General features: G+C 47.5%; 6 protein-coding genes and 1 long non-coding RNA gene across 14 annotated transcripts in view; 2 read left to right on the top strand and 5 right to left on the bottom strand.

The window, feature by feature from the left end:
• The first annotated feature begins 6,162 nt into the window (after positions 1 to 6,162).
• On the top strand, positions 6,163 to 23,912 carry TOMM34 (translocase of outer mitochondrial membrane 34). Its single transcript, XM_038572428.1, has 7 exons — positions 6,163 to 6,317; positions 10,877 to 10,976; positions 12,004 to 12,156; positions 15,284 to 15,453; positions 18,571 to 18,718; positions 23,231 to 23,357; positions 23,549 to 23,912. The coding sequence occupies exons 1-7, from the start codon at positions 6,191 to 6,193 to the stop codon at positions 23,651 to 23,653; spliced, it is 930 nt and encodes a 309-aa protein (XP_038428356.1). The 5' UTR covers positions 6,163 to 6,190; the 3' UTR covers positions 23,654 to 23,912.
• Positions 23,913 to 25,898: 1,986 nt separating this feature from the next.
• PABPC1L (poly(A) binding protein cytoplasmic 1 like) lies at positions 25,899 to 47,260 on the bottom strand. 2 transcript variants are annotated; one of them, XM_038572427.1, is made up of 15 exons: positions 47,031 to 47,260; positions 45,009 to 45,202; positions 43,344 to 43,459; positions 41,711 to 41,850; positions 41,421 to 41,515; positions 38,156 to 38,293; positions 37,748 to 37,843; positions 32,664 to 32,930; positions 31,292 to 31,376; positions 30,537 to 30,665; positions 29,290 to 29,393; positions 28,313 to 28,406; positions 26,956 to 27,086; positions 26,431 to 26,505; positions 25,899 to 26,034 (listed from the first exon to the last, which is right to left on the bottom strand). In XM_038572427.1, exons 1-14 carry the CDS (start codon positions 47,221 to 47,223, stop codon positions 26,437 to 26,439), a joined length of 1,851 nt encoding a protein of 616 aa, XP_038428355.1. In that variant the 5' UTR covers positions 47,224 to 47,260; the 3' UTR covers positions 25,899 to 26,034; positions 26,431 to 26,436. The 2 variants fall into 2 exon arrangements, with proteins under 2 accessions (XP_038428355.1, XP_038428354.1); XM_038572426.1 differs by lacking the exons at positions 25,899 to 26,034; positions 26,431 to 26,505; positions 26,956 to 27,086; ... (2 more) ...; positions 30,537 to 30,665; positions 31,292 to 31,376 and having other exon boundaries at positions 32,773 to 32,872.
• A 1,703-nt stretch (positions 47,261 to 48,963) lies between these two features.
• On the bottom strand, positions 48,964 to 69,957 carry YWHAB (tyrosine 3-monooxygenase/tryptophan 5-monooxygenase activation protein beta). 2 transcript variants are annotated; one of them, XM_038572424.1, is made up of 6 exons: positions 69,766 to 69,957; positions 55,994 to 56,296; positions 53,699 to 53,822; positions 52,228 to 52,391; positions 51,249 to 51,344; positions 48,964 to 50,932 (listed from the first exon to the last, which is right to left on the bottom strand). In XM_038572424.1, the coding sequence occupies exons 2-6, from the start codon at positions 56,285 to 56,287 to the stop codon at positions 50,876 to 50,878; spliced, it is 735 nt and encodes a 244-aa protein (XP_038428352.1). In that variant the 5' UTR covers positions 56,288 to 56,296; positions 69,766 to 69,957; the 3' UTR covers positions 48,964 to 50,875. The 2 variants fall into 2 exon arrangements, with proteins under 2 accessions (XP_038428352.1, XP_038428353.1); XM_038572425.1 differs by lacking the exon at positions 69,766 to 69,957 and adding an exon at positions 65,655 to 65,710.
• Positions 69,958 to 75,626: 5,669 nt separating this feature from the next.
• On the bottom strand, positions 75,627 to 118,604 carry LOC111092088. Of its 3 annotated transcripts, none has more exons than XR_005377913.1 (4): positions 118,501 to 118,604; positions 87,851 to 87,973; positions 76,283 to 76,384; positions 75,627 to 76,181 (listed from the first exon to the last, which is right to left on the bottom strand). It is a non-coding gene; the product is annotated as an uncharacterized LOC111092088 (long non-coding RNA). The 3 variants fall into 3 exon arrangements; XR_005377912.1 differs by lacking the exon at positions 118,501 to 118,604 and adding an exon at positions 92,082 to 92,468 and having other exon boundaries at positions 87,807 to 87,973; XR_005377911.1 differs by lacking the exon at positions 118,501 to 118,604 and adding an exon at positions 92,082 to 92,462.
• RIMS4 (regulating synaptic membrane exocytosis 4) lies at positions 92,348 to 180,668 on the top strand. Of its 3 annotated transcripts, XM_038572423.1 has the most exons (7): positions 92,348 to 92,525; positions 93,833 to 93,899; positions 157,678 to 157,816; positions 172,257 to 172,369; positions 172,658 to 172,759; positions 173,362 to 173,501; positions 176,109 to 180,668. In XM_038572423.1, exons 3-7 carry the CDS (start codon positions 157,740 to 157,742, stop codon positions 176,325 to 176,327), a joined length of 651 nt encoding a protein of 216 aa, XP_038428351.1. In that variant the 5' UTR covers positions 92,348 to 92,525; positions 93,833 to 93,899; positions 157,678 to 157,739; the 3' UTR covers positions 176,328 to 180,668. The 3 variants fall into 3 exon arrangements, with proteins under 3 accessions (XP_038428351.1, XP_038428350.1, XP_038428349.1); XM_038572422.1 differs by lacking the exons at positions 92,348 to 92,525; positions 93,833 to 93,899 and adding an exon at positions 118,094 to 118,232; XM_038572421.1 differs by lacking the exons at positions 92,348 to 92,525; positions 93,833 to 93,899 and adding an exon at positions 118,094 to 118,232 and having other exon boundaries at positions 157,675 to 157,816.
• Positions 180,669 to 181,460: 792 nt separating this feature from the next.
• Positions 181,461 to 186,384, bottom strand: KCNK15 (potassium two pore domain channel subfamily K member 15). The gene is made up of 2 exons (XM_038571376.1): positions 186,096 to 186,384; positions 181,461 to 182,173 (listed from the first exon to the last, which is right to left on the bottom strand). Exons 1-2 carry the CDS (start codon positions 186,376 to 186,378, stop codon positions 181,461 to 181,463), a joined length of 996 nt encoding a protein of 331 aa, XP_038427304.1. The 5' UTR covers positions 186,379 to 186,384.
• Positions 186,385 to 205,107: 18,723 nt separating this feature from the next.
• Positions 205,108 to 212,270, bottom strand: part of CCN5 (cellular communication network factor 5) — a 12,859-nt gene continuing 5,696 nt past the window's right edge. For both annotated transcript variants that reach the window (XM_038572419.1, XM_038572420.1), the window contains exons 4-5: positions 207,899 to 208,153; positions 205,108 to 206,137 (exon numbers count right to left, since the gene is read on the bottom strand). In XM_038572419.1, the coding sequence (XP_038428347.1) occupies positions 205,917 to 206,137; positions 207,899 to 208,153 (476 nt within the window). In that variant the 3' untranslated portion in view covers positions 205,108 to 205,916. The remainder of the gene's footprint in view (positions 206,138 to 207,898; positions 208,154 to 212,270) is intronic.

The raw sequence follows: 212,270 nt of genomic DNA, 5'->3' as shown, positions 1-212,270 counted from the left end.
GACCCAGTGCAAAGCAAAGCCTGCACTGAGTCTGACCAAACTGGACAACCATTGATGTGTACCCTCTGTTGGGGCGTGAGGGTCAGGGTCTCCTCTCCGCTCAAGAGCTCTAGTTCCAGCTATGGCAATCTGTAAACCCTCAGTTGCCAAAAGCATATTCCACCCAATTACCCATGGGGTAAGTTACATGAGAAAACATCACTGTTTTTAGTTGTCCTGCTTTTCCCAAAGGTATGTCATCCATGAAATTAACGCCTGAGCATCCACTTTTCAGGGCCACCCATGTATGGCATCCCATATGCTAAAATAGGGGTAATGGATCCATTCCCCTTAAGCTGGAGGAAAACATTTATAGCGAATCTGCTATGTGCCAGACACAATCCTCAAAACAACCCAATGAAGTAGAAGTTATTATTCCCATTTTACGGATAAGGAGAACTCTTTAACTGGCTAGACTCCACAGAATCCATGTTTTACTTGCACTTTGCCCTACTAGAAATCTGTGTAAATGCCAGTAAGAGCTCTGGGGTAGTAAAGATCAAAAAGTTTGCATCAAACTCAGTAAGCCGCCACAGGTCCCTGTTGCAAAAAGTCAGTCCTCTATCCTCTGAAATCCCCTGGTACTTTTCCTGTACTTCTCCTAAAGCACACTCTACTTTTGATCTTAAGTTCAGGCCCTGCTGCCCACACACGCATCCCTATAAAAGAAGGTACTCAGAAAGCATTTTTTAAAAAATAAATGTCAGCTTACCAATACATGATGTCAAACATCCCTGTCTAACCCCTTCCTGGGATTTTCCCTAAGATAGACTGACGTTAGGATTCCCCTCTTTTGGGGTGCCAGGGTGGCTCAGTCGGTTGGGTGTCTACCTTTGACTGGGGTCATGATCTCAGGGTCCTGGGATTGAGTCCAGTATCCAGCTCTCTGCTCAGCAGGTAGCCTGCTTCTCCCTCTTCCTTTGCTCACTTGTGCTCTCTCTCTCTCTCCCAATCTCTCTCAAATAAATAAAATCTTTAAAAATAAAAAAAAAAAGATTGCCTTATTTTCAGCAGAACTTCCAGCCCAGCACTGCCCCATAGAAATTTCTGGGTTTTGTTTTTTGTTTTTAAGATTTATTTGTTCATGAGAGACAGGGAGATAGAGGCAGGTTCCCTGCAGTGAGCCTGATGCCAAACTCAGTCCCAGGACTCCAGTATCACGACCTGAGTCAAAGGCAGACACTCAACCACCGAGCCACCCAGGCACCCTTAGAAATTTCTGTTTTGATAGAAATGTTCTATATATATGCTGTCCAGAACCACTGCTATAGACATGTGGCTATCGAGCACTTTAAACATGGCTAGTATGAAAAACTAAATTTTAAATCATATTTAATAATTTAAATTGCAAACCTCAATGAACTGTCATATGATATTTGCTTAAGAGAAAGAACCAATGGGGCACCTGGGTGGCTCATCAGTTGAGTGTCCAACTTGTGATTTTGGCTCAGGTCATCATTTCAAGTTAGTGAGATCCTGTGTCTGGCTCCACGCTCAGCAAGGAGTCTGCTTGAGATTCTCTTTTTTTCCCCCCACTGCATTTCTCTAACAACTAATGATGTTGAGTATCTTTTCAAGTGCTTGTCATCTGTACATTTTCTGAATTATCTGTTCAAGTCTTTGTCCTCCTTAAAATCGCATTGTTTTATTATTGAGTTCTTAGAGTTTTTTAATATTCTGGATTCTGGATGCATGTCCTTTATCAGATATGTGATTTACAAACATTATCTGGGACTTGTATTTTCATTCTCTTAATCTCAATTAAAGAACAGAAACTTTAATTTTTAAGTATAGTTTATCCATTTTTTTCTTTTATGAGTCATATTTTTGATGTCATACCTAAGAAATCTTGGGGGAGGAGACCAACTGTACAAGCTCACTTCCCAGGTTCCCATGTCAGCAGACTTCTGGATGGTTTCAGCTAGCACTAGCAGGAGGCAGAGGGCAAAACCAAGAGAGAAGCCAGTCTTTTCTTTGCTTCTGATCAAGTATCCAACAGTAACTTTGTCTTCAGCTCCTTCTAGAATGTCCTGACTTGGCTTCAGCTCCTAGCAACTACAGCTTCTGACCCTGTAAATATCACTGATGAGGGAGCAAAGGCAAACAGAGCAAAGCACATGCTAATCCTCCCCAGCTGCCCCCCCTCCATGGGATATGTGTGACATTCTTCAGGCACTTATGGCTGCCCTAGAGCAAAGGAAAGGGGGGAAAAATGATAAAGATCACAGTCACGCAAAATACAAGTTTTCTTCAGCTTTCAACTGACTTCATGATTTGTAAGAAAAAAGCAATTTTCAGAATCCCATAGACTCAATTTCCTGGAGCTCTAAACATCACCCTCCCCTCCCTAGGTCAGAAAATCTTTCATGAGTCACTCCTCACAACACCAGCGCAACTCTTTCCACCCCTGGGTCCTGTCTCGGTGCTTTAATAAAAACCCACCTTTTTCCACCAAAGATGTGTCAGGAATTCTTTCTTAGCCAAACCCCAACACTCCAAACCACATCATCACCATTTCCTTTTTTATCTTCAAGTCCTGAGCATAGTAGTCATTTCCTGCTGCTGCTGACCTTTGGGCTCCTTCACTGTTACCTGTTGGCATCTTGGCTCCTCTGTCACCTCTGAAACCAATTCCCTGAATTAAAATCTTATTTCAAATCCCTCCTATAAGCCATCTTACTCAGATTGTGATTGATACACCTGAATTGAAAAGCATCCAGAATTATAAATTGACAAATTATGATGTCGTTTATACTTCTTTCCCTAAGACTAATTGGTTCATTATTTGGAATTAGCATATAAAAGTATTGGCTGTGCCTGGCTCAGTTAAATGAAACCACCAGTTAACCCTGAAAAGAAGTGTTTAAACAACAATAAAAAATTAATGTCCAATAATAATGTCTGTGCATATTATCACACCTAGGAGACTATGGCTGTAATATCTATTCCTTCTCCATTAAAGCTGAATACATATTAAATATGGCTTTGATGAGATGGTTAATTCAGAGAGATGAAATCTTAATAAATGTCAAAAGTTACTTCCTGCCCCAAAAATAGATCTCAAAAGTGCATCAGCTGATAAATGTATAAATAAATTGGACAAAAAATAAATAATAAATAAATAAAATGGACACCCAAAAAAATGTATACAATGGAATATTATTCAGTAAAAAGGGATGAAGTTCTGATACATGCTATACCGTAGATGACCCCGGAAAACACTATGCTACATGAAAGGAGCCAACGAAGTATCATATATCATATTCCATTTACATGAAAAGTTAAAAGTAGGCAAATATATCAGAATGTAGATTAGTGGTTGCTTTGGGGTTGGGCTTGGGCTTGGGGATGGGGGAGATGGGGTAGGTGAATTGACATGATAACTAAAAGAATGTAGGGTTTCATTTTGGGGTAATGAAAATTCTAAAATAGATTGTGATGATTGTGCAACTCTATAATAAAAAAACCACTGAACTGTACTCGAAATGGGTGAATTATATGCTAATGAATTACTTCTCAATAAAGTTTCTAAAGAGTCACCTCCTGGGGCACCTGGGTAACTCAGTGGCTGAGCGTCTGCCTTTGGCTCAGGTCTGATCCCAAAGTCCTGGGATGGAGTCCCGCATCAGACTCCCTGCAGGAAATCTCCCTCTGCCTATGTCTCTATTTCTCTGTGTCTCTCATGAATAAATAAATAAAAATCTTTGAAAAAAATAAAAAGTCACCTCCTAGAAGACTTCCCCTCTGCCCCGACCCCCCAATTATCTCCCTTCCTTAAATTATTTCAGTTCTGCTTTTATCAGCCCTAATAAAAGGGAAGCCCTGATATTATGGAAAGCATTGTGGGAAGGGATTGCCATCTCTCAATTGCTGTGTAAGAAACAATTCCCAGGGGTGCCTGGGTAGTTCAGTTGGTTAAGCGTCCGACTGACTCTTGATTTTGGCTTAGGTCATGATCTCAGGGTCCTGGAATCACCCCCCCCCCTCTTTTTTGGGCTCCCAGCTCAGTGGGGAGTCTGCTTGTCCCTCTCCCTCTGCTCACTCTGTCTGTCTCAAATCTTAAACAATGAAAGAAAAGAAACCATTCCCAAAATTAGTGGCATAGAACAGTATTTTTTTCTCTCTCATAAATCTACAAAGCATAGCTTTGGAAGGTAGATAATGTCATTTCCACTGTTGAGGGGGCCTCAAAGTCCTTTGCAGTTTCAAAGACAGATGAGATAGACTCCATCTCTTTGATGGCCAAGTTCTGGAAGGGGGTAAAGGACTGGAAATTATTGTTCTGGTCATTTTTGGAAAATACCACTTGCCACCAGTGAATTTGTACCATTTATAATATGGTGGTACCATTTATAATATCTCCACCTGCAAGCAACTGAAAAAAAAAACATCTAAGTGGTGGCTAAGGCACTGTGGCATTTGCTGTTTATCAGTAAGTAGTCCAGAAGTCAGACGTTCCAGGGTTGACTCAGCAGATCAACAATGTCAATTTCATCTTTCAGCTCCCGCCCTACTCAGCATATTGATTTTTCATACCTGTGCTTTTTGCCTCATAATTGCAAAATGACTGTCACGTGTCCAGGTGTATATCCTTAACTACCCAAAGCATAAAGAAAGAAAAAAAAAAGTTTTGCAGTCCTGTACCTCTTATCTGGGAAGAAAAACTTTCCCATAAGCACCCGGGAGACATCCCCATAATCTCGACAGGTATACCAGGGTCACATCCACCCCTGGCCAATCACTGGCAAAAGGAAGTGAGATTGTGATTGGTTTAAAGAAACCCTGATATTCCCTGGACCAGGAGAATTCAGACTTCTAGAAGCAAAGATGGAAGCTGTTGAGTAGATAACCAACAGTTTGTGTGCCTCCTAGGGTTTCCCTACCACACTAAGTGTTCATGCTTTCCATATGGGGGACCTGCCCAGGACTGAGGGGATGCAGAGGGAACAGCCATTCAACCTCCAGAAAGTTTTAATCTGGTTGGGTGAGGTTTACAGAAATAATTATAACTAAACACCTCAGAGACCAGCTGTTTGCCAACAAACCTTTATAACTGCATGTTTGGCGCCAGATCCTATTAGGTCTTGTGGAGACAAAAATAAAGGCCTACTCCCTGCCTTTATTTTTTTATTTTTATTTTTTTACTACCTGCCTTTAAAAAATCTTAGTGTTTGAGAAAAGCTGTAAACTGACAATCACAGAGTGATAAGTGCTAAATGAGAGATAAACCCTGGGAGCAATAGGAGCAGAGGAGGGACAAAGTGAAAAAGACCTGAGGAGTCAAGAAAGGCCTTCAGAGAGGATGGCTGAGTTGATTACAGATGGAGTCGGGATCAGGAAGAGAAGTGCTTGAAAAAAAAAAATTGCAGGGGGTGGGGCGCATAAGTAAAGGTTGGGAAGCAAGAAAAACAGCTTCATGTGCACAGGTGGCAACAAGCAATTAATCAAGTGGGACAGGACGCTGAAGCTAAGCTAAAGCTTCCCTCAGTGAAAGATCCTCATCAACCTATCAGTGCAATCATTCATTAAATCAATTATCTGTAGAGCACCAGGTACCAGTTAGTTTCCAGCCTCAGTGCCTTTGCACTTGCTATCTCTGGGCCCGCGCTCCTTTAATCTTCTCAGGCCCCTTCAGCTCAATTCCTACCCCGGAGTCCCTCGGAGCCCCTACCCCACCCCCCCACCCTCTGATCTAAAAGAGTCCCCACGTGGTCACTTTCCATTACATCCCTGTTCGGTTTTCCTTCTAGCACTAATCACAAGAGCCTATGGTGTTCGTTTGCTCAAGACTTAACAGCGCATCCGTTCCCCTTAGAGCGTAAGCTCCTTGCGAGCAGGCGCCGGGCCTCTTCCCCGGTTTCACCTACGGAGCCCCGGCAACCGCGGCGCCCAGCGCATCTCCAGGGGCCCGAGCTCGCCGGCCGGGCGGCCCCGCCCCGAGCATGCGCAGGGGGCCCCTGGCGCGCGCAGCCCCGGCCCCGCCCCGCGCGCCCCGCCCCGCCCCGCCCCTCCCCCTCCCCCTCCCCCTCCCGGGCAGGCTCCGGGCGGGCCCGCGTCCTCGGCCGCCGGTGCTCCCGCCCACGCGGTTGCGCACGCCTCGGCGCGGTAACGGACGCGCCCCCCGCCCCCGGTGCGCCGGCCCGGCCGCGGGATGGTCCCCAAGCTCGCAGACTCCGTGGAGGGGCTCCGCGCCGCCGGCAACCAGAGCTTCCGCAACGGCCAGTTCGCCGAGGCCGCGGGGCTCTACAGCCGCGCGCTGCGGGCGCTGCAGGCGCAAGGTAGGACCTGGGCCCCCGCGCCCTCCCGTCCCCCCGCCGGCCGGCTTCTCCCTCCGTGACCCCCGCCGCCGCCCACACCTCGCTCCCGCCCTGGGTCAGCCCGGGGCTTGCTTTCCCCGCGGCCAGCTGGCTCACCGGGCTCCCGGGCATCCTTCCCGCCGTTCCCCCACCCGCCCCGGCATCCTACGAGAAACTTCCTTGGCCCTTAACACTTTTTTCTTTTTTTAATTATAATACAGTTTTATTCCTGGTTCTTTTTCACTGACAAATCACAAACATAGTTCCATGGTAATGGGGGTCTTATCACATTTTTTTATTGCAGTAAAAAAAAAATAAATAATAAAAAACAATAATAAAATAAAATAAAAACAGCGTTGAATTTACCTTAACCATTTTTAAGTGGGGTCTTAAGTACATTCACATGGTCGTGCAGCAGATCGCTAGAACTTTTTCATCTGCGACGGTGGAACTCTGTACCTGCTAAACACTAATCTGTCTTCCTTACCCCCCCTCAGCCCTGGGTTTCCACTTTTCTCCTTTGCCTACCTATGATTTTGATTACCTTAGGTACTTCAAATGAGTGAGGTCATACAGTGTTTGTCTTTTGTGACTGGCTTATTTCGCTTAGCAAAACGGTCTCAAGGGCCTTGTAATCCATGTCGTAGCATGTGACATTTCTTCTTTTTTTTAAGGCTGCTTCATTTTCTGTTGTATGGATATACCACCTTTCTTTATCCAAATGTACATAAGGCCTATCTGATAAGGATTAGGGCTGCGAGGAAGATAAATATAAGGGGCACCTGGGTGGCTCAGTGGTTGAGCATCTGCCTTTGGCTCAGGTAGTGATCCTGGGATTGGGCAGGGAGCCTGCTTCTCCCTCTGCCTGTGTCTCTGCCTCACTCTGTGTCTCTCATGAATAAATAAATAAAATATTTTAAAAAGTGGAGGGGGCAGATACAGTAACGTGGTGAGAGGGGTGACTGGGGAGCTCCTTTAGAGTGGAAGGTCAGGGACAACTTGGAAGAAGTGACATTAGAAGTGATGTTGATGTCCAAATGATGAGAAGAAGCCAAGCAGGCACAGTTTTGGGTGCTGCATATTCCAGGTGGAGAGAACTGTCCTTTACAAAGGGCGCCAGGGCAGAATAAGCGTGCTGTGTTGCAGGAGCCAGAGCCTAGTGAGCCCCATAGAGAGTGGAGGAACAGTAAGTATTGAGGGCAGGTAGGCAGAGCCGTATTGCATAGGCATTTTACATGGTAAGGTGGTGGTAAGGAGTTTGGATTTTATTCCCTGATGGGAGGCTACTGGGGAGCTCTGTTTTAAATAGAGGAGCTGCGCATCCTTATCAGTTCTTCCCGGCCTCTAGCTCATGGGAAGACACTTTGGAGAAGAGGTAAGCCTCATTCTAACCAACCACAGCCCATTGCCCCCAATCTCCTCCAGAACGTCTTACCCATGAGCCCTCATTTTCTGTACTACCTGTTTCCCCTTCTCTTCTCGGCTAGCATTTGTTGAGTCCTTTACTGTGTGCTAGACACTACAGACATCATTCCTTTTTATCTTCATACAAACTTATGGATAAGACACGTCATAGATGAGGAGTCCAGAAGAGTTAACCCTGGGTTACACAATGAAGGAATCAGAGGCAGGATTTGAATATGGGTCTGTCTGATTTTTAAGTCCATGTTTTATTTAATTTTTTTTATGATTTTATTTTCATGAGAGACGCAGAGACAGAAGCAGGCTCCATGCAGGGAGCCCGATGTGGGACTCAATCCCAGGTCTCCAGGATCACGCCCTGAGCCGAAGGCAAGCGCTCAACCCCTGAGCCACCCGGGCGTCCCTAAGTCCATTTATTTATTTATTTATTTATTTATTTATTTATTTATTTATTTATTTAATTTATTTAATTTATTTATTTAATTTATTTATTTATTTATTTATTTATTTATTTATTTATTTATTTATGATAGTCACAGAGAGAGAGAGAGAGAGAGAGGCAGAGACACAGGCAGAGGGAGAAGCAGGCTCCATGCACCGGGAGCCCGATGTGGGATTCGATCCCGGGTCTCCAGGATCGCGCCCTGGGCCAAAGGCAGGCGCCAAACCGCTGCACCACCCAGGGATCCCAAGTCCATGTTTTAAATCATTGTGCTAGACTTCTCAAATCCTCTTGTTTTTCTAGGACACTCTTCTTTAGACCCACCTCCTCATCTCAGCCTCACTTGATGAAGTCACTGACAAATCTGATATACTGATAATTTCTGCCTTTTTCTTTCATCTTACCCCAGTTGACCTGGAAAAGCTTATTCCTTTGTATAGATTTATTCTGGATTCTTAGAAGGGCTGGCCTGGAGTCTGGATTTAGTAGGGGGGACCAGCATTTGATTCTGCTCTTGCTATTGATTTTTCACATGTTTTATGGGCAAATCCCTTGATTTCTCTGATCAGTTTTGCTGATCTTGAAAGGACAGCAGGGAGCAACCTAACAAAATAGACCATTCCAGCAAGTCTGTGAAGTAGAATCTTGATGTGACAGGTGAGCACATACGATCAGAGGGATTGAGTGACTCCTGTGGGCTCACCGGCAGAATCATAGGTTCCCATGCCCTTCCCATGGCACCGCTGCTGTTTCTGTGCGACCAAGCCCTAGCGACTTGAGAGGGACTGCAAGTTCTGAGTACTTGTACTTGTTCCTTAAGGGCAAGGATATATTTTACTTTTTTCTGTACTTTGCTGTCCCACTCAGGGCCTAGTAAAGTCAGGGAGAAAGTTATTATTATTATTATTTTTAAATATTTTATTTATTCATGACAGACTCAGAGAGGCAGAGACACAGGCAGAGGGAGAAGCAGGCTCCATGCAGGGAGCCCGACATGGGACTCGATCCTGGGTCTCCAGGATCACACCCTGGGCTAAAGGCGGCGCTAAACCACTGAGTCACCCAGGCTGCCCTATTTTGTTGTTTTTAATGTGTGCATTAGTTATTATATATTTTTTTAGGTTTGTTATTGTTGATATTGAACAAAAGCGATCATCCCTCTATGTGGCAACATACGTAGTGGAAAAAATTAAGTTGTGGAAGGATAGGCAGCGAGGTACCACTTAATTTCTAAAAGCTTTGAAAGCTATAAAATGGCATATTCTCTTCCCTGTGAACCATATGTAATAGAGGTAGGCAAACATACATATAAAAGAATGTTACAGGGCAGCCCAGGTGGCTCAGCGGTTTAGCGCCACCTTCAGCCCAGGGCCTGATCCTGGAGACCCAGGATCGAGTCACATGTCGGGCTCCCTGCATGGGGCCTGCTTCTCCCTCTGCCTGTGTCTCTGCCTCTCTCTGTGTGTCTCTCTCATGAATAAATAAATAAATAAAATCTTTAAAAAAAAGAAGAAGAAGAATGTTACATACCAACTTCAGGGTTACGCTGACCTCCCAGAGTCTGGGGAAGAAGCATAGGGCAAAAGATGAGGATAAGTGGGGCTTTAGCCATCTCAGAAATGAAAAAGGTTGGGAACAAATGTAATGTATGCCAAGTCCAGTGATGGACGTCAAGTATATCTTTTACTGTATTCTAGATGTTTTATAGTCTTCAGAAAAGAGTTTGTTTTTAATTCTTTGGCATATATACCCAGGAGGGGAATTACTGAGTCAGCACTTAATAGTTTTGGAGCTTTTTGTTTGTTTGTTTTCCATTATGGTCTCTGCTAGTGGGTATGAAGTGGTTGAAAAATTATTTTTATTTATTATTTTTTAAAGATTTTATTTATTTATTCATGAGAGACACAGAGAGAGAGAAAGGCAGACACAGGCAGAGGGAGAAGCAGGCTCCATGCAGGGAGCCCGACATGGGACTCGATCCTGGGTCTCTAGGATCAGGCCCTGGGCTGAAGGCGGCGCTAAACTGCTGAGCCACCTGGGCTGCCTGAAAAATTATTTTTAAAATTAAAAGTCATCGTGGCCACACAGTAAAAGACATGGGCTTCTAAGATTGCTGAGGATAAGGATTACCTTTAGAGAAGTGTCTGATAATTCTCCTCCCCAATGGGGGGTAGCTTGAATCCATCCCCTAATTAAGTTGTGCATTGTCCTGGCAAAGTCCTCTCTGATTTGACCAAGTAGGATTAGTCTCTGTCTTTTGTGTCCCCATAATACCCGTTCAGTCTATTTATCACATTCTTCTTTTTCTTTTTCAGGAACCCCTCTTACTGGGTTTACATGCTTTTTGTAACAAAATTCACACACACACCCAAACACACACACATACACACATAGTTAGAGCATGGATTTCTTTGAGCAGAAGCCAGCTGGTTCCTGTTTTGTCTTTTGCCTGGTCCTAACTTCAGTGCTGGAGTGAGTGAATGAGAAGGTACTCGGTTCCCTGTGGGTGGCAGGAAGCTTGCTGCTCTCACCCCCGTGTAAGGATGACAAAGCTGGCAGTCCATCAGACCAGCGAGCCTGGTCAGGTAGCCCAGAGAGCTCAGGAATGAAAGACACCCCAGGGTCCCACGGCATCCATTTCCCTATTAATCTCGTACTTTCCGCTTCCACCTGGCAGGTTGTTCGAACCCTGAAGAAGAAAGTATTCTCTTCTCTAACCGCGCCGCGTGCCACCTGAAGGATGGCAACTGCAGGGACTGCATCAAGGATTGCACTTCGTAAGTAGCCGGGGTGACCTCGGGGGGGGGGGTGGGGTCTCAGGAGAGGAGCCTCTTCTTTGGACCGATTCCCACAGCTAGAGCTATGCCAGATAATTAGGAAGGGTCTTTAGGTGTCACCAGGTCACTGACTGGTGCTTGTGGCCTCTGACTTGTATCTCCGGAGTCTGCCAGAAAGGGAGTAGGGCAAGGACTTAGAGGTGGGCCTCCAGGGCCCTGTGAGACTGGGGCCCTCAGGATGAGGTTGAGTTGCAGACTCGTGACTGGTTTGCCCAGGTGTTTTCTGGGGTGGATGTGCATGGGAGAGAAAGAAAGAGGGACAGAGGTTAGTGAAGCAAGGAGCAGAAGGTATCCATCGATGACCCAGATGTAAAGGACGTTCAGTTTTTCATACTTGTTCCTTCTGCAAGGCAGTCTGACACTGCCTTATTTCCTCATCACTGAAGTGGGACACATGTCTTCATGTGTTCCTAGACCCGATATCCTATGGCTTCACCGTAATTCATGCCCTGGTGCTAGATGAGAAGAGGAGAGGTGAGCGTGCTCATGGAGCCCGTGTAAGTTGCTCTGTGCCAGGTTTCCTTCTTGGAAGGCTCATGACTGCTCTGCGGAGTAAGTTTACCGTCCGGCCCAGGCTAGAATGGAGGCCGTAAAGTGATCTGCTGGGGGCCATGTGGTTGGTGGCAGAGGTGGAGTCCAGACACCATCTGACTGCAGAGCCTATTTCTCCCACCAGGTCAGACTCTGTAGAAACACTTGGAAGAATGAAAGCTACAGGCACTTGTTCTTCATGTGGGGGGATTGCAACTATGAATATTGGTGCCTGGACACACAGATTTCACAGTATTTGTGGTTTTTTGCCCATCCTCCTTTCTCTTCTTCAGTCTAAGCTGGAAAGCCCCTCTGCTAAGGTTTGGCCTTTTTAGCAGTGTCTCTGTGCCAGATGTGACCTCTTGTGTACTGGAAGCTGCCGGTGACCCTGCCTTGTGACTTAACAGCCAGATGACATTTCTGCCCCCTGCTCTAGAGCGCTGGCCCTGATTCCCTTCAGCATGAAGCCCTTGCTGCGGCGAGCATCGGCCTATGAGGCTCTGGAGAAGTACCCCCTGGCCTACGTCGACTATAAGACTGTGCTGCAGATTGATGACAAGGTGGCCTCGGCCCTAGAAGGCATCAACAGGTGAGCGTGAGTCACTTCAGGCTATCTCTCTAGAACTCCCTGTCCTCTGGGATTCACTCGGGACCACGACTTTGGTCACCTTCAGGGGGTCCCTCTGAGCAAGGCCGAGAAACTCCTAGTGAGCACGTGGGGAAGGGGTGGAAGGAGAGTCGAGTCCACTGTTGTGTTCAGTGGGGCCTTGAGAGGTCAGAGTGAGAGGATTGCTGGATTGATTACCCAGCTGCTCAGATTCATTCGCATAGTAAGAACTTACTGAGCTCTGTGTCAGGGATTGTGCCCAGTGTATAGGGAGGACTGCAATAAAAAACAGGCCCAGACCCTACCTGTTTCACAGACCTCTGTGGAGTGGGGAAAGTAAGACAGGGGCATCTGGGACCCAACACTACAGGACTGGTGTTCGCAGGGGTGGGTCAGTGTGTGGTACTGTGACCCCTGTGTGAGGCCTGGCAGGGGGCATTTCCTCCTGGCTTTTGAGTGGCAGTTTGTTCTAGCCACGGATGCCCTCATTTGTGTAACTGATTGTGTTTCCCCTCTTTGCATGGGCTGCTCGAAAGCCAGACTCTGCAGTAATAGCAAACCCTTCCCAGGACTTCGTGGCATGTGTTTGGTGTATTGCTTTTAGCATGACTTGTTTTTCTCTCTGCCTCCTTTTTAGTTTTTATTGTTCAGCAGAATCTGCCACTCAGATGTACCCGACTTTGCATTAGGGCCTGATCTGCCACTCAGATGTACCCACCTTTGCATTAGGGCCTGGGGTGATGCCTGAGACAAAGCTCTTCCTGCCCTGATGAAACCCCTGGTCTCATGGGGAACCCCAGCCAGTCACAGCCCAGTGCACCACAGTGTGGTGGGTGCTGTGGTGGCAGGCGGCCCAGGAGGCCGTGGGGGCAGAAGGGGACACCTGACCAGCCGGGGATGGGGGAGCCAGTCAAGACTTTGCAGAGGAGGTAAGCTGAGGCTGAGAAACAGACATTAGGGCAGCCCTGGTGGCTCAGCGATTTAGCGCCACCTTCAGCCCAGGGCATGATCCTGGAGACCCGGGATCGAGTCCCATGTCAGGTTCCCTGCATGGAGCCTGCTTCTCCCTCTGCTTGTGTCTCTGCCCCCTCTCTCTCTCTCTCTGTGTCTCTCATGAATGAATAAATAAATTAAAAAAAAAAATAAAAAAGAAACAGAGACATCTGGGGCCAGGGCCACAGGAAGGGCAGCTGTGCAGGGTGAGCCAGGATGATGTATTCCAGGAGTTGTGAGAAGTCCCATGTCACTTGGTGCTGCTGGTGAGCAGCTCAGCTCGGACATGTGAGGTGAGGCCAGATTACACAGGTCCTGGACCTAATCTAGGCAGGGTGAGGCATTGTGAAAGGGTCTTTCACAGGGGAGTTGCATGAGCAGATTTGGGAGAAGAGCCCCCTGGCTGCCATGTTGCCGGGTGACACGAAGAAGAACAGAACTGGAAGGGCTGGGGAGTAACTCAGAGGGTGGAGACAGTGGAAAGAGGATGCGGGGATCAGTTCTGGGGACAGTTAAGTAGCAGTCCAGGGAATTTGGCTGTTGCGGATGGTGAGAAGGGAAGAACAGGAGAATCATCCGGTGGCTGATGCGTTGAGTTGGAGGGGACCGAGAGACTTAAGGACAGTGGCTGGTGTTATGTGGGTTTTGGAGCAGAAGAGACAAATACAAGGCAGGCATGTGGATTTGAAGGTCTGTCAGCATAGAGGTGAGTTGAGGTTGTGGGAGAAAAAAAAGACCCCCCCCCCAGCAAGTGAGCAGGATGACGTTTTGAAAGTTGCAGCATTGAGGGACTTCCAGGAGAACTGCAGCTGGAGGGCAGGAGGAAACTTGGAGCATTTAGGGAAGAAGTCTTTCCAGAAGGGTGAAGACCTCATTCCCGTCAGGTGTTCTAATGACTTAAGCAGGCTTCTGCGTTTCAGAGTGAGAGCTTCTGGTGGTGGTTATGGAAGCATCCAGGAGGGTCAGAAGCCCAGGTGGCCGTGGATTTAAGAAGCCTGGCTGTGAGAAGCAGGGGAGTCCAGCTGCGGTGGCAGAGCAGGGTCTCCAGGGGGGTCTTACGAAGTGAGGAAGTAGTTAAATGCAGACAGTTGGAAGACAGTAGAGAAGATCAAGCTAGAGGAGAGCTGCTGGCCGTGGTTCCTGATGGAGGTAGGAGGAGGTGAGGCCCAGAGCTGAGGTGGAGAGACTGGCCTTATCACTTCCTCAGTGGTGACAGGAGAGAAATAGGAAGGATTCGGTGCCTGTGCAGGTGGGACCAGGAAGGGTGCCCTGAAAAAGCAGGAGGGGTTGGAGAACCAGGCTGAGGAAGGTGGAGGTTTGAAATAGCTTTGGGGGCTTAGTCAGAGACCATGAGTTTGTAGTGATAGCAGCCTGTGACGCTTTCTTTCTAGTCACATAGGAGCCCAGTCGTTGGAGCAGAAAAACCACACAATTGGCTTTACTCACTGATGGAGCACATACCTGGCACCCACCTGGCGATGTGCTAGGTGCTGGAGATCACGTAACCAAATGGATGTGGTCCCAAAGCAGCGTTTTAAGCAAGTTAGCTGGGCCCAGAAGGAGGAGATGGGGAGTGGGAAGTGAAGAGATCATTCCAGGTAGAGGGAAAAGCATGTGCAAAGGCTGGAACAAACAGATCAAGAGGGAATGTGGCACACGGTCAAAATGGAGGTGGGGAGGGGACCAGATCTCAGGCCCTGTCAACCTAGGAAAATGGGAACCAGTGGAGGATTTTAAAACTTGATAATGACCTAAGATTTGTATTTTTTAAAAGTCTGAGCAGTAATCAAATGTCAGGTGCTTACATGTCCTTGTAATAGATCCATTAAGAAAATATAAGACATACAATCCCTTCTTGGGGCGCGTGTGGTCCTTCGGGGGTAAGGTTGAAGTACCCTTAAGAAGCAGCAAGTCACCACTTTGAAGGTAACAGTGTGGCCAACTGATGGCCAGGCAGGGAGGGAGGGTCATGGTGGCAGACTTCGGTTCCGTTCCTGCTGTTTGTCAGAAGGACTATAAGGGGATGATGGCTCTTGTACACCCACTTTGGATTTATGAGAGAAGGAATATTTTGACCCAACCGCAAACCTCCCTGTAATACTGCCTGCCTTTCCAGAATGACCAGAGCTCTCGTGGACTCACTGGGGCCCCAGTGGCGCCTGAAGCTGCCCTCTATTCCCCTGGTGCCTGTTTCAGCCCAGAAGAGGTGGGATTTCTCGCCTCCGGAATACCAGAAAGAGATAGCTAAAAGCAAATTCAAAGAAACCACAACTGCAAAGACCACAGGTAAGCTGTGACATCCTACCCAGAGCATTACAATCTCCCCATAGCCACCTTCTTTAGAGTAATCCTGTAAAAATCAGTGATGCTTATGCTGAGCTATAACAATTATGTAAGAAAACAAGTCTTGTTCTCTTAGAGACTGTCCTCTCAGTTCCATCCTGAGAGCGATGAGAAAGCCCACCCACCACTTTACAGATTCAGTGATAGAGAAGGCAAGTTGAATTCTCAGCCTGACATATATAGGTATATAGCGTTAGTTTCCTTCTCTTTCCTCTGGCAGCATTGGGGATGGATGATCTAGGATGTTTTTGGTGGCAAGAACAGAAAAACTCAACGTGGTAAAAATAACAGAATGCATTGGCTTATGGAACTGAAAAGTTCCAAGTTCAGGTTCAGGCAAGGTTTGCTCTAGCAGTTCACTACATTATCAGACTCTGACTCCATTCCTCTGTAGTCTTCTCAGCTCTTTCCTCTAGTGTGTCTGCTTTGTCTTGGGACAATCTTCCCTCCCATTAGTAAAGTAGCTGTTAAATAGTTCCTGGCCTTGTGTCCCAGAGGAAGAGAAAAAGGTGGGAAAAGGTGGTTGTCTTCTGATAGCTCCCTAAGAAAGAGAGGGTTTCTTTCCTTTGAATCCCTAGGTCACATGTCTTCTCATTGTATTCTGGCCTGTTTGGTCACGGGCCATTCTCTGAACTAGTCCCTGTGACCAGGGGCTGAGATTCTGTGATGAGCTCCACCCTGAGCCATCTGCTCCCAACTTCATAGCTGGAGAGGAATGCTTCCCCAAGAACACCCACATCAGTGAGACCCTGGAGGTGGAATAAGAGGGAAGATCAAAGCCAGGTAGCCCCAAAACAGGAGATTCTCTGCCTCCACAGTGTGCAGTTGGGGATACCATCCTTCAGGCATCCGGCTCACCACGCCTCGGGGAAGTAGCTGGGCCCAGCAAGCTAGGTATGGAGGATGGGAGGTACAGAAGGTGTGAGGGCCAAAGCCTTTGGATGGGTGTTAGCAGACAGCAGGTTTGCTCCCCTCCCCAGGAGGGAACGTGTGTGGCCATGGGTAGCACTCAGGGGAACCTGATATGTGTCCCCCCACTCTTCTCTAGAATGGAAGTGTGGGGTGCTGGCGAACTAGACGGCTTCAGTGCACCCACCACGTGTTTCATTCTTTCATAGTCACCAAGCCATGTATTTTCCAGGCTCCATGTCAAGCAGTGTGACATAGAGAGGACAGGCAGTCTTGGCCTTCAGGAAGCTCTCGGTCTGGATAAGAGACTGAGACATAAACAGCATTTTTCAAATACAGGAGGAAGGACAAGTGCTTTAGAGCCTTTAGTATTGGGGGAGTTCAAAACAGGAACTAACGGACGTGCGCCTAGGGGGCCCGGGGAAGGCTCCTGGAGGAGATGGCATGTTGAACTAGACCTCGAAGTGGGGCATTCTTCAGGTGGGAGGGAGAAGAGGAGGGAGTCTCTGGCAGAGACGGAGAGAGCTAGAGAAGGCAGTGCGTGGTATCGCTGGTGGGAGGTGGGAGTGAGCATGACGGCAGCCTGTGGCGTGTGGCAGAGTGAGGGGCAAGCTGCAGGTGCATGTATTTTGTGGCCCCAACAGGTGACAGGTGTGTCCACGCAGAATGCTTGCGAGAGCAGCAGACAGCAAAGCTGGAAGCGAGGCGGATCTCTGAGTAGAAGGGATGAGTGAGCCGAACTGTGGCAGTGGGGATGAACCAACCCCAGGGAGATGTGTCAGTGCAGGCGACTCTGAGGAATAGTATTGAGGGGAAGAAACAGAACCAGGTTATGGAAGGATGCTTAGGATTATTTGTTTTTTTTTTGTTTTTTTTTTTTTAATTTTTATTTATTTATGATAGTCACAGAGAGAGAGAGAATAGCAGAGACACAGGCAGAGGGAGAAGCAGGCTCCACACACCGGGAGCCCGACGTGGGACTTGATCCCGGGTCTCCAGGATCGTGCCCTGGGCCAAAGGCAGGCGCCAAACCGCTGCGCCACCCAGGGATCCCTGTTTTTTTTTTTTATATGAAATTTAAAAACAGCAAGTGGTATATGTGTGTGTATATATTTACATATATATAGTATGTATATAATATACATTATATACAATATAAATATATATATGCACATACATATACATATAAATATACACATATACATATATATAGCTAAGCTACCAAGAAAAAGGGGGGAAGGACACACAGAATTAGGGACCATGGTTTCCTCCAGGGGTGGGTTGCCTGGGGGAGGGGGCCCCTCCAGGGCTCCAAAGGCCATGATAAGTGTCTCTCTCTCAAGGTGAGGGATGAAATCAAGGGTGTTAGCTTTGTTCCTAAAGCCTTGCTTACCCTTGCCATAAATACTCAGGATTTTAAAGATAGTTTTTAAAAAAGAAACCCAGTGATCTGGGAGGCGGGCCGGGAGCAGGAGTCCCGGCTGTGCAGCAAAGGGCCTAAGGGCCTAGCAAGAGCATCCCAGAGCTCACCTGCTGTCTCTGTCCGGGAAGGAAGGCAGGGGCAGAGCTGCGTGGGGTGAGGGGAGGAGCAGAGACGAGGGGCAAGGGGGTTCTTCTGCCCTGTTCTGAAAGCCTAGGAGCTACACTCTTTCTTTCTCAGATGCTGACTTGCTTAAATCCTTGCTTATTCTCCTGCTGTAAGTTTATAGGGTGCTCTGCACTTTGTGAGGTACTCTCAGGGTTTGTCCTGACACTAGCCAGTGTGGGGAAGGTGGTGCCCCCCACCTCCACCCCGTGGTGCTGCATTGTACAGAGAGACCCAGGTCCCAGAGGCTTAGGTAGGTCACACCGAGTCCCCAGCTCCGGAGCGGCAGCGCTGGGGCTCGAACCCGGCCTGCTTTGCACCACGTATCTGTTCTTATGTGCACATCTGTGTGTGTTTACATCAAGAGTCCCCAACCTCCTCTGACTGAAAACTGGAAACTGCACGGGGGACTCGGATCCTCAGGGAGGCTGCTTTAGAGCAGGATAGGGAGGCCCGGGCAGGTGCGGGGAGGGTCACAGATGCCTGGGAAGAGCCGATGCTGGCGAGGCATCGTGGATCTCGGGCACCCGCTCCATGGCTTTTTCCTCTTCTGAATTTGCATCTAGTGCCTTCTGCTGGGGATGTGGAGAGAGCCAGAGCTCTGAAGGAAGAAGGCAATGAGCTTGTAAAGAAGGGAAACCATAAGAAAGCTATTGAGAAGTACAGTGAAAGCCTCTCATTTAGTGACATGGAGTCCGCCACATACAGCAACAGGTATCTGCACGCAGCCGCTGGCCTGGGGGTTTCAGGATGGTGGCTGTTGTCTGGCTAGTCTTCTCTGGACTGGGGCGGGCTCTACCTTCCTAGGGTTCAGTCAGTACGTCATAGCTCGAAATAGGCATTCACAGGTGTTTGGTCACCGTGAGGAGGATGTGGCCAGTGGCATTTGCTCTCTTAAACGAACAGAAGCTGAATCCTGTCAGTCTGGAGACTCAGATTTTCATGAACCATCCAAGTGAGGACAAGCAGCATGCCTGTTATGTAGACACGGCCTCAACACCTACCTGTCTCATGGCCCTCCCCCTGCCCCCAGCCCCACAGCTTCCCAGGACCCTCCTGCTACAAGGATGGGCACAGTCTCAGCACAGTTTCAGAACCCAAGGTGTGGACTCTTGCCTGGCCTGGGAGTAAGAGAGAGAGGGTCCTCTAGCCTGGAGGCTGTGATCTGTGGCCCAGTGAGCACCCCGCACCATGGGCTGCTGTCCATGGCTCCCAGTTCTTTCCACCCATAGTGGGGGCACCATCCCTTTATTGGATAGGAGTCACGGCTTTGCAACATACTCAGGTGTACTGGTGGTCGGGGGTCTTCCCCTTTTAAAGTCAAGAAATCAGAGGCTCGAGCCAGAAGGGCTTTACGCCAACTCGCCTGGCCAGTAAATGGTGGAGACAGACCTGGCTCCAATGAGATCTATTAGTTTTCCTCTCAGAACCTTGAAACATTCAAACATTCAGCAAGGGACCAAATCTGATGCACATCTTTTTTTTTTAAGATTTTATTTATTCATGAGAGACACAGAGAGAGAGGCAGAAACATAGGCAGAGGAAGAAGAAGCAGGCTTCATACAAGGAACCCGATGTGGGACTCCATCCCAGGAATCTAGGATCACGCCCTGAGCCAAAGGCAGACACTCAACTGCTGAGCCACCCAGGCGTCCCATGATACATGTCTTTCTTATAAAATATTTACTATAAAATGTTATAGATTGTTCCTCCCATACTGCTAACATATACATATTACTCTTTAGTTCAAAAATCTTGGATCTACTATAGTCTTGCCATTCCCTATCCAAAATTTTTGATATAAAATGTGTTCCAGATTTGAGTAAGGTAATACGATCCATACACTGGACTACATAAGTACTCCCATAGGGTCGGGGGCGGTTGCTAAAGTTCGTTGTTAACCTTTCTGCCGTGAAACATAGGGAACTCCTGTGTTCACATGGGGCAGTGTTAAAGGGGCCTCATGCCTACGCAGGTCAGGTTTTGTTGTGAAATAAGTTAAAAGGAGAATGTTTAGTTTTAAAGCCTGGATTTTAGAATTTGGGACGTGGTTTTACTGGCTGATTGGATCACGGGTGCCTCAGTCTGCTGGCCTCACCGGAGGAAAGGCTGCTGCCCATTTGTTCTGTTTCTGCAGCAGCATTTTGACTCACTTGTCTCTGAGCCCACTGGACTCGTTCACCTCAGATTGCGAGGGACCTCTATTAGCCTATTTTCCTGGGTTTTTAACACATTCAAGACAGTGCTTTGTTTAAATATGGATTTTCATGCAAGTGTGTCTATGCTACCCCATTTTAATTATTAGTGCTATATGAACATCACTGGCTTTTTTTCCAGGTTTGTCCTTCCAGCCAAACCTTAAGATTATTATTTTTTTTAACCTTAGGATTATTTTGACAGACTTGGTGGGCATTTGGTTGTGGTTCCATATAACTTATAAATTTAATTTAGAGGCCCAATAACTTGACACAAAACTGAGTTTTCCATCCACTGTGGCTGGAGCTATACTGCATCCTGGATGCTGTTTCAGTGCTCCACCTGGTACATCTGCAGCTCTTGCACCAGGGCTTCGTCTAGGCCTTCCTTCAGTTCTCCCTGTGCAGCTGGTACTTCAGTGGGGCTGTCACTTACGTACCCGGCACCTGACTGCTTGCCCTGAAGGAACCCTTAGAAGAGTCTCATTTACTCTGGAATTATTTTATTCTGAGACAGTGGGTTCAGAAAAATGAATTAGTGTGCACACAGCTCAATAACAAATACTTGATCAAGTTGGGACTTAAGCCAGGTCTTTGTGACTCCAAAGCTTGGGTTCCTTCTCACCTATATCATCTCCCAGACTCCTTTGTAATGAACACCCTTCAACTGGATACAAAAATCATTGTTTGCCAAAAGCCAAGGTGGTTTATTTTGTAGCCCAGAGTCACACACTTTTAACATCTTAAATATAATCTTTAGAAGTATTAACGTAATACCTATCACATTTATACTCTGCAATCCCCACATCATATGTAATGCATGGTTCTTCTACTTCCCAGAAACTTAGCTAAACTTCTCTAATTTGCCAGAGCCCACTGGGAGAAAACCAGTTTCCTTAGAATTCTATGTTGAAATTTAAATCAAGGACCACTATTCTAAAACTTAGTAGCTTACGACAGCCATTTTATTTTGCTCATGATTTGTGAGCAGGAATTCAGAAAGGGCAGACCTTACTTAGGATCTCTCTTTCAGGAGCAACAAAATAGTAGGTGTGGCTGGAGTCCTCTGAAGCCTTCACTGGCATGTGTGGCCCCGGGGACGGCACCACTCGGGCCAGCTGGCACCTTTTTTCTTTCTGTCCTGGCAGCCTTTTCTCATATGCTGGCTTGAGCTTCCTCACAGCATGGTGGCTCCAGGGTAGGTGGCTTCTCAAATGGCAGCTCAAGGCTTCAAGAACCCAGGCTGTAGCCCCAAGGCCTGTGTAACCTAGCATTGGAACTTACAGCACATCCTTTCCTCTCTACTGGTTAGTCACAGAACCTGCCTAAGTTAGGACCCCTTCATTGGGAAGAGTTCCCCAGAATTTGTGCCTGCTTTTAAGTTCGTACATAGCAGTGTTGGGGGGATACTCTGGCTGACTGTGCCAGTGGAGCATACAGCTCCTGATCTCAGGGTCATGGGTTTGGGCCCCACACCTAGGTATAGAGATTACTTAGAAAAAGCTCCCCCTTGTATCAATTTTTTTAATTTATAAATTCCCCTCAATCATAATGAAACCACTAGAATTTTCTTTACGATGGTTCCAAAGTTTATTAGGAAAAAATGTGAATAGCAGCATAAGAATTCAGCATATGATAAAGTGTAGAAAAAAGAGGGATTATCCAATGAATGGTGTTCCATTGACTGGATAGGAGTTAAAAATAAACCTGAATCTCTATCTTACTCCATCTTTTAAAATAAATTCTAAGCAGATCACAGTTTCAAATGTAGAAAGTAAAACCATTAAGTTCTAGAAGAATGTGTAGGTTAATTATCTCATAGTGGGGAAACTATTAAAATTGTTGTGGGGTAGGGGATAGGGATCACAGAGGTCGTTAAAGGTAAATTTGATTTCATGAGGTTAGAAAGCCTTATGTAAAGGTACTGAGCTTTGTGCATATTGAAAGCAACTATAGTAAAACAGACCTTTTCTTCCATTATTGACTGAAGTTAAAGGTTGACACCTGGGGTTGGTACAGTTACAGGAAAATAGAAATAGTTATGGATAGAGCCTAAGAGAGCAGCTCTTTTGGAGAGCGTTTTGGCAATAACAGTCAAGGTGCATTTGTAAATCTGTTGACCCATCCATCCCTCCCAGTAGGCATCTAAGTTTTATGTACAGGGAGGCTCATAGCAGCATCTTACATTTACAAACTGGGAGGAATGAAAAATACATCCAGATAGAGAATTGGTAAAATAAGTTATGGTTCATCCAACTAAGTGAATACGGCTCCCATTGCAAATAGTGAGGTGGAACGGAGTTCCGGAAGGAGCTCCAAGACACCTGTTTTTAGTGGCCGTCTGGGGAGAACACACTGAGGAAGATGTTCATACTTTTTTCCCCATAGATGCAGAACGCTGTATGGATGGATGCATGCAACTTTTTTCCCATGATTATGAAAATGATCACAATATAAGTTTAATTGTACATTGAACACTCATACACCTAAATTCTTCGTTAATGTGGTGTTACATTTGTTCTATCACTGTGTAGCCATTGATTGGTCCATCTTGGTTTGGGCACATTCAGAGTGAGTTGCAGACATCTTTACGTCTTCCCGCTAGCATGTCCACATGTCCATCCTCAGGGTCCAGTTCTGATGTTTCAGGTAGAGGGCTTTTTAATCTATCAGGAGCAAAAGAGCACAGGATGGGAACATGGAGTAGTCTGAGTGACGGAACCAACCGGTCAGGGTGTGGAGTCCTGCAGGTTGTGCCCCCATCCAGGCTCCGCCCCACAGCAGCCCTGGTACAGGTGTTCCCCCCCCCCCCGACCCCTGACACCTCCCCACCCCACCCCCCCACCCCACCCCCGAGCCAGCCAGCACCTTCCATCTGTAGAGCAGGGCCGGCATTGCTGCAGGGGTAAGGGAGCTATAGGGGGCCCAGCACAGATCGGGTGCTCAGTGAATCCACAGTCACCCCCACCTTATGGCTGGTGGGCAGCCTCGAAGCCATGACTGAACCCTCCAAATGGTCTTCCCCCATCAGAGCACTCTGCCATCTGGTCCTGAAGCAGTATAAGGAGGCAGTGAAGGATTGCACAGAGGCCCTCAGGCTGGATGGAAAGAACGTGAAGGCGTTCTACAGACGAGCACAAGCCTACAAGGCACTGAAGGTAAACAGCCTGACTGGTACCTGTGGGGACGTCCATGTCTGAAGTGGCACGTCCAGAGCGGAGGCAGGGCAAGGTGGGGAATACCATGTTCATCTCCTGGGGAGCCCACGTTGCTCAGGGCAGGCCCACGGGTTGAGACCCTCTGCCCCCCAGTTGGGTCTCCGTCTTCACCACCCTCTCTCTCCTCTCAGGACTATAAATCCAGCTTTGAAGACATCAGCAGTCTCCTGCAACTTGAGCCCAGGAACGTCCCTGCCCAGAGGTTGCGGCAGGAAGTTAACCAGAGTTTAAACTAAAATCCCAGAAGGGCAGCAGTATACACCTGTGCCCAAGCTCTGTCCTCTGTGCCTGCTCCTGGCACCCGGCACGCCCCCGAGTGAGCTCTGAAGCAACTCCAAGCTGATGGCTTCCCAGCCCTTAAGAGGCTTTGCCTGTTCAAATTAAGCTCAGTGTAGTTTAAAAAAACAAAAAAAAAAAAAACAACAAAAAAAAACAGATGTTTTATTTTGCTGGAATGTCCCCACTAGAGCTGAAGCCCTATTCCCCACTCCCCCCCAGACTTTGCTCTGTCCCTGCCCCCAGCATGCAAGCCCCAGCATGCTGCTCCTCCTGCTCTTCTAGTTTCACCAGACCCATCTCCCTGTGCTTCATCTGAGCAAACTGAGCTCGTGGGGTGGGGGGTGGGTGGGTAAGGGAGAAACTAGAACCCAGAGCAGCCTGTCGAGCTGGTTCTCCAGGGCTACCATCCCCACCCTGTCCGTGGCAGAGTTCCTTGTGTTCTGAGCTCCAGTGCCTTTTGGCTGGGCCCTCCTTGGGTAGGGACGGAGAATCCTGACCCTTGGACGGCCTTGGCCGTGGCTCCATGCTGCTGCCTCCTGCATGGAGGTGCCTAACCGGTGTTAAGCGTCCAGAGGTGTGGCCGCTCCCGAAGGTGGGATGGAGAGAGGCCTTGAAGTCCGTGTCCTTCCAGTCTGGGCAGGGACTTATTTTGACCTCAGCAGTGGTTCCCTCCACGCTTCTTGGTTCTTTGTAACGTGAAGTTAATTTGAACAAAACTGACTTTGTTGAACTGTGTTATTTAAAGGTATTGTATTAAACATCTTTCTGGTACATAAAGGTTTGCTGTACTTAATTTAACGTTTGTTTTTTCAGCTTTGGGTTTGGAACTTAGCGGTAATAAAAAGCTGCTGCTTATTGAGCATTTATGCACTCGTTGAACAGACTTCCTGGAATGTCTGCATGGGTCAGGCTCTGTCTAGTGGGGAAATCACAGTAACCAGACACGGTCCCTGCTCTCAGAGGGCTGAGGCTCTGGTGGGCAGTGGAGAAGGTGATCGGACAGTCCCAGGAACAAGATGCAGCCTGCTTAATCATCAGAGTGCTTTCCCTGCCCCGTGTGGGGTGGGACGCTTGGAGAAGGGGTCCCTGAGGACATTGGCTTGCATGGAATTCCAGTGTGGGAGTTAGACTGGTGAAGAAGGCGGAAGGCAATCCAAGCAGCCACAACAGCGGTTTGTAAAGCTAGGAGGAGGGGGCAAGGACCTGGACCAGAAAGTGCTGCTCAAGTTCATAAGACATGGCAAGGAGGGTGGACAGCACTTTAGGATTTGACCAGAATTAAGGGCTGCCACCCTTTCCTGGGCTGTGTCCCAGTTAAACTGTTCTCCCCTTAATGGAGCAGCAAGCAATTTGAGGACTCTCCGAGCAGAGGGATTTCATTGTCCCTTTGCTCCCCATCACCTAGTACTGAGCGCCATTCAGCTGTTAGCACACTGCTTCTGACCTCGGAGGGATGCATCTCTGCACTGTGAGCAACCACCGACCTCCAAGCTAAGCAGATTTTAGGGTTCACAGGCAGACCCATGTGTATGGCCTAGGGACCAAAGTGGGGAGCTGTACCCCTTTTATCCCCCACCCTTAGACATGACTCTTACCTGATTTAAGTTCAGTGGTGACGTCCATTCACGATTGAATGACTTTTCAAGGTCTAGAAGGCAAGCATCTTGATTTACTAATGAAAACATAGAAGGTAAAATCATGACCTGGGAAGGTATCCTAAAGTTGTTCTATGTGGGTTCCTTTATAATTACATCATACAATCCCTCAATCAGCCATCCCAGAGCCTAGAAGCAGTTGCTGTTCTGACGTGTATACCTGCACCGCTGGTACTCAAGCCAGGTGTCCAGAAACCTCCATGTGCCTCAGATGTGGGCACCTATAGGCTTTAGTTCCTTCTCTGGGTGCTGGGTGATGACTGCCAGTGAGTGACACTCTGCACCACTGCTGGGTGGGTGGGGTCTGCTCCTGTGGGGCAGTTACAAGCGGCCCTACTCCCATCCTGGCCGTCCCACTCTGGTGTACACACCTTCTATAGACTTCACTCTTTGGGTTGCTCTTCCAGCCAAACCCTCCACCAAGTCAAGCCCACCCTTTGCTCTTCCCCACCTCCCTCAGACACAAGAAGGCCTCCTGGGAGACAAGACAGAGTTTGCAGCACTTTTAATGCACAAAGGAAAAGGTGATAGGCTGGCGGGGTAACCAGCCTTCCTTCCACATACAGAGCTCAAGTCCAGATAGAGCCCAATTGGAAAATAAGTTATGGTTCACAGGGACGGAGAGCCAAGCTTGGCAGGAAACGCCATTCTCTTGTCAGCCAAGGAAGGGTGGATTCCATTTTCTGGAGACGAAAGGATAGGCGTAAATGTTTCTAACATCTAGCAGATACCGGCCTTCAGCTAAGAAGGTAGAGTGGGCTAAGCCAGGCCTTCCGGCAAGGGGAGTAAAGCCAGGCAGTGCCCAGGGACCAGCCTATTCCCAGGGGGGTCAGGCAGGGCCGCCGGCAAGAGAACACCTGCGCTTGGCACGATGGTCAACATTCATTCTAATCACACAGTCTGTCCTGCCCTTGATCCTTACAGCTTCCCCCAGACTCCTTGGTGCCTCAGAGAAAGCCAGCGACACACGATTCTGTGGTTCTCAACGGGTTTCTGACTATCAGCCCCTAACTGGTTCTTTCCAGCTCCTCTTGGGCTCCACTGCTTCTGTCTCCGTCTGGCCGACCCCAGCCACCCACCTGGTTTCAGAGCACATTCACTTTCGCCAGCTCTGTGGCCTGGTGTGCCTGCAGCACTGCCAAAGCCTCCTCCACCTGTGGGATGTGAGTGTTGGAGGCGGGTTAGGGCAGCTGCCCAGCAGGGTCCCAGCAGAGCCCTAGCCTCCTGCTGCCTAACCCTGCTAGGTGCTAGAAGTCCCCTCCCTCCATAGCGTTGCTGCTTGCTAGCGCCCCTGACAGAAACCCCACGGCCACCTTCTCAAGACCGATGTATGCTGCTGGACAGCTGGGAGCATCTCAACCCGATACTCAGAACACAGCTCCTTGAACCCAACTCTCGTGGCACGGAGCTGCAGAGAGGGAATCTGGAAGGGCTGAAACAGCCAACGCCAAGGCCTTCTCCCACTCAAAGACCCAGCAAGTACTGGCCAGCATTCGCCAAAAGGTAAACGTCCAAGCCACAGTGCACTGGCTCATCTAGGAGAGGTCCTGGTGACGAGCCCTCCTGGCCTCGCAGGGCGCCCTGCCACCCAGGCCCCAGCCCACCTTGGCATTGAGGGACTCTGGGGACTCCAGCATGAGCAGAAGCTCCGAGTTGTCGATCTCTAGCAGCATGCCTGTGATCTTGCCGGCCAGCTGGGTGTGGGTGTTGTAGATCAGGGGGTACAGACGCTCACCTGTACGGAACACCTGGCCGATATCCCAGCAGCCCGGGGTGGGGGTGGGGGTTACTGTGGAAAGGAGGGCTGAGGCATCTGGGGGGTCGTCCCAGAACTGCTCCTTCTAGGCTGTGTCCCTTGGCCTCACTGAGAGCCTCTTTCTGTTAAGTACGCAGAGCAAACTCTGCTTCAGAGCTAATTTGAAGAATCAAATTTGATGTTCTACATGAAGTAACGTATACAGAGTCTGACACAAACTCGGTGTTTAAAGACAACTCTTGTTCATTTTGCAAGAAATAGTTCCACCATACACACTGAGATTCTAACCAAGACAGGCTAATGCTGAACTAGACTTTTTTGGGGCCGGAGGCAGGGGAGCCACATATGTAAGACGAATTCACCTACCCCCATCAGGCACTTCTAGTGACAGGGTCTAGCATGGGTGGTCAGCCCACTTCGGCAATGTAAGGAGGGTCTAGCCAGGCTGGGGGGCTGGGGTGGCTTGAGTGGGAGGGGTTTTCCCAAAGAAAGTGAAGGGGTTTACAGGGAACTGCTAACAGAGCCTTCTGCCTCCATTAAGCCCATGCAGAATTTCCTGGGAAGTGGCGAGACCCCAAATGAGCTGAGGAAACAGGGTGGTGGCAATGAGGGGCCTTCAGAGAGCCTTCAGAGAGGTTCTGGAAATCTTGGCGGCCACGAAGGAAGGAACCTGCCAACCAGGAGCAAACCTGTTCATTCACTGGACAGTTAGTGGCATCCTCTGGCAGGGCCTGCCATAGACACTGGGCTCGGGGTGAATGACAGGAAACTCGCAGCCCAGCGGGGAGCGTGTATTTGCCCACGGCACATTTATTTCTTGCCTTCTCCCTGCAGTGGGCGCTGGGAGGTGGACCCCATGGGGTGACAGCCTCTTCCTGTTCAGGAGGTGAGGATCTGCAACATCCAGCGGCAGAACCCAAGACCACATCCCCTTACTCCCAGCCCCAGATCTCCCCACAGCTGAGATCTCTCGAGCCTGTCAGGGGCTCTGAACAGCTCTGCTGTCCTGACCAGTGTTTTAATACAAGAGACGGAGGGAGGCCGAGAGAGCAGAGGCGACCCGAGCAAGGTCACCCACCAGGTTGGTCAGCGGCAAAGCTGGACCTTGTCCGCCGGGCTGATCTCCACCCAGACTTTTACCCACCGGGCTGGCCAACTCTCAGCACCCCACTTCTGGCTCCAAAGTAGGGGGACCAGCCACTCACCAATCATCTGCTTTTGCTCGTGCAGCGGTGCAGCAGCCAGCATGGACGCGGTCAGGGGCTCCTGTCCCAGGATGCGCACGGCAGGCTCCTGGACCTGCACATGGGGCCGGGGACACATCCCTTAGCCACCACAGACAGGCAGGGCCCCAAAACACTTACCCTGTCAGGTGAGCATAGGCCCCCCAGAAGGCTCTGGAAGAGGGGGCAGGGGGCAAAGTATGGACAATTGGGTGGGATCACATCCCTAGCAGGGGTACAGTGGGCCAGACACGCTCTAATTCAGATGCCTTCTGTGGTGCCAAGAACCTATAAAAAGGCCCCTGCCTGAACGTTGCCAAATGAAAGTCACACGTTACTCTTCACTTTGTGCCAAGTACTGCACTTTTTATCATGTAGCTTTATGGCCACATCCCCAGCATATCTCTGACCTTTCCACATTATGGTAACTTTAAAAGCATTTGGCTGCTTAAAGACTTCTCCTGTTCCTTTCTGCAAAGAAGAGTTTGAAGTATACACACTGAAATTCTAGACGGGATATAATGATGCCAAGTTTGAGACTTGGACAGGGGGAGGGGAGATAAATACATAACTTTTTAACTTAATTACAGTAGATATTTTCAATTTTATATATTAATCATATCCCTTCAATATTTAGCATATTTCTAGAATATTTTTCCATGCTGCTCACTGCTGAATACTAAAAAAAAAAAAAAAAAAAAAAAGAAAAAAAAATCCAGATTAATTTTGCTAATAACCCAGGCAGAGCAAATCAATAATTAATAAACCAAATGTGATCTTGGCCCTTAGCCTCCTTCTGTTAGTAAGGGTGATTGTTTCTTGATTGTACACGTCAGTAAGTGAAACTTCACAGATCAAGAAAAGAAAAAACAAGGTCCCAGAGAGGGCCAATGCCATAGCCACAATTCTGAGCCAAGCCCCCTGGAGCCCAGACTAGAGGGCAGTCAGGCCGGCCTTACCCCATGGTTGTGTGTCGCTGAGGGATATCTGTGTGTCAGGAGAGGCCCACCTGGTGTAGAATATCCCACCCCGCTGGCTCCTGTGGTCTGGGTACCAATGTTGGCTGTAAGAGATAAGCAGGGGAATTGGGGCCTGACAGCGATCTAAAGCCACAAAGCCTAAAGATGAGCATTCACATGGAATCCCAGCGCCAGCTGTGAGGCTGGCACACACATGTACAAACATCTGCCGAATGAAGAGGTGTGTGCCTTACGGCCCAAATCTACCACCTTGTTCACGGCTGCTACAGTGCTTGCTAAGGTTCTAAGCTGAGGCTAAGCCCCGGCATGTGCAATCTCATACACCTGCACGACAAGATGGGAGCACTCTTTGCATCCCTAAAGAAGAGGTGATCACCCTACAACCCAGCAATTGCACTGCTGGGGATTTACCCCAAAGATACAGATGCAGTGAAACGCCGGGACACCGGCACCCCGATGTTTCTAGCAGCAATGTCCACAATAGCCAAACTGTGGAAGGAGCCTCGGTGTCCATCAAAAGATGAATGGATAAAGAAGACGTGGTTTATGTATACAATGGAATATTCCTCAGCCATTAGAAACGACAAATACCCACCATTTGCTTCAACGTGGAGGCACCTGGAGGGTATTGTGCTGAGTGAAATAAGTCAATCGGAGAAGGACAAACAGTGTATGGTCTCATTCATTTGGGGAATATAAAAATTAGTGAAAGGGAATAAAGGGGAAGGAGAGAAAATGAACGAAAATATCAGAGAGGGTGACAAAACAGGAGAGACTCCTAACTCTGGGAAATGAACAAGGGGTAGTAGAAGGGGAAGTGGGGCAGGGGGTTGGGGTGACTGGGTGATGGGCACTGAGGGGGGCACTTGGCGGGATGAGCACTGAGTGTTATGCTATATGTTGGCAAATTGAACTCCAATAAATAAAAATAAAAATAAATTAAAAAAAAATTTTTTAAAAAGAAGAGATGATCAGACCCAGTAGTTAGCAAGGCCACAGAGCGAGCTGGCCACAGGAACAGGGTCGGTGGGACTCTAGGGTCCGCACACTAACTGCTATGCCATGCAGCCTCCAAAGTCAGCTCTGCTCTCCAAGAGGGCAAAGGACAAGGTCACGGTGGAGGCCAGTACTGACCCTCCCCCCGCCCCCACCTGTGCCAACCCAGCACCAAGCCCCTGCCCCACCCTCCTCACACACCCATTCCTCTTGGCCCCGCCCACACTCACCCACTCTTTGGGTGTGGGGCACCGGGGGTGGCACCTGGGTAGAGGCCTGCCTGACACTGCTGACCTGGGCCGGGGGGCGCCGCGACATGGCTGGTGGCCGGACCACTGAGGCAGCTGGAGGGTAGGTGGCTTGTGGCACAGAGAACATGGAGAGAAAGGTTGGCGGGGCAGGGGCAGGGCGATCCGAGTGGCACACTGCACCCTGAAGGTGCCAGGGGGAGACAGGGAATGGCGAGGGGGAACTCGAACGTTCTCAGCAAAAAGATGAGTGCGTTCACCTAGTCAGGCAGACCCAGACTCCAGGGAAGGGGAACGTGTGGAAATCTACAGTTACAAAGCCAACTTGTTTCCACCCAGAGCCCCAGGAGGCACAGGTGCCATGATCACCCCACTGGGCCCCCAGGACGCTTCAAGTCAGGGCAAGCTCCGCTCCTGGAGGGGGTGTCCATCAGCAAGCGGGCCACAGGGGTGCCTCCTGACGGTCACAGAGCAGACAAGCCTTGGGAGCTAACCTGGAGAACGGCGACCCGCGCAAGCCTTTTGCCAGTTTGGCACTGCTTGGTGCTTTCTATACGCCTCATTCAGAAGAGGAAACTGGAGGTGAAGTGACCCCCACCCCCGAGTTAAGACCCGAGAAGCAGCAGAGCCAGGCTCGCCCCCAAAGCCTCTGTTCGCAGCCCCAGGCTGCACACTGCCCCAGGGGCCCGCCCACCTGCCACCTGCCAGGCTGAGGATTCAGAGTGGGGGGCACTCACAGGAGGGTCTCGGAGGCGGGGCCGTCCACCTGGGGGTGGGCTGCATGGGGAGGCCGGAGGCATAGTACGCAGCCTGGGCCGGAGGCTGTGAGGGAGAAGGCCAGCTGCTGGGGTCCGCAGCAGGTGAGAAAGCCACCCCCTCCCGGACTCCCCTGCCGGAATTCCACTGCCCCCTCTAGGGACCAGTGTGAGGCCCCACGAGCTGGGATGAAGCCCCCGCTGCCCAGCTCAGGCTGTCTGTCCGTCAGCCCTGAACCCTCCAGGGTCTCAGGTTCAATCCTTGCCCCTCAGCAGAGCCGGCAGCCCGAGAGTGGCATCAAATGGGCACACGCCTGCTCGGACCTGTGCCAGCCAAAGCTCCTGCTAAAGGGAGCAGGTGCATCCATCCCAGGAGTGGCCCAGGGCCGACACCTTCCTACTTCCTCCAAGTCCTGGGAGCTCCCTTCCCAAGCTGTGCTCCTCAGAACATGACCCCCGGCAGAGAGGCTGGCGGGCAGCCCACAAGCCAGGGCCCTGCAAGCTGCGGAAATGCCACTCGCTCTCTGCTGGTTTGGGGAAGTCGTCATGCATCCCGGCATGCTAGGCCAGAACGGTGTGTGCAGGAGGTGCACGACAGCATCGAAAGCCAGGCTGGGGCAGCCCGGGGGGCTCAGCGGCTTAGCGCCGCCTTCAGCCCAGGGCCTGATCCTAGAGACCCAGGATCGAGTCCCACGTCGGGCTCCTGGCATGGAGCCTGCTTCTCCCTCTGCCTGTGTCTCTGCCTCTCTCTCTCTCTTTCTCTCTCTCTCTCTCTCTCGACTAAATAAATAAAATCGTAAAAAAAAAAAAAAAAAAAAAAAAAAGCTAGGCTCCTTTCATTTAATGCATTATTTCTTCAAATTCTTTTGACCAAAAAAAAAAAAAAAAAAAATTCTTTTGACCAGAGAGAGTTGTTTTTGTTTGTTTGTTTGTTTGTTTTTTAGCATAACACAAATACCTCCCTGGTGGGGAAGGGCTGTCTGACAGCCACACTCTTACCCCTCCTTTTACAGCTGGGGTTAAAACGGCCTGCCTGTTGGGGCACCTGGGTGGCTCAATGGTTGAGCATCTACCTTCGGCTCAGGTTGCAATCCCAGGGTCCTGGGATCAAGTCCTGCATCAGGCTCCCCATGGGGAGACTGCTTCTCCCTCTGCCTGTGTCTCTGCCTCTTTCTCTGTGTCTCTCATGAATAAGTAAAATCTTAAAAAATAAAAACAAAAAAAATTTTTAAAAGGCGGCCTGTCAAGTTTCCAGCAGAAACACGCCAAGAACCCACATCTCCCCGTGAAGCTGTCCTCCCGCTCTGCCTGGCTGTCAGGGAAGGAGTGTGGGAGGGTGCAGGCAGGTCATCACCTGGGGCACAGAGGGCAAGAAGTAGCTGGTGGGCTGGTGGAAGGAGCCCAAGAGGGGGCCGCCCAGGGCCCGCACAGTAGAGAGGCGCTGCATGTACTGGTTGGTCAAGATGGCCTTCCGCTCCTCTTTGCGCTGGGCCAGTGCCACGTACAGAGGCTTGGTGCCCAAAATGCGCCCATTCATCTCTGTCACGGCCTTTGTCGCCTCTTCTGGAGAGGAAAAACACACAAAGCCAAACCCCTTGCTGTGGCCACCCTCTGTCATCACCTAAAAGCAAGACAAGACAAGGGCTGCTGGGGGTAGGGAAGGAAGACTCCTGGGCGCTGTGCTCCCCATCTCTCCCTCCTGCCCCACTTCTGGGGGCCCAGCCTGGCACTGAGCAGGTCCAGGAGAAACCGCCCACACCCAACATTGACTGAGGCCCACTGCATGCCAGATATGCCTTCTCACTTCATAGGTACCACCATCTGAACTGGGGCAGGGGGCACACCCCATTCCCACTTCACAGGCATCAGAAGTGGGGCTCAGCCAAGAGTGACTTGGCTGAGACCAGGCTACTAGCTAAGCGGGGGCTGCTCCCTGTTCAACAAGACATTCCCCAGAGTCCGTGGGAACAGCTGCATTTCAGGATTTTTATCTGTACATTTTCTTTCTTAAATGATTTTCCTAAGCTGTGATGGAAAGCTGCTTTAAATAGAATCGGCCTTCATCACACAGGCTATGATGAAGTAAGGGGACAGTTTCAGGATGGTTAAAGATCTAAGAACAGGGCAGGGTTCTTTAGCCAGAACCATAATCTTAAACACTTCATTTGAGGTCGCTGTAATGAAAATTTGCATTTTGACTACTCTCTTTTTTAAACTACCCATACGATTCTTTGGCTCATTTGAGAATTAGAGAAAAAAAATACTCCTAAGGATTTGTTTCCTAGAGATTCCAATTAAAAGGTAGATTTGTGTGGAATATAAAAAGGATTTAAATTTATATTTTTGGTGCCTATCAATTTAGTCTATCAATTTCCTCTGTGGTAGAAATAAAAATCCTTATTACAACTAAAAAAAAAATAAAGTGACTTGTCCAGGGTCACCCAGCCTGTGGACACACATCAGCCAGGATTCAAACCCAATGTAGTGTTCTGGAAAACATCCACTGCCTCTACAAGGCACTGAGCCAAGCTCTTTAGGAGTCTGGGCAAGAGGTTCTTAGCTTTGTAATCTAAATAACCTTTTTTATTTTGGAATAACTTTATGTATAGAAAAGTTGCAAAAAATAATATGGAGTGACTGTCAGCCAGCTCATCCCAATGTGAACAAGGTGTATGTGTCAAAACTACGACGTTTCCATTGGGACAATACTATTAATTATTAGCCACAATACCATTAACTGAACTGCAGGTCTCATTCAGCTTTCACTAATTTTTCTAATATTATTTTTCTCTTCCAGGATTCAATCCACATTGCATTTATGGTTCATAATCTTTTTTGGGGTCAAGACACTGGCCTGGCTCACACATTTGGATTTGAACTGACATACTTTTTAAATCTGCTCTAGTAAGAGTTTATGTTCTGGGGCGTCTGGGTGGCTCAGTGGGTTAAGCATCTTCCTTCAGCTTAGGTCATGATCCCAGAGTCCTGGAATCAAGTCCTGCATTGGGCTCCCTGCTCAGTGGGGAGCCTGCTTCTCCTCCTTCTGCCTGCTGTTCCACCTACCCATGTTCTCTCATTCTGTCAAATAAAATCTTTAAAAAAAAAGAGCTCATGTTCTATCTACATCACTGATTTTCAAACTGCACTTTGCTACCCATTCACAAGGGGGCCTAAGAGTTCACAGATCCCCTCAAGGAGGCCAGTGGATAGAAGTCAGGGGGTCTGTGAATTCAGATGGGAAAAAACAATGGCCTCTTTGTAGTCACAATAGAAGGGACTGCTGATGTGAAAACAGACGACAAAAATAGGGGAGTCTTGCCTGTGCTTGCGATTTTGTCAGAAGAAAATATTTTCCTATCACGTTAATTACTGCTGCCCTCAAAATATCATTTATGCTAATCGCTATGTCCCTAGATCATATAGCTGGATACAACAATGAAGCACCTACTGCTGTCACCTAAGTATTTTGATAATTATGTTTCCACATAGTTGTTTTTCTGTAATCCTCTGAATTTTCTTTTATGAGTTGAAAAATATTCTCGGAAGGAATCTATAGGCTTTCATCAGCCCAATTTTCTTGGCACAAAAGTATTGTCTGAACAAGTTAATGAGAACTTCTGTTAGGTAGTAAATAATGATAAAATACATTTATGCAGCTTACTATGAATGTGATAGCATTATTAGCATTTTCTATGCCTTAACTTGCTTTCATAATCACTGTATTTTATACACAAGCAAAATCATATAAATATGTAAGCTTACATAAAATCCGCACTTTATAACCTAATTGATCAATTAACAAGACAGTAACACAACTCTGAGTGACCCAGCTTTTTACAATTCCCTTCACTCAAGGGGTCCTCAAGGAGGTTGGCGAATCTCCAGAAACCAGACACAATGTGTAAATAATAAGATCACTATTTCACAACTTATTATGAGCAGGTGCTATACATGCAGGCTCTTTGGTGCTCAGGATACCTCTACGGTAGGGAATGTTGCTCCCATTTTACAGATGGGTAAAGAGAATCCAAAAGGCAAAGTCACTTCCCTCAGATTCTATAGCAAGTTAATGTAGGACTGGGACCTAGTTCTAACTAATTTCAACATCCCAGTTTTCAACCACAATACTACATAAAATATAGATTTGCTGGGAAAGAGGGCCTACAGCTTTTTTATGATGCTTAAGCAAATTTACTGAGGTTTATTTACATGTCCTATAGCTCCATCGTAATTTTTTCAAAGGTCCTTAATTCAAAAATTGTTAGAGCCTTTTCCCTAAACACCAGGCTTCTTGAAGGACATTTAAAACTGGATTCAGGGATGCCTGGGTGGCTCAGCGGTTATGTGTCTGCCTTTAGCTCAGGGCATGATCCTGGGGTCCCGAGATTGAGTCCCACATCGGGTTCCCTGCATGGAGCCTGCTCCTCCCTCTGCCTGTGTCTCTGCCTCTCTGTATGTGCCTCTCATGAATAAATAAATCTTAAAAAAAAAAAAAGCAAAAAAAAAAAAAAACCCAAAGTGGATTCAAGGGACACCTGGGTGGCTCAGTGGTTGAGCATCTGCCCTCAGCTCAGGGTGTGATCCTAGGGTCCCAGAATCAAGTCCCACATCAGGCTCCCTGCATGGAGCCTGCTTCTCCTCCCTCTGCCTATGTCTCTGCCTCTCTCTGTGTGTCTCTTGTGAATAAATAAGTAAAAAAAAAAAAAAAACGGATTCAAGGGTACCTGGGTGGCTCAGTTGGTTAAGCGTCTGCCTTCAGCTCAGGTCATGATCCCAGAGTCCTGGGATTAAGCTCCGAGTCATTGGGCTCCCTACCCTGTGGGGAGCCTACTTCTCCCTCTGCCTGCCCTTCTCTCTGCCTGTCTCTCCCACTGCTTGTGATCTCCCTGCCAAATAAAATCTAAAAAAAATTTAAAAATAAAAAACATAAAATTGGATTAATAGGCAAAAGAACTTCTAGACCACTTCCCAAGAGCAACCATCACATCACATCACATGTGCTGGTCTCCAGCCCTACCACTCACACTGATGTCTTTGAAAACTTCCTCATTCCCATCTGCAGCTTCCTACCTGCTCACAGCTAAGCCAAATGCTTCTGCCATTGCCACTTCTTTTTTTTTTTTTAAACAGACTTTTATTTTTTTTATTTTTATTTATTTATGATAGGCACACAGTGAGAGAGAGAGAGGCAGAGACACAGGCAGAGGGAGAAGCAGGCTCCACGCACCGGGAGCCCAACGTGGGATTCGATCCCGGATCTCCAGGATCGCGCCCTGGGCCAAAGGCAGGCGCTAAACCGCTGCGCCACCCAGGGATCCCTGCCATTGCCACTTCTTTTTTTTTTTTTTTTTAATTTATTCATGATAGGCACACAGTGAGAGAGAGAGAGGCAGAGACACAGGCAGAGGGAGAAGCAGGCTCCATGCACCGGGAGCCTGATGTGGGATTCGATCCCGGATCTCCAGGATCGCGCCCTGGGCCAAAGGCAGGCGCCAAACCGCTGCGCCACCCAGGGATCCCCATTGCCACTTCTTACAGGAAGCCCTCCTTCCTGTTCTCCTGAGCTACCGCAGCTCTGCCTCCAGTACTCCCACTACACTACACAAACACCTAACAATAAACTGGAGTTGGTGATGTATCAGACTTCTCCACTTGACTATAAGCTACTCAAAGGCAAGAACCACATCTAACTGTTGTTCTATGCTTCCCAGAGGGCCTGGTAGGGCAGAAGGTACTTAAGCATGGCATGAGTGAACACAGGGTGATCTGAAAATCACCTGAGGAGCTTTTAAAATAAAATGCCCAGGCCCTACTCTGAGATTGTCATTTGATTTGTCTGACCCAGGTGCCTATCTTTAAGAGCTTCCAGGGGATTTTTTAAACATTTTATTTATTTATTAATGAGAGACACAGAGAGAGGTAGAGACATAGGCAGTTCAGAAGACACTGGTGAGAGGTCACAGAGCTACTGAGTAGAACTGCCAATCATCACATTTCAGGTCTAAGTGGGCAGGGCACATGGTACGTGCTAAGTAAAAGGGGAAGAACCCAACCCTCTCATTTTCCAAATGGGGAAACTGAGGTCCAGAAGACACCAAAAGTTAGTGGGCATTCTGAGACATGAATTTCTAGAATCTGGCATACAGTAGGCACTCAATAAATGCTTGTTGAATGAACCAAGGTTACAGTGACCCCTGATGAGTCGAGCTGTGTGGCTAGGACTGGACTTCCAGACTCTGCCCCTCCAGAGCAGACAAGGCTGCAGATGGACACCAAGCTCCAGTGAGGGTGGGGTGGGGTTAGACATAGCCTTCCAAATTCTAAAAGGAGTAGCTCAGCTCCAACTCCCTGGAAGCCACGAGGGAGAGAGGGGTGTGCAGGCAGCAGAAGGACAGGAGGTGCAGTCTCTCTAGCCCCGTAGGTGCCCTCAGCCCTTACCTTAGCACTGGTGATCACTCCGTAGGGAGAAAACTCTTTTCTCAGCTTTTCGTCATCGATGGAGTCATCCAGGTTCTTAACATACAGATTCACACCCTAGAAAGAAAGGTTATTTCTGGGTGTGTCCCCCCCTATTCCAAGCCCCAGGCTGCCTTGTGTCGGGGCCGTCGGGGGCCATCGGGGGCCATCAGGGGCCTGGAAGCCCTGGCCACCAAGCCTGCTGTTTCCAGTCTTGCATGGCACCCATGCCCCCATCACTCAGCATGCCCATCACCTGGAAGCTGCAGCCCCCCAAAACCTCTAAAGCCAAGTTCCCAGAAGTGGGATTGCTGGAGGGAGGCTTCACATCCAGTCCCCTCCCCTCCAGACACTCTCACACAGCAGCAGCTGTCACCGGGGATCTGTCACCTGGTAACGGGTCAGCCGATCCTGCTTCAGCTGCTCAAACCTGCGCTTCAGCTCACTCTGCCGTTCTACCCGCTTCTGGGCCCGGCCCACGTACAGCAGCCGCCCGCTCACCTCCTTCCCATTCATGTCCATCACAGCCTGGGCAAGGAAGGGGCCAGAGTCCTCAGTAACCACCACCCCCCGCCGCCACGTGGCCCTGGCCTCTCAGTCCTAGCGTCCAGGCCTCAAGGGGGCCAACTGCAACCTAGGCCAGTCTTGTTCGCTGAGAAGAATTAGTACCAGGATGAAGCCCACAAAATCTCAGAGTAAGCCATAGATTTAAAAAATCTGGGGGCACCTGGGTGGCTCAGTGATTGAGCAGCCACCTTTGACTCAGGTCATGATCCCGGGATCCTGGAATCGAGTCCCACATCAGGCTCCTTACAGGGAGCCTGCTTTCCCTCTGCCTGTGTCTCTCTCTGTCTCATGAATAAATAAAAATCTTAAAAAAATAAAAAATTTGATGGAAGCTCTATTTTAAAAAATTGAAATAAGCAAAGTTTCCCATATTTCACATTTAGGTTCTTAACTCCCTGATTATCTAAGCAAGCAGAATTCTTTCAAAATGGCACAAGTGCATAATTAACAGCCTTCACTTCATGTTGGATTTCACAGCAGAAAGATTCTGTTTTGCTAACTATGAGGGCTTTCATTTTTAAGAAACATGCCTTAACCCTTTTTCCTTTTTCATTTCTTCAGTTAGCTGCCCTAAGACTGCCACATTCTAAATTATCAGTGGCTGTGAATGCACAAAACCCTACATCTTCTACAAGATGTGCAACTTCTCTTAATGCACGTGAACTGAATTTAGATGGACTTACCTGAAAAAAAAAATCGGCAAACGGTAGACTTGTGTATCAGCTCAATAGTCAGGAGTAGACACTAGCATTGATGAGGAGAAATGTTTGAAAGGGGACTTTTTAAAGTAAGCTCTATGTCCAAACATGGGGCTTAAACTAAGGGGGAACTGACTTTTTATGCAGTCAACTAGTTGGTTTAAATATTTTCATATAATGGTGCTTCCCTACCTAAATATGCAAATCCATGTAAATAAACTCTCAGGCCCCAAGAACTGCTATTTCTACAACAGTCTTAAAAGATCACTGCCTGGGTTTTCTATTCTGTTCCATTGATCTATGTGTCTGTTTTTGTGCTAGTACCATACTGTTTTGATGACTACAGTTTTGATTATTCAGCCACAAAAAAGAATGAAAGCTTGCCATTTCAAGGACACGGATGGAGCTAGAAAATATAATGCTAAGCAAAATAGTTAGAGAAAGATGAAGATCACATGATTTAATTCCGTAATGTAGGTGGAGTTTAAGAAAACAAATGAGAGAAGGGGGAAAAAAGAGAGGGAGGCAAACCAAGAAACAGACATTTCATTGTAGAGAACTGATGGTTAGCAGAGGGGAGGGGGTGGGGTAGGTGAAATAGGTTAGTTAACACAGTGTAATATTAGTTTCAGGTGTACAATATAGTGATTCAACACTTCCATACAACAGCAGGTGCTCATCAAGTGCAATCCTCAATCCCCATCACCTATTTAACAAGAGTTCATTCTTTTTTGAGTAATATTCCAATGTGTATAAGTATATATACACACACACACATATGCATGCACACACACCCCACATCTTCTTTATCCATTTGTCACTTGATGGACATTTTGGGCTGATTCCACAATTTGGCTATTGTAAGTAATGTGGTTATAAACATCAAGGTGTGTTGGAATTGTTGAATGACTATATTGTACACTTGAAACTAATACAACACTGTAAAACAAATTTACACTCCAGAAAGTAAACAAGTCATTACCGAAGTAATGTAAGTAAGACCTTGGAGTCTATGGACCTCTGAAGCTTCACCCACCTACTCCAACTCATCATTTCACAGTTGAGAAAACCAAAGCCTAGCGAGAGGGTGGGATTTGTCCAATGATACATAACAGGTCATCTTTTCAAAGGGGCCATTCACTTAAGAGCAAAACTTCATAGTCAGAAAGAGCTGGTTCTATCCCAGTGTTGCCTCTTACCAGCTATAACCTTGTGACACCTGGTAATAACTGTTGAGTCCACCCTAGGGGAGCAGAGAGGAGAGTGTATGCAGCGATTAGCACAGTGCTTGGCTCGTGATAAGCGCTCTGTGAGAAGTGGCTGCTATCAAGAAGGCACTGGGTCAGATTTCTAGCCAGAATCCACAGTGAGCTGAAATCCCCCATGTCCAATGGTCTTAAGGGGGCAGCAGCTTGGGAAAGAGCTTTAGGGTGGGAAGCCAAATGGGAAAACATTACTCGAGCTCTGTCACCATGAGACCTTGTTCCATTCACTTGTTCAGCCAATAAGTATCCGGTACCTACTGGCAGGTGCAACACTAGAGACTTAGCAGTGAAACGAGATCCAGTCTCTACCCTCAGTCCTATACATGGAGATCTGTGTTACTGATGGAAAGAGGCAGAGGGGCACCTCACCAGAAGCATGAGGACTGGAGAGGCTTCTTGGAGGAGGGAAAGTATAAGCAGAAACCCACAGGGTAAGCAATAAGTAGTCTAAAGCCACACTGTCCAACATGGTGATCACTAGCCACATGTAGCTATTGAGCACTTGGAATATGGCTTGTCTGAGTTGACATGTGCTAGGAGCACCAGATTTCAAAGAATTAATACTGAAAGAGGGGAATGTAAAATATCTCAATTTTTATATTGAGTACACATTAGAGGGATTTAAGTATGTTAAGTTGAATGAAACATTATTAAAATAGGGTTTTTTTTTTACCCTTTTTAATGTGACTATGTTAAATCTCACATGTGGCTCCCATTATATTTCTATTGGGCAGTGCTAATCTAAAGAGCAAGAGAAGGGAAAGGTTTTGAGAAACAGCATCTGCAAAGACCTGAGAGCAAAGAAAAACCTAGCACTTCCCCTCCCCAGCCTCAATCCCCATCAATTCAAGAAGAGGGCAGTGGCTATCTCAGATGCCCCTCTACCTCCCATGTGTGGCAAGAATCTATGAAAAGCAGTCAGTCCTAGGGCTTGGAAGCAACCAAAGGAGGCTAAAACTTTCTGCCTTTGCCACAGGTGGGAAGGGCCCTGAATGGTGTGGGCCCAGGCTGGGGAGTGACATTCTTCTTTTCTATGGCAGCTGGAGCCCTCTGTTCCTGATCTCCTTTCTTCCTAGTGCTGGCATGGTACTCCTCCGTGAAACAGAGCCGTGGGGAGACTCCTACCTTCTGGGCTTCCTCATGCTTCTGAAAGTTGACAAAGCCGAAGCCCCGAGAGTGGCCGCTGTCATCCCTCATCACCTTCACACTCAGCATCTTTCCTGGGAAGGGCCAACCTGGCTCAAAGGGGAGTTTGGGAGGCCCCAAGATGTGCCCTTCCCTTCCCCCCCAGTGTGGCTTTAGACTCCTCAGTGCTTCCCCCAACTCCTCAGGAAGCCCAGAAAGGCCCCTCCTCCCAGCCCAACCTGGGGAGAGAAGACAAAGTGATCCCCACTTCCCTTGGGGAATACGCCCACCAAACCGGGAGAAGAGGTCCTGCAGGCCCTGCTCATCCACATCCACATGGAGGTTCTTCACATAAATGTTGGTGAATTCCATGGCCCGAGCTCCCAGCTCCGCTTCCCGCTCCCGTCGAGACTTGAAATGGCCCACGAAGCTGTGGACACAGGACGGGGTAGGCAGCTGCCAGCCATCAGCCACCCCCATCCCACCCAGCAACCTGGGTCACTTGGGTCAATTGCGGCCAGCCTCTAAGGCCCCTGTATCCCTCATCAGGAGACTGGGCAGGGCAAGACTCTTTAGATGGAACACTTCCAAGGCCAGATCACTTCCAACAGCCAGGATTCTATGTTCTGGCATAGGTTAAGAAGATTTCATTCATTCCTGTGACACATGCACAGGAACTCCTATATACAGCTGAGTGCACAGGAGAGAAGGGCAAGAGTGAACTGGACAGTCATACAGATGAGGACCTGAATTCTCACTCTGCAGTTGCCTAGCGGTGTGACCCTGGGCAAGTTACTTAACCTCTCTGAGCCTCAGTGTTCATTCCTATAAAACTGTGGATTAAGGGTGCCTGGCTGGCTCAGTCAGTGGAGCGGGTGACCCTTGGCCTCAGGGCAGTAAGTTCAAGCCCCATTTTTTTTACTTAAAAAAACAACAACAACAACAAAAAAAAAAACGGAGATGAAACTCCAATCACAGGCATTTGCTTATTCATTTAACAGGTCCTAGATGTACCAGGGAAGCAGTGGTGAGAGAATCAGACATGATCCACACCAGAGTTACTATGGGGAGAAAGCAGGGACTGAAAACTATTAAATTTTCAAAATCATAATTTCCAAGTTCATGTACACACATCTAGGAGAATATCCTAGATTAAGAAGAAAACATAAGAAAGACTCGATGGTGTCTATCACACACTTAGCGCAAACAAGTCATAGCTGGCACTAAAAATTAAAGAACACAGAACGGCAAAGATGAACCCGGCGATCCGTAGCTAACAAAGATCACATCCTTCTGAGAACAGAGGAAGGCCCGCCAAGGCTCAGCTTCGTTGATTGGAGCCTCCCCTGAGATGCTCTGGACAACGTATTCTCATTGCGTCCATCTTCCAGCTCAGAGCCTCCTTCCTTCCCTCCGTGGTGCTGAGCTTGGGGCTGGCGGTCCAGGCGCAGATTCCAAAGTCGGGGAGGAGAATGGCCAGAGCGGATTCTCTCCAGCATCTGCAGCTCGGCTGGCTCACCCGAGAAGCCAGAGGGGGTGGCGAACTCACACGTGTGAAGATAGCAGGCTACGCTCGGGCCTGATTCCCTTCCTGCCCCCAAAAACCCCATGAAAACACAAATGGTTTAAGAACAAAATTCATGGCCAAGCCAAGAAGGCTGGAAAACAGACAAAAATCACAATCCAGTGGTGACCTGGCCGTCAGCTGTTCCCACTGGAATTTCGAAATCCCCTTATAGCTCAGAGCAATCCCCTTGGGAATATCAGCAGCCCCATTCTTGCACAGGGAAAGGGAGCTCCTGAGGGCAGTCACGCGGCCAGCAGAGTTCTGGCTGCGGCTCTGTGCCTCTGTGCCCGGTGCCCGTGAGTGGTGACGGGCAGCCCTGTCCCCTGGCAGGGCGGTGCCCACGCCCCACCACTCACACTTTTCGATCATTCAGCAGCATCCCGTTCATGGTGGTGATGGCCTGCTGCGCGGCTTCGTGGGTCTCAAAGTGGACAAAGCCAAAGCCTCGGGAGCCGTGATCGTCACACACCACCTGGGTCACAGGGGAAAATGACAAGGTGGAAGGGGCGGGCACCCAACAGAGGGTTTGGGTACAAGAGAATGGCCAGGTTAAGGAATGACTATGGTCTCAGGGCTTACTCTGTGCCCCACACAGGGTCCCTCCACACTCAGCTCTAGCCCCAGGTCTTCCATCCAGATTTAATCACGGGGATCCCTGGGTGGCTCAGTGGTTTAGCACCTGCCTTTGGCCCGGGGCATGATCCTGGGATCCTGGGATCGAGTCCCACATTAGGCTCCCTGCATGGAGCCTGCTTCTCCGTCTGCCTGTATCTCTGCCTCTCTCTCTCTCATAAATTAAATATTTAAAAAAAAATCATGTTGACCAGGGCCCCACTCCAGGCCAAGCAGTGGCTAAGGGGGTCACATATTTATCTGGTCCTATTTGCTATTAGAGCCCCTCCAGGCAATTCTCAACCTCTGAGCCCCAGCTGCCTGATTGGGGTAAAATGGGAATAAATGACTCATCCAAGGTCACTAGCCATCAAAGTTTCTGATTATTCTAACTATCACTTAGATGATAAATGGAGGTGGGAGGGCAGGTGGCCTTTCAGTGTTGTGAAGATGACTAGACTTAACATACATGCACAACAAGCCTAGAAGGTAGTTCTACCACTGTCCCCTTTTAGAGGAAGCCGAGGTATGGATAGGTTACACAGCTGGCCCGAGGTCACACTGCTAGGATGTGGAAGAGGCAGGATTTGAACCCTGGATGGTCAGCAGTAAAGTCCTATATCTGACCGACTGTGTTGTGCTGACTCTTTGCTCAGCAGCTGGCTGGACTATACAGGTCTAGCACTCTTCCCATCATGCTACAGAAACCTTTTCCAGGCAGCCACATGGTATTGTTCTCTATCCTGAGCTTCTGACTACATGGCTCACTAGGCTTTCCCTCCAGAGCCCAATTTCCAGCTTTTCCCAAAAGTCTCACTGTCTCCAACCAGCAGCCTGAGAGCTCCTGAGGTAGGCCGCACACTGTGTGTGCCTTGTATCTGACCTGGGCCACAACCACAACGGGTCCTCATGAGGCCTTGGAGACTCGCCCGAGTCACATCCAGCCTTCTGTCCAATTCTCAGTGGCCCAGAGGAAGCCTCAAGGCTTGACTGCCCTAATGGCCTTAATTAGCAGCCTTCCCGTACCCATCCATGCCTTTATCCTGTCATTTCCACTGTCCTCTCTCCCTGAATCTGGTCTCACAACTTGCTTTGGCCAACAGAATGCAGCGGACACAGAACTGCGCAGCCAAACAGAGCCTGGATGCCAACTGCAGAACTAGGAGCTAAATAAAGGCTTCGTGTTGACGGCCTCTAAGTTTTGGTGTTGCTTATGCAGCAAGAGCTGACTGATACACAGGTGACTTCTGATGGATCCTTCCAGAGAACTGGAATAACTACCTGCCCCCCAACCCCCGGAGCTGCATGGATCAGACGTATGGGCTGTGAAGCGAGGCTCTGCTTGGGATCCCTCTGCCACACAAATATTTATTTGACACAGCCCCTCCCCGGCAAGAGGACACACCCACCTTGCAAGAGAGAATGTTCCCAAAGGTGGAGAAGGTGTCATACAAGGCCTTGTTGTCAATGGAGTCCTCCAGGTTCTTGATGAAGATGTTGCCAACGCCCGACTTGCGCAGTCCTGGGTCTCGCTGGGACCACATGATGCGGATGGGCTGGCCTTTGATCACTTCAAAGTTCATCGTGTCCAGTGCCCGCTCCGCTGGATGGGAAGAGGAGAGAAAGAAGCAAGTAAGGGTATTTCTTTCCCTGAGCCCTGAGATGCTTCACTGGGAGGGAAAAAAGGGGGAAAGAAAGTGTCACTGTCTGGGTCTGACTTGAGAGAAGAGCCTGAAGCCTCGGGGGCAGACACGAAGAAAGAATGAATGTGCATGGCCCTCCACCCACCTTCCCACTGGGGTCTCATGTAGCTTCTCACAACAGCCATGGGAGCATGGATTCCTATCCCCCCTTCACAAAGTAAAAACTGAGGCTCAGAAAGAGGGAAGGGTCAGTGGTGGGGCAAGGTCTTCTGCAGTTTTGAAAGCACACAGAGGAGATGAAAATGGAATGGAGGGCCCAGAAGACAAAGAATTGCACCAGTTAGGGAGGAAAAAAAAAAAAAAATCAAAGCTCAGAGGTGCCAGGAGGCAGCGTTGAGATTCAATCCCAAGTATTAGGGCTTTGGGGGAAGAACACCTCTCTGAGCTTATTTCTTCACCCGTGAAGTGGGGATGATGAGACTATACTACCCTATCTCCATGTCTTACTATCTACCTCCAGGTGCTTGGACAGGCTGAAAATTAAATATGTAAGGCGCCTTATACTTTGTGCTTGGCACACAATGGGAGTTTAGTAAATGGTAGTGTGTCTGCATACAGCAGCCTATGCCCATCCCCCTGCCACTGCAATAGCCTGTTCCCTCCCAGCTAAGAGGAAAAGTCCTTTCTCTTCCCCAGAGCTCAATTTGTCTCATCTGTGAAGTCTGGCAAAAGGTCAGAGGTGCAGGGCTTGGCAGAAGAGGTTAGAGGCAGTGGTGGGTGAAGCAAAGAAGCCTCTCTGGAATCCAGCGCAGTCACCTGCTGGGAAACAGGGAGAACCACCCCAGCAAATCCTCTTTTAGGAAACCTTCCCACCCACCCAGGAGACCCAGAGTAAGAGTGGCGTTGTTTGGATTTGGCCGGAGCAGCCCTTTTGTTTTTTTTCTGGAGTTTTACGCCTCAGTGTTATAGTTGCCATTATTTTTCTCAAGTTTGCATTTATCGAGCCCTTACGATGCACCCAAGGATACTGGAGATGCTCTAGACATAGCTCACTCCTTCCACGCTCTTGGGGAATAAGCCTTAGATAGCCCCACTGCACAGGCGGAGAGGAGGTGCGGAGTGCGAACCCTTGCCAAGCTCACACCCTGGTGGCAAAACCCGGTGCGCTCCATCTTTATCCTCTCCACCTCAAAGAAAGTGGGGCCATAACCACCCGGCAAGCTCTAGGCAATCCTGGTTTCAGGGCCTGGAGTGGAGGAGACTTTGGGTGCAAACTCAGGTCTGCAGCCGGGAAAGGTGCGAGCCCGAGGCCCAGCTCTGGCGGCTTCTCCACTCATCACCCGCATCCTCACAGGTGCGTGGACTCTCTCGTCCTCCCCAGGGCTCTGTAAGGCAGGTACCACCCCGTTTTTCAGACAGGCAGCTGGAACTCAGAATGGCTGAGTAATTGCTCAAAGCCACGCAGCTGCGGGCTTGCTAATCCCGAGGTCGGCCTGACCCCAAGGCCCTGTCTTCACTGAGCCTGAGTATTTCTCCTCTGTAAAACGCAGCACCAGAAAACACACAGTAGGCGCACACCTATTGCTCGTTCCTGTCTCAGGGGCCTCTCGGGGGCAGGGCCTGTATCTCTGGGCCTCAGTTTCCCTGGCTGCAAAATGAGAGATGCAGGAGCAGCCGGAGATGCCGGCGGGGCCCGAGCTGCTGTGGGTGGGTGGGGGCGTCGCGGCGGCGTCCGTCGGTGCGTCCGTCCGTCCGTCGTCCGTCCCCCGCCCCCGCCCCGGGGCTCACCGTCCGCCGGCTGCTGGAAGTTGATGTAGGCGTAGCCCAGCGAGCGGCGGGTGGCCACGTCGCGGCACACGCGGATGGACAGGATGGGGCCGGCAGGCGAGAACTTCTCGTACAGCATGGCCTCGGTCACGTCGGGGTGCAGGTCGCCCACGTAGAGCGAGGCGAGCGGGAAGCCCGGGCCGCTGGCGTTCATGGTGGGAACCCAGGCGCGGCGCCGGGGCCCTGCCCCCCGAGCGGCCGCCCCTCCCTTTAGCCCCCGCCCCGCGCCCACCTGGGACCCCTCAGGCGCTCCCGGAGCCCCAGGTGGGGCCGCCCGACCCCGCCCCCCGCGGGGACGCGGGTGGAGACTGCGCGAGGCTCGTTCCAAAGGCTCGTTCCAAGGCTTCGGGGCCCCTGGGCCCGCTTCCCTCCCCAACCGGTCCCCTGGGCGTGGAGGGCCCGGGTGCGTTGCGGGCGTCTCCCAGGCGAACAGTCCAGAGCCGAGCCGGACACCCAACTTCAAAGCCGGTGCAACCTGCCCGCCTCCCCCCGCCACCGCCCCCCCCCCAAGGAGTCTTTTTCTCAAGACGGCCCAAACCCAGCACACCCTCTGGAACCAGCTTTACGACTTGGGGTTGAAGGCTCCACTTGGGTCCAATTCCTCAACATAGTTCTTTTTTTTTTTTTTTTAAGATTTTTATTTATTTATTCATGAGAGAGAGAGAGAGAGAGAGAGAGAGACATAGGCAGAGATACAGGCAGAGGGAGAAGCAGGCTCCACGCAGGGAGGGAGCCTGACGTGGGACTCGATCCCAGGTCTCCAGGATCACACCCCGGGCTGCAGTCTGCACTAAACCACTGCGCCAACACTAGTTCTTGTACGGTCAAGATCCTTTCCAGGATATTCCTTTTTTTTTTTTTGAGAGCGATTGGGGCGGGGAGGGGCAGAGGAAGGAGAATCCTCCACGCTGGGTGTGGATCCCAACTAGGGGTTGGGTCCCACAACCCTGAGATCATGACCTGAGAGGAAAGGAGTCAGATGCCCAACCCACTGAGCCACCCAGGCAGCGCCCCCCCCCCTTCACCCAAGTTTCTTTTGACTAAGCTTTTCCATCTGCTTCCCATCAGGGTCACTACTGTTCTATGGAGACAGTAGGGCCCTAACAGTACAAGGCAGTGGGGGATGGCCCCAAGCTGAGCTTGCAGCCTCAAGCTACCCATGGTGTGGGGGGCATTTAAAAGAAAATGCCAGTGCACTGTGGGCCAGTAATTCTTCCCAGGACTGCCCCTTGCCTCTCACAGGGACTCTCTTGGTTCCCTACCACTGCGAAGCAGGTAGCCTCCTACTAACCTTTGCTTGGGTGTGATTTCAACAGGTTATAAACAGCTCAGAAGCTAGTCTACTTGTGCAGCATACAGGAGCAAGCAAGCAGCAGACTAACAAATCTTGGGCTGAAAAGTACCCTGATTTTTCTATCACCTTATGGGTGTGGAAGTTTTGAGCAGAGGGGGCAAATGCCATGAGGACACAGAGCTGCAGGTTCCAAGAAAGTGTTAGAACAGGACAGAATGGGAGAACCCCGAGGACGACCAAGCCTCATGCAAACATCTCTCAAAGGCTTGGTATACATTTCAGGGTTAAAAAGAGGGTGTGTGTCTTAAATGGCATGCAAACTAACTTTCCAGAGCAAATCTTAGAAATTTAGCTACAAAAGCAGTGTAACACCTAGATGGTTTTTTTTTTTTTTTTTTTTTTTGCGGAGGGTTGGGAGTGGCTGTTTATTAATGGTTATTTCTGCCCCTTTACAAACACCTTGACTTCTGGTTCAAAACAGGATGAAACAGAGATGTTCCCCACTTTGAAAAAAAAGAGTAGAGCCAAAAGGAAGTGTGGTCAGAAGAGGTAGCTGGTTCTGGCAGTGATACAGATGGCGCCATACATTAGTTCACAGGCAACTGATAAAATTTTTTATTTCACTTTGAATTTTTACACTTTTCCTGATTATTCCGTGTTAAGGTGGAAACTAGAACTGTTTAAAAGACATACACAAATCTAGTACATCAATAACTGGGGATTTTTCTTTTTTATCTTTTTTTTTTTTTTTTTTTTGCTATTCTATTTTCACAACCACAGGTGTGCTTGCTAGGCAATATAACCGTCACAGAAGCAAACGTGAGGCAGAAATACTGGTAAGGAAAAACGAAGCAAGAAAGAGCTACCAGATATACAGACAGGCTCGTTCCACATTCACTACTGCATTTTCAAGCGCCAAGTATTAACTGCACGTTTTTGTTCAGCTAGAAAGGGGAAAGGGATTTTTTTTCTTTTTTTTTTCTTTTTTTGGTTTGTCTTAAATCAGTGCATGAAGATTTCTTTTCTCATTTCAGCAGATGGACAAACAGGTGGACATTACAGCAACGTGGAATGTTCAAGGGAGAAGGGTACTGTGAGACTTGGTAGGCCTGGCTATTCTGGACTCTCCCCATTGCAGTGTTCATGCAACTTCCCTGCATTATAGGGTCTTGTTCAGACAGGTCTGTGAACTTGGCTGGAGGAGCACACTTGGGGGATGTGGTGACAGGTACTAACAAGCGTTATCAGGGCTGGCTGCAACACAGGGAGAAATCATGGGTATTGAAAAACACTTTTTGATTCAGATTCTTGGTTGGACTGAAGAGCAAACAAGAGTGCTGAGAACTGGAGGAAGTCAGAGCTATGTGCTAGAAGCTCTTCTTAACTCTCCGAAGCGAAGCCTGCTGACCAAAGTGCTCGCCGACCCTGCTCACCCCCTCCAAGCCCCCACCTGGCCCATGCCAGATTAAACAATGGAGAGAAGACAAGGACAAAATTCAAAAAGAAAAAAAACGTAAGGAAGCAGGACAGATGTTTAAAGACTGAAAAGAAAAACCAGAGTCAACAGTCAAAAAAAGGACAGGGGGAAGAATGTTTCGATTTCAAAATTTAAAAGCCCCAAGCTAGAAAGCACTCAAAGGCTGAGTACTTCTCAGGTGGAAGGCAATCTCTGCAGAACATTACTCTTAAAGGTATGACCCAGGAAACAGATATGCGGCTTTTTTCCTTTTCTTCTCTAGGTCCCAGTTACAAGGGAAACAGATTCCACTGCTAGAGCGCAAGGTGCAAATCAGTAAGATGGCTACGGGAAAGGGGTGCTAGTCACGTGTTTTAGGAGCACTGGACCTTTTTCATGGTGTCAAACCCAATTATCTGCCACAAAGAGTTCAGGCTACTTCAGGCTTCAAGTTTACTCGGAGGAAGACACTGGACATCTGCAGTCATGAACTTTTGAGTGGCAACAGCCCAAACTGGCCAAGTGTCTGTAATCCCTCCCAAACAGGCAGAATGACTGTGAGTTACTGTCACACTTGAATGTCACAGGACAGGTGTCTCACTCTGCGTCCCAGCTTCACAATATAATCTCTATAGCTTTCTGTACAACTTTACAATGGAACTGTTATTTCAGTGACTAGTTTGATATCAGATTAAACTTTCCAAAAAGTTACACATAATTCAGATCTATTTTTTTCTACCAGTAAGAGTTCTGCGAAGTTACAAAACCCCATAATCACAGTGTTCAGTTTAAAAAAAAATTCAACACACAGTAATCCTGTCAATGTTAATCAAAACCAAAACTTCAGAATGCCGTGGCATTTATGTGACCAATCTGAGTTTTAGATACAAACACCAGCTGTTTATCCCGTGGACCATTTTGCTAGGCTGAGGCTGTGAAAAATTGAAAGTCGACGTACGACTCTTTTTTTTTTTTTTTTTTTTTTTATCATCGCACAAAGGGATATATGTGGAGGGTACAGAGTGACACTGAACAGATCACGAAGTACAACAGACATTAGTTCTCTCCCTCCCCAGCATCTCCTTCATCTCCCTGGTTTTCCGACGTCCACAGCTGCAAGAGAAAAACAGAGCTATAATCAAAAATAGGGCTACTAACATTCACTCAGGGAGGTAGACCCAATCTGGGCCACCTTGTCTTGCGCTTAACTGCATTAAAATTCTTCCTGTATTACTGCAGCCAGTGAGGACTGCAAAGGGCAAAACTTTAGCAGTCATTTATAACCAATTTAACAACTTAATACTTTTAACTCTACTTACAGGGTACATATTCCCTCAAGTCTTGGGGAACAGTGAATTCTTAGATCAGTGAGTAGGTACAAGACTATATAAGCCCTCCAGAAGCAGTCGTGTAAACCAGCAGTACTTACAGTGAGATTGTCCCTAAGCAACTGCATGATCAGGGTGCTGTCTTTGTAAGACTCTTCATTCAGTGTATCCAATTCAGCAATTGCTTCATCAAAAGCCTAAAACAAAGAGCCTTTAATAGAGCTGTCACAGGTTCTCTGGAGCTAGTTTAGCCTAGTTTTTTTTCTGTTAACGAATATAATTTCTTTTCCTGTATGGGAGCTGAACTATTATGACCTTGTCTGCTGGCTGTATAAGCAAACAGGTAATGTATGTTTATAAAGCACTGACCAACACTGACACAAATTACCAGGTAAGAACTGGATTGTATGCGATGAAGACGGCAGGCATTACTGTCAACCCAGCACAAATTCACATCATTTTCTAATGGCCAAAGATACTATTGGTAATCCTTTGTTTCTTTACTAAACCTCAAAAGGTCTGGATATAAGGAATAAAGGGAGAACAGAAGTTCATACCACTAAATCTGATTCAATTAAGTGATGGACCTTAGAAAATTCATTTCATCTACTTTCTCCAAATTAAAAAAATTGTTAAATAACAGTATGCATGCTGAAAGACTAAAACCTGGTCTGACTTCTTTCATTTGCGTAGCTGAAACATCAAATCTTGCCACAAGGAATACAATACATAATGGAGGCTTACAGAGCCCAAAGTTTGACAAGAAACAATACGCTACCTTCCCCCTGAATTTTCTACAACCACCAGTAATTACACAATGAAAACAAACAAAAATCAGCAGGGTGTATTGAGAAGAAATAAAAAAGTGACAGGTCCATATTACTTTCACAAAAGATCTATTCCTATCTCCAGAACATCTTGTACCCTTTTTCTAAAAAGCTGTACCTTTTTAGATTATATTTTAAACTTACACTAAAATTTTATGAGAAGTCTAAGACAGGGAGTTGTTAAATTCAGGTAATAATAAGAAGTTACTAAAAAATGAGCAGTGTTTTACTATGACCAGAAGGTCTTTCTCACCGTTTTTGCCAGGCTGCAAGCCTTTTCAGGAGAATTTAGAATCTCATAGTAGAAGACGGAGAAATTCAGTGCCAGGCCAAGTCGAATTGGATGTGTAGGCTGCATTTCTTTCTTACTAATTTCAAATGCTTCCTGGTAAGCCTGCTGGGAGTTCGACACAGTGGCTATAAGAAAGACAAGAACATTAAAAGGGAGTTTTTACCTAGATGCATCACATGCTGGACCACAATCCAGTTATTTTACCATACCAGGCAGGAATGAGGAGTGATACTAATGAAGGATCAGTGTCTCCATCATCTGATTAATAATCATTTGTTAAATGTTTATTCTAAGCCAACTACTACATTAAATGCTTTGGGGGAAAGCAACAAGTATGACAAAGTATACTAAAGCAGTTTTTAAGAAATACAGAAATATGGGCAGCCCAGGTAGCTCAGCAGTTTAGTGCCGCCTTCAGCCCAGGGCCTGATCCTGGAGACCCGGGATCCCTGCATGGAGCCTGCTTCTCCCTCTGCCTGCGTCTCTGCCACTCTCTCTCTCTCTGTATCTCTCATTAATAAATAAACAAAATCTTATTAAAAAAAAAAAAAGAAATAAACTTTAACAAGATAGAACATGGGAAACAATATGCTCCAGTAGAAGAATCATGACTTGAGAGAGTCAACAGACCCAAACTTGAATTCCTAACTCATTCACTCAATGTGGGGCTCGGGCTTGAATAAGTAAAAACCCTGTGAGCCTTGGTTTCCTCATCAGAAAAACTGGCAGATCCTCACTGGAACTCCTAGAGTTGTGTAAGGAACAAATGAGACTCTAAAATACTTGGCACACAGTAGGCACTAAATAAAGCAGACCTATAGTTATTACCATCACAAAATGCACGTGATAAAAGAAATGCATTGCTATTTACTATGGTGGTTTTATAGTATCAGACATTTTAGTTTTATTTCTGAAAAGAGAGATACCAAATAATTCTCAAGATCTTTTTTTTTTTTTTTTAAGAAAAAGATCTCTTTATTTTTTTTAAAGAATCTTTTTTTTAAATTTATTTATGATAGTCACACAGAGAGAGAGAGAGAGGCAGAGACACAAGCAGAGGGAGAAGCAGGCTCCATTCACCGGGAGCCCGACGTGGGACTCGATCCCGGGTCTCCAGGATCGCGCCCCGGGCCAAAGGCAGGCGCCAAACCACTGCGCCACCCAGGGATCCCCGAAAAAGATCTCTTTAAATGCACTACTATACCACACTTTTAATGCCCTCTGCACTTTCCCCTTAGATACATTGTTGTCAACTCCCATGACCCTATTAATCACAGGTCAGCATAATGCTATGGTCTTTTAAATTCTCAGTACTATGATGTTCATGAGTATGCTGACCAAAGCAAAAACTGTTTAAAATGATTATGAAGGAGGACTGGCTCCACTATTGGTCAAATTTCTTAAAAAAGAAAAAAAAAAAAAAGTTACTTACTTTGTTTATTATCTCCAGATGCCACCTCCGAAAGATATCTAAAATAATCTCCTTTCATTTTCAAGTAGAACACCTTGCTTTCTGGTTGTGTAGCATTGGGAATAAGATATTTGTCCAACAGCTCCTAAAAAATGATTCACATTCTGTTAAGAATCTGGAAATATTACTTATAAGATGTTAAAACTATGTTTGAGATTCAAGACACACTACCACATCTAAATAATTTTGAAGATTTAAAAAAAAACATAATTTCCATCCAAAGCTTTTAAGTGGTTTTTCAGCCCAGGTCCTAACAACAGATGCCTGCATTCTTCTGTTAAAAATCTCTTTGACCATCCACAAGGGGTTGATTAAAGTACAGCCATACAATGGAATGCCACGTAAGGCCTTAAAAATGATGATGCAGAACTACACCGATAACATGCAAAGGTTCTCAAAAGAAGTCTGAGTGAAACAAAAAGATTATAAGTACCACATGAATCCTATTCTAATATTAAAATATGTATGTGTACACACAATAGTTAAGTGAAAACTCCTCAAGGATATTTATCAATATGTTAATAATGGTTCTCTACATGATAGGATTAGAAATGATTTTTACTTTCTTATTTATACTCTTCCACCTGGTCACCGCCCCTTTTCTTTTTTTTTTTTTTTTTTAAATAATGAACTTGTATTACTTCTGTAATTTAAAAAAGAAAAAAAAAATCTTTCCCTTTTGGGAGGAAAAGGGGATAATGGATCAAAACTGCCAAAAACCAAGTTGAAAATCAGACCTGGGTAGAAATCCCTCCTCTGCAGCTCTCTATCTGTGCCCCTGGACAAATTATTTAAGCACCCTGAGCCTCAGTTTTCCCGGCTATACGATGGGGAAGCATAATAGCCATCATCTAGGGTAGTTATGAGGATAAATGAACTACTGTACATAAAGCGCTTAACACGATGCCTGGCACGTAGTAAGCACTCAAAAAATAGCTAATACTATTATTAATAATAAATTCCTTTAAACATTTATGCTTACAACAAAAGCAGTTCTGAAGGAGTCCAAGCTTCGTATACAGAGCAATATTTTCGAAGAGTTGTTTTAGAATGTGGCATCCTGAAAAACTGGTTAAGAGGCAGTAAGTACCATGCTTTTCTTCACATTCTTTCAGATGCTCTTAAAAGCTGGTCTACATTTCAGGAATTATGGAACTTTCTCGCCCTTGGAATGCATGCCATACTTCATCTGAATACCAGATGTACCTAACATTCAGGAATTAGTGCACCATTAACAAACCCCCAAATTACCAACAGGCAACAAATTTAGCCATGACACTCTTACACCATGAGTCTAATAAGAGCAGTTCAATGCAAAAGCTTAGTTGTAAGGGGATTTAATCAATCAAAGTGAGAAGATGCAAGGGGCAGTAGTCATTTTAATACTCTGCAGACAGACAGGGTGTAACTCCTATGGGTTAGGGAGGAGTACTGCCTGATGGCTGACAAGCTTTGTACTGGTTTTCAAAAGAAAGGTGTCATGGGCAGTAATTCGGAGAGGCAGCCAGCAGGGGAGGAGGTAGATCCACAAGTGTGAATTCCTTTTCCCTTCAAAGCAGCCCTCACCGTTCATTTTTACCTGATTTCACCTGGAAGAAAAAGAAAGTTCCCAGTGGGCTCAGGATGTGAGGGAAAAACAATATGATCATGATTTGCTCTAGGATCCGCACCCCTCCCACCCAACCCGACTGTGGCCAGAACGAAATAGTTACGGATCAATCATTGGACTAAGGCTTATATAAAACCCAGGAGAGGACAATCCCCAAACCACTTATGATTTGGCTTTGGAACGCTGACTAAACTGACAGATGTGGCTAACTTTCAGGACTTTACATTGTGCAGACATGACTGGGAGAGGATGAACGGTAGCTCGGCTTCTTGCTCTTACCTCCCCAGCTGGAGGTGACATCACCACTCAGACAGAGTAGTCTATCTGTGACTGCACCTACCTGAGATCCTGCCTACGTGGACTCAATTTCTAAAGAAAAGATGGAAGGGACGTGGATTCAGTGCTCCTGTGTGTCACAGGTCTTTTTGAAGGGAGAGGAAAATACCCCACTCATGAGGAGCAACTGCTGTTCAAATAAGAGGCGACAAAAATCACATCATATGCGTAAAAATCAGTTCCGACTGGTTGGCAGCTTTCCAGCATATTCAGACACCTTCCTCTCATGAGCTGTTTGAGAGTCTGCATTTGGACGTTACATGAATACCATCTAGAAATCACCATTTAAAACCGAAACCCTGGCCTCTTACCAGAACATCATTGCAGATGTCCTGCAGCTCGGCCTCGATCTTCTCCCGGTACTCTTTGCCCATCTGCTGCTTCTTCTCGTTCCGCTCTGTCTTCTGCTCAATGCTGGAGATGACGCGCCAGGAAGAGCGGCGGGCGCCCACCACGTTCTTGTAGGCAACGGAGAGCAGATTCCTCTCCTCGTTGGAGAGTTCATGCCCCTGCTCCGTGACGGCCTTCATGGCCGCAGCCATGTCATCATAGCGCTCGGCCTGCTCGGCAAGTTTGGCTTTCTGCACCAGCTCACTTTTATCCATGGTTGTTCCCTGGAATGGGAGCGAGAGAGAAAAAAAGAGAGAAAGCCAGCGTCAGGCTTCAGGGCCCCGGAAATGCACATGTGACCCTTCTTCCAACCCACAGGCAAGCATCAGATGTAAATATGAAATGCGTACTTGCAAGATGCCCTCGGCGACACTGAACATAAACACTTATGGGTAATAAGTACCTCGCTAAGGGTTTTTTTTGCCAATTAATTCTCCCAACAGTCCTAAAGAGTAGATATGTTCACAAAAATCCCTTCCCTGTTTTCTGAGCTGAGGAAATGGAAGTTCAGCAAAGGCAAGTGACACACCTGGTAACACTGCTCAGAGACCAAAGGCTCAAGTCTCTCTGTCCCCATGAGCCTGATCTGCCTCCTCAACACACTCAGGCTGCTGAAGAATCATTTCTTCAGAAGCTTATGCTAAATACATGTCCTTAACTTCTTTCAAAAACTGTCTGGTTTTGACCAAATCTGGTTTTTCCCCACAGTATTGGGAAAAACACCTTAAGTGTGAGGATTGCTTCAATTAATCTTAAAACAAAGACAGGACTTTAAATGTTACATCTGGCAGTGCCCATCAAGCAATAGGAAGCTAAAAAATAGCCATTTTTGTCATACCTTCCACTATTTGCTAACTTAACTTGCAGGACACAATATAGACAAGAGCATAAACTATAGGCAGGCAGATATGGCTCCTTCTAGCACCAGCTCTGTTAACTTACTAGAGGAGTACAACCTTGGTCACCTCACTTAACCTCTGAGAGCTTCAATTTCTTTACTGGAAAGTAACAACGTTACCAACTCTCCTGGGGCTACTGTGAGAACAAATGACCTAATCTACATGAAGGTGCTTTGAAAGTTTCGAGGATTGTATACAAATATCAAATGCCTATACAACTATCAGGGACCAATTTTCTATATGGTGTATAGGCTGCAAGAGCTATGAGTGTATTCATGATGCATAGCAACAGAACTTCAAACCATAATTGAGTGTATTTAAAGTTTTTTCTGAAATAGACAAAAATTTTAGTGACTTCAGTTTATCAAATCCTCCATACTTACCAATCAGTAAAAACTCCTTAAATTATTCACCTCACCTTAGTCAATTCCCCACTTTAATAATCACCATTTGTAGAGAATGCAATAATTTTTGGATAATACGTAGCTAAAAAAAAATTTGTTAACCACTAAGTTTTATGCACAGTTAGCTTAAATTTCGAAATGTCCATCTGTGCTACAGTGCAAAAATACACCACTATCTTAAAGTATAATAAGGTAAATACTACTTTAAATAGTAGTAGAAATATCAGTATTTTTATAACAATTCTTACAGGGGCACCTGGCTGGGTTAGTCAGTAGCTTGATCTTGGGATGAGTTTGATGAGTTTGAGTCCCATGTGTAGAGATTACTGAAAAATAAAATCTTTAAGAAACAAAACAACCCAAACTCTTTCATTACTATATACACAATATCACAATCTAAGGCTTTGAAAACAATTAGTAATTTTAAAATAGCAAAGAAGTAGAGCCCTTCCTCACAAAATGTTTTTGCCTCAAGTCATTTTTGTATTTTCAAATGATAAATCCTATAAGATAGACCCGTCACATGTTTTAAATGGAGCACAGGGTAAGAGCCCCCCAACTGTAGACAACCAAGGAGTTATTAGTTCTCTAAGTTCAGAACTACTGTTTTTTTTCCCCATGGTTTATTATCCAAGTCATACTCGAGCTGCATCCTACATAAGGCTAATTCTAAGCTTCCGCTCAGTGAAGCAAGTCTCCCCTGATCTGCCTGACATCTTCACCCACGTCATGAGAATGAGACTGTAACACAGATAATAATCCTCACAAAACATTCCATTTGCTCTCCTACATTTCCTGGCAGCCCCAGGCACTCAGGATGGGTCACAGGGTTAGTTCTGTTACAAAACAGGAGAAATGATACCATTTCCAGGCGAAAACTGTGAAAAGCCTGTATATTATTTGCCAGACTCTCTTCTCTGACATCAGCTACCTTGAAGGCCATGTGCTGTAGACAATGTGCTAGTGCCTGTAGCCTGAGTCCCTGAGAGACTCTGTTGTACAGACTCCTACAGGCCGGTGCTGGACAGGGCAGTGTGAAGAAGCTTATTAAGTGAAGTCACTGAGATGTTGGTGCTTTTTGAGCCACAATGCACCCTAGTCTACGCTGATAAAAGTACATCAAAAGAACACTATTCTTCAGTTTCAAATTACATACTTTCTCAGTTCATGTTAACTTCCCTGACCACAAAGTCTTTCAAATGGGATAACCTCTATCAGCAAATAATCCTATTTCACTGTTCCTCAAAGTCAGAAGCAGACAGAAGTCAACCTTCAATGAACTTCAAAAATGTTCCAGTCTGCACACGAATTCAAAGTTAGCAGTCACTTAGTTGCCCACTCCAAAGTTCAAACAGCACCTGTGCAACTCTACCAGAAAAGATTCTAATTAATAAAGTATTGGCCAAAAGCCACTTCAGAGCCAAGCCAACCCATGCAGGATTGATTATAAAAAAGTAATGGAGAAATACAAAGGATCAACACTGTTAAATGTTAAAGATGCCATGAAACTCTTTAGCCTTACCAGGCCCCTCCCAAACATTAAAAGTTAAATCATACCTCTCTGAAGAATCTGGACTACTCCTTGGGAGCTCCCAAAGGTACACGCCCTATTTCTCTCAAGATCAAATGTGGCCTGTTGGGGGGTGGGGTGGGGTGGGGACAGACTGTTTTAAGCTTCTTCAGGATCACAGCAAGAGCCCTTAGATACTGAGCCATCATGATATGGTAAGACCAAATGCATGCCTTAAAAACATATATCCATCTGTTTAAAAAATGTTAATTACACACACACACACACACAACACTACAACAAACAAAATCCACAGCTAAATGTCCTGATGCCTACTGCTTACATAACTTTTGACTTATATAACACGGATTTTGAAGCAGTTAGACCAATTTCAACAGGAAATGGGTTACACAACACCCAGCAGTTTGGAGGAAGGCAAAAGACAAGGGGGATCTGGAACTGTTCCTATTTCTACATCTGCAATAAGCCTCCTATTCAGTCTCTCCCCAAACCCACTACCTGCGGTCCCCTTCATGTTTTTTATGATCAGACCAATTCTTAAAATTCTGATCAAGTCACTCACTTCCTGCTTAGAGTTCTTTAAAGTTCCTTCCTGCTGATAGTAGTCAGATTTCCTCCTGTCATTGAAGATTTTCCAACCTGTCTTCCCAGCTTTTTGCCAAAACATGCCTTCCACACAAATCCGTACTTCTGCCAAAATGGTTTTCTTACAAAACCTGCTTTTCTGTCTCCATGTCTTTGCTCACCAAGCCACTCCCTCTGCCTGCAATGTCCTTTCCCATTTACTCAGCATACAGAATTCAGAGCATGGTTCACATGCCATCTTCTCCATGAAGCCTTTCTTAAGCCGCTAAGCTGGAGATGTCTAATATGACAGCCAGCCACATGTAGCTATTGTCATACGTGGAAACTGTAATATTTTGGATGCATGGGAGTTCAATTTTTAAAAAAACGATCAAAATAAAGTTCACTTGTTTCTTTGTACTTTTTAAATGTAGAAAATTTTAAATTACTTGTGGCTCATATTCTATTTTCTATCGGATAGCACTGCTCCAAGCTGAAAATATTCTCAACAAAGGATTTCATCTATACCTTACTGTCTTAACACATTTCTTCAGTACTAACATTACTTAGATAGATCTTTAAGTCCCTCACAACACCATAAACTCTTTTAGGACGTATCTCCCACAGCACCTTGCACCTAAGCATCTGCTGAATGAACTTACAGATCCCCAAATGAAAGAATAATAAAACTACAAATTTGGCAGAGTTTTCACTCTGCTTAAATAATTCAAAGCACCTATCCTTCACAAGCACGTTAAACTCTCGTGTTTGCACCTCATTCTTTTGTACTCCTGCACCTTACTTCAAAATCAGTCAAAGGCACAGCACACAGAATAGTCAGTGGTACTGTAACGGTGTGAGCACAGCATTAACGTGTAACTTGTTGTATCATTATCTTGTATACCTGAAACTAATGTACCATTGCAATAGCAACTACACTTCAATTTAAAAAAACAACAAGAAGAAGAAGAACAGAGAGACTCTTAATCCTGTCCTCACCCTGATTTGGTGCACTTTCAATGACTCTCTTTTGGCAGCTCCATCTAAACCCTACCTGACCTTCAAAGTCCTTCTAGATTTTGGTTGCTCCATGCCTGTCAGGCTTTGTCATCGGCCACTCTCCAGAACGCATCTTTTTCTCTGGCTGGACATCCTCGAATGCTCTATAAATGTCACACTCAAACACCCCTGAAATTGTTTTTTTTTTTAGTTCCTTCATCTAGAATGCTTTCCCATTTACTTCCTATGCAAACTCTATCCATCCCCATGGCCAGAAAGCCTTCCGTGACTACCCCAGTACCCAGTGATGTACCAGCCTGTGAATCCAAATGCACTTGTAGCCTGTTGCACAGTCCAGGACCTACACCTATATGTTTTCTGGTACAGATGAGTAGTGTCCATTTACAAGCAGCTCCACGTGTGTATGTTCTCAAAGGAAAGCTTCACATTTGTTTCTCATTTAATGCCTAACACTGCCAAGCACAAAACTAATGCTCAGACAGGTATCTGTAAACAATTCCAACAAATCAGTTCTGAGAGAGCAGAAAGAACCCAGGATAGCTTTATATGGTACGGCAGAAAGGCAACAAGGCTAGGTCTAAGAGTGGGATGTGGTCCTACAAAGCCATGTGAACTTGTTCAACCTCAGCCTTCCAATCTACACCAGAGATACAGCATCTACCTCAGAAGATGTGCTGTGAAGAGATGCAGGGAATTAAAAAATCTTTTTAAAAAATACATAGTGTAAATCAAATGGAAGTATTATTATTCGTCTCACAGTACCTACACATCACTGTTTCAGGCCACAATGTGAGCTTGGATTTTTATTTATTTATTTAATGTACAACCCATGAGAAGGAAAGTAAGTCTAAATTCATCTCCTGCAGGAAGTGAATATGTACAGTGTTAACATTCCTAGGTAAGACTCCACCCTTCAATAGCCTCAAAAGGACACATGTTAACTCTAACACTTTTATCCATTAGTTCCTAATTGAATTTTCTTGAATTGAATGCTAAGAAGTGATGGGTTATAATCAGGACCTACTTTTCTTCGGAGACTTTTTTTTCTTTAGCATTTTATTTATTTATTCATGAGAGACATAGAGAGAGAAGCAGAGACATAGAGGGAGAAGGCAGCTCCCTGTGGGGAGCCCAATACAGGACGTCATCCAGAGACAGCGGGATCATGCCCTGGGCCAAAGGCAGATGCTCAACCACTGAGCCACCCAGGCGTCCCTCTTCTGAGACTTTCTGCCAATATCCTAACAAGAAAAACATCAGCAAGAGTGCCTTTATTTGCCTTCTAAAAAACCTTAAAAGACTGCAGTCTCACCATCAGGCCTGGCACTAATAACACAAAGACACCAGAGCAAACTTATTAAAGGCTGCAACAGATCAAACCCCATAGTGCACCAGGAGACTTCCTTGTGCTGGGCACAGATCAAGAAGACACAAAGATGCCTCAGAACAGTTCTCAAGCATAGCCACAGGATGATGTCAGATGTCTATCCGTACTTTTTTTTTTTTTTAAGATTTTATGTATTCATTCATGAAAGACACAGAAAGGCAGAGACACAGGCAGAGGGAGAAGCAGGCTCTCTACTGGGCAGGGAGCCCAATGCGGGACTCGATCCCAGGACCATGGGATCATGACCTGAGCCAAAGGCCGATGCTCAACCACCTAGGCATCCTGTCTATCTGTTCTAAGCCACTGGATACAGCACTTTAGAGGAATGGAAAGCATGTGCTGATTAAATCAGTGGTGCTTAGTGAAAAAATGGAAACAATCTAAATATTTAATAAAGAAGTGGTTAAGAAGAGGGATAGTTGGTACAAGACTATATGGCTGTCAAAAGAAAGGATTTAATGTCATAAATCTGTTAGATACATATCAATAGAAAAAAGGGGAAAAGATGCACAAAAGTATTTCATTTACGGGCAGCCCCGGTGGCTCGGCGGTTTAGCGCCGCCTTTAGCCCAGGGTGTGATCCTGGAGACGTGATCGAGTCCTGTGTCAGGCTCCCTGCATGGAGCCTGCTTCTCTTTTGCCTGCCTCTCTCTTTCTCTCTCTGTTTCTCATGAATAAATAAAATCTTAAAAAAAAAAGTATTTTTTTCTAAAATATCCTGAAAGAATGTTATGAAGAATAATTCTAAGGGTGCCCATGAAGTAACAGGATTTCCTTTCAATACATGAAACCTCAAATCTGACTGTAAATGCTAAAACAAAAAAAAAAAAAATGCTAAAACAAGAGTATCTATATGAGCCAACCAAGGCTCTCTATCTCAAAATTCTTGCCTAAGGGATTTCTCTTAGTCAGGTTTGGAATACTGAGAGGCCATCTCCCAGTGGCCAGAAGCAGACATCCAAGTATGAGGGAAAAAAAATAAAAATACAAGTGACTACCCATTACCAATTCATATTAAAAAAAAAAAGAAAGAAAGAAAGAAAAGCAGCCTGACAAGAAAATGACCTTCTGAAATAGTATTGAACTTTCAGCTAAGTTTTGTTTTCAAAGAAAAGAACATGCCTTTTTTTTTTTTTTTTTTTTTAAATAGGCTCCACGCCCTATGTGGGGCTTGAACTCACAACTCTGAGATCAAAAGTTGCATGCTCTACTGACTAAGCCAGCCAGGTGCCATATGCTCAATTCTGAAATACTGAGCTTTAATTGAATTCGATAATTTCCTAGAAATTTAAAATTGAGGATTCCACTATCATGTCAGAATCACTAACCCTTTATTATGAAACATAAGAGTGGAATTTGTTTCTAGGAAAGCCCTACATACTACAAATCTCGGCTTCTAAAGAGAAATTAGGCAATTCTTAGAGTAATTTCTCTGAACCTCAGTTTCCTTAAATGTTAAAAGGAGACATTAGTAGCTATCAAGGATGCACAAAAAAATTGGCTAGATGGCACTGGTTGGAGCAAAGGCTCAATAGACACATTCTTTTTGTTTTGGTTTTGTTTGGGGGGGGGGGTGACAGAGGAAGCAGGAGAGAGAATCTCAATCAGATTCCACACTCAATGTGAAGAGCCCGACTTAGGGCTTGATCTCATGAGCCTGAGATCATGATCTGAACTGAAATCAAGAATAGGACACCCAACCAAGTGAACCATCTAGGAACCCCAACACATTCTTACTCTTATGCTACTTCATAAAGATGTAGTGCCTATAATTTAATGTGTGTTGAAATCACTATGAATGAAAACATTACCAGTAGGTCCAAGAAAATTCTTTTCTTGAAATTCACAAGACATACAATTAGAATAGTGCAGATCTCACCTCTGAGAGCCTACACTCCCCCAGTAGGAACAGAAGACAGCACATACTTTAGAGTTATAAAGCTTCTCTTTGAAAAAACAACCAACTAGAATTAGAGAGAAGAGGTTTAGTTCAAAAGTGGCTGGGTCCTAACTGGTTTTCTGGGCTAGAGAGGTTCTTCCAGGAGAGACAAAGAGAACTCCAGGTAGGGACAAGAAACACCGATGTATGAATAAAGGGCACATTATGTTTTTCTAGATGAAACTAAAGAAATCAAAGGCCAAAGTAGATAAAGAGATACGTACAGTCACAAATCTGGAGAGAAAACTGACAGGAGCATCTTAAAAATCCAGACTCACAAGTTTCTATGGGGTAAGGAACTGACAGTAAATTCTGACTAGCGTTCACAGTCATACCATTCCAGACCGAGCACCCACAGCACCATAAGGCCAAAGTTACAGTTCTGGAGTCACTCCACTGAAGGAAAAACAGATGCCAAGCTACAGCAGGGGGGACTTGAGAAAGTCATGGGGCCAGGTGGTTAGGGGGTGTTACCCAGAAAAAGTTAAGTACTCCTAGCTCTTAAAGAAAATTACTGACTGAAAAACACCCACTCTTAAAAAATGTCTGTGTGCCATTCTACACACACAAATTCAGTCCTGTCAAAAACTTAACTCTGAACATTTGTAGGCTGTTAGAAAATGAAACACATCATGTCCTAAATACAAAATCATTAGTACTCATGTCCAGCAAACAGAATTGTGGAGGGAAACTTCACTTCCATTTCAAAATCTCTTCCCTCTTCCACATCGGTTGTTATGCCCAAGTAGTGAAAACTAAACTTTAAAAAATGGAAGTATTAAGTGATAATGCCCAAGGTCACACAATGTGAATCAGCAAGTAGGACAATAAATTGATCTTGTGGCATTTGATCAATCCCAAAAGACAATATGTTAATTCTCATCCATAAACACAGCTCAATTGGTCAATTTTGTGAATAGGGTTCGAAAGCTTTGAGCTCACCAACATAATGAAATGACCCAGCCCAATTTACCGGTACCACACTCCAACACCATAGGCTACCACATCTGTGAGTCTATCTTCTCATGCATAAAATAGGCAAATCTATTTAATATGGTTCTTGGAAACAGTAACTTAGTTCATGATGCAAAATACTTAAGTCTCTACACATTGTGAGCATTCAAATGGCAGCCACGAAAAAGTCTAATAGATGTGCTTAGCCAGGAAAGGGACAACTTACTACACACCTCATTTCTTTTAAAACTACATGGATTTCTTTAAAGACTTTTAAAAGAAAAGCATGTGAGCTTACCTATGCCTATTCCTAAAGTAACACTTAGCAGAACTTACTGTAAAAGTCTTTATTGACTCCCACTGGATTGAGAGCTTAAGGTAAGAACCCAAACTTGTATCTTTGGGCACCCAACGTGTGGCATAATGCGTGCCATGCTGAGTATGACTAATATGATCAACTGATGCACTTTTTAAAAGAAGTGAACAAGGCTGTTATTTCCTATGTGGACAGAGGTAAGTAGACCACATCTGACCTATAAAATACAGACTATATTTATCTCTGCCTTAGTCTACTTTAGAATAGAGCCACCCCAGCTCCAATCAGGAAACAACAGTAATGCTTTTTAACCAATGTTTTTCAGCTACCAATTTTTATATTTATAAATTTAGACTGAGTTTCAACAAGCCCTTGGAATACTTTCTCTCCATCTCCTCTTTTAAATAGTCCATACCAGCTGACTTAGTAAACATAACAAAAATACCCATCATTTATAGTTTACCCAAATATGGAAAGCACTGGGGCTTTATTATCAACTCATTTAATCCTAAGTATCCTATGAGGTAGGTGCCACCATCCCCTTTTACAGATGCAAGGAGTAACTTACCCAGGGTCACACAGGTAAAACTGGTACACACGCTCTCCTCTATGTGGCACTGTCTCCTAAAGACCAATTAGGAGTCTCAGTACTTACTTTTGGAAGAGATAGAATGAACAATTTTTCCAAAAAACCCATACAAAGTTATTACAGTGAGGTTTCAGGGATCGGCCTTAAGTTAATTTATCTAGTTTTAAAAATCAAAATAAAATTAAGTTAAAAACAGCACATGCCGAAAGCTCAACAGATGTTGAACAAACTTTAAGGTGAGGTTTGTGGGCAAATAACAATGGCCAGGCCTCATTATCTACTTCATTGTCACCCCTGTCCAGGTCAAGGCCATTCAGAAATAACTTACTGTTGGGTCTCTTAAGGAAAACAATGAAATAAAACTAACAGGAAAAAACTTACATAAGAGAGGACTGGCCAGATTATTAAAAATAATAATAATAAAAAAATTAAAAATCCTCTCTCTAACCTATAGTTCGCTGCGAATGACTTGTTCTCTTGAGGCCATCAATCAATCTCATCTCACTATAAGTACACATTAGAAACACATAACTATGCCTATATTAGAAGATCTTTTAGCCCAGAAAGCAGTAAGCTTTCTTACTTGGCTTTTAGCACACGTATCCCAAAATAGAAAGTACTTTAGTCTCTTTTCCTCCCAAAGTATTCCCCTTAGAAAAACTCCTTTAGAATCCAGCTCCAACTGTTGGTTTCTCCCTCATGACATACAGATGACTTACCAGAACCATATTCATGTAAAGACCAAGATGGTTGTAATGCTTAAAAGTTGCTTTTATACAATGTATTTTTTGCTCCCTTGCTAGTGTGAATTATCTGTCACCTCTCCCTAGAAAAATGTAGGAACCAAGGAACGCAAAGTCCCTCTAGAGCAAATCTTAGTTCAATCTGGGATATCCTTATTCCTTAAAGGAAAACTGCCCAGTTTGATGCCACTCAAAAAACAGGTACCTAATAAGACATTATAATTTACTATTTTCCTTATCTCTTCCTCCCCAACAAAATATGGGGAAAAAAAAAATCTAAGAATCTACAGAAAAAGTAGTATGGTAAACCAAAAATTAGTGATGGGGAGTCCTGATCAAATTCTGTTAGATGAAGAACCAATAATTAGATAAATCAGCATGGCACAAAGTGATGAACTTTCTCACTAATATGAGGCAAATGCTAGAAACACTGTGTTTCTCACAAGCTTGCTTCCTGACGCACACCAGCAATATCATCCCCTCATGCCAGGATGAATACAGTCCCTCCACTAAATTACATTCTATGTACCTTCAAAAATAGCTAAAATTCTTGTTCAAACACATTTAAAGAGGACACATGTAAAGAAAAATTAAGAACTAAATGATGTTCACATGAAACATGTTCCACTGCTGGTAGCCACTTATCATTAGAGCCAGATTGGCACTTACCTTGTGCTATGTGTGTGTACTTCTGAGAAAATTATTTAACTCTTGTGCCTCAGTTTCCTCATCTGTAAAATGGGGCTAACAGTACTTACCTATCATTGGTTCTTATGAAGACTTCATTAATATGCATAAAGAGCTTAGAACAAAGTGTGGCACAGAGCAGGCAATGTGGTAACTGTTATTATTATTGACTAATTGCCCTGATGCTACCTCATCAGCTGGCGAATAAATCAAATGGATGGATTCTATGTGTCTATGCTATACAGCATATAGATATATGCTATATCCAGTCTCTGTATATGTGTATTCTTGGATATGGTCAAATAACATTTACTAAACACCTACTGTATCCCAAATGCTTATTTTAATCATTGCGCTTGTCATAACAACACAACAAAGACTATTACCATTTGCATTGTACAGGCTTAGAAACCCAGAAGATGCTGTACACAAAATAAAGTTCTATAAGAACATCAATTTTTGAAAGCAAAATGTATACAAAGCAGGGATGGGTCTCATCAGAATGCAGCTGGAGGAAAAAAGAAAGCCATTAATAGTGAATTCTGATTAAAAAAAAAAAACAGCTTATACTTAACAGTTTATATTATAGTTTGTAAAAAAGCTTCAAGACAACTCTGAGACAGAGAAACTAAGAACCAGAGATTAAGTAATATGCTGAAGACCCCACAGCTAGAAAACGCTGCAGGCTAGACCTGAATCAAATTTATCTGACTCCAGGTCCAGTGCTCTGTCTCTGTATCCACAGCCAAATGGGCAAAAGGCACTTTTCGCAGTAGCTCAAATCTCTGGAGACTCTGCCACCCGGAACAAGCATCATGGGAATTTGCTCAGCCTGGTTTTATGGAGGCTGCCTCCCTGATCTATAGAGCTCCAATTCTAAAATGGCTTCAACATAACACAAGCACTGCATGATGGGAAATGTACAGAAGATTATAGGGTAGGAGCCATACTCCAGGGGCTTACAGTCCAGAAATATTTGCTCCTGATGAATGAGGATATTCAATCTAAAAATTAGGTGTGTGGTCTAGGCCAAATTACCTTATTTCTCATAAAGACTTCATCTGTAATATGGGTGAATGGTTTCTTATCTCAGTGAAAAACGAGGTTAGGAAAATCATTCAGCAGTTGCTACTGGATTACTACTCTTCCATTTGGAAGACCACACCCAAAATTCTGTAGGGTCTAATAAAAACTGACAGGTTTTACCCTCACCATCTTGCCTGCTGCTAAGGAAACAGACCCAAGAAAAATGAGGGCTCAGACAACTGAGATATTCCTGAGAAATGGGGTGTGATAAGGCAGTCGAGAAGAAAATCACTAGGAATCAAGCATTATTTATGCATATACATTTCCAAAGAGAAAATGCAAAAAGCTGAGTAGCCATGTGTCCAGTTCTATAAACTGCCTGTGTGTGTGGCTTTATATGAACAACTATGACACAGTGAGAAATGCAGACAATTTTCATATTTTTTGAAAGTGCTTCATCTTTCTGGATCCTGTGGCCGCCTGATTTTGTATGTTCGTAACATCCTCTCGCCAAATTCCATCACCCACAGAGAGTAGGTAAAATCAGAGCCTGATGCTGTCTAGTCTTACCAAAGAGAAAAGGAGTGAAGGCAAGGACAAGAGCCATGCGTTTTTATAGAAAGGTTGGCAAATTGTCTTACCAATACTGCCACCTTTGAAAACCCCATTACATGCAGTTCTCCATTTGCAATAGACAAAGATGTACTCAATCCTCTGAAGAAAAGGGGCCCAAACCAATCCTACCCCTTCCCTACCACCAGGGAGGCCACCAGGCAAATTTCAATCCTTAAAAAACAAAAACAAAAAAAAAAAAACGTGCTAACACACAGTATGGGGGAATTTGGGGTGAGGACACAAAAGACTTTGGCATTAAATGACGGTAAATACCGTGGGAAAACACTCCGATTTTCAGCTTCTGATTATTATTATTATTATTTTTCCCCCCCTGGGGATCAGACCTGACTCAGTAAGCGGTTCTAACAAATGCATTTTCTTGATGCAGACCTCAACCCTGTGTGCTTCTCAGGGGATCTCAGGTCCTGCTAGATTTCCAAACCAGCGAACGATGATGAAATGGCTTTACTGCAAAGTGGGAGGGGGGTTTTCCCTCTGCTCTCTCCCAAGGTTAAACCCCTTGCCCAGCCAGGGGGTAGTCAACAGAGGCCCTGGAGCTCGAAAACCAGCCCATATTTAGTCAATTTTCAATTTCTGGAAACCAGAAAGCAAGGAGCGGAGGTGACAGGGCTTAAAGGGTCGGCTTTCGCCGCCCAAGGAGCAGGGAGGGGTCGCGCGGGCATCGAAGGCAGGTGGGGAGAGGGAGGGCCGGGGGTCCGCGGCTCGAGGTCCCTTCCGGCCTCGCACTGAGCCGCACCCCGCCCGCAGGGCAGGGCCGCAGGCGGCGAGGGCCGCCCGGGCCTTTCCCAGAGCCAAGGGCCCGGCCCCGGAAACAGGGAGGGGCCGCGGCCAGGCCGGGCCCGCGCCGCAGGCGGCCGCGCGGGGCCGAGGAAGCGGCGCGCCGCCCCCTCCCAGGGCCCACCCGCGGGGTCGCCCGCGTCGCTGCGGCGGGCGCCGCCCCGGGGGGAGCTTCGGCTTGGGCCCCCAGGGGCCCCGGGCGGACCCCGCGCCGCACTCACCGCGGGAGGGCGGCAGGAGGCAAAGACGCTTGCGAGCGAAGCTCCGAGCGCGGGGACGGCTTCCTTCCCAAGCCCACTCCTCAGGCAGCGGCGGCGGCGGCGGCTGCACAGGCGGCGGCGGCGGCGGCGGCGGCGGCAGCAGCTACCCCGGCTCCGGAATCGGCGGCGGCGGTGGCGGCAGCTCCACTTCCGCTCCGGTCACCACTTCCGCTCCGACCCGCGCTCCGCCCCGCCCCTGCGCCGGCTCCCCATTGGACGAGCCGGGCACGGGGTTGCCCCGGCCGCCCGAGAGGGGCGCTGACGGAGGGAGGAGGAAGGGGCGCGGAGACCCGGACGCGGCGGACTGGAGCGAGGAGGGAGCGGGCGGACGGGGGCGGAAATGGAGGCGGCGGGCGGAAAGAGGCAGTGGGAGACGAGAGGGCGGAGCTGGGGTGCGGGGTGCGGGGGTGCTGGGAACCCGGCGGGGGAACCCGAGCCGACGCCGGGGTCATCGCCTCCCTCCCTCCTCCAAAAGGAATCGCCGCCGGGTCGCAGGCGGAGGTCAGTCCCCTGTGGCTGAGCGCTCCGGGAATGCGGACCTGGGGAAGGACAGAAATGGTTCAGCCTTCAACCTTCGCTTAACCGTCCCATCAGCCCTTGGAAGGCGCTCGTCGTGTTCTCCTTTTGTGGACAGGAGAGGCCGCGTGAAGCGCCAGGCATCTGCAGGCCTCGACCGGCCGAGTCTTTTGTGTTCATTGAAGCCGGTGCCCCTGATCCCTTCGTGGAGGCGCGCCCTTCCCAAGGCTCCCAGGGGAAGCTTCAGGAAAGGGAACCGGCCTCTACCGCGCGCGCACACACACCCCATTTAAACTCAGTCCTCCAGAGTGCCCCTCACCTCCTCTCCCTCCCTCTCATTCATTCTCTCAACAAGTATTTATGGAGCAGGCCTTGTGCTTAGTGCTGGAGACGCAGCGAGCACGAGACAGCCCGGCCCTGCCGTCTTGGGGGTTTACAGTCCGGTGGGAGAAAGAACAAAGTCAAACAGGCCTTTGTCATCTGCTTTGCCCCTCCTTAGCTGAATGATAGACTTCTAACTCATCACCCTAACCCTCAGCCCTGCCCCCATCCAACTGCCAAAGCATCTTGAAAGAATGCCGGTCTTATCTTCCCATCCTTTTGGTGATTACTGAGACCTGGAAGACCAGTGATAAGCTCCTGGAGTGTGACAGTCTGAGGTCCTCCAGCAGCTGCCCCTAACCTTCCACCTTTCCCTATTTTCCCTCCATCATGAAATCCTATTTCAGTTGGATGATGCCTTACCCTCCCCGATATGCCAGCTCCTATATTTCTAAACGATTTGTGTTCCTTGCCAACATTTTTACAAAAGATTTCTGTTCGCACAGAAATCTGCATCCGGGCCTTGACTGGCAAAACGGTGTCCACATTTCTGTGCGGTGACAACTGGCTGAAGCCATGGAGTGGCCGCCCACTCTAGGTCAGGCATAGACTTTTCAAAGCTCCAGGGTCCCCTCCTGACCTGAGTCTGCTTTTCTTATTTATGTTATCTGTCCTGTGCCAGTGACCCTTACGCGTTTAACTTGAGCGAAAGAGAGGGTTATGTAACGTAAACAGCATGGATTTGAAGTTAAAGATCACAGGATTTGAGCTGTGGAAGAGTTTCCCCGTGCAAAAACTTCTCCATGGAGATCCATCTTTGGAAAACCAAAAAGATCAGTAATCTAGAGATTGCTCGGCTTGGAATATGACTTAGTGGAATCTGTGCCTTCTGCCCCATCCAGAAAATGCCTTGGTGGGTCAGAGGGCTCATGATAATTATACCCAAATGATGTCGTCAACACATGGAAGGAACAGAAGTGCCCTTTGCCAACATTCCCGAGTGTACTAACTGGTTGTATGGATTACCTGCTTTCATCATCTCTGCATTCTAGGCCAGAGGACAGCAAACCACAGCTATTAATTGACAGATATAAACATATTAAAATACAACGTGGCCAATGCAGCCATAGGAATATACATGCCTAGGATATTATGGGATCCTGAGGAAAGGGCCCCAATCCGTCTTGGGAGTGCGGTAGGGAAACAGGAGACTTTCTGAAAGGGATTCCACAAAGGATTTTTTATTTTATTTTATTTTTAAAGATTTTATTTACTTATTCATGAGAGACCGAGAGAGAGAGGCAGATATAGGCAGAGGGAGAAGCAGGCTCCTCACAGGGAGCCCAATGTGAGACTCGATCCTGGACCCCAGGATCACACCCTGAGCTGTAGGCAGAAGCCCAACTGATGAGCCATCGAGGTGTCCCCAGAAAGGATTTTTTAAGATTAATAGACTATTTTTTTAGAGCAGTTTTAGATTCATAGAAAAGCTAAACAGATAGTACAGAGAGAGTTGCCATATACCGAAACTCTGCCCACCCACAGTTTCCCCTAATGTTAACAGATTAACAGAGTAGTGTGGCACAGCAGTTATAAGTGATGTACCAATATTGGTATGTTATTATTAACTCAACTCTATAGTTTACATTAGGCTCTTTTCTTTTTTAAGAGAGCCTGAGTGGAAGTGGGGGAAGGGGCAGAGAAAGAGAGAGAGCATCTTAAGCAGGCTCCACACTCAGCGTGCACCCCAACATGGGGCTCAATCTCACGACTCTGACAATCATGACCTGAGCCAAAATCAAGAGTCAGAGGCTTAACCAGTTGAGCCACCTAGGTGCCCCAAGGGCTCGTTCTTTTTGTTGTACAGTTCAATGGATTTTGACAAATGCATAATGTCAGGTATCTACCATTATAGAATAATACAGAACAGTTTCACTGTCTTAAAGCTCCCTCGTGCCTTCTGCCCAGTGGGGCAAGGAGAGAAGTTGCTGAGCAGGAGGCAGAGTTGCGCTACTTGTTTTGCTCCATCCTGTCCCGAGGGGGGCCTGTACTCTCTCTGCTCTTTTCAATAAATAACATTTAGGCTAAAAGCAATCCCACAAGAAACTACTCATTCAACCTTCACCTCTTGCCCTCACCCCAATCCTTGGCAATCACTTCTCTTTTATACTCACTTCAGTTTTGCCTTTTCCAGATGTTGTATAGTTGGAATTGTACACTAGGGAGCCTTCACCAACTGGATTCTTTCACTAATCAGTTCAAGGTTCCTCCAGGTCTTTTTATGGCTTGATAGCTCATTTCTTTTAATCACTGAGTAATATTCCCTTCTATGAATGTACCACAGCTTGTCCGTTCACCTGCTGTTATGGATTGACTCATGTCCTCCAGAAATGATGTGTTGAAGTCCTGGCCCATGGTACCTGTAAACATGGCCTTGTTTGGAAAAGCCTTTGCAGATGTAATTGAGTCAAGATGAAGTCATTAGGGTAGATTCTAACCCTTATGATTGATGTCATCATAAAAAAAGGAAAAGGCTGGGGTACCTGGTGGCTCAGTGGTTGAGCATCTGCTTTCGGCTCAGGGCATGATCACCAGGTCCTGGGAACAAGTCTTGCATCAAGTTCCCCTCAGGGAGCCTGCTTCTCTCTCTGTGTCTCTCATGAATAAATAAATAAAATCTTAAAAAAAATAAAAAGGAAAAAGGAAAAAGCCAGGTGATGACAGAGGCAGCCACAAGCCAAAGACCACCAAGGACTTATAACCACCACCTGAAACTAGAAACTAAGGAAGAGGCAGGAAAGGACTTTACCCAGAGTCTCAGAGGGAGAGACCTCTGACCCTGCTGGCCCTGCTGACACCTGGATTTCAGACTTCCAGCCTCTAGAGCTGTTAGACAATAAATTCCCGTTGTTTTGAGCCATCCAATTTGTGGTACTTTGTGACAGCAGCCTCAGCAAACAGATATGCTGCTGAAAGTCAGATATCTCAATTCTGTTTCTGACCATTATGAATAAAGCTGCCATAAACCTCCGTGTGCAGGTTTTTGTGTGGACATAAGTTTTCATCTCATTTGAGTGACTGACTACCTAGGAGCATGATCACTAAATCAATGTTAAAACTGTGTTTAGCTTTGTAAGATTTCAACTGTCTTCCAAAGTGGCTGTACCATTTTGAATTTCCACCAGCAGTGAAATCGAGTGCCGAATGCTTCATATTTATGTCAGCATTTGCTATCATCCGGTTTTTTTTTTTAATTTAAGCCATTCTTACATAGATGTGTAGAGTAAGAGCCTAGTTTGTTTCTCCAAAAGTTTATTTATTTTTGTTGCTATTACTTTGAAATTTCATGGTTAATAGCCTTTTTTTTTTAAGATTTTATTTATTCATTCATGAGAGATACAGAGAGAGAGGCAGAGACATAGGCAGAGGGAGAAGCAGGTCCTCAAGGGGAACCCGATTTGGGACTTGATCCCAGGGCCCTGGATTCACACTCTGAGCCAAAGGCAGATGCTCAACCACTGAGCCACCCAGGCGTCCCCATGGTTAGTAGTCTTGAGACATCCAGTAGTCTTCCTTCCCTCCCTCCTTCCTTCCCCTTCACTTCCCTACCCTTTTTTTTTCTTTCTTTGTTTCCTTGAGGGTGTGTTAGGCTAGGCGTGTCGGTTTTTTCGTTCGGGTCGTGATCGTTCTGTTCTGTGTTTCTGGTTCTTTCTTTTCTTTCTTCTGGTGTTCCTCAGCCTTCCTTCCTTCCTTCCTTCCTTCCTTTCCTTCCTTTCTTTCTTTCTTTCTTTCTTTCTTTCTTTCCTTTTCTTTCTTTCTTCTTTCTCTTTTTATTATGACAATTTTCAAACACAAAAGTAGAATAGTACAGTAAACTCCATGTACCCATTGCCTAGCTTTATTTTAATATTTGATCTATCCTTCATACCATTTTCTTTTTAGAGAGAAAACATGCATGCATGAGAAGGGCCAGAGGGAGAGGGAGAGAGGGAGAGAATCTAAAGCAGGCTCCATGTCCAGTGTGGGGATCCATCTCAGGAGTCTGAGATCATGACCTGAGGTGAAATCAGAGTCGAATTCTTAAGTAAGCCACCTAGGAAGAGAGAGCCTTCTCCCATTTTTACAGCAGGATTTTACACAAGATCCCAGATATTATATCATTGTATTTGTAAATACTTTAGTATGTAGCTCTAACAGATAAAAAATTTAAAAGCTAATAATGACATAATTGCAATTCTGTGATCACACTTGAGGGAGTTAACACACAGTCCATGTTTGATTTTCCCTAATTGCCTCAAAAATTGACTTTTTTTTACATTGGCCTACTTAAGTCAGGATTCAAGGTCTATTAGTTTCATTTAGCAGCTAATTCTCTTTCAATCTGTAACAATTACTCCTCCTTTTTAAAAAAAAATATGACTTGTTGAAAAAACTGGGTAAATTATCCTATAGAATTTCTCACAATCTGAATTTGGCTGATTGGACCCTTGAGGTGTTTTTAAAATGTGACATCATGCCTTGAATATCTTGTATTAGATTTCAGTTCAGTTTTTGGCAAGAATATTTTACAGGTGAGATTATGTATTTCCTATTGCATCCTATCGGAAGGCACATGATGTCTAATTTTTCTCAATGATCTCTTTCCCTCTGAAAACCCATTTCCTTCAACTTTGGGATATTTTTGTGAATTTTTCTATGAAGACATATTTCCTCTAGCTTCCTATTTTCTATGTCTTCACTTTCTAGAACTCCCAATTATTCAGATGTCTGAGCTCTTGGAGTGATTTTCTAATATTACTGTTTTTTTCTCCTTCTCTATGATTTGTGTGTGTGTGTGTGTGTGTGTGTGTGTGTATGTTTGAGTCTCCTTTCTGAAAATCATTTTCCAACCTGTATTTAGTCAGAGTTCTGTGTAGGAGACAGAAGCAGAAACCACTCTAGATATTTTTAAGCAGAAAGAACTTTAATATAGGAAATTAGGTGCTTGCATACTCATTGAGAGAGTTGGCATTGCCAACTTGGGGAGGGCAGGAAGGGGGTGGGAAGGGAAGGACAACTCTTGTTTCAAAGTCACCAGAGCTGTGATTGAGAGGTCGGGGGTTGTTATGGCTACTCCTGCAGCTGCCACCTTAGCTTCCTGATCCCATGAAGCTGGGGACTGGGTACTGGATTGGAGAGTCTGGCCATTGACATTTGGCTCAAAAGGAGAGTTCAAAGGCCAGAGAGCTGTTGTCTGGCTTGAAAAAGAAGTTGAAATCGTGGGGTAGTCTATGACATGTCAACTCAGTGAGGTCTTTAATATCCATCCAATCCTTTTTGGCTTTTTGTTTTAATGGAACAAAGGCTGAAATCCTGACTTAGAGAGATCTGTTTGTGTAATCAGAAACACAGCTCCCATGGTCCTCACTTACTTTTCCACAGAAGAATAGACTGTGTGGTAAGAGACCAGAATTCTCCAAGATTGCTGAATTGAATTTTGGTCATATAATCACCTTTGCTCTCATATAAATGAGGTCACTGGAAAGGCAGGCATCATTAACCTAAAAAAAAAAAAAAAAAGATTATGAGTCTGTATTTCAATTTCATGATAACTGAACCAGAAATAAGTTTCACAGTGTGTCTAGGTTTTGCAGATTTCTACCTGCAGAGAAAGTGGGGAGGCATCGTCATGCTCCAGTAGTTCCTCTAGCCTTGGAAAGTTCACAGAGCTATCCGCCTCCAGTCTGTTTCTTCAGGGTGCCAGCTGGGCAAAAAGAACCATTAATTTGTTGGGTGTTTGTGTGTGTGTATTTTAAGACTGATATTTTTTAGCATTTAATTTTAAGTAAGAAAACACCTGCTGTATTCATTTGAAATAATGTATTTTTATTACATGGTGATGTGTGGATATACTTTCATTGTAAGAAAACTAAAATATTAAAGATTAAAAACTAAAATCCCCTGTGATCACTGCCCCCCAGTGCTGTTTCTCCTCCCCAGAAAGTAACCAAGTGGCAATTATATAGCAGTGCACATTAGTCACAGTAGGTCAGGTCATGCTGCAATAACAAACATCCTCAAATTCTCAGTGCCTTACAACAACAGAGGTTTATTTCTTGATCCTTACATGTTTGTCATGGGTTGGCTTCAGCTATTTCCCTGGACATAGGTTGAAGAAGCAGCCAAGATGCGCTAATCTCATGGCAGAGGGGAAAGAAAGAAGGGTGGAAGCTTTAAAAGCTTCTGCTTAGAAGTATGGCATTTTCACTCACATTTCCTTGGTCAAAGCAAATCATAGGGCCAAGCCTGACTCCAGTGGGGGTGGAGATGTATAATCCTTCCATAGGGAGGGACAGTGAAAAGGTTCCCATAGTTTTCTAGAATTCATAAAATTATAGAAATACATAACATTTTAATATAATTTATTATGGGATTGAATCTTACTTTCTACATGCAAAAAAAATATCTTAGAAGTCTTTGCATGTTATACAAATAGATCTATCTCCTTTTCAAACAGCTGCATAATATGCCATAATATGGATGTACTATAGTTCATTTAGCTATTTCCCTACTTGAAGATGTTTAAATTGTTTCTAATTTTTTATTATTGCAGACAAGGGTGTAGCAAATATCCTTGCACTTCCCCCATAGGCATATGTGCAAGTGTTTCTCTAGGGTGGGTACAGAGAAGTAGAATTGCTGATGGATGTCCTGTGCCAGTTTTCTCTCTGAATCCTAATATGGCATACTCGCAGAATTCCAAAGAGAGCTTAATAAAGATTGTTTACAGAGAATAGTGCGGTGCCCCAGGGCTGGTAACAGTGGAGCTATCACCAGCCCTGGGCCAGAAGGAGCAAAGTGAGAGAACTGGGGATTAGACCTGGGAGGAGAGTCATGTGGAATGGGATGGGTGAAGCTAGCCCAATATGGCCCCACAAGGAAGAAGCTGAGAGAATAAATGCCTCAAATCACTCTTTTCCCTCTGGTCTCCTACTGGGCTGACCTGAACATGCTCGTACTTACAGATATGGTTCATTTTCACCATTCTGATGGTGCTTAATGCATGAATATATCACAACGTACTTATTTATTTCTATAACACACATTGAGATAGGTTGATTCCTCAATGCTACAATGAACATGCTAGAATGCCTCATGGACCACACTTGCAAGAATGTCTTGGGTATATATTTAAAAGTTGAGCTGCTATATCACAATATATGTACATTTTTCAGCTTTACTACAAATGGTTAATCTACATTGATTGTACCAAGTCAGAGTTCCACTAGCACTGTTTGAAAATCCCTGTTTTCTCCATACCTACATTAACATCTGGAATTATTAGGCTTTTTGATTTTGCCAATCTGATTGGTGTGAAATTGGCTCTGCTTGTCTTAATTTGCATTTCCCTTATTACTAGTGAAGGTAAGCATCCTTTCCTATGTTTATTGATGATTGCGCTTCCTCTTTCAATCTCTTTACCGTATCAATGGAAAAAATATGACAAAGATCACACAGTTCAGGGCGCCTGGATGGCTCAGTTGGTTAAGGGTCTGCCTTTGGCTCAGGTCATGATCCCAGGGTCCTGGGATCAACCCCAAATTGGGCTCCCTGCTCAGCCAGGAGTCTGCTTCTCCCTCTCCCTCTCCCTTTGTCTGGGCCCCGATACCTGTCGTGTATGCATGAACTCTCCCTCTCTCAAATAAGTAAATAAATAAAATCTAAAAAAAAAAAAAAAAAAAAAAAAGATCACAGTTAATCAGCAACAGTACTGGGTTTAAAACTTGGGTCGTCTAACTCCAGTGTAGTCTTTTTTCCAGCACATTGAACTGCTTCCAGATATAAATTTTTAGAGTGCTGTTGTTTCTACTAACAGTTATATCAAAGAAAAGATCTTTTCCTTTCTAATTAAATGTTGGGGCTATGAATTGCCGATAGTTGGATGCTGTATCAGTAAAGGTTAGGTTTGTGAATAAAAGAGATGCCAAATATTAGTGACTTTAACAAGTTAGAAATTGTTTTATTTCCCCTCTCCTGTAAAAGTTGGAGACAAGAAGTTTGGCATTGATTTGTGCTATGAAGTCTTCTGGGACTTAGGCAACTTTAATCTTGTTGCTTCATTCTACATAGCTGCTACTTCCAAGTTCATCTCATATTCCGAAATAGCTGCTCCAACTCCTGCCATTATATCTGCATCCAAGTCAGACAGAAAAGAGAAAGAGATGGGCGGAGGGGATGGTGGAGGTATTGGGTACCACACAGTTGTCTCTTAATGAAGCTTCTAGAATCTACTATGTGATTATCTGATATACATCCTATTGGGCAGAACTCAGCTACATGGCCATACTTGACTATAAGGGAATTTGGGAAGATTAGTATTCATTTGGGGGACCATGTACCTAGGCACAAGGGAGATAATTTCTAAATAATATTCAGATTCCAGGAATTGTACACTCATTTTTCTGTGGCAGGTGAGTTGGTCCTGCTTTCTAGGAGGAGTGTTCCTGTCCTCTGACCTCCATGACCTTTGGCTCTTTCTTCAGGGAAACTCTGCCTTGTCCAGAATCCTCATGGCCATATCTAATAGACACTAGTCTATCACCTTCTGGGGAACCTGCTCAGATTTTCAGAGTCCTGTTTCCCGAGGATTTGGGAACCCTGGAACTTCTCGTTGCCTTGTAGAAGAAAGAGAGACATTTATTAGGAGACATTTTGTGGTCTCTGCCACAGATCCTAAGAAAAACGTCTGGCCTGATTTTTTCCATGGTTAAGGCCATGAGTCTCCTATGTGGAGATTAAGGTCTAAAGATAGTTCTTGGAAAGATCATATAGAATTGAAATTATTCAACTCCATGTGTGTTATCCTCTATATCTCTGTGGATTTATACCAATCAGCTATTGCTGCATTGCGAGCCACCCCCAAACTCAGTGGTATAAAACAACCATCATTTATTTTCATGTATACTTCTGCAGGTTGACTGATCTAGGCTGGGCTCAGCGGGGCTTGCCTGGGCTTGGGTCCAAGCTATAGACTAGGTCAATATCTGCTCTACGTGTCTCTCATCTTTAGATTAGCAGGCTAGCCAGGCCATGTTCTCTGGGATTGCAGAGGCACAAGAGGGCAAGGTCAACCATGCAAACACATCTCAAACCTCTGCTTGTGTCAAAACAGCTAGCATCCCATTGGGAAAAGCAAGTCACATGGCCAAGCCTAGTGTCAGTGGGTGGAGAAAAAAATAGTGCACGGCTCTTCACCATGCGAAAGAAGTAGTGTAACCAAGCCCACCAGTCTCCAGCATCAAAAATTCTTTTCTTCCACAGAGGTCGCCTGCAGGAAAGATTGAAATATTTTTAAACAGTTTGACTTACCACAAAGTGGTTTTTAATTTATTTTTTAAAAGATTTTATTTATTGGGCACCTGGGTGGCTCAGTCGGTTAAGTGTCTGCCTTCAGCTCAGGTCATGATCTCAGGGTCCTGGGATTGAGCCCCGTGTCAGGTTCCCTGCTCAGTGGGGAGTCTGTTTCTCTCTTTCCTTCTGTGCTCTCTCTCTCTCAAATAAATAAAATCTTTTAAAAAATAAAGTTTTTATTTATTAGAGAGAGAGAGAGAGAGAGAGGGAGGGAGGGAGGGAGGGAGGGAGCAGGAGCAAGGGACATAGGCAGAGGGAGAGGAAGAAGCAGGCTCCCTGCAGGGAGCTGATGTGGGGCTCAATCCCAGGACCTGGGGCTCATGTCCTGAGCAGAAGGCAGATGCTTAACCAACTGAGCCACCAGACACCCCAACATGAAGTGATTTTTAAAAAATCAGTTACTGGGATCCCTGGGTGGCGCAGCGGTTTGGCACCTGCCTTTGGCCCAGGGCGCGATCCTGGAGACCCGGGATCGAATCCCACATTGGGCTCCTGGTGCATGGAGCCTGCTTCTCCCTCTGCCTATGTCTTTGCCTCTCTCTCTCTCTCTCTCTCTCTCTCTCTCTCTCTCTGTGACTATCATAAATAAATTCTAAAAAAATTTTTAAAAAGATAAAAAATCAGTTACTCTAATGCATTAGTCAATTTGTGGCCCTCAATTCTTCTGTCCTGATTTGAGGGTGTCAAGAAATCCATCACTAAACGCTTGCCTAGCAAGTCGAACATTGCATTTTACTTCTTTGTTAATGGCTTGGAACCCATAAAATAATCTATATGTTATTTCTGTATGAATTGGCCAAAATACGTCAGTTATTGCAGCTGGATGGCAGGCATGGCCTGAGCCCAGGTTCACTAAGTGGATAGTGCGCAGAACCACTGTCACGCTTTAAATCTTCCTCCCATTATGCATGACACTGACATTGTCTACTTACTAGCTGTTCCTCTTATTTGAGCAGCACTGCAGAGGAGACAGGTATCTGGCTCTGTAGTGGAAACGGTGGCATGCTGCCCAGAACCACAACTCCGGGACCAAGAAATCTATTCCCCTAGCTGCTGGGAACATTGGCTGTGGGACAGTGCTCAATTGAGTCCCTCGTGGAAACTTGCCCTTGGCTGATGAGTGCAACTTAGCCCAAGTATGGCATCCAATGACTGAACCAAGTGGAAGTCCCAAGGTCCAGCCTCCTTGCCATCCCCGCTCCATACTACTCCTCCCTTCCCTCAGGGCAGGCATCAGCTGGGGCCTCGGATGAGGCTGCGTTGCAGTTTGACTTGTCCCTTCCACCTGTGCTCCTGAGGGCGTGCTGCGGTAAGCTTTCTGCATGCACCCCTCCACGCTGGAGTCTGGTTCCTGGGGAACCTAACCTACAATAGGCTCTAACGTCACACGGAGCTGGCCGGAGTCTTATCTCAAATCCCCACTAGCTATATGGCTTCAGACATTATGAATCCACTGTAAGCCTCTGTAAGTCTCAGATTTTTAATCTCTAAAGATGCAATAATAGTAGTATCTGCCTCTTCTAGATACAGCAGGGGATGAAGAGAAATAGTGCATGTAAAGCACTTCACACGGTATCTGGGGCCTGTTAGATTTAGCTGAAATGTAATCACCCCTGTTTACTCAGCTCCTTGCCGGCATTTCCAAAAGACTGCGTCCCCACTAGAGCAGAAATAGACCCATTGTGCCACCTTGTTTCCAGCAGATGGCGACAGCGGACAAGGCTGCAGTGCTGTCCGGCTCCCTTCCAATTGCCGCTGCTCACAGGTTATGCATCCGTTTCCCATGCATTAGCTCATTTGAGTCTCCTTCATCAACCATCTCCCAAGTGCTGACCTTTCTATCATTTATTCTCTCATCCCTTCTCAACAAATGCTTACTGAGCACTTACTCCAGCCAAAGGCCAGTTTTAAATCTTTTCTAAAACATCACAGTGACTAAGAAATAACAGCAAAAGGAAATAAAATTTCAAGCCACTGCTGAAAAGTTGGATTTTGAGATGAAAAGATAAATTTTAGGCACTGGCACTGGGCTGGTGCCAACCCGTTCAGGAAGGAGGCTGCTTTAATAAAGCAGAAGCAGCATAATATGCCTGAAACAGAAGCAGGAGGCAATGGTCCCTCTGTAGGAGCAGCTGAGGTGCTTTTGGAGAACCATCCACAGGCCTTTCCAAGGGCTATTGATCTGAGGACAGAACACCTGGTCCCAGGGCTGGTTCAAAGTGCCAAGTAGGAGAGAGAAGAAAGAATCCATAAAGGAAGTGTCGGAGTGCTTGGGAGGAAGGGTTAGCTGGCCTGTATTTAGGACCTCCAGATCGCAGTCATTTTGCTGGTCTCTCAACTGTGCAGACAGGCCAGCAGGCACCCCTGGAAGCCACCAGCCCAGGGCCTGGCTGAGGTCTATTTCTGTGGTGGGGAGAGAAGCTGCCCACCTCAGCCTTCTCGAACGTGCTCCAGAACTGTATGGGAAAGCGCTTTCCTGAAGGTCACCACACAGGGTTGTCATCAAGCTCAATTGAGGAAATGTATGTAAAGTTGCTGGTTATCCGAGAAGCTCTCATTAAATGATAACTATTTATTACTGATGATAATACTACCACTACCAATCAATGGTTCTTATGGTCTTCTCTGATATAATTGCCCAGAGCAAGGTTTTATAAGAGGCATCTGGAATGGCAATCTACAGAGAGATTTGATTATTTGGGGGTTACAAGAGGATCCAGGACTCTGAAGGTAAAGAAAACACCAAGTCAGGGAAAGGAACACATAGATGAACTCAGTAAAATCTGTTGAATGGATGGCTAAGGGGGATTCTCTTCTTTTTTTTTTAATTAAAGATTTTATTTATTTATTCATGAGAGACACACAGAGAATGAGAGAGAGAGAGAGGCAGAGACACAGGCAGAGGGAGAAGCAGGCTCCATGCAGGAAGCCAGACGTGGGACTTGATCCCAGGTCTCCAGGATCAGGCCCTGGGCTGAAGGCGGCACTAAACTGCTGAGCCACCCAGGCCGCTCAGGGGAGTCCCTTCTAATAGCAAGAATCACGTTCATGATTTCAACAAGCATAAGTGGAGACCTACTCTGAGCCAGGTACTCTGCTTGTTCTTGGAGCTAAGGAGATGAATAAGCATCCTGTTTGTTTTCAAGGAGCTCCTAGTGCAAGGGAGGAAAGCCAAGGTACCTACAGGTTCTAGTCTGGTGACAGAAATGAGGAAAGTGGATAAGGTGTGAAGAAGGAGCACGGGTAAAATAAATATTTTACTTTCTTTAATATATTATTTAAAAAACAGTATTGCAAGAGTTATGACAAATGGCTCTGATATGAGGTTTTAATGCAGAGACAATAGGGCATGGTGGGGACTGTGAAGAAATAGAGAAATCATGCTCTAACCAAAGGGGACTGCTGCCACAAGAGTGGAGAACTATACCCATCTTACTGTATTTCCAATTTGTCAAGAGAAGCCAGGAATTGGAATTGTTACAGGCAATCTCTTAATTTTTAATTTGTGGCAATGAATTTAAAAAATGTAAAAACACCATGTGGGCCCACATAAAATAGGTCAAATGAAACATAATTCGGTCTTTTAATTTTAAAGATTTTATTTATTTATTCATGAGAGGCATAGAGAGACACAGGCAGAGACACAGGCAGAGGGAGAAGCAGGCTCCTCTCAGGAAGCCTGATGTGGGACTCGATCCCCCAACTCTGGGATCACGCCCCGAGCCAAAGACAGACGCTCAACTGCTGAGCCACCCAGGTGTCCCACATCTTACCATCTTGACACTTAGCAAGCTGTGTAGAAATTGCCCGTATGCCCATCTGTCTTTCCAATTGGACTGGAGATCATACACTGAACCCTCAGGCTTAGGTCTGGCATTAAGACTTAATTATGGGGATGCCTGGGTGGCTCAGCAGTTGAGCGTCTGCCTTTGGCTCAGGGCGTGATCCCGGAGTTTGGGGATCGAGTCCCACATCAGGCTCCCTGAGAGGAGCCTGCTTCTCCCTCTGCCTGTGTCACTGCCTCTCTCTATGCCTCTCATGAATAAATAAATAAAATCTTTTTTTTTTTTAAAAAAAGATGGTAAGATGTGATGTGATGGGTGCACAGAAGAAGAGCTGGTGGCAGGGGGGTGGTCTTTGAGGAGGAGAAGACACCTGATTGGAGATCTAGAAGAAGGCCCAACTGGCTAGGGAACTGGGGCCTGACAATCTAGTTAGGGGGAGTGAGACAGGGGAGTTCAGGGGCCCAGTGGACTGTCAGAGCTCAGGTGTCAGATGGGGTGGGGGACAGGGGGCATGAAGCTGGGGAGGTGGGCAGGAGCAGATGGAAGGCAGCCTTAACTGCATCATCTGTATTTAATGATTTCCTACTTTTCCCTTATTGTAATTTCTCCTGTTCTTGATAGAAAACCAGAGGTTGTGTCTGTACCCCAAAAACGGCCATTTTCTGTTATAAGTGGAAGCTCTTTCTGCTCTCAAAGTTGGCAACACCCCTCTTTCTCCTTTTCCTGCTTTGGCTCACCCTCATCTGTGCCTCACTTTGATCCCTACAGTATTAAAGAAAATAAATACTTTTGACCTTTGTCAGAACACCTTGGACTTGCCAGTACAAAAAGAAACAATTTGCACAGGAGGAAATGATTCCGTTCCTCCCAAATGAATCCTTCTCTGTGTCCTGAGCCAGATGCAGTTCTGATTCAGAGACCATAGGGGTGGCCAGCAGGACTCTGGGCTGGAAGACAGGAGTCCATTGTAGTCCTGGTTCTGTGGACTGATGCCTTGTGTGGCTGTGGATCAGAGCAGGCCACTTGTGCCCAACCTGCAAAAGCAGGTGGTTTGGATGGTCTCCCAGAACCTTTTCCATCAGGACCGAGGGCCCAAATCTCTTGTACACAGATTCAATCTGGACCTGATGTCTGTGATGTGTTGCCAATCTAACCAGTGTGTGCAAACGTCAGGCACTGTGCCAAGCTCTTGCCATACATGATTTCATATAATCCTCATAAAAGTCTTACCCCACTTTATAAAAAAGGAAGCTGAAGTCTAGGAAAGTTGCCCAACGTGATGAAGCTCGTATGTGCACCTCAAAGACTATGTTATTTGACACAAAATGTAGTTCATTGTGATGGTTAGTTCTGTGTCGACCTGGCTGGGTTAAGGAATGCCCAGAGAGCTGGTAAAATGTTATTTCTGGGTGTGTCTGTGAGGGTGTCTCTGGAAGTGATTAGCATTTGAATCAGTAGACTAAGTAAAGACACTCAACCTTGCCAATGTTGGGGGGGGGGGGGCGGGAGGAATCACTCAATCTGTTGAGGGCCTGAATAGAATAAAAAGGCAGAGAGGGAGGGTGAATTTGCTCTCTATGCTTGAGCTGGGACATCCATCTTTTCCTGCCCTTGGACACTGGCACTCCTTGTTCTCAGGTCTGTAGACTCAGACCAGGACTTATACCATTTGCTCCCTTGGTTCCCAAGCCTTTGGGCTGTTACAACGCTGGCTTTCCTGGTTCTCCAGCCTACAGACATCAGATCACATGTGTGATCTGCAATTCTTGCAATAAATCTCTCTTTTTCTCTCTTATACACACATATACACACACACATATCCATATCCACTCTCTGGACAACCCTGCTAATATGTTCATATATATGACAACATATCAAACAGCACAGGACAGTTTACCATGAAAAGTAAACTCTCATGCCCATTTCCCAACTCTCTTGGGGCAATCTCAATCATTTTGATTTTCTGGTGATTATCTCCCTAAACATGAACAACAGCTGGGTGTTGTCTTATTTGTGTATGTCTTTATTGTGTATGTCTTTATTGTCTCTAAAGTTGAATTATACTCCCTGCTTTTTTTCCTAATGTTGATACTTACATATTTACAGTTCTCATTTCTCCCCATAAATTCAATAAACATAACCTCTATTTTCTTCTTCCATCACATGGACAGTCCCTTTTGACACTGCTTCTTAAGAGGAAGGCAAGAGCAATCTTTTTTCTCTATCTTTCCTCCCTGCTTTTATTTTATTATTATTTTTTAATTTTTTAAAATTTTTATTTATTTATGATAATCACACAGAGAGAGAGAGAGAGAGAGGCAGAGACACAGGCAGAGGGAGAAGCAGGCTCCATGCACCGGGAGCCGGGCGTGGGATTCGATCCTGGGTCTCCAGGATCGTGCCCTGGGCCAAAGGCAGGCGCCAAACCGCTGGGCCACCCAGGGATCCCCCTGCTTTTATTTTTGACCTTTGGCCAGCCTGTCTGATTTCAAAAGTTCCTCACCCCATTTAGTTGTGTGCAACCAGTGTGTGACCAGTGCCAGCTGAGGGGTTGTGGGAGAGAGTGACTTTTGTTACCCTAGGCTGGAGTATTTCACACATGCTCTTCTGTCTGCTGCTACACTTGGCAACACTCCACATGGGAGAGCCTCCATTAGTCTGGGTCCCTGGGGAGCAGAGCACCCCAACTAATATACAATGTGTAGTATGAGGGAGATGTAAATCTTTGTTGTCCTAAGCCTCTGAGAGTTTGGGGGTTATTTGTTACTGTAGCATAATCAAGCATATTCTAACTGATGCAGTGAATGTTATTACTTCTGTCCTGCAAATACAACCAAGACTTTAGTGTTTTGTCCATACTTGTTTAAATAAACAAATTACAAAAAAAAAAAAAAAAAAGACAAACTTTCTCTGTCCTGGCAAGTTTTAAACTGTGTTTATCTACCCCCCTACTTGATTACATTTGGCTGGGAATAAAATTCTAGGTTAAAAATCTCAGAACTTTCAAGATACTCCATTAGGGGCATCTGGCTTTTCACTTCTGATGAGAAATCATCATCATCATCTTCTTCTTTTTCTTCTTCTCCTTCTTCTTCAGGTTTATTTATTTATTCATGAAAGACACACACACACACACACACAGAAAGAGAGAGAGAGAGAGAGAGAGAGAGAGCAGAGAAACAGGCAGAGGGAGAAGTAAGCTCCATGCAGGGAGCCTGATGTGGGACTTGATCCCGGGACCCCAGGATCACGCGCTGGGCCCAAGGCAGGCGTTAAACCACTGAGCCACCCAGGGATCCCCCCTCCCTCCCCCTTTTTTTTTGTAGACTCCATGCCCAGTGTGGAGCCCAACACAGGGCTCAAACTCATGACCCTGAGATCAAGACCTGAGCTGAGATCGAGTCAGCCACTTAACCAATTAAGCCATCCAGGTACCCCATTATGAGGGGAAATTTTTTCTTCATAGATGAATATATTTTTAATTCATGAAAAACTTTTAAACTCTTAGAATCTTTAAAATGTATTGTGTCTGACACAGTCTTTTAATTTTTTCCCTTATTTTTTGCTTTTTTTAAATTAAATTTTTTTTTTTTTCAGAGAGAGAAAGTGCACAAGCAGTGTGGGAAGGAGCAGAGGGAGAGGGAGAGAGAGAGATTCTTAATCAGGCTTATGCTTAGCATGGATCATGACATGGGGGCTTGGTATCATGACCTGAACCGGAACAAAGAGTCAGCCGCTCAACTGACAGAGCCACCCAGGTGCCCCTCTCTCTGTCTTTTCCATCTCTGTCTTTTTGTTCTATGTTAGGAAGACTTAATTCAATTTTGATTTTCAACCATCTCTCAGTTTTCATTTTAGCAATAATATTTGAGAAATTTTAATACATGTATACGTAAATATATCAAACAAAAAAAGCACGAATCACAAGTGTACAAATGGATGGATTATCACAGCCAGACAACACTACCAAGTCAAGAAATAGATTCTTACCAGCAAGTAGTCGGCTCCCTGTGCTCTTCCCAATCACTACTCACCCCTTATCCCCAGAGATGACCCGTTCTTCTAACACTGTCAATTAGTTCCTTTTGTTTTTGAAAACTTATATACACGGAGCAAGTCATTTATCCTCTTGAGGTTCCAGTGCCCTCAGCTGTAAACTGAGAATGAGAGACAACTGAAAGAATGTGCTAGATTATAGATGCCTAGTATGTGTTTGTTAAATCTGTAAGACCCGTTGTGCCCCAAGCCATTCTCACATATTTATCTTACCTCTGGTGGAATTATGGCATAAACAGGTAATATAGTCACTTAACCAGACAACTTATGGTTCTGAGATCTGATGTCAGGCAGACTGGGAGGTGGAAAGCCACTAGATAGGAAGGGGGACATTTTCTCCAGACACCGCAAGTGACAAAGAATTAGAATTCCTGTCATTCCACATCCCTGCCAACATCTGGTGTCATAGATACCCTGGAGTTTGGCCCTCCTCATGGTTGTGTGGTAGCATCTCATTTCATTTATTTTGCATTTCCCTAATGATGTAGGATGTGGAACATCTTTGCATATGTTTATTTGCCATGGATATGTCATCTATGGTGAGGTGTCTGGTAGGGTCTTTGACATATTTTTTAATCAGGTGTTTGTTTTCTTGTTCCTCAGTTTTAAGAGTTCTTTGCCTATTTTGGGTCATAGTCCCTTATCAGATGCATCCTTTGCAAGTATTTTCTCCCAACTTGTTGCTTGTCTTCTCATTCCATTCACATTATCCTTTGCTGAGCAGAAGCTTTCAATTTTAATGAAGTCCAGCTAATCAATGGTTTCTTTCATGGATCGTGGCCTTGGTGTTGTATCTAAAAATGTATCACCAGACGCAAGGTTTTCTTCTGTTATCTTCTAGGAGTTTAGGATACATATACCTTTAATCTAACCTGTGGCTGTTGCTCCATCCAATTGGTTTCCGACAATGCCCTTGGCATATTGTCCTCTTCTGATCTTGGCAATGTTAACATTATGCAACCTTCTCTCTCTTATCTTGCTTAGAAGGTAATTTCAGTCCCGCATTTAAAACCTCCCAGTACTTATGTCCGCCAGATTACTTCCCCTCTCTTTACAAGTCTTATCAAATTCAGTTGAGACTTACACTTCTGTAACCAAGATTTGTTTGATTCTACATGGGCTTAGAAGCCGATGTCTTCTCTCCGAAGTGGAATTACATTTACCAAGCTCACGGGACTGATGTGAAAAGTCAGAACGTCAATGTATTCACTGATAACGAGAAATATAATTGCCCAGCAGACTGGAATATTCTCATCAGCATGACCAGCACATTCTCTCCTAAAGACAGATCTAAGTGAAAAGCCAAATTATACAAAGAAGGTGGCTTGGTGAGCATTTGATCATTCAGCTCTATTAATGAAGAGCCCACTGCATGTTAAACATTGTGCTGGACACTAGGTGGAGAATAGTGAATAAGAGAGGTAGGGCTCTGTGCTCACAGATCCTAAGGTGCTGAGAGAAGACAGGCCCTGAATAGTAATGAGGCTTTTGGGTAAAAACGACTGTACACCTTAGCTTCTGCTTTCTCCTTGAATCTACTAAAATAACAGTACAGGGATTTTTTTTTTAAAGGCAATACACAAAGACAGAGGTCGGCAAGCTATTGCCCACAGGCCAAATCTAGCCTGCTGCCTATTTAGGTACAGTCTGTACAAAGAATAGTTTTATATTTGCAAATGGTTAGAAAAAAATCAAAACAAGAATAACATTTTGTGACACGTGAAAATGATATGAAAGTCAGATTTCAGTGTTCATAAATAAAGTTTTGTGGGAATGCAGCCATGTGTTCCAATGCATGTTCCATGTATTGTCTACGGCTGCTCCTCATGCTACAATGACATAGTTAAGTAGGTGCGAAGGAGACCATATGGCGTGCAAAGCCAAAAATATTTACTATCTGGCCCTTTTCAGAAAAAAAAAAAAAAAAAAAAAGCCAACCCTAGCTCTAGAGCAGCACTGTTCAATGGAACTTTCTGCAATGACAAGAAATGTCATACACTGTCCAATACAGTAGCTGGCCACTCACTCCATGTGAGCACTTGAAAGATGGCTAGTTCAACTAAGGACCTGAACATTTATTTTATTTATTTTAGTGAATTTAAATTTAACTAGCTGCACGTGGCAAAAGCTGCTATATTGGTCGGCATAGCGGTCGACTATAACAGGAGGGTATCTGGGTTGGGAAACACCACGTGTCGTGGAAGACAGGGCATCATTCTAAAAGCAGAGGGATTAAGTAAAAGTTCACATATGGAGGGTTGACATGCCCCACCCAATCTTCTCCTTACAGGCTTCTTTCTTGACCTAGATTCCAGAAGGCTGGCAAGGAGAATTATGCTCTCCTAAAAAGGAACTAGAAGAACTGTCTCTGGGGAATTTGACCAGCTCAGGAGGAAGAACCAAAAGATACATTGGGGGCTTTCTAATAGTCTTACCAAAGCTGGCAGTGAATAAGCCCTCCTGCCAATCCCATAGCATCCAATAAACTTTAGTCTAGGTCCCACGCATCCATATGAGCAGACAGCCAAGGACCCTCGTACATTTGAGGAAAAATGTAAATGAGAGACCAAACAAACAGATGAACAGATCTAAGGAAAGATCTATGGGAACACATATTCTATTAAGTTTGGAGGTCTATGATGCTGGAGGAGAGAAATGGTCCTTATTTTCACCAAGCTCAATTTCTTTTCTTTCTTTCTTTTTAAAGATTCTTTTTTTTTTTTTTTTAGAGAGAGAGAGAGAGAGAGAGAGAGAGAGATGGGGAATGGGAGAAGTAGGCTCCCTGCTCAGCAGGGAGCCTGATGGGGGGCTCGATCCCAAGACCCCAGGATAGTGACCCAAGCTGAAGGCAGATACTTAACCAACTGAGCCACTCACCAAGCTCAATTTCAATGCAGCATTTTCTTCACTAATGTACATAAGCAACAAACTATAATAGTACCAGCACTTCCAGTGACTTCATCACCCATAGAAACCTGATATTTTCCTATCATAATACTATCGTTGAAGTCATTTCAAAGTATCATTTATGCTCGTCACGACTTTGAATTGATGGTAGTTATTAGACACACTGCTAAATCTTCTAATATAGAAGCACATATGTTACTATATGACAGATTTGTTTTTTAAATATTTTGATAACTGCCTTTTGATATAAATGATTTCCTTTGTAATCCTATGCATGGAAGCTTATTCATTTAAAAATATTATGCTGAAAAAAGGCCCACAGCCTTCACAAGACTGCAGGGGGTCCAGGGCACAAGAGGGGTTAAGAACGCTTGTAGTAATGTTCTCTTTAGGGCCATAAATTGGGGGATAGAGACGATAATCATCGAGCACTATGTGTCAGATTTTAAACCTCATAATTCTTTTTTTAAAAAAGGATTTTATTTATTTATTTATGTATTTATGTATTTATGTATTTATGTATTTATGTATTTATTTATTCATGAGAGACACAGAGAGAGAGAGAGAGAGAGAGGCAGAGACACAGGCAGAAGGAGAAGCAGGCTCCATGCAGGGAGCCCGATGTGGGACTTGATCCCAGGACTCCAGCATCACGCCCTGGGCCAAAGGCAGGCGTTAAACCACTGAGCCACCCAAGGATTCCCATAAACCTCATAATTCTAAGAGTAATTATTATTATTATTATCTCGATATCTTTCGTTAGTACTTTAACATGCTCATTTTGTCATTCATTGGGATATTTGGAGGGAGGAGAGATGAATAGAGGGACTTAATCAGCCCTCTTGACCCAAAAGTTCAGTTTCCTTTGTAAGAATAGGTACATGCACATCATAAGCAAGTTAGAAAAGTGCAAAGAGGAGAACAAAAATCACCTCCAATCCCACTACCTACTTGATGAATGAACATTTGTTCTAGACAGAGGAGTGTGCATACACATGTAAACATACATACATACCCACACAAACACATAAAAACCAAAATATGTAGAATTAGACCTATGTAATATTTAACAAACACAGGATCAAAGTACACATTTATCATTATTTTATTTTTTTACTACACATTTGTTATCATTGTGTTTCTCCCCCTGCGTTTATCTTCTACAGCAATAACAAGAACTGAGATAGGTCATTATTTTCACCATCCACACAAGGAAACTGAGACTCAGATCATTGGAGTCTTGTCCATGGTCACACATGGTGAGAAAGGAGGAAATCTCTTGGTCATCCTAGAAAGACTTACTCTTTAAGGACCTCCTGTCTGTGAGGGGGGAGGCCCTGGAGGTGAGCTGGACTGAGAGAGCTTCATCCCCTCGGCTGCATTGACCTGAAAACTTGTGACCCGAAATCTTAGTGATTTCCGGGGGATTCTAGCTCAGGTGGAGGTGACCCATATGCCAAGTCCCAACAGAGATCTGCTGAGAAGCTTCCGTTTACTGTCACAATTGGAGGCAAGAATCTGGCACATCCTGGATTCCTTTCTTTATTTCCATTCTGATTCCTTGGGGAAGCAAACAGGGACAATTCTTCTCATTAACCCCAACTGCAACAAGTCACTACTGGATGTCTTCATGGGCATAGTGTGCTGCAATGGGCAGATGGAAGGCAATGCACACAAAGGCTAACCTCTTCATCCTGTCTGGATCCCAGGAACTGGAGGAAGATAAGAGAAAGTGGACTTCCTGAGGTTGGTCCTGGGGATATTTAATCTGCAGGATCCCAAAGCTTGGATGGGCTATACCAGAATCACCTAAAGAGCTTGTTGAAAGTAGTGATACCAGGGTTCTGATCCCAGAGTAGTGGATGTCAACCTTGGTTATGCATTAGAATCAGCAGGGAAGCCTTTAAAACACAAATTGATGGGGCACCTGGGCGGTTAAGCATCTGTCTTAGGCTCAGGTCATGATCTCAGGGTCCTGGGATGGAGCCCTGCTTTGGGCTCCCTGCTCAATGGGAAGCCTGCTTCTCCCTCTTCCTCTGCTCCTCCTCTCAGCTTGTGCACTCTCTCTCTCTCTCTCAAATAAATAAATCTTTACAAAAGAAATGGCAGAGTAGGGATGTTATGAACTGAATGTTTGTGTCTTCTCAAAACTTTATGTGTGGGAACCTTACCCATCCCCCAGCAAAGTGATGGTAGTGGGAGATAGAGCCTTTGGGAGGATTAGTAAGGTCATGAGGGTGGAGCCCTTTAATGGGGTCAGCACCCTTACGAGGGTCACCAGAGAGGTGTGCTTTCTCTCTCTGCTCTCTGCCATGTGAGGATAGGACAAAAAGCTGGCAGTCTGCGGCCTAGAAAGGGGCCCCTGCCAGAACCTGACTGTGCTGACTTAGACTTCTACCGCCCCCCCCCCCCCCCAGGACCATAAGAAACCAATTCCTGTTGTTCAGGAGCCACCCAGTTTGTGATGTTTCTGTTAGAGCCGTCCAAGCTGCTGCTAAGACAAGGCACTCTGAGCTCCTCCATGAAAACATTGGAAACACAAGCAGAAACTGTCAGAACTAACTTTGTCAGAACTCTGGAAAACCGTCAAGGTTTGGAGCAACCCATTGAATGCTGAATGAAGGAAAAAACAACTTAAAAAATGGCTCAGTTCAAGCAGGGGTACCATCTAAGGCAGAGTTGGAGGAGGAGCACCCCAGCACAGAGCCAGTTTGCAGATACCAGGCAGGGTGTGTGTGTGTGTGTGTGTGTGTGTGTGTGTGTGTGTGTGAGTGAGTACTTAAAGTATAGTTGACACATAACATTATATTAACTTCAGCTGTACAACACAGTGATTCAACCTTTGCTCATGAGTATAGCCACCATCTGTCCCCAACACAACACTATCACAACACCATAGACTATATTCTCCATGCTATGCCTTTCATCCTCGTGACTTATTCATCCCGTCACTGGAAGCCTGTGTGTTCCATTCCCCTTCACCCATTGTGCCCTCTCCCCATCCCTCTCCCCTCTGGTGACCAAGTCTGAGACGTGGTCTATTTCGTTTTTAGATCCTGGTGTTCGAGGACATCTCTGTTGAAACACAGTGGAACGGGAGCTAAAGGCTCAGAGACTTCAGTGAGTACGTGGGGGTTTGTTTTCATTTGTGACAGCAGCGATAGAAAGGTAACACAGTGTACTGGTCATTGCTAGCTCTGGCTGTTGGGGGATGGACTTCAGCCTTATGTCACACGTGGTTAGTGTGCTCAATGAACACTCATCACAATAAAAATAATGAAGACCATAATTCACCAGAAGTGGTATATAAGGATGTCCGTTCCTTTTCTGCTTAACTTATGGCATTGGAAGCATCTGAAAGCACTTTATTCGGTAAAAAAAAAAAAAAAAAAAAAAAAGGATTCTGAACCAGCTACTTTGTTCTACTACTCAGGCCTAATTCTACATTTGGTGAAAATTATAATTTTTTTAACAGGGGGAGCAGTTGTGAAATGGAACATACCCCAGGTCAGAAGTCGGAGAATTGGGCCCTGGTCTGAGCTCTGCCTCTGTCTGGCTGTGTGACTTAGGTCATCTTGCTTCCCCTATCTGGGTTTCATCTTTGCCACTTAGAAAATGAGAGTTACACCAATAGTAACTCTCATTTGTCAGATGCCCAGGATGTACAATTTATACATGAGGTCTTGTTCGAGCAGCACAAAAACTGTGCAAGGTATCTTCCCCATTTTATAGTTGAGAAAATTGAGAGGCCCAAAGAGGTTAAGTGACTTGCCCAAGGTCACAGAGTTATATCTAGCAGGACTGAGATTTAAAACCAGGACATTTTAGCTCTTTTTGATAAGCCCCTCTACCTTTTCCATGTTTCAGATGTCAACACTGTCTTTACAGAACATATTTATGCAGCGCTTGGTTTTCTCTGTATGTCATAGTGAGGATGGCTCTCTCTAGTTTTCCACTTGAAGGCTCTGGAATTGGGTCCACCTCTTGTGTTTCTGAGAACCACTGACTCAGCCTCTCAGAGACCTCCCATAGACATCCATTCCCCATTTCACCTTCTGTGAAAGACACTCCCAGTTGCTGAACCAATGTCTGGTCTTTACTTTTTACTTAGTAACAGAATCCTAACTTTGAATAAAATGTTCCCAGTCAAAAATACCTGCCCATACCCCCTTGCAGCTAAGGGTGGTCCCCTGACCCAGTTCTGACCAATGAGATGTAAGTGGACATTTGGATGGGACTTCTTAGGAATCTATGATCTTCTTCATTCTAAAGGAATGAGGGAAGTTTGTTCCTCAATCTTATTGCCTGGAATGTAGGTGAGGTTTCTGGAAGTGGAGCAGCCATCTTGTGACTATTAGGGTGAGAGCTGCCTGCTAAAGATAGCAAAGCAGGAAGGCAGAAGCTTCAGTCCTTAGTGATTTCTTTGTAATCGGTCCTCTGTACCAGTCTGGATTGCCTACCTCCAGACTTCTTGCTACGTGAGAAACAAAGCTTTATTTGGTTGGATTTCTGTTCTGTCAACTTCATGCAATCCTAACTGACAGGTTCTCCAAGAAAAGTCTCTCCCCTGCCCTGTAGTCCTGACATGTGGCCTTCCTAAGCACCTGTGGTGACTCAAAAATAGACCTGGGGAAGGAGAAATTGGCCATGGCTGTGATTCTGAACTTGCTGAGCCATCACCTGTTCAGTCCATGCTCTGAAGAAAAGTCTGTTAATTACACTCTCCTTGGCCAGCCAGAGCACAGGAGGCTGTGTCTGTGTATTCTCAGGAAGCTCAAATATAGCTCAGGCTCCTTCACTTCTTCTGCTGAGTATGCAGCATCTGCATGTCTGGCAGCCCCAGTGAAGAATGGGGAAGCTTTTCCCAGGAGGTTAGAGTCTAAAGAAGGTGCTGGAAAACAGGAATGTTAGCAAGATCTTCCCTCCTGTCTCCTATAAGGTGAGTATTATACCTCCTAGTTAGCAGACGCCAAAATTTGCTTGAGGTCCAAACAGGCTCAAAGGGTGAAGGGACCACGTGTCAGTCTGCTCATTTGGTTGCATGCAACAGAAAAGGACTCTGTTTAGCTGGAGAAAAAAAATAGTTTTGGGGAAGAATATGGGATGGCTCACAGAATTTCAGGCAGCTTGAACACAAAGGGAATGTAGTTTCAGGAGGTCTGGATAGCAGAGACCAGTACTGGAATGGCATAACTTGAGTCATGGACCCACTCCACTGTTAAGGAGGGCAGGGTGCCTTGATTGACCTCTCTAGATGGTATTGGAAAAGTGGTTTTCCTGAAACAACTTGAGAGTTCGAGTACCAGAAGAATGGCAAGAGGATGTTGGGAGGCCAAAAAAAAAAAAAAAAAAGTTCACTGCAGGTAGTATAGAATTGGTCAAGAAGGATGGATTTGGGGAGCTGGCTGACCTTAGTTTAAATCTTAGCTCTACCCTTTGGTCAAACCAATTCACCTCTTAAGCCTCCATTTCCTCATCTGTGTGTGATGAGAATGAGACATGTTTAATCTACTAGAATATAAGCTCTTGAAGGTGAGGACTTTTGTCCCCCTCCCCCTTCCAAATGCTCTGTCCCCAGTACCTAGCTGTGTGCATGGCTTGTAGCTGATGCTAAAAACGTATTTATTGAATGAGCAAATGAACTCTACATTTGTCCCAGAATACCTCCTTTGTATGGAGACACTTTGTTGAAACTATAACGTGATAGGTGCTTAGAGTAGAAAGTGAGCACCCCCTCCTGCCTCACTGCCTCCCTCCGGGGAGGGAGGAGAAGGAAGAAATGTAGGCAGACACTGAGGTAGATAAAAGGACGTCCACTCCGCAGACTCTTCCCCTGACACACTCCCCACCAGCACGCTGACCTGCTTACTACATCAGTCACTCTGCCCTCATCCTCACAAGCCAGGCTCTTTGGCAGAAAACAACAATCCCATGTCGAGTGCAGAATGGATTCATTCTAGCAATCTCCAGGACTTCCTGGTATAATGGCGTGTTAAACTCTGCTGATAGGTTTGATGGGGTAAGAAGTCTGCAGTCACCACGCCCCTACATTGTACAGTGAACCATGATATAGAGGGGCAAACAGAATAAATCACAGCCCTGGAGAACGCGTGCATTCTCCAAAAAAACAAGACAAAACAAAGCACACACACAGCAGGACATCACTGGTGAAATGAATGCATTTCAACCTTCTCAGTCATGTTTTCATTCACCAGTCTCGACAAGATGAAATTCTGAGTAGTTTTGTTCCCCAGGGCCACTGTAGAAATACAAAGCATAAGAAGAAAGAGACAAGCTTTGAAGAAATAGGGATTTTGGTATCCTTGGTCCCTCCCAATAACCAATTTGCCATATTCATTGTCGCCCTCAGGAGCTTGGCCATTCATGCCTGCAATTATCACCACTGCTGCTACTACCACCGCCATCCCCACCAAGCTACCAGTTACCATCAACACCACCATTTACCATTACTGGTGTTTTTAAAAGATTTATTTATTTGAGAGAGAGAGAAAGAGAGCAAGTGGTGGTGGTAGGGGGGAGGCAGAGAGAGAGGGAGAGAAGCAGACTCCCTGCTGAGTGCAAAGCCCGATGTAGGGCTTAATCCCATGACCCTGAGATCATCACCTGAGCCAAAGCTAAAAGTCGGACACCCGAGCGACTGAGCCCCCCAGGTGCCCTTACCATTGCTCTTATACCACCACCACCATCATTACTGCTATCGCCACCATGCCATCAACTGCCATCAATACTGCCACCACCAACCCTATCCAAGCCTAGTGTTGCCAGCAGCAGCAGCAGCAGCAGCAGCAGCAGCAGCACATCTACCACTTCTAGTATTTCCATCTCCCTCATCTTCACCATAAAAATTATCAGCAGCATGGTTATCACTACATAGTAAATGACACCGGGGCACCACCCAGATGCCCTTTACCAGGCGGGTGCACTCATCTCCCAGCTGCTGTGAGAGCTGGTTGCTCACAGATCATGGCTATTCTCTTCTGAGAATACCCCTCTGCCAGTGGAATTGCCTTGCTTAAAGGTAGCCCGTACCCGATGACTGACTAACTGAACATATAAGTCCCCTGTCTTCTTGCTGCAGGCTGGGATAACTTGATGGCAGTGTTCATGTCCTCAGGCTGTTTTTGAAATTAGACAGAGGCAAGACTTGAGCCGAACCCACATTTTTTGCCTATCTTTCTCCTTTGTCCTATTCTGCTTCCCTCAGGCCCTCAAAGGCTTCACCCAAGAGATCCCTCAATAAATCACTTGAACAAGAACTCCATTTCAGACCTTGCTTCCAGGGCACCCAGCTTAAGACACCTACCACTCCTTTAATCACTATTCTAGTAGACTTCTTTTGGAATGGTTTCCCTGCCCATATTCTCTTTTTGGAGAAATTCCACCTTGCACAGGCAGTGGTGTGCTGGACCTGGCCAGCTCTAGCTCATGAGGGTCAATTGCACACATATTCCTCAACTCTGTATTGAATGACATCACATTGATAGCTTGGAATCAGACATGGCAGGAGAATTTACACCATGGAAATTGGGGGAAAAAAGCCACATTTTTTGTTATTGTTTAATTTGGACTGCTAGTTGTGAAATATTTACTGGCAAACCACCGGACATATGTCAACCACACAATTCCAAACCTTTGTTGGAATGCCAGGTCTGAATTATTACTTAGGGGGCTGAGGTAGACTCCTCCCCCAAGGGGACTTATCCATAGGCTTCCAGGGACATATGAATAATGTGGTGAGAAAAAAATGGCTTAGGTCTGCAGGTGTCTCATGGAATTGGGAAATCAATAAGTTGTGGCCAGTTGGCAAGGAGGATTGAATAATGCTAATAATCATAGCTGCCATTTATTGAATGCTAAGTTAAATTTGTGTTGTGTTAGGCACTTTGCATTCATTATCTTGTTTAAGCCTTATAACTCCCCTTGCAGGAATACTATCACTCCATTTTATCAGATTGAACACATTCAAAGAGGTAAAGTCCTTGCTTAAGACCACATAGCTTGTTGATGCAAGAACTGGGATTTGACCCTCAGTCTTTCTGATTTTAGAGCCTGAAACAGACCTGGGGGCCCAGGTAGGCAGAAGCCACAGGCACAGTGATGTTAAGAGTGAACAGAAACTAGAATAAGGCAAATGTTCTCATTAGGATACTTTGGTTTCAAGTTGCAAAAACTAAACTTAAATAAGCTTCAATAAAAAAAAAATTCTTTGTGGCTCAAATCTATCCTTAGCAGAGACGAAATTAGGGCTGGCTTTAGGGCAGACTGGAAGAGGAGTCTGGAATCTCAAACCAAGCAATCAATTAAGTATAGGCCTCTGGCCTTATGCTTTCACACACACCATTGAGATAGCTTCTAACTTCCTTACATTAGATGCTAGTTGCATTCTCTCTCCCTCTTCCCCCTTTCTTTCCCTTTCCCCCTCTCTTCTTTGTTTCTCTTGGGTGGATGCATCCAAGGAGATCTAGATTCAAATACTAGCTTTCCCGTACCCACCCAATACATTGCCTGAGAGATATTTGATGGTTCACTGGTAGTGTGGCTTTGGGCAAGTCGCTTTATTTCTCTGAATCTGAATTTACCCATCTATGACTTGGAGGTGATCATTATGCTTAGCTAGCAGCATTGTGAAGATGAAATGAATAAAGTGAAGCACCTAGACCAGAGATGGTGTATAGTCAGTGTGAGTTCGAATATCCACTCAATTTTCCAGCAGAATCAGCTCTTCTCTTAGGTCATTTCTGACTAGGCTAGTAGGGTGGCCTCCACTCTTACCCAGGGATACAAGGGGAAGGGAAATATATCATATTAAAAATATCCAGATGAGGCCCTAATTCTCTGTTCTGCTAGCAGTTACATAAATTCCAAAGTCATCTCTATCTTTCCCTGCCACCCTGGCTAGCCTCCAGACCAATTAAACATTGATGGTGTAGCTATACTTATCTCCAATTCCCTCTTCCACCCAAGGCTTGGACATCAATTCTCTCTTTCAAATAAAAAATTTAACCCTCACATTTTTGGAGTTCTTCGGTTTATGAGCACTTCCAGATTCACTGGTTTCACATACTTATTATAGCAGGTAAGGCCATATGGAAAAGTACAAAGAAGAAAGTAAGAAAGTCAAGTGGTCAAGGTCAATATCATGAATGGTAAGTCATGTTGATATGCCCCTGCTGTGATGTGATCAGAAGACTACATCACTGCTCCCCTCCCCAATCTATAACCTCAGTCTAATCATGAGAAAACACAAGTCTAGCCAAAATTGAGGATATTCTACAAAATATCTGACCACTACTCTTTGAAAGTGTCGAGACTATGAAAGACAAGGAAAGACAGAGAAACTGTCATAGGCCGGAGGAGCCTGAGGAGACATGACATCTGAATGCAGCATGGTATCCTGATTTGGAAACTGCAACAGAAAAAGGACATCAGTGGAAAAATTGGACAATCTTAATGAAGTCTGTAGTGTAGTTAATCACATCATACATATCATCAAGTTAATTTAATTTTGATAAATGCACCAAGCTTATGTAAGGATGTTAACATTAGAACAAGTTGAGTGAAGAATAAAGGAGATGGGACTTTCTGCACTGTCTTTGCAACTCTTCTGCAAATCTATAATCATTTCAAATTTAAAAGTCTAAAAGCAAAAACAAAAAGCCTCAAATCTGCATAATTCACATGAGATACATGTCATGCCAACCATCTTTCAATGCATGTACACAGATAATCAAAAATAATTTAACCAAAACGGTTTCATATTATAACACTTTTCTTCAATTATGAAAGATATTTTAAATATCTTTCATCATTTCCATCACTTATTTGACTGAGACTTAACAGAATTTTTGTAAATGAAAAGATGAAAGAAGACTATCTGAACTTTAGATAGCTCTTTTTCTCCCAAAAGCGGTATTGGCTCATCAAAGATCCCTCCGGAAAACATCAGGAGGTTGTAGCCATCCTTGTTTTTAGCTAAATATTTCAATCTCAGGTGGCGACTACCTGCAGTGAATCATTAGCACTGTTATGCTTCCCCCCCACATCATCTCTTCTTCCCAAACTTCCCATTTTGCATTAGTTATATTATTATGTTTACACTGTTGGGTGAAGCAGTTGAAGATCACTTTTAGCCATCGATTACAGAAAACTGGACAGTAGCTTAAACAAACACGTAGTGAAGAGTTAGACAGTTGCTGCCTCTGGTTCAGGGCCTCAAGGATGTCAGTACTGGGGTGGGGTGTCTTTGCAAGTCTCCTGGGGTTTCCCTCATGATTACAAAACAGCTGCTACAGCGCCAGTCACCATGCCCTTATTCCACTAAAAGAGGAGAAAATGAGTCTATCAAGAAAGCATTCCACAAATCCCTAGTCTGTATCTCATTTGCCATTACTATATTCTATGCTGCCCCTGGCTGCAAAAGAGGCTAGGTAATGTGGAATGTTCTTATTAAAGACATTTGATGGACCTAATAAAATTGGTATCTCTTAGCAAAGAAGGAAGAGCGGCTAATTCTTAGTTATTTTTTTCTTGTTCTATATTTAAGCATATTTAATATTTACCAGTAATCGTATATACCAAAGCTTCTTTATACCTAAAGTCTTTATTTTGATCCACTTCGTTGGCAGGATTTCATTGTCAGGATGAGCTGAGGCTCAGGAAGCAGCCACTTCCTTGCAAAGTGTGCAAAAACTTGCCTTGCACACTCTCATTTCTCCACTGCCCTGGAATCAGACTCTAAATGGAAAGAGAGAGCCAAGGGGGCCCAAACCCAGCTCCCTGATCCAGGCAGAAGCTGTCCCTTTAAAAGAGAGAGGAGGCAGAGATAGCTTACTGCTGCCAGAAAAGGCTTCTGATTGACAGCCAGCATGCTCCCTGGAGGTCTGATGTCATCGCCTGTGAGCAACAAGGCATCTGACTGGCAGCAGAATGAGAAGCCCAGGAGCTGTTGCTGTGACTGGAATGGCCCTGTGAAGCACCACCCCAGCAGGCTTTTAAAGTTGCTGGAATTTATCTTAAGAGCATTGCTTTGAGTCCATCCCAGGCTCCTCAAAGCCTCTCTCTCAGCTTTACTTATCAAGCAGGGCTGGGCACTGGGCTTCTCTCCTCCTTTCTCTCTGTCCTTGGAACTGTGGGGTCCTGTCTGTAAGACCAGACTCCAATTCTGGGACTGGAGTTTCCAGAACTGCTCAGTCTATCCCCATAGTGCCAGGTGTGGATCACAACTGGCTCTCAAGTGCATTTTCTCCTCCCTTCATCCCTTCTGATGATAAACTTGACATTATTATTTTTTCTAATTATGAAGCTAATACAGATATTGTAAAAAAAAAAGAAAGGAAGGAAGGAAGGAAGGAAGGAAGGAAGGAAGGAAGGAAGGAAGGAAGGAAGGAAAGAGGGGTGCCTTGGTGGCTCATTTGGTTGGGTGTTCAACTCTTAATTTCAGTCATGTCATGAGATGGAGCCCTGCCTTGAGCTCTGTGCTCAGTGTGGAGTCTGCTTGAGATTCTTTCCCTCTCTTTCTGCCCCCTGCTCACGTGCTCTCTCTCTCTCAAAATAAATAAATAAAGTCTTAAGAAAAGGGAAGACAGTACCAGTTGACTCTTGAACATTGATAAGCCCTGAGAAGTTGAAAATCATGTATAACTTTGGACTTTGCCAAAACTTAACTACTAATAGCCTAACTGTTGACAAGAAGCCTTATTGATAACAGAAATGGTTGATCAACACATATTTTGCATGTTATATATATTATATGCTGTATTCTTACAATGAAGTGAGTCATAGAAAAGAAAGTGTTAAGAAAATCATAAAAAAGAGAAAATATGGGACGCCAGGGTGGCTCAGTGGGTTAAGCGCCTGCCTTTGGCTCAGGTCATGATTCCAGACCCACATCAGGCTCCCTGCTCCCTGCTCAGCAAGGAGCCTGCTTCTCCCTCTTCCTCTACCACTCCCCTGGATTGTGCTCTTTCACTCTCTCTGCGTCAAGAAATAAATAAAATCTTAAAAAAAATTTTTTTAAAGAGAAAATACACTCATAGTACTAGACTGTCTTTACTGAAAAAAATCTGTGTATAAGTGGACCTGTGCACTGAACAAACCTGTGTTGTTAAAGGGTCAACTGCACAGAATAGTATAAAGAATAAAATGAAAATTATATTTAGCAAAAATCACTACTAACTTTCTTCTGTTCCTTTCATACAGGACGTTTTCTATGCATTTATGTATTTTTTCCTTTTTAGCAAAACAGAACTTACATAAACTTATGTAAGGCACACAGATGTTAATTACACAATGGGATTGATTTTTATGTATGTACACACAGTATGACCCCGACCCAGACCAAGATCTAGAACATTTCCAGCACCCTAGCAGGCCTCCCAGTTGACAACCTCCTCTCCGGATCTTGATCACCACATTCTAGTCTTTTCCTACTTTTAAACTTCATAAAAGTGGCATATGTGCCTTTTAAAAGTTAAAATAGCTGTTTTACATATTTTTTCAACGAAAAAATGAATATTTCCCTATCATAATTTTTTCAAAACTTTTTTAAAATGACTGTGTATTTTATCATATGATTCTACATGATTTATTTAACTATCCTTCCATTTTTGCACAATTAAATTGATTGCTGAATTTTTGCTACTCTAAACAGTACTATGCAGTACATCATTTTATACAGGCTTTTGGGGGGTGGGATAGTGAGGTAGTTCAGAACATGGGTTTTGGAGTTAAAGAGATTGGGGATTGAGCCCCAGCCTATTACTTGGTCGACAGGCTTGAATTTGTGAAATTTACAACACCTTGTTGAGTCTCAGTTTCCCTATCAATCTCATTGGATGTTGCTGCAAGGCCTAATTGAGGTAAGCGTAAAGAGCTTAGCATATTGCGTGGCGCAGAGTGAACACCCAGTAAATGTTAAGCTGCTATTATTCATCTTTGTGTTCACTTCTAATTATTTCCTTAGGAAAAATTCCTAGAAGTAGAATTGTTGGATCAAAGAGTGCTTGTCTTTAGGGTTTTTAATACAGTCTGCCAAATTGCCCTCCAGATAAGCTGTGCCAATTCACAGAACTACCAGCTGTGTGTGAGAGCGCCCTTCCACCAATCTCTCTCAACAATGAGTATCATCCTAAAGAAGAGAGGAGGCAAGCAAGAAAGAACAAAGAGAAGGAAAAAGAGAAAAAGAAACCCTGCCAATCAGATAGGAGGGAAAAACCCCTTATTGTTGTTTTGCTTTCTAGTGAGATTGACTGTTTTCTTATATTGGCCATTTGTTTTTCTTCATTTGAAGATTTGCCTGGTAAGGTCTTTTGCTATTTTTTTTTTCTGTTGGAACATGTACTGATGTTTCCATAATTGGACTGTTACCCAGTTCAAGAAGTCCTGTTCTCCCTTGTATAGGCTGCAGTTTCTGTGATAGGGCTTTGGCTTTGGTCCTCATTCCCAAGTTCTCACCTTGGTGGTCTACCTGATTTCCTGGTTCCTCTAGGTTTGGGCTTCTGCTTCATTCTTGCTAGGATCTCTTGCTGTCTCACTGTCCCATATCTTGCCAGCCTGAGGTGCATAGTGCCCAGAGCAGCTAATATCCAGTGTCTCTTTTTCCCTTTATTTATTTTTTTTAGATTTTATTTATTCTTGAGAGACATAGAGAGAAAGAGAGAGAGAGAAAGAGAGAGAGAGAGAGGCAGAGACACAGGCAGAGGGAGAAGCAGGCTCCATGTAGGGAGCCCGATTTGGGACTTGATCCTGGGACTCCAGGATCACACCCTGGGCTGAAGGTGGCGCTATACCGCTGGGCCACCAGGGCTGCCCTCTTTTTTCCTTTAAATGCATATTTGCTCAACATATGTTTAGAAGAGAGACTGAGTGAAGCATGAGAAAAGAACTGGGAAGGAAGAATCCTTGTGGCCACAAGCAATTCAGCTCTGGCCCCAAACTTGCATAACTGCCTTAATGAGATTAGCACCCTGCAGCTCAGCAGACCCATCTTCCTCAGAAGGCAGTTTAACAGTGGAAATCATTCTTTTCCCTCCTGAGGTACCTAAGCAGTTTATTTATTTATTTTTAAAATTTATTTATTTATTTATTTATGATAGTCACACACACACACACACAGAGAGAGAGAGAGAGAGAGAGAGGCAGAGACATAGGCAGAGGGAGAAGCAGGCTCCATGCACCGGGAGCCGGATGTGGGATTCGATCCCGGGTCTCCAGGATCGCGCCCTGGCCAAAGGCAGGCACCAAACCGCTGCGCCACCCAGGGATCCCCTAAGCAGTTTAATTTTCCCCTTCAAACAAGTGTGGGGGGTATCCTCGAAAGGAATCCAGGTCAGTATAATTCTTTCCATCTCATTTCATACTTAAAGTTGTTTTAGAGCCTCTGAGATGCACAGCACCTTTGACAGATTAGAACTCTTGGCAACTGCCCACCTGATGATTGTGTTCCTGATTCTGTCTGGTCCTTGTAGGGGCCTGGGTTTCTAAGATATTTGGGGTCATTCCTTGCCAAAGAGGTGAAACAGGAGACAGGGTCATGAAGGGAAGTGCATAAAAACACTTGGCTGTCTTGGAAGATGATATCATTCCCATCTATTAAATTAGAAAATATTAAACAAGAGAAGGTGAGAAAATGAATTATCTAGAAATTAACTTAAGCCAAGCCTGTCAGAGAAAGCTCACTGAAGGAGATGTTTAATTCTTGGATAAATGGATATATGTTTGTGAAAGGCAAGGCACAGCATTGTAATGGTGTCAACTCATATAATTCTAATATTTGGGGGAGAGAAATTGGATAAAACAATTCTAAAATTTTCACGGAAGAATAAGTTTCCATGAGTGGGGAATCTCATCCTACTAGATATTAAGACATATTATAAAGTCTAGTTTTTTGAAGTGTAAGCACTACAGACCAATGGAACAGAAGAGAAGAATCCAGAAAGAGACCCATGCATGTGGATATTTGGTATGTGATAGAGAGGGCAACACAGATCAGCGGGGAAAGGATGGATTATTTTAATGGTGTTAGGAAAGTGACTCCACTGCATGGAACAATAAAATAACATCCTATCTCATACTGTGTAAAGACAAATTTCAGATGGTTTAAGAAGCTATAAAAATTGAAAGGGAAATCTTTATGATATTGAGTTAGGGAAGCATTTTTTAAATAAGATACAAAACCATAAAGGAAATAACTGATGGATTTATGTTCAATAAATGACATCACAAAGTTAATGAATGATTAAAAAGGCATTTGCAGCATATTTACAACTACAGATGATAAAAAATTAAAATCTCAATTATATAAGAAACTTAAATCAGCAAGAAAAAAAATCTGGCAATCCAAAAGGAAAATAGGTGAATTCACTTTCTGAAGATCTCAAGTAGTAAATGAACATATGAAGAGAAACAGATTATTAGAAATCAGAGGAAGCAAAATCAAAATAATAACATTCTGCTTTAGATTCATCAGACTGGAAAAAAATAAAAATAAAAATAAAATGCTGGCCAGGACATAGGGAGATGAGAACCTAATGCCCTAAATTAGTGTAGCCACTCTGGAGAGTAATTTCAAAGTATTTTGTGAAACTGAATACATTTTAATCCATTATTTTTCAAATTATGGGTAATTAACAGGTTATAAAATTAGATTGGTGAATTGTGATCAATGTTTAAAAATGGAAATTGAGTTAAATAGAATAAAACACACCAGAATGTTTTTATTATGATATGGACAAGCACTATTTCACAGAACTTTTGTTTCATTTGTGTACATGGAGGGAGGCTTACCAGATTCTGGTGTAAAAAATGTATTTCTTACAATGGGTCATAATGAAAAGAGCTGGAAAGACATTACTAACCCTGTAACCCAGCAATCCCATTTCTGCTTAGAAACTCTAGCATAGGGACGCTGGGGTGGCTCAGTGGGTAAGCCTTTGGCTCAGGTTGTGATCCCAGGATCCTGGGATTGAGTCCACATCAGGCTCCCCTCAGGAAGCCTGCTTCTCCCTCTGCCTATGTCTCTGCCTCTCTCTGTGTGTCTGTCATGAATAAATAAAATTTTAAAATCTTCAAAAAAAAATTCTAGCAGCGATAAAGAGACAGGTATGAAGATGTTCATCACAGTGTTGTTTATAACAGCAATGTGATGGCAACAAGTTCCATTAGTCTGAAGATGAATCTAAAAAATGAGGACTAAAATTAAACAGTTGTTCAATGAATTTGAATTATATAAGTTAACACAGATCTCAGTAAAAAACCAAAACAAAACACCGGTATTAATTGAACAGAAAAGAGGCAATAGAATGTAATACATAGGACAATAGCATCTACATGAGGTTTTATAAACACCCTTCCAAAGCAGTATCATATATTGTTTGGGGATATATAGATATATATGTATGTTTATATATATACATATATAAACAAAAGTTTTGATAGTGGATCATTGATGCTTATACATCTGGTAAGTAAGAGTGGGTGTCCGGTGGTGAGGGGGAGTGGGAGCTATGCAGTAATGGGACTGTGATGACAACAAAAATAGTCAAAAAGAGAAGAGCTAATTTGAGAGAATGGAGAATAATGTCATGTGCTTCTGGAGAGTGAAGAGTGGTCCAATATTGTTTGGGGAGATTTGTCAATACTTATTAAAAGCTTTGAAAACATGCATCTTTTTGACCAGTGGTTCTATGTCTAGAGAAGCCATTATGCATGTGTCCAGCAACTGAACTGCAAGAGTATTTCTTTGTATTTTAACATGAGAGCAAAAACATTAAATCATATGAAATGTTATTCAGTAATTTAAAAGAGTGACATAGGGGTATATTTATTGCTGTGGGAAAATGTTCATGATAGGAAGCTAAGTGGATAAAAACAGATCACAGGCCATGAAACTACTTACAGTATGAGACCATTAAAAAAGCACTTATATGAAACACGGTCAAGGGTGGGGAAAGGAAGAAAACATATCAGCTTTAAAAGTGGCTGTCTCTGGGCAGTGTGATGAAGATGATTTTCAATTTTGCCTTTATGCTTATTTTCTTGCCACAATTTCCTAAAATGTGCAAAATTATTTTTGTAATAAAATTCATTATTTTGATTTAAAAATTGAGCAGGTTATCCAGACAATTTGTCAAATGGAAGGAACTAGGTTGAGAAGAGAGATCAAGGCACAAAACTATCAGGATGGGAAAGTAGGAGACAGGCAAGAAGCTCAGAAGCAGGGAGGGCAAGGAGAAAGTCTAGAGAATAGAGCGTCTGGTGGTGTCTCACAGGAACTCTACAGCCTAGAGGCTTAGTCAGGAGGGAGTGGTCAAGGTACAGAATCTTGGCCCTGACCCAGCCTACTTCCTGCAGGCAGCTTGTGAGTCTTCAGATGCCTGGTGGCCTGGAATCCACCATATCCTTGCCTTGATCTGTTGTCATTGTCCTGTTTGTCAGACTGAATGAAAATCCCCCAAGTATGGAGCTCTGTTCACCAGAGGAAACCTCAAGCCATTGTCAGCCTCAGCTGGGTGCAGCCATAATGAGACAGGGAAGGGTTCCTTGAGGGTCACATGTAATAGCCTCAAGTCAAAAGGGTGCATAAATGAGCCATCCAAATGGGCAGGACCTGGAGAAGCACTGGGCCAGAAAGAATGTCTTACTATTCTTCCTGTATTGCTGAGTATTGCAATACATGTGTTGCTGAGTATCAAATTACCATATATATCAGGGCTTAAACACACACACACACACACACACACACACACACACGTATATTAGCTTACAATTTCTGTGGGTCAGGAGTCTGGGCAAAGCTCTGCTGGGTTTTCTGCTTCAGGGTCTCCCGGGACGTGCAGTCAAGGTGTTGGCTTGGGCTGTGGTCTCATCTGCAGGCTCAACAAGAGAAGAATCCGCTGCCAAGCTCACATGGTTGTTGGCAACATTTGATTTCTCTGGGCTTTTGGACTGAGCATTTTCATCCCTAGTGGGCTGTTGGCCAGAGGCGGCCCTTTGGCCTGCCTGACATGGCCCCTTACTTCATCAAGCATGCAAATGTAGAAGGGCAAGAAAGAGAGTATGTTAGCAATGTGGATGTCACCATCAAATGTGATCTAACCATGGGCATCACATCTCATCACTTTAGTCTCCTATTACAGGTTAGAAGAAAGTCACAGTTTGCACTCACACTCAAGGATATTCATGGGTACCCAGTGCATGGGCACAGATCCAGGAGGTGAGGATCATCTTAGAGTCAGCTCACGGAAAGGGCAACCTGGAGAACAAGCTGAAACCAGAGGAGACAAGACTAAGGAACAGGATGGGGTCCCTTGGGAATAGGATGTCCAGAACCATCTCAGTTATAGCCCTGAAAGAACATCCTGGGAAACCCCTCTGTCCCAGGGAAACCAGAATGGTTGGTCTTCCTACCTAGTGGGGCACAGATGATGTTAGGCAGTGTCACACTATCCAATGTAGAAAGTCTCTGTTTCATGGACAAAGTCTTCCCTTGGCACTGAGGTGTCTTATCACTTCTTTCAGACCATCAACCAGCCTTTTATTAAAGAGAACCCTGGCTTCAGACCCAAGCCTTCTGTAGGCCATAGTATCTCCCTATAACTTAAGGTTGTTTCAGTTTTGTCCTATTTACTTATTTGGTTACCTTCTATTTATGGCAAATGACGCTGGGTTCTTCATTTATAATAGTGTTATAAAATTTTCATCTCAAATAAGTGCACCTAACAAAAAAGTAAGTCAGTTTAAAGGATAGCAGGAAAATAATAATATTTGTGGCTGATGACCACAAATCCAGAAGGCCTGTACCACCTGCCACTCCTGCCCATTAGCACCAGTGTGACCACACGTTATGCCACTTTTTCCTTCATTCATTCACACTGGCCACACTAGCCTCCTTGCCTTTTCTCCAGCACAGCAGACACACTCCCCACCTTGGGGCTTTTGCACCTGCTGTTCCCTTTGCCTGGAACACTCTTTCTCTAGTTGTCTGCGCGAGTCATCCCTTCAGGCCCTTCCTCACGTGTCACCTTCTCATGATGCCTTTCCTGGCCATCTTCCATGGCATCATCAGTCCCACTCTGGACATTCCCAATTATCCTTCTCTATTTCATATACTTTTTTCAACAGCATTTATTACCATCCAAACACTATAAGCATTTTGTTGTTGTTGTCACTTATTTCTCTTCTTATTCTATGTTTCTCCCCATTAGAAGTTGTTGTCGCTTATTTCTCTTCTTTATTCTATGTTTCTCCCCATTAGAATAGCAGTTTCATGAGGACAGAATTCATTGTCTGCTTGAGTATTGTTTTCTGCACTCCCCAGGACCTAGAACAGTGCCTAGCTCAAAGGAAGTGCTCAGTAAATACTTACTCTCCAAGGGCTCTATGATGTGTGTGTGAGTCAGCCTGGCTCACAGGTACAAGGCTGGGAAGACGGCTGTCATTACATTACTCTTCTCCCACACATTTCTCCCATGGTCCAGGACCTGCGCTCGAATTCCTCCTTCCTGTCTGCCCCTTTTCTCTCCACATCAGAAACAAAGACACCTGCCACGAAAATCAACATTTAGATGTGGGTTGGAGAAGTTCTGGCTAAGTCTGGGGTTACTTGGTATCCAACAAAACATATTGAAGAGATGCAGGAGAATGTCAAAGAGTCACTGGCAGGAAACAGAGTCAGATAAGTATGTCCGTGGGATGCTTCTGGTGTCAAAAAAAAAAATTGAAATCAAAAAGCCCAAAGCAAAATGTATGAAACAATAATGAGATGTATATGCTAACAATTACACCAACCCACTAAGTAGGGCAGCTCCAAGGTTGGTTAATTCAGTGGCTCAATGACATCATTAAGGATCTGGGTTCTTTTACCTTTTCTGCCATCTACTACTTCAGCTTTGTCCTAATTTAGCTTCCCTCTTGGTTGCAGTAAGAATATGTCCAGCCATGGAAAAAGTAGTGTTTGTCTCTAGTGTCCAATTTTCAAGAGTGAGGACACATTTCCAAGTAGCTGCTTGCCCCCCAAATGTCACTCACTTCGCAATGGTCAGAACTGGGTCCTATGCATACACCAAACAAGAGGAATGTGGGGCTTGTCATGGAGGGTGAATTACCCAAATTAAAACAGAGGAAGGGGTAGGAAGGGTAGGCCACCTATCATGTAGGTTTCGAATGACCTCATGAAGGAATGAATGGAGCGGAGAACTGAAGTATCAGGCATCCGGGTCACCTGCTTCCTATTCCCATGGCTTGATTTGCTCTGTTCATTTCCAAAGACTTCTTTTTCACTCTCCTGCTTCTCTGGACAATCTGGCTCTCTTCACTCACATGGTCCACAGCCCAGACAAGTCTCCATTAGCCTCAACGTCATCTCTCCTCCCAGTTAAAATGCAAACACCCGGTAGTGAATGCGTCAGCTTGGGAAGGTGAACTGCTGTAACAAACATACTTGAAATCTCAGTGACCTCAGACAACAAATTTTATCTCTTGCTTACGTCACAGCCCAATTTGGGCCAAGGTGTAGGTGCACATGTGCATGTGTGCTCGCACAGGTGTGCTGGTCGAAGGTGACCCAAGATGAACAGCAGCATCTTGATCCCAGGGCTGCTACAGGTGAAGCCTTGCTTCAGGGCAGCCCAAACTGGATCTGCAATAGAGCCCGACTTTGCTCCCTCTGTCTTCCTGCTGCCAATGATCTCCTTCCCTTTCTCTTGCTTCTGCTTCTGCCTCTTGTTCTCATGTCTGTTACTGTGTCTCTCTCTCTCTTTTCTGGGCTTGGAGGTCCCCTTCGACCCTTTTTTTCTTCTTTTCTCTGTCTCTTGTCCAAAGTGGTGGTTTATTGGGGCAGAAACCACACCCAGTTCTCTCTCTTTTTCTAAACCATAATGCCCCTGACCAAATAGTATCTGAAGATGCTCTTCCTGAAGAAGCAAAACAGGTGTGTTCCTATCCCCTTTGCTCCCTGCCACTAGAGCACATCAGGCACTTCCCCAGAGGAAGAACAGAGACCAAAAGTCAGGAAGGAAGCAGCAGAAAGCAACAGACTGAGCCATGCAGTGGCAACCAGTCCTGGCTTTGTCCCAGCTCTGGCTAGCCCTCCAGATGACCCCGGACTGCCATCCTAAGGCTTTTGGGTGTCCCTTGGCCTGCTACCTAACGATGCAGAGCTCTTTGCAGTTTTTAAAGTACAGGTGCACTCAGAATCACCACAAGGGGGATGCTATGGCAAGGGAGCTCTGTCCATTCTACTGGCCCAAGGAGAGTATAGCCTGTATCCAAGGTCACTCAAGAAGGTGGTGGTAGAGGCACCTAATGGCTTCTGCTATAAGGAAGGCCTCACCAGCTTCTACCTCAGGGGCGGCCCTTAGTTAAAGTGCTGCTGAGAATTTGCTGAAATATACCAGTCACCACTATGATGATGATGATGATGATGATGATAGTTAATATAGTAAGCACCTACTCTGTGCTATGCAATGTGCTAAGTGTTTTATATGCAATATCTCACTTAATTCACCTCGTTTACTCCTAGTCCTTTCAGGTAGATACTTATATTATCCCCATTTCATAGGTAAGAAAACTGAGATACACAGAAATTTAGTAATTTGCCTAAGAGAGAAAACCACACAACTAGTAAATAAATGTCAGTGCTATTGAGATGAATAGGTGAGTGGTCGGATGGAGGGCTGGCTGGCTGGAAGAATAAATTAATGGTTAGGCAGTTGATTAGGGACTTGGAGTTAATAAAGGATTTTAATATCTTTGTCCCCATCAGCTCAGCCAAATATTAGCCACCTAAAGGCAGGGAGTAAGCCAAGGAAATCCAAGCGTCCTCTCTCAAGCTACCAGTCTACATGGACAAGTTCATAAACAGCTGCATCCATGCTCAGTCAAGGATAAATTCATACCAAGCAGGATGCAGAGAGGCAGATACACACGTGCACAAGAACAGTCTTACATTGATATGCAAATATAACTAACATAACCCAGTTATACACATACACCAGGACCTGCAAAGACCAGGATGCATGTTGCATTTAAAGCCAGACTGGAAAAAAAAAAGCCAGACTGGACTCACTTCCCATAGGAACACACACTTTGCAAGGACATATTTAGAGACAAGGTCATTCACAGACAAGGGCACAGATATACAGAAATGCCCATCTATTCAGAGACATGCATATATAAACATAGATGTTCTACATGTGTGCGTGTACAACACACACACACACACACACACACACACACTCATCCTGTAGGTAGAACACATCACAGACAGGATCAGTCTCTCTCGACAAAGCCTCAAATAGGGCCCTGTCACCTTTCCACAGGGCATTCCTTCTCAGCCTCCCCGCCCCTTCCCATTTTAAAAACCATCAGTGGTCTCTTGGTTCAAATTAGGACTTATGTGAAGAGAAGGAGGAAGGCAACTCTGAATTCACTCTAATCTGTTTCTTCCAGAGAAATCCCAAGGATCATTTTAACATGCAAATGTGAGGGCAGTGACTTTATTTACTCTATCTATCTATCTATCTATCTATCTATCTATCTATCTATCTATCTATCATCTATCTATCTCCATATCCCCAGGGCCAAGAACAGTGCTGGACACATATAGGGGCCATTTTCAGCTTAAATGTCACCTCCCCAGGGAAGCCTTCCTAGATTCTCTCAGCCTGGATTAGATCCTCCCTACCCTCTCATACACTGCAGGTGTAGACAAGCACATATATGCACTAAAAAGCACATAAATATATATCCTTTATGACACTCATCATACTTGTAATTAAAATTATTACAATAAAACTATCATATGATATTATAATTAAATAATTATTGGCATAATCATCTGTGTATGTTGTCAGACTGTGAACTCCATGAATTCGGGGACCATGTCTGTTTTATTCATCTCTGTGCGCTTAGGACTGAGTACAGGGACTAGACTAGATGAGCACTCCAAATTACTCAATGAATGTGTCTATTAAATACCCACTATCTGCCAGGCACTGTATTTACATCCCATCTTCACCATGCCTTGGCAAAGTGAATATGAATTATACTCATTTTTTTGTTGGGAATCCTGAGGGCACTTGCCCAAGGTCACACAGCTAAACTAAGGATAGGCACTCAAACTCAAGGCAGGCAGTTCTTCTTCGACTGTACTCTACTGAGCTGTCTGGCCCTTGGCATCCTCCATCTCCCTGGGCTCTGAAGCCCACACCTCTGAGTTTGTTCCTGACCCCCCACTGTTCCCTATTCCGGACTCATCACTTCCCCCACCCACCATCTCGAGCATCCCCCACCATCAAACCTGTTCTTAGAACATATTATTCACATGCAGGTACAAGTAGTGGACGACTCAGATTTCTCATGGGAAAATTATATAGTTACAAGGGATCAAAGATTTAAGCTTACAGGCCCAAATCCTACTAGGGGAATTTTAGGCATGAGCTAACCAAGAAAGGAGAAATCACACCAGGAGTCCACTGCCTATATTGCTGGCCAGAGGCCAAGTCTGTTTCCGTTGGCTGCCTTTCCTCCTCTACACTGCCAGCTTTGTCTGCATTCACCCCAGGGACCCCCTGCCTCTCTTGCCAGGTGAGCAGGCAACCTGGAGCACAGCAGGAAGAGTACTGGCCCAGGTCAGGAGGCTTCTGTCATGGCAACAGCTCTGCTCCAATGTGCCATGCAGCTTTAGGCAGTCCCTTGCACTTTTGGGGCCTCAGTTTCCCTCTGTCCCAGAGGAGGAGGGTGTTGGATGACCTTTCAGATTCCTCCCAGCTCTGGACGTCTGCCTCTGACAGATGGGGCTGTCCGGTTCTGAGTAGTAGGAGCTCACACTTGCAGAGCACGTACTGTGTTCGGGCACTGTTCTAAGAACTCCACATTTATAACTCACTCCATGATGACACTCACACTGGGAGGCATTGTCCCCATTTTACAACTGAAGAAACAGCCCCAGAAGAAGTTAATTTGCTTGCTCAAGGTCACTCTTCCATTGTGGCATAAAATATTATTCCCAAACTTAGTGGTATAAAACAGCCACTGTTTATTCTGTGGGCCGGAATTTGGGAAGAGCTCAACTGAGCAGTTCCTGCTTGTGTGTCTCTCATGCACCTGCCATCAGATGTCAGTTGAGGCTGCATCCAAGTTAGACACCTAAGATCACTCAGTCGCATGTCTGGTAGTTGATGCTGGCTGTTGTCTGGGGACTCTGGTAGGCCTACTGTGGCCTTTCCAGCAAGTGAGGTTCAGGGTAGTCCGGGTCCTTGTGTGGAGGCTGGCATCCCCCCGGAGTGCGTAAGCTAAGTGAACCAGGAAGAAGCCACAGGAAACTTCCTGAAGTTATGCATGTCACTTTTTCTGCATTATTTTGGTGAAAAGCCAGGCACTAAGGCTGACCCAGACTTAAGGGAAGGTAACATAGACCCTACTTTTCAATGGGAGAACAGTCAAAGAATGTACACACATGCTTTAAAACCACCATAGGAACTCAGATAATTAGTGGAAAAGCTAGAATCTGAACCTCCAAGCAGAGGTTGCATGCTTAACCGGCACATATGTCTACTTTCAACATTTAGGCCTGGTTCCTGGGAGTCTCACTGCTGGTCAATCAGACATTCCTCATGGGTCCCTGAGACTCCTTCCCCAGCTCCAGAACAGTCTTTCCTTGGCCTCCTTGGTGTCCTGTCTCTTGTTTAGACCTCTGAGTGCTGCTCTCCCTCTGGCCTGTCTTCCTTCTGCGAGGTCTTAGGAGGCCAGTAGAGCAGGGGACAGAGCACTGGAATTCCCCCTTCGCTGTGACCTTGAGTGCATCACTTTCCCTCTGAAAGCCTCCGTTCTTCATCTGTCAGTTTGGTGGGGAGGTAGTCATAAAGTTGCCACTTTACAAAGGGTGGTGAGGGAAGACTTTACCAAGAAAGTGATGTTTGAGCATGGGTCTGTGAGAGTGAGCCACACAGCTCTCTGGAAGGAAAAGTGTTTCATCCAGAGGAAAGAGCAAGCTCAGCACAGTGGGCCTGGAGCTGAGTGAGCCAGGGATGTGGTAAGAGGCAGCAGAGAGGGAGCAGGGCCAAAGGAGTTAAGACTGCATCCGACTTGGACTTTTACCTTCAAGTGAAATGAGACTATGGGGTGGTTTTTGGCAGAGGAGCAGTAGCCTCTGACTTCCGTTTTTGACATCCTGATACTGCCCTTGAAGACAGAGGAGGCTATGAACAAGAACTCGAGAGCCGTTTCTAGGAGCTAAGAGCAACTCTCCAGCTAAAGGCCAGCAAGGAAATAGGGGCCTCGTCCCACAGCCACAAGAAACCGTATACTACTAACAACCCAAATGAGCTTAGAAGCAGATTCTTTTCCAGAGGCTCCAGACAAGAGCCTCATCTGGCTGATATGCTGTGAGGCCTCAAGCGAAGAACCCTGTCAAAGCTGCTTAGATTTCTCACCTATATGACTCTACGTTAATCTATGGATGTTGGCAAGCCTCTTAGTTTGTTATGCAGCAACAGAAAACTAATGCACACATTATCTTACTTAATCCTCACAGCTATCCAAAATAGAGGGTCTCTCTATTGTACAGAGGAGGGAACAAGTCAGGGAGGTGAAGGGTTTTACCCTAGGCCACACAGAAGGACAGTGCCACAGCTGGGAATGAAACTCTGGGCTCTTGCCATCTCCCCAGGCCGCTTTGCAAAGAGTGTGTGAGAACAGCTGGCAGAGGTTAGACATCTGGGGCTTGGCTGGATGGGAACCTCAGGCCCTGGGTTAGGGAATGGAGTTTGGGTTTCTGACCATGATTGTGTTCATCCTGGGGACTCTGAGTGTCTGAACCCATGCACGTGTGAGTCTGAAGACTATGGGTCCCTGGAGGCATATCTGGGGCTTTGTCAGTGCAAGTGTGTGATCCTGGAGTGTGTTAATTGTCTGTGTGCGTGTGTGTGTATGTGTGAGGGTGTCTGGGCAGTGTATCCATCACTCCCAATGCCCAGGGAGTGATGAGGCTCTATGTGTCTGGGTGTGAGCATGTGTGTTCCACTGAAGTGTGTTTGAATGACTCTCTGGGTCTGTGTCTGAAGGTAACCGTGCATGAATCGGCCAGGGTTTGCTAGCATTTGTGTGTATGTGTGAATCAGTGCTCTGGGAGTCAATGGTGGGGGGCAACTGAGTGTCTCTGCGCAGGTCTGAGAGAGTGCGTCATCAGAGTGCATGAGTGTCTCTGTGTGTGAATTTTAAGATGACTGTGAGTAGTGTGGGTGCATGGGAGTGTGTGTGCCTGTCTGAACTTCTCAGTGGGTTTGTGTGGGATCTGAGGGGCTCCCTGTGTGGCCAAGGTGGGGAGGAGGGTCCCTGCTTTTCACTCTCAGAGTGTCTGCAGGTCTCTATGTGAGTCAGTGTGTGTCCGTGGGTGTATCTACCTCTGGGTGGCCTGTGTGAGTCCGAGGGTGTCCACAGGTGTATCTACCTGTGTGGGTCTTTGGAGACTGTCAGAGGGTGTCTGTGGATTGATACAGCAAATGTCTCTAGGAGTGAGCGAGTTTGTGGGTGCATCTCTGCGGGTGTGTGTGTGTGTGTGTGAGTCTGAGGACGTCTGTGTGCCCCTCGCAGAGTGAACGCACTCGCGTGGGAGCCTGTTTGAGCTCCTCTGCGGCTTCACGCGTGAATCTGAGGGTCTCCGTGTGGGAGGCTGAGTGCCGCGCGCAGGTCGCTCTGAGAGCGGGTCTCTTCTGAGCCTGACCGTGTCGCCGGGTGAGGCCTGTCTCGGTCGGTGGCTGGACGCCCGCATCCGGGGCGAGCCTGGGGGCTGGGTGCGGGGTTGGGGCAGAGCGGGGCGGGGGTGGAGGCCCGGGGCCCGGGTCCCAAGCCCGCTCGGCCCGCTCCTCCCGCGGGGCGCGCACACCTGCTGGACTGGGGGCGGCCAGGAGGGGCCCCACCCGCGCCCTCGCGGCTCCCACGCCCCCGCGCGCGGCGCCCCCTCCTCCGGGCGGCGCCGATTGGCTGCGGCGGCTGCTCCGAGCCCGCCCCGCGCGGCCGGCTGGGGGCGCCGCGGGCCAGAGCGCTGCGCCGCCACCTCCGCCGCCGCCGCCGCCGCCGCCGCCACCGCCGCCGCCGCCGCCGCCGCCGCCGCCGGGAGCACCGCGCGCCTCGGGCTCCGCGCGCCGCCCGCCCCGGCCCGCCCGCCGCCCGCCGGCCCCGCCGCGCCCGCAGCCCCGCCGCGGAGCCCCGGCCTAGCCCGGGCCGCCGCCACCACGCCGCGCGCCGTACTCCGCGTCAAGAATGGGGCGGCCAAGCTGCCCAAGCCGCCCGCCGCCGCCGCCGCCGCCGCGGCCGAGGCTCCGGGCGCCGGCGCGGGCATGGAGCGCTCGCAGAGCCGCCTCAGCCTGTCCGCCTCCTTCGAGGCGCTCGCCATCTACTTCCCCTGCATGAACTCCTTCGACGACGAGGACGCGGGTGAGCGCGCGGCCCGGGCCCGACCCGGGAGGGGCGGGGGTCCCGGGGGCCAGGGCAAGAGGCCCCCCGACCCGGTGCGCCCCGAGAGGGGGCCGCCCTCCTGCCTGTCGCCAGCGCCGCCCGGGGACGCCCCCGCCGCGGGGCCCCAGGCTCTGGGGCTTGCGGTGCCTTCGCCTCCGGCCGCCCCCGGGGACCCCAGCTCCTCCGCATTCACCCCGTGCCCGCAGGTGGGCCCCTGGGGTCGTCCGGACCAGCTCTCCTCACTCACCTGAGCCTCTGGGTGCCCCTGTCCTGTCCTAGGTCCGACCCGCCACCCTCTCCGAGTCTTGGTCGCGCGCACACCTCGAGCCCCGGGGCTTTGGCCGCCTCGCCCCTGGGGCTCCGACGCGCCCCCTGCCTCTCCATCTTTGTCTTGCCTGCATCCGGAGGCTCCCAGCCCAAGACCCCCGCCCTGCGCCCAAGGCCTGGAGCGTCCCCATCCGGCTTCCCTCCCCTTCCCCCAGAGGCCGGGGGTCCGGACCCCTCGTTCCTGTCAGACTGGGGCGGCCCGCGGGGGCCCTGGCCGGGTGCGGCCTTTCCTCCCTTCCCCTCCCAGCTGGTCCCGGAGGGAGGCGTTGGGCGGCGCCAGCTCCTCACCATGCGCGCACCCCCCCCCCCCCCGACCCCGGAATGTGCCCGGATCCTGGGTGCTCCTGTCCCTGGAGCAGCCCTTCCGGGTGGGCTGAACCCGGCCACTGGCCAGCGGCCGAACCTCGCGCTCCCGGGCCTGCGCGCAGCCTCCCTCCGCCGGAGCCCGAGGGGCGGGGAAATGTCGGGAAACGGGCTCTTTGGGGCCCTGGGACCAGGCAGAGGGCACATGAGGGCTCCAGATATGTTTTTTCGGGGAGCAAGCGAATCACCAACAGGTGGGGTAGCTAGAGGGCTTGGGTGAGAGTTCCCCAAAGAGTGCCAGATTGGGAGTCAGAATCAGGTTCCAGTCTTGCGCCTCTACTTATTAGCTGTGACCTTGGGGAAGTCACGTCACCCCTAGCCTCGAATCCTCATCTGTAAAATGGGATGATAGTGTCTCAGAGCATGCAGTTAAAAGTGTTTTCTGAAAATCTGATGTAACAGAAGCTGAACATCTGAGAGTATTGGAGTTCAGTGGGAGGACAAAAAAGGAGAGGGGTGTATGTGATGGGGAGGGGCAAAATGGGTTCATGGACACTTTTGAGAGCCTGATGAAAACCTGGACTCTCTCTGCAAAAAATACACATATGAATCGTCCTCAAAATTTTGTCTGTAGTTTTAGGGAGTTTATGGGTCCTGCTGAAGACTCCCTGCCTTCAGGGACCCTCATCTGGTCTCCAAGTTATCTGGTGAGACATGGGATGGAGCAGTGGGTAATAGGTGCTCACGTCTTCCTGCTGGAGCAGGAGGCAGGTGGGGGAAAGGTTCTCCAGAAGAATTTGTTGGCCAAGTGAATGTATGGGGGTACGTGAGGCAGACTCCTGGCAGACCTAGAGCTAGGGGTGGGGTAAAGATGGTAAAGATACTGCAGAGCCATTTTACAGAATCACCATTTTATGAAAAAAGTAACTGAGGCTCGGAGCATCAGGAGCTTCCCCCTCGGTGTAGCTGAGGGAGGTCATTACTCTGGACAAAGCAAGGTGAGAATGATAGAGAAGCTGTCTAACACAGTGGCCTCCACTGGAGGAAATCAGGTTAGCATGAGGACTAGGAGAGCTAGCCCCACGAGCATAGGTGAGCTAACTCTTCCACCCTTTGCCTAATGGTCAGGGACTCTCCTGAAGTTCAACAGGCCACTTAGGTCTCAAGAGGCAGGTGAAGCAGGAGCATGGGTTTGTAGGAGCAGGAACAGTGGCAGGGACAGTTAGGTTTTTTCTCCCAAGTGGTGCTCCGTGTCATGGGTCAGATGCCTTGGTTATCATTGCTGGTTGCAAGCAACTTGTTCTGATTTCACTTAAGTCAGAATAGGGAACTTCAGGTAATATTAGAGATTTTTTTTTTTTAATGATCCACCTGATGTTTTGTTCCAGCAAGTTTCTTCAAATTCTTGTTTTGTACTTGGAAGAGACCCAGAAATCATCCTGTCTGACCCTTTTTTGCCCTCAAGTGGGTGAGTGTGTGTGTGTGTGTGTGTGTGTGTGTGTAACCCAAGGTCACCCAGTGAGGCAGGCACAGAGCTGAGACTACAATCAGGTTTCCGGTTCTCTTTCCAGTAAACTACTAGCCTTCTGTCTGAAAGAATTTTTTAAAAAGCCAAATCTCACTGTATAGAAAATGGTTCCCAGGTGAGGGGTCCCTAGGGAATGGCTGACAGCCAGGAGTTTGGTATGGGCATCTCGTGTTCATGGTCTGCTCATCTTAAGGGATGCTTTGAGGTTGGGAGGGGGAGGGAGACAGTGAAATTTCATTTCCGGGAGACTAATGAGTGTCTGGTAAGAATCGGAAGTAGGAAACGTTGTCTTGGCGCTTAATTTCTCTTGTTCTTCTCAAAGTCATTAATTTTCTCCTAAAAAAAGCCTTTTGGATTTATTCTTTTAGAACAGCACCGTGCTGAACTAATTTCTAAAAGCAGCTGGACTAATCTGTCACATACTGGACAGAGACTGCTTCAGTAGGAGGGCTACTAGAACTGGCTTTGCTCCACTTTACACTTCCCTGATCCCTCCCCTGGCCCATTGATGCCATGCAGTCTTATGGCTCAGAGATGTGTCCCTGATGGCTTCTGGCTCAACTAGGTGCCCCCTCTTTGATGCTGCTTCCAAATTTTGTGCAATGCATCTTGTCCATCGCCCAGGTCGAGCCAGATCCATCTGCAGGATTTACCTGCCCCTTCAGCTGGTTTCCTGAAAAACTGTGTGCGGAGAGGGCTATTTCATTAATCTTAACTGGGCCAGAATACTTTTCTGCATTGGGCTTGGGAGCCTTGGGCATTTTGTGGGCATAGGAAGCTGCTCCTTTCCCCCACCCTGTTCTAGCCACCCTGAGGCTCAGGGTACTGGTCATTGTAAATTCCTAGTATCCCTCCCAAGGAGCATCTTCCTCTGTGTACACACTGAACTCATGTCTTATGCTGCTTTTGTCCCTTTTCCAAAGATGCTGGGGCTTTAGAGAGACCCGGACTTGGGGGCATTATTGTGTAGGCATCTTCATTGCTCAGCCTTGGTGACACTGAGTTTGTATTTGGGAAGTTAGATACATGACCTCAGCTTTTTCATCCGGATGAGGAAGAAAATAATAGCATGGACCACATAGGGTCCACATTTTAAAAATGATAACCTCCAGTAGGCATCCTCCTATGTACTTTAAATATATTATTTTAATTCTTTCCTCATAGCAACCCTATAAAAAATGAACATTTTAACATCCCCATTTCCAGATAAGAACTCTGAGGCACAGAGAGTCTATTCGTTCAAGGTCACTCAGCCAGGACCTGAGGGAGTTAGGATTTGAACTTGAGCAATCTGACTGAAACATCCATGCTTTTGTTTATTATGTTGTTTGTGCCCTGCAAAGGACTTAGTACAGTATCTGGCACCAGGTAGTCTCTCACATACCTGTTAGCTATTTATCTAATTATCAAATACGACTTGTTTCTGAGCATGACTATAAAAAAAGAATCTGTGGGATTCTCAAAATGTTAGCTTTTATACTTTCTATAAGCTAATTTTATTACATTGTTGTGGCTATTAAGGCCGAGTTGGGCCCTCTTTCTTGGCAGTGGTTTAAAGATGGGGATTTGGGGGACTTGTGTGTGGAACAAGAGGGTGGGAGCAGTCCAACTCCTTGTTTCCCCGTTCTTCCTTAACAGTTATTTTTCATCACATCTGTAGTCCTAGCTCTGCCGCGACACACTGGGGCATGGCTGGGGAGCAAGGGTGTCGTCACTTTCCAATTAATGCCAAAAGGGGGTCGCTGCCATCAGGGTCTGGAATTGAGGATGGTGTCCCTGAGACTGATCTAGTGGTTTCAGCATCCAGTTCTCCCTGGCCTGGGAGAAGGGCGGAGAACCTGGAGCAGCCAGCTCTGATTTGCCCATAGGATGCTTCGATCCAGCACAGGAGGAAGTTGCCATGGCAACACCGGGCCGGCTACCGGTCCCTCTCTTAGCGGTTAGGGCCACGTCTCTGGGCTGCAGAGCTCTCCACTGCACCACCCTCTTCCGCTCAGGCCAAATCTGGTGGGTGGGGCGGTGCGGTGGATGGATCCCCCCTCTCCAGCTAGTACCAAAGCCCACTCCCTCTGTTTTTGGACAGAGGGAAATGGAGGGGGTTGTCTGAGTTTCTTCTCCTGGATTGTGGGGTGGAGATGCCTATATCTTGGCAGACAGATCCCAGCAGGGGGAATTAGAGCTCTAATTCTTGCCCGTAGCCGAGGCACCTGGAATGCCAGCCCTGGCCCTCCCTCCCCACCCCCAATTTACTCCATTTGGCAAGAGTTTTCTTTCCCAGACCAAGTGCTAACTTTTGTCCTTGAAATTTGACCTGAGCTTTTTCAGAGACACAAAATGTCCTGCTGTTTTAGTCCTTCCAGCACTAAGGGGGTGGGTGGGAACGGAGTATTTCAGCCCCAGAGCGGGGCTGGGGCTGAGTGCATAAGGGGGAATGGTGAGGAAGATGCCTTCGAATATCCTTTGGGATCAGGTCCACTTGAAGTGTGAGGCAGAGGTTTTGAAGCCTCCATTCCCACCCTCTTTTCTAGGGCAGGCCACTTCCTGTCTCTCCCCCCCCCCCCCCCCCCCCCCCCCCCCCCCCGCAACTTACTGTCAAGTGCTGTCATCTCCTTTAGCTTTGGAAGTTGGGCAGAACTCTTCTAAATTGGGATAACCGAAGCATGGTAAAGGATTGAGCCAGTGTCCCATGGTTCGTGTCGTGGGGCTGGATGAAAGTATGGACCGAAACTACTTTATTTTAATCCAATTATCCTGAAAGAAGCATCTCAGAAAAATCGAGTACATGGCAATGCACCCCTTCTTCCACTACCCAGATCACTGCCCTACAGCTCTGCTTCGATGCCTCTAGAGCTCTCTCCTTAAATCACTCTCCTTCAGCCCCCACCCCCCACCTCCCTTCCCTGTCCCCAAGCAGCCAGACTCCTGGCTCTGGCTTCCTTGGGTTTGCAGTTGCAGGCCTGTCTGGTTCTGTTTGGTGGGAAGTGGGAAGGAGGGCTCCAGGCACATCGGCTTCCTTTGAGCGCGGTGCTCTGCCTCCCTCCCCACCCACCTGGGCCCCAGCGGAGCCGGTTCTCCTGGCAGGCTGAGTGAGGGCGGGGCGGAGGTGTGCGGGAGAGCTGAAGTGTGAGCGCGCCTCCGTGTCAGCTGACCTGCCCTCCGGGGCTCTGGGCTTTTACTTTGCCTCCTCTAACGTCTTTTCATTTCGGCCTTAACAACCATTAACAACCATCGTTTCAACATTTCTTTTAAGAATTGTTGGAAAGGTGCCAGTTTTGGAGAATATGTTCACAAGGGTGCACACACACGTCCTGCACTGTAATCTATGGCCCCACCCTCTCCAGGGCTACTCACAATCCCACTATCTTACTCTCAGTTCCCCTCACCTCCAGTCACCTGGAGCAACCACATTGCAATCCCCTCTCTCCCCCCCTGTTTATCCTATGTGGTGAGGATTGGACGCCACTGTGGCTCTGGGGCCTCAGACGAGTCCTTTAACCTTCCTGGGCCTCAGTCTCCTTTTCTGGAAAAAAGGGTTAATTATCCTTGTCTGAGCATCTCTCAAGATGGTAAAAATAAAATGATTGAAAGTCTTGCTTGGCTGTGTTCTGCGCTTTCCACGATCTTACTGAATCCTATAGCAACCAGAAGGGGTAGCTCCTGTTGCAGACATACCCATTTTGCCGATGAGGAAAAGCCAGGCAGCTTGGAGTAGTTTAATGACTTTCTTGGGTTGCACGGTGGTGATTCAGACTGAGGTGTGTTTGACTCCAGAGGCTACCCTCTGCCTCTTTGCATGACATGAGATTCCAGGTGGGAGAAGGGACCTATGTGCCCTGGGGACTGTTCTTGTGCTAACAAAACAGCAAGTGCCAGAGGCTGGGACGTGGGGTCCCATCCAGATTCACTTGTGGCCCTCCAGGGTCCGCCAGTCCACTCCAGTCGACCCCAGCCTGCTAGATTGCCTTCCTGGCCATCATTTCCTGGATGATCCCCATCATGGGGCTGCCTGGCCTCCTTGAAGAATCCAGTTGTCTGCCCTGGCCCTGGGGGCCGAGCCATCACCTGCCTCTCCAGACCGATGTAGGCCAGTGCTGGATTATATTTAACGCTGTGCTATTTCCACTTGACAGCTCCAGAGCGCCATCCCCCCTCCCCTTTTCTCCTTCCTCCCTCCTCCCTTTCTGATTCACTCGGAAACTGACGTGGCTGATGTCAGCGCCTTATTCTTAGCCCCCGTAATTGTAACTGCATTTAGCAGTGCGCACTTCATTAACAGTTTCTGTGATGGGGGAGTGAGATGACTGCGTGCCTGGGCAGGGACACCGGTGGGGGTGAGGAGGGGGCAGCTGCTGCGGGGACCCTTGCCGGCTGCCTCTTCTGGACGGACCCACTGGGCCAGTTCCAGGCCTGGCTTCCCAAGACTGCCAGTCTGTGAAGGACCCGTGGAGAGCATCTTGTCCATTCCCCTTGTTAGGCGGGGAGGAGAACTGTGGCTTAGAGAGACAGCGGTTTGCCAAGGTCACGTGTTAAGGATCTAGGGCTCTGGCCTCTGAGTCCAGGTTTTCTTCTTTGGTATTTACTTATTCAACTAATATTTAATTAGCTGCTCAGTGCCACACAGTATTCTAGGTGCTCAGAATATATTGGGGAACAAGGCAGACTCTGTCTCATGGGATTATGTTCTGTGATGGGGAAGGCAGATAATAAACAGGGAAGCAATTAAAAAAATAAGTAATTTCAGATTGTGTCAAGTGAAATGAAAATAAAACTGATGGGATAGCAGATAACAAGTAAGGTACTCAGGGAAGGCTCACTGAGGAGGTGACATTGGGGTTGAGGCCTAAATGACCAAGAGTCAGCCGAGGGAATATGAGAAGGTAGTGTGATCCAGGCAGAGGCAACTGCTGGTGCAAAGGCCCTGAGGTCAGTGTGAGTTTTGGTGTTTATGGAACAGAAAGCAGACCAGTGTGGTTAGAGAGAATGGATGAAGGGAGATAAGCTCAGAGACGTAAGTTGGGGACAGATCGCTCAACCTTGCAGACAATGAGGAGTATCAGGTGGGGGAAGGCAAGTTCTAAAGTGGGAAAAGTAAAGGCCTCCCCAGCTGTGTAAAGTCAGAGAGAGGCCGAGAACTCATACCTCCTGAATCCCTGTCTTTTTTGTTCCTTAGACATAGTTGGCTGTGCCTTTATTTTATTTTATTTTTTATTTTTGGCTGTGCCTTTAAATGCATCTTGTGGCTTCCTGTCATATTGTAGTCTGGGCAGGGCTCTTTCTGCACCCCTCCCCACCACCTCTACTTCTTGAATCTTGCCTGACCCAGCTTTATAGCTCCTCAGGCTGACGTAGCTGTAAAAGACCTCAGGGAGCTTCTGTTGTGGGACAGTAAGAACATGGCTTTGGAACCCAACAGACCTGAATTCTCATCCTGCTTCTGCCACTTCTAAGTTGTGTGACTTTGGGCTAGTGGCTTCAACCCTCTGGGGCTCGATTTCCGCATCTGTATAACCGGGGAAGCATTCTTCAAAGGGTTATTATGAAGAATACATGACGTGATGCACATAACGCACCTATTCCAGAGCAGGGCACGTGGCATGGTTTCCTTGGTTACAGGGATGAATGAGATCGTGTGTTCCATGCTGAGCATATAGTAGATGCTCAGTTAGGGGGTAGTTGCTGCAATTGTGGTTGTCCCATCAGCTTCAGTGGGTCAGAATCACCTAAGGGTCTTGTTAAAACACAGATTGCTGGATTGCCACCCTGGTGTGTCTCATTCAGTTTGGAGTAGACGCTGAGCATCTTCTTTCTAATAAGTTCCCAGGTGATGCTGATCCCAGTGCTGCTGGTCCAGGGACCCTACCTTGAGAACCATTGGGTTAGAGAAGAAAGCTAGAGAGAACTGAAGTGGTTTTCTGAACTTAGGATGTCTCCTGGCTACCTGCGTCTTAGCTGCTGGGACATTGGGTACCAAAATCAGGAGCTGGGAATAGTCATCAGGCATTCTTGTCACCAGGACATGGTGTTATATCAAATGAGCCTCAGATGCTGCCCTGCTTTGTACCGGGTTTAATGTCTGGGACCCCATAAATCCTTTTGGAAGTCATCTATATAAATGATAAATTAGTCGACATGAATAACACATCAGGCCTTAATATCCTTTTGTGGGGTAACAGACTCAGTTCTGGGGATTCTGAGAGGTTCAAGTCTAGCACCTTTACCAGAGGGAACAGGACACAGTCCCTTTCCTGAATTGGAGAAAGGCAGGCAGGGCTATGTCTTAAAACCAGGAGGTTCATTTGAGGACAAGCCTCTGCTGGGAAGAAGTAAATCAAAAGAATCATCGATGTAAAGGGGCAAAATGCTGGGAAATGCTACCAAGGGAATTTACTGAGTCAGTTAATTTAGATGTTTCTAAGAAAAGGGTCACTGATAATTTTCTAGAGAAGGTTGAGATCTAACTCAGGTTGCAGGTGTGTGGGGGGGGCAACCTTGTGTTAAGATTTCCCCCCACCCCAGTCCCATGAAACTCTAAGTCTGACGATAAAGGCATTTACAAATAGTTTCTAGGTGGGACTTGTCCTAAACTCATGGGATACACTTTCTAAGAGGGTGGCTCAGGGTCATAAAAGAGCACAGGCTTTGGGTTTAAGTCTTTGCCCTATACCTGCTGAGTCTCTCTCTCTCTCTCTCTCTCTTTTTTAAGATTTTATCTATTTATTTATTTGACAGAGAGTACAAGCAGGGGGAGGAGGAGAAGCAGGCTCCCCCCTGAGCAGGGAGCCTGATGCCACCAGACTTGATCCCAGGACCCTGAGATCATGACCTGAGCTGAAGGCAGATGCTTAACCCACTGAGCCACCCAGGTGCCTCCCAGCTGAGTCTCTTGACTATAATATGTAATTGTTCTGCTCATCCTCATCCTTTGCAAGATGGAGTGAATAACTGCCACCTTGTGAGAATTAGAGATAATGTGTTTACTACCCGTGGGGCATCCAGGAAATGAAAGCTGCTGCCGTTCCTGCATCCCAGGTGCAGGATGGGCAGATGGTGGGAGCACACACCTGGGGTTGGGACTCATGCCTCTGGTCTGGATGGCTGGTGTTCACTGTGTGCCTAGTGGAGCCCAAGAAGCTGTATGAGGGGCCAGAAGGGGTCTCCTTTCAGCTGTTGAATTTCAGTGTCTTCTCTGGCCGCTTCCCTTTGTCTTTTGGGCCTCAGAATTCCCATGTGCAGAGAGGGTGTCTGGTGGGCTTGTTTATTACATACAACAAGAGTCTCCCAGAAAACAGGACACTTATCCAGGCCCCCCATCTCCTCCTTTGGATTCCTCCCCCACTCAGCTATAGCCCCTCTGTGGTCATTTTTGTCTCCAGGGTGTCCCCCTCCTGCCATGGTTTCTCTCTGGCTATTGGCTGATTGGTCATTGAATACTTTTGAAAAGACTGCTATTTGGAGTAGGTAATAAATGCAGTTGTATAACATTTTAAAAGCATGAAAAGTATCTAGTGAAAAGCATCCCAGGCACCTCTGTCTTCTGACTCCCATGCCCTCCCTGGGACAAACACTGTTTCCAGTTCTTTCTGCTGTTACTGATGATATGTTATAGTAAACAGGCCAGACTGCACCAGTGGACGCTCAAGGAAGCACCAACCTCCCTCCTACCTCAGCCACCCAGGCCTATTCCCAACACCACCAATTTTATTGTCTTTTAGGCCCGCGGCTTTTTCTTTATTTTCCAGTCACCAAATTCTTATTAGGCACTTCTGGTGGTGGTTAGCTCTGTGCCAGCCACTGTGCAGGTTTGAGAGTAGTCAGATTAGATTAGGCAGTAAGCTTGGTGATGGTTATGATACAGACTCTGCAGTCAGATGGCCTGGGTTTGAATACTGGCTTTGCTGCTTATTGGCTGTGTGTCCTTGAGCCAGTTAGTAACTTCTCTGATCCTCAGTTTTCATGACTCTAAAGTGGGTGAATAATAGCCCCTCCCTGCCCTGAAGGTATCATGAGGATTAAGTGAGTAAATATTTGTAAAGTGCTTTGTAGAGAGCCCACACACAGTAAAAGTGTATCAAGAGTGTTAGGTATTGCTGTCTCAGAGCCTCCAAGCTGGGAAAGCTCTTGGGAGCGGATGGCATTGCAGAGTTGACTAGCTTCCTGTACTCCTGTGTAAGTCATTGGCTATGGGTGGTCCCAAAGGTCAGAACAAAACTTTGGGGGCAAGGGAGCTGCCATCAGCTAAGAGAAATTCTCCAAAGAAGGGGCAGCTGTGAGCCAGGACCTGCAGCTACTCATAGCAGCTATGGAATGGGTATTGCTTGGTAAAGGGAATCTGGCTGGCCTGGGAACTTCTGGCTGAGCAGTGTCTACCCCTAATTGTGGTCACCCTCTCCACAGTCCCACAAGGTGTGTGTGATCATTGCAGTAGGTGGGCTGGAGGAATCAAGTATCTGGATGGATCCTTGACTTGGCCACAGTCACACAGCTAGGGAACTAACTGTAGCACAGGGCTTCAAATCCAGTTCTGACTCCAACACTTGTGGTCTTTCCCAACATTCTCTATTCTCTACTGTATTTCATTTTTTTTTGTGAATATGTTTGTATAGTTTATTCTGCTTAGTGGGCTTCTAAGTATGCTTTTGAAGGTTGTCTGTCTTGATGTTCAAGCCCTTTGTGTTTGACAGAACATTTTTGACTGTTTGATCTCACCCAATCCTCATGGAAAATTGGCTGTTTCCAGACAGGTGGGCAAGGGCCCTAACAGGCTGCCAGAGGGAACAGGTGAAGGGGTAGCTGATTTGTTGTGGAATGAACCCTGGATTTGTCATAAGAAAACTGGATTTGAGACCCCATATCTCCCAGTTTGCCAGTTGAGTGACCATGGGCAAGTCATTCTCCTCTTGAGCCTTGCTTTTCTCTTTGGACAAACAAGTCCATGGCTGTAAGCCACAGGTAACCCTGCAGGTATTCTAATAATACTGTAAAGACTTGGGATGGCTTTGACTGGGTGGGGTGGGGAGTTCAGAACCAGAGATGACCTCTGCAGTGTGTGTATGGGGAATCATCTAAAGTAGGGCCTGTCAAATGGACACAGTGACACTTACCCTGCTGACCAGGTTTGGGTTCCCCCAGAAGCAGGTCCTGAAACAAGGCTTTGAGTAAAGTATTTGGGTGGGCCACCTGAAATTGCCATTTTTAGGAGTCAGAACAGTCACATAGCAATTGTACATGGTTTGTGTGGTTCATGAAGTGGATGGATTAAACTGCAGGAGAGGCATGAGAGAAAGTGAGTTGAGAGAATGGAGTGAGGGAACAGTATGTTGTCAGCCAAGTTACCCCTGACCGAGGGCAAGTGGAGTTGAGTCTTGCTGGGGCCTTCTGAGTAAATGGCCAGACAGTGGATATTTTAATCTTTGTGGACCTTAGGGTCTCACCACTACTCAGTTATGCATTTGGAGCTTGAAAGCAGCCACAGAGGATATGTAAATGGATGGGTGAGGCTGTGTTCTAATAAAACTTTATTTACAACAATAAGCTGTGAGCCACTTTAACTCTTGGGCGGTAGTTAGCAGAACCCTAGAGTAGAACATGCACCTTGATTATCCCACCTAGGAGTGAGGGAGCTGGGGTATTTATACTCCAGTTCCTGTTGGTTGTTGGTTGAGGGCCATCAGGGCTGGGCTAGGGAGTATTTGTCACAGTATTTCTAGCCTGCTACCAGGAGGCAGCTCTCAGGCCAGGAATTATAGTTGCTGGCATCAGGAGGTCAGACCAGTGGTCACTGACAGGAGTAAAGATGGAAGGATACAGGACAGGGGACCACCAGCATCACTCATGCCAACTCAGGGGCATGGCTTTTGGAGAGTGTACTAGAAAGAAGGTGGCAGGATGAACAGGAAATCACATTTTCGGGTAGAGCTACATTATTTAATTTCATATTTCTAGATTTTCCAGCCATTTGTTACTTTTAGGCAAAAATTGGCTCCTCTAGTCTTGGCAGTTTTGTTTGCATTGTCTACCTTCCTGCCTCTGCTTCAGCAGTTCCCTTTTCTGGGATGCCCTCCCCCTCCTCTAAGGCTCTAATGCCACTGCCTCCAGGAAGCATACGTCTTTTCTCTCACACGGAGTTGATCACTCCTCCTCGGCAATCACTGGCACTTCACTCTTCCCTCTCACCAGTATTTGAAAGTGTGGCTTCTTTCTTGTTCCCACTGCCACACTGAGAACCCCTCCAGATTAAGGACTGTGTGATTCCCTGTCTGCATCCCACCTGGGAAGCATTGATTTGGGAAAGGTGGAGCTGAATCCCAAACCCCTCCTTCCCTCCTATGCTCCCTACCCACTCCACTTCTTTTCTTCCACTAGTAGTTGCATAGGGCCAGGCCCTGTCCTAGGTGGTGATAACCTAAGAAATCCCCGGTCTTTGCTGGTCTCGTGGAGTTTACAGTCTGATGCTGGGATGGGTTAGGCTTTAGATTACCAAAAGGAACAATTAGTAATTTGATCACTACTGTGATAAGTGCCATACAAGAGAAGAGGGTGTCAGGAAAGACTGTAGCTGGGAGAACCGACCTGTCCTGGTTGGGAGGAGAAAGGGTGGAGATGGCTAAGCTGAGACCTAAGGGATGAGTAGATGAGTTGGCCAAGTAGGGGAGGTGGGGAGTGAGATAGGATGCCATATGCTGAGAGGACGGACTTGGGAGTCAGTTGTGGGAGTGGGGGGTTAAATCCTGGAGTTTCTCAATCTGTATGGCTGTCTCCTCTTTTCTCTTGTATCCCTGTTAACACATGTACATAAAGGGAGATATTAACTGTAATTGCTTCTACGTGACAGATTTATGGGTAGTGTTTGCTTTCTAGTTAGTGCTTTTTTTTTTTTTTTTGTATTTCCTGAATTTTCTATGATGGATGTGTCATAGTGAAAATTGAGGGCTTCAGAGTCTGAAGACCACACTCTCACTGGTAGTTGTGTGAACTTGACAGTGTAATTTAATCACGTGCTGCTTCTCCTCCTCTCTGTAAAATGGGGACAGTATAGTGATGATTAACACATGGTGCCCATCACGTTTGGACATTTCACCTACATTAATTTATTTGAGCCTCACAACCACTCTGTGAGGTAGATACTATCACTATGCCTGTTTTATAGATGAGGAAACAGGCACAGAGAGATGGAGTGTATTGCCCAAGATCACACTGCTGGTAGTCAGAGGCAGGATTCAAACCTAGCTGTGTGCCAAAGTCTGAGCTTAACCACTTGACTCTGCCACCTACTTCACAGGACAGGAATGAAAATTAATGAGAGGATGCTTGTCAAGCTGTTAGCATAATGCTTGATACATAGTTAGTGCTCTGTAAATATTAGCTCATGTTATTATTGGCAGCTGTGCAAAGGCCCTGTGGTAGGAAAGGCACATGGTGTTTTGAAAGCTCAGGAAGGGAGCATGTAGTTGGCAAAGTATCAGGACTGGATCGTACTAGGTCTTTTAGGTCAAGAATCCTGGACTTGAGCTTATGGACAGTTGAGCTCCTGCTGGGTTTTTAACAGGGAAGCCGCAGACTCAAATTGCAGTTTGAAAAGACTTCTCTGGCTGCAAGTGGGAAGAATAGAGCCAAGAGGCACAAGGATGGCTCCTTTTGGTTATAACAACTCTCCCCAAATGGATCTGACCATTCCAGCGTTGAATCCTCAGACTGGCAATGATGATCTTCTGGTGTCTGGGCTGGCTGCGTGGGCTAGTGCGCAAGACACAAAAAAGTCAGGAGTGTGTCACCAGGCTGGTCTGGTGATGCTGGGAGGCTGGGAAGTGCTGGTTTGAAGGAAGAAACAAATTACTCTCCTGGCGACTGAGGCTGGGCCAATTCCTGCCGTGTTACATTATTAAATTTGTAATCTTCATTCTGATACTTCCCAGCAGTGAATAAGAACCAAATTTAAAATGCGGGCTTTACATTTCTGGAATGAAGCTCTTTGTCAAGAACTCTTGAAACCTATAATTTCTCTCCAGAAGTGAATGTCTGTGTCTTTAAAAAAAAAAAAAAGAAAGAAGGAAAATGAAAAAAATAAAGGAAAACCACTGTTTCAGGTAAAGGTTGGACTTAAAGGGTTGTCTGAAACCCCAGCCCCCAACCAGGGATTGGGAATTAGGATCTGTATGTCTCCAGGCCCAGAAAGGGGTCACAGTGGGACTGGGCCTACAGATACCTAGGGCTGCCCCAGAAATTTAAACCCCTAAATCTGGGCCTTGCCAGGGAAGAAAGGTGAGAGAAGCCTCAGGTTCACCTCACCCCCAAGTAGTCTGCAAATTTGTTGACTTTTGAAAGGGATTGGTAAAAATCAGACCACAGTCCTCGAAAGAATGGAACATCAATCTATGGCAAGGTTTCTCATACCTGTGTAGTGAGTGGCAGACCTGGCTGCTGGTAGAGCTGTGGGCCTGTGGCCTGCTTACACCTGGCCAGAAGGGCCCTGACTGGGGGCCTGCAGCATTACTGGGCAGTTCTCTGGCCCTTCTCACTGGGTGAGGAATCTGTGGATGAAGGGATATACTCACCTGGACCCCTCTCTCTAGGCCATGTTCTATGTATGTGGGATCCTAGAATTTTCTTCCTTCCTTCCTTCCTTCCTTCCTTCCTTCCTTCCTTCCTTCCTTCCTTCCTTCCTTCCTTCCTTTCTTTCTTTCTTTCTTCTTTCTTTCATTTATTCATGAGAGACACAGAGAGAGAGGCAGAGACATAGGAAGAGGGAGAAGCAGACTCCCTGCAGGGAGCCTGATGTGGGACTTGATCCCAAAACCCCAGATCATGCTCTGAGCAAAAGGCAGACAGTCAACCACTGAGCCACCCCGGTGCCCTGACCCTTCCCCAGGTCCATCCGTCTGAGTATAGACTCTGCCCCTTGCTGGTGTCCCCGTAAGTGGTCCAGAGTGGCTGTTTGTGGAGGTGAGAACAGAACACAGATATGCAAAGTGGGCCTGTTATACGAGGAGGGTGGGAATGAAGGGGAGGCAGGCTGCAGCTGAGGACCTGCTCCCTCCTCACTCCATATTCAGCCACGGAACACTGTGGATTCTAAATTGGAACCTGTGCTGGCCTTCATACCCTTATATAGGTATATTTGTCAGGATAAAAGGATAGAACATATTTTATTCAATAGCCTAATTTTGTAACTTTTAAATATTTAGAGTAAGTATGAGGGCCTCCACTCTTGTCCAGGGCCCCAGGGGGTAGAATATGGGGGGCGGTGGGTGGGCTGCCTTTGTGTCATCCTCTGAACTGAGAGCGAGAACAGCCCAGGGATGGCCCTTCTCGAGGTCCTATTTGGTACACGTGGCTTGTGTGGCATCTTTTTTTTTTTTTAAAGATTTTATTCATTTATTCATGAGAGAGAGAGAGAGAGAGAGAGAGAGAGGCAGAGACACAGGCAGAGGGAGAAGCAGGCTCCACGCAGGGAGCCCGACGTGGGACTCGATCCTGGGACTCCAGGATCTGGCCCTGGACTGAAGGCGGCGCTAAACCGCCGAGCCACCCGGGCTGCCCTTGTGTGGCACCTTTATGCAGACACCCACCCTGGGTGATTGAGTAAAGAAATGACTGGTACCTCCTGTAGAGGGATGAATTAGAAAAAGGCCCCTCTTCTCCAGTGCCAGCTCGGGAACACAGGCTGTATTTCTGCCCCGGTGCCCCAAAGTTGGCACCTTTGTACAAGTAGCAGCTTGTCTAGTATTCCACAGGGCCCCATGAACCTGAACCAGAGAGGAGCCGTGGGCAAGACCAGAGGGAAAGGGCTGACGCTCTGGGATCCCAAGATAATCATGAAGTCATTTTACATTTTTAATCATCATCCCCCCTCATGATAGCGAATGTTTATTTTTGTTTCACACATGCGAGGTGCTCTGAGCACTTCACCTGGACTCTCCTGTTGAAACCTCCATATATGAAGGTGGTAGAATTGTCATGCCCATTGTACTGATGAGGAAACTGAGGCTCAGAGAAGCAATGCTTATCTTTGGCCCAAGGTCATTCAGCAGGAAGATCAAGCAGGCTTGCTTGGCATGTGAGGCTGTGAGCCTAACCACTGCTGTGCACAGCCCTTTATCATTTTCTTTTTAAAAAAACATTGTTGAAGGATCCCTGGGTGGCTCAGCGGTTTAGTCCCTGCCTTCGGCCCAGGGTGTGATCCTGGAGACCCGGGATCGAGTCCCACGTAGGGCTCCCTGAATGGAGGCTGCTTCTCCCTCTGCCTGTGTCTCTGCCTCTCTCTCTCTCTCTCTCAGTGTGTTTCATGAATGAATAAATAAAATCCTAAAAAAAAACAACAACAACAACAAAAAAAAACATTGTTGATGTAGTCAACGTATCTTCTGACCCCTGCTTCCAGTGTGCTAGGTACTTGAAGGTAGGACGGGGGCTTCCCCCAGTAGAAGAGAAAAGATGAGCAGAGCAGATAACTGGGTGACCCCATTGAGCAGGGGTTGCTGAGTGTGGCCCTGAAGTATGAGAAGCTGTTTATCAGGCTGTGTGGTCAGGGAGGAGCTCCCTGTGGTTTATTGATGTCCTGTGGGGGTGAGGTAGGTGCTTCAAGAGGAGGTGGGGCAGGAAACAGGTGGATGATTGGGAAAGGCTCTAGTGCCTGGGGCCCATCTCGGAGACTAGAACTCTCTCGTCCTATTCAGACTTACTGGGGCCTTGCTGCGAGGGACAAGAGAGACGTCCTGCCCACCCCTACCGACATCCTTTGCAAAGGTGGGAAAGTGAGTTTTAGAGAGTGATATGCTGTGTTTTTGGCCAGGATGGATCTGGGACCCAGGCCTCTGAGCCCTCCCAGGCGGTGGCCCAGTCCCTTTACTGGGCTCCTGGTATGCAGGGAGTGGTAAAGTCACCGCTTATCACTTTAATTTTTTAAAACAACATTATGCTTTCACTAGTCACAAACACTGGTACAGTTGTACTAGCTGATATTTCCTGGGCACGTACCATGTTCCAGATGCTGTGCTAAGATTTCACGCACATTCCCTTGTACAGTCCTCAATCCTGTCCAGTCCTATTGCCATTCCCGAACTCCTCCAAGGTCACAACCTAGCAAACAGCAGAGCCAGTTTTCCTCGGAGTCTCTGCCATGGGTGCCCATGGTGGAGATTTTGAGAAAATGCAGAAAAAACACCCAAAAAGAAAATAAAAACGACTCTGATTCTATCATCCAAAAGCAGAATGTTTAACCAATGGGGCTGTTTCCCTCCAGTTGTGTGTATGTGTGTATATATGTGTGCATGGGTGTGCAGTGTTTAAACCAAGGCAGGGTCATGCTGTGATACTGTTTTGTAAACTGAAGCCACTATTTAAAAATCACCTTAAAAGGACCTTCACAGGCTGGTCTCCACAGGGATGCTCTGATTTCTAGGATCAGGTCTCGAATTGTGTATGATTTGTCCATAGAGACCATAGCCTGGCCAAGGCAGGCCCAGGGACGGCACAAGGCGGCTCACCCTAAGGGCCACAGCTCATTTCTGTTCCTGCTTTTTGCTCTTGTTCTTGTAAAAGATAAATAAATAAATAAATTGGAAACTGACAGACTTAGCCAGGATTTTATTCCATGCCTGGCCCCGCATTTAAATGCGAGAAGCAGAAGGCTTGTGAGCTATAAATAGCGCAGGCCGATTCTGAACAGTGGCAGGGAGAATTTGTAGGTTCTGTTTCCTCCCAACCTGGTGACCTGGATTACTTCCTTCCTGCAGCGGTGGCTTTCCTGCCTGCCTCCTCTGCCCATCCTTCATGGAGCAGCACAAGTACCTCTTGGAGGTGTTGAGTGAGCATCGAGGCTGGGCCAGGCCCTGGGTGCTGGGCGCATGGATTAAAGTGAGCCCCCAGCTGTGTCACAGCCTGGAGTGGTGGGGTAGACCTAGACATAGATTTTTGCAAATGAGACCTTGTCATTGTGGAAGCCCAAAGAGGGGTTCCCAGCTCTGGGAGGGGTGAGAGGCATCCTGGAGGATGGGATGCTGGAGGTGAAAGAAGGCAGGAGGAGACAGAAACCCCAGAGAGGAGGTGGCCTGGGAGGAGGGGTCTCCGGGGCCACGAGTGTGCGGCTTTGTTGTTTTTCAGTGATTGTGTGCCTCTTGAGGGCACGCTCTAGCTTCCTTTGGTGGCTTCTATGGCTTCTAGAATCTGACGTCTTGGGTAAGGAGGGTGCTCAGCATTTCACTAGTCCAGTGATTCCTAGCCTGCTGAGCACATGCTTTTCTGATACCAGGATCTGGAGCTCCAACCCAGATTACTCATGTGGAACCCAGAAATTCTATTTCTTCACGAGCTCCCCACATGATTCTGATGGTGGAGCACACTTGGGATTTGCTGTACTGATCCAGTGTCCTTCTGAGGACCTGCTTTGGTCCCCTGTCCAGTCTCCCTTGGATGACGGTGAGGGACAAGCTGAATCTCTCAGGGCAGTTCCTTCTGCTGACAGCTCAACTGCAGAAAGTCTTTCCTTTGTGCTCAGAGTCACCTTCACCATTAATACTAATATAATAATGATGCTGAAAATCAAATTTGCACAGCCCTTTGTTGTCTATAAAATTACTTATTTAATTTGAGAAGCAGAAACCATATAGATTTTAAATTCAGAGAGACCTGCATTTAAACCTCCTCCCCCTTTTTTTGTCCTGCCCTCCTCCTGGTTGTGCCCTTAAACAAATGAGTCTCTCTGTGTCTCAGTGTCCTCATCCCTTAAATGGGCATGATAATAGTATCAGGTCACTGGAAGAATTGAGTAGTGTGTGATATGGGTTCAGGGTAGGAGTCAGGCACCGATTTCATAATTATTTTATTTTTCGATTTCATAATTATAACAATTATTGTTATTACCACTGTTACACTGTTATATGAGACATTTACATTCAGCAGATATTTAGAGGTTTTTATTGAGTGCTTGATGTGTGCCCAGCACTACCGCAGGTGACGTACACCGTGAAAAAGTTCTCTCTCACTGGCAGTGGTCATCGGTATTGTCAGTATCATTTGAACCTTAAAGTTGCTGGAGCAGGTGGTAAAATCATGCACCTTTTATGGATGGGAAGACGAAGCTCTGAGGGTTGGAGGAGTTCCTCCATTGATAAGAGTTGGGAAGGGAATTTAATTGGTGTCTTCTACTAATTCTTTTCTTTTCTCCTACCATCAGCAGGCTTTTGCTTCAGTCCCTCTGGGAGGGAAGGAGGGAAGGAAGGACCATTATGCACAAGGTTAAGCCCCACCCCCACCCCCTACTTTAGCCCCCATGATTTCCTTGGTCCTGGGCAGTTTAGGGATAGCTGTATGGTCCTTTATTCTCTTCCTCCATGATATTCCACTGGGAAAATATAGTTATGGTGCCTTCGAGCATCTTGTAGGCATAAAGGAGTCCTTGGGGAGAAGTGTAGGGTTTGGCTGCTCAACTGGCTCTGCTGAGTTGGGTTTGCAGCCTGAGCGTGGTTAGGGTCTTCAGATCTGTTCTGGCAGCTGCGGGTGCAACCGACACCTTGTCCACTGTCCGCAGCCCCCACCCAACCCTGAGTCACTGTCTGGTGCCCACAGCATGGCTTCCCTGAGTCCAGGGCTGACCGCATTTGTTGGGTCCAAGGCTGGCCCTGGCTGGCTGCAGAATGCCCCCTGCTCTCGGCCTCCTCACTGTCCTGGAAAGGTGAGCAGGATTTTCAAGCACTGAGTTCTCATTCCCAGGGGGCTGTCATTCAGCCTGACCTCTCTTCACTGGACGAAAGGCCCCATCTCCTGGTGAGGAATCACAGACATCAATTCAGGAATGAGAAGCATTGTAGTTAGAAGAGGGTCCCCATGATAGACATACAGGCGTGTTTGCTGCCTGGTGAGGTGGATCTCAAGCCAGTGGCTCACGTGTCTTTTATCCCATATTATGTGCTCATCTAAGTTTCCCTCCTATGAGCCTTTCTCTGAGCTCACTTGCTTTCTTGTATGAAGCTGCCCTGCTCCTGCCTCCCTGTCCATCCACTTCATTCATCAGGCAGATCTCATTTCTAGTAGCCTCTGACCGTGGGAAGACGCTGGGTCAAGAGTCAGGAGGCTGAGCTGTAGACTCATGCTGTCCAATAGAAATGTGATGATGGAAATGTTCTCTGTCTATTACCCAAAGCGGTTGGCACTGGCCACATGTGGCTGTTTCAGCATTTGCTGTGTGGTTAGTACAGCTGAGGAACCAAAGTCTTCATTGTTAAAAACTTTAATTAATTTAACTGGTCTCATGTAGACAGTGGCTGCCATATTGGACAGCACAGTCCCAGTTCTGCATGTGCTGTGAGACCTCAAGCAAGTTTCTTGCCCTCTCTGGGATTATGAAGGGGTGCAGTTGGAGAAACCAGAAGAAGACTGTGTGGAACAGAGACTGAGGTCTGAGGTCAGCCAGATCTGGGGGTAGATTCTAGCTTTGTCAAAAAACTAGCTGCGTGGTCTTGGGCAAGTCACTTAACCTTTTTGTGCTTCAGTTTCCTCATTTGTAAAAGGGGCATAATAACAATCATCTCACAGCGTTCAGACGAGGTTTAAGCGAGATGAAACAAATCTACAGGTGACTCAGTCCCAGGAGGCTCTTGACATTAAATAGTAGCAGTTGTTTCAGCTGATCTTATAGGAGCCCATGTTCTTCTCCTGCCTCTTTGGACACCTCTGACAATTCTTGCTTTTGCTGCAAATGTTTAAAACATGCTTAGTTTCAGGGCCAGAGGTTTATCACCTTGAACCTCTTGAAAATACATGTAGCTTGTGTCGTTGTGCATCTGTATTTTTTTCTAGAGAAAACCAGAATTTTTTAATAGAGATAAACAGCTTTCAAAAGAATTTCAAAAGGGTCCAAGAAGTTTAAGAACTCTGGGAGGCAAAGAAACTGGCACCTACGTGTACAGTAGGGCTAGTGTGTTCAGGAAGACAAGAGGATTCTGGCCCCAGACTGCCAGCATTTTGTCCCAACCCTGCCACCTCCAAGCTTCCCCATCTGTGAAATGGGGTTAAGATAGGGTCTCCTTCATGGTCTACTATAGGGATTAAATAAATGAATCCATGTTCATTGTGTAGCATAGCACCTGGCATGTCATTATTGTCCAGTGAATGCTGGCTGCTTCTGACACCATCACCATCATCACTACCACCACAACCACCACGACTGCCCTCCCATTGTTTTCATCCACTGTATGCCAGGCTTGATGTGTCTGTCTGTCCAGATCTATCCTTCCTCACCTGCCACATCATCTCAAACTTCATCTGTACTGTTCTCCCTTGCTGGCTCTCCGGCCACTCTGGCCTCCTTGTTCGTCAGACAGGCCTGACACTAAGTCTGCTTCTGTAGGAAGGATCTGACACTAAGTCTGCTTCTGTAGTGTAGGATCTGTGTGGTTGGAGCACTGTTCCTCCTGGTATCCACCTGGCTTGTTCCTTTCCCTCCTTCAGGCCTTTACCTGAATATGATAATGAGGCCTCTCTGACCACCCATCCTTCCACTCATGACCTTCTAGCACCCTCTATATCTTCATGTATTTGGGTGGTTTCATGTTTCCTTCCCTCTCCCAGATTGGAGGGCAGTTTTTCTTCTTTATTTTGTTCCTTGCTCTGTCTAGCTCCAGTGCCTAGGACAGCTTCAGGAGGGCAGTTTGTTTCCTTTATTTTGTTCCCTGCTCTATCTAGCTTCAGTGCCTGACATGTAGAAAGTGCTCAGAAAAATACTTGGTGAGTGAGTGAATGAATGATTGGATCTCATTTGGTCTGAGATAGGTTCCTGTAGGATCCTCAAGCTCCAGAAAATGTTTCATGTAATATTTTCAATCAACAAATATCCTCTGAATCCTCCTCTGTGCCAGGTTAGGTCTAGGTTCCAGGGATAGAAAGATGAAGAACATCCCAGCTCTTGAGGAGCTCACAGGTGTGGAGGTGACCATAGTGTAGTCCCGTTCTGAGCAGTCAGCTCAGTTGTAACTATGGAATTGTGCTATACCACTGGGGTCTGTCTTCCACCCTATCCAGGAAGGGCTCAGTGGACAAGGACCCCCATACACCTTGCTCCATGCTGTGTCCTCAGCACCAGTATGAGACTTGGCACACATATGTGGACTGGATGCATGAATGAACACATATAGGGTGTAGTGGGATGGGGACCAGCAAGGGTCTGTGGTTGCAGAAAGGAGGAGCAGAGCCTACATGGAAGGAGAGGAATGTTCTCCTGTCCCTTGGCAGCCTGCTTTGAGTCTCACTTGGCCAACGATGCAGCAACTTGGGAACCATGGGAGGTTGGTGACTTCCCCTTCCTCAGGAGGCTGGGTAGCTCGCTGCAGCCCTTCTGTATTTCAACTTCTGCCTGGGCCTCTGTCCTTGGAGTTAAAAATAGCCAAGGATGGGAGTGCAAGGACATGCTGTCCTTCTCTGCCACAAAGCAGGGATTCTGCTACTGCGTCTCAAAGGGGGCTGTGGGCCTGCAGGTTTGAGAAGCCAGCGACTTAAAGAATGATCCCTTCCTGCCCCCTCGAGGACAAGCACAGACTTCTCTTTCCCCAGTCTGGCATGACTCTAAATGAGCCATGGAGTGTTGCAGCTGGGGGGACTCTAGGGAGTAGACTGATAACCTGGCAGGAAGCCCATCACCTCCAGGCCTGGGACCTTGGCAGACATCACCAATCAATTAAGGCCTCTCTCTTGGGCACATGGCAGGCATCACCAATCAATCACAGCACCCTTTTCTGCCAAGTCCAGACACAGTCTAAGAGTTCTTAACGCAGAGTATTTTAGACAACAGCTATCAGAGTTAGCAAAAAAAGAGAAACCAATTTATCATTGTTATCTAATCCAGTCCCCCTCTTGGTGGGAAAAGTGATTGCTCAGAGAGGTTAGAAACCTGTCTGATGTCACACAGAAAGTCTGTAGTAGAGCTAGGACCAGACCCAGGAGTCCTAACTCTGCTGGGGCTTTTTTGTTCTCTGTCCTCTACTGTATCTTTTTTTATTTTTTATTTTTTTTTACGAGAACTAAAGTGTGTCTATCCAAAAAGAAAGGTTTTTCACTGGACTGCAAACCTCAAAATTTTTATGGAGCTTACTGTGTATATATGTGTTAACAGGTACTTTTATAAGGAAAGAAAATAATTATTGTCAGCTTCTTAAGAGGCTCCGTGCACAATCAAGAAAGGTGAAGAGGGCCGCCTGGGTGGTTCAGTGGTTGAGCGTCTGCCCTTGGCTCAGGTCCTGATCCTGGGGTCCTGGAACTGAGTCCAACATCGGGCTCCTTGCAGGGAGCCTGCTTCTCCCTCTCCCTATATCTCTGCCTCTCTCTCCATGTCATTTATTAATAAATAAATAAAATTGTAAAAAAAAAAAAAGGAAAAGAAAAAAGGTGAAGAAATCCAAAAAGTGAACGGAATAGGCTAAAATGCTACTCAAAGTGTGGACCACAGACCAGCAGCCTGGACCTCACCTGGGAGTTAGAAATGCAGAATTCCAGGCCCCACCCAGGAGCTACGGAATCCAGTCTGCATTTTAACCAGATCTCTGGATGATCCATTTGCACATTAAAGTTTGAGAAGCTCAGGGCTGGAATTTGGAAGCTCTGCCTTTGGTTTCCTGAAGTGTTTGGAGTGCCTGCTGAGTGCCAGGTTTGCAAGTCTATAAGGTAGACATGGTCTCTGCCTTCATTTGAGGGAGGGGAGAGAAACTGAGGCTCCTTGGCCAGGATGGGCCCAGCTGTGCTCAGCAGCTCTCCTGGGCCACATCAAGGGAGACATTTGTTGAAACTGTTTGAAGATAAGAGGTGGCCCTTTTATCCAAGGAGTATGTGACTCCAGCATGCATTAAGCAGGTGTGGGGGGAGGTTCTTGCCTAGAAAGCCTTAGTCAGTTAGCTTCCCTCCTGCAGAGTAGTACAAAGGGGGCCTGGATGTTAAGCAACTGTGATATTTGGATATTTGGATGAGCTGAGTGAGAGCTTGAAGCCAGGTTTACCAGCAGCCTCTGGTGCTGAGAACAGCTCATCTAAGGTGAGTTTGTTCTGATGTGTGCTGGTGCTGGTAGTTCCAGCTGGTTCTAATTGGTCTGAACTGGTCCTGGTTAATTCTTTGGAGTCTAGTAGGCTCTGAAGGAAGCTGACCACATGTATCCTGAGGAAGTTGCCAGTGGGGAGCTGGAGGCACAAACTGAAGGCTTACTCTGGTATGGTTAGGAGTAAGACTCCCCTCTCTCCCATGTGCTCACTGCATGTATTCATCTGCGTGCCTTTGTGAGGATATGAGTGTACGTGTGTGTTTTGAAGATGGCATGTCTGAGGTCCAGAGTGCACAGCCCAGGCTTCACCTGGCCTTTGCCACAGGCTTCCTATGCTGGCCCCTTGCTCAGCTGGAGCCCTTTGCTGCCCCTGTCAGAGGCCAACGCTGACCTGAAGACGCCTGACCCATTTTCATGCTACTGGCTCTGTGGGGTGGGGGAGGATGAGTGTAGAAGAGGGGATAAGAGCAGGGCCAGGGAAAGGAAATGGGTACATATAGAGAGTGAAAGCTATAACTACAGACCCTACAATTCACTCTTTAAAGTGTACAGCTCAGTGGTTGTTAGCACATCTAGTTATACAGTTATCATCACAACCGATTATAGAACATTTTCATTGCCCGGAAAGAAATCCTGTGCCCAGTAGTACTCATTCTCCTGTCTCTCCTCACCCTCACCCCTAGAAACGACTACTCTTTCTATCTCTACAGATTTGCCTATTTTGGACATTTCATATAAATAGTCATAGAATATGTGATGTTTCATGTTTCATGTGACTTGTTTCATTTTGCATGTTTTCAAGGTTCATCTGTTTTGCAGCATTTATCAGTTCTCCATTCCTTATTGTAGCTGAATAATATTCCACAAAATGGATATAATACATTTTATTTAGCTCTTTATCAGTTACTGGACATTTGGGTTGTTTCCACTTTGTTTTTTTTAAGATTTTATTTATTTATTCATGAGAGAGACACAGGGGCAGAGACATAGGCAGAGGGAGAAGCAGGATACCTGTGGGGAGCCTGATGTGGGACTCGATCCGAGGACCCTAGGATCATGCCTGAGCCAAAGGCAGACGCTCAAACACTGAGCCACCCTGGTGCCCTGGGTTGTTTCCACTTTTAAACTATTATGAATAATGCTGCTGTGAACATTTGACTCTTTGTGTGGTCAGGGCAGGTTTGTTTTGCATTCTGCCCCTCACCTAACTTGCTGTGGGACCTTGGGCAAACCGCTTCAGTTCTCAGAGCCTTGGTTTTCTGAGAGTTTCTGGGAATTGGGGACACTGGTATCCATTTCAGAATATTGTTGAGAATAGTGCCTATAATTTACCAAGTGCCTTTATCTTACCGTGGCAGTCACTGTACATATGTTATGTCATTGAGGTCAGCCCCGCAAGGGGCACAAGAGGATTTATTTCACAATTAATGTGAATCTGCACTAAAATAGACTAACACACTGCCTTGTTCTAACAGATCATTTGTTGGCTTGATGGGTTCTCTTTGCAATGTGTGTGCAGGGGAGAGAGCTTTGGCCTTTTCACATTATTAGGGGACATATTTCTTATCTATCCTTTTGTATATTCTTCAAAATGTTTAAATATACATAGAAAAAAGCTCAGTGGCTGGAAGAGCTGTCTTGTAGTTTCATCACTTCTATTTTCCTCTGCCATGAGATTATCATGTCTCGGATAGGGCTTGTTCCTTCATCCGGATTGCAGAAGCATTCATGGGATAGAGCCACAGCTAACTCAGAAGGGATGTTTCATGTGAGCAAACACTAAACCTTTAATCTATGAGCCACTGAGATTTGGGGATCATTTGTTACTGTAGCATAATCCAGTGAGAGCAGATCAATATTACAAGAATGAGAAATGGGTTCTATTATTTCCATTTTATGAAGGGACTGATGCTCAGAGAGGTTTAGTAACTTTCTTTAGTTTATTCAGAAAGTGGCAGAAGGATGCTGTAAGTCCTGAAACCAGTTATTCTGGTTCCCAAGCCTGTGCTCTTAAGAAGATGGAAGTATGTGGGCTATATTTGATTAACAATGAGTAATCCAGTGTGGACAGAATACCTGGTATGTTCATGATGTCAGACTTGTAGTATAGGTTTGGGCAGATTCTGGAAGCCATGAATGCTGTGAATTTGAGAGTTCCTAGTGCCAGATGGGACTGTAGACTCTTATCTTTTTGCCCACAACCCAGCTTCTTCCAGAACTTGCTCAGCTTGTCCCCAGGGCTATTGAGAATGGCTTCCTGGGGAAAGGCAGCCACTTGTGAAGACTGTAAATTGTCTTCCCTCCAATGATTGCTGAAATGCCTCTTCTCTAGAAAGTTCTCCAACTGTGGCAGGGGTAGAGTGAATGACTTTTCCCTGACTATCCCTGATAAGTATAGGATCCCTTCCTGCCCCAAAGACATTTACTCTGCATTCAGAGTTTCTCATCCTCAGTTTGCATTTTGGTTCTGCCTTTTTGCCTTTTCCCTACATATGTGTCAATATGGCTTTCGGTTATAAACTCCTAGAAGGTAGTACTTGCATCTACAATAAAATCTTGCTGTGATTTTATTTGCAACCACATGTAATTCAGTATTGAAATAGTTCTTCTTACAACTCAAGCACTGCCTCTACTTCCATTGCTGAATTAATTACTCCTCAGTTCCCATAGTACTATGTGTATATCTCAGTCCTTGAACTATTGTATGTTGTAATTATAACAGCTTGTGTTATAATTGTCCATTTACTTGTCTGTCTCCCCATAGACTGGGAGTTTCAACAATGTCTGTGTTTAATTCAGCTGTGTTATGAATCTCCAGCACAGACCCTGGCACTGAATAGGCACTTGGTAAGAGTTTGTTGAGTGAATGGCAGTTACTTATCTGTTATCTCTCCCCTCAGCCTCCACCAACTGTAAGCTCCTTAAGGACAAGTCGTCTTCTAATCTCCAAGGCCAGGAAAAGCATGGGATAGGAAATGAGCTCAGTAAATGCATATTTCACTGGACAAATGAGAATAGTATTTCCTTCCAGGGGCAGAACTCTTTAGAGTTATGAAGCACATTCGTATATTTTACCCAGTTAATTCTCTCAAAATCTTTAGACTCTCCCTGTCTAGTGCTCTCAGATTCTTACTACATGCCCTTTGCTTTCCTTGCTCCCACAAATTTCATTCTGCATCTTTATGACCTCTCCCTCTCCCCCCTTCAAATCCTCTTGGAAAAAGTTCTGAGGAATTCACACACAGCTCTGTCCTCTCATCCCCCCAGTGTAAAGCAGCCTAAAGAACAGATTACACTCTCGTCTGCACTGAACCAAGATCATTCTCCCACTTAACAGCTTTGCCGTCTTGGTCAGGTTCATTAACTTCCGGAGTCAACTTTCATTTCTGAAAATCGAGACAATAGCAGTTAAGGATTAAATAAGGTAACGTAGATTGAGCTCTGGGAACTCAGTAAGTGGGAAGTCTTTATGTGGAAGGGGGGGATTTGAGATATCATCAAGCCAGTGGAAAGAAATTGTGGCTTAAAAACAGACAGGGATGGGCTTGTTCTGAGGTCTCCCCTCCCCGTGAGCTGCCACCTCTGCCGCAGGCAAGCCAAAGCCTCTGCACTTGGGTCAGCACCACGGACAGTTCCCAGCACATCTCGTTCTTCAGGTCCTGTTCAGTAATAGGTCTAAGAAGTCTTCAATTCCTAACCACAATTTTATTTTATATACCATCAGACTTCGACTGACTTGCCATTGGTTGTCATTCACACCTTAATTTCAAAGGCGTTGAAAAGTGTGTCTTAGGGGCACCTGGGTAGCTCAGTGGTTGGTTGGGCATCTGCCTTGGGCTCAGGTTATGATCCTGGGGTCCTGGGATCGAGTCTCACATCAAGCTCTCAATGAGGAGACTGCTTCTCCCTCTGCCTGTGTCTGTGCCTCTCTCTCATGAATAAATATCATGAATAAATATCATGAGAGAGAGGCAGAGACACAGGCAGAGGGAGGAGAAACAGGCTCAATGCAGGGAGCCTGATGTGGGACTCGATCCTGGGACTCCAGGATCATGCCCTGAGCCAAAGGCAGACGCTCAACCACTGAGCCACCCAGGCATCCCTAAATAAAATCTTTTAAAAAATGTGTGTCCTAGAATCAGTGAAATGATGACAGTATATGAAAGATGGTATCAGTGAGCCATTGGCCAATGACCCTTGAAGAGGTTAATTTTAATAGCCAGCATTTATTGAATGCTTACTGAGTTCCAGGCCTTTTTCACCCCTTCCTCTTCTGTCTTGGGTGCTGTCTGCCCTTTATACATTTACTTAACAAATATTACATTTGGGGAATATAAATGTGAGCCAGATAGACAGTTCATCAGCAGTTTTCCCACCATCCTTCTTCCCAAAATATTTTAGTTCTGAGCCTCATTTCTTCAGAACATTGCTTCCTGCTGAAGGATAATGTTTTAACCTTTCTAGTCCACATCATACTTAATCCATTTAAAAAGCATTTAAAATGTATGTCTGTAGTGACCCAGCAATTTCACTCCCAGGTTTGTGCCTAGAAAAAAACTACACAAATTGTCAACAAAAGGCACATATGAGAATGGCTTTCGGAGAGCTTTTTGTAATATCTGCAAGCTATAAACTACGCAAATGTTCATCAGCAATAGAGTGTTGATATGTAAGACAATAAAGTTATGAGAAAGAATGAACTGCTTTAAAACAATCAATGTGAGTGAAACTTGCAAACATAATGTTGAATTTTTTAAAAAGTGACACTGGAGAACATATAGTAGATGATTCTGTGTATATAAAAATACAAAAGAGGCAAAACCAACCTGTGGTGTTAGAAGTCAGGATGATGCTACTCTTGGAGAAATAATCATTGCTTATGAGGGACTTCTGGGGCATTGGTAATGTTCTGTTTCTTGACCTGGTTGCTAGTTCCATAGATGAATGCACTTTGTGATATTTATCAAGTTATACACTTACAGCATGTAATTGTTTACTTTTCTCTGTGTATGTGTATAAAATACTTCAACAAAGAGGTTTCTTAAAAAAATATTTATTTTAGAAGAGGGGCAGAAGGAGAGGGAGAGAGAGTCTTAAGCAGACTCTGTGCTGAGCACAGAGCTCAATGGGGGACTTGACCTCACGACCCCAAGATCATAACCTGAGTTGAAACCAAGAGTCAGACGCTTAAGTGACTGCACCACCCAGGTGCCCCAAACAGTTGTTTTTTAAAAGCATCTTTTTCCAGAAGAAAAAGGGAGGGTAAGAATTTTATATGCAGGATGATTGGCAAGGCATTTTAGGGTAGTTGGTCACATGGGATGTTTGGAATTACCTGAATTATTCAGTGTGAATGGAATGGAGAGCATATTGGAAAGAGGGAAAAAATAGGCTGAGAATGTAGATTGGGACTAGATCCGAAAGGCAATGTGTGTTAAGGTCTTTGGAATTTATTCTGCAAGCACTGAGGTATATGATTGGAGGTTTTTAATCAAAGAGATGACATATTCAGGATTGCGTTTTAGAAAGTTCATGCAGGCCACAACGGGGGGAATGGGCAGAAGAGAATGCTCTGGTGCTGGGACACAAGTTGGAGTAGAGGCTGACCACCTGACCAAGCATTCGAGGCACGTGGAGATCTTCTAAAATGACAGATTCACAGACCCCACCCTAGTCCTGCTGAACCAGAATTCCCAGGAGAGGGGACAGACAAATCTGGGTTTTAACTAAGTTCTCAATGTATTCCAAACTGTCGAACCAGCACTGGCCTCCGGGTGGGTGTTCAGAAGCCTCTAATTTGAGTCCCTAGAAGGAGGTATGGAGACACAGTTTGCTTAATTAACAAATACTTATATGTCATTTAATAAAAAGCGGTTATGTGCCAGACCCTGTTCTAAGTGTTTTTTTTTTATTACCAAATATTAACTCATTTAATTCTCATAAAAATGTTATGAAGTACTTATTTTCTCCATTATTTTCTGTTACTTTGTCCATTTCCCCGAAGAGGAAACCAAGATACAGAGATTAAATGACTTGCCCAAGATAACATTACTAATAAAATGACTGGGGGCAGCTCTACAACTCCGGCTATCAGGTGACATTGTCCATGGTTTTAGTAACTAGGCTTTGCTGCTTCCAGAAACCATGGCAAATGGCTGTCTGTTTATGGTGGAAAGGGGCTGAGAGGTTGGCAATGAAGAGACCTGAATTCTAATTTTAACATAGTCATCAACTCACGACCCTCTGTAGACTTCAGTTGCCCCTCTACACAGGAAGGCATTAGTCTGGATGACCTCTAAGTTCCCTCCAAATGGAATCTTCTCTGATTTGAATGGAAGGCAGATTTTGACAGCTCTAGAGAGAAGAGGGGAAGGTAAAGGGCCCTCAATTAGAGTATATGCTTCCTTGGCCTGTTTTTGGAGACACAGCCAGAGGCAGCATCAGGGCCAAGGAGGTCTGAATGCCTGCATGTCATCTAAGCCTTGATTTTCAGATGAGTTTTAAGGCGTGGGCAAGGGAGATGTATGAGGCTGAAGTCACTTGGAATAGCTAGGCTAGGAAGAGGTTGACTGTGGAGGAAGAAGAGCAGCTGCTTCCAGGGTATTTATCTCAGGGGAATAAGAAGGACAGTGTTAGTGGGCAGGGGAAGCAGTGTGTCCCAGCAGCCATGATATTTCTCTGATCCTGGTTTAAAATAACAGACTGACCTAGAGCTCTTATGTCCAGGGGACTTCACAAACTGTGATATGGACCTGTAGTGGGCCATTCATAGAGACAAGATTACTCTGGTTAGCAACGCAGTGAGGGGTTTTAGAGCCTGGGGACCTGGAGTAGGTCACATAACCTCTCTCAGCTTTGGGCTCCTCATCTGGAAAACAAAGCTGTAAAGACCCATCTTCAATAAAATGTCAAAGTGGAGAATAGTTGTATTTTCTCCTTCCTCCGCTTCCTATCACCACATTCTTGGAATCACTAATGGTTAAGAGTATAGGATCTGTTTCACACAGATTTAAAACCTAGCTCTGTCTTGTGTGGTATAACCTTGGATGAGTTGCTGAACTATTCTGAGCCTGGTTCCTTTTTGTAAAATTAGGATAATGACACTTTACTCTCAGAGTTATGGTTAAATTATATCTCTAGTGCCTGGCACAGGGTAAGGGCTAATAATATTGCTATCTACCCTAATAATTGATCATTATGATCATTTTTTATGCTGTTCCTTAGGAATGCTTGCTTTTGGGAGAAGGTACATTAAACACACTCACATTCAGGTATAAACAACTGACTGAAACTTACCTGTTTTCTTTATTGGAGAATTTGCCTTTTTCTTGGGGACACATCCTAAATATAAAGCCAATTCAATTAATTACTCCTCATGGAGATGGGCAGTGTTTGGTGCTGTCCTAGGTGCTGAAGGGGTGTAGGGGAAGAACAAGCTTACATTGTAAACACATGTACCAACTAGGTTGACTGAGGACTGTGTTTTGAGATGCAGTGGAGTAGATACCCAGGAGAGGTGAAGATGAAGTGGCCCTGGGACTCAGGGAGCCTGATCGGGGAAGTCTTTGTGGAAGAGATGGCATTTGAGTTCTGTGGTAGAGCTTCATGAGTTCAGTTTAGGGTTTATTAAAAACATGGTTATTGGAGTCAGAAAGACCTGGATTTGAATTCTGGCTCTGCCATTAGTAGGTGTGTGTCCTTGGGAAAGTTCTTTAACCTTCCTAATTCTTATTTCCTTCTGTAAAATGGGGTAGTAACTCTTTAGCTCACAGTTTATTGTGACAATTAAATGATATGATGCCAACTTAGAACACTAGGCATGACATCTGACCCAGTGGTAATAATATCAATAAAAGCCATCTTTATCAAGTACTTGCTGTATGCCACCACCTACCTAGGACATCCTGGAGATTAAGTGTTTGTATCATTATATTACCTTATTGTTATAGTTAATCTTCAGAACAGCCCTAAGAGTTTGGTGAGTGCTGAATAAATTATAGGTGTTATTTAAAGCTTAGCTCTGGAGGATGGTTAGAATTTTGATATAGAAGGTGAAAAAGGAAAGGAAGTAAAGGAGAGAAAACCAAGGTGAGTAGTTACTGAGGATGTACCTAGAGCGAGGTGCCCAGCTGGGCTGGAGTGTGGAGACTGTGGGGGAGACCCGTAGCAGTTGGGTTGGGAATCACATAATGGAGTCTTGCCTGCCTGGATGCAAAGATTGAACCTAATTTGGCAGACAACAGGGAGCCATTCTGCCATTCTAAAGCTTTAAATAAGATCATGGCATGATTGGAGTGATTTATTTATAAATTTATATTTCACCTTCATTTATATTATAGAATTCATACACTTAAGTATTAAAAATTCAAAAGTCATAGAAGCATACAAAAGAGAAATAAAACATTCCCAATGTGCTGGTTGGAGTGTAAATTGCTACAACTACTTTGGCAGGTCATTTGGCATTTTTTTTTTATTTTTTTTATTTTTTTTTTTTTTATGATAGTCACACACAGAGAGAGAGAGAGTCAGAGACACAGGCAGAGGGAGAAGCAGGCTCCATGCACCGGGAGCCCGACGTGGGACTCGATCCCGGGTCTCCAGGATCGCGCCCTGGGCCAAAGGCAGGCGCTAAACCGCTGCGCCACCCAGGGATCCCGGTCATTTGGCATTTGAACAAATACTTGCCCTATAACCCAGAAGTTGTTCCTAGGTGTATTTCTGAGACACGTGTGGGAATCTCCCGTAAAGGCCAAGCACCGAAGTAATCACAGCAACATTATTCCTAATAGCCCCATACTGGAAAAACAAAACAAAACTAAGCAGTGCAATGGACAAATAGATCGTGGTATATTCATACAGTGGAATATTATGTAGCAGTAATGATAAGCAGTCTACAACTATACACCACAAGAGTGGATCCAAGAGAATCAACATAACAGTGAGAAGAAGCCAGCTGCCCCCCACCCACCCCAGAAAGGCCATTCTGTTTATAAAGTTCAGAAACAGGCAAAACTAATATCTGGTATTAGAGATCAGGGTAGTGGCTACCCTTGGGGAGTGAGAGACCGGAAGACAGCACAGTGAGCTCTGGGGGTCCTGACAATGCTCTGTTTCTTCATCTGGGTGCTGGTTATATAGGTATGTTTGCTTTCTGAAAATTCATCAAGCTGTACACTTTGGGTTCATGCACTTTTCTGTCTAGATCTTATAATATTTAGATTTTAAAGTCACAGAAACACATCCTTCATACCCCTCTTCTGACAGTCCTTCTCCCTACAGTTCTTACCCATTAACAGTTTGGTTCATATCCTCCCAGATTTCCTCCCAAATATATATAAGCTATCTATAGCTTTACAAAAATGGTATTATGATTTACATAGTGTCCTGCAACGTACTTCGTTAACAATATGTCGAGGCAGTCTTTCTGTGTCATTGTATATGTAGATCTAGATGATTCTTTTTTTTAAAAAAAAGTTTTATTTTTAAGCTCTACCCCCAGTGTAGGGCTTGAACTCACAACCCTGAGATCAAGAGCTGCATGCTTTACTGACTGAACCAGCCAAGCTCCCCTAGATGATTCTTTTTAACTGTTGCACAGTATTTTATTGTGGGGTTGTGTCATTTAGTAAACTGGTCCCCTTTGATGGATAGTTAATTCCAGCATTTCAATGATGTAAATGATACATGGGAAACCTCTTCATGCATGTCTTTGTGTACTTTTGTGACTATTTGTGTAGAATAAATTAGTAGGAGTGGAATATTTTTGTTTGAAGTGGTAATTTAAGATAGTTAATCTGTTAATGACTTGTTGGGTGGGTGGGTTGGAAGCAGGGAGACCAGTTAGGAGGCTGTTGATGTAGTTTAGACTTGAGGTAATCAGGGCAGTTGGCTATGTAAGTGGACAAGAAAGGGGAGTGATAAAAGCTATGACAGGCAAAGACCTTATAAGACCTGCAATTTGGGGGCACCTAGGCGACTCAGTTGGTTAAGCATCTGCCTTCGGTTCAGGTCGTGATCCTGAGGTCCTGGGATTGATCCCCACTTCTGGCACCCTGCTCAGTGGGGAATCTGCTTCTTCCTCTCCCCCTGCCCCTTCCTCCCCCACTCATGTTCCCCTTCTCTCTAAAATAAATAAGTAAATTATTTTTTTAAAAAAACCGCCATTTGATGAGACAGGGGAAAGTCAGAGAGGTCCTGAGGGGGTTCTGAGTCTGCATGGCTAAGTTGACTGGGAAGAGTAGGACCAGGGATGGGTTTAGTTTTGGCCAGATTGCATTCAAGGATTCTGCTCATCACCTAGGTAGTGATGCTCAGAATGCAGTTGGAGGTATTGCTCTGGCCAGAGTTAAGGGCTCCAGGTTGGGGGTGGGATTCATTTGCTCCATGTTGATGGGTGTATTGAATGGTGAGGGCCTCATGTATAGGGATGGAGGCAATGGTCAGAGGGACTGGAGGAAATTCATAAAATTTACTGTCACAGAAGCCAAAAGAGAGATCTGAAGTGACTGTTGTTCAAAGGATGAAGTAATCAGTAGCCTACGTTAGTCTCCCTCCCACTGGCCCTGCAATGGGTACTGTCATTACATCTTGTACTTGGTCATCAAAGCACTTAATACACTTGTGATTAATCAATGTGATCATCTGTTCAGTGCCAACCTCCCCCTCTGAACTGTGTGCTCCGTGGAGGCAGGGACCATGCCACTCCCATACTCTTCTATCTCCAGCATCAGGCGCAGTGTTTGGCACACAGTGGTGTCGGTACCAAAATTGTTGTTGCTGTCTCCTGGCAGGACTCCAGCTGTTCATACTCCACGCCACCTCCTCTACTCTGTGCAGATTGGGAGAAGAGGGACTTAGGACCCTGCGGGAGAAAATTCAAGCTGCTCAGGTCAAGTTTTGGGTGCAGCAAGTGAGAGTGGGTGGCCAAAAGTGGGTCATCCAAACTCCCACTTATTTGTACATTACAGTAGCCAGCTGCATTTGGTGCCCAAAGCTTGTAGGACTTAAACTCCAAGCCTGTCCAGTGGGGCATTGTGATAACGGTGGACAGCGTAGCTTCTCCTTTGCTCCCCTTAACCAGCCCTTTGGAAAGCATGCCCTTCCCCATGTCTGAATTCATTATGCAGCAGCTCTTTCTAGCACCGCATTCATGAAGGGAATGGTGTTCCCATTGTGATGCTGGAGCCCTCCTTGCAAATATTTTGAACTTTGGCTTCCTTAAAGTGCCAGTCAAGACAGGTGTCTTAAGTTAGATTTCTCCAACAAGTACCCCAAGATGAGATTCACGTACAGGTGATGGAAGCACCCCCACAGGAGAGAGGGGGAAGCAGGAAGCACGCAGGAATGTGGGGTCAGGCACATCCCACAGAGCACAGCTTTAGCCAGTTCCACGGGGTTCCTCTGGACCAGTGTCATGCCTCAGAGTTGTTCTGTCCTGAGGCAAAGGACCTGATTGAAGGTTCCTTCTCGGGTTCCATTTAGGCTTTGATTAAGGGGACCACGGGTCATAAACTCACGGGCACTTATGCCTCTGCCCGTGTGGGGGCATCATAGGCTTAGTGGCCCAAAGGAAGCCTGAGAAACAAATGTAAAGTTGGCAGGTGGTGGCTGTCAGAAGCCAGTGTGGAGGGGCCTCACGGGAGCAGGAAGAGGGGAGATCTGTGAGAGATGGGTGGAGTGTCCGCATTGTCTGCTAAGGCGGGTCAAGGGGGTCTGTTTCTGGGACCCAATGAACCCAAAGCAGAGGCTGAAGTTCCTCTCTGTCTTCCGTCCACCTGTGCTTTATCAGTGGAAACCAGCACTTAGAAGCACATTCCACAGCTCCACGAAGGCTTCCCACTGAACAATAAGGAACTCAGCAAATGTTCATTGAGTGAGTGGAAGCACCATATTTCAGGAGCTGGTGACTGAGACAAGGCCCTTGTGCTTGGTCACGAGCAGTCCTGGGAGACTGGTTTGGTAAGCTGTGTGAATGGAATGGAAGGCACAGTGCAAGAAATGAGTGTGTGGTTATCTCTGTTCCCTGAAGAAGTTTGTTGGTTGAAGCGGGTGGTAGAAGAAGCAAAGCCATGAGCAGACTTGCAGGAGGAGTAGAAAGAACCAGAAAATGGAGAGGTGGCAGATTCAAGACCCAGAGAGGACAAATGGTAGGAGGAGTTCCTGGTGAGGGTGGGAGGAGGTGGGATGAGGAGAACAGGTGGCAGATCAGCCTTGGCCAGGAGAAGGGTTACCCCTTCCTTCCAGAGAGGAGGGGAGGGTTGAGGGGCATGTTGAAAGATCTGAGGAAGGTGTAATTTGGAATAAAGAGCAAGTCAAAGAAACACATCTTTCAGCCAAGTGGGAGAAAGGTCATTGGTTGGGGTGATGGAGTGAGGAGTGTGAAAGCATTGGCACAGTCACTTTGGGGACCTTGACTGAGTTGGTAGAGATGGCCAGTGGGGGATCGGTTGGCTGAGTTTAGGTGGTGGACCTTGTTGATGTGGTTGGGTACCAGATTGGGGACTCCCATGGTGGGGAAGGTGGCATGCTGGGGGAAATGCAAGATAGTTGGTGTGAGCAAATTTGGGAAGTGTTGGGACGTCTTACTCTGCAGTCATTGTGGCTACTTCTGTTTGGCACCTGCTGTGTGCCAGGCTCTGTGGCCAATGTCCAGCAACTCCATGGGATAGGTGCTACCTGCCTTGCCCAAGGTCTGGCAGCTAGTTGTGCAGAGCTTAAACTCTGTGCCTGTCCCAGCTGATTGCAGAACCAGCCTGATCTGAAGCCCATATAGGGCACTTGGATGTGAACTGCTTTGGTGCTGCAGAATGCCAGACAGATGTGAAGCACACTTTTCCAAACCTCTTCCTTAGCCCCTGTGGGGACTGAGTTGTGTCATACTTTGATTCTCTCTCTTCCAGGAGAAATGTGTCAGACCTTGGTGGGTGGAGACAAACAAGTGTGAGTCTCTAGAACAGGGCTCGGTGGGGAGGTAGAAAGTCCAGGCAGGTGTCTGCAGCCTGCCTGAAGGGTGCCAAGCTGTGGGTTTATATCTTGGGAATATATGTGCACAGTGTGTGTGTGTATGTGTGAGTTGGGGGATATCTCATTGTGCTTGTGAGTCTGTGCTTCTGAGTGAGCATGTGTGTATTTCTGAATCTTACTCTGTCTGAGCACCTGCCATACACAGAAAAACATAGAAATGGTTGGGTGTGTTGCACATACAGCCTAGGGAAAGAACAAATTGTGGAATGAAAGGAAGCACAGACAGGGACACATGTGTTCCCCTGTGTGTTCAGAAACACCCAGGTGACACACACATGGAGAAATGCACAGTGTCAGTTTCTCTGTGTGATTTCTTGAGCGGGTTGGCCTATACTTCTTATGAATATGCGTCTGTGTGTATGACTGGCACATACCCATTTAGCCTCAGAAAGACAGAATGATAGGTATCTGGAGACTCATAGAAATGCATAAATATAAACACTCAGACATACATTAAGGCATTCTGTGTTGTTGCATGTATAATCCTGTGTGTTTATATGTTACTGTGTGTTTTTCTGTGGTGGACATCCGTGTGCCTGAATAATGCAGATACATGTGGGAGACAAACGTAGGCATACTGAGAAACACACAATGTCTCTTTGTGTGTGTGCGTGTGTGTGTGTGTGTGTGTGCGCGCGCGCGTGCCTTTTAAAGTCAGAGAGGGAAGGAGGAGGGAGGCCAGGAGGAGGCCAGTGGGAGGCATCCTGGTCTTACTCTGTCTCCTGGCACACAGACCCAGGTTCCCCTACCTTTTGCCTAAGAAGGATGGTAGGATTTGGGTGGCACTGCTTTGCTCCAGGGAGTTGGTCAGTAAGCACTGAGGAAGCCCCTGAGGTATATGAGCTCATCTCAGCCTGTCTAGAGACATGGAGAAGATTTCCCTGAAGATCTACCCCCACCTCTAGCAAACCCACAGTCCCTACAGGGTGGCAGGCAATGAAAAGCTTACCCTGATCAACGAGCTGTGATCAATTCCTGGTGCCGTCATTCCCCCTAGCTTTTTGGCTCTAGTGGTGTGGACAACTGACTTAATCTCTGTGTCTCTATGTCCTTGATGCTAAAGTGGAAGAGCAGACCCATCTACCATGGGTGGTTGAGGGTTAAGATGACTCTCAAGGCAGACATCTGTTCATCCATGAGTTATTAATTGAGCAACTACTGTGGCTGGACCCTCCTCTCAGCCCTGGGGATTCAGCTGGCAGCAAAGCAAAGTACCATGCACTGATAGAGTTCGTCTTCCATGGGAAGGAAGCTGGCCAAGAAACCAACAATGAACAACATGTCTGGGATGGTGCTGGGAAGAAAGCCAAAGCAGGGTGATGGGACAGAGAGGGGTGGGGTGTGGTAGGGGCAGGGAGTGGTCAAGGAAGGTCTTGAATAAGATGATGTTTGGTCACGGAGTGAAAGCAAAGGAGTGAGCTACTGGTGGAGGAGAGGGTGTTTCAGAGTGCCCTAGCAAGGGCAGAGGACCATACATTACAAGCCTGTTGTTCTCCCATTTTACCATTGAGGAAATGGAGGCACAAAGAGGCTGAGCAATTTGCCCAAAGTCTCATAGCCACAGAGAGAGAAATCCAGATTTGAACCTGGTTCAAACCAAACGGTCTGGTTTCAGAGCCAGTGGCCTAAATCGGCAGTCCCCAATTAGGGGTGACTTTTGTTCCCCACTAGGGGAATGTTTGGCAATGTCTGGAGACGTTTTTGGTTGCCACACTGGACTGGAAGGTGCTACCAGCATCTAGTGGGTAGAGACCAGGGATACTGATACACCTCCTGCAATGCACAGGACACCCCTGACAACTCAGCAAGATCTCATCTAAATTGCCAGTGCTGCTGAGAAAACCTGGTCCAAATTCATGCAGAGCACACAACAGAGAATGACACATTGTAAGTGCTCAATGAAAAGTAGCTGGAGAGGAGGAGAAATGATCTGTAGAAAGTTTCAAGGGAAAGATGAGTTCAAGGGGGAGAGAAAGTACTTGGAAATGAATCCAACAGTTAGCAGGACTCATGGGGTACTGCCTGTTGGGTGGGTATGAAAGGCAGGGCTGCCCCAGGGAGTGGGGTACTGGTGAGGCAGGTGGAAGGATGAATTTGGTGTCCTGGAGTTGGGGGCCGACACTGGGCAATCACCAGCCACCATAACACTAACCAGATGACTTGTCTCTTTGTCCCTTCCCACCCTGTATCTCTTTCTCCCCATCTCTCTTGGCCTCTCTGCCCAGAAGGGGACAGCCGGAGGCTGAAGGGGGCCATCCAGAGGAGCACGGAGACCGGCCTGGCGGTGGAGATGCCCAGCCGGACGCTGCGCCAGGCCAGCCACGAGTCCATTGAGGACAGCATGAATAGCTACGGCTCCGAGGGCAAGTGAGTGTGGGGCCCCGCCCACTGCCAGCCCTCCTGGCTTTGCAGGCCCTGTGGTGTAGGGCGGGAGGGGCAGGGCAACACCCTCCAGGAGCTCTGGCTCAGCCTCGGGTTGGTGGGGCATTGGCTCCGCGCTCCTGGTAGTTCAGAAGGGAGGTGATAAAGCAAGGAAGCTCCAAGGGTGTGGTGGAGAGGGTGGCTGAGTGATCCCGGGCACGTGCCTTCTGTAAAACTGAGTGATAATAGCAACCTCAGAGGAGTTGGATGGGTTAATATTTAGAGCATAGGACAGTGTTGGCACATGAGTGTCGTATGTCAGTGCTGCACAATAAAGAAGGGGGTTGAAAGGGGCTTTATCACGGTGTTACTGTTTACTTTCTTAATTTCTTAAATCATGATTGGTTTTTAAAAATATATATTACTGCTTGATAAAGAGTCTTATGTATGTCAAGCCATGAACTATTAGGTATGATGGCCTCCTCACCAGTGTCCTCTCTCCCCTGACAGTACATCAGAATCACCGGGCACTTGATCCCAATACAGATTGCAGGGCTCTGTGCCCTGAATCAGTCTCGGGGAGTGGAGCTCAGGAACTCCATTTTCTTTTTTTTATTTATTTATTTTTATTTTTTTTTATTTTTTTTAGGAACTCCATTTTCTAAAGGCTCCCTGAGGATAGACTACTCTAGGCTGGGGGTTCTCGTCTTTGCTGAATTATGGACCTCTTTGAGAACTTTGGGCAAGTTTTGGGCCTGCCTTCCTCTAAAAAATACATGTGCATACATCCCTAACACACACACACACACACACACACACACACACAGTCACTCATTCTTACACACACATATAGTTGTACATACTCTTTTCATAATTGTAGAGGGTTCCTAGATTCCCCTAGAGCCCATCCATGGATCCCTCGCAAAGAAACTTTGCTCCCAAGTGATTTTCTTATTGTACAGATGACCCGGGGAGCTCAGAGAGGTTGAGGAGCTGGTCCTGGATCACACAGCACATTAACAGGTCTGGAACTCAGGAATCCTGACTCTCGGTGGGGGCTCACTCCATGGCAACGTTTTGTTCCCTTGTCTTAGCCATCCTCAGCCAGGGGATTCTCATCACCCTCATGAGGACACTGGAGCTTGGGGAGGTTGAAGCTGTGCTATCCAGTACAGTGGACACTAGGCATGTGGCTATTTAAATGTAGGTTAATTTAAATGGAATAAAATGAAATACTCTGTTTTTCTATCATGCTGGCCATATTTCAAGTGCTCAGCAACATGTGTCCAGTGGCAACTGTTTGGGAGAGTGCAGAGACAGACCATCTCTGCCCTCGCAGACAGTTCCATTGGACAGCGTTGGCTCAGTGGCTTGTCCGAGGGCAGACACCAGCCAGGCCACTGTGGGGCAGGGCTGGGGCTCGGCTACCACCTTCTCTTCACCCGTTTCTGGCGCTACCTCCTGGCTGGGGGTTCCTGCTGGCTGGAAGCCTTCCCACCCCCAGCCCCTCCTAAACTGGGCATCTCCGGCCTCTGTGAATGGCCTTGCCTTGGCAGAGGCTGCTGTTCCACCCACCTCCTAGGGAGGCTTTCCGGAGGGCGAGAAGAGGAGGAGGATAGGCAGAAGGGAGAGGAAGAGGAGGAGGAGGAAGGGAACAAGTGTTTTCTTTAACCTGAGAAACTTGGCAAGGCAGCAACACTTAGAGGAAGATATTCTAGGCATCAGGGTAGCAGTGGGTCTCTGCCGAGTTCCAGAGGGCCTGGAGGCTTGGGCACTGACCCCCAGGTGGCCTTGGGCACATCTCTTGGCCTCTCAAGCTTTGGAAGGCTGGTAAACATCTTGTCTCTTGGTCTCGCAGGCAGCTCAGGGGGAGGGCAGTGCGGTGCAGTGAGCAAGAGTAGGGAGTCAAACCCAGAGTCCCAGTTTACAGAAGGCTCAGAGAAGCCACGTGACTTGTCCAAGGAGAGAGAGCAGCATAGGAGGGTGTGATGAAGGAGAAATGAGCTGATGCCTGCACATGACAGGTGCTTGGGAGGTGGCTCTTGTCGTTTGCTGCGATGTGCTTTGAGGGACCAGAGAATCTGATTATGTTAGAGAGATTCCAAACAAGGACTCTGGAGTCAGACAAGTCTGGTTTGTGGCTCATTTCTGCTTCTTAGTAGCTGTGTGACTTTGGGGAAGTTACTTTACCTCTGTGAGCCCAGTTTCTTCATCTCTGGAAAGGGGACAAGAATAGTACCTACAGACTACTCTTAAAGTTACATGAATTAAAATATGTACAAGCGCTTAGAATAGTGACTGGCACATAGCATGCACTATTATTCTATTATTATTGGCCGTGATTATTGTTATTTGTTGTTGATTCAGCTCCTGTTAGTTGAGTATTTTGCTTCTCGTAGCCACTTGCATCTTAATGGATACAAGGAGTCACCCCAGCTGCAGTCGTGTCTGTAGAGTACTTAGCACAGAGCAAGCATGGGATTGATGTTGGCTGTGACATTTATGATTATCAAAAGGTTTGGTATGGAGATCTCTTGAGCCCAATTGAGGAAGGATCAGGTGGGTTGGAGGGTGCTGGTTCCAGCAGAGGGGAGAGTCTTGCCCTCTGGAGAGGTTCTGAGTCTTGGTGAAGCCCAGCCAGGTTCTATCACCCCACCTAACACCTGGGCAAGGAAGGGGCATAGAAAGGACAGAGGGGACATGGAGTTGTGGTCGGCCTCCTCCTTGTTCTGGAGGTATTTTGGGTACTGGTGGGACCCAGATGCCAGGCTCTGAAATAGGAGGGGGTGTGACTGTCCTCCCCTTGGGCTCCTGCCAGCCCAGCTGAGGCTTACGAGGAGCCAGTGTGCTCGAGCAGCCCCCGCGAGCCTGCAGCCCCTGGCACTGCTGGATCTGCCTGTCCGTGCCCTGGATCATTAAGCATGTGTCTTCCTGCAAGTGGGCACAGGTCTTTTTTATTTCAGCAGACATGATCGAGTACCCACAGTGTGCTAGACAATTGGGCTGGGCACCTGGGAGACCCTGCCTTGCACTGACCAAGCAACTAGCAGTGAGGTGAGAGCTGCACAGGACAGGCATAGAGGACTTTGAAAACGCTGCATCCTAACCAGGTCTCTGGGCTAGGGAAGGGGTACGTAGGGGTGGGGCCATTCTGTCACTGAAGATCCTTGGGTTCTAGGGTTCGTGATATCAGCCAACAGTGATGTCAGCCCTCGCTGTTTAGAGTGTGGCCCACAGTGCAGCAGCATCAGCATCCCCTGGGAGCCTGTTAGAAATGCATCATCTCAGGCTCTACCTCAGACCTACTGAATCCGAAGCTGAAGATTTACAAGATCTCCAGGCGGTTCATGTGCACGTTAAGGTTGAGAAGCTCTGGCTTAGTGGTAATAACATTCTAGAGCTAATCCTTACAGAGCACGTGTGGGCACTCTGTGAAGTACTTTTACATATATTAGCCTATTTAATCCTCACAACAACCTGATGACGCTGAGGCTGTTCGTGTCCCCATTTTACGGACCAGGAAACAGAAGCTAAAAGAGCTTAATTTAAAAAAAAAAAAGTTAATTAACTTGCCCAAGGTCATTCAGCCAGTTAGTGGCTTCAAATGCCAGGCTTCAGATCTGGGCCTTGGACTCCACCCTTAACCTTTTTACACTTGACTCTTTCCCTCATTTAATGGTTGTATCCATCAAGAGATCTGGAGGTGGATGCTTCCAGGGTGGTTTGGTGGCTCAGTGAGCCCCTTCATCTTTTCCTTCCCTAGATCTCAGCATCTCAGACTGATCCTGGTATATCTCCTGTGGCCAGGAAAGGGCTCTCCTCCCCTGAGCCCCTTTCTGCCTGGTTGAAAATTGGAGTTCTCTGTGCTAAGGATGGAAGGGAACAGCTGTGGGTTTGGCAGAGCCAAGCTCCCCACCTCCCCTCCAGCAGGCCCATCTCTCCTATGGAAAGGGGCAGGGGGTCAAGCTCCCTGAGAAAGACCATGAGAATAGTGCCTCCCCAGACACCCCTTGGATCCTGAGATACTCGCTGGTGACTGCTTTAGTCTGGGTTCCTCAGAACCAGACCTGAGAAGTGGATTTGAGTGCAAGTCATTCACTTGGGAGATGATTCCAGAAAACCGTGGTGAAGGAGCATGGGAGAGAAGCAGAACAGAGCAGGCATCCAGGAACATGTGCTTTAAGAAGCTAGCTGCCACTGTAGGCAGGAGCTTGACTGATCCTGATGAGGACTCTGGGAGCTGTCCCCCCTGCGGTAGGGGGAGCTGGAATATTCATACTTGACTCTCTCTCCTACTGGTTGGTGGCTGCTTTGCATTAACTCTCCTGCCCTCCCTGCAGCAAGCACAGTGAGTGAGTGAGGCCAGAGGAACACAGGAACTGGCAGTGAGAGGTCCAGGAGCGCTGCTGTGAGGCTTGAGGGGTAGAGGGGCGTGGGGACAAGCAAAGCCTGCTGAGCACACAGCTCACTGTCTCCTGGCTGCCCAAACCAGAACCTGGGGTTCTCCCAGGCGGCTTCCCCTCTCCATTTCCATATCCAGCCCCTCATTGGGCTCTTCCATTTTATTCCTATCTTTGACTCATCCATTTCTTTCCCTCCCACCCCCCTGGTGAGGCCACTCATCACTCTTGCTGGGATGCATGCAAGTCTTCCTTTTGGTCTAAACTCCATAGTCCGTCACTTGGCATTTACTTCCACTGATCCCTGCCATCCTCTCCCAGGCCCCGGCCATGTGTCCCCTGCTCCAGCGTCCCGAACCTCTTATGCTTTCCTCTGTCTCCGGGTCTTTGCTTCCTCTACCTGGCACTGCCTTTCCCACCTCTACTCCCTCTCCAGCCTCTGACTCATTCCTCCTCCAGATCTCAGCTCAGAACTGGCACATACGCTTCATCTCCTGTGCCAACTCCAGTTAATTGATAGTGGCTCCCTGGAATGCCATGTTGAGAAGGATTCTGGAGCTTAGTCCAGCCTTGGCAGGAGTGTCGAGGTTGATTAGCAATGTCTGCCCTGGGTGTGGACAGAGGAGATAGAATGGCAAGGTCTGCCCTTCCTCTGGCGGTATTGGAGGCTTCCACAGCTGCTTCCCACTGCAGCGCCTTCCGCTGTCTTGTAATTGTCATGTATATGTCCGTCTGTCCCCCTAGACACTGAGTTCAGTGCCTGTCCAGCATAAGACCTGGCCTACAGGTGATGTTTTGCGAATTTTGATGGATAATGGGTTGGTGCAATGAGCAGAAGCACACCCACATTCCATTCCTTCTCGAACTTCCTCAACCTCCATCACATAGAATCGGGTCCCCAGCACCCTCTCAAAGTCCCAGGAGCTCTTGAAGCTGGCTCTCAGAGCCCCTCCTGCTCCTTCCCTCACTGTCCCTGATGTGTCTGGATCACCAACATCAGCTCCCTGGGCTCTCATTGTCCTGATGTGTCTGGATCACCCTCATTGTCCCTCATTGTCCTGATGTGTCTGGATCACCAACATCAGCTCCCTGGGCATCTAGGTCACTGTGCCCATAAGCCCTGGAAAGCTGGTGTGTGGCCATGGCACCTGGGCTCACATCTTTGCCAAGGCTGTTTCTCTAGTCACCAAAGGCCCCAGACGCCTGGTGAGTGGTTGGAAGCCCTTTTCTCTTGCCTACCCCTGCTATATTATGGTCCTTGCCTGAAGGACAAACCAGGACTGGATGTGGCTGTGGGCTAGGAGACAGGGGGATTTGTTTTGTTCCGTTTTATAAGCACTAGTATTTATGGAACATTTGACTGTGCCAGATTCAGTTCTAAGAAGTTCATCTCATTTAGTACTTACAACAGCCCTGAGGGGTATACTGTCGTTTATTCCTGCCTCACCAAAACGGAAACCCAGACTCTGAGAGGTGAGGCATGTGTCTCTGCAGCTAGCAAGTTGGGGGTGTTGGGGGGTTGGTCAGGATTCAAATCCACAATTCAAATTCAAATTCAAGTCCACCCAGAGCACTGACTGCAAACCCCAGTGCTCTGCTGTGGATGAAGGGAAGGTTTCCCCAGGGCATGGAGACTCAGCAGAGCAGGGTGGTTAAGCAGATACACCCTGGAGCCAGACTGCCACATTCTAGCAGAGGGATCCTGCTTGGGTTATGTACCATTTCTATGCCTTGGTTTCCCCTTCTGTTATTTATTTGATAAATGAAAAAGTAAATCAACTCTCTGGCTTCATGCCTGTGAGCCACACTCTGTGTGCTTGGGGGCAGGTTTGGAAATGTCTTGGTGCTTGAGAAGCCCAAGTTGGGATGGTGGATTCTGCATCTCCTGGCGTATAGTCAATTCTGCAACACCACTTGTTTTGAAAACGTGAATTTGTCCTAACACAGTTAAAGTATTAGGGAAGAATTTTAGCACAATACAGATTTTGCCTTTGCTTGGGTTTGTTTCATCCATGAGAAACACTAGGGGAACGCAGAAAACTGCACCCACATGGGAATATGCCAAACACAACTCACCCCTCCAGCCGCTTCCTACTCCCGCGGTTCCTGTACCGTGTCCCTTCAGCACCATCAGCACTGGGTCTGGTCAGCTCTCTATCCCTTCTCAGACAGCCCTCCTCCACCACTCTGCAGCAGCTCATGAGCTGCAATCCTCCAGACACTTATTTCCACAAGCAAACTTTTAGTTGTCTCCTAGGTAAAGTACCGTATTTATTGTAGTATGTATGCATTTCTTAACCATTTAATGTGTATAAAGACTGTGCTACCATTTTTACTATATTCCTGTCATGTGTGTGTGTGTGTGTGTGTGTGTGAGAGAGAGAGAGAGATACTGACATAGTGTTTGAACATCGTGCCCCTAACCCAGAAGCTCTGTGATTTATTATGGAAGGATTTTGCACTGCAGAGTGATTTTTAGGAATCTCTATTTTGCATCATAGCAGAAGTGACTGTAGTGGAGGCTCCGCAGGTCTGTGGGATGGCAGATGGATGGGTGGAAACATGGGGGCGACAGTGAATGGGAGAACAGAGAACCCATAAAATACCAAAACCTTTCAGAGCCACATAACCCATAATCACCATGAGGGCTGTGCAGCCTTTTAATTTCAGATGCGGTTGAGACAGGTGATCCATCTGAAAAAAGAGAAGAGGCCATCCCTAAGTAACCCAGTTACTTCTTTAACGGTCAAAAGCACAGAAAAGCCACAGGCCAAACCGAGCTCAAAGGTTAATGATAAAAGACAAATGGGTTTCAGCTCCACAAACAAAACTAACAAGATTTGAAATGCAGAAAATCTTATTTCACCATTAACACAAAATAAAAGGCCAGCGGCACACAGGTTGTAATCCCATTTCAGCCTTGGCTCTACCTGCATGGCTGGCGTGTGTCCCCAGGAGGAACCAGCTGCTGCAGCCTGCCCCCCATCTGCTCCCCAGCCTCCTCCCCAGGCCTCTCCCCCATGGCATGGGCTTTGTTCAGGGATCCAGATGCTGTACTTCCAAATAGGTCTGGAGTCAGAAGTGCAATGAAGAGGGAGAAGAGGCTCTTCCAGGCCAGACAGCAGGGGCCAGCACTGATTCATCCAGCATATAATGTGTGCTGGGTGCAGTGCTGAACATTATCTTGCATTATCTTACTACGCTTTATCCCCATTTCATACACGAGAAAACAGCAGCTCAGAGAAGTTACAAAACTTACCCCAGGTTGCACAGCACTGGAATCCAAGGTCTGTCTTAGGCCAAAGTCCAGACTCAGCCACTGTATTTTCCCAGTTTGGGACCACCTGAAAGGTTTAGCAGTGAACATTTATTGAGTTTCTGCTGCATACAAGGCATGGTCTAAGTAGTAGCATGTGTATGGTATTTAATTCAGCAGGCTCTTTCCCACCCCTTTGCGAATGGACCCTATAAGCAGAGATTTTTGAAAATTTTAAAACTGGTACAACACAGGCGCCTGCCAATGGCATGGATGCACACTGTCTAAGAGGTAGGTAAGTGTGCTCTTGTGTGCAAATGAGAAAATTTAAGTGCAGAGACAGCAGCAGCATGTCAGAGATCATACAGCAAGCAGGTGACCAGTGACTAGAACCAGCTCGACTTTGTGTCCCCTGCCTTTTGTTCTACTCCAGGGAGGATCCCCAAGGTGAAGTGGGATCTCTGATACAGTCAGTCCTCAGACCAGCAGGAACTACCACTTTCTTCTTCCTTCCTCCAGCCCCATGGAGGATGTGATAACCCCGTTCAGGGTTTCTGGGGCGTCTGTCTGGATCCTTGGCAGCCAGCAAGGCACCCTGGGATGGGAAATCAGGCAGCCGCCCAGATATTATAAACAATTACCGCTAATTACCAGGCCTGCCAGTTCCCCATTGTCTGCTCACAATCCCACCAGGAACTGAGGAGCAGAGAATGATGATGTTGGAGGGAACTTTCAATTTCAAGCTGCAGAAAACCTCACTCTGCCTGGGAGGCCGAGCCCTTTGGTGACTTGGAACCCAAGAGGTACCACCAGTTTGGGGCTTTCAGAGCCCAGACTCTCCTTGCAAAATGGAGCCTGGACCCCACAGATGGCCCCAAATGTAGAATGTAAAAGAGACAGGGCCATGGAGGAAGGCCCGTATTACCAGTCGTGGGAGAGTCTAGGTCTTAGCTTTGGTGCTATGAACTAAGAGTCTTTGCAAGAAGAATTTCTGTCCCTAGATATTTAAGTTCTTTTCCCCATACTTTCTCTATGAGACTGTTGCATAATTGCTAAGATAATAGATTCAGAAGCCGGACTGCTGGGATTCAGTACTCCTCTGCCTCTGTCTTGGTTTGGCCCTCTCTCGGGTATGGCAGGAACATATGCTTCTCTTGGGCTTAGAAGGACACACAGAGCCTCAGAGACACAGGTTCACTTGACAAGACACCAGGCAGTCATTTCTGCAAAGCATCATGCTTTCTGAGCTCCACCCAGTAGGAAGGATGGGTACATGTCCCCTCTGCTTTCAGATTCTCCAGGCCTGCATGGGGATTCTTGTCAGCACCACCATCCCAGTGCAGGGACCTGGGCCTTCCCTGAGGACTCTCCAGCATCCCCACTGTCCCCCCTTCCCCCCTTCCTGACTTCCACTGCTCTCTCAGGCTGAGGAGTCTTCATTTGGTTATCTGGGGACAGGGCAGCCTGGTTTTTGCACATATTCTTCTAAGTCTGTTTCTTCTTGGATTTGAAATTCAAAATCCAGGCATCTGACCAGCTTGCTCACTGCCTTCTACTGGGTTATCTCTTGCCGAGACTACTGCCTGAATGGAAGAGGGTGGCAGGGATGGTAGGAAATCATGAAAAGGAAAAATATTCAGGCTACATACAATGTCAAATTATTATTCCACCATCAAGCCTGCTAATAACTTAAGTAGAAACAGGATCTACTGGCACACCGCACAGGTACCTCACAGGGTTGAGAGAGGAGCTTGCGCAGCCAAGACCAGGGAGCTAGTTTGGGGCTCTTGGTGAGGACCATGCAAGGGGCTCATAGCAGAGCCCCTTTTGGTCTCTGGGATTCTCTTTTATTGTTTGCCAGAGAGATTTTTTGTTTGACCGAGCTTGAGTCAGGTGTCTAATCTGTGGATCTGTGAGCTTGGGCCAGGGGCACCATATTTAAGTAAAGCCAGTTGCCATAACTAGCCTCTATAATCAATGACTGAATGAAAACATTCATTTCTTGTTCATGCCAATTTCAATGCAGATGTTTCTGGTCTTTGGGGTCAGCTCCTTTGTTTTTTTTTTGTTTTTTTTTTCTGTGGCTTTGCCATCATTAGAGTGTCATATGGGGCAAAGAGAGAAGATTGTATGTGAGGGCTTTTTTTTTTTTTTTCCTAATTGTGGCAAAATACTGAGGATACCAACTTATCATCATAACAATTCTTTTTTAATTGGAGTAGAGTTGACACAGGATTATATTAGTTTCGGATGTACAACATAGTGATGGGACAGCTCTGTCCATTGTGCCTTGCTCACTGCAAGCGTCAATACCATCTGTCCCCACACACAGTGCTATTACAATATTGATGACTGTATTCCTTCTGCTGTGCCTTTCATCCCTGTGACTTATTCATTCCATAACTGAAAACCTGGGCCACCCCCTGCCCTTCACCCATCATTGTAACAATTTTTTTTTTTCTTTTTGGAGAGGAGGGGGATTTAGGGAGGGGCACAGGGAGAGACAGAGGATCTTAAGCAGGCTCATGCCCATTGTGGGGCTTGATCTCACAACTCTGAGATCATGACCTGAGCCGAAATCAAGAGTCAGACACTTAACCGGCTGAGCCACTCAGACGCCCCATCATAACAATTCTTAAGTGTGTCGGTTTGGTGGCATTAAGTACAGTCACATTGTGCAACCCTCACCACCATCCACCTCCAGAATTCTTCATCTTGTTAAAGTGAACTCTGTCCCCATAAAACATTAATTCTTCATTCTCCCGCAGCAAGACACTGGCAACCATCCTTCTGTCTCTGAATTTGACTACTTGAATACCTCATATAAGTGGAATCATATTGTATTTATCCTTTTGTGACTGGCTTATTTTGCTTAGCATAACATCTTCAGGGTTCATCCCTGTTGTAAAATATATCACAACTTTTTTCCTTGTTCAGGCTGAATAATATTCCGTTGTATGTATAAACCATCCCTTCACTGAGGACACTTGGGTTGTCTCTACTTTCTGGCTATCGCAAATGATGCTTCTATGAACATGGGTGTACAACTGTGTCTCAGAAACCCTGCTTTCAATTTTTTTGGCATGCACCCAGAAGTGGAATTGCTGGATCATATGGTAATTCTATTTTTAATTTTTTGAGGAACTGCCGTACTGTTTTACATAGCGGCTGTACCATTTTACATTCCCACCAACAGTGCAAAGGATTCCAATTTCTCCACATCCTTGCCAACACTTGTTTTTTTGTTTTCTTAATTTTATTTTGTTTTTGATAGTAGCCATTTTATTGGGTGTGAGATGGTGTCCTGTGAGCCCTGAGAGTTGGGGTTTTGCGGGTTTTTTTTTTTTTTCTGTAATGCAGTGCCTGACTTAAGCTTTGATTGCTGAAGCATTCATTTCAAAGAGGCAAACAAATTTGTCAGCCACACAGAGCCAGGCCACCTCCCCCACAATTGAGGCTCTTTTGATTTAGAAATCTTGGTTGATTTCGATAACTGGCCATTTGGGCCACTGGTCTTTTCTCTTCCTGTGTTTTAAATTCCCACTCCTATGTTTTAAATTCACCAATAAAGAGTGAGCCTGAACTTCTAGGCCTCACCCTTGACCCCAATAAAAGCTGAACTGGTCTGTGTGGTCTCGAGCCCCACTTCCCACAACCTTGTTATGTAGCCACATGTGTGCTGTGCGATTTTCAGGTCTTGTAGGTAATAAGCCTTTATTTTTTCAGTTTCCTGATGATTGTTGCTGAAAGGTATCTTGCAATCATCATAAGAACCACAAGGGTTGGTCCTGTGGTAACATTGGTTTGGAGAGGGGAGATGTCTATGGCAAGCACTGAGGCCCAGGTGAATGCCCCAGGCATTTCTAGCCTTTGGCATTACTATCCATAGGCTGAGATTGACATAAAACAGACAGTATGGAGGAGATTTGTATAGGTTAGACCTGGAAGGGGCCTGTATGCCTTCAGCTCACATTGGCCACACTTGGTTACAAGGCTGGAAGACAGGTTGAGCTGTCTCTCCAGGAGGAAGAGATGAGCACAGTATTCACCAGAAAAGTGTACCAGGCCTCCAGAAGCCCACTTCACATACTGGGACCAGTCCTGGACAAGGGGCAATTATTGTATGCTGTGGCAGCCGCCTAAAAGTTGCCTCTTACAGGCAGACCTAGGTTCAAATCTTGCCTCTCCCGCTGTCTCCCTGTGTGATCTTAGGCAAGTGGCTTTCCTTTGCTGAACCTGAGATTCCTTGATGTTAGGTAAATAAAATCATGCCTGCTTCACTAGAACCCAACAGCAGGAGTCACACCAGAAGATACGGCCTAGGGGCAGCCCGGGTGGCTCAGCGGTTTAGCACCGCCTTCAGCCCAGGGTTCCTGGTGACCTGGGATTGAGTCCCACGTCAGGCTCCCTGCATGGCGCCTGCTTCTCCCTCAGCCTCTCTTTGTCTCTCTCTCTGTGTCTCTCATGAATAAATAAATAAAATCTAAAAAAAAAAAAAAAAGAAGATACGGCCCATGAGGACAGGACTTAAATAAGCCCCAGAGCCTGGAAGGGTGCTAGCACATAGTAAGCCCTTGGTACTGCAGTACCCAACCCAAAGTGGGAGGTGGGGAGGGGACTGGGTGTGTCTTGTTATATTGTCCTTTTCACTCATTTCTCCCAGAGCCACACGTTTCCCTGACAAAATGATAGGTTCTCAGCGTACAGGGTCTTGTCACTCTTGGAAAGGCAGGCTAGCGGAGTGGCTTAGAAGCAGGACGGGGCACCTTCCTTGGAAGCTCTTCCTGCCCCTTCAAGGCTGAGATCCCAGCAGGTTTCCCAAGAGGGGAGCTTTGGTGGTTGTGGTGGTGGTGGTGGTGGGGTGCCCTCAGGCAGTGAACCAAGCATGCTGTGCCCTCAGGGCCCCAAGGCGGTTTCCTCCTCCTGCTCAGAGACCTCCCTGGTTGCTAAGAAACCTTGCACCCAGTAGGCACTTGTTAATAGTCCGCTATTGGAGGCACCTGGGTGGTTCAATCAGTTAGTTGTCTGCCTTTGGCTAGGGTCATGATCCTGGAGTCGTGAGGTCGATCCTTGAGTCGGGCTCTCTGCTCAGTGAGGTGTCTGCTTCTCCCTCTCCCTCCAGCTCATGTTCTCCCTCAATCTCTCTCTCTTTCTCAAATATATAAATAAAATCATTTCTTTTAAAAGCTCACTTTTGTTCTTGGGACCTGCCCAGGTGGAAAGAGATTGGCATTGGAAGTGTCGTATTCAAGTACTAACTGCCCTGTGAACTCTGTGGCTTTAGGTGGAGCAGGACCCGGGCTTCCTCATCTCAATAGTGGTGATAACTATGAAGACCCAACCTCCTGGGATTGGAGTGAGGGTCAGATGAGGAAGTGGGCTGCCAATGTTTTGTTCCTAAAGATAGCAGGGCACCTCAAGCATGGTATTCAGTGCCTCATCTCATTTAATACTACAGACCCAGGAAATGGGAACATTCCCATTTCAGAGACGAGAGAGAAAACTAAAATCAGCTTAAGGAAAATAATAATTTATAATAATAATAGTTGTTATTGACTTATGTAACAAAAAAAAAAAAAAGATGAAGTATCTTGCTTCAGGCAGAACTTGATCCAGGAGCTCATGCAGTGCCACCTGTCTGATGGCTTCCTTCATGGATTCCCAGATGGCAGCAAGTTGGCTCCAGTCTTCTCTCTGAGGTTCATGTCTGCTGGAAAAAGAGAGCTTCTTACTCCCCGCAGTTAAAACAAAGCTTCCTAACTAGATTCCTGTGGGCTGAACTGGGCCACATGCAGGTCTCTGAGCCAGTTCAGCCAAGAGAAGGATTGGGCTGATTGGCCAGGCTGACCTCATGCCCAGACTAAGGAGCCTGGTCTGCTCTGCTCCATGGGAATCAGTGCCTTGGAGAGGGGGCTCTTCAAGGGAGATTCGAGGTCTCCTTCCCAACAGAAGGGGCAGAGGACTTTGGTTTTTTTTTTGGAGGGGGAGTGGGCAGTAGACTTTGGGCAGCCCTGTAGCAGCAACAAATGGAGACCTCTGAGGCTGAGCCACTGGTCTTTTGCCTCTCAAATTGTCAGGTGTAAACAAGTCTGTTGGGGCTCTTGTTAAAAGGCAGACTCTACATGAGGGGCACCTGGGTGGCTCGGTTGGTGGGCATCTGCCTTCAGCTCAGGTCATGATCCTGGGGTCCTGGGATCAAGCCCCACATCTGGTTCCCTGCTCCGTGGGAAGCCTGCTTCTCCCTCTCCCTCTGTCACTTCCTCTGCTTGTGCTCTCTCCCTCGCTCAAATAAAATCTTCAAAAAATTAAAAATAAATAAAAAAATTAAAGGCTGACTGATTCAGCAGTAGGGGTAGAGTGGGGGTACAGTTTTATTCCTAATTTGCTCCTGGGCGATGGTGCTGGTCTCTGGACCACACAGTGTCGTGGCCCTAGAATCACAGGAGCCAGGCACTGACAAGCATCACCTCCCATGTTTCTTACAATCGCCTAGAACAGCAGGTATCCTACCCATTTCATGGAGGTGGAAGCTGAGGCTTGGTGAGGAGAGGTGAGGGGATGGTACAGGACACAAAAGCTAATAAGCCCTGGAATTTTGGAGCTGAAGTGGAGATTTTTAAGGCCATGAACATAGAAGGGAGGAGGGAGAGACAGGACACCGGTCTGCCTGAGGCCGGGTGACAGATGTGGACAGAATTCCCAGGGACCGAGAGGTGTTCTGTCTGAGTCGTCAGAGTCCTCAGTCCATGCCTTGGAACATTTGGTTTTGTCTCATCCTTTCTTCTTGCAGCCTTAACTATGGGGGAGTTTGCCTGGCATCAGACGCGCAGTTCAGTGACTTCCTGGGCAGCATGGGGCCAGCACAGTTTGTGGGCCGCCAGACCCTGGCCACCACGCCAATGGGTAAGTGCCCCAAGGGCTGTTCGAGGTGGGGGGGGGGCGCGGCACAAGCCTTGCAGCTTTCGCCTTGCCCTCTCAACCTTGGCAGTCCACTGAGCACCCAGCTTAGAGCCTTGTCCATACTTGCCAACCCCTCAGCAGAGTCCAGGGACTTGTGTCGGAGTTGTTTCTGGTCTTGTTTGGAGCTGAAAACAGGGGAAGGGGGTTTCATCTGTAAGTAGAGAGGAGGGGCTGAGCCCTTGGGCGAGCTTCTAAGCCACTTCCCCGTCCCTTTACTTGGGTGTCTTGCAGGAGACGTGGAGATCGGCTTGCAGGAGCGGAATGGCCAGCTCGAAGTGGACATCATCCAGGCTCGGGGGCTTACGGCCAAGCCAGGCTCCAAGACACTGCCAGGTGTGGGGACTACCCTTCCTTCTGCAGGGCAGGGGTGGAGGTCAGGGAGGAGGTCCTGATGGGTATCTGGGTCTAGAAAAGAGAAAATGAGGCCCACCTACGGGGGGTTCCCTTTGTCCCAACTCTAGTGACTCACATGGGCTAGTGGTTTAGGGTTTGTTCTGGGGACACATTTGAGATTCTCAGTTGACCTTGTTGGTCTTCCACTGGTTTGAGCTTCTGGAGGACAGGGACCATCTTTCCTGTTTATAGCTATACCCCTTTACCTAGGTGCTTACACATTCACACCCAGGCCTAGTGAATGTGTCAGTGATGAATGTGTAAGCAGGGGAAGGGGTGAGCAAATCAGGGGCAGAGAGGAAATAGGAAGTACACAGTGAGCAAAGGCAGGGAGGAAGCAGGCAGGACCCCCCTCCCCAAGGGGGTAGAGTAGGCCTCTCACAACCCTGGCTGTACCCCATCATCCACATCTACCACCACACCCACCTCTGTGGCTGTCTCCTCAAACCCCAGGGGACAGCTGGCCCCCAGCAGTGGGTGGGCAGCCATTTACCCACCGTCTGAGGGCCCTATTGGAATTCTCCCCACTGGCCTGTCCTCAGCGGCCTATATCAAGGCCTACCTGCTGGAGAACGGCGTCTGCATTGCCAAGAAGAAGACCAAAGTTGCTCGCAAGTCCCTGGACCCGCTGTATAACCAGGTGCTGCTGTTTCCTGAGAGTCCCCAGGGCAAAGTCCTGCAGGTGAGGGGCGCTGGTGTGTGTGTGTGTGTGTGTGTGTGTGTGTGTCTGTGTGCCTAGTTCCAGAGGGAGAGGAGGGCACTCCTGGGAAGAGAGAAAGTCTCTGGAGAGCTTCCCCTGGAGGAAGTAGAGCTCTGTGGTTGATCTGAGCTCCACGGGTACAGCTTGGCACCAGTTCTTTTTTGAGCCTTGGCTGCTTCATCTATATAAGATGGGGATGCTTCATCTGTAAGATGGAGACCCTCCAGAGAACATTATTGTGACAACGAAATGTATGCATTATGCAAGAAAAATATGTTTGGCCCATAGGAAACGTTCTTCAAATGGCTGTCCCATTGTTCTTGTTATTATTAACAGCCTCTGGAAGCCCGGGGCTGGGCCTGGAGCACAGAGATAATCGACTGGGAGGTGTGGAGGAGCCAGAGAAGCATTTGTCCCCCTGGCCATTAGGAGGGTCCTAAGGGTGACTCAGACATGGAGCTGGAAATAGCTGCCCATCGTGGGCGTCGGCAGGGCCCAGGTCAGATGCCTGCGGGAACCGTATGCCCGTCATCGCAGAGCTGCTACTCGGGCACCTCTAGCTGGTGCCTCAATTTCTTGCTTCTAACGAGGACAGGAAAAGCAAATGAGGACAGGCCCAAAGTGTTACAAGTTGCCAAGACAGTGGGACTTTTTGCCAAACCCGGAAGCCCAGAGCCTGTCCAGGGCAGGATTTTTCAACCTGAGGGTTAAGACCCATTAGTGAGCTGTGAAATAAGGTTAGCACCTCTTAGCAAATTTGTTTGTTAGCTTGTTTAATGAAATGGAATAGGAAAGAAAACATTTATCATTCTTTGTAAGGCAAGCCGTATTTGGTGAGAGGCACTTGCCTTAATCGGGAATCCCACGTATGCGCCTCACTCTAAGTGTCTTACTGTATATCCCTGTCAAAAAAAGTTTGGGAAAAGTCTTCTAGCCTGGAGGCATGCAGCCACAATGTAACCCACCAGACGACCATCTAGGGGGCAGGTCTCGTCTACTAGATGAAGGTCATGCATTCTGGCCTCTGGCCTGAGCATCTTTGGGGAAGCTCCAGAGAATGGTCTGTCCAGGATGTGGAGAGGGTGGGGAAGCAGAAATAGGGAAGGGGTCGTTGCTAACTGAGCTCTCTGAATGTCAGAGCAGGACAGACTCACCAGCACCAGACACGAGATCTGATCACCAGTTGTATTAGTTTGCTAGGGTTGCCGTAACAAAGTACCACAGATTGGGTGGCTTGCACAACAGAAATTTATTTGTCACAGTTGTGGAGGCTGGAAGCCCAAGATCAGGGTATTCAGTTTCTTCTGAGACTTTGCTCCTTGGCTTGCAAACGGCCACCTTCCCACTGTGTGTCCTCGTATGGTCTTTCTGCTGTGCACACATGCATCCTTGGTGTCTCTCCATGTGTCCTAACCTTCTCTTAGAACTCCAGTTGGATTGGATTAGGGTCACCCTAATGGTCTCATTTGAATCTTAGGCTCTGACTCCAAATACAGGTACATTCTGGGGGCTAGGGCTTCAACATCAAGTTGGGGAAAATACAGTTCAGCTCATAACCCCAGTTTAAAATGAATCCATCCGTGCATTAGAGGTAGACCCTCTGAGCAGCTACCCAAGGAGCACTGAAGATTGGTCAGGTGAGCCCCCTTTGGTAAATAAATGATTTAACTTCTCCGAGACTCGGTTTGAACAACTAAAATGGGAGCATTTTGTAGGGTTGTTGGGAAGATTGACTTTGAAACCAGTGTAGCTTTGGATTAGTTCCCGCCACAAAGCACGTCACAGTAGCATAGGCTCACACCGTTTTCATCTTACTCTGTGCTTGAGGAGCAGCCGAGAGTTTACAGTGAGCTTTTATATCCATCCCTCTGATCCTTCTGCATGAGGTAAACTGGGGATAATTTCCTTTAGAAACAAGAACTCTGAGACCCCATGAGGTTAGATGACTTGCCCAAACCACCCAGCCAGGACTGGGATTTGAACCTACTACATGTGTCTGACCCCAGAAGCTGTGTATGAAAACCGCCAGGGTCTACGGAATGATCGAGCCAGCCCACCTTCACGGAGGGGACAGAGTTAGAACTGGAGATACATAAGAGCAAGCACGTGGGGGTCCTGCAGCCACTGGAATCACCCAACTGGCTATGCTGAGAGAGTACTGACCACAGTGCAGGGAAGGCACTGTAGAGGAGTCAGTTGGGAAAAGGAAGGGAGTTAGCACCTGCACCTCTACCAGCCACTTTTAAAACTTGTTTCACGTGGAGGGTTTCCCAGGATCTGGAAGCAGGGGGCCAGGTGGGGGTTGGAGGGGGGCAGACCAGGCAGGGGACTCACAATGTAGGGTCAGCCATCCCGGCTTGGCTTCAGAGACGGAGGATGTGGAGGGTGGAATGGAGAGGGCTAGCTGGGAGGCAGGAAGCCAGTAGTCCAGGCGAGCGATAATGGTGGCACCAGAGCCAGGAAAGTGCGGTCAGGCCTGGGGCATTCTAAGGCAGTAGCATCCACGGGACTCAGAGATGGAGTAGGTGCGGGGGTGACCTGTGAGCAACACTGGCAGGATTTGAACCGCAGCGTCTCTTGCCCCCCCAGGTGATCGTATGGGGAAACTACGGGCGGATGGAGCGGAAGCAGTTCATGGGTGTGGCTCGAGTGCTGCTGGAGGAGCTGGACTTGACCACCCTAGCCGTGGGCTGGTACAAGCTCTTCCCCACCTCTTCCATGGTGGACCCCGCCGCGGGCCCCCTGCTCCGGCAGGCGTCCCAGTTGTCCCTTGAGAGCACCGTGGGGCCCTGTGGCGAGCGATCTTAGGGCCGGGGTGGGGCGGGGGGGGGCTCCCCAACAAGGCCTGGAGAATGCCCAGCCCCAACCTGGGACCCCAGGCCCAGGGGCACATTGAACAGAGGAGGATGGGGTTCTCCCCCATAGCGGGGAAGCAGAATGGGGAAACCTGCCCCCCCAGGGCCCCTCCTCACCCCCTCTCTGCCTCCTACCCCCTGAGACCTTCCCTCTCCCAACGGGATTGGCTGCACTTTTGACTTGGCCAGTTCTCGACCTGGTGGACGTGGCTGCAATCCGGAGAAAGGAAAAGATTGAGGCGGCAGCGCAGACCATCTTCCCGTCCCAGACACTGTCCGACTGCTCCCCCTTTTTGCCTCCTCGGAAGCTCGCTGCCCGGAGCCAAGTCCAGAACCCAGCGGCCATCTCCATGGTGCCAATTACCAGCAAGTGTCTTTCCTGCGGTACCGGGTTCAGGCAGCTACTCCTGCCCCAGAGCCGATGGGGCAGCTCTGCAAGGATCCGGAGCCAGCTCCGGGGAGGTCCAGAGCCTCCCACTTGAAGAGGAGCTCGGCCTCCCTCCGCCTGCCTGTGGAAGGAGCTTTGCCGCAGCGTGTCTGAGTCCGTGTCTGTCCCTTCCTGCCTGCCCCTCTTCCGGTGGCTCTAGGAATTTGGGGGTCCAGCAGGGACCAAAGGAAAGGAGGCAGTGCCCTGAGCCTGGCACAGAACCCCCCCCACCCCCCCCGGGGTGCTATGCTCCATGGGACTGCAACAAGCTAGTTTGGAAACAGTGGACTGGAAAGAACTGGGTCGTCTGTGTTTTGGTGGAAGAACTGCGGGACCCTGACTTTCGAGAACCCCAAGTCCGGAGCACTCACCGTCTCTGAATTTTGGGGACGCCGGACTGGAGAGGGAGCCTGAGTAAAGTTGGGATTGGGACTGACTGGTGGTGCCAAGGCAAGGGTTTCCCAAATAGGAGAAGCCCTCCTCGTTGGATGAGGTCAAAGGTCTTCTTGTCTACCCCTCTGCCTCCAGGCTAGGGGTCTGGGGAGGCAACAGAGCTTCCCTATTTTAGTCTTTTTAAACAAACCATCCTGTACTAAGGGCAGAACCCACTGCCCCGGCCTCAACTACCTTGGCTCATGAGTGTAAGAATCAGGAGATTCCTTCTCAAGCGGGCCTGGGTAGCTGCCTTCCTGGTCCAGCCCTCCCCGAGGCCTCTGGAAGCCCTTTTGCATGCTGGGAGGACACAGGTTGGCCCCTCTTTATAGAAGCACATTTCTGCCACCTCCCCTGGGAGGCACCCAGCAGCCCACCACCCCTTGTTAACCCAGTCCCTGCTGTGTAGGGCGTAGTCCAGTTTAGCTGGGTAGAGTTAGTGTTCCAGGCCCTGGGGCCTGCTCTTAGCTTGCATATAGTCCTTGCAGAGTTCCAGGACGGGGGTGGAGAGGAGGCACCAGAACATTCCAGGAGACGGCTGTCTCCTCACTAGTCTGGGTCTGGGCCTGGAGCCTGGTTCATGGGAGGCCAGCCCTTCCTCTTCCCTCCCCAACACCCCCTACCCCAGGGTTGTAGCTGGAGCTGCCCCTTATACTCAGATGTTCTGATGCATTATCTTTGGTACTGGTTTTATTTGTGAAGGACCCCGGAGGGTTGTGGGCCTTGGTGGAGAGGCCTGGGCTCCACGGGACGATGTCATCTTCCACTGGGGATGCCCAGCGGTGTTCAGCCCCGCCTGGTCCTTGGCCTCACTGCAGGCTATGGACCAGGCAATTTCTTCCACCTGGGACCCCTTCCTCTCTCTCCACCTCCCTCCCTTTCTCTCCCTTCTCCTCCCTCTGCCTGTCTAAGCCCTGGGGAGCCTTTAAAGTTCTGGATGAGTTATACCGCCTCCATGGAGCTTCCCATGCTGCACTGGGAAGGGGAGACGGAGATGCCCAAGCTTCCTGGGATTGTGCTGGGTGGAATCCCGAGGCTGGGGCAGGAGGCAGCAGGGCTCTGGATGGCCTCAGATCTGAGGCCCAGAATCAGCCCCTCCCCTGTTTGTTTTTTTTTTTTTTTTAACCAGTGTGATTTCTCTGCTGTTCGTTTATTACTCATCATTCGGAATATTTTGAGCCAGGAGAGCGCCTTCTCTCTCCAGCCGTCCCTGCTCTGGTTGTTCAGGGGTAGCTTTTCAAAGACGGGGGGGCAGACCCTGGCTGTCCCACACAGAGGGAGAGAGGCCTCGGTGCCCCCGTGCCCCCCACTCCTGCCCGAGCCTACCCTCTGGGGTCTGCACAGCCTTTATAAAGAGAGAGAGCTTGCTCCAAAGCAATAACAACATCCTGGGGGTGGTCACCGAGGGCCCCCCTCAATGACTTTCTTGTTTGTTCTGTGAAATCTCAGTTCACCTCCTGGTGGGGTGGGGTGGGGGCTAGAGCCCTGTTTCTTTGTATCATCATTGTGAGCACGTGCCCTGCTTCCAAGGGGCTCTGACCATTTGGTGTGGGAACCACTGTCTGTCCTCACCAAGAGATGGGGGTTTGGGGGAGGGGGTGGCAGTTCTCAGCATTAGCTTTGGGGAACCTTCAAACCCAGCCTGTCTCTACTGCTGTCTGATCTTTTGCCAGCTCGTACTCCATCTGGAGAGTAGCTGAGAAGTGGAATTGTGGAGAGCTGGGAGCCAGGAGCTGGGGTCACTAGGGGCTGATTCTTTTTTTTCAATCACTGGGCCAAAGGTCACAGGCTACCGTGGGAGGAAGCCTCCATTTTCCCTTTGCCACAATCTGCTTTCTGTACACATGGGGGAGGGCCTCGGGGACCATTCACGAAGTCCATTTTATAGGTGAGGACCGAGGCCTGCCTCTGGGGTCGCTTGTGAGTTCAGTGGCACCCCCAGCCTGGGCCTCCCCCCACCTGAGGCTGAGGCTGAGCCAGAGCAGAACCGTGGGGCTGCATTTCCCACGACACTTCCTCCTCCCTTCTCTCTGTAGAGATTTCCAGCGGCCCAGAAAAGATGGGCAGGGCAAATTGCAGCCCATCTGAGAGGTGAGGCAGTTAAAGCCCAGAGTCAGGAAGTGACTTGCCCAAGACCCTTCAGCAGAGGAGCCACAGACAAGACAGGGGCTCTGTCCTGCTTCCCTCCTTCCTGGGACAGGAAGCCACTGCCCGGGCACACCTGCCATGATAGGTACTTGTGGTCTTTAAGCTGTGGGGCCCCCAGCCTGTGTGATTCCATCTCTGCGGGCCCAGGTCTGGGGGAGAGAATTGCCAGAGAGACTTTGCTCTCTTTAGGCCTGGCCCAGCTGACTGAGGGTGCACAGGGTTTGGTTCAGGTCTCAGTGTCCAGGTAGGGGCTCCCACTGAGGGGGTCATAACCCTGTAGGACCAACGTGAGGGAGATGAGAAGCACCCCCTTCCCGTCTAGGGCTGTGTGGGAATGAGGTGGCCGTGGCACAGCTCCTCTTAGGGAAAGCCTCACAAGACCTTTAGCTGTAACAAGATCTGGCCTTCCTATAGTGCTTTTACGTCACTGTCACTGTCACGTACAGCCTCAGTAGAGCCCCTGGCAGTAAAGGGGATCAGTATTAGGAGCTCCAATGTAAAGAGGAGGGAGCTGAGGCCCTGGGGGGGGGGAGGGTACCTTCAAAGGTCCCACTGTGGGTTCATGGTGGAGCCGGGACTAGAACTCAGTTCTGCAGCAGTTCAGAGTGATGTGAGGAGGTGAGGCAGGTAGTTTAAGGGGTGGTTACGCACTTTACAAGCTGATTCACCATCCAGTTCCTTAAACCAGGAGCTCCTGGGCACCTGTGTCCAGAGGCGGCGCCGAGCCCCCCACCCCCACCTTGGAGCACAGCTGTTGCGTCAGGCAAGGCCACCTGCATTTATTTATTGAGCAGCAGCACTGTGCCAGGCCCAGGGGAGCAAGCCCCCCCACATTCCCCTGTAATGATTCCCTTGGCTCTCTGGGAGGGCCCCTTGTCTGTACAGCAGCACCTAGGAGTGGATGGAAAGCCGCCATGTCCATGAGCTCATCGGACTCACCAACCCTGTGGGGGGAGGCGGACCGTGTCCATTGTGCTCCTAGCTTCTGTGAGGGCGAAGTGGAGACTCGAACCCGGGGCCTCAGGCTTGACATCTGGAACCGCTTCACTCCCTGGCTGCCTCCTGAATGAGCAGCAGGGAGGCCAGACCCCGGGTCCATGGGCTGGGGGCCTTTCCATCCACCCATTTTTTCCCTCACTCCCTCTCCGGGAGCGGGAGCTGCTCGGGACTTTGGGGAGGGAGGGTTTCCCTGGGGCGGGGGGAGGCCTGGGTTGGAGCGGGCCATGTTGCATTGTGTTCATGACCATGTAGCTCATGTTGAAAATTAAAAGTTTTTGGCTTTTCTAACCTGGCTGGCTCTGCTTTGTATGGAGAGTTCTGTCCGGGAAGCCAAGGGGAGTTGGTGTTCGGAGGAGCAGAGTGCTACAGGATGCCAGCAGGGCCACCAGGGGCGTCGCAGGGGGCAGGGCACGTGACCCTTCCAGAGATGCAGCGGGGTGGGGAGCGGATTCCAGGTGAACCGCAGCCCTATTGCAGCCCTATTACAGCCGTGGAAACCGAAGCCCAGGGCGGGGATGACGGTCCCCAAGGTCACATGGTGGGCAGTTGGCAGGACCCAGATCTCACAGTTGCCGCCAGACGAGGGCTCCTCCAGGGCATGCTGCTGCGTCCGGTGCCCCAGGGATGCGGGTGTCAGCAAGGCCCCCTCTCGTCCTGGGGCGGCACTGGCCAGGGACAGAGTATCAGGCTGGGGGGGGGAGGGGGAGGGGGCCCCGAGGAGGGGGCGCGCTTCACTCACACGTGGGCCAGTGAGGGGCTTCAAGCAGCGCGGACAGGACATGCTTCCAGGTCCACACGGGTCAGGCTCCTGCCGGGGTGCGCGTCCAAGGCCCCGCGGAGAACCTGCCCCTTGCACAGCAGGGGAGCGGCGGCGGGCGGCGGGGCCGGGGCCGGGCAGCCTCTCCCGGGAGGCTGACGTGGCCACGCCTTCCCCAAACCACGCGGACCACCGGGGATTCGCACCTCCGGGGTTTTCCGCTGGGGCTTTACTCTATTTTTGGAGAGGAGGGAGGGCCCAAGTCCCGGGGCGCGGCGGTGCTGACCGGTGGCCCGGGGCCGCGGCCAGGGCCGGGCCGCCCGTCAGATGGACTTCCGCCGGGCCGGGGGCCTGCCCGCCGCGCCGCCGCCCACGGCCCCGGGGCTCGAGGGAGGCGAGAAGCCCAGGTTGTCGCGGGCCCCCGGCTGCGGCCGCTGCGCGCGGGAGGAGACCGAGGCGGAGCCGCGGGCGCGGGCCCGGGGGCGGCGGGGCGGGGAGCGGCCGCGGCTCTCGGGCGCCCCCGCGCGGAGCGGGCCGGGGCGGCGGGCGGCGCGCTCGGGCGCCTCGGCGCTGGCCGCCAGGAAGCGCAGGACCACGAGGTTGAGGAAGGCGCCGATGACCGTGAGCCCCAGGAGGATGTAGAGGAAGCTGAAGGCCACGTAGGGCGGCTTCCTCTGCAGCGCCTCGCCGCTCTGCAGCGCCACGAAGTCGCCGAAGCCGATGGTGGTGAGGGTGATGAAGCAGTAGTAGTAGGCGTGGAAGAAGGTCCAGCCCTCGAAGTGCGCGAAGGCGGCGGCCCCGAGGGCCAGGGTGGCGGCGCACCCCAGCAGCCCGGCCACCACCATGTTCTCGGGGGACACGCGCGGCCGCCGCAGGCCCAGGCAGCGCTTGGCCGCCAGCAGGAGGCGCCGCACCAGCGCGTTCAGGCGCTCGCCCAGGCTCTGGAAGGTGACCAGCGTCAGGGGGATGCCCAGGAGCGCGTAGAACATGCAGAAGACCTTGCCCGAGTCCGTGCCCGGCGCCGCGTGGCCGTACCCTGGAGGGAGAGGAGGGGAGCGGTGAGCGCCCGCCGCGGCCGCCCCGCCCCTGCCCCGCCCCTGCCCCGCCCCGGCCCCGCCCCGGCGCAGCCTCCCCGAAGCTCCTGCTTCTAACTAGGTCGCTCCCCGCCTCTGAGACCTCGCGCGCTATCCCTAATCGCCCCAAACTGTCAACAACCCACCGTCCTCCCTCGGTCGGGGGGGGGGGGGGACGGGACGGGCAAAGAACCTGCGGAACGTCCACCCAGTGCATCTGTTCAGGAACAGAAAGGCACCAAGAGGGTTACCTGCCCAGCAAAGGGTGGATCTCAGCTGCGTCAGCCAAGCTCAAAAGACTACATACTGCACCGTTCCGTTGAAATGACATTCTGGAAACGTTCTGGCAAAACTGTGGGGACAGAGGGCAGATCTGTGGTTGCCAGTCCTTGTGGTTGGAGGAGGGGTTAACCGGAAAGAGGCAAGGCAAATTCGGGGGTGATGGAAGCCTACTAGGTCTTGGTGGTGGCTGCAGTTGCCTGACAGGCCCTCATTTGTCAAAACTCTGCAGAAGGCTGCTACACTGGAAAATGGTGCGTTTCACTGTGTGTAAATGATGCCCTGATTTAAAAAGCAAAATCTTCCATGATGCCCCAGTACCCACAGGGTAAAGCACCCACCAGTTCTCACGAGGCGTCTGACTCCCACCCCCCAACCTGTCCAGCCTCACCCCGCGTTGCTTCCCCAACCAGCACACCCCACCTCCACTTGCCTCTTCTCATGATTCTTCCCTCCCCTGAAACCCTTTTCCCCACTCCCCCTAGCCCACTTCTTCCCACATCCCTAAGTATTTCTTCAGTCTGGTGTAGCAATTCTTCACTGTCACAGGAGACCTACACAGGAGAGGGCTTCCTTGAATCCTGGACCACTGTGCCATCAGCAGGAAATGAGCATTCCTGGCGAGAGCAGTGAAAACTTTCGTGGCTTTCTCAAAGGAGTCCATAACCCAGGAAAGTCAGGTGAGCCTTTGCCCAAGAGAATACGCCTCCTCTAGCAAATGGGCACCATCTGCCAAAGTGTAAATGTACAAACCCTTGGGTCGTGCAGTTCCACAATTAGCAAGTTAGTCCTCCAAGACACACGTGTGCAAAGTGTGGTAGGCATGTGGGTCGTCACTGAAGCATCGCTGCTTATGGTGAAAACAACCCAAGAGTCCATCAAGAAGGGTCTGGTGCAATAAATCATGGTGCTCACCGAATGACAGAGCCCTCCATAGCAGTGGCTCCAACGAGGGGTAATTTTGTCCTCCAGGGGGACATTTGCCAATGGCTAGAGACACTTCTGGTTGTCACAACTGGGAGGTGGTGGCTGTGTGCTATTGGCTTCTAGTGGGCAGAGAGACCAAGGATGCTGCTAAACATCCCATGATGCACAGGCCAGCCCTGCAACAGAGTTACCCAGTCCAATACGTCAATAGTGCCAAGGTCGAGAACCCCCATTCTACAGCCACGGAAAAGATGACACAGCTTTTTTTTCTTTTTTTTTTTAAGTAGGCTGGAACACAGGGTTCAAGCTCATGACCCTGAGATCAAGATCTGAGCTCAGATCAAGAGTCCAACACTTAATTGACTGAGCCATCCAGGCACCCCAAGGTGACACAGCTTTTTAGGGATTTTTTTTTAAATCATCAAAAAATATCAAGTGAAAAAAGCGAGAGACAAAAAACAGTGGGTACAACCTAATGTCTATATAATGGAAGTGTTTTAAAGGAATTCATGAGCAGAGAATATGTCCGGAAGGATGCACAAAAAACTGATGACTATATTTAATCCAGGGAAAGGAATTTATGGGTTGAGGGACCGGGTGAGAGGGAGACTCCCTTTTCATTCTCCCCTCTTCTGTAGCCCGTGGAGTGTGTGCTGTGTGCATGTATAATTTATTCAAAATATCAACACAGTACATGTTTTAAAGACCCATGACTCCTCATGTCAGTTTGTCTCCATCTGTTATTGGGGGAGCTCCATCCACCACTAGACTGTGAGGTCCTTGAGGCCAGAGACCATGCCAATCACTTCCCTGTGTCCCTAGTCACCAGTGTCCTGAACAGAGCTGGACACAGACTAAGGGTTCAATGAAAGTTTAATAATTAATCCTCATCATCATCATCAGTAATCAAATCTAACCGAAGGGAGTGCTGAGTGTGAGACAGAGGAGCCTCTTTGGCAGTCAGGTGCCGGGGCAGTGCTGTTTCCAGCTGTTTGGGGGCTATGTCAGGCTTTGACAGAGTGAAGCGAATGATGAAAATAATTAAGCATGCTAGGTACTCTACAGAGATTATTGTACTCCCCCCCCCCCAATAACTGTAGGAGATGATATTATGATCCCCATTTTGCAGAGGAGGAACCAAGGCTCAGAGTGAGGAGCTGCCCAAAGATCCCAGGGCCTGAGCCATTAACCACTCTCCTCCACAGCTGCTCAGCGCCTCTCTCATCCACACAGAACTCTAGCTCCTGAGTTCTGGCGACCAGCTCTCTGCAAGGCTGGCTTATGCAGCCCGATCACACGGCACGAGCTGGCGCCCCTAGGTGGCCAGAAAAGGCAATATTCCGGTTGTTTCCACTGGGTCCCTTTCCTCAGGCTCCCAAATGCCACAGAGGAGCTGCCAGCAGAGAAGACCAAAGGCCTCTGGATAGTGTGGGGGTGGGCAGAAAAGAGGTGGATGGGGTCCCACCCGCTGGCATGGCAACAGGGAGTGTCTAGGGCTGACCCCAGGTAGGGAAGCAGAGGTGCCTAGGAAGCATGTTGACAGGAGGCATAAAGGGCTAAATGGGAGCTGGGCCCACAGCTGGCAAACAATGAAATGTTATTATTACTAATTAATAGTGCCTAATTAGCCTCAGGCACCGTGCCAAGCATTTTACACACTTGACCTCATTTAAACCTGGCAACCACCCAGGGAGGTAGCAAGAACTGCATTTGCAGTCGAGAAAACTAGGACTCAGAGAGGTACATCCAATTGCCAGAGAAGACAGGAGGTGACAGAGATGAGAACAGAAGTCTGGGCTATGTAATTGCCAGGTTCTTAACCCACAGCTCACGCTCACTTGCTGGGGCATTATGAAAAAAACTTTCTCCAATGCTCAGAGTGGTGATCCAAGCCCTGGGGCCGGGCCGGGGTGGTGGTGGTGTGTGTGCCTAGACATCCACAGCTGGGACCCGGGAAGCAGCTGACACCCGGCCTGGAGCCCTGCAGAGCCTGCTCCACTCCATCCATTCCTGCTTCCCCAGCTCAGCAGGTACCAGCCAGACGGTAGCCATGGCAACGGCTGACGGTCCAGATGCTGCAGAGAAACTGCTCTGGATCCCCGAGGGTGAGGTCCAAAGCTTGTGATAATCAGTCATCCCTTCCACAAATATTTATTGAGTGTCTACTATGCGCTAGGCTGGGTACACTGCAGTGACTAAGACAGACTGGATGCCGTTCTCACGGAGTAGCAGCATAATTATAATACAAAAATCCATCTCTCCTTTCCAGTGCTTTCTATGTGTCAGACCCTGCGCTAAAACTTTCTGCAGCCGTTAGCCCCTTGGCAATGATGATCTTAGCGCAGCCCTGACATCAGGCCTATCCGCAAGCTCCATTTTACAGAGGGGAAAAGTGAGGCTCGGGAGGTTAAGCAAGTCGCCTGAGGTCACGCGGCGAGGGCGAGGGCGAGGGCGAGGCGGCCGGGCGGGGAAGCCTCCACCTGCGGCCACTGCGCGCCGCCCGCTCCACGGTCCCCCCGGAGGTGGCCGCAGCACCCCGCGTGCCGCCTCCGCGCCAGCCTGGGCCCCTGGCTCCTCCCGCCCGCCCGCGTGCACGCCGGGCCCCTCGGCGGAGCGCGGGCGGAGGACCGCAGGGGGCTTCGCGCCCGGGGCGTCGCGGGGCCGCGCGGGGCCGCTCACCGATGGTGGTGATGACGGTGATGGCGAAGTAGAAGGAGCCGGCGAACTTCCACTGGCGGCCGGCGCGGTGCGGCTCGGCCTGCCGCGCCAGGCGCTCCAGCTCGCGGTCGTCCTCGGCCGAGAAGCCGTACTTCCTGCGGAGCTCGCCGCGCTTCTGGGCCAGCAGCCGCTGCCGGCCGCGCTCCGCCTCGGACTCGAGCGCGTCGAAGACCGCGGCGCCCACCAGCAGGTAGGACAGGATGCACAGGATGAGCGCGGCCGTGCGCACGCTCTGCTGCCTCATGGCGGCGCCGCGGGCCCCGCGCCCCGGGCCCGGCCGTGCGCCCCGACGGCCGCCCCGCGCTCCGCCCCCGCCCTCCGCCCTCCGCCCCGCGCGCGCGGCCCGAGCGGGCTGCTGCGGCCGGACGCGGGGGGGGGGGGGGGGGGGGAGGCGGGGCCTCGGGGAGCGGGGCGGCGAGGAGAGCCGAGCGGGCTCCTCCTGCCCCCCCAGTCCCCTGCCTTTGTTTACCCGCCGGGCGCTCAGGGGCGCAGGTGTCTGCCCGCAGGGACAGTTGGGGCGAGCGAGCGCCCAAAGCCCGGGTCTGCAGGTGTCCGGTCCCCACCACTATGGTCCTGGGACCTTGGGCCAGTCATTCATTTGTTCAATCATCCGACAAAACTTTACTGAGCACCGACTGGGGCAAACAAGCTTTTTGGGGTCCGCAGAGCTGGTATCCTAGAAAGGAGGGTTGTCTAACAGACACACAGTGGGAGACAAGTGGGAGACAGAAGGGAAACCGTTCCTGGGGGGGGGGCACGCTGGCGGAGGTGGTGGGAAAGGTCTCCCTGAGGAGTGACTGGGGAGGGAGGGTCCAGGCAGCAGGTGCAAGGCCCATAAGCAGAGAACCAGCGTGGCTGGGGAATTGGCCTGCTGGGGCTGGAACAGCTGGGAGCAGGACAGTAGGGTGGCAACTTCACACAGGGTCTTATAGTCCCTTAGACCAGAAAGGCTGTATCCAGAAAACACATGCCAGTGATCAGATTGACTTTTTTTTTTTTTTTTTTTTTTTTTTTGAGAGCATCCTGGCTGTCCTGTGGGAAAGGGGTGGTGGCTAAGAGTGAGGCTATTTAGGAGACTCTTGTCGTCCACGTGCATGGTGGTGGTGGTGGGTGGCAGGGACGGAGGTGTGGAGAAGCCCATGGATCTGAGATGTGGTGGGGAGCTGGAGCTGGGCACACACGCCCAGCCACATGTCTCAGCCTCCCTTGCACTTACAACTGTTGCCAACAGCATGTGGGCACAAGTGACCTATGTCAACTTCCAGGCCTGGCCTTCCCCGTGCCGTGCTCTACCTCTCTCTCCCCCACTTGCAGACTGAATGCAGAGAGGTGGAGTCTTTAGGAGAGGGCACAGCCACAGTGGACGGAGCCCGGGTGCCCGAATGACCAGGAGCACCGATTCTGAGCTCCTGTTGTGTGGAGCCCCGAGGCAATGGGGGCAGTCCGTTACCCCAGCTGGTGTTACCCTGATGCATGGAGCAGGAGCCCCTGCTGATGGGCCGGATCTGGAGGGCAAAGGGGGACTCGAGATGATGCCTGGGTCTTTGGCCTGAACAGCTGGGTGCTTGGGAAGCCTTCCGTCGACCTCACTCCCCAAGGAATCCACTCCTGCTGCCCTGCACTGAGGTGAGACTCATTTCAGAGTCCAGGGTGGGTCTTTGTGGGGATTCTGGGCAAGCCCCGGGCAGCCTCTCCTGCAGGTGTCCAGAGCATCTACGTGGCCTGGACTCTGCTGCAGCCTTGGCACGCGTCCCCTCTCCCCGGATCCCTACTCCAGCCTCTCCCCCTACAGTCCCTTTGTGATTTTGTTTTGTTTTGTTTTGCTTTGCTTTGCTTTGCTTCAGCCACACTGAACTATCAGCTCCTTGCACAAAATTGCTTTGCTTAGAACAGTCCCCTTCCCATCACACTCACCAGCCCACATTTATTGAATGCCTGCCAGGATGAAGCACTTTGCAAGTATCAATGCATTTTATCATGACAGTCTCCTTACGCTGTAGGCATGGCTACATCCTTTAGCTCCCAGTTTATTGGATGCGTCCTTCCCTGGCGCCTCTGCAGGTGGCCGTCCTCTGTGCTGCCAGAGGCCTCTGAGCTCCTGCCATCTTGCCTTCATCCCACTGCATTGTGATCCTCACATCCCATACCTGGGATGTCCTCCTGAGCACAGGGAGCCTCCCCTGGTCGCCTCTCTGTCCCCAGCACCCAGATCTGGCACAGCACACACCCGGTGACTGTGGACAGATGACCAGCAGCAGCCTGGAGAAGTTGAGAGCAGGGACTCTGCACCATGACTGCCTGGGTTCATATCCCACCTCTGCTGCTTACCGCCGTACAAACTTGGGATGTTTCAGTTCCCCCTCATCCCCTGGTAAAACAGGGTTAGCAAAGTTCTTGTTTCATAAGGTGCTGTGCACCACCCCTGCAAAGATGCCCACGTTCTTTCCCTGGAACCTATAAATAGGTTAGGATGCACAGCAGAGATGAGGGTTGCAGGTGGAGTGGAGGTTGCTAATCAGCTGACCTGGTGACAGGAAGTTATCCTGGACTATCTGGGTGGGCCAGGGGGCATCACAAGGGTCCTTATACGTGGACACTGAGGCAGAAGAGGGACAACCAAAGAGATAATGAGAAGGATTTGGCCCGACGTTGCTGGCTTTGAAGATGGAGACAAAGGGGCCACAAGCCAAGGAGAGCAGGTGACTTCTAGAATCTGGAAAAGGCAAGGCGATGCCTCCCTAGAGCCTCCAGAAGGGAATGCGGTCCCACCGACACCTCAGTTTCAGGCCAGTGCCACCTGTGTAGCCCTCCATCCTACGGGAGTGGGAGATGCACACTTGTGTTGTTCAAGCCGCTACATTTGCCATCGTTTCTTTGAGCAGCAGCCGGGAATGACTTCAGTGGTTGTGAGGACGGAGGAGCCCATAGGCAGGAAGCGCTAAAAGTAGCATCTGGCCCTGAGGACTCATCTAGAAGTGTTAGCCACCGTTTCAAATATCACAAGCGAGTGAACGCCCCGGGCCCGCAGAGACATTATAGCGTGGGCTCTGGAACTCAGTTCTGGGGCTGAATCGGGGGCCTCGCACCCCTTGTTCCCGTGGGAAGCCAGACTGCATCTCGGTGGCTCAGAAAGCCTCATTTGCAATAGTGGCATCAGCAAATTTTCTTTTCTGGTTCCTGCCCAGCCTCCAGAGGAGCAGGAGCCTGGGCCACAGCTTTGGCGGGGTCGGGGTGGGGAGCACCATGATTTTCTGAAAAGAGCTTTCCGGGGACAGTTAATGAGTCCTGGCCACTGACAAGCTGGAGTCAACAAGGCCTGGGCTCATATTCCAGCTCCTCTCCTGTCTAGGTGGGTGAATGTGGGGAGGACATCTCTCTGGACTTGGTTTCCCCCTCGGAGAAACCCAGGTGATAATAATGCCCACCTCACAAGACCACGGGGAGGATCATGAAAGATAATGTGTGTCACTTCCCAGGTGCCCGCTAGCAGTAGCCTCGTTTGCTCCCTCTGTACAACTGCCTGCCTGCCTGCCTGCAGATGTCAAGAATTCTTTTTCTGGAAGCACATGTCTGTGCTAGGCATATTCACAGACATGACTAACGGAGCGCTCGCTTTCCAGTGCGGGGAACCAAGGCACAGAAGAGAAGACGCCCCGCCTGCCAGGTCCTCACAGCCAGGCAGCGGCTGAGCCAGGACTTGAACTCGGGGCTGTGTGGTCCCTAAGGTCATGATCCTTCCACTATATCCCACGGCTTCGTCAGGCATCGTGCCCCTCCCACAGCCCCTCCAGGCTCCAGCTTCCTCGTCTCTAGGATGGAGCTGAGAAGCCCTGGCTCGCTGGCCACCCCCACCGTCGTGAGGCCCCTGTGACACACAGCTGAGCGGTGCTTTGTCAGGTGTGCCCGCTGGGGCTGGGTTTTACTGGGGCCCTGGGGGAGCTGTCTGGCCCCGCCAGGCAGGTGACTCTGCCCTGTGCTTGGCGTTTTGGGTTCAGCAGCTCTATTTTAAGCCAGAGGAGGTCAGAGTTTGTGTATGTGTATTTCTCAGCTTGCAAAACCGTCAGCTGAGCAGTCACCCAAAACAGCAGCACTCCGAGGCACCTCCTTCAGCTGCCCCTTCCCTCGGCCTCCCCCACTCCTTCCTCCTTTGGGGACCTCAGGGGACCCAGCGATTTTCCTCTGTCCCTTCATGCCAGAGCCATACGCGTAGCACCCCCACGAGGCCTTGGATCCTCTTCCAGGATCCTCTTTGAGGATGATGAGGAAGGTGTCCCAGCCCCCAGCTGGATCCTGGGTGCCTTTCAAAGCATTCCACATCCCTTATGAGTCTAGAACCTTCTGAACACTCTGTGAGCCAGGCAGGCCTTGCCATTCCCATGTCCAAGAGAAGATGCAGGCTGGGAGAGTGACAAGTGGCTGTCACGTAAGGTGGTGCAGGGTGGGGCAGAAGGTAAGAAAGAACATGAATTTCTGAGTGAGCCAGACCTCACTCAGTGAGCCTTGCCCTCTTGGGCAAGCTTCTTCACCATCGAGCCTCAGTTTCCTCATCTGTGACATGGGCATGAAGGAATCGGACTCCCAGTACTTCTGTGAAGATTAGATGAAAGTGTGAAGGAGCACTCAGCACAGAGTAGGTGCCTAGCAAATGCTAGTGCCCCTTATGCCAAATTAATTTTTTCTTTTCCTTTTCCGCACTGCTTATTCCTCAGGCCTCCTGGGATCTGAAAGGATTGATTTTTTAGAGTTAAAATATAGTTCAGTAATTTTCCAGAAGCCCAGAGAGCCCAGGTGTTTTTCCTGATAAGATCTCTCTCCCGTCTCTGTCCTAAAAGAATGGATTATTTTGGCTTCAGGTACCAGCTCCTTGAAGATGACAGCTGTAACCTTTCTGCAGCCTGAGTATCATTTAAGGAATCTGGGCTGCAAGAAATAAAAAGCTGCCTCTTGCTAACTTAAAGAACATTATAGGTAGGATCTGGGGTTCTTGCAGAATCTTCCAGGCACTGGAAGACAAACTGTATGGTTTGAGGGACCCAGAAAAATGGAAGCTAGGAGCAGGGAAACGCCATAGCCCTTCCCAGTGTGGGGGGCACCATTGTTCCCAGGCTGATGCAGATACTATTTGGGGGATAAGCCACAGCTGTCTGAGCATGACCCTGTCTCTGACTGTTGGGACCCACCAGAGCCGCCCAAAGGATTCCCAACATGAGTTTGTGGCCATTCAGTTGGAGCCTCTGGGAGTTCTTCACTTTCCGAAGGATGGTTATCTTTGGGTTAAGGGAGATACTGAAACCTTTACTCTGGGGACACCCAGGTGGCTCAGCGGTTGAGTGTTTGCCTTCGGCTCGGGTCGTGATACCAGGGTCCTGGGATCGAGTCCCACGTTGGGCTCCCTGCAGGGAGCCTGCTTCTCCCTCTGCCTATGTCTCTGCCTCTCTCTCATGAATAAATAAATACAAATATTTTTAAAAAATAAAAACTGATACCTTTACTCTGGTTAATAATTTTTAAAATGAACTGATAGGAGTATGGGGAGTTGTTAAACCATTCTGTGTCCTTTCATGTACGATTAAGAATTTTCACAATAAAATTGTTTTTTTAAAGGAACCATTTCTCTCTCTCCATCCCCACCTCCTTTGGTTCCACTCTATCTTTGCTCTGAGCAGGAGGGTTACCCTGAGGGTTGGAGTGAATTGGAAGGACATTTACTGGTCAGTGACTAGGATCCCAGTGGAGATCTAGGGGCTCAGCAGATGTCACTTCATGTCACCCTTACGCTGGGCACTTTTCATCCCACCTCCCAGGGGAGGAAGCCAAGGCTCCAAGGGCTGCAGTGACGAGGAAATCACACAGTCAAGGAGGGAAGGAGCCCTCCTGTCCTGCAGGCAAGCTCTTGCTCCTAAAGGCAATGCTTCCCTGCCCTGAGGAGCATGGCGGAGTGTCAGCACAGGATAGTGGTCATAGCCACGTGGCATTTGGGGTTCAGCCATTGCTGATAGACTTGTCCCTTCTCTTCCTGCTAGTGTCCTCCCATCCTCCAGTCACCATAATGGATTGGGATCAAGAGACATCTGAATCAAAGAGGGCAGGGTTTGATTTGAGAAGATATCATTGTCTGGAAAGGGTCAAAGCAAAGACCCTAAAAAAGCCTGCGATGCTCAGGTCTTTAAGCCTGGTCTTAAAGTTAGTGTAGCACAGAGCTGCTCTGTGCTCTGTAACCACTAGCCCTGTGTGGGTGGCCATTTGTCTTTAAATTAATTAAAATTTGCGGCACCTGGGTGGCTCAGTGGTTGAACATCTACCTTCGGATCAGGTCATGATCCTGGGGTCCTAGGATCAAGTTCTGCATCGGGCTTCCTACAGGAAGCTCGCTTCTCCCTCTGCCTGTGTCTCTGCTTCTCTGTGTCTTTCATGAATAAATGAAATCTTTTAAAAAATTAATTAAAATTCAATTCAGTTTTAAAATTCAGTTCTTCAGTCACACCAGCCCATTTCACCTGCTCATTAGCCACACATGCCAGGGTCAGGCACAGGTTAGAACATCTCCATCATCATGGAAACTTCCATTGGACATCACTGGACAGCACAGACTTTGCAACCAGACTGGCTGCTTTCGAATCTTGGCTCCATCATTTAGCTGCCATCACGCTGGGCCTCAGTTTATTCACCTATAAGATGAGGCTCATAATCCTGTGGAAGCCTACACACCCAGCTCAGTGGGGCCCAGGGTTAGTGAATGAAAGCGTGGAATTATTCTAAATGACATATACCTTGAACATTTGCCATTCTTATCTTTGAGTGTGGAGCTATTAATTGGCTTTTCACTCTGTCCTCCTCACATAAGCTACAGAATCTGCCTTCTGGTTTCCGATTTGGGTTTCTTTCAAGCGGAACAGGATTTGAAGACCTTGTGCAGCAGCTTGAGTGCAGAATCTCTCTAGATTCTTGTGGCAGTTTTTTTCTGGCTGTCTTGTCATTGTTTCTTCCATGCCTAAATCAACAGTATTTTTTAGCAACTCATCTCTAGCGAATTTCATAAAAACAAATCTCTTCCTTTTTGCACTCATATTTCACCAGCCTGTGGAATATCGTTACAATAACAAGTGTGGCCGGTGCAAATTGGTTTGGGAGCAAACCCAACAGATTCTTGGCAAATGTGCCATTTGTCATCGCTCAGGCTGCTATAACAGAATCCCATAGATTAAGTGGCTTGTTTCTCACAGTGATGGAGGCTGGAAGTCTGAGATCAGGGTGCTAGCATGGCCGGGTTCTTGGTGAAAGCCCTCTTCCTGGGTGACAGAGAAAGCAAGCCCTCTCATACGTCTTCCTATAAGGGCACTAATCCCATTCATAAGGGCTCCACCCTCTCTTGACCTTACCTCCTGATACCATCATTGAGGGTTAGTACTTCAACACATGAATTTGGGGGTGAGCAGTACACAAACTTTCGATCTATAACATTATTCTGTGGGAGGGAACAGAGGGAGGCAAGAGTGCCAGAGTGCCTGGTGTGGCCCACCAGCCGTGAGCATTCATTATTATGCTTGGGGCAGGAGTGTTGTGTTTAGAAAGAATGCAGAGCACTTGTTAGCCTGATTAAACAGACCTTGGTAAAGAAAGCTTCTTTGTGGGGACCTGGGGGGCTCAGATAGTTAAGCATCTGCTTTCAGCTCAGGTTGTGATCTCCACGTCCTGGGACTGAGCCCCAAGGTGGCTCCCTGCTCAGCCAGCAGGGAGTCTGCTTCTCCCTCTCCCTCTCCCCTCTTGTGCTCATGCTCTATCTCTCTCAATAAAAAATCTTTAAAAATAAATAAGATCTTAAGTGAATGAATAAATAAAATCTTTAAGAAAGAAAAAGAAAGATGGAAAGAAAGAAAGAGAAAGAAGAAAAGAAAGAAAGAAAGAAAGAAAGAAAGAAAGAAAGAAAGAAAGAAAGAAAGAAAGAAAGAAAGAAAGAGCTTCCGTGTCACACTATCAAAGGCTAGTGCGATATTGTCTCTGGAAGACACCTACCCAGACAGAGACTACACTTCCCAGCCTCATTTGCAGTCTAGCATGACCCCGTAACTAGCCCCCACCAATGGAACATGAGTGGAAGTGGTGAGTGTCATCTCCAGGCGGGGCCTTCAGGAAGCAGGTGAGCTTCTCCATCCCTGCCTGCCATCTAGCTGCAGAAGGCCCCCCAGCCCGGAGCCATAACCTGTGAGCCACTTGGCTCACCACACGAGGGAACTCCAACAGGAACACCTGCCTTGGAATATTATGTGAGTAAGAAAGAAACTTCAGTTGTGTTAAGCAGCTGAATTTTGGGGTTTGCTTGTTATAGCAACTACCGTTACCCTAATCAATAAACTTGCCATATAGGGCTGTTGTGAGGATGAAATTTGATGACATACATGTAACAGAATCTTAAATGAAACTTTTCCTGTTGCCTCATCTTTCCAGTTAAAACCACAAGGTGCTAAATGCCCCCATATTCCAGAAAGCCACAAGACCCATGTCTGTATGACCTTTTTAGGGATGTCATACGAGCTTTTCTCCTCCTGCATCCCTGCCCCCTCAGCCTCCATAAGCAGAAGATTCAAATTTGAGAATGATTTTCTAGAGCAGGGAGAAACGACATACCTTTTCTTTTTCCATTTTCTTGGGGGAAAGGAGAAAGGGGTGTTCCCCTTGTACTGACATTCTGCTGGTAGATTTCGGGTTCTTGCCAGAAGTGGTGAATGGTACCTGATTTTCTGACCATTTATCAGGCAGGCTTGCACATCTGCCCACAGTGTCTGTGTGAGCCTGCAGAAAGTGGTTCAAGAGAGATGGCAGGGTAGTGGGGAGTGAGGGGGGGGCATCCTGCATACCCAACCATTTGGCCATGCAAAGATGGGCGAGCTTCCCATGAGCTGAGTAGGTGCTGGGCCATCTGCTCAGTATCCTGCCCAAAAGGGATGATCGTTTTTGCTTTCCAGGAAAGAGGACTCTGGCAGAAAGAGGCTGGGAAGTGTACTTCTGGGGGCAGAGTTTGAGAGAGGTCAAGGGGTCTCAGATATCCCTCAACAGATAGGAGACCACTACAGAGGCCCCAGAATAAGCTCCTCATGTGGCCCAGGGATACCAGCCTTTGGACACTTGCCGCACAGAAGGAATTCATCCCCCTGAGAGGACCTGAAGCAAAACCAGCTATATTTTCATCCCCTTCCCTCCACTGTGCTCCCTTCAGGCCTCATAAACAGGAGAAGCTAGAACTCAGGAGGAGTTGGGGGGGTGGGTGAGAAAGGTGTGAAAGGAACTCTCCCACTGCTCTCAGTGCTGCAGAGAACTATAATGCCGAGCTTAAGGGCAAGATTCCGGAGCCAGATAGGCTGGGTTTGAATCCTGTGTCTATGACTTACTAGCTGTGACCTGGAGCAAGTTACCTCACCTCTCTGGGCCTCAGTAGCTGTAAGATGCCATCAACAAGAGTACGTACCGCATAGTGTGGCAAGGTGCACCTTGTTAGGCTACCTAACAGTTTGTTAAGTTAAAGAATATGCATTCTTGAGGTGTAGGGTCAGTGCTGATTCAGCAGAAGCGTTCATGCTGAACTGAGAGGCACAGGCAAGAAGTTTGGCTGAATGTGTTCAAAGACCATGGTTGAAGGGAAACTAAACCCATTTCTGCGTGTCTTTCATAAATTCAGATCACTCGATAAACCAATGATACAGGCCAAGTAGTTAGATCAGTTTGAGACACATTGGAACCCTCGGGACATGTTAAGTATTAACGTCATTCAAACCTCTGCCAGGCCAGGGATCAGATCCTCTCTCAGCTTTATTAGTTTGGGGTGATACTATGAATGGCTATTTTTGTGGTCTCCTGCCTTTTGCAACTACCAAATTTCATAAAATATGTGGGAGTCCCAGTAAGACTCCCAACTCCATTTGCAGAGTAAGAACAATGGGGCACATTCACAAGGATTGTTTATAATCATCATCCTCTTAGAATGAATTTCATACCCCCCCCCCAATTAGGAAGGTCATCAGTTCAGGTTAAAAAGACGTTCCTACAGATGGTGTCCATTTCACTCAAGGAGATTCCACTGTGTTGCCCTTATTTTTAGTCCCAGTTCAAGAGCTGATGCCTGAAGACCTCAGATACACTTTACATAGAGCTTGCAAGCATCTAGAGCCATTGTCCCCTGTCCTCATGGGCACCCTGTAAGACTGGGGTTGGGGCCTACAGTTTCTTTATGGGGATTAGAGAGGTTGGATGACTTGTTGCGGTTCACCCAGCTGGTGCAGTAAATCAAGCCTGGCCCCAGAGTCTCAATGTTCCTGGGGGAAAATAGTCTTTTCTTCTGGGTTGAATATAGTGGCAGGGGCCTCTGTTCTATGAGGTCACCCAAGGACCCAGGCTTCTTCTTGTCCCATCGTGCCCTAACGCAGAGACTCTTATCCCAGAGACGAGGGGTCTGTGCATGGAATTTAAAGTAGTATTAGCTGTGCTTACCTGTTGCCCGTAGAAATCACGGGTATTTTCATAGCACGCTGCAGTTATTGCAGACATCTCAAAGTACTCCGTATCCTCCTTATTCACCACACTGAAATTATGGTAACCAGACTCAGTCTTGTTTACTGGGTTAAAAAAAGAGGCACATATGTAATTGTCTCACATACCTTTTTGTTTTAGTGATGATATTTTGATCATTTGTTTCCCTTGTAATCCCATATGTTTTGTTTTATGCGTTTAATATTACTAGCATGAGAAGGAGATCATAGATTTTGCCAGCATAGTCGCACAACCCTCTTGGAAGCTTCCCGGGTGTAGACTGAAGCTGGCCCCCATATACACAGGCAGAGAGAGACCAAAGGGAGGGGCAGGCTGCTCCAGGTTGGTAGGTGGAAGTTTTAATAATGGTGGAGGGAATTCGCATACGAGGCTTGTCTCGGGCAGCAGCAAGACCAGTGGCTCCGTGCACCTGCCTGCCAAATTCTAAAAGCTTGTAAAGAAGCCCTACCTGGGCTTAGTCACGTATGCTGTGCAGGTGTTCTCAATGCTGCATCACCATCTCAAGGCTGTGTCCTTGGAGCGGTCTCTGGGAGGAAAGGCAAGTGGAACCCCTGTTCCAAGGACAGGGGAGGGGGTGGGGAGCCTCTGAGTGCTGGGGCCAGCTCAGGGGTCAATCTGCAGTCTAGTCTTTTTGATCGCGTTCGCCCAATAACCAGCTGCCCGATGAGACCTTGCCTCATAAAGAACAGTTAAGATTCATGTTCTAGAGCTTTGAAGTCCCCCGCTGGGTCCTCTACACAGGACCAGCAGACAAGTGTGGTGGATTGTACAGGGGGTTTATGGTTCAGATCTAGAATCATATCCCCCCTGGCCAGACCTCAGTTGCCTGGGCAGAAAATGCTGTGTCTCTCTGGGTGCCCAGGAGGAAAAGAGAGTTTGGGGAACGAGAAGCCAGCCTCTGCCCCATTATCACGTCACTTACAAGGACTCAAATGTAAGGAGGCACTGGGACCCTCCTCATCTCAGGGATTTCTGTGGGAGACGGGTGCTGGGCACCAGGGGCCCATCTTGCTTGTCTCATCTGCAGGTGTGTGAAGCCTGATTTTGCAGGGAGGTGGTGCCGAGGGCAGCTGAGGCTGCTCTTCTCGGATCTTCCTTCTGTTCTTCCAACATGCCGTCTGCTTTGTGTCCCAAGAACACAGAACTGGTGAAATTAGGACAAAATGTATATCCTTGAAAATATAATTATAGCTCCCATGTATGTAGAACTTTCGTTTGCCAAGCACTTTCATAAGCCTGGACTTATCTGGTCCTCACCACAGCCCTCAAGCGAGGCAGGTCAGAGATGACCATCTCCACTGCAGTTGGAAGCAGGGCTCAGAAAGGAAAATCAGATGCTCAAGGTCACAAACCAGAGGCAGAATTGAGGCTGGAACCCAACTCTGTCACCATTCAGCAGGCATGTGGTAAATACCTACAGTGTGCCAGGTCCTGTGCTGGCTTCAGGGATACAAGGATGAATCAGAAATCCACTTGGCTTCTAGGGAGCAAAGCCCAACAGAAAAGCCAAGAATAGACCGGTAATTACACTGCCATATACGATTATATTTGTCAAGACTCTTTTAGCTCAAGTGATAGAAACCCAACTCAGGCTTGTTTAAATATAAATGGAATTTAGTGGTTCACATAACCGAAACATTTAGAGATATATAACTTCAGGCATGGCTGGATCCAGCAGTTCAAAACCTATTGTCTGGCATCTGTTTCTCTTAATTACTTGGCTCTGTGTGATTTTATTTCTCAGGCAGTCTCTTCTCAGGATGGCAGACCTAGCCTCTGGCAATCAAAGGCTTACCCTGTAATAGTTTGGCTACTTGAGTCAAAATGATGGTAACACTATCCCAATTGCTACAGAAACAGTCTTGAGGCTTTGTATGGAATGGCCGAACTGCCTACCTGACCTGTTCGTGCCATTCTGGATGCAGAGAAGGTAGGGACGGGGTGGAGCCATAAGATAGAAGGAGCCTGAGTCTCTTAATCGTTTTGTGGAGGAGACCACCAACCGGAACCACCTGTTAGGAATGTTATGTAACTGAGGAATAGACTTTGTGGTTTAGCTAGTAAGCCATGGTAGGCCAAGGGGAGGTCATAGTGGTGAAATGGTCTGCCCCCCACCCCCGATGTGGGTGACAAAGAGGTACATTGTCCTTAAAGACTTTTTAAAAAGATTTTTCATTTATTTATTTGCCAGAGAGCGAGAGAGAGCGCACAAGCAGGGGGAGCAGCAGAGGGAGAGGGAGAAGCAGGCTCCCTGCCGAGCAGAGAGCCCCATGTGGGGCTGGATCCCAGGACCCCAGTATCATGACCCGAGCTGAAGGCACCCAACTGACCACCCTGGCATCCCTGTCTTTAAAGATTTTTAAAACTGGGGATCCCTGGGTGGCTCAACGTTTTAGTGCCTGCCTTTGGCCCAGGGTGCGATCCTGGAGTCCCCGGATCAAGTCCCGAGTTGGGCTCCTGGCATGGAGCCTGCTCCTCCCTCCTCCTGTGTCTCTGCCTCTCTCTCTCTCTCTCTCTCTCTCTCAAATAAATAAATAAATAAATAAATCTTTTTAAAAAATTTTAAACTGGCTAAATTTGATCTGCTTTTTATCATCACCACATGCCAGTAAATCTAAACATTGTCAATGTTAAAATATTCCTTGCCCAGGAAGAATGCTCCCAATTTGGGGCCTATTTAGTACTGGAATCTGGTTTTCCTTAAAGACATACATCAGGGTAGAAGTAGTAATATGATGAAGACCCATATGTACACTACAGTCATTAAGGAAACGTTACAAATATGACTGTTGACCTAAAATTGTAAAATAAATGTAGATTTCTTTTGGAGATGGAATTCAGATAGCTGAGAAATCTGAGTGAAAGGTCCCAGGGAGGCCTTCCCATCGGGACCCTGGACTGGCCATCTGGAGTAGGTGGTGACACCGTGCATCTGGTTCCGAAACCTTGGGCTTTGATGGGGATGAGGGCTGGGTGCAGAGCAGGTGCAAAGAGAGGACAGGAGGGCGAGAGCATATGAAGGAGTTGTCTTGGGATTGGGGATGCAGGAGGGTTATCTGGACATGGAGGTCTGGTCTTTGAGGGGAGAAGATGGTGAAAGTCAAAGTCAACCACCTGTGCTTGGCTGCCTGCTGGCTTCAGGGCTGCGGAGAAGCAGCTCGTGTTCATGTTGCCCACCCCACCGAGACTGGATGGAAAGACCCAGCCCAGCCGTGAGATTCAGAACACTTTAGTGAAAGCCGGTAGTGAGGGGCCAGGAGGCAGTGAATGGGCCACGGGTAAGAACCAGATCAGTGTTATGGGGCCACTTACAGCTATGCTCATTGGCTCACCTGAGGGTGTCCAAGAGGCCTGGGCTCCTGCCCTTGGTTCCCGCTGGTGTTATAATCAATCATACCAGAAAAGTTCTTGAGAATCGGCTATATCACAAGCCTATTGTTGAGGATTGGCTGACCCTAGACCAGACTTTGTCCATCAAGAGGCAGATGGACTTTCTGAGAGCACATGGCACCCCCAATGAGGCTGCTGGAGTTGCCCCTTGAAGAGAACATCCCTACCTCTTGTTAGCGGAGTAGCCAACATGTGTGTATGTTGATGGGAATCATCTGGAAGAGAGGGAGAAATGGAAAACAGGGGCGTGGAAAGGGCATCTGGCAGGGCCACATCACCTGAGGAAGCGAGAGGGGTGGGAGCCAGCGCACAAGGGGAGGGTTCACCTCAGGTAGACGTGATAACCAGGACTAATGGAGAACAATTGGGGATCAGCCCAGGTTAGACCTGAGGAAAGGAGTGCCCCTGGGCCGGAGTGGGGAGCCCCAACCATCCAGTGTGGTGGGGCACAGAGGAGGCTGGAAGACCTAACAGGGCCCGTGAGTCATGGAAGGAGTCTGGACCCATCCCAGAGGGCAGCTCTGAGCCTTGGAGGGGTTGAAGCCGTGGCATAACCCTAACTGTGCTCCAGAAAGAGCCTCTGGCTGCAGAGTCTAGCCCCTGGGAGGAGGGACTGGGCTGTGGGCAGAGGGACCAGAGGAGTCGTCCTGGGGACAGATGGAAGGCTCGCCCCCAGGGCAGTGCAGGGGTCCTCACGGGCACCTGTGCAGTCTGGGCATCTGTGAAGTCTTTGCAGTAAAGAAAACCGAACCGCAGGACTGACACGAGTAGGGAGGAATCCCGGCCGTTCGTGCACTCCAGTGCCGCAAGGGGGCAGCATATCACCGTCTTCCATTCTGGCGAGCTATTACCCACCCTAATAATCTTACACGATTCTAATAAGGTGGAGGACTTACTAAAACAGACTTCTGGCCCCATCCCAAGAGTTTCCGTGAGTCTGGAATGGAATATGAGATATTTGCATTTCTAATCAGTTCCCAGGTGAGGCTGATGTTTCTGGTCTGGGGACACCACTTTGAGAACTATTGAGGTTTAATATCGGGTGGGGATGGGCGGGAGCCCTAATCCACCCAGACATGGCCACTGGGCAATCACTGTCAACTGGGCAGCCATTCCCATTTGACAACGATGTATTTACTTTTCTTAGTCCCATTAAATCCCCTTTTCAAAAGGAAAATATATTATTTCATTCATTCAGTAAGGACCAAGCCAGGTTCTGTCCTGGGTATGGTTTTAGGTCCTGGGAATCCATCAGGGAGCAAGGCAGAAAATAAGAAGTCCCAGCCTAGCAACTGTGGAGTCAGGCAACAAATAATAAATGTGACAAACAAGTCAGGTAGTATGTCACACCATGATGTGTGCTACATGTATCAGGGGGAATGGAAGAGGGGTTCTCAGTGGGTTCTCAGTGAAGTGTTAACTTATGAGTCACACAAGAAAGAGAGCAAGGGGATTAGTCATTGGGGGGTATCTGGGGGAAGGTGATGTCAGGCAGCAGGAACAGCCAGTGCAAAGGTCCTGAGGTGGAAGTGTGTCTGACATGTTCAAGAAACAGCCAGGAGGACAGAGGAGCATGAGCAAGGGGGTGAGGGCAGAGAGGCGACTGGGGCACAGTGCAGGGCCCTGTAGGTTGTGTGGCATGGTCTGGCTTGGTTTTAACAGGATCCACACTGTAAGGATCAGGGTGGAAGCCAGGAGAGCAAGAGGAGGCTGCTGAAGTCATCACGGCAGAGATGGTGATAGACCCCAGCTGGGGGAGCAGTGGAGAGGACAGGGGTGAGGGAGGTTATACACACCAGCATACACACGGACTTGTCTGTGTTTCCATAACTAAATGGCCAGGGCAATCTGATGATCTACTCCTCTCTGTGCGAGCAACTCTAATTCCCAACCTGAAGTCTTGTCAGTCTGTCCATGTCTACTCAACCCATCTTTGATCTCTAGCTGCCTCCAGCCACACTGTCCTGAGTGACTACTGCCTCCTCAAACTCAAAACAACGAGGACACCCCCTCCCACCTGTAGGCGCCCCCACTCTCCCTGGTTTCTGCCCGTGTGGCCTGTCCATCCTGCCATCCTTCAGCACAAAGCCCAGGGATGTGTTGGGTAGTTCTCCTGCTCTTCGCATCCATCCTTCAAACCAGATCTCACAGGCAACATTGGGCTATGCTGATTCCCCCATCCGTTCCCTCTTTCCCGTTCCCACAGCCACCTGTCCAGGCTGTCATGCCCTACCCCTGAATGCTGCAGCGACCGCACGCAGGGGAGCCTGGTGGCCAAGGGCATGGACCCTCAAGCAGGACTCTCTGGGTTTGAATCCTGGTTCTGCCAATCGGGAACTCTGTGAACTTAGGCTATTTCCTTAATTTGCCATATCTCAGTTTCTCTGTCTGTGAAATGGGCATAGTTATGCTTCAAATGGTTATTATGGGGTCGAGTGAGTGATTACATGGAAGATGCTTGGAACAGAGTCTTGTATGTGGTTAGAGCTCAATATGTTAGCTCTTTTATTATTTATGCAATAAGTCTTTATTGAGCACCTATTGTATAGAGACGACCTCCTTACACCTATTGTCTAGATACCTCACATACTGGGAGATATCTGACCCAGGATAAAGAGTGCAGACCCTAACAATTCCACTCCTAGATGTTTATCCAACAGAAATGTTTACCATTGTCCACCAGAAGACATGGGCTAGAATGTTCACAATACCCTCTTCATAAAAAGCCGCAGACTGGAAACTACCCATAAGTATAGAATGCATAAATGAAATGTAGTATATTCATACAATTGAATACCATACAATGCTGAGAAGGAATGCACGCACTATTGTTACTTGAAACAACGTGGATACTACAAATATAAATATAACGAGGGGTTGGGTGCTCCTGGCTGGCTCAGTTGGTGGAGCGTGTGACACTTGATTTTGGGGTTGTGAGTTCAAGCCCCATATTGGGTGTAGAGATTACTTAAAAATAAAATCTTTAAAATAAATATATATAAAATAATATATGTAAGATAGATATAAGAAATACATATTATTTTTTATATATTTATAATATAAATATATTACTTAAATATAAAATATTTAAACTATATATGTAAAATATAAAATATATATATAACTAGGATGCCTGGGCCCAGCACCTCTAGCTGTGAGTTTCAATGGGGGTTAGTCTGATTTTCACCTATAGCCTTTGCCCTCACATCACCTGCTTTTCTTTACAAACAAGAAAATTCTCAGCCTTTGCCTCATATCACTCTCTGACTTGCAAAGAATCTTGGAGGCTAGGATAATAATAATAGATTGTATTTCAAGTGAACACAGAGGAATTACTGACCTAATACAACACCCCTAGGTGATGGAACTCACTCAACATGGTGATCCTATAGGGTTAGCATTGCTATTTATGCCCATTTTACAGATGAAAAGACTAAAGGACTAAGACGTCATGGGAATGATAGCTAAAACTGTTATTTAAATCATATAATAACAACCTGTGCAGAGTACTGCCATTATCCCCTTTTTAGAGGAAAGGACACTGCAGCACAATGAAATTACATACCCTGCCTAAGATCACACTAGGAGACACCAGAGCAAAGATGGGGCAGGTGGCTGAGCCGCACAGCGTGGGCCACAGAGGGAGCCACAGAGGGAGCCCCACTCTGTGCGGCTCTGTTCCTAGCTACTTGGTAGTGAGGTGACAGGCCTTGCAGCCAGCCAGCCCAGGGGTCCAGCACCACACCCCTAGGACAACTCATTCATTGCTCTGAGTCTTAGTTTACCCATCCCTAGAATGAGAACATCAGTCGCACTTTCCTTTAGGGATGTCCCAAGAGAAACATGCAATGGTGGGTAAAGCCCCTGGCAGCAAAGGCCCCACATGCAGGAATCATTCAATGCAAGTCTGTTGTCCAGTCATTGTCACCGTCAATGCAATCCTCATTGTCACCGTCTCTAGAGACATTACCTGAACTTTTTCCAGCAATGTGTTCAGAGTTTACCCTTGGGGAGCCTGACTTACTGAAACCCTCAACCTGGGAGAGACCATCAACCCAGGCTTGAATCAGGTAAGCTTGGCGTGAGCTAACACCTCCCCGCAGCTGCAGACCAGCTTTTGGACACGTCCCCTTTCCAAGCAGTCTCCTCCTCTGTGAACTGAAGTTAGTTCTGTTTGTGGAAATTGGGTGGTTCAGCCGCTGCTGGTGATTCTCGATCTGGGGTTTTTGGAGGAGGTGGTACTGGAGCAAAGTGCTGGAGGCAGGTGTTCTGAGGGGCAGGTCGTGTGCATCCTGTGAGCTGGGGTCACCCCTTCCCCTGCTCTGCTTCCTATCTCAGGGCCCCAAGCTCCTGGGCTCCCTCATCTCTCACCTTCCCAGTGGGTTTGACCAATAGGAGGAACTACCAGAAACTGGGGGAAGCCAGGTCTACCTCCCCATTTCTATCGGCATTTTGTTAGGTCTACAAAGCTGAATCTGCTCCCAGCAGACAGCCCTGCTCTGATGCCACCTTGCCCTGGAGGGCCCCAGCTTCTGGGCTCTCCCTCAAACCCTCCATCCCAACAGCTGGTACCGAGTGAAAGAAGCTATTCATAGGCGAATACCTACTGCGTGATTCTACTGAGGTGAGGTTCGAGAACTGGCAGCTATCCCATCATCTATGGTGGTAAAACTCAGAACAGTGGTTGCCTTCAGGGGTGGAGGGGATGACCAGGAAGGGGCCACAGGAAACTTCCTGAGATTCTGGAAATGTTCTGTACCTTGATTGAGGTGTTGATTACACAGGTGTGCATGTTTGCAAAGACTGGGTAAGCAGTATATTAAGGCCCACGTGTTTCACTGTGTGTAAACCAGGCCTCAATAACATTAGTTTAGTAAGAAGAAATCCCTGTTTAAATATGGAGCATGTTCTCTAATTTCCTGGTTGGAGTCTGATGGGAACACAGTTGTTATTTTTAAACACACACGTGTAGATCACAGAGGAGGATGGAAGATTTATATGTAGGGTTTTAAAAAAATAATAAAACATGAGACTTCAGACAGAATGTCACACTTGGGTTGGTTTATTTTGAGCCACGTTCCCCAGTCCCCAGGGGTTATCCTTAATTCTCCCCTACTTTCCTCTGGTCTTAAATGTCGCAAAGCACCAACCTCTATATAAAGTGTCTAGCTCAGTGCCTGGCACATGGCAGGTGCTTGAGAAAGGTTCATTCTTATTAATACAAGCTGGGTTTAACAAATCACTCTCAGGCTTGTTTTCTGACTTTCTTCAAAACTGTGATTTCACCTCGTGATTTTCACAAAGAATGCAGCCTCTGAATTCTGCCCAGGATGGGGAGGGCTTTCTACAGCATAAGCCTGACCTACAGGCTCTGGCATAGGCACATATTCGGGGATGTTCTTTCATCACTCCAGGAAAGGGAGCAGGAGTTTCAGAATATCTGTGTGCCCCTCTTCACCACACCCCCAGAAAGACAGCCAGTCCAGCCCAGCACCTGCCTTGGCCTACTGATTAAAGGACAGCTGGTTGCCCTAACTGCTGGAAAGCTTGCCCATGCGCATGTTTGATAAAGGCTGTGTGGAGGCCAGGAATGAACCAGAAGATCCGGGACACCTTGGCCAGCCCCTAGGCTGTGAGGTAGAGGAAGGGGGACTGAAGCATACATCCCGACTCTATGTCGGGGTCCAGATGGACCAGACGACTTGTGAACATTCTTGTCTTCCAGGGCCAGGATACCGTTGCCCCAGCCAAGGGCATGGGGAGGGGCCATCTGCCGTCTGCTCAGGGCCCAAGCACGGGGTTGCCTGCTGGGGAGGGTGGGCACTGAGCCTCCCTATTCCCAGCCCTGCTCTAAAAGGTACTGTTCCATGGGCTGCGGCCCCTTGCAGGTGGACAGGGCCTGGGCAGGCAGAGGCGGCGCTGGGTCTCCAGTCGGCAGAGGAGGTTCTGGTTGGATACCCGAGTGGCCACGCCCAGCCCGCAGGTGGTTGAACAGGGGCCCCAGGCTGTGCTCCATTCTGGGCAGGGGACTCCAGGGGGTGGGGGAGCAGCAAGGCCAGAAAACTGGGGTCCTGGGGAAGAAAGGGAGGTCAGCACTGTGAGGTCAGGACTTGGCAGCCAAATCAAGCCAGCTGCTGGCGATGCCATCTTTGTCATGTTGTTTAACCTCTCTGGACCTCAGTTTCTTCCTACATAAATTTTCTAACGGTTGATGTCAGGGCTGAATAAAATAATGGAGGGGACATACTTAGAATGGTGCTGCTACCCAAAGCACCTCATTTGTGTTGGTTACTAGGCAACTATCATGGTGTTGGCCATGATGACCATCATGATGACCCCAGTAATGGTGGGTTTCTCATTTCTGCACCCCATGGCATCTTCCAGGAAGGAGGTCATGGCCAGTGTAGAGTGATGCTGTGACCCAGTGGCAAAGATGCTAGACTTTCTAAGCCTGTACCTGGAACAAGAGGAGGGGTTCACGATCTAGCTTTCCCGCCTCTTCACATCTTATTATGCTCTGTTAATATTTTGGTGTCCTCTCTTCTGGTCCTTATCAACCAAATGGTTCTCAACTGGGGGCGACTTTGCCCCTCCCCCCAGGAACATTTGGCAATGTCTAGTCATTCTGGTGGTCATGACTGGGAGTGGGGGTACTGGAACCCAGCAGGGATGCTGCTAAATATCCTCCAGTGCCCAGGACAGCTCTCACACTACAGAGCATCACCCAGCTCAACTGTCACTCATGCTGAGGTTGATAAAGACTGCGTGGTATGCACCTGTGTGCAGTGGGCATGCACACATACGTACACGCATAATGGAAATCAAATTGCAACTACAGTGTCCTATCCTGCTTTTTTATACATAAGATGAACTCACTGGCATTCTCCTCTGTATTTAAGTGGATATGTCCCATTCCATCATAGGGATAATGACAGCCACCATGGATGGAGCGCTGCGTGCGAGCCACTGCCGTGACTGCTTTTCTTGTATTTACTCATCTGGTCCTCACAGCAGCTCTGCAAGGTGGATGCCCTTACTCTCATCCTACAGTGGGAGGAACTGAGGCACAGAGAAGGCGAGCAACTTTCTCAGAGTCACACATCTAGGAAATAGTGAGGCTGGGCTTAGAACCCAGGCAGACTTCATGCTGAACCCACGATGTTCTACTCTCATGTGGCACCATCATTAATGGACCAATGCCTTCTTTTCAGATGCCTTTCTTTTAAAAGATCACATTCATCTAATAACAATACCCCAGTGATGTAACAGTAACAAAATCTCTAAAACTAAAGAGTTTACAGCATGAGCTGTCTTTCTTCCGCCTCTGCCCACCTCTAAGCCCACATCCTAGAGCCAACCACCTCACCTGGTTCAGTTTTAAGTTCCTCTTTGGATAAGCCCAAAGAATGACATATTAACAATATTATATAATATTTATGTAAATATATTATTAAGACATATCGATATATTAGAAATAGATTAATAGCATACATCATAATAATATACCTCTGTTATGAAATGCGAGCGTTCAAGTACCCAGTCCTCCTTTCCCTTCCCCGCTCTGCCACCAATTTTTGTTTTCCATGAATTATGATTTAAAATTATATCCTTCTCGTTTTGTCAGTTTGAAAGAGGTCTTGTGACTCCCCACTGGGCTTTCCCTGTCTCCTCAGCCACCAGCCCCTCCCAGCTGCTGTCAGGGAAACCTGCGCTTTGACAGGTCCAGGTGTGTCGCACGAAGCCCCGCCCCCGCCCCAGGTGGCTCCGCCCCCAGGTGGCCCCGCCCCGCCCCCAGGTGGCCCCGCCCCTGGCCTGGGCCGGCCCGCACTCACCTTGGGCTGGGAGGGGCTGGGTCCCCAGCTCCCCTCCCCGGTCGCACACCCACTCAGGGCAGCACCTGCCGGGGACCTCAACCCTCCGGGGATGCGGGCAGTCCCAGCTGGGCAGCCGGACGTCCTCACTGCACAGCGGCACACAGGTGAAGCCGCCGTCCTCACAGTGGCAGCGGATCCTGCAGTGGGGCTGGAAGGTCTCCCCGTCCTGGTACACGCGGCCGTTCACCTCACAGCTCCCTTCATCGTCTCCCCCTGCGGAGGAGAAACCGGACCCCCGTCTGTGACCCCCAACTTTTCCCTGAGCAAGACCGTGCCAGCCAGGTCCCTCTGCAGAGCTGGCCCAGACCTGCCGGGAGACCAGGGCCCTTACAGGCGTCTGAGCACTGCCGAGGGGCTCCAGCCTGCGATGCGCACCCCATCCCTACTGCCAACCTGCCCTGGCGCCCGTGGGAAGACAGTGACATACCGCATCCCAATACAGGGGATGTGGGACCACTGGCTTGGTTGGAGCCCCTGCTCTGCTTTTTATTAGCTATGGAGCTTGGCTAAGCGACTTCGCTTCTTGCCTCAGTTTCCTTGTCTGCAAAATGAGTTCTAACTGCGCTTATTTCACAGGGTTGTGGTAGAGACTAAATGAAATGATTTAGGTAATGAATCCAACATAAAAGAAACCTCCAATAGATCCCAGCTGTTCTGTTGTTACTATTAATATAATTAATTACTATATATTAATAATATATAACTTAAATACACACTGAGAGTACATGCAACAAGCCTACAGTGTGCATCTGCTATGTTGTAGTCATCACTGTCTGGCCAGGGCTTACCTTGCTGGCTTTGTGACTTCGGATAAGTCACTTACCTTCTCTGAGTCACCTTAACAGTGGCAATGATGAGAACAGCTCAGCCCCTTCAGGTACATGAGATAATATGTACAGAACATCTAGCATGGTGCGAGGCATATGGTAGGTGCTCAAGAAACACACTTCAAATGCACCCTTCAAGATAGGGGCATTATTCCCACTTCCTCCACTGGACAAGCACTCCTTGGGGGGCGAGGGCTGAGAGTGTTCATACTGGTGCCCTCCCCCCACTCTGCCCTGTACTGGCTCAGAGCATGGTGGGGACCCACAGACCCTCAGCAAATGCCCTTCAAATGAATGCCTCGTGCCAGGCCAAGCACATGAGAGACACTAATAAAAGAGTTCTGATTTCTTCTTGCTCTGGAGATATGTACAGTGCCCCTCCTGTGTGCCAACCACTGGGTTCCTAGACAGGACGAAGATACAACCCTTGTCCTAAGAGATGGAGGGCCAGGCAGGTGACAGATATGAAAGCCACCATCTCCAAAACTGAATGAAATACTGTGGAGAGGCACAAGTGAGCTGCTGGGAAAGTGCACTGCAAAGAGGAATCTGGAAGTCCTGGAGACATGGGTGGCAGTTCAGTGGGGTCTGAGGAAGGATTTACTGGAAGGCAGGTTTTCCCAGGTCTTCAAAGAAAAAACTCCAGTAGGCCCATGCAGGAATTTGGGAACTGCACAGATGTGGGTGCCAGCCTCTGTACCCACTTGCTAACTGTGGGACCTGGGCCAAGTTACTGCATCTCTCTGAGCTGCTGTACCCTGCTCTCAGGGCCACCAGAAGATTAAATGAACTAGTGTACTTAAAGCATTTCACCCAAGCCTGGAACATAGCGGATGCTCAGTTAATAGGAGTGAGTGGTGGTTGTTCCAGGGACCAGTGACAACTGTCTCCCTCTTTCTTCCAGGCTACAGCCCTTTGGCTCCAAATCCCTGACCTTTTGGCCTGGATCATGTGCTGCTGGTTTCCTGGAAACCTCAATCCCTAGGGGTCCCCCACCAGACTCCTGGTGCCATAGCCCTGGGGCCTCCTGGTCTCTGGGATGACCTGGTAAACAGAGGGATTATTTGGGAAAGGCAGCCGGAGGGGTGATCATTTTAGCAAGGTTTCCTGGCACCTCTCCTGGTCCTCCAGCTTGAAGCTGGCTGGGGGTGGGACTAATGATTCCTGGGCAGCCACTCCCCACCCTGGGGTCTGTGCACGTTTGTACATGGTCCCAAATGCCAGGAGGCACCTTCAAACATACTCTTCAGTCCACCTCCCTATCCACACCCTGTACACATATAGTTGCCAAAACTCTACTTCTCCTTCCAGGCCCTTCCAATGCCCCCTTGTCCAGCAACTTCCCTCAACTTCAGAGCCCAGTCCTCTCATCTGGTGATTTCTGCATCCCTCTTTCCCTGTGAGAGTCCCTTACAAGAAAAGGAATAACAGAGGATTTTTTTTTTTTTTTACCTTTAGCCACTTGCATACCATGTGACCTTAGGCAGGTGACTTCACCCCTCTGAACCCCAGTTCCTTTATCTGCAAAATCGGTTTAATAGTAAGACCTACCTCATTAAGGGTAAAATGAAATCACATGTGTCAAGGGGTTGCCCACAGGATGTGCTTACTGAATGGTGCCTGTTACTGCTAGCCTCTCCAGAGCTGTTTCTATCAATCATTCAGCCAGCTGTTATTTACTGGGTGCCTACTGGGCACCAGGCACTGTTCCGGGGACTTGTGATACAACAGTGACTAAAACAGGCATAAATCCTGCCCTCTTTGGAGCTTCTGCTCTAGTGGAAATAAGTGGAGTCTGTGATGTCCAGTGGTGATTACAGCGAGAAGAATAATGGAGGGCAAGGTTCAGGAGAGAGGTGCTGAATATGGTGATCGGGGAAGGTGGTATTTGAGTACAGATGGGAAGAAGATGCAGGACCTTGCCATGTAGATATTTGGGGGAAAGAATGCTGGTAGAGCAAAGAGCCAGTGCAAAGGCCCTGAGGTGGGACACCCCACTCTACCCCACCCCCGCTGGGGTATTTAAGGAAAGCAATAAGCCAGTGTGGTCGAAGCATTGAGTAGGAAGGAGGAAGGGAGTTGGATGGGGTCAGAGAGAAAACAGGAGCAGGACCCCGTGTGGCCTTGTAGCCACTGAGAGGACTGGCTTTTACTCAGAGGTGGTGGGAAGCTGTTGGAGACCTTGAGGAAAAGGAGGGATGGGATCTGATGTGTATTGAAAGGGGCCCTGGGGTGCTGTGTTGGGAACAGAGTAGGGGGCAAGGACAGAGGCAGGGAGGCCATTACGGGGCTGCTGCAACACCCAGCACGTGAGGATGAGGGTCAGACCAGGCTGGTAGCAGTGGATGGATTGAGAAGGGACCAGAATGTCAGGTTTTAGAATATCGTGAAGACTTTGCTGGTGGGCCATATGTGGGGTGTGCAAAACGTGAGACGTCAAGTGCCAGGAAGGGTGGAGATGCCCTGGGCTGAGCTGGGGAGGCTGCACGCTTGGGGTGGGGGTGGGGGTATCGGGAGCTGACAGTGGACAGGCACAGCTTGGAGTCCGCTGTCAGAGGTCCGTCCAACTAGGAATTGAGAGGAGCGTTTGGGACAGCGTATTCCCTCCAGAGCCAAGACCTAGACTCTGCCTCTGTGCGGGCTCACCTGTGGGGTTCATCAGCCTCCAGATTTGGTTCATAAGCACCCACTACGTTGCCTGACCAGGGCTGGGAGTTGTAGGAAGAAGCAAAGACCAAGTACATTTTTTACCTCCCACTGTTTGAAGTCTGGATCAAGGTGAAATAAGAAAAGCCCCTTATTAGACTCAGGGGCAACAGCAGCCAATATGTACTAATCAAATGCTGAGTGTCAGGCAGTAGAATGATGGAAATGAAGATTGTGAAGCCAGCTCCCTGAGTTCAAATCCCAACTCAGCCACTTATAAGCTGTGTGACCTTGGGCAAGTTGCCTAACCTCTCTGTACACCCCCCCCTACCATTTATAAAATGCAGATGACATTAGTACCAACCTCATATGGTTGTTGTGAGATTAAATGAGGTGATATTTGTGAAACCCTTAGAGCCTGACACACAGTAAATGCTATGCAAGTGTTCAATAAGTGAAGCTCTGCCAAACGCTTTACATGTGTCCTGGCTAATTAAAACAACAGCCTGGTAAGCTGAGTGTTACTTATCTCATTTTTCCTTTAGCTACATTTTTATTAGCAATCATCTGAGTTCATAAAACAAAGCACTATTTTCTCATGATTATACTCCCTTGATCTTAAAAAAAAAAAGCATTTAACAAGGATTTAGTATTGATAACTTCATGTCTATTAGTCTTGTTGGGTTTTTTCCAACCTTGTTTTTTTCTGTAAGTGGACTCATTATCGGTGACTCATGAGCCCTTCTCTCTCTTGTTCATTTTTTAAAGTGATGCATGCAAATAGATGATAGAGGTAGATTGCTCTACAAGACTTATTAAAAAAAAAAAAACGCCCTCATGTTTTTCTGTTTCTCTAA

Source organism: Canis lupus, chromosome 24 (assembly GCF_011100685.1).
Source record: "Canis lupus familiaris isolate Mischka breed German Shepherd chromosome 24, alternate assembly UU_Cfam_GSD_1.0, whole genome shotgun sequence".
Taxonomy (NCBI): Eukaryota; Metazoa; Chordata; class Mammalia; order Carnivora; family Canidae; genus Canis; species Canis lupus.
This window is presented reverse-complemented; position numbering and strand designations above follow the sequence as displayed.

Coding starts and splice junctions, on each gene's coding strand:
- TOMM34 (XM_038572428.1), top strand. CDS start 6,191: ATGGTCCCCAAGCTCGCAGACTCCGTGGAGGGGCTCCGCGCCGCCGGC. Junction 12,157..15,283: donor GCCCTAGAAGGCATCAACAG/GTGAGCGTGAGT, acceptor CTGCCTTTCCAG/AATGACCAGAGCTCTCGTGG. Junction 15,454..18,570: donor CACAACTGCAAAGACCACAG/GTAAGCTGTGAC, acceptor ATTTGCATCTAG/TGCCTTCTGCTGGGGATGTG.
- PABPC1L (XM_038572427.1), bottom strand. CDS start 47,223: ATGAACGCCAGCGGCCCGGGCTTCCCGCTCGCCTCGCTCTACGTGGGC. Junction 43,460..45,008: donor GGAACATTCTCTCTTGCAAG/GTGGGTGTGTCC, acceptor CCTGTGACCCAG/GTGGTGTGTGACGATCACGG. Junction 26,506..26,955: donor CAGAGTCCCTCAATGCCAAG/GTGGGCTGGGGC, acceptor CACATCCCACAG/GTGGAGGAGGCTTTGGCAGT.
- YWHAB (XM_038572424.1), bottom strand. CDS start 56,287: ATGGATAAAAGTGAGCTGGTGCAGAAAGCCAAACTTGCCGAGCAGGCC. Junction 52,392..53,698: donor ATCTGGAGATAATAAACAAA/GTAAGTAACTTT, acceptor TCTTTCTTATAG/CCACTGTGTCGAACTCCCAG. Junction 51,345..52,227: donor CTTGCAGCCTGGCAAAAACG/GTGAGAAAGACC, acceptor TCTTTGTTTTAG/GCTTTTGATGAAGCAATTGC.
- RIMS4 (XM_038572421.1), top strand. CDS start 118,136: ATGGAGCGCTCGCAGAGCCGCCTCAGCCTGTCCGCCTCCTTCGAGGCG. Junction 157,817..172,256: donor AGCTACGGCTCCGAGGGCAA/GTGAGTGTGGGG, acceptor TTCTTCTTGCAG/CCTTAACTATGGGGGAGTTT. Junction 173,502..176,108: donor CCCAGGGCAAAGTCCTGCAG/GTGAGGGGCGCT, acceptor TTGCCCCCCCAG/GTGATCGTATGGGGAAACTA.
- KCNK15 (XM_038571376.1), bottom strand. CDS start 186,378: ATGAGGCAGCAGAGCGTGCGCACGGCCGCGCTCATCCTGTGCATCCTG. Junction 182,174..186,095: donor CACCGTCATCACCACCATCG/GTGAGCGGCCCC, acceptor CTCTCCCTCCAG/GGTACGGCCACGCGGCGCCG.